We start from the raw sequence: 238,996 nt of genomic DNA, 5'->3' as shown, positions 1-238,996 counted from the left end.
TGTTTTTTTCTTTTTTGTTTTTTCTTCAAACTTGTGTGTGGCCCACATGTCGGAGGGACACACAATAATTCTTCCTCTCCAGATGACATGGTGAGACTCTCCATTTCTACCGCTCTGACACATAGTTCGGACTTCTCCTTTTGCCTCAGTTGTGGACAAAGCAACACACTTCTATAATCTTGACTGCCACGACAAGGCTCCCCTGCAAATGTGATTGGATATCCTGAAAATCTATTTCACCGCAATCTAATGTTCCTTTCCAGGATTTGAAAGAAATCGACTCACTACTCCAACTGAGTGAGCAATATCTGGCTGTGTACAAAGCATGGCATTCATCAAGCTTTCAACTGCTGAAACATATGGATTCTTTCCATTTCTTCCTTCTCTCCATCCGTAGAAAGACACTGTTTAGAACTCAATTTAAAGTGATTAGTAAGAGGACAACTAATCGCTTTAGCGTTTTTCATTCTAAACCTTTGAAGTGCTCTCTTAATGTACTAAACACATGCAAATGTATTTTGATTACCATAAGGAGATCTCTCATTTCTCCATATATGGTAATTCCCACTATTTAGACTGATCATTTTGCTTGTCCATTTTGACTTACGCAGAAAATCATTACCAACATAAACCGTATATGTACACAGTAGTATACGTGAATAGTGACCATGAATAGTGATAGTATATTCGAATAGTAACTATATGCATAAATAGTAACTGTACACGTGAATAATACTATGTGTGAATAGTGCTGGGCTTACTACGTAACGCCAATAGTACTGTTCACCATTACCTTTGAGTTACTATTTTACTATTCATCACTAAGTCGATTCTGCAACGTCTTTCCGAGCGGACAGCACCAATGGACTCGTCGTAATTTTCTCTTCGTCGTGGTATATTTATTTTCAAAATATATCCAAGAATCCCACTATTTGACTGGCTGGACCTGGCGAAACCTTCGGCTCTAATACCAGTTGTTAGGCATCAGCTCTGATACCACTTGTTGGGCCCTTTCAACCAATTAAGAGAAAATTAACGCAGCGAAAAAATAGAAATGGGACACAGAAATTTACGTGGTTCACCCTCAACTGTTTAGGGCTACGTCCACGGGACAAACTCCGAATCATTCTTCCAATATTAAAAATAGTAGGTACACCAAGAGAGTAATACAAAAATAGTGGTACTCCAAGTGTTTCCCAAAAACACTCCATAATAATTTCTTCACTATTTTTCTCTCTCCTAGTTTTAGGAAGGGTTTCTTAAAATTAGATAACTCTCTCTACATTTTTTTTCTTCTGCTGTTGTGTGATTTGTTTAGTGAAAAACCTTCTCCTACGTTCATTTTTCCTTTTTTTTCTTTCTTCCGCAGCCTTCTTTGACTGCCAAAACAAAACGTGTTTATTTTTTTCTTTTTTTTTTCTACAAACTTGTGTGTGGCCCACATGTCGGAGGGATCCACAACTTCATGAGACTTTACCTAGTAAAATCATATAAACTTTAGATATTCATAAATCATAAGGTAATTTAAGAATTATGAATTTAAACTGATTACAATTTAAAATTTAGGTTGGGCTAAATTTTACGTTGAATATTTATTATCTAAATATATTTTATATAAATAATTAATTAAATGTAAAAGTAAATTAATATTTTTATAATATCATTGGCCAATGTCAAGTATTGTTTGGATGCCAACCATATATAGTTTAATTGGTTTTTCCACATTTTCACCAATTTGGTGAGTAAAGGGAGGCTACTCCTGTTGCCCACAATATACTTTCGGTCCATCGAGGCTCCTAATAATTGAAAAAAAGTATTGTTTAAATATAGATGGAGGTTAAATATTTGTATTGAATTATCAAAATTAACAAAATAGTCATATAATTAATTGAAATTATGTCAGGTGTGATTTGGATGGTCTTCCTACGGGATAGAGAGGTTTCGAATTCGACTTGCTGCGTAACCCATAATGTTATTTTGTTCTACAGCGTCTTCCATATATAAAAAAAATTAATTGAAATTTATAAAAAAATTATACAAATCACTTATTAAATTAAATATATAAAAACCAATAGATTTAGTAGGCAGATTCTAATGGCACTTGTAGCAAATAATAATAATATAATTAAATACAAATTTCTAGATTTTGCATAAACGAGGCGACGTAACCGTTACCGTTTGTAGAAGGAACTGATCGTTGACTGCACGTAAGAACCTGTTCCCTCCATTATATAACAGAGAGTTTTGTATAGGCAGAGCGAGAGAAAATGGGGTGGGCAATCGCACTACACGGAGGCGCCGGCGACATACCATTCTCGATGCCACCTGAACGCCGCCTGCCTCGCGAGGCCACTCTCCGCCACTGCCTCCAGATCGGTGTCGCCGCTCTCCAAGCCCAAAAGCATCCTCTCGATGTTGTCGAACTTGTGGTATGTGTGTCTAGATACCCCTCAAGCTTACATAACTATATGCTCATTATCTTCGTACAGTGCCGGTGTCTATGTTCATCCTGTCTAAAAAAAGAGTCCCTTTCTGTTAATTTGAATTGATAATTCATAATTTAATTTCCTATTGCATGATCAGTTCTGAGTTAAGAGCTTCTTTGGATTAGCACTGAGGTTAAGGTTACTTTTCCGAGAAACCAAACTTATTTATGTTGTTGAAAGAAGCAGAGAAAAACAGTAATAGAGTAGGATCTCATTTTCTACATATCTTTTTTTATTTTTTTTTTTGTCCTATCTTGCCTGCTGAACTTCTTCATGGTCCTTGATGTAAATGAAGCCTCATGGTCTTTTTCGCATCTCCATTAGTTATTACTTTAGATGTAGATATTGAAGACTATTTGTTAGACAAATCAGGGCTATTGTATTCTATTTCATGCTATTCTGATGTTTATTAATATGAGATGTTTCTGTTCTTGTATAATAATGAGAGTGTGAATGTGTGAATGCACGGATCTTTGGCTTTGGGAAGGTGTTAAGTAAATCTTGAGAATTTATGAGATATTTTCCAGTTGGTTTGGATGATTGTAATAGGGTTCTTGGTTTCTATCCACTTTCTACTGTTTCTGGGGGCTAATATTTTCTATATAGGTCCGGGAACTGGAAAACCATCCCAATTTTAATGCTGGAAAGGGATCTGTCTTAACCACCGCGGGCACTGTTGAGATGGAAGCTTGTATTATGGATGGCAAAACGAAAAAGTGTGGCGCTGTTTCTGGGCTCACAACAGTTGTCAATGCTGTATCATTAGCACGATTGGTCATGGAAAAGACGCCTCATATATATCTTGCTTTTGATGGAGCAGAAACTTTTGCAAGGGAACAAGTGAGTTATGATCTACTCTGCTTATGCAATATCTTCCACCTGCATAAGGTGGCATTCTTTCTCAGTTTTGCCTTTTCTTTTCTCAATGCGGTTCCCTAATTGTAGATGATTTCTTTTCTTGGTTTTGGAGATAGAAGTGTTGAACCTTGTGCTCATAATATTAACAATATAATTTTTTAAAATTTCAGGTTTTTTTATTATTCTGGGTCAGATTTCTGATCCAGGTCCCAACTGAACATTGGAAGGTTAAAATTAAATGCTACCAAATTGATGTCTTCCTTTATTCTTTTTGGGCAAAATTGTAGAGAGTAGAGACAAATTGCTCTAATTCCTTATTTTCTTTGTCTTTTGTTTTCTGAGCTACCATTTACTTGTTATTCTGTCCCAACATATTGTTTCCTTCTTCTAAGTTTGTGTTTTAAACAATTACTAAAAGGTTTAGCTAGTTATAGTTTTTTATGCAATTTAGCATCTGAATATTTGTTACTAAAAATTATTATCTTAACTGCAACCATTTTAAAGCATACCAGTATAAATTTATCAGGGTGTTGAGACAGTAGATTCAAGTCAATTTATAACTCCAGAAAATATTGAGAGGTTAAATCAGGCAAAAGAAGCGAATAGAGTTCAGGTATGCTTTTTGCTGGGGATATCCCTGTTGTTTGGTACCTTCATGTGCCCAACATGATTTTAAACTATTATGATTTTTTTTTCTTTAAACGTGCAACTTCTGCTATGCATCCACAGATTGATTATACACAACCAATTCAAAATGATGAGAAAACCAAAAGTTCAACTGCTGATGGAGATAGCCAAATTGGAACTGTTGGTTGTGTTGCAGTTGATAGGAATGGAAACTTGGCTGCTGCAACTTCTACTGGTGGACTGGTAAATAAAATGGTGGGTAGAATTGGGGATACACCCATAATAGGTGCAGGGACATATGCCAACAACCTCTGTGCAGTTTCTGTTACAGGCAAAGGAGAACAGATTATACGTGGTACTGTTGCTAGGGATGTGGCTGCTCTTATGGAGTACAAAGGTCTTTCTCTCAAAGAAGCAGCAGCTTATGTTATTAATGAGTGTGTTCCAAGAGGCAATGTTGGGCTGGTTGCTGTATCCGCCACGGGAGAAGTAACCATGCCTTTTAATACAACTGGTATGTTTCGTGCTTGTGCGACTGAAGATGGGCATTCAGAAATTGGAATATGGAATTCTGTGCAAGAATGAGTGATACTAATAAACTAAAGTTCTCTATCATCATAATTGCCATTAGATTAGTTTCAACAATAGTTGCTTGGGAGTGTATTATAAAAACCTGGAACATGCTCAAAACTGTGAAATGAATAATGCTGAAAAGTTATGTATGAAGAAAATTGCTTTCAAACTACTCTCCGCTTGTAGTAAATCTTGAAAATTACTCTTATTATGTATGATTTCCCTCACACATGTTGGATCAATCATGGATACTGAACGATCATGACCATTTTTTAGGTCGTTGGATTTCAAGCAAGAGTCTTGTCTATCATGGAAAAATCTATTTTAGCTTTGGATTTATATATATATCCAGTAGTCAATTATGGTGATTAACTAATTTGTCATTTTTATGGTGTTTTGGATTTGACAATAATGAGACGGAGGAGTAGAATGTGAATTAACGGAGGCAACAAGCCATAGATATTTTCTTGGAAATTTTGCTCTATACGGTAAGAGGGATATTTGTTTCTTTGTACATGTTGAAATAATGCAATGTGCATATAAAGTCACAATGATAATGACAAGAGTGGTTGTCTGGAGATGTGATATATTACTATTAGTATCAAAATGCAAGATACTAGTCGAAAATTTTCAAATATTAAAATGTCAAATTTTGAAAAGTTCAGATACTATTATATAATTATCTCTAAAATTTGTCTTTTAAATTTGAAAAACATACATTGTATTCCATATTCAGAATTCCAATTAAAACTAAATATCTAATGGAAATTATTTTACATCTTATTTTTTTTAAAAAAAAAGAATAAGTATTAAAAAAAAGAGAATATAATACAAACAAATTATTAAAAATTAAAAATTAAAAGTATATTTTTATTTATATGAATTTATATTTTCGAGATAAGACGGAGCCGCACTACATTCCCTAACCCCAAACTCGTGACAGATGCGAGGTTTTTGATACAAATAAAAATACTTTCTTTTTCCATTTTTAAACCAGAAAATAAAATAATATTTAAATTGTATAAAATGAAACCATCAACAATTTCAATTTCAGCGAGCGAAAAAGAGAAGAAAATTGCGAGGCAAAAAACGCGCAGAGCTTTATTTTTCAGAGAAGGTCGCCTTTAAACCGTAATTAAATTCAGTTCATCGATTTGATTCCTTATAAAACCCTAATTGGAGAACAACGATTCTTTCAAGGTATGTTTCTTCATTTTTCTCTTCGGTCTCAATTGGAAATTTCGCTTCTTTGATTGGTTTCTAAGTTGAACTGAAACCAAATCATACATGCAAGTCTTAGATTAGAGAAGAGAAATAACTATACAAGTGTTGCTCACAAATTAAAAGTTTACTGAGTGTCAGAAACAGACAGATTGTATTAACAAGCACATTTCAGTCTTAAAAATTAATTTTACTATGTTATATGCTTGTCTTTCTTCCTTTCCCCAGTTAATGTTGAACTTTATGTAATAGAAGTGTTGAGTGGCATCTTAATTGTGTTTTTAGACAAGCTTTATTATCAATTTGGACCTTTCTTTTACTGTCCTTGATTTATTTGCATGCTATTTCTAATTATTAGTTGTAAATCTCTGTGAACTTTTCTAATTTTGGAAGCTGCAGAGTAGTGGACTGAAAAATAAAAATATGATTCTGTATTTCTTTGGTTTCTATGTAAAATGGTTCTCGTTGTTTTGGATTTTTTAGAGGTGGGGATTGACTACATACTAATGAGATATGTATAATGTGCTTGATCAGCTTTTCTTATCGATTTTTGAAGTTTATTAATCAATTCAGCGCTTACATGTGAAAAGTATACTCAAATAGCTTGGAGGCTTTATAAACTGCATGCATTGGCTGTAAAGGGTATATGATATGTCTTAATAAGGGCTTGGGCATTTATGTTTTAGAAATATTTCGCAATAGAAATAGTTATTAAGATGGTGTAACGGATAGTTGTTATTTTTATTTTTATTTTTTATTCATGTTTCTGTTTCCTGCTATTAGGTAAACAATTGAAATGCATTGTTCATGTTGAGGTGGAGACTTGAACCCAAGTCTGTGAAAGCATTTCTAAGTTGATAACTTCTGGTATTCTTTAACGTGGAATTTTCTTTAATTTATCCAAAAATCAAACAAGAACGTGCTGGAATGTTCTGAAAGTTGGGAGTGTTACCAGTTATCCTAATCACAATGACTATCACATAGGACGATCAAGGCAGGAGTATTGTCAACTGATGTTGACTTGCCATATATTATGCAATATATGTATGTTGTCGTCTGCAGTAAAGGAAATTAGTTAATATCAGAAAGAATGTCGAGGGGTCAATCTCAGCGAAGAGTTGATTCTCAGAAGAGATCCTTAGAAAGATGCAAGTTAAAAGGAAAATATAATAATGTTGTTGACATTGATAGTGACAGAATCGCTAATTTAATTATTATTGATGCCCCAGAAACTTCAGAAGGGATAGCTCCTGATGCTAGTGTTTCTGGACAGGAAAAAACACCGGCATGTAGGAATATCATTTGTATTGATGATGATGAAAGTGGTGATTGTGGCAGTTCTTCAGATAGTCTTGAAGAGAGTGGAAATCCAAATTCTTATTTCACCTCAAGTAACAAATGTCGGCCTTCTTGTAATCAAGGAAGGAAACTTTCCTCTAAAACATCAAATTGCTGGGCTACCTGCTCCAGTAAAAGATCTTCCTCTGATACTTCATGTGAGAATGATGATTCTGATTGTGACATTGAGGAAGATCATCTGGGAAATATTCGTCAACAGTGGGAAGAGGCTTCACTGAGGAAGAAGAGGTTTGATAATTTCCCAAGAGGCCAATTTGATTTCCAGAATGAGGTTGGTCCTGTGGGATTTGATATTGACTCTCGAAATGATATTGATGTAGATAAAACAGTTGACGTGCCAAAATCTTGTTCATCCAATGGAAATCATAGGAATGATAACTTAAGCACATCTAAATATATTGGTGAAGATGCAAGTGTCATTGCTAATAAGTCAGACGGGGAGAGTTGGCACACAGATAAGGAAAGGTCCATTCAGCAGGAGATGTATAAAGAATCTTCTGTTTGCTGCTCTAAAGTTGTAAATGAGACAAATGGTGATGGTCCATCTGGTGTCCCAAACTTTATCGTTGGAAACAGAGAAATGCTCAAGAAAACTGATGCTTATAGACGTGCTGAAGAAGAAGAATGGGCATCCAGGCAAAGAGAGTTACAAGCTCAGGTATTTTTTCTTGGAAATATATCTAATAGCTGCCTTTCAGCACTGTTATTATTTTTTTTACACTTCTATTACTCTGTATTTCTAGCTATGACTGTTCATGTAAGTGATCAAACTGCTGCCCCTGATTGGTCCAACTTCCTCCGGCTGAAAGTTGATGGATTCTATTTTTTGTGGGTCTGCTGCATTTCAATAGTACTGAAAGCTGACAATAATCAATCTGAGCTCAGTTGAAAGTATATGGACCTGTTCATAGCCATGTTCACGTGAAAACCAGCTAGTATATTTGCTCTTACCCTTTCTACTGTATTTTGGCTCAATAATCCTTCAAAACCATGCATGGAGATGCCTTAATATGACAGTGAAAGGGTGGTAACAATATTCTGTGATAAGATTGTTTCAGACATTTAATTGCAAGGATAATTGAAGTGGACATTCAGGTCTCTGATGCCATGAGTTGTGATTCCTTAATGTCTTTTAAAAAATAAATAAATAATCTGCCGTTAGATGAGTTTAAACTTGCCTCATTTCTTGGATTTAGCTTGAGTTTTGTAATCAAGAAACTAGTACACCAATCACTGATGGAGAGAGTGTATTCCATACAAATATAATGTTATGCTCTTACAGGCAGAAGAAGCACGGCGCTTGAAAAAGAGAAAAAAGGCTGAAAATCTGCGTCTAATAGAAACAGAGAGAAGGCAAAAACAGCGGCTGGAAGAGGTTCGAGAGGCACAGAAAAAGGTTTGGCTTCCTGCCTCCCCTTTACATCTTCTGCTAACATATTTACTACATATTTTAATATCAGTCCAATTTCACAAATTTATCAGTTGCTATTCTTGGTACTTTAACTAATACTTTTAGTTTTCTGTTGTGGTTAATTTTTCTTTTACTATAATGTCTACTTGTGTAATTAATGATACCAACTTCAGGATGAAGAAACTCTGAACTTGAAGGAGCAGCTTCGGGTCGAGATAAGGAGGGAACTGGATAAACTGGAAGCTAACAGTCAAGATATGGCTTCACTTCTTCGTGGCCTTGGAATTGAAGTTAGAGGTGATTTGCCTTCTGAGGTGAGATGCATGTAGCACCAAATTTTTTGAAATTTGATCTGCCTGAACCATCACATTTCACAAGACTTGCAAAAGAAGCACATATGATTATTTCAATCATATTGTAAGTTTCACTTTTCCCGGGTGCAGGGAATTTCGTATGCATGTCAAACTTTTACATATGCTTGCCATTCTGGCAAGGTGATGCACAACTGGATGCAAAAATCAATTTACAGTTATGTGACATGATGTGTGCTTAGGATTATTTATGTGGATGAGATGGGAAATGATGGAGGCAGAACTAAATTTGGGTCCAAGATCTTGATTCTTCCTCTTATGTTAAATAGGGTACACGATAGTGGCCCTTGGAATTAGGGGTGAAAATTATTTGGTTAAATAGAACGGACAAACTGAATTAAATGAAATTCATTGGTCCAGTACATTATTTTGTTTTTGCATCCAGAAACCAAAATAGTTGAATTATGTATATGTATAAACTGACTGAACTGATTTTTGGTAATCGGATTATTTGTTATTCAGTTTTTCTGGTAATCCAATTCCTAAACTTTGCCTGTTAAAGTTAGTTAGAGTTAATATTGGTTTTAGAAAATTTTGGATTACATAAACTCAAACCAACCAAATGCTCAACACTAATTAGAATCCCTTATACTTAAATATTCTCTTTAAAATCCTTTACACAATGCTTAACCTTTTTTTCCTTTTTTTAACAAAAAATAAATGATGTATTAAATCAAAATTGTATGGGAATTTAGAGGCCTTAATATATGTTGTCAAATTTTCTCAATGAGGGTGGGTTTTGAAATCCAATCTAAAGGTTATAGGCGATACTGTAATATATAAAACTATATAGGTTCAATTTACGATAACTTCTAAACCCAACTCTTAACTCAGATTTAACTCAAATTGTTGTAGAATGGACCAGTTATGCAACTAGGGGATTTTGGAAAGTAAATGGAAATGTGATACCAATATTCCTGTTCTTGCTTTGAATGTATTGAGCTTTGTAATGTGTAACATATTAATATTATTAATTAATATATATTTTAGTAAGGGATTAGAATTGGAAATATATATATATATATATAAGGTAGAGTTTGGAGAGTTTTCCATTTTTAGGATGCAGGAACAGGGATGAGGTATCGTTCATTGCCCCCATCCAATTACTGTTCCAGTGCCAGTAGGATTACTGAGGTATTCACAATAATTGGGGCATAATTCCATTTCAAATGATTCCCTTTGGTAACCAAGCATAGTATTAAAAAGAATTCTATTTAACCCAACTTTTATGATCTTAAAATTCCCTCCTTATTTCGTATTATCTCATTTGTTAGTTTTCTTCCAAAAATTTTATTGTTTCCTTAAATTGCTAAGTATGTGAATATTGTAGAGCCACATTAGGTAGTATAATAAGTCAATACAGTAGAACTAATAATAATGATGTCGATGTTTAAAATCGACATTTTGATGCCATTTGTTTTAAATGTGCTTTCTCTTGGTGCGTTATATATTTTTAATAGTCAATGTAAAAGATCCTGGAGTTTGAACTTGCAAACTACAGGGAAGATGCTGAACCACTAGGCTCTTGTCCCAGTGACTCTACACATGGTTATTGATATATCATTTTTATCTTTTTGTACATATGTATAAAATTTTCCTCCTTGACCCCTTCTTCGTCATTGCCTAAGTTTTCTTTGTCGTGCCGTTTGTTTCTCATTATGATAAATGATTTTTCCAGATACGTACGGCTTATAAGAAAGCCCTGCTTCGGTTCCATCCAGATCGAGCATCGCGAAGTGACATTCATCAGCAAATTGAAGCCGAGGAGAAATTTAAGCTTATTTCACGTGCAAGAGAGAAATTTATGTTTTGACGTGATGAGACAATTAAGCTTAGTTTGAAATTTTGATCATTCTTGCCACATCTGTGTTATAACTCATGTAAGTTTGAGCATCTGTTGAATAACAATGCCATCCCAAAGGAATTTGGTTTTCATAGTTTACCTGCTAATTATGTTAATAGAATGTCTTCTTCTGTATAATAAGCTCCACAGCAGAAAAGACAAATGAATGGCATCTTTTATGTTGTACTTTCACCATGTTTTTTGTTTTTATGTTATAGGTTCACAAAGCTTTCAACGCGCATATAGATCAGCAAAAGTAATGTGTTTCTTTAAGATAGGTGGTTAGGATAAAACTCAGGCAGTGTTGGAATGTTGATTAGGAAACTGCAGACCTACGAGTCAAAGATTAGAATCTGAGCTCGGCTTATTACACTTATATAGGATTTGTAATTGTTACAGAAGCACTCGTGTATGAAAAAGTTGGGAAGATCTGGATTGTATAAACTTTTCCTGGATGAAAATATTGGCTTGTGATTGAAAGAAAAAAATTTTTTCATTTAAAAAAGTACGGTTAACTTGTAGCAAATAGAAGTGACTGCAAAATTGCAATTTAACAACTCATAGCAATAGGTAATATTCAGAATCCGGTTTGATGTCTAAAGAGTAAACGGGCAGGACAAAATTGTCTGCTTCCAGTTACATTATGATCCATAAAAGCTGAAAAACTTATTACAAAAATTGCTAAGGAACAAATAATTCTACAGTTTGCAGAAGGGGAAGGAAACCCCATCAATCAAAAATGATTTCTTCACAACTCTTCACCTAGTAAATTTAAATTCCCTAATGTATAAAATCTGTTCTTTTTCATTATAGGAACTATGAAGAAAAAAGGGGGAAATAAAAGCAAAAGAAAACTCCTAATTAAGTCAAAATTTTCTACTTCTGACTACAATAATACGATTCACCATTTGAGGGTGTAAAAATATTGAAGATGGCATGAATTATCGATAATCAAGAAGTAGCACATTTCAACTTGCAATACAATCTTGGTAATAAGGGTGACTTTGGTTTATGTACCTTTCCCACAGAGGCTTGTATCTGCCAATAGCCAATTTCAGCCATGGCTTCATGTTACCATTAAAGTGAATAACTGCAGCACTCTCAATCAGACGATTGTCAATGTTCATATCATATCCCAAGCCTAATACATGCCATCTTCGATCAAGTGGCTCTGTCAGTCCATAAAATGCTAGAAGAGCGGGAGGAAGTGTCCCCAGCTTCCAAAGAGTTTGATCAGCATTCTGCTCCTGCCAGAAATGATAATGTGCAGTCACATTTGCTTTCCTCCACGCAACCAAATCAAAAACATTCATACCAAATGCCCATCCACATGCCTGTGGGTCAAACTTTGAGCTGATAATTGGGTTTGAGAAATTGAGATACTTGTAATAACGATGGTATGCTTCAAGACAAGTTTCGACAGCTCCATTGACATTTCCATGCAAATCCAATGAAAAAAGTTGTGTGAGATCCTTCTGCACAACAACATCATCATCAAGAAAAACTATCTTTTCCAATTGTGGATAGATCTCAGGGATGTAAAAACGAAGATGATTCAGTAAAGACAGGTACTTAGGATTTCGCAGTTTTGGATCAGTCTTCAAATCTGAATAACCTGAAAAATAATAGCTCCGGGAATCTTCATCCAGAAGCTGTTTGACAACAGGAGCATAAGAAGCATTCAACCAAGAGAACTCTTCTACATTCTGAACTTCTATGGTTGCCCCTTTGAAGTCGTTACCAAGGAACCAAGCCTGCATAGCTCCATAGCTGATTTCATTTGTAACTATGTGGAAGACGAGCTGTTTTGGGTGATCAGCATTACAGATCGAGGAGTTGATGACTACTGATGTAGCCAGCATATTGTCTGAAAATATGCAGAAGTGATAGAGATTATTATCCACAACTCTTTGAGAGTTTCTTTTCTCCTCTGCAAGGTCTTGAAGGGGCAGCTTCTTAAGCCAATCAGTTGTAAGCTTTACCTTTAGGCAATGGAGGCTCTTCGGTAGAGCTTCAGCCGCCAGCTGTCCAAATACTGCGCTCTGAACTGTTGCTGCATTTGCACGTTCTTCAAGGGCTTGAATATGAGATTTCATTGTCATTATGGTAGTTGCTACATCATAATGGGCATCTTGTGCCTTGAAGATTAGATATGACAGGCCACTGATTATTGGCTCTGCTTCTTCTAGTGTTATGGGCTCCCCTCTCATAGCAGCTTTTGAAAGCAAGAGTTGGCAACTTCTGATCTTTTTGCTCAGCTCCCATGCAAGGTAGAGGTTATTATGCTCCTTTGCAATAATGACATAAGCCTTGGCAAGCATCATTTGCTCAGCCAACTGCCTTGAAAATGAGGTAGCACTCAATAGTTCCTTGGTGAAATTCAAACCTTCATGGTTGACTGGTTCAGCTCTTGCATGATTCTCCTGAAAAGGAAGGCCTGGGTGAGTCCATTTTAATGTAAATTAAACTACCAGAAGCAAATTAAAACTTTACATTATGTCAAAAAATCGACTACATCAGCTAATGAAGTCAAAATGCATAGTTATACCAATAAAATGAAACTTTGTAACAGAGTAGCATACGAAGGTTAAGCAATGCTTATGCCATAATATGGCCTGTAAAGATATTCGCTGGACAATGGATTACCTAACTACATAACTTTGGGCTTAGCCTATGGTAGAGTGAATAAAAATTCAGACAATTGCATGAGCTGGATAATGAAATTTAAGATTTCCATATTGATTTTAAGCAATGCATATCACGGTCAAAGTTCTGTGCAACTGTCCCACTAGATAACATATAGGAGCATTTTCTATAGCCCTCATGAATATTCAAAAAGCATTGAACTGTCAAGAGAACTTAAATAACCAACTACACAGCATGAGAAGAAACCTCTTAGTGCCCATCAGTCAGAGAAAACAAAACTTCAAGCAGAAAGTGCATATAAACCATATACTGAAGCATTTAAATATTTGGCCTGATGCATATATTACTATTATTCAAAGTCTTCTAAAATCATGTGATAAGGAGGAAAAATAAACCATGCAGGAGAACAATACTTGCATCGTCATAGTAAAGAAATTGGAGGAAAGAAACTCCAGTAGCTTCAGTTGCCCAACACAGCAGAAATGCCAATATTAGAGGAAAAGATGCAGATTCAATTCCCTACTTTGACTTATAGCCCTCATTATGAGCCTAAGGATTGTGCATTACCGTCTTCCAATTAGGATGGCTGTATATAATCAAAGGGCAATGGTACATAAACAAAAGAGCAAGTGTGGACATTTTTGCATAAATAATGCTCATTAATATTATACTTATAGCAAAATGCTTTTTCTGAATCAGAAAATAAACCCATTGAATTACAGTTTGTTTGTTTTATTTCTTCACAGTAGTAGTTGGTAATAGAGTACATAACCATCCCTTCCTTCGGGGCTTTACAAGGGTCAGGTAGACAGGTTAAACATGATGTGTCCTCACAAATCTTACCAGCTTTTTTTATGTGGCAGAAAATGAAACTGTTGGCAAAGGACAGAAAACAAAAATCATGGTTTATAGTGTTTTCATTTGGCTTTGGGTTAAAATAGCCAGACCTGAAACAACAAAAAGATGTTGGACAATGAAATGGATGGTTTAGAAAAATGTAGGTTTTCCAGATGAAAGAAGCAACTGTCCATGTTTGAGAATCTACGACGACGTGCAATACAAGAGAAAGTGATGGCAGATTTCTTCTGCACTTAAATATAGAAGAAAGTTCGGATCTGTAATTGCCTAAATTAGGCTAGGTCAGCCAGCAGGTTGCCATGCTCATCAACAGGCCTGCTAGCCAGCACTTTACAAGGATTCGGATTTCCACATAACAGTGAAAGGTTTAATGTTTTTCAAACCAATGAGGGCTCAATGTAAAAGAAACCCTCAAAACTTCTGGCCATTCAAGCATCAGTATAAATTACTATTTTTCCCTTGAAACCTAATATCATTAATTCTGAACCAGCAGCTAATAACTTAAATAAGCACAAACATAAGACGTCAAAGAATATGAAATACTCAATAATGCCCAAACAAGCTCACATGAAATCTAGACCATAATTCTAATGCTTGAGCCTTATAAACTTGATTATTTTCGAGCTCTGTTCTGTCAAAAGCAGAAAGCTTCAATAAACTAAAAAGGTTTTTGAATCTTAGTCTCCTAAAACAAAAGCAAGGTAAACCATGTATTTATCCCATGACTTTTATCTATTATAGTAATCCAGAATACGCAATGTGATTAGATGTACAAATCAAGGGATACAGGTTTGTATCCTCTGCTAAAGAAAATGAAAAAGAAGCTAGTTCCAAAAAGAATCGTGTATATAGCATAAGATTCACACTCTTTTATCTTTGCAAATTGAATCCTTCCCTTTACGTCTACTTCAACTACTATTCTGAGAAAAAAAGAATGAAATGGTCCTCCATTCTCCATGTATGGTAACGCTACCAGAAGACCAGATCCTTATATATTGCAATCCTATCAACTGAAATAGTGGTGATGTTAAGGAAATCGAAATTCCTCAAAAGCATATCATTTAGTAGTTAGTACTAATTTGATCTCCAAAATTATGGTGCTTAGTAGAAAATTCAAAAATGGGCTTTGTTATTATAAAAAAATGGCACAAAAAGTTCACTATTTTGGATATATTTGGTGGTAAAGAGGTCCATCAATTAATTGACATTTCAGATAATTAAGGTTACCTGATTATAAATATTACAAAAAGACATTACCCCTATAAAATGCCATCTAATGATTAATAAGAAGGATTTAATGGAAGTAATTGAATTGGTATAGGTACTGAAATAATCCCCAATTTGAAGTATTTTCTTGGTATAAGGGAAGACAGAGAGAGAGAGAGAGAGAGAGAGAGAGAGAGAGAGAAAGAAAGAGGCAAGAGTTTGAACTTGAACTCTTAAACTGTGCAAAATTGGGACATGTTTAGTATAGTATAGCATTGCAATCGTCCAGTTAGATAAAGACATCACACCTGTAATATTAGCCCTCCCCACCAATATTTTGAATCTCATTATCTGTACCGAACACTAAAACATAGAACTTCATAACGTACATGCCTCTCGACTACCATGGCTTGGAAAAGACCTTGCATTCCTAAAAACTAATATTGGAATGAATACCATGAAAAAGACCTTGCTCACTGTAAGTTAACTAAGTCAACCAGAAAGAAATCCACAACAAAGTCATGTAATAATGATTGTACATTAAATAATTTAAAATATAAATACATATACAACAAAGCCTAATTACGGCTAGTCAGCTTACATGTTAATATGCAGATGTCAATCTTAACTTAAATAGGAATGATAAATCTTGAAGTTATATAAAAAATAAAGCACAGAAATTACTAAATTTTGATATTAATCAAGTCTTATAATTAGTATATGAACTCCTAGGCCGCAAGATCAAATGGGTATTCTCAAAATTACTCAATAACGTATCAAATTAAACACGCATAAATCCAAGTCAAATAAAAACAGAATCTTAAAATTTAAATACAAGAGAAGAATTCTCAGTAATCTTTACCTGAATAGGCTGCTTAATCTGATCTTCATGGTGATGGTGATGAAACACAAATAAAATTAGCCCAGCAATCAAAAACATGCCAAGAAGTGCCCAGATCCACAGCGATAACCTCCTTCTAACCGGGCGCCGGTAGTCGGCCGCCCGCCGCCGCATCTTTCCTCGATTTGCTCTCCACAATTCACGACTAAAGAATCAAGATTTCAAATCCAAACATATTCAAGAAAAAAATGCGATCAAGAATCAATAAATACGACGCCAAAAGCTATAATATGGACGACAAACTCATCCCACTGTCACAAATAATATCTAAATAGTTTCAGAGAATCAAGAATTGGAAAAGAAAGAAGCAAGGAATAGTGATAATAACAATAATAATCAAGAACCAATGATCAAGAAAAGAGAAACGATAGAGCTGTAGCCAAAATATAGGAGATAACAAACAAATGTGACGGTGATCTAGGTTTGAACAGTAAACAGAAGTGACTGTAAAGATTTCAATTTTCAACCAAAGATGGGTTCTTTTTGTTTTGGGATGGGGGTATATGATGCTGTGGAGTGAAGGTTTAGGGACAGGGAAAGGAACAACAGAAAAAGGAATTGACCTGCACATGAAACCATGTGATACTGTGATTTGATTAGCCAAAGCCAAAATCTGTAAAAATACATAATGAAAAGAAAACTATTGAATGGAGAATCTATATAAAGAATTTCACTTTTAATATATATAAATACTATTTCTTTTTTTAATTCTTCCAACACAGCATGCATGATATTTAATTTTTAGTTTTATGAATAATATCTGAATTCAGAAAAAATGAAAATAAAAATTGAAATATTGGAGTTGGTATGGAGTGGAGCTGAGGAAAAAAAACTAGATTTTAGCCATTTTGAATATCGAATTCAATCTTTAGAAAATTTAACATTTTTTATTTTAGATAATACTGGATTTTAGTTAATCTACGAGAACTTATGTTAAAAAAAAATTAAATTTGTATGAGAATAAAGTAAATATATGAAAAAAAATATTAAAGAAAAAGGCATATTGGATTAAATTAAGTCTATAATCGACTTCAAAAAAAAAAAAAAAAGTCTATTATCAAATTTTAATGGTGATTTTTTTTTCAATGTTTGGGTCAGACTGTATATACACTTACCACTAGGCAATACCTTAGTATACAATGATGATTTTGTTTTTATAATCTCTTGTAATAAGTACATTATCATTCCTTTTTCTTGCAATTTTTTATGTTATATTATTTAAATTTGAATTAAATATTTGGATATTAATTCTAATTAAAAGAACAGTTAGGTTCAATTTTGAAACAAAATATTAGAATAATGCACATGTATTTGCCATGCATGATTATAAATAAATAATTGACAATTCATATGCATATTGTAATTGCAAGTATACAAAATTATTATTATTGTTATATAAATTAGAAATTTTTAAATTGTTTGTTAATTGATTTCTTATTTGCTATGTAATAATTCACTTTATTGAAAGAGAAGAGTGTACTTTACATATGCATATTCATGAATTTTTAAAAATAATGATTTTATGTATACTGTATAGCTTTTGTACTTTTTCTGTTAAAAGCCTTTGTCAAAATTAATTACTTTTTTCTCATTTTGAAAATAAACTATTTTATCTAAAAAATACAAGAATAAAATAATTAATTTTGATAAATAAGTAATTAAGAAATAAAATATTGCTTAAAAAAAAGAAGTAAAATGTCAAGCAGATTAAAACTTACTTATATATCTCAGAGAAAAGAAGTAAAAAAAAAAAGTAAAATGTCAAAGAATTTATAAGTAGACAATAATCGACAATTAGAAACCGAAAATGATTAATATATTGAATATTATTTGTCTTTCTCTATTGCCATATAATATTACATATATTACTATGTTTAATATATATATTATATATCTTAATTTAATATTATATTGTATGGTTTCGGTTCAAAACTACGATTCTAGTTATAAAAAAGATGAAAAAAAATAGTATTACAATATTTTATATATACCTTATATAGTATATAACATAATTTTTGATTTTATTCAATAAAATTTATATTTAAATAGAAAATTAATATGACCAAAATTAAATTACTTGTATTTTTTCAACCAATCAAAATAAAATTCTTAATAGGGGCGTTTCACGCAATCCTAAAATTTCCTCACTCATTCATATTTTTATAGACATGCATAATTTTTTTTTTTTTTTTGAGTATTATAAGCAACAAAAGATTCAAACTAGGATATATTCTTAGATCATATATATATGTACACTAAAAATTTTATTCAATGGGCACACCTATGAAATAAAATTTATAAGTAAGGATTATAAAATTATAAATTACTTTTTTTTATCTTTTGAATATGTCAATTATAAATTGTAAGCAAAATTATAAAATTTTGTAAATTTCATTAGTTTCAACTTAGAAAATGCTCCTTTAATTTATTTAGCTGATTAATTTCTTTTAAGTATTTTCATTTTTAATTTTTTATTAGATTTATTTTCTTTTACATTTCAAACTACATAAAAAAAAATCCCATATTAGAGCTAGATATGAAAATTGATTTCCATGGGTATGAATTCGAAAGCATTTAATATTTATAATTTAGCGAGAAACAATAACTCTCTTTGTAAGACTTGGAATATTTTTATTTTATGATTAAAAGAATGATTTATTATTAAATTATTATTTGAAGAAAATAATCCAGGAATGAAGTGGTAGGTAGAAAAGTTAAGAAATCAATCTGGTGATTGAAACAAAACATTCTTTTTCTTTAAAACACAAAATTGGACCCTTTTGTTAGGTAAAGCTTGTTTAAGATAAAGACATTTCTTTTATTAATTATAATATATCAAATGATTCATGCAAATTGATTTGTTCTCCCTCCCCTGTTTCGGCTTTCTTTAAACAAAAGATCAAAAGTCTGTGATTGGTGGTAATTTTGTGAATGGATCATAGAAATAGGAACTAGTTTGGACACGAGAGCTAAGAGGATTCTTGGAATCAATTGGAGACAAAAACATTCCGGGATTATGGTTTCCAAAATTGTAAAGACATAATTATTTGGTGTTTCAACAATTTTGCTGTTAAAAATCTATCTTTGCTTGTGAAAGAAAAAGAGAGAGGCATTCCGTTAGTTATCTTTAATCTAACTAAAAGATTGTCATTTGTAAGAACATGATGTTTAGCGATGTTGAAAGAAACTTATTTAAATCCATTTTTAACGATGTCCACCGGATTGCGCGTTAAAATTTAATGTTAATAGGATTGTAAAAAGAAAACTAGGGCTAACTGGCGGTGTATGAGAAACTCTCTTAGTTTGATTATGTTTGTTTTTAATTATCAATGATAATCTTAGATTCTAATGAAGCTGACTTATTTGTAATATTTAAAGTTATTGGTTGTTTAGTTATTATGATAAATCTTCTTTATTTTTCATTGTTGAATCAAATTCTAATTGATTCTCTCAAAAGGATAAACGACCATCGCAATAGTGGGATCGCTTTAATAAATTTGATTTGTTATTATTTTATTTGGTTTAAAATGATTTCAATTTTATCAAGCAGAGGAGGACGCAATCAAATTCTTATTTTGTTTTGACGAGGTCAACGACGAACCCGAGGAATTTGAGAGGGGTTGTAGCCCCTAGATTAAAAATAATTTTACTATTTATAAGATAAAATTTTTATCAGATAAAATTTTATCTTATAATTAGTAAAATTATTTTTTGGGCCCTAATTATTTGGACCGAATCCGTTACCGGTCGATATTGTTTTTTTATCAGATTTTTTACCTAATTTTTTCAAGTTAAGTTCAAATATTTTGAAGACCCTATTGTCTCGAGTTTAATTTACTGTATAAATTAAAAATTTTCTACTATACTTTATTGACATAAAAAAAATGTGAAGTTGTGACGCAATGGTCTAAACTCCATATGTAAAATTGTTAATTTGTCTAACATCAATCAATGTTTGAACTTGAAATAAAAAATAAATTAAGGATTCAAATTTATTCAAAAAGCTTCTTAAAATGCACACCGAATCATAATCTGATAGTAAATGCATATAAGACCTAGCAATAGGTCCAAATTTAAATCGCCTCCCCTGATACTCAAAAAAAAAAAAAAAAAAAAACCTCTTAAAACATTTGATATTAAAAAAAAAAAAAAAGAAATCTAAAATTCAAGGAGACTGTTATAAAAACAAAAAATTACAAGATAAACTGGAGCTATAAGCACAGCACTAGAAATTGGGGGCAAGGAATCTAAATTCATAGAAATAGCGGGGTGTATGTTCTATTATAAAAAATTTGTGGCGTGTGATCTAGATTTAACTTCATTATAAAAAATTTTTAAAACGAAATAAATAAAAAAAAGAAAAGAAAAAGAAAAAAACTTCAGCCTCTTGAGCAGCCAGCCCGAACTCCCAACAATCTGCAACCACCACATCTCTCGCTTAATTCTGCTAGAACTCGAATAACATATATTTGCCGCCCTAATCCCTCGGAAAATCCAGAAATCTGCAGGTTTTTTCATCTCTCATTCTTCTCCTTTTTCATTTCTGTTTTCCTTTGTAGATAAACATACACTCATTTCATCGTCTTCATATCGGATAAATGTTATTTTGCTTTCTTTTCCCGAGTATTCTCGAAAAGTAAACGGAATTTGGATTGGAGGCACATACGAGGTTCACTGAATTTCACATTTTGTATTACTTTCCGTGTTTAGCGAAGAGCTTGCTTCGGTTTGGCTTATGTAAAATCTCTGTTAATAAAAGATCAAGCTTGACATGTTTGTGCTTAGCCTATTCGGTCTTTAGCTGTGAGCTTGAATTTGCGCTATAAATTGTTGAAAATATAGTTTTGGATAGCCATAATAATTATATCAAGCTTCATATATATATGTAATCTATTTCTTTTTCCTTTGCTATAAATTTAGTTAGTTCCTAATTCCTATGAGTTTTTGTATTTGCATTAGTCCCCTTTTGATATGTTGTGTAGTTGTATGAAGGTCAATAAGTGGCAAATTTAACATATATATGTCTCTGTGTTGTACTGGTTGCATAGTTTCTAATATCAAAGTACCAGTTAAATGTCACAATTATCCTTCATTGTGATTTTCTTTTGGCCTTAATTTATAATCAAAATAGCTTGCTTAATTCACTATAGAATATCTGATAAAAGGAAGAATGTTGGAACGTACAAATTTGTCAGGAGGAAAAGTTGGGATGAGAACTGATTGCTTCTTTATGTACCCTTTAATGCTGTTGTTTGATAGAAAAAAGTGCATCTTGGTTCCTAGCAAAAGCAAATTAAATTCTTTTCTTTTCCTCTTTTTTCCTCCAATTCACGATCATACCTGCCCTTTCAATGTGCCTGATCTTGAGAATTTGCTTATACATTGACATCCAAAATTTTTGTATAAGTTTTGCCCTCTCCCTTTCATCATCAATTGGCCAGTTGCCATTGAAATCTGCTCTCTCTGATTTTGAAGCAAGCATATTTTCTCCTCTACTTCAACTCATATTATGATTATGTTGCAGATTTCATATGTTCCAGCTTCTTCGATAGGTATAGAACATTTTAACATCAACTTGCTTTTGCATTTTTATTCTTTTAATGTTTTAGTTTTATTACTTCTTGCTGCAGTATAAAATATCATAAATAAAGTGGATTTTGAATATTTGAATATTGACTTTGTCGACTGAGTTTGACTGTAATATCTTTACTATGCCACTGCAACTGCACAGGATCACCAGCTTAAGACTAGCTATTGTTATTATTATTTTGGTGTAGTAGTAAGATGGTATTGCAGGACTAGTTATTTTAGGAAAAGTTCAGAAGATAGTTATATAAGGTATTTTGGTGTTCGGCTTTGCCATTAGAATTATATATCAGCATGTGATGTCTATATAAGTATTTCCATGGGTTTTTTAAGTTACGTTGTTTTGAGTTATTGACGGCAAACTGAAATTTCGGGTAAATCATTTTATTCCTTCGTGTTTTATTTCCCTTTTTTGGCTCTACATCAATCTTCATGCTTTCTCCACTCCATCTATTTTTTTTTTTTTTTTACTAAAAAACTTTTACTCGAGTGTAAAAATATGCTTTAATTGTTATTTTACAGGGATGAGAGAAAAAGAGCAGATAGAAATAGCTAGGAAGTCTGAGAAATTTTCTACAGATTTTCTGATGGGAGGGGCGGCAGCATCGGTAGCAAAGAGTGCAGCAGCTCCAATTGAAAGAGTGAAACTTTTGTTGCAGAATCAAGGAGAGATGATTAAGAGGGGACAACTCAAAAGACCTTATATGGGTATTCGTGATTGCTTTAGAAGAGTCTTGAGAGAAGAAGGTCCATTGTCTTTTTGGAGAGGTAACCAGGCCAATATCATACGATATTTCCCTACTCAGGTTCTTCTCTTGCTCTTGATAATACTATCCAGCTTTCCTATTGACCCTAAAGCTAATATTTTGTAAATAAATTGCTTAATTACATGCAGTTAACTTTTGTTGCATGATATAGAGATGTTTTTACTTGCTTCTTTTATCAGTTTAATTGTTTAAGACTTTAAGTTACTCCTTTTACAAATATAAATATTTTTCCCGTCTCTTTTTTATTTGTGCTTTGGAGATTGTCTTCAACATTGTTAAAGTACGAAACCATCTTTGGAGATTGTCTCTGCCATTGTTTAAGTATGAAAACAAGTATTGGGCAAATTTTTACAGTTAATGGAAATAGTTTAGTGCTTGGTTTCTGTTGTACTCTTAACATTTGGTTCCACTTGATGATGAAGTATCATGTCCACAGGCAATTTCAGAACATGATAATTGCTGGGCCTGTGCAAGTCCAAGCATTGAAGTCCAATGTGCGTTCATCTGAGGGGCATGTTAGTAGCATAAAACCAACTGAACCCTCATCTATAATGTTTTATTTTTTAGATCAAGTGATTCATAAATATCCACTTCTAATAAAAGTTTCTTTTAAATGGATAGGGAATTTAAAATTTAAGTATTTAGATATTACCTTGAGTTGGGATTTTCTAAAAAATTAAAATGACTAAATACATCAGCATTTATTTGCAGTGGCTGATAGGTGGCTGGTAGTTGTTTGCTGATGAATGCTAGTCGTTTGGTAAAATCTTAGTAATAGTTGCAATTGAAATATAAAATGACCGTTAAAGGTATACAACTATTTTCAAAAATTATCATATTATATATGTGTGTATAATATATATTAAGATGAATTATTATTTTCCATTTCAATATGTTACATAAAACAATATTAATTAAATTTTTTATAATAATATTTAATAGTTATTTGCTATTTGAATAATTTTATAAATAAAACTATGCTATTTGAATAATTACAAGTAAAACTATCACATAAAAAAGATTGATTTGAAAAAAAAAAAAAATTTATAAGATTAATAGAGTCGAAATATAATATAAATACAAATCAGCTAGTAGCTAAATAGCAAAATACTTCAAAATGCAACTGATAGAATTAGCAGCCGATTGGTGTTTCTATCAATTATCAATTGCTAATTAAAATTTTTATCAAAAATATATGACTTAACTGTTGTTTTATGTCAACTAATAGTGCATGAAAAGGAAGACTTGAAGTTGGCTCGATTGACTTGTGCACTCTAGCTTGAGCTGATCCAATTGTAGCAAGCACATTCTGGGCACTATGCTTTGTGATTTTTGCCATTGCATGTGAAACTCCAATAAATTGGGAATAAGTATGTTATGGTTATCAATTGGTACTGAAACTATAGCAAACTGAAGAGACAAGAGTTGTGTTTCCACTGGATAGTGTGCAGCAGAATGAATTGTGCGGCAGGAGGCCTGTGTTGGAGGGAAGGAACTGGCTGCATGCTAGAAGCTTTTGCTTGATATGTTTCATTCATAGACCTGAAGAGGGGAAAGACATTCTTTCCTCTCCCCAACTTTCCTTGGGGATAATTTTCATATTTCTCAAGTTCAGTTATCTAACAACATTACCAAATTTATCTGCAGTACCTGCTTTAATGGAGCAGATAACAATGTTAATAGTGAGGCTAGGGCTCTATTGTTTGGAAGAGCACTTTGATCATGCCCCTGAATGAAAATGGATCTTGACAAAAAAATTTCAAATTGAGAATAGCACTGCATTATCAGAAAATCTTCTAGTTGTTTGGAAGATAGTGGTGGTCGGGAGTTTATATTGATGATTCGTTTTTATGTTCCAAACATGAGGTCTGGTCAGGAAGTTCTATTTAAGCTTGAGAACTGTGATTTCGAGATGCACTGGGATTTGATATGCTGCTTATTTTGTTTAGCACCCTATAGAAATAGTGAGGCTAGGGCTCTGCTTATTATGTTTATATTTTGTTTGCTGGTTATGCTAGAATATTGAGACATTCCCTTCAGGAGCAAGTATAGCAAAAATGTGTGATATTATGCTCAACAGAAAATATAGAGAACAATAATGGACAGTTTAAATTATTCACCACTGTAATTTGCTACCTAGCTTATCTCTCCAAGCTGTCTATTATCATGTCTCATTTTCATCTTATGATTTTGCCTAATTTAATTACTGAAACAGATGCTCGATTGTCCATAGGCTTTCAATTTTGCATTCAAAGGTTACTTCAAAAGCCTTTTTGGACATTCTAAAGAGAAGGATGGTTACTTAAAGTGGTTCGCTGGAAACTTGGCTTCAGGTAGTGCTGCTGGAGCAACAACTTCATTGCTTTTATATCATTTGGATTATGCACGCACCCGGCTGGGAACTGATGCAAGAGAGTGCCCGATTAATGGTCGGCAACAATTTAAAGGATTACTAGATGTATATAGTAAAACCTTGAGAAGTGATGGAATCAGGGGTCTCTATCGGGGATTTGGGATTTCAATAATGGGAATTACCCTGTACCGCGGCATGTATTTTGGCATCTATGACACCATGAAGCCCATCGTTTTGGTGGGACCTTTTGAGGCAAGTACCTCTGCTCCACCTAAGGGTTGTGGCAAAGGTTTTATCTATTTCAGATTTTGAGAGAATGATTTGCATCACCTCCTTTGACTGTGGACCATTATTTCTGGGACTCCGTAAGAGATAGTCCATATCAAACATTATGAAGTTTGATTATAAACATTAGATCTCGAACTATTGGCAAAATTCATACAAATGTATCAAAAATAATATCATGTTCATAGTCATATCATATCATGGGCTCGGTTCCAGATCAGTAGTAATAATTTCAGTTCATATGCATGAAGCGTGGTCCATATATGAGTGAATTTGTCCTTTTATATCCCTTTGCCCAGTTTTCAATGTTGCATTGTGATCTAACAAAGTGAAAATGCCGGAACTTTTACAGGGAAATTTCATCGCTAGTTTCTTTTTGGGTTGGACTGTCACCACGTTCTCCGGTGTTTGTGCTTACCCCTTCGACACACTGAGACGTAGAATGATGCTGACTTCTGGACAACCCGTGAAGTATCGTAATTCTATGCACGCACTTCAAGAGATAGTCCGCATTGAGGGTTTCAGAGCACTGTATCGAGGAGTCACTGCAAATATGCTTGTTGGCATTGCAGGAGCCGGCGTACTTGCAGGATATGATCAACTGCACAGAATTGCAGTTAGTCATGGTTATGTTATTGAGTCGCACAGAAATGCATTGAAGTAAAATCCTGTATATGAAATATAGTTATTTTTTCTTTTTTTTTTTTTTCAATTGTTGGCAAGACAAGTGATTAATGTAAATGTATTAATCAAACAATACATGATAACTAACCCATTTACCAGTAAAGTGCAACATCAATAAATTTTTAATTATTCTTTTTTTTCTCCTTTGTAATTCTATAGCAATAATATTTTATATAAAGTGGAAAACTGCTTATTGATGATGGGTTTTAATTTTCAATAATGGCAACTAAAAAGAAAAGAAGACTAATTTTTTCTTCCATTTCAAATTCCATTGCAGACAATTAAGCAGCAAATGTTGCAACCTGGATTACATTTCTTCCCCATAATCATACAAATAAAATACAAATTATACAAAGAAAAAAGCATAATCTAAGCCAAAAGCCAAAAATTTTTATGGCGTTTGGTAGTGATCAAATAGCCTCCAAGCTTTTTGCCCTTTCTTCTCACAGCAATTGTCATGCATGAAGAATTTTGGATGCAGTACTCAACAGCTTCTCCACCACTGCCGCCGTTTCTCTTGCCGGCCCACCGCTTCAGTATCCGCCACATAAAGAAGCGTTTTCTTTGTCCTAAGACTAGCAGCGATACCTTTTGCTGCTTTGCTTCTTCCACTATTATTGGACCCTTGTCTTTCCCTTCACGTATAGCTACCTCTATTTGCACCTGAAACAAGAAGTTAATTACTCCTATAAGGAAAGATAAAAATTTTGTAATGTGAAAAGTAGATGCAAGTAATTCTTTTTCTTTCAATTATTGATCCATTGCCGGCACAATTATATACGATATTGGTGGTGGTGGTGCTTCTTGGAATTTTATAGCTTTTATTGACTTTGTTGTCATCTTATACTCTTAAGTACGCCAACAAGGATAAATCAATTTCAATTTTGATACATTTTTTTTTATTTATAAATCATTAATGTAATTATGAATTACATCCATAAATATAAATGTATATAAGATTGAGTAGACTCAATCTTTTCTCCTCGTTAATCTAAACAAGAAAAAAGTTATACGACTGGAGTTCAAATAGAACTCAATTGAGAAAAAAGAAATAAACAATGAAATCAGAGATGATTTCTCCCTCTGTCTCAAAATATGAGAGATTTTTGTAAGAATTAAGGAAGCAATTAATTCTCTTAGATTATAACAAACTCAGGGGTAATCTAACCAAATTATCTTTTATCTCAAAATCAATAGTTACCTGTGAAAGTATTCATTGTATCTAATCTAAACAAGGGTAACATTAAAAAAACATTATTTATTACTCCTTAAAATACTCAAAACGTCTTATATTTTGGGACAGAACAATCACCCAAAAACTATTTACACAGCATATCCACTTGCACGGGAATAGAAAGTAACAAAAGTAAAAAAGCTGAAATGAAAATAACTTTTAAAATATAATTTTATACAAAAAAAATGGTATTTTATAGAGAGAAACAAACATCTGGAAATATTGTCGAAATGAACAAATATTTCTGAAATGCAGTAACGCTTGTTGCTGAGAGTTTTTCGTGCATCATAGAATTATCCACTTACCCCAGGCCTTCTCCTTTGACAGACATTTTTCATGGAGTGAAGGAGTTCAGTAGCCCTTAAATTAACCTTCAAGTTGCAATCAGGACCTGCATTATTCAAGAACTGTATTAATTAGCATAAATAACATCTCTATCCAACCATAATTAACTAATTAATTAATATCTATTAGAACAGTAAGCTAATGCATCGAGTAATCTGACCTTTTTTGGATATCTTGCTAACAAACAGAAGAATAATAGTATCTTGGCTTTGAACAGTATGAGAAAGTGCCCATTCAAGAGCTCCTTTAGCTTCAAGGCTTGAATCAACCACAACCATAACCTTGTTCCCATTTTTATCACCAAAATTCTCCATTTCACTGCCCAAAAATTCTATCTTTTGATCATCATCTATGAATTTTGATGTGGGTTTGCCTCGAATCGATGGTGAACGAACCCTAATCCGACCCAGGGACTTGCTGATAGATAGTTTAGAGGATCTTGTTCTTGATAATGCCATCAATTAGATTTTAAGCTCAACTTTCTTTCTGGTGGGAAAATGAGAAGTATCAAATATGTAGATATATACTTGTTAGGACAAAAAAGTACAAGTTGTCAATTTAATGGTTGGCCAGTATGACTTTGAAGAATATAGTAGTATTTGTTAATATTATTTCTACCCTTCCATAATAATAGGCACAATTTTATTTAATTTATTTTTTCCTAATATATCTTTATATTAATATTAATGATTCATATTTTAAATTTTGAAATTTATATAGGTGGCAATAATAATTACTACTTTATTTGTTTTAAATTTTGACGAGTAGTCCTTTCTTTACCTCATTAACATCTACACAATTTTAAATTACACAACAATTAAAAAAATTATTGACAATGTAGAATTTCTAATTATTTTAAAAAAATTATTAGTTGATTAAATTACCCTTTCACTTCGATCATTCAAAGAAATAAATTAAGTGAAGATATATATAAATAAAGGTATAGTTAGAAAAATAATTAATGCTCCTTTGAAATTGTGTCTAGAATAATGGATTAATAGTATTACATTTTTAATAGATTAATATCAAATACGGAAAAAATAAAAATACTCCTTTTTTAAAATGAAAAATAGGATTATAATTGGGGATGAGTAAAAATGGAAATGAAAGTATTTTTATGGTAAGGAGTATTAATTAATGAGTTGGGTTTGATTTGTTTTTATGTATAGTTTTTCAAAATGGATGGCCTCTTTTTTCTTCAACGTGCTCACCATGAAGATGAAGCTATGGACCTAAATGATAATGGGGTCCATCCTAATACATTCCTTCATGATTTGGCACTCAACCACTTACTTTTTTTTTTTTTTTTTCTTAAATGATTCCACACGTTTGTTAAGTGTTGACCTATTTGTCTTTGAGTTTGAGATATGCATGAACCCACTAATCCTTGTAATTGTTGACTTAAAACATAGATTAAGGGAAATGTGCGTGATGAGCAAACCCTCGGTTTGGTTCGTTAAAAAATGCAAAGTATAGTTTTTGAACGACAGATTGAACTGAATTAATATTAACATTTGAATTGAATTAACTCAAAATAAATCAATAGGTTGAACCGCTTTTGATCAATTTTTTGGTAATATTAGTTTGGTTATTAATGAATTTCTATGAAACTGAATCAAATTAAATAATAAATTTAATTTAAATCGACTAATCCGACGAATCGAATATCCTTTGAATACCTACTAACTAAATGATATCGAAACGAGTGTTTGACTTTCAATATGGTTCGTGATTTTGCACATCCCTACATATGCACCATTCAATGAAAAAGATTTTATAGGCGCAATTATAAAATAAAATTAATCTCTTATTTTGTGGATTAAAAAAGGCTATTAAAATAAAAGATAATATTTTTGAATAAGAAATATTGTGCTGGTTCCATTATTCCATATAGGAGCCAGGACAGCTGTGGCAGACGTGACCAATTGTGTAGTGTCATAACTCATGTTATTGTCTTTGTTAATTTAGTCACTACCTACTCTTCTCTATTTTTTTTTTTTTTAAATTACCTTTCACTATTTGTTTAATATAAATAAAATACAATTAATATAAATCTAAATTCGAATCAAGTTGGGCCAAGCTTGGATTCGATCATAAAATAAAAATTTGAAATGCAGCTCCCAGCCCAAGGCTATGAACAGGCAAGAATTTGAGGTCTTGTGTTGAAATAAAGACTCTGATAGTTTACAAGTCCAATCAACAACTGACTAGTGAAAGGCAGACAAGAGAAGAACTGTTTTTGATGTCTAAATAGTTCAGTTCTAGTGATATCTTTGGAATCTAAATTGAAATTTGGGCTTCGTCCAAACCTTTGTTCGTAACTAAAAATACAGTTTTAGCTTAGTTAAACGGCAACTCCAATTTTAAATCCTGACTTTTCAAGTAGAATTCCCCTGAAATGCATGCAATCCACCTTTATTGATCCAACCATTCCTTGTTAATTATTAATTTGATTTTATGAAATTAGTGCAAAATCTCATTCTTGGCTTCTACAAAATAGCATCACTTTCTAAAAGAAAATGTCATTCTTGCAATTTAGAAAGGTAAAAGAAACCCTAGCATTTCAAAAATTATAATTTTTATTTGCCTGTATTATTACAAGAAGTTGACACCACCATGCATTGCATACATGGAGAGATTTAGACATTATACATTAATAATACATAACATATATATATATATATATATATATATATATATATATATGACAATAATCTATACAAGAGTGAATGGTTCATGCCATCCAAGCATTACCATAAACTAGACACTGAAAAAACTTATATAGAAATGCTATATATATCAGACCAAACCAACTGAAATTTTGGCTAGACTATAAATAAGAGTTCTTCCCCTCTTTTACTCATTAAGGTGTGGAAGCATCCAAGCAGGCAGGAGTCCTCCATTGGCTCGGTGATGGATTTGACTTGTTTCATCTTCACCTCTAATGCCTCTCGCAGAGTAGCTGCTACTGCATATACTCTATAGTTTAGTACTCACCAGAACAATATTGGATTTAACAATATTTATTTAAATATATCTCCTTTTAAACTTTGATGGTGCCAGTCTGTCTGTCTGTGTAAACGCAATGTAGAGAGAGTTTTTGACCCCAGAGAGAGAGAGAGAGAGAGAGAGAGAGAACCTTAAGTTGAAGGACTGCATTGACTGTGGTATAAGAACAGGTGATGAATTTACTGCTTGATTCTGTTGCTGCTCCAAATTTGTCTGTTGAGCCATTGCCTTCTCCTTTTCCTTGATCTGCTTTTCGTTCAAAGCATCATAAATATTACCTCAAAAGTGATAGGAAGATTACACATTTAAAGAAAACTAGATTTAACATCACCTTCTTTGCAAGCTGGTTATTTTGCTCCTGCAATGCCTTATCCTGTAAATAAGGCGAAGAACTGGTTTAATGGAGAGAATTGAACAACTATAAAGTACCGAGTTTACAAATTTTAGGTAGCTCCAACATTAATGGTCTAATAGTCACATTCAAGATTCAAAATAGACAACAAGCTGATCCTTTTTTAATAAGAGTACTAGGAGATACCAAATAAAGAAAATTGGGTTTTAAGCTCACCTTCTTCTGGAGTTCTGAAATGGATTCATACATCTGTTGGTTCTGTAAATGAAAAGTATGTGCAATCAGTTGCATATTTCTAAATCTGCGAAGCAAATTACATCTCCAAGGATAGTTACAAATGTTCCATGTTTTTACCTTTCTTGATCTTATGTGCTTAAGAGCAGAATCGATCTGTTGCTCCAAATTTTGAAGTTCTTTGAGACTTAAAGAATCAAGATCTTCCCCCATGAAGTGCCTGTAAAAATAAAAGAATAAACTTGAAAATTGAAATATTCCTTCCCTTTTTTAAAATTTATTTATTACTACATGTATCATATAGTTGGAGCAATCATTTATTATGTCCATGCCTTTGGTTTCTTTGTAAAACCTCAACCCTAGCCTTCAGCTTTGCATGTTCCAGAGTCCAGCTACCCTGCAAATATTAATTGCATTTGCTGATATTTTTCCACCGATTGGCAAAAATACACAAGAAAAGATGCAAAAAAAAAAAAAAAAAAAAAAAAAAAAAAAAAAAGCATGCTATCATTTGTGATCTAAATCCAAATTAACCATTTTTATTCCAAAAACAAAATATCCAAGTGCAATCTTGGCGAGCAAAGGCATGTTTTATAAAGGAAGTTATTTTGTCAAGAAGTTGCTGGCCATTACATTTGTTTCAGTGTCAGTTGCAACAAGCTGCCTCTCTGCATATGAGTATCTCTCATAACGTTCAAGGATCCTTTCCATGCTGTTACAAGAAATAATGAAAGTGAAATGAAAGAACTTAGTCTATCTGAATCAAAATCTTAAGAATCATAAATATATCGAGAAGTGTTAGTATTCACACATATAAATTTCAAATTTGGCAAGAGAAATTGTAACCTCCTTAGATGTAAGCACTAGTATAGTATATATATAACATCTATTGAAAAACACAGACAATTAAATTCACACTACATCGTCAAATGGTGTTGAGATTTTGAATAGATGCACAATGAAATGTTGCATGTCTTTTATATGAAAAGGATGACAATGTTGAGCTTATAAATAAAAAACAAACATAACCTAATATCCAGGAGTCAATTCTTCACTTCATAATCAAGGGATCAGATTTGCAGATCCAACCCATCCCTTTTAAACATTGGCAATGTATTATCAAACCATCCTTCTAAACAGAATTGCGGGTAATATTATATATCTCTTGGAATTTTAAAAAATAGAAGGAAAAAAAAAAAGAAGAATACTAGAAGAACAGAGAGAATTCTTGTCACTTACACCACACCAACAATTCCATAATAAGTACCTCATTTCTGTTTCTGCAACTAATGCTGCTTATCTAATTTTAAAAGCATAAAATATCAAGGATGGTTTCCTTCTTATACCTCAAGATTACTTCTTCATGCCTTTAGTTCATTATTCTTTGTTCAAAGCTACACTATTGGATCAAGTCTCTCTTCAGATTTTTATGTTTGGATTCATATATTTGAATATTTGGACTTGGTTGTTTGGATTGTCAAATATTTATGGATTTAGATTTGAATGAAATCCACACAGATTTCAAATCAAATACATAAATCCAAACACAACATAAAGTCCGAAAAACATGCCACTTTGTACACGATTTCTTTTTTTGAAGAAGTTAGGATTCAGATCCAAGAATGGTGGTCTCTACTTAATAAGTGAATCCAAGAACTGGTTTGGGAACAGGAGATCAAACCTTGGTGATTGCTATTAGGGTTTTGCTGTGATAGTTTATTTTGATGAGACACTATTCAATGTGCATCACTATTATCATATCATTATACATAAACAAAAATCTTCATTTTTATTATTAGATTGACTGTATAACACCATGAAAAATTAAATTACAAATTAAAGATAACTATGTTTTATATCAAATAAATGATTATAATCTATACTTAATCGCATCTAGATTATCATATGTTTTGCAAAAATGAAAACCCAAATATGATAATTGGTAACATTTACAATGCAAAGTTAGAAGTACATATCAGGTGAACAAGTACCAAAGCTTCTGAAGCAGCATAAAGAAGCAAGGGTAAGCGAGTAAAGCTAAAGCACTGAGGAAACCAATGTAATTTATTGTACATATTGCAAGATGTGATTTAACCCAATGGCACATTAAGTCTTGGTACTTCTATGACATTCTTTTGGTTAAGTTCAACTTAGTCCAACTATCCTTTTTGGTGTTAAAAATAATTAAATAATAATCACAAGTTGAAAGATGAATGTGAAAAAATAAATATATCATAACTTCATATAGATATGTTCATTTGACTCTAAAAGTTCAAATTTTGCACATTCACAATTCTGAAAATGAATTTGACATCATTTAACCAAATATCATTTTAAAAAGAAAAAATTGTAATTAATATGTGCAAAAATAAAAGTTGAAATAATATTGTTTAATATTGTTGTTTACATTGTTTTGATATAAATGAATTTCACAAAATTGTATGAAATTCTTTAAAATTTTAAATTCCTAGTATTTATTTTACTATTAAAAATAATTTCATAAAATGAAATATATAGTTAAACCAAATTCTATTATTTGGTTTCCACTCAAAAAAAAAAAAATCTATTATTTGGTAACATTTGTAATATTTATATACGAATTTGAAGCATAAATTTGAAAATTTTTAATTCAACTGTTCTTACTTAAAGCACCATCCTGTACTAAATAATCATCAACATGAGATATTACTGGATTCCAAGATAATCTCCATCATTTTTTTAAGGTGACTTATATTTATTTATAAATTTTTTTTTTTTCAGAATGTAGTAAAATTGTGTTTAATGAAGTTATAAAAATTTATAATTTATGTATATTTGTTTACTTGATATTTTAGAATTATACAATACAAATATAAGCACTCATTCAATAATTTTTTTAATAGTGAATTAATGTGAACTACAAATATTATTCAAACATTAATTAACAAATATAACATAACAATATGTTTAAATGAACTATAAAAATTAAAATTCCAAATTTATTTTTACCTAAACTAATCAACAGGGTACTTTTATTATTAAGAATAAAAATGCTATTAATTTTTCATCCACATACTAATGCAACTTTCCTTTCCCTTTAAATGGAAAGAACTTTCCCATCAATATATATGGAACTTCCACATAGGATAGATTCTCAAATAGACAAAAAAGTACAAACTATATCCAAAATCTACAAATTTTTAATTACAAAAATCAGTTAGTATCCGAAACGCATTGGTACAACTATTCCCAAACTAGAATCTAAGAATTTAATTCTTAAGATTAATGTTTATATATTAATCAGATGTTAAAATCTTTCCAAGTCATTTTCCCTTCGCCTCCTAAATTCAATGTCTACCAACTGCAATAGAAGAGATAAGCTAAGAACACTATCTTAAAATAAGTACTTATATTTCAACATATTAAAAGGAGGAAAATAACAACAATGAGCTAACTGTTCTTCTTTTGTTTGTATGAGATAGGCAATTCCTAGGCACTTTTTTATCTTTCACTTTCTTTCCAAAAGCTGAGCTTCTAAATTTGTGAGAACTAACAGTTTAATGCCAAGCAACCATCATTTCTTCTTCTGAAACTTCCACATCTTGTTGGAATTATGCAATTATTACGAAGGAGAAAAGGAAAGGCACACTGACATTACTGTAATACTGCATACTTCTTTGCATTAACAATAAAAAGGTTTTTAGGTTTTTTAACTTGTATGTAAATAATTAACTAACATAACTTTTACAATAATAATTTTTATATAGCAAACTATTCAATAAATATTTAATTAATATAATTTTACAAGTTCAAAGATTCAATAAAAAGAGTTAAAATTTATGCACTTTGGTATAACTTATCAAATTATTTTCAAATTAGTTTAAGCATACAGGTGGATATGTCAAAACAACTTGTCTTTAGCCAATCATGTGTGATCAGATTAGTTTTCTCATACTCTATGAAAGACGAGGGAGAAAGGAAGTTTTAGTTGAAATCCTACTCTCAAATTTAATGAAGATTGTCCAAAAGAGTAAGACTAACCCAACTTATAATATTCTTTCGACTTGTTAGACCTCCAATAAATTAAAAGAGCTATCTTTTACTTTGACCTTTAAAAAATTTAGAATCTCTTGCACATGATAGTCCAAACTATTTGTTTAGAAAACCACAGTTTTAAGGGTTTGATCAGTAAAATTAGTTATTTTAGTTGCTAAAAGTTACTTGAAAAGTAGTTGCCGAACACAGTTAAATATTTAAAAAAAGATATTATTTAATGTCTTTAAAATTAAATGTTTTATAATTCTTATAACTAGTATATATGAAATTCACTTTAAAAACAAATTTTAATAACTTCCAAGTAACATTTTCAACAAATTTCCTTTTTTTAATAGTAAACAAAGCAACAATGGTACTGTTAATAACTTGTTGAAAAAATCAATTATCAATTCACTTTCTTGTGGATCTCATGACAACATAAAAATTCTTAAAAGTATTCCTCAAAATAAAAAAATAAAGTTGTCTTAATTTACAACCCAGCCCTAAAAATTTGATGTTTTAGCAATCTCACTCCAAATTGTAACATTTTGAATACTAAAGTCTTGGTTAAGTTTTAATAATTTGAATTACTCAAGATATGTTTAAATTTAATAATTTATTAACTTATGCAAACAAAAAACCGAAGGCGTCTGTCTCTTTGGCTCTCTTTTCTTTGTATTCTTCTAGATTTTATTTTAAACCACCGCCGACCATCTTCTTTGGTCAGTGATGGTTTCTTTTCGTCCTTCTCTATCGTTTTTTTTTTATTTTGTTTAGTTTTCTTTTTAATATCTTTCAAACCTATGATCATTTAGAATAAAATTTGAAATTTGTCTCTTGGATGATAGATCTTGAGTTGTTTTAGTACCCTCTTAGTGGGGTTATTAGTTTCTCTCTTTTCATGAGGTTGTTCTTCTTTATTGAGGAGTTTTTGTGTAAATCTTTTATTTCTTGGGCGGTTCAAAGGACAAGATGGATTGTTGGTTTCTTATGGTTAGAGACTTCAGCTCTTCAAATTTGAGTAAGTTTCTTTTACCGATGGAGCTTGGTAGTGCGGTGACCTGTTCTTCCATTAATGTTTGGTATATTAAATTCTTCTGTGTGGGTGTCAGTTGTAACAAGTTTTTGGAAAAAACAATGCTCGTACAATATTGTGGAAGATTTCTTTTATCATTCTATTTGATAATGAACCAGTTTTTACCTGGAAGATTAACATCTTTTGCCAAGATCAAGAATATTTCCACACAAAATATTTCAATTTTATATATTTGTATTTCTTATTCCTATAGGATGAATGTTACGATGTACTCAGTTTATATTTATTATTAATGAATTTTTAAGTTTTAAAAAAAATTAATAATTTATAACTTAAAAGTTATGAAATTTTAATATAATTTATCAAATGTAATGTTAAAAATTTTTCAAATGATATCTCAATAATGCATTGTTTGATAGAAGGAAATTTCATAACAAAGGTTTTAATTGTTGATCATAGATTTGAATTCCCTTATTATTGAATATTTTTATATTAAGAGAAGAAAGAAGGAAGTTCAAAAAAAAAAAAATTGAAAATTTTCGATTATTTCAGTAGTTTCGTAAACTAGATTTTGTTTAAATATCAAACTCAAATATTTACTTTTCAAATCAAATTATAAAACCAAACTAAATCACTTTGCAATTTAATTAAATAAGTCAATGAAATTTTATCAAACTGAATTAATTTGCTCATCTATCTTGTTTAAACTTTTATTTTGAATTATAAAAATTTATAAATAAAATTTCATTTTATAATAGTAAAAGAGCACTCATTTAAATAAGAAAAAAATATACTAGTAGGCTCCTCACCTGTCACGACCCGTTTCTGTGGGCCGGACCGGCACTAGAGCCCAGGTAAGCTTAAGGCTCCCGAGGCCCGTAGTAAGCCTGAATCACTAAAATTTATTATTTCAATATAAATTTCAAACATTCAGCCCATATTTAAAAAAAAAAAAAAAAAAAAAAAATCTTGGGGCTTCTAGACCATTCCGGTTCGATTCGAACCGGTTTGGTCTAATTCAATGTCTTGGCTCGATTTGCTTGGTTCTCGGGTTTTTCACTTGGTTTTTCAATTATTCGTGTGGTTTTTGAAAAATCAATTTGATTTCTGAATCCGGTTCAATTCATTTGATTATTTTAATTAAGTTCTGTAACATTTCCTCCTTTAACCAAAATAAAATATAAAAATAAAAATAAACTATAATTAGTAAGGAGATTTGTTTTTAGGGTAAATATATATATATTAATCGCTGGGATTTTATATTATTTCTCGAAAACTTTAACTGTTTACGATTCGAAATTTTCGACATTTTATTTGGGCTTGGGCCCAACTCGTAAAACTTTGGGCTCAAATTAGAATTGCTCGATCTTTACAACCCATACTATCAAAAATTCAGATTTTTGATTTAATAAAAATTCCTAAGTTTTGAAAATAAAAATTCGGATATTTCATCACCCCTTTAAAATATTAGATTTGTGTGACACTTTATTTTAGCCGACTTAACTTATAATTTTTTTTGAGACTATATAATTAAGAATTTTTCAAATACCTTAGTTGAAGTTATATGTTGAATAATATTTTTTAGCAAAAATGTAGAAATTAGAATTCAAACAAAAGATTTTTATCATTGCACTAGTAATTTAGTGATGGAATGTTTATTTTATCAATACTTTTGTAAAAATAAAAACAGTAAAGTGAAGGATTTTTTTATTATTATTAATGTAAACTAAACTATAGTATTAGTAAAATGAAGAATGTTTTTTTATGCTTGGTGGAAGACAAATTAAATAAAAGTTTAATAATTTTTGTTTTTTGTTTTGAAGATATTAGAATGTAAAAAGTCAAAATTAAAATTATAAAATCTGGTTAGTTGAGTTTTTCTGAACATATGTTTATTTCTATTTAATTCTTAAATAAAAAATTTTTTTTTGCTGATAAAAAAATTAAAATTATAAAAATATCCCCTCATTAAATATGTTATTTTGAATATACATATTGATTGGACTTATTTTTTAGATGAAATATTAACTCATAGATATTAAAATTTACTAAGCTTTATTTTAAAAGACATTAATGTAAAAACATTATAGTGATTAAAATTTATTTAAATAAAAATACGAGCAATTAAAATTTTATTAAAAAGTAGTGAATATTTTAAATAACATGGATAAAATATTCCTAGTTAGTATCATCATTCTCAAGGGTATAGAGATAGTAGGAATTACTAAAGGAAAAATATATGTTTAAGGGAAAAAAAAAAAAAAGGTTTTTATGTTTACTTCCTTGAAAATAAGAGAGAAAATTTTTATAATTCTTTAACCTTAATAATTCATATAATTTTGTCATATAAAATTTTTATCAAATGAACTTTTCCGAAAACAATAGGTAATTGCCTTTTAGTTCTTTGGCTCACACAAAAAAACAAATAAGAGGTTACATCAAAGTTATTTGGCAGCCTTAGGAATCACACTATATAAGACATTTTGATTGAGAGGCTGCAAAGACCTCAAATCAAATGTGCCAATCTAAATATTCACACAAAAAACCAAAAATACAAATCTGAAATGTGGAACATTAAGGTATAAGTGACACATCCAATCCAACTTGACGAGTTTCGGAATAGTAATTTTGTCATTGTTAGAATTTTGTACTATCCAACGAGGTTTATCCTGAATAGTTAACGCTTAAAATTCTGTACTATCTAACGAGATTTATCCTGAATAGTTAACGCTTAAACTCTAAAACTCCACCATCTGAAATAGCAATATGCTTCTACACTTCAAAAAAGAAATTTTTTTTTTTTAGAAAAATGTTTCTTAAATTTTCCTTTCTTGAAAGTTGGAATACATAGGAAAATTAATCCATAAAAAAATAAAATTTTCATCAAACAATTATTATATTATTTTAAAATTTCAAGGAGATGTAACTAAGGGATGAGTCAAACAAAACTTGCAAAATGTACTAACTAGTGATAAGATTCTAACCTATAAGATAATGGAATAGGGGAAGAAAATTGGTAGGAGGCAGTACAAAGAAAAAGAAACAATTGCAGTAAAAGTAAATAAAATAAGAAAAAAATGATAGTGACTATAAAATAATTATCATATAAATAGGTGAAAATGGTGAAAGACTCCCTTGCTACTCACCCTATTGCTATTCCTAAATTCCATAGGCCTTTCTATTCCTATGGAATAGAAAAAGTTCCATAAGGAGTTACCAGGATGAAAATGGTGAAAGACTCCCTTGCTATAAAATATATAAAAAGTTATAAGGAGTTACCAGGATGAAATGGTGAAAGACTCCCTTGCTACTCACCCTATTGCTATTCCTAAATTCCATAGGCCTTTCTATTCCTACATTCCTCATGCATTTCAAAGACACAATAGTTAGTATGAGGATGTCTTTAGCTTTTGGGCCAATTTTTTGTGGGTGTAGGCTTGTCATTTTTGTTGTAGATTTCTTTTTTCCCTTTGTTTTTGGTTTTAAAGCCATAACCTTTTTTTGACATATGCATATTGTAAAAGAGAGCATATCATCAAAAGTACAAAGAGAGTGACAAAACATGAAGGAAACAAGAAACACTGACAACAGAAGCCCCAGGGAACATAGACTATAAGATGACTGTAATACACAAAGGTAAAAGTATGCAAATTTATATTCAAAAAATAGCAACCATACAATCAGGTAAAACAGCAAAGCAGACAGAGACTGTAGAAGCCATTGAAGAGCAGTAAGAATGAAAATTGCAGGTGGACAGTTTGCCGAATTTTTAATCGGTCTCAACATTTTGGTAAAGGTTTTAGTATTTAAACATATTCTAATTGAGTAGTTTCCTTTCACTTTTACAGAAACATCGTGTTCACTTCATTTTGTTTCAACAATGTTTTCCCTTCTATATGTAGTATGTTAGTAATGCTAATTGTTTTGCAGATTCGTAGGCTAAAAAGGGAGTTGAAACACATGAAGATTTTCTTGCTTGGCAATATGTAAATTTTTTGGACTGCAATTTTCAATATGATTGGTTGTGAAATCACTTTGCCGCAGGTGGGCTATAGCTGCATCTGGTTTTGTATTCTTTTGTTTTTTATTATTATGACAGTTTAGTTATTAGTTGTGTTAAAAGTTTTGGATAGTTTCTGATGTTTTCCAGTTTGGTGTATATGATATTTTGACAAAATTTTTTACTTAAGTTATCCGGTTAAGTTGGGTGTAAATGAGAGGCTTAATAGCTTGAATTAGTACTTCGATAAAATAAATTTTTTTTGAACAATATAACTTAATAAAAATTATTTTTACTGATAAAAAAAATAATGCTAATTGTTTATGCACTTGTATGCTAAGTTACTTCTTAACTTTGCATAAGCTTAATATAAAAATCTATTATCAATTTAATGTCAACAATTTACTACTACTCTGTTTACTTAAAATGTTAAGATCAAAATTTTAATAATTCTGAACATTTTAATTATATTTTCAGAAGAAGTGAGTGCTTTTTTTTCCCCTTTTGATAAGCAAATAAAAGAAGTGAGAACTTTAGCAAATAAAAGTTAGTATAATTTTTTTTATTTGGGTTCTAATGGGGGATTCACAACTTCAATACCACAAATTCAAATGGAAATATTATCAAATTTTGTTAATTTAAATTTTTCATCTACATTTCAGTTTTTATTAGGAAATTTGCAGTTTTCCTGGAAGAGAAAAAACATGGAACTTAACATTTAGGAGATTCTTTTTAGCATACTTTTTGGTTATAGGAATTTTGGTTTTGGAATAGGAGTTTTGATATAGGAGCTTTATTTGCATTTATTTATAATTCGTAGATATTTTTCTTTCTTAAAAAATTACACATCTTCAACATCCAGACATGCCTAATGAAGCTTGAAAATTTATCTTTTAATACTAGAGTAGGCAAGTATTTTCCTCAGTGGAATAGGCCGGTAGGTGAAATCTCTTTTAGGTGAAATCTCAAGTAAAGAGAATTCTAAGCACATCCTATGAGATCAAAAAGTAAGTATAGAGACACTAGTCATTTAATTAGTTCCAGAACTCCAATCTCAGATGCCCTCTTCCCTTAAATCAAAACATTATAAAAGTCAAACTGTTCCAAGATTTAGTAACCTATGCGAATTCTCAACTGGAAAGGAAGGAGATTATTAGACAGACGGATGATATAGTATCCTTCTAATCTAATATACAAAGAAACAGAAAAAAAAACTCAAAAATATCATTTGCTAATCATGCTAAATAACATTTTAGATTGTTTTTCTAGAAAACTATCATATTGAAGGTCATCTGAAAAACATATTTGAAGTGATGTTTTTTATCTGTTTTTAAATTTAACTTGAAACTATATGAAATTTAACTTAAAGGGAAAAAAAAATTATAATCAATACTTTGAATAAGATTCTTACAGCAATTTTAATAGACCTTTAAAACACATTTCAAAATGATCAATTTAAGTAGCCAAGAACGACCATTTGGTATTCATGGTCGTTCTTGGCTACTTTTGTGTTAGTGGGGAAGCAAAAGGTAAAAGTTTCATCTTGGCTACTTAATTTGATTGCTAATAGAAATTAAATATTTTCTTGGTCCTTGAAACTATAATTGAAGTGAAGAGTTAAGAAAAGAGAGATAAACATCGAGTAATATCATTATCTTCAACCTCCCACTCCCTCCAAACCCTAAAAAATTTTTTAAAAAAAGCACTAAAGATGTAGGTTTTGAGGTTACAGTGAGGATAGAGAATCTATGTTCAGGCCGAAGCCACAGTTTTCTTTTCTTGTACAGAAAGAAGAACAAAGACACACTTGATGTCTTTAGCAGTAAAGGAAAATTAATTGATAATGTGTAGTAGAAAAAGAATAGAGTATTCTTGGTATTAGATAAAGAATAGACAATTCAGATAATTTCCTATAATAGTTTTCTGTGTACATGTGAAACAGAAAAAGACTGTATAGATGATATTTTCTTGCCATAATAATATCTCAAATTGACCGTGAACAGGAAAAAAATTCAATTAAATATATAATGAACAGTGAGATTTAAGCTTCAAAGCTTATTAAATTAATTAAATAAATTATTAATTACTATTAGAACATTATCTTGTATAGTCAATGAGAAATTTCTTTTGTTGGTTACAGTAGCAAATAGGCTTTTATGTATAATTACTTTTTAAGCATGGCCTAAGGGAGCAATGGGCCAAGTTTACAAAATAGCCTCGTGCATGACAAGACTAGTGGTGGTGATATGGAAAATCTTAATAAGTGGCATTGTCATCAAACAGCCCAAAACCATGAAAAAAGAGAACAAGTTGTAAGGTTTGTTTCCACCTTTCCAACACACTATATAGAAAGAGGGGTTTTTTTTTTTTTTTTTAATAATAATGAAATTTTTTAAAAGGAAATTTTAAGTTCTTACATTATCAGATAAATGCTAAATCAACTATTTCACTGATCAAAGTATATTTATTCTGCTTTGTCTTTTTTGAACAATACATTTATTTTGTATATTTTTATTAAATCATAGATTAAATATTCAATAGGAACCCAAATAAAGTTTTGTGATAGATATAGCATGAAAATAGTAATTTCCTAGTGGGGGAACTAATTTATATATCATAAATGAGGGTCAGACTACACAATCATAACCAAATGTAAAACCCTAAGACAGTCCTAAAGATGACAAATAATTAATTCAGGCAAATTTAAAAATTAAAAAAAAAAAAACAACCTTTTTACTATTTGCCCAATACTTTCAAATGTACTGTTTAGGAGTTAAATATTATTTTTCTAATATTTATTCATAAGAAAATGTGTGTTTCTTCATGTGAGCACACAGCAAACATGATCTTGTAAGGTACAATCAAAATCCCAAAACAAATTAGCTCCTAACAATTATCTAAACTCAAAACATAATGTGGGTACACAATCATCATTAAAAGGAATTAACAAATGGAATAATGGAAGAGAAAAGACAAAAAAGAAATATTTTAACAATAAAAAAAGTTTGGATAATCCCAAAAGGCTAAACTAACAAAACTAAAATTGGTTGATATATAATAATTAAAAAACTAATTAAAAGCCGTCTCTTCTTCCTCATTCTTTAAGGCAACCAAAGATATTATTTATGTAAGACTGAAAGCTGCGGCACTAAGTGAGTCCATATCATATCACTGCTGATCTTTTATAGGGTAAGAAATGACTGCACATGATACATGGGAAGACTGTGTTGCATCCAAGCAAACCCATTAATTATTATGATTATTCATTTAATTATTAATAATAATACTAAACCCCATGAATTAAGTACACACTCTCATTAATACTTTTCTTTTACCCTCCAAGACCACCTAACGAACCGCTGGTTTCCAAATTTTCTTTGCATGAAATTGACGGGAATGCCACTCAATGTAATAGCTGTTATTTGTACTCGATATGTAATTTTATTTTTCAAAAATCAAAAACACGAAAGTTGTTCATTTTGATCTTGCTTAAACGACATATAAAAAGCAGAAAATAATAACTACAAATCAAAGAATCCAAGGCTATATATAATCAAAATCAAGAAAAAGAAAGATCGTACCAGGAATCGGTAGAGTATTCGAAAAGCTTCCCTTTAGTGGAGAAGACAATCAAAGCAACCTCAGCATCACAAAGAACAGAGATCTCATGAGCTTTCTTCAGCAAACCAGACCTTCTTTTCGAAAAAGTGACTTGCCTATTAATCTTGTTTTCAATTCTCTTTAACTGAACCCTACCCCTTCCCATCTTCAAAAAATAATTACCAAAAATAGAAAAAAAAAAAAACACGCTTCTCTTCTCTTCTTCTCTGCAAAAATAATATTCAAATTAAGAGAGAAAGAGAGTTGAAAGAGGAAAGAAATGGAGAAATCTGTCTCTGGGTATATTTTGCTGGCTTGGTTTCTTTCTCTCCTTTAAACAGTGATGAAGACCTGTGTATATATATAATATGTGAGAGGGAGAGAGATGCTTAGAGAGATATATAGCAGAGAGAAAGGAAAAGACATATATGGAAGCTTTCAAAACTACATTGGAAGAGGAGAGGGGATAGATGTAGGAAAATAGCTGTTTTGTAAAACAAGGGTGGTTTCGTCAAATTTGTTGTCGATTGGTGATTGGATGGAGAGGACTCAAAACATTTTTTCTTTTGTGCGTGATAATTTTCCAACGGTATGTTTCATTCATCCGTACATATTTTTATTTTTATTTTTGTTTCTTTTGTATAATTTTCCAACAGTATGTTTCATTCATCCGTACATATTATTATTTTATTTTTATCTCTTTTGTGTACGGACTCCAGAAATCCTTTTAATATTATTCCTATTATTACTTATTCATTTATTTAATTTCTGTTTATTCTTTATAATTTTTTTTAACACTTGCTCTTTCTCTTACATTTAAGTTAATGTTTGATAAATCACAACGGAATGCGATAATAATAATATCAAATTTTTTTTATAATATTTATATTAAAAACACATTATACATTGAATCGTATTATATTACATTTAGTTACAACTTATTAAATGTTACACTAGATTTTGTTTCGATAGAATAAAAAAAACGGTACTGTAAATTGAAGTAAGAATAGGTGTTTTTTTGTGTTTGGAAGAAAAGTAAAATAAATAGATATTTTATATATATTTTTTTTATTTTTCAAACAAAACCTTAAACCTATTCAATAAAAATATATAAACACACCAAATAAATAAGGACATACTAAAAAAATAAAATAAAGAAATTAGTACATTGGTTTAGCCATTACTAAAATAAATAAGGACATTACTACATTTTCACTAAAAAAATAAAATAATAAAAAATTACAGCTTTTTCCATCATTGGTTTAGCCAATGCAGGAGTTACAGTCAAATCCTATCATTTTTTACGTATGTTGTCATGACTGGACCGTAACGTTGGTTTAGCCACTAGTCAGTGATTGACGGCGCTATTTTACCCTTTGTATATTTCCACCATCTTACGTACGTATAATACACATATTTATACTCTCCCAGAATCTTTTATATATATATATATATATATATATATATCTTTTAAACTAAATTATTATTCAATTGCTCCATAATACTCGAATATTTAATTGGAATCTGTTAAATACATAAATATGTTTTTGTCTTTTTGTAAAAAAATGTTGTGACGGTTTAAACTTTATAAGGGATCCATTGTGTCCCTGGGCTTATAAATTTTGAAGACGTTTATATAGACTAATAATGATATTTTTTTAGTTTTTATATGCAAAAACTATTCTAATGTTAATATTTTTTAAATTAAAATATTTAATAGGTTAAAATAAAAATTGTATGTTGTATGAATTTTTAGTAAAGCACAAAAATATATTTATGCATTTAACTCTTTATTTTTAAAATTTAATTTTATAGTCTCTCCATTTTATTTTCATATGACTATTTAAGCTTTCTATTTATTTTGTATTAGTTATTAATAAAATATTATTTTTGATTAATTAATACGTGCATGAAAGGAGCTATATTTAAATACACTAACTAAAACTCTCTACTTTAATTAACTAATAACTAATAATAAAAAATTTTAAAAATAAACACTATAACATAAGTAAAATTAAGGGACTAAATAATTAAATTTTAAAAATAAAAATTAACACTTATACAACAGGGCTAGCTCTCTCTTCACTGACCATATTAATAAAATTCAAATCGAAACTTCTCACTTTTCAGACAAGTAAGAAGACCCACCAGACTATGTGACCGGCTGTCATTAACATTATTTAAACATAATGGAAAGATTAAATAAAATAATGTATCTTAGCTTTCTGTGGTTAAGTAGTTATTATCAATCACATTGGTTTTCTATTTGATTAGTTGTTTTAGGAGGTGGGTGTTTATAAATAAATAATATTTCGAATTATTGTTGATTATTAAAAAATAGGAATAAGAATTATCGATGAGTACAAGAACTCAGAAATAGAATTGGAAAGTGACGGTATGGTACGGACACTTTCTCAGCCACAGAGATATTGTTTTTTTTTTTTTTATCTATATTTTTTTCCCCACCATTACAAAATTTGTCGGCATCACCTCGTACTTCCCTAAAAGAATCTAAGTCTTAATAATTAAACTAGAGAACTAATGCCATTATGAAATGAATATTAACAAGAATGAATTAGATGAGATACATGCATGCATGTTTGTTTGTAATTTTATACCATTAAACAAATCTTATTTTGTAATTCAACTATTCCAAATATATTTTTCTTAATTTAAAATCTAAAACTGTCATTATTATTATTATTATTATATTCACAGACAAGTGGAAGTTAATTTGCATGTGTACTCATATCTTAATTAAGGGATTATATGCAGAGATGAAGTTAAAATTTAAATAGAAGGGAAGCAAACTCTAAGTTTAGGAATTTAAAATTATTATTATTATTATTATTATTATTATTATTATTATTATTTGCATCAGTTGAAGGATAATGTTTTCAGCACAAAATCACGTTAATTTTTTCATTAACATGACACGTGAGATGTCTCAAATTAAAGCATTTTCAATTATAAGAGTTCTCACAAATTTTATGAGTCAATTAAAAAGCTATTCTATATTGTGTAATTGATAATGTTTAGACTGCTCGAGACTCGGCTCAATAAAAACATGCTCAAGCTCATTCGATAGCTTATTGAGTTGAGTTATCGATCTCATTTATTAAATGAATTGAGCTCGAGCTAGATTTATATTAGCTTACGAACTAGTTTTATTCAGTCAAGCTTATAAGCTATTGAGTTGAACCGAACTCATATGTCAACTCAATAAGGCAAATTAATTAAATATATTAAAACAATGTCGTTTTGATTTGATAAATTTCAAGTTCGAGCTCAGATACAAATTGAATTTGAGCATATTCTTATTGAACATGTCTCGAACTCATTATTTATTTGCAACCATAATAATATTATTTCAATCCGTTCAACCTCTTATCAATTATAAAAAGTGTAACCTTTTGAGTCTCGAGAATTTGATGCAGCATAAAATAAATCCTCAGTACTCTTGCAACAGTACATAGTTATAAAAAGTGTAACCTTTTGAGTCTCGAGAATTTGATGCAGCATATAATAAATCCTCAGTACTCTTGCAACAGTACATGTGGTGGCTTTGTCACTGCCATACCACTCCAAAATTTACTGATGAATATCTCAAGCTGTTTCAATTTTAAATTTTTGGTCCTTTTTCTTTGCCATCGTCCTTTTTGATGGACCGGTGAATCTTAATCCCCTAATAATACAACGTTTCAAACCACTTAAATTATGGGAATAGTTCTGTCATAATTTAGCATGCGTGCATACCCATATTTAATAAAATTAATATTGAAAAATATCAATTTTAAAAAACTAATTAGTATTATATATTTATGTATATGTAAATATAAATAAATTACACAATTAAAATATAATTGTTAAATAAATTTATGAATTATGGCGAAGTACTGCTGATTATTTTTTTTTCCAAAAAAAAAAAAAAAAAAAAAGGAACTGATGCTAGTGTGAGGTTGATTTGATATCAGTGTCACTGGAACTTCTCTTGGAGGCAAATGGTGCCACGTTGCAGAAATTGAGCACCCACCACAAGTAATCCACTGACAAGTTTCAAATGCCAATTTTTCAATATTTGCAAGCATGATTTGACCCAGAGACGGACCGGGGAGTTTGGGAGAGCTGTGGCCCCAGATTAAAATTTTTTTTAAAAATTTTTGAGTGAAAAGTTTTTTTTAAAAAAATATTGTAGTCGTACCTCATTTAATTAGTATAATTGTTTTTTACACCTGACTGTTTGAGCTGGATTCCGTCTCATAAAATTATTTCTAATAGTGCATGCATTTCAAATTGCATTATTTTAAATTCTATTTGGTAAAGTTAACTATTTTGATAATTGTTAACTGTTTTATCAATGTTTAATTGTTAGCCGTTTAAGTAGTTTTTTATCTACTCAAATAGCAAAAAGTTAAGCGTTACATGAATTATTTTTTTATAAAATGTTACTTTAATCTCTAAAAACTAATTCAAACGCTATGTTACTAAACATTATAAAAAATAGCGTTTAACTCTGATCAAAATGCTGAAACTCGAATCAACCCTAAAAAAAAGTGGACTTTATATGCCATTAATGAATACTAAATTCTCAGTCCTTAACTAGGTATTCGACATGAATTTGGGGGCTCCAGGATTAGTACATAAAGATATAAATGAATGGCATTGGTCATGAAGGAGAAAGAAAAAAAAAAAAGAAAAAGAAAATGAGGGGAAAAAAAAAAAAAAAGAGTAATGGCTGGGTAGAGGCAGAAAATATTGTTGATTCTAAAAATTGGAGAACATGACATAGAAGAAGACCAGACAAGGGAAGAGAGACAGGGAAAGACATAATAAGAGAAAAGAAGCATGGTTTTGTGTATATTTATATTTTACTTTGGTGAGGTTAATTTCACGTGGGCTGTGTTGGGCCAAACCCAAATAGCATAAAAAGAGGTCAGGTACTTTGTCTTTTCTTTAAGGCCTTGACCAATCTGATTGGCTGAATCTGGTGTCTGAAAATGAAAGGATTGTCTAAAATATAGTCAGCATAATTTTCTTTGCCTTTATGTGATTAAATTCAAGTTTTTTCTCTAATTGGTGATAGAACTTGTAAGGCATCTAGAGTTCTGTTTCCTCTTGCTCTTTCTTTGCTTATGCCCAAAATAGAATTCTTTTTTTCCTTTTTTTTTTCCCAAGAAACAAGCATGAAAGTGCACAATTTTCTTTTAAATATATAAATTTTTTAAAGAGAGTAGTTTTTTTAATGTCAAATTTTAATATTTTTATATTATATTATGCAAATTAGACAAGCTCTCCATCATTTCGTTAAAGGCTAATTTGCATATTGTGCTTATAGTTGAAATGGCAAAGTTAACTTAACAATGAACATTGCCTAAAATTCTTTGTTAGCCCAATGTCTTTTTGCTGGTCAACTTAAGATCTTAGAAAAAAAAAATAAATTTAGTCTCTGTTTGTTTCTTGAAAATAACTTACCTTTAGAAAATATTTTTCAAAAAAAAAATATTTTTCTTGAAAAATATTTTCCAAATAACTTATTTTCTGTTGTTTGGTTATAATATTAAAAATTAATTAAAAATATTAAAATTTTCAACCCATAAGACCATACAAATATTAATAATAGTAGAATTTTTGTATTTTAAAAATTTTATTGTTAAATATAAAAAGAATGCAAAAAAAAAAAAGATTTATAAGGTTATAATAAGTTTGTCAATGTTCGGAAAATATGTTACACTCTTGAAAATGAAAAGTTATTTTCTTTAAAAATGAATTAATTTTCTTTTAATCAGAAAAATTTTTTTCTGCGGTTGATTTATTTTCCATAAGGCTCCAAACAACCGAAAATTATTGCAAAAAATATAGGAAAACAAACGGAGTAGAGAGTTAGAGTGTTGAGTTTGATTTTTGCCTCATCTTTTTTTTCTCCCTATGCATGGTAGGCTTGGAAAAAAAATTATTGATTAAGACCATTGACTTGCAAAGCAATGATGTAGTATTTATAATCTTGTTCAACGTCATCATTCTTGATTTATTTTATTTTATTTTATTATTTTCTTGATCTTATTAAAAGTAGATCATTCATTCTAAAATTATAAAATTTCTAAAATAAAAAAATCATAATTTATTTTATCATTATTATTTTCAAATAAAGTCGCTTTATTTTCTTCAAATTGATGTAATCAACTTGGTGGTTATGCACAATAAAAAATCTCTTTTAACTATTGATTACAATGCTAAATAATTATCACTTTTATACAATATAAAGGAAAGATTTATCTCCATAGAAAAATAAAGTGACAAGCATAATTAATAAATCAAATAAAAATAATAATTGATTGATTGTCCTATGAAACAAAACTCTTGCTTAATTATGGAAGGTCAAAAAAGTCTCTAATGATGTGATTAGGTGAGATTAGAAAGAGATAATTACTTATTCAATTAACTTGAAGGTTACATTTGTATATGGTAGGGTTAGACTGTCCTTTAATTATGTTGGATTTGATGGGGATGCAAGTGGAAAAGTAATCAAACTTCCTTAAAGAGTAAAAAATATTTAAAGTAATTAAAATAATAAGCAATCATCTCATTTTGTTCTTTTAATACTTTCTTTCACACGGATAGATTCATTGGATATCTTATTTTATACAGGACATATTAACATTTTTTAATAAAAAGTATAGATTCATTGGATATCTTATTTTAGACGGAACATATTAACTTGTTCTAATGAAAAGTTTAATGAGTAAAGAATAGATGGCTTCCACCATATATATATATATATATATATATATTAAGCTTTAAGACAAGCAATCTTCATTACATTGTTTTGGATTAGATATGTAAATTAAGTTAAAAGGGTAAATAGTAGCAAGTTAGTTTGATTAATGAAAGATGCGATGGAAAATGCATATATGAGATGAGAGGTGATTTATATAAAGGCCACTGAATCAGCTTGACAACTATGGGTTTGACATAATAAGCTTCAGGCCCATTAGGACAACTTAAACTTTAGCCCACTAGGAGGCCCATATAGGCACTATTATATTGTTTCTCTTCCATTGTTGTATTTCAATCTCTAACAAAGATTGGTCTTAACTATTAATCTACTAATCTAATAGCATATAATTTCTCCCCTCCACTTTAAATGTGGTTTAAGGTATTTATACAAGAATAAAAATTTATTAAATGATTTCATTTTTTTTAATATTCAAATATTGAGATATTTTCTTCTAGCTATTCCTTATGGCGGTCATCAATGTGTTTAAGCATTGTATTACAGGATGTCATATGTATTGAGTTTGAAGTCTGCTTAAATGATGGTATGTATATATATACATCATAAATTGGAAGATTAAAAATCTGTTCGGTAAAATTAGTTATTTTGATAGTTGTTAGCTGTTTAAGTAGCGTTTTACGAAAGCTAAACATTATATAAAATGTTTTATAAAACATTATCCTAATCTCTAAAAATTATTTCAAATGTTATATTACCGAACACTATAAAAATAGTGTCTAGCGTTTCAATTTAAAAAACTGATGTTGAACACAGCCCTACATAGAGCACAAATATTTACACACTTAGTAAACATTAAATACAAGCCATACGTCACATAAATCTATATATAAAATTGTAAATACAAAATCTGTCTTTAATGTATGGCACCTTACATACATTTACTTGATCAATTAAATTATTGTCTTCAATCATAATTACAAATTATGATAACACAGATAACAACCAGAATTATAAGAAAATATGATAATTAATTAAGAAGGGGAATTTAGAAAAGCCCAAAAAGGTTATGAAATTATATGTAATTTTAATTATATTTCAATTAATTAATTAGTCAAAGCATCCACCCAGGAATGAATCCATTGACATGTTGGTTGTGGGCACCAGCAACGTTCATCATCCCTTCAGCACCCACATGATTGTATCTGTAACCATTGAAAATCCAAATACAAAAGGAAATAATATCTCATTTCAAAATAAGAACATTAGAATTCTTTAATAACGATTTTAACTGTAATTAAAATTAGTACCCAATTTGCAGGGTGGAGTTTGATCCCAAGTGTTGGAAGAACCCGTCCGACTGAGGCGGAAGCCGGCTGTACGGAATGTTATGCCCTCCGACATCCCATGCGAGTCGAAGAGGAATTTGCGCGCTGCTTTCTTCCAACTATAAAATGAGAATTTATTAAAGAGAAATGGAAATGTCCGTTTAATTTAAATTCTTAAATTTTTATTTTTGGAGACAAGTACTCAATTACAAAATTACTTAATAGAGAAAATAATTAGCTCGGGCTTAATTTGTTCTTTATATATATATATATATATATATATATATATATATATACCTTCCTTCTCAAGGCTTTATTAGCTTCAAGTAGCAGTTGCTCCTGCACAAGAAGAATGCCAAATATAAGTATATTTGGAAGCTTTCTAATAGCTAAATTAATATTTATACTGAGATATGCATACCCTGTTTTGAAGATCAGAAAGCTGATCAAGCATGGACTGAGTCTGAAAACAACATGAAACAAAAGATAAATAATTAATTTAATTTAATTTAATTAAATAAGGATATATTGGAGAAATATTACTCTGCACAATATTAAATTTAAATTATGACCTAAGCTTTTTATAAAAAAAAATTAAAACAAAAAGAACAAATATATATTTGATTTTAATTGTTTTGAAAGAAATTATTAGAACTGTAGGTACCTTTTTTGACCTAATTTGCTTCAAGGAGGTCTCCAGCTGATGCTCAAGCTGCTCAAGTTCCTTTGTATTTAATAGTCCCAAATCTTCACCAAGCAGATTCCTTTTTTTTTTTTTTTTTATCAGCGAAATTTTTTAATCTTATTAATTAAAATTACCAGGAAAAAACTTAACAAAACTTTAGCAAAACTAAACCCAAGCCAATAGACTTTCTCCAAAACACGCAAATCATAGGTAAAAAATGTTAAAGTAAAAAAAAAACCTGGACTGGAATGTATCAATATAAAGAACTATGGTAGAAGGTAAAAATTCTTGAGAGAAGAAGCAATAACACTTTTGTAGTAAGTAAAATAGAACCAAATTTAGTAACTCCAACAATAACTTGAAACCAGCACTATTAATTGCTCACATGGTATACCTCTATTCGCCCAATCTCAACGAATCAAGTCACATAAGATATCGCCCCAAAACCATTAACGAAATTCCTAATCACATTTAACAGAATCATTACTTAATTGCAGTTTAATTAACACACACATATATATAATTGTACCCTTGAGACCGTTGGAGGACCTCAACTCTAGCTTTTAGCTTCAGATACTCCTGGTAGTTGCCCTGCTTGAGTACACAATAATGGGATATTTAAATTAATTATGCTCAAACATATGCTAATATATTTCTGAATTAATTAGATATTTACATTTACAAGCATTGAGATATACTATAATGCAATTAATGTTATTAATCAATAGTAGTAAACCTTGAACATGTGATAGTTTGCTTAACTAGTATTCAGATTTTTATTTTTCTTCTACAGTTCGATTAAAATTCTTAATTAGTACTTTAAGAATATTCCTAGATCGACCTATATTGGGTATATTATATGATGAGCTGCAATGGAATTTAATGTAAATGTAATCAAACGCATCTCTAATGTAACCATTATATTACGTTTCATTACTTCGCACCAGATCAAATGTATACCTGTGATTCATGGCCAGGTATGTTTGCTTCTAATGCATCATAACTGCACTTATGGTACTTCTCAAGTGTTCTCACCATGCTGCGGTAGAAGGAAAGGATGATTAGAAAATTTATAATAAAGAATTAACCAAAAATTCTAAAAAATTATTTAATTCAAATCCATTTAAAGCAATTAATTTCTTTCACTGCATTAAGTATATTAAATATCTGCAGTATATCATATTATCTCCAAGCTATTGATAATAATTCCTTCTCATATAAGAATAATGAGTACCACATCTTCATGTATTGCCATCCTATTTATATATAGAACTAATTAAAATATTGAGATTCTTATGCCCAGAATGAAGTATTTATGTTCAGAAAATAATGAAAGAAAATTGAAAAATTTCTTGAGCTGTTAAACAAAACAGAAGTTCCACATTAAAATATTTCTCATTAATAAAGGAATAAAAAGGGGTTAAAGAGAGAAAATAAATAAAAGCTTAAGAAAAGAACAAGAAACCTTGGCAGATCAGTTACAAGGATTTCATATATTTCTCTGAATATATAGTGAGAGCCAAAAAAAAAAAAAGGTTATAACAAAGGAATGAAACGTGAAGCTATATATAACCTAAATGGTGAAACAAAGTTTTTGTCTTCGTGTGCTATTTCAGTTTTTGTTGTCTAATATATTAGGGTTTCTGTCAGATATTGTTTTAGCAGTTTAGCTAAAGAGACCTACACCTCCCTAATGTAAGAATTTTCTGCCAAAGAAATTAATAAAGAACAAGAAACAAATTGTACATGTTTAAAGGCCTTGATAATAAATTAGCAGCTCCTTAAGTATCTAATGCATGAGTTTTCGAGTACAGCACTAAAATGTTTCTTGACTATGTATTAAAACATATTAATAATCAAAAGTAAAATATATGGAAGGAAGGCAAAAATACAATGGTAATTAACCAATGGAAATTAAATATTATTATCCATCTTTGCTTTTTTCCTGTCCGCAGCTATTAAAGAAATAAAAAAAATTCTCTCTTTTCATTGCAACAACTGATAGAGCAGACTTACACTGAAAAACATCACATCGCCTGCACTAAATCTCAACAGTAAATTAACCAGTTATACACCGTCCTTAATTATATATAGTCAAGCATAATAATAATAATAATTAGGGTCTTATTAATAAAGATCAGCTGATTTTCCTTTAGATTTAATCAAAATTCAGTTTAAAAAGAAATCGAAGATCGTAAGAACAAAAAGAAACAAGAAAAACCCAGAAATATCTTGTACTAAAACCATGTAAAACCTGAAATCTTACACTAATGAACACCTGAATTTGGAAAAGAAAATATGTAGAAGAAACGCAAATGGTATATAGATCACCAAATATCACTTAAAATGCTAATTAGATCATCAAAATTAAACCAAAAGCAACTAAGCAAATAAAAACCTAAACCACTTGCTTGAATATAATGAAAAAGTACAAATTTATTTTTATAATCAAGAAAACAACCGAAACCCTAGAAGTAGTAACTGATAATAAGAACTGGGTTCTTGAAAAGCACAGATCTTGTCCACAAATGCAGAAAAACAAATTAATATATGTATATATGACTATATATGGAGAAAGAGAGAGAGAGAGAGAGAGAGAGAGAGGAAGTTTATAAATATATGTGTTTGCATATACCTAGAGCTGCTACAGAACTCATAAAGCTTTCCACGGTTAGAGAAGATAATGAGAGCAACTTCAGCATCGCAAAGAACTGAGAGTTCATAAGCTTTCTTGAGCAATCCATTTCTCCTCTTGGCAAATGTTACTTGTCTGTTTATTTTGTTTTCTATTCTCTTCAGCTCTACTTTCCCTCTCCCCATTTTCTCTTTCTAGACCAACTTTCTAGTCTTTGTTAAGGGATGCCAAACTTTTTAAAGCCCTATATGTTTTAGTACTCAAGAGATAAAAGACGAAACCAGAGTACAGATATTATGAGAGAAATGAAAACCCTGGCTATGGCATCTCTTTTTATCCGGTTTCTTTTTTTTTTTTTTTTTTTTTTTTTTTTTAATTTGCACACATGTCTCCTCGCTTTCACTCTCCAATAGTGGGGACTCTAAATTTCGAACCTCGTTAGTAAAATTCACCTGTAATCTATCCTATTACTATTGATCCACATAGGTTTATCTTTTTGAAAACAGTATTGATGTTTTTCATATATTTAATCTAACTTAACATGTAAATGGATTTCATTCCCAACTGTGCATGGCCATAAACCGATTCTGGATTGGAATTTCCCATAACCAGCCAATTTCTAGCTGATACCGATTCCAAAAATTAGAAACAGAATTGGTCATTTTCTTTGGAATAAGCCAGAACATGCTAGTTTGCGACCATTTCAACCCAAGGATAAAAATAAAAAAAATAAAAAATCTTCAACCTGCTGGAACCATATTAAAATTAAAATCGAAATCAAAATTAAACTGATTTTAACCAGATCGCTCTCAATTCGTCCAATGGGATGCATACAAATTTTTCTTATTCATGAATTTCTAATATTGCATACATGATTTGTCTTTCATCCAGGATGATCAATTAAGAAGATAAACTTATAACAATTGGCGAAAATTAACTCTTAATCTTGAATATAAGAGAAATAAAACGTTTTAAATTTTATATTACCACCAAGAAATTATATATAGTAGGGTTTCTATATCAGTCTAAATGTCTTTTTTATAAACAGTCCAATTTTTTCACTGTTTTGATCAAAACAGTATCTGACATTATTATTGATAGTCACCCTTCTTTCTTTTTGTACACATAGTAATATAATTAAATTTAATAACTGTTTTATCCATATATTTATTTTTAAATTTCTTTTTGGATTTTCTATGGAATGTCTATGTTACCTTCAAATGTCTAATGGACGTCAATGTTAACCTTTAAAGCAATAAACCTTTTGGGTGGACACTTGTCGACTTAATATCGGAGGATCACTGTTATATCCAATGTTCATTTACCTTTGAAGGTAATATGTCATGTATAACACAATTCTTCTTTCCTTTTCTTGTGGTTGTTTTTCACCCTTCTGTGTTACTCTTGTTTGATATTCTTGGTGATTAGGGTAATTAATAGTTTATTACCTTTCTAATTATCTAATTTTATAAAGAAAAATAATGCATTTATATTCATGTAAAGCTTTTACTTCCACAATGTAATCACCTAGGTTGTAAACTAATTATTCATCTTATGAAAAATATTGAAAATCTAAAACCTGAATGGCCTTTTAATTTAAATTAGTTTAATCACGAGTTGAATACAAATAATTTATTGTCTCGTTTATTACTTAAAACACCAAGTATAGACAAGTTCTTTACAATATCTCGGATATACAATATTAATGTATTATAATTTAAATATAAGTGATTAGGATTTTTTTTATTAATGTTGTGTAAACATCTATGAATAGAAAGAAACTAACTTTCTATTCTTGAAATGATCTTGTGTAAATAAAATATTCTTTTATAGGCAATTTAATTGTTTGATTAATTTTTATAAATTCAAAAAAAAATTAACATTTTCAGGTCAACTTAAATATATCTTCTTAACAATTGAGCCATAGCTTATTATGAGTAATAGTTAATGTCTTTAACTAATAATTAAATAGTGTAATTGAAGGGGGAAAAAACTCTTATAGAGATTAAGCTTTTACGTGGTTAGCTAAACCTAGCTAAGCTAAGAAGATAATGGAATTATTGAACTCCATAGGCCAATCCAAAGCCATATGCATCTTCTTAAATTTTGATGATAAACGTAAAAAAGGAAAAAAGAAACCTCAATTTAATTAATTGTCTAGAAGATAATAGCAATAATCGATGATCTTAATTAACGACAGTCTAAGGTCCACTTCTTAAACTACCTGGTGGCGTGTCAGCCTATGTGTGGCTAAGTGTACAGATTCTGGTGGAAGTCGCAGCTTGCAGTTGCAGGAGATGGAGAAAATTTGATCACAGGAAGAAGAGAAAGTCTCTTTCCTACTGTCAGAAAGGACACGCGTCAAGATGGGTCATGCTTAGAAAGTATATAAACCGTTGGTGAAACAGTGATTCTATGTTGTTAGCTTGACACGTGTGTGCGAGGCATAAGATTGTCTCTTGAGGAAACAAGTGAAGAAACCCTAATTTGACTAAAAGTTCGTTATGGTTACATGATTAAATCTCACATAGAATAAATAAAAAGTTAATAAATAATTAATACATGTGATGTTATGATGTAATAAATTAAAGTCAGTACTTCTTCATTGCCTATTAAAGGAAAACCAACCTTAGCTTTCATCACTTCCCCAAACAAAACTATCCTATTAGAGTGAAATACCATTTAACTGTTGGATTATATTCAAATACACTAACAAAAATACTTTATTTTTAAGTTTAATTATATATAATTCATTTATTTTCTCTTTGTTATGTTATTTATTTATTTTAAGGAAGTAAACTTAACAAAAGGATTAAATAGTGTAACAGGAATACAGTCGACAGATCATATAACTAATGTATTTGAGTATATTATTGGAGGACTAATAAAAATTCATTTATATTCTTATAATTATTAATTAATAAATAAGATATTGTTGGTTACTAAAGTGATTTGAACCTAATATAATGTTTAAAAGCAAAATCAAACTTTCTTTTTAGAATAATGTTCCCAAGTTTCAATTTGATTTGAAGTTGAAAGCAATAATAGATAATAGTTAGTAATTAATAGTCTTTTTCTAGATTTTATTTTGAACACGTGCAACTTAATTTTCTCTCTTAGAAAAGTTCATTTTTGTTTATTTTTAGATAAGAAAAATTCCAAATTAGTTTGCATGCCTACTTACTAAAATAAAATAATTGTCTCAGTGTATTAAAAAAAGAAAATCATATATATATATATATATATATATATATATATATATATAAAGAAATAGTTTCTACACTTTTTCTCCATTAAGTAAAATAAAAATTTTAATCTTTATAGATAAAGCAAATACGCTTTGGGCAAAAGCGGAGTTAAGATAATTATTTTGAGAAAGAACTTTTGGGGAGCTAAATATGATTTTTCTATATTTTGATCCTTTGATAAGGAAATTTATTAAAAAATTACTTGGAGAGCCATGGTCCCCTTAATTAGGCTCCCAAAATATAGCTCCGCCCCTATCGCTAGAGCACTTTACCTTTAGTGGGCTGATTCGACGCTAATAGGATTTGGTCTCAATTCAGGCGCAGTGGAGATACCTATATTTAATACTAAAACAGAACCATTTTACAGCCAATTATATATGGTTTAATTGGTCGAAACTTCAAATTCTATTGATTAAAAGTTTTTACTAATTTATTAAGTCGAGTGCTACTTTGCTATGCACTAAGTGTAGACAAATTTTATCACGTTTCTCGTAATGTGTTCATCCACTAATGTGGACCATGTTCAGGTTTGGAATAAATATTTTCAACAAAGGATGACTTAGATTTCAGATTTCGAATTGCTGATATTACAAACAAAGTAGGACTAGAGCTGCAATTTATTTTGTCTGATTTAATGGCCTGCTAGTAACGTGAAAGTATCTTTATATGGTCGGCAAAGAAATGGACAAGGCACATGCAATTGTACAATATGTGGGTTCTAAAGCAGTGAAAGAACATCAGTGGTTTTGCAACCTGATGGAGAATGATTGTTCAGTAAAGAATAAGGAAAGAATTAATGCTAATTCTCTGAGTTTTTATTCCAGAACAGAGGTAGTTCAGTGCTAAATTTCAATTTGTAAAGTTGATTATGATGGCTTAAGTCATATTTTCGATCTTCTGCAATATAAATTTATCCCGGACCAGTCTCTTTACTTCTAAAAACGAGTGAGGATTAGTCAGATCTGTGAACAATTAAAACAAACACAAATCTAAATATCTCGTTCAGGTATTAAAAAAAAAAAAAAAGATAATTTTAACACAAGAAACTCAAGAACAAAGAACAACTGTAGGAGAAAAGTCTAAGAAATGGGTCCAATCAATCATATATATTGGAAAAGAATTGGATAGTGTCCAGTAGATAAAGGGCAAAATCCCTGCAAGTTGGCTGATGATGACAATTTAGAGTTACAAATTTATGTTTGTGTCTTTATTTGGGCCATGTGAAGCAATTTTAAATTTCTAATAGAATTTCATTTCCTTTTAGGTACCAATTGGACCAGTAACTGTCATAATCACCTCATAACTTGCAAACCATATTTAAGAAATGGGTCCATACTTATATTTAGAGTCAGAATCACTTTGTAGATTCATTGGCTAAAGATTGTTCAGGTGCATGATGAATTTCTAGCATAGATATTGATGATTTAGAAATATTGATTAAGAGTAATTTCGTAATTCTAGTGCACACTGACTCACGATCTATTAATAAATCTAGGTTCAAATCTATTCCTTCATACTCAAGACAATCATGTAAGAGGCTTACTTAACATTTCAAGCAAATTTGCTGATTAAAAAAAAAAAAAAAAAAACTTGCAAACCATTTCTTTCTAAATTTTTTTTTTCTGAAATTTTATCATTTCCGCTTATTCTTTTTTTACCTATAAATCTTAATTAGAAGCTTAGGATTCAAACTTTGCACTTCTTAATTCTAATTAATTAAGGATTTATGTTTGAGAATATACTTTATTTTATTGGTGGAGTATTTAAAGTTTTAGTATTTAGCTCTGTAATGAAATATATTACAGAAATATTCGTACGAAACCTATAAGATGTATTCTTTGCTGGGAGGACTAAAATCTTTTACGCTCTTAGCCTAAAGGAACTACTTCTCCTAATTATACAAAAAGAAAAAATTAGTAGCAAAATTTAATGATATGTGAATCTTTTATTGGTTTGAACCATATGAAATTATAACTTAATTAAATTCAAGTACAAAAACTAAGAGCTTAAATTTGGCATTCTAATCTATTATAGGATGTTATCTATTTTGAGAATTTAATTTGATAAGTCAATTTCTCGAAAAAGCTCTACATGAAAAAAAATTGTAAAGAGATGACTCAACGGAATTCCTAAAATATATATAAAATCCTATGATAGATTGAAATTTTACCTTAAAGAAATTATTTTCATTTTTATTAATTTGGGATTCTGCCCTAATTTTGTGAACAAGAAAATAGTACAACTTAATCCATTTTCTTTTCCTACATATTTTTGTTAATCATAGGAAGGTAGGACAATTCAGTCAATAAACTAAGAACGTAAAACCGGTTCAATTAATTAGTGGTTCTAGTTCTAAAAATTTGATTTTTCTTTCTTTTTTTTTTTAAATTGACCAATTAGAGATTAAGCATTTTGGACTGATTCTGATTCCAAAAACAGGAGTTGAAGATAGCCTAATCCTTCGAGTTTTAATTATAATTTTGAAACTGCAATTTTTAGAGTAGCTCCAATATGAATCAGAACGGAGAATCAAATTATATTTTCATGGCAACGAACAGTCAAATCAAGAACAATCTTTAATAATTTTCAAAGATGTCCAACAAACTGGAAAAAAAGTTAGGAGCCTATCAAGCTTTGTCGGATCTGACAAGATTTGTTGCATTTGCAGCACAAAATTGACATGTTTAATTTGGAACGTCAATGAATTATGGGTCTTACCGGTGGATCTGATTGGTATTCTCATTTATGTAAGGAGCATGAGGTTTTAAATTTGAGATTTCTTGACCATACGTATTTTCACCAATTTCATGGGTCTAGAGGAAGGCTACTGTTATTATATGGCCCGCAATATTATTTCGACCCATTGACCCTCCCAATGAATAAAAAGAAATATCAACCTTACCAAACTACCGCGTGAAGGTCTCAAGTTAACTTTCGTATATGTTTTAATTTCCATTGCCTACAAGTATATTAAGACAATAATTTGATACTTGTTGAGAATATTTTTCCTTTAGCGAGATCAAAGATTCGATCCTTATCTAACAAAAATAATTGTTTAGAATATTTTTCTGGTAATGGATGAATCCAATGCAAACATAATTCAATTTTAACGTTGCGAATTAGATGTACATGTAATTAATATTAGAAAAGGAAAAACTTTCAAATTTGATAAAATAGCTCTCTAATCATGAAGGTAATTATGCCATAAAAGTTTCATCTCCTTCTCCCTTTCTACTTACCAAAAAAAAAAAAAAAAAATGATTTCTTTGAAAAAAAATCCTCTACAATCACCGGTGGAAATTTCTCTCTCATTCTCTTTCCACTCTTTCTCCTTCAAAGTTCAAAAAAAAGAAAAAAAAAATCTGCATATTCTTTTTTATAACTACACCACCGCCATTGGTGGAAATTTCTCTCCCACCCCATCTCTCTGCAAAAAATCCTCTTTTGATTGAGTATATATTATAGGTGATATTTGGTTTTTTTAGCTCAATATTTTCTTGATTTTGAGCTAAAGTTGCCTCTTTTCAAAAGAATTTCCATCTAAATTCCAGACTTTTTATATCCAAATAGCTTTTTGTGTTTGGTTCCTTAGAAATTTGTCAAGAAGCTAAATAATAACAAAAAGCTTAAAGAAACCATAATAATAACCTTTAAATTACATACCATATGCAATCCAATTAATTACAAAGTTGTATAAAAATAACATTACAACTTAAAGAAAATGAGAGAAAGTTCATAAAAGAAAAAAACAAAAACAAAGAAAGGAAGATAATATAATAATTAGACATGCCTTTTTAGGATAACAATAGCACTTGCATAAGCCTATGCAATAAATCAAGTAGACATAAGAGGAGAAACAATGCTAGGCTTAAAACAAATTATGCTAAAAAGGTTAGGAAGTTCACAATTGATCTCCAAGTCATAAATTTTTTCAATTTCAGGAGAAAACCTTACAAGCCTACATGTCTGATTATTTCCACCCTCCCAACTAAACACTTGCATCAAATAACTTCTCCTTTCAATTTCACAAATCAAATAATGTTGCAAAAGACGGCTTCTTGGCACACACAAAATGAACCTATGTTCCAACCAAAGCGAAAATCCTTCAATCTTATTACCACTCACATTCCATAATTTCAAAAAACGACAATCATGTTCTACAATCTTTAATTCTCCTTTTAAACCCACTAACCGATAATTATATGGAACTTGCACTTCATCATAATTGGTAAAGAATATAGTATAAAAAGTTTCATCAATTAGATCGAAACTTAAAATAAAATTATTGTTATGTCTATGATCAAGTTCACTTATTTTCCAATGAAAGGCTCCATTCCAATAGATTGCTGCATCAAACCCACATTCAAGAAAAAAATTTGGAGCACCACTTAAATCTTTCCATGAACTGTCACCAATTGCAATCATCTGAAATTTGCATGCTTCATCATTGTCGCATCTAAATTCTCTTACAACCTTATATTTATTTTCTAATAGAGGGTCAAAGTGAAACCCTACTTGATAACTCCTGACTGGAAGTTCTCGCGATATGGTCCTTGAAGAGGGTAAAATTACACAATCCCTTGTTAATGGATTGCAAATTAGTATTGGATCCATTTTCCCGTTCGGAGCTAAGCAAAGCAAGCCATTGCAAGAACTAATGATTCTAAAAGCAGATAATTTATATCTAAAGTTTAAAGATAAATTCATATGCTCTAAAGAAATTTCTCTAAGTTTCTCTCCATGGATATCCAAGAAAAGAAGTCTTTCAGAATTAGCTCTATTTCGCGCTTGAATGATGTACTTACATGGACGATCATCTTCATTATTATTATTATTCCTTTCTTGATAAAGTTTAATGAAAGAAGGATCACCAGACATGCGATACCAAGACTTGCATACACATCTGCAACTGAAGATTGATTCTAGAGGAACCCTAGATAGAATATTGGACTGGATATCAAAGGGTAATGAAGTTACTTGCCTTTCTGCTGCACCTTTGTTGCTTATTTTTCTTACATATTTTTGCTTCGGTTTCACCATTTTCCTCAAGGCACTTGTTTCTGATGACACAAAAATAATTATGTGTGTATGTACATTATCAAAAATATACATAGCAACATATATGTAAAACTTTCAGAAAATTGACTCATTTCACATAGTTTTTTGAATAAATTTCTATCAACAAAATAAAATCATATAGCAGATGAAGAAATTCATATGTGCCATACCTTTTTTTTTATGGAAATTTTCTCCTTGATCCCCGATGAGAAAGAGAGAAAGAAAGATGAGGAAGAAGATGACAAGTGATTCTGTAGACTGTAGCAAAAATGAAGTCTCAATTTGAAGGCTTCTTTTGGTTCTTACATATCATAAAGACAAGACAAGTGTTTAAGCATGCAAAGCTCTATGCAGTAACGGTTACTGCCTTAATTTGTTGTTACTTAATAGTAAGTCATATATAGGACTCCACCTGAGCAAAAATGTAAATATTTCAAATTTAAAATAATTCAAACTTGTGAGTTTAGGATTCCATCTATGGAAAAATAAATATAGAAAGAAGCAGTGTAAGAAAATGCTAGAATGAGATTAATCTTATATTGTATATTTAGTTGTGAGAAAAAAATAATAATTAAAATAGTACAAATAAAAAATGAGCAATGACAACATACAACATATGTCATAAAAAAAAAAAAATTAGTTCCAAAAAAATTTAAAAAATAAAAAATAAAAAATATCTTAGAAGATGAATTTGTCTCTCTGATCTATTGGGCTCACCTGCCAGGCAGTACTAATCTTTTACCGGGATTTTCCATGGGCTTTATTTATGGCTTTTAGGCCAGTTATTCTGGACTGGGCTGGGACACCGAGGATGTCGAACGGCTTCTGTTTGATTCATTTATACAAACCAAAGAATGTTTTCATATACCTTTGAAAATCGGAAGTTAAACAGTAATAAAATGTCTTCATTCAACAGGTAATCCAATAATTTAATTGTGTATATCATAATATAATACATTAACATAACAAAATAATAATATCAAAAAATCTTTAACAAAGTTATTTATCCCTGTCTTATATATTTGCTCTTATGTTGAATCAGTAGCAATGCATTGCATAAGTAAAAGAATTATAAGGGGAAAAGTTTGAAATTTAGAGTCACTAACGTTGAAAGAATTTTAAAACTTGTGTCCGTATATCTAAAATTTTACTTCTTGTATAAACATATATAAAAAATAAAATCAAATAAGATTTTTGTCTTATTATACCTCAAGCTAGATGTAGTTTGTTATTTGAAATTTAAAATTTGTTGCATATCACCTAATCACAATATTTATAATAATAATAAAAAAAAAAACTTAAAAAATTGCTTATTATAATATTGAAGTTCTATTAACAATAAAATGTATATAATTCATTTGCATATATTTTCAGGATTGGATATTGACTTGAGAAAATTCAAAGAAGTCAGTGAAGTCAAGCAAGGTCAATGAATCATCAACAGTGTAGTCTTTATTATTATTATTATTATTATTTAACTACTTTTGAAATGAAAGGGGAAAAAAAAAAGAAGAGAAAAGGTCATTAAAAATAAAAATTATAAATGAAAGTGAAGATGACAAAATAAATACATCTGTCCTCTCCACCTTTCTGAGTTCTCATCACAGTAGCTATGAATGCAAACAATGGAAAGGACAACACAAGGCCAAAGTGCATGAGCAAGAGATACACATACACATATGCATACATAGGGTTTGTGGGCCCATGTGACACTAATTAAAACATGGGTCCACTTTTCATTTTTAAAAAAGGGAAAGTTTTCCCTAACCACTCATTGCTTATCTTACACACAAGGAGGAGTTGTTACATTCTTGAGAGAGACAATGCAGAAGTTGAGGCTATGTGGTATCATTTTCACTAAATTGAAAGATAGTGCACCCAAGCTTCATATTTGGTGGTATCCACCTTCTGTGCTCCCTCTTCACCCATCAACACCCATTTCAAGTTTTACTTATCACCATTTTTTTTTTCCTTTTTCTTTTTTAATCTGCTGATGAAAAAAAAAAAAAAATTTAATAATAAGAGTTTTCATCAAGACAATGTCAAAAAAAAAAAAAAAGAGTTTTCATCGAGACATAATATAGCTAGTAGAAAGATTTAATATGAGTTTGGTAGACTTGCATCTTAAGTTATAATTTGACATTATTATTAAAAATTATAGGAAACTACTAGCTTCTAGATCTGATGGATTAGGAGACAAGCTAACATAGAAACTCATTCTTTAGCTCAAGCTTCTTATAGATATGCTAATTTTCAAGAGTGAGAAAGTGTCCCACAAGAGTTATTTCTTCTTTATTTAAATTAATGGAAACGTATTTCTCTTTTATATATATATATATATAATTGTTGAAGTTAAAAAATTTAATTTCATATTAGGATTATCTTAAGACACTCCTTCAAATAGCAATTGGACAAACACAAATCACCACTAGGTGAAATCTGCTAAATTACTTAAGACTTAAGATGTAAATACAACAGCATCTCAGAAGTAAAAACTTTTTTTTAAAAGAAATCAAATTGAAAATTTTATTAAAAGAGAATATATATAGATATAAGATATAAATCAACATACTTCTATATTTTTTGTATAAAAAATATAATAATAAATCACATGTATAAAAAAAACGACATTGATTTAAAGTATTAAATCGAGTTGAAAAAACGTAATATATATATATATATATACATAAGCGATAATTCGCTCCGTCTGGTGACTATTTATCGTTACCGTTTGATTCCATAGTTTTTTTACAAATTCGATCCGACCACTTTCTAATTTCTTTCTTCTATCAAATATGAAATTTGTGCTTCTTTTTTTTCTATATAATTATCTAACTAACAAAATATCATAAATAAAATCGCAATAATGCTGATACATAATAATAAATTTAAAAATTGTCAATACGACTGGATTTGATAATAAAATCTCAATAACCATCTTTAAGTTGCCGCAACTTTAGGTATGTATTATATAAAAACATTTGGAAATCATAAACGATTCAATTCCAAAAGAGTCATTACTGAGTTAGAAATGTTAGGAATAGCAAGTAAATAAGCTGAGGCCCACTTTAGCTTGTCGTGTGAGCTGATGCACCTTATTCTAACAAGTACCTAGTGGTTGTAGGCAATTACTCCCTTTGAGACTCATAAATAATAATAAATTCTAACAATTTTTGGATTCCTTCATATTTATTTGAATTCTAACACATTTCACTCTATTTTGCACTGAAACTCTTCGAAAAAAATAATAGAGGGTTTTGCAATTTCGTGTACATGATCATATATCAAATGTCTTATGGCGGTAATTTCAGGTCTCGAACTTCTAACTTTAGGACTAAAATTTGATTGAAGATATAACAATAGCGACTCCTATAATTGTACTTAATAATATTAAAAGCATGTTTTAATATTGTTTTTTTTTTTTTTTTTGAAAATGTCTTAATATTGTTAGTTCTTGTTTATTATCAATTATTATAACATTAATATAATCAAACTTTAATTACTCTTTGGTAATATTAATCCATATCATATTAGCTGGGATTAAAATTGAAAAATGAAATTGAATTGATTTAGTTTAGTTTAGTTAATTGGGTTGATTAATTCAATTCAATTTTTGATTTTAGATAATTTTCGATTTTTAATTCAATTATAAAAAATAGTCAAATTTGTCCAAATATGTATATCAAATTAAACCAAATTGATTCAACTTTATTTAAATCTTTATATATTAAATATCCAATTTTGTTGTAGAAATCGTCTGCTTGAGGAAAGTTTCCTTGCTTATAAAAAGAAATCAAAAGATTTAAAAGTAATCGAAAATAATTACAGTATACTTAATTATATTGAGAGACCATGATAATGAAAAGCGAAATTGAAAATAGTATGATACAACCAATGATGAATTTTCACATATTTTACATAATAATAAATATTTATAATTTTCATTTCTTTTCGAATTTTGATTATTAAAAATCATTTAAAATATTAGTGTACTTCCTTGATAATGACGGTGATGATAACTTCATTTAATTTTATTTTTTCTCCTACTTCATAATTCGTCTAGCTGAAAAACAGAAAGAAAAATCAAATCAACCATTGTACTCAACTTTCCTCCATAAATATATATATACGGATATATGAGTGGAGCTAGAATAATTATTATAGAAAAAAATAAATTATTTTTATCTAGAAAAAAGTTTAAAAAATATCTCTGACTAACGGTAAATTTTTTTTTTTTTCGTGTAAATTAGTGAGTTACAATAAAAATAAAATAAAAATAAAAAGAGATAAATATTGAGAATATTTTGTGGTTAATTTGGATACAGCTGGCCACTATCATTTAAGTGGACTGATAAGGGCTTTTAACGCGCAGATTTTATTGGTTTTGTTTTGGTCTGTAAAAATAAATTTAGGTTGGTTTCCAAAATTTAGCAGCACCTAATTACGATTTTAAATTAAAATGAAAATTGATTAAAAGAGAGATGAAAATAAGTACAATTCTTGAGTTCAAACCACAGAACTTGTATTTTTTTTTTCTTTAAAAGAAAAAAAAAAAAACTCCCTTACTTCAACCCTGAAAATTGAGCAACTAAAATCACATAATATATATATATATATAATTGAAACTAATTAAAGGGAAAAAAAAATAAATTCTTAAATTATAGTCAAATTAACGTATTATGACTTTTATTTTCAAACATTAACTCTGAAATTTTTGAATTATGATTTTATTTATATTTTGATCATTTCGTTCAAAATAGAGAAACTAAAATATGAACAGAAATCATAAAATAAATATTTTGTAATTAGTTTGACCACAAATTAGAGACCAATTTCTCAATGAATTGACAGTTAAAAGATGTTATTTTGGATGGAAGGTTAAAGCGTTAATAAAAACAGAAGTCCTTATTTATTAATTTAACTATAACTTAAGAGTAAATTTTGTTTTAATTAAAAATAAAAAATAAAAAAAAAATGAAGGGGACCATGTAATTAAGGGAGTTGGCCCTTTTGAGTAGTTGGCAATAAGACACATTTGTACATAGAAAAATGGGGTTGGCAATGAAGTTGTTAGAAAGGTGCTTTCATGCCCTCATCAACAAGACTCACCTAATTGGTGTATTAAATCTGTCATTCATATTCATGCCCCTACTTCTGTATATATACACTTTCTTTCTAATCTCTTTTTCTGTTTTTATGCTAAAACTTTGTTTTATACTTGTCAATTTTTGGTCATCTATGTGTCAATTATCCATCTCTTACATAATTCATATTCAAGATTTTTAAAATTTTTTTTATACAATATTAATAAAGGTTTAATGATATTTATTGTTTGTTTTGAATATATTAAAATGCAGATGTCGTATACGTTTATTTGTTCATAACAATGAAATATCTGATACCTTATTTAAAAATTTAAATTCTTTTCTCTGAATCTGAGTCCTTTTCACTAGGATTAAAATTATAGATCCAATGTTTTCATTTTTTAATCTATAAAATTTTCATTTTTTAGTATTTCAAGGATAATTATTAAAAATGAGAAATAATTACTTTGTTTGAACTCCCAATTTCTCCACGTCGAAAATACTATTAATAGAGAAATAAAAAGAAAAAGGAAAAAAAAAAAAAAAAAAAAGATGAATCAATGAAAGCGATTCCAGAGACACGGCGGTCGAGCCTTCAAAGTTGGTTGGCTATAATGACCGACATATGTGCTTGTGATGTCCACTCGCACCCAAGTTGCGTGTCGAAGCACGCGCAGCAGACGTTGATGGAGACTAGCTGGTGTAAATTTCTTTTGTGGTTCCTGTCATCCGGATCTCCAGCATTTTTCAATTCATAGTGTTTGACTGTGTTTCTAGCGTTTTTAAATTTCAATAAGTTTTGGATACGTATTTAATTTATTACAAATTTAAAGCTTAATATGTTATTATTATTATTATTAAAAAAAGAAAAACAAAAATCACTTATTGGTTGAAGACAACCAATAGGCATCACCACGGTTTTGTTAAAATAAAATTGAATCGAAACCAAACCACTAAAAATCCAAATCAAACTGTGATAAGTAATTTTCAATTTCAAATTGTAATTGAAACTATGTGTTCATTCCTTGGTTCCATTCCTCATTTTTTGGATTGAAATTGGCCATTCTAGGTTTATAGTGAGGGGTATCTAAATGGGTAAATTTTTATTGGAATTGAATCTAATTGAAATAAGTTTTAAAATCGGATCGAATTTATCAATTGAATTAGATCAGATAGTACAGTCCAAAAAAAATTATCTTACTATAATCAATCCAAATGTTCAATATTAAAAAGTGTATTTTTTTTTTTTTGAAAAAAAAAGGTACTATTAAATATTTTAGTCATTGTTCTAGTATCACGGCATTACGGTCCTCAATTATGATAGCAACAGCCCAGCCTGAGGAAGCCCATTAGACATCATGCATAACGGGATGCTCTCGTGAAGGGTCAAATCCTAATCAAGCAAGCGGATAATAAGGTCTTTACCATCAGGCCAGGGCCAGCACCTCGGGTGATAAAAATATACTTAAGAGAAAGATTAAAAAACTTTTGCATTCTATGACGAGATGAAAATTAACAGAGTCTAATTCTTTGGAAAAAAATAAGTTACCATAAGAGTTGAACTTAGTTTTATTAAAGATAAATATTATTATTTACCATAGAATTTAGTTTGGTTACAATTATCCAAGAATAGGCTTCAAGTAAAATTGCGTATTAAGTTATTCTTTATCTTATGATTACGATGTTTTAGAAATTTGAAGCTGCTTTCTTGCTAAAAGTGAGTGATCATTAAAAGGACAAACTGACCTTTTTGTATGGCTAATTTAATAAAGTCTAACAAATTTAATTAAATTCGTTACTGGAATTAAATTTTTAATATTACTATTTTTAAGTAACTTTATGTTAATATAATGTAAAAACTATTTAAAAACTTTCCACGTTAAAATTAAAAATTAAAAATTTTTAAAATTTGTATATATATTTTTATGTTCAGACCGAAGAATGGTGATGATTTAATCTAAATTTCAAACTTCAGTTCACCTTAAAATAAGTTTATTTATGCTGCTACTAATCTAACCATCTATTACTTAAAATTAATATTTCAACAAATAAAAATAAATTTTTTTCTTAATTATTAGTGATATTTGAATATTAAGATTATATATATATATATATATTTAAAAAATATCACAATCACTGGCAAAGAAAGACATATGGGTTTTGAAACAAGTGGCAAATTTCTGTAGATTATAGAACATGCGGAAATTATTGCCTCTTTAGTCGTTTTGTCATTTTTCTTCTAATAATGCAACTTTTTCAAACTTAATGCACGCCAAAATCAACCAATATTATCAAATTAAGCCTACAATTTTTACAAAACGAAAAACACATGTGCTATAATTGCATGAGGTTTGCTTGCTACTTCCACTTATTAAGCTATATTTCACAAAATTTTTTTAATGAAAAAAACTTTTAATCGAAGTTTTTTTAATTTTTTATATTGTCGATGAGGTCATGGATTGTTTGAGTTTTGAGCAGGGGAGAATGCAGGGGTGTTAATCCAGTATCCCTACCCATGGTGCCATGCTATGGTGACTCCATGGATGAAGTAAGGCTATTGGAGACAAAAATAACATATTGAATGGTATATGGACCAAGAATATGAGAGGGAAGACCCGGCGTAACACTCTTCGCTGCCCCGAGGCCGGGGGACCCGACCCTAGTGAGCTAGGTGCGGACATCATGTTCTATCAAGAGAGACCGAGACAACACTAGATGATTATTTAATTGACTATTTCTCATTTGCTTTATAAGATAAATAAATATCTTTTTAGCAGGAGAGAACGTAATATTTTATTTAAAAATAAGTGTGGAAAATCAACGTATCCCTTTTGAAATGCATAATGATATCAATAAAAAGACATTGAAAATCCCATTTTGCCTAATGAAGTAACAAACAAGAGGCACAGTGTTAAGTTATTAACTAACATAACAGTAAACAGTAATAATATATTAATATGCAAGATTTTGTTGTTTGTCCTTTTCTTGTTCTTTGTTCGGTAAGAACAAGACTGAGTAGCAAGTAATCCTATTTAGTAGTTTCTAAACAACGCAAAAAGCAGTTTATAGGTCTCTCTCTCTTCTCTCTAAAATGAGTTAATGTCTGTAGTTCTGTACTCTGCTCTGTATGTGTGAGTGAAAATAGCAGCCACATCTTATTTTCCATCAAGTTTGGGACACCTAAGACTCATTATACAACCCCATTTCTTTACTCTCTACCATGGTAAAGCAAAACTCACTATATCTCAAATGATTTTAGGCAACTTTTTGCTTTCTTTTTATAGTCACTCGATATATAGCTTTCTCCTTTGCTCTTTGCATTGTTTGTTCTTTTTAATGTTTGCTTTTGTTTCTTACTAAAAATCCTTTCTTGCACTTAGCTTTCTGAATGAGTTCACGTGGTGTTATTCTCTCTAGTCATTTTCTTGATTTTTTGTGCTGCTTAATTTTCCTGGGTTCTGAGTTTTCCCTAATGGGTTTTGTTGTTTTGATGCTTCTGGTATCTCAGAAAATGAATTTCTTGTGAATTGGAGAATTTGGAGGAAGTGGGGAATTTTGTGAGTAACAGTACTTTAGCAAGATTTTTCAACGTTTGCTGTCACTAGTGGTTTAACAGAAAATTTAATTTGGTTTTTGCCAATCGGGTAGAGATCGATCATTTTCTTGATTGTATTGGCAGGTCGGTTTTTAAGTATCTAATCACTTGAACAGTAATTCCATTATATTACAAATGCAACCTTGGAGCTATGTTCATGGAGGGAAGGATATTGTATCAAGGGAAACAATTTCATCTTCTGACACTATTGCCAAAAGCAGAAATGCCTTGCTGGGCTGGGATTTGAAAACGGCTAGTTTTGGTAATAACATGGTCATCTCAAGTCAACAAGCTATTGAGAATCAAAATTTTGGGCATTTGAGTTATCAAGAAATGATGGGAAAACAATTACCTGATAATTCAATTAGGGTGTCTTTGAGCAGTGAAGTTGATGTTGGGAAAATCATTAATCCTTTTATTGTTAATAACACTAATAGTTTTTCTTTAGAAGTTGAATCCACTTCTTCAAGGCTTTCTAGCTCTGTTATGGATTCTAATAGTAGAGATTCTTCATTTATTGATTTGAAGCTGGGAAGGTTTGGTGATCCAACAACAGATGCTCAAAATTCAAGAACTTCTAAGGGAGCATCCATTCTGTCTTCATCTGATTCATCAAATCCTCCAAAGAGAATGAGACCAGGAGTGAATTCCCATACTGCCTACTGCCAAGTTTATGGTTGTAATAAGGATCTCAGTTCTTCAAAAGAATATCACAAGAGACATAAAGTCTGTGAAGTTCACTCCAAAACTGCTAAAGTTATTGTCAATGGAATTGAACAGAGGTTTTGTCAGCAATGCAGCAGGTATGTTATGTCTTCATTGATTATTCACATTGAAACACAAGTTTTACTTATATATATGTCAATTCTTCAGTTCCTTTTTTGCTTTGTTTTTAATCAAAAGTTGTTCAACTCTTTCTTTTCTGAATGGTCTAACTTTCTTGAAATTTGATTTTCTTAGTTTGTTCATAATCTTTACAACCATTTTGTCAAGTTTATTCTGTTCCTCCACTGTTTGTTGTTGAGTTCAGTTTATCCTAATCCCTTAAATAATATTTAATGAATTGTCAGTTAGCTGAAATATAAAGAAAACCCGCAAGTACTAAATAAACCTGTTTCTTTGTTCATCTGGATGGGTTTTCTTACTTCAAAAATCTAAATATGTACATACGTGTCTTTTAGCTTTTTCTTGATGGATTCTTTAGTTATGATTCAGGCAAAGCTAGATGTCATTTTTCAATTCTTTGCTCCTGTTTGGGTTCATAATAATGTCAATATACTAAATACCTGAATATTGTTGCTGCTATAATGCGTAATAGTTTTTGACTGTTCAGGTTTCATTTGCTGGCTGAATTTGATGATGGTAAGCGCAGCTGCCGTAAACGGCTTGCAGGCCACAATGAACGAAGGAGAAAGCCTCAAGTTGGTCTTCACGCCGGAAGGACTGGAAGACTAATTCAGTCATACAATGGTAGAAACCATTATCCACTTTTTATCCATTATATAATTTTTCTGCGCAATTGTTGGATAACGGTTAACTATTTGATCCCTTTATTACACTTAAACTATTTAAGCTGAAGACTTTTGAGTTGCCTAGCTGATTCTTAGATATTCTGGAATAATTACAGTTGTTATTTTTGTGCACACTAATGCATATTTGTTTCTGTTATATGATTCAGTCGTGTGGCAGTTATTACAGATACTGGAGATGTTTGAGGTAGTCAGACTTGTTTGGGGAATTTATGTTTCCAAGTGATGTGATGAATGAGAAATATGAGACAGCTTTATTTAGGTAGCAACAAACTCTACCAAATGGGGGCTTGGCTAAGGCATGTTAGCCTGAAACATCATCCTAATTCGTGCATGCAATGATGTCATGACACTTCTATGTCTCTGATTCCAATATAACCAATTCAAACCATCTAGTGATAATCCATGTTGAATCATCTAAAATCCAGAATTTGAAACCCGTTTAGCAGGTAAATCGCTGTCCTAAAAGGCAAGAGCAGTGCAAGTATGTGGAATTTGGGATTCACTTTTATAGCATAAACTGCTTAATTCTCTTTTATATTTGGAATTTATGCCAAAATTAACTTGTTCATGCATGATAATATGTGGTAATCTGTTAAGCTATGTGCTATATGTTAGTGACATTATTGCATTTGGTGCTGAAATCTTAAATTCCTAAAATTCTTGGAGTTACCTATACAGTGCGCCTTAGCATTGTAGAATTAGAAAATTGTAAGTTTATTTCAGTACTCGAGTTATGGTATTTTGCAAACCTTTTACTATTTTCTCATTATTGTTCAGGCTTTGGCACTGGCCGATTTCATGGCACAGCATCTTTTATCTGTCAAGATATACTTCCCAGTGGTCCATTACATCCTGAGAAATATGGGACAAATAATTGGTGCAGGCAAATAAAAGTTGAAGATGGGTCCAATTTTAGTCCACTATCATCCATTCCTACAAGTGGGTATCTGCTTTCAAAATTTCTCTTCCCTTCTAACAATTTGAATAAAGCATTTCTCACTTTTAATGACAATGAAGCTACTCCTACAACAGGAAGCATCTTCAATGCGAGCAGTAATCGATATCCACATGAAATGGGAGGCTCAATTTTTTATTCACGTTCATTAGTCCAGGACAACTTGATGGGAAATGAAGACTTCACAACTTTCAATGCAGTATCAACCATTCAAGGGCTATCAGGGATCACACACTCTGGTTGTGCTCTCTCTCTTCTGTCATCTCACTCAAATAATTTTTCAGGCCATTCATCCGGAATGTCCATTGCCAGCCCATTGGTAGTACCTGGCAGCAACACCCATTATAGCGTGAGCCAAGTCTCTGAAAAGCTTATTGGAGTTAGTTCGCAGGCTTCCATGAGTGGGGTACCAAACAAGTTCTCATCAGGAACAAGTTCTGCAGAAGGGAGCCACTTGGGCTCCATACTGATACCTGATGGAAGTGATGCCATAAATTTTGATGTCACAGATGGTATTTACCAAGGATCAGATTTTATGAATGCTAAGGGTAGTCTTTCATGCGAAGATGGTACTACTGTTGACTTGCTTCAGCTGTCATCACAGCTTCAGCGAGTAGAACATCAGAAGCAATCCATGCAAGTGAAGCAGGAAAATGATGCTCTGTGCTGGCCCCACATCACTTAATTCCTGTGCAAAGAAGGTACTTGCTCAATTTCATTGGAAAAATTCAATTCAAACTTCAATTACATATTCAAGTATTATTTCATGGGAAGATGAACATGATGATGTATGGAGAAGTTTCTTAGCAGAATTCATGGAAGAGCTGCGTGAAAGTTTCTAAGTTTGTTTTATTCAAATCTGAATGCATTTGTTTTTTCCATTTACTTGGTACTAGATATGTATTGCTAATACCTCTCTTGTGAGAATCACTTTTCTTTCCCTTAAACATTTCAAAGCATTAAATTTTTGTATGTTGAGAAGGAATCAATTTCTGAGCTCCCATCAAATTCATCCTTTATTTTCTGCCATTTCTAACAGAACTTGTGTTTGGTCTTCTGTTGAAATTATTATCTATTGCATGGAGATGAATTCTTTTTGCTTATTGAGCTCAATATGATCCGATTAAAAGAAAAAGCAGCTGAGTTTTAAAGTTAATTGAAACAAATATTTTGAATCCCACCTAGAATTACTATTTCCTATAGAGATCCTCAAGTTTCCTTCTTTTGTTTTTTTCGAAAACTGCTCATTTTTTTTTTCTTCTTTTTGGAAAAATTCCCCCCACCTATGGCATTCCAATGAGTATGTTCTCATTCTTTGTTCATCATATACCTTGCTTTCTCAACTTTAATATCTAGATATTGCTTGGTTCTGTTTTACTTACATAGTCATTATCTCAAAATGACTATTATTTTGGTTTTGTTTTACACTTTGCACTTTGTGTTTGGACAGGGAATCAAATCCAGAGCCGGAGCCATAGCCATAGCCAGAGTATGCTTAAATGACCTGTATATTGGATCTTGTTAAGCTGCATAAACTGAAACGTTGCAAAGCAGACCAGGAGTAAGTTCATGTTGATACTGTCAGAAAATGAATAATCAATGTGCTATTCATGCTTGCAAGATTGATTGTTGCTTTTTTTTTTTTTTGTCCCCGTTCTCTCAACATAATGAATCTCATTAGCCCATCAACTAGAAAAATCATTTGATATCATTAACATCCCATCATATATAATTGTTTGGTTTTCATATTCAACTCACTTTGATAACACAAGTAAAATGCATGTTTTATTTCGTGAAACTGTGGAAGGAACATTTATTGTAGATTCTCAAAGCTTGTAATGCTTTCAGAGATACATGCTTTTAAACTCTCATTTTACAGAATGGAGTTTTGGCTCCCTAATTTGAGCTAAAGGGGGCAAGTGCATAACCCATCTACACAAGTGCTTGTCTCCCACAAACATTTGCCCTTGCAATCAGCATCTTTAGAACACCTCACAGGCAAAAATCCTCTCTTCTTCTCACCTATTTCAATTCTCCTTGACAATGCCAAACCTATCAAAAGCACCATCATTAGTTTCATTCATATGACACATTGTAATATTAACACAGAATAAGTATATACATATAACAAGCAAGTCTTAATCTCGAACTGGGTTAGAGGTCGGCTGTATGAATCTTTTGTTTCTTTATTTTCAATTTACTCTGTTCATATAATGTTTAATATGAAAACTTAAATTTACGAGTGAAAATTTAAAAATGGAATTTAAAGAGACAACAAACCTGATGAAGTGAGTAGGAGTATGGCCAAAAAGACAAACTTGATTGAGACATTTTCCATGTTTTTGTTTTTGTGGTATGACAATATGGTTGGTGACATTCCAAGAGAGACTGTGGCTTTGATTTATATGAATTTGGAAGGTAAATCCCTATCTATGCCGCTGATTGCATATTACATCCATATTTGGAACAAGTCAATAAATTTTGATTTTTGTTGTTTTTTTTTTTTCAATGAAAAGCCATTCATAGTAATATTAGCATAACACTTGAAATAAAATATTTTAATAAAAAATTATTTCCTATCTATATCTACGTATCTATCTATATATTTATATCCATATCTATATCCGATATATGCATATATCTATATATAAACCTGAAATAAAAGATATTTTAAAAATGCTATATATTTTAAATAAATAAAATATATTTATTTCTTATTTAGCTTTTTATTTTTCAATGTTTTTAGAAATTTTTAGACTTTTATTTCTTTTCTTTATTTTTCTATGTTTTAATTGGATATATATTCTTTAAAAATTTACATATAAAATTAATGTGAATATAAAATTAATTAATAAAACCTTCAGTGTGTGTGTATATACTAGGATTTTTATGACGTGCATTGCACATTATAATTACCTATTATTTGCTTGTTGTTCATACTCATTAATTTCCGTTACGATATTAAGTATCCGATTATAATTTCATTTTCATACTATTTATACTTTTATAATTTTATTAAGCATGTATTCGTATTGAGGATATGATAAATACAATGACCACATATTTTAAATTTCTTTATTTTCTTTATTTTTCAATATTTTAATTGGATATGTTTTTTTTTAAAAAATATTTTATGTAAATATATATTGACCAGTTTCAAAATTTTGGACAAAACACCCATATTTATTTATATAAATTTCTTTCTTTTTTTATTTTTATATGTTTTAATTGGATATATTCTCAAAATCTTTTTGATATATATCACTTTCAAATTTTTGAACTTATATGTAAAATACTCATATTTCTCTATATAAAGTTATTTTCTTTTTCTTTATTTTTCTATATTTTAATTGGATATTTTCATAAAAAAAAAAAGTTATTCTCTATAAATAGATGTATAGCACTTCCTATTTATATATGTAAAAAAAATATGTATTATATTCATTACTTGTGAATTACAACTATTTATATACTAGTGTTTTTATTTTTCAATTTATTTGGTTATATACAAAACACATACATTTAACAAAAATAACAAAATAGAAAAATAAACAATAAAATACATATTTATACCAACTAAGAAAAAATAAAAAAAATTGATAAATATACTTCTACATCATTGTCCCAATCAAGTTGTAACAAATCTTTAAATGTTGATCATATTCAGGAACGTTTTTTCCTTATCAAAAATGTTAATATTGTTATATATAATGTTGTTGTTGTTGTTGTTTCCTATGCAATGGAAATGGGAACACCATTCGCTGAAAGATTTTGCTTTTTAAGGATTTTTTTTCTTTTTTTATCAGTTATACCTATTATTGGTAATATAATACTCCACATGCATTTGTTTTTGCAAATTGGTAATACTCCTCTAAGAAAAGTTAATGATATATATTTATATAATTGTTTTTTTTTTTTTTTGAAAGGGATTTATATAATTTATTTAATTAAAAGATTATCTAATCATTTATTATCAAATAAAAAAAAATATATTTAGGTGGTATTCTCAAGGAAATCAGTTAAGTAAATCCAAAAACTGTATTAATCCTTAATAAAATAAGAGGGGAAGTACAAGCCGTCCTAAATTTGTATGCATTTAGCAAATCTTAATTAATATTTATAGCAAGCAACCCATTTTATAATAATCTGCACTTTTGTTGTTTTGTAGGTAGTTCTTGATATATTGTAAGAGCCTGTCAGTTTTCTATTTTTTGTACCACTAAATTAATGATTTAATTAATAGGTAATTTTGATTAGCGGGAGTAGATTGCATTTTCAGATAAACTTTTAGAGTTTCAAATCTAAAATCATTTCATCACTGTAAGGATAGTTTTTATCTGAATACCATTTCCAGTCTTATTAACAATGTCGGTCTTTCTTCTTCTCCTCCTCGTCTGTCTTCTGTCAATTTTTCTGAATTTTTTCCATTTAGTGCTTTCTGAAAAGATGAAAATGCCTTTCTACTTAAATCAAAATAATTTTTTATTGAAAAAAGTATTATATTATCCTTGTATTTTATCAAAATTAGTTATTTTATCCCGGCGTTTTACCGGGATAGACCAGTGTATTTTATCAAAATACAGGGGTAAAATAATAATTTATTATTATAATATGGTAGTTTTTGTCGGTGAAATTAAAATATTTATCTGAAACTTCTTTTTTGAGTATTGCCACTTTAGAGCTTTGTATTCAATGAAGATTCTGAAATATTGCTGGCGAGAATAGAAAGATCTCACTATTAGACTACTTACCAATTGGGTTAGTGAAGTGGTCTTGTCTTTGATTTGTATGCGCGTGAAAAGTTCCTAGATCCCAATTTTTCCAGCTGGTATCAAAGCAATTCCACTCTGAAAAGCTATATACCAAATTCTGAAATTGGATTTTTCTCACGAGACAATGACTGATTAGTCAAAAGTCTGACTTTCTTTTTACTACAATCAATGGCCAAAACCTCTGAATGATTCAATTAAACCAACAAAATGCACAAAACATTTCCAAAACCAATCAACTCAATCATTAATAACTAACAATCAAATCTAATCAAATGCAAAATGCATAATTTGTCATTGTTCTAAACTCAAAGTAACAAGAGTAATAAAACCCTCCACCTGAAAAATAACTATCCAAGCTTCAAAGCAGGAAGCTTTAGATAAATTGGCTCAATAACTTACAATACCTAAATAAAGACAGACTAAGAGATTATAGCATCTCCCGCTTGATAGCCGTGATAGCTCCCCAGATTCCAATCAGTAGTTCTTCTACTTTGCAGCACCATTAGGCAATTCGGCAGAAGTCCCCGATGGGTTCTGCTCTTCCCATGCTTCAATCCATGTGGCCATGGCATCTGCTAGCTTGATAAAGTATTCATCAACTTTACCCAGTTTTGCCTTAACTTGCTTGGACAGTTCAAGATAGCACTTCTGGACACTGGTGCAGTCCTTTGGAAGAACAGCAGATTGGAAAAATGGAATCAGCTCTTCCTGCCAGTAGATTCCTTTGTATTCCTTTTTAAGGTTCACAAATGGGTTGCTTGCTTTGCTGTGCCAAATGTAAGGCAATCCTGTTTTGACTCCTAAACCCAAATGATCGCATATAACCTATACAATGAAACAATCATTTTCAATTACAAAACACATGAAATTACAATAAGCTGGAGTAGTCTCGAGGCCAGATGGATGTAGAATCTAATTAATCAACAATAGAATTAAACAAGATAGGTGTATACCTTCATGCACCAGCCAGCCCACATATCATCATAGCGACCAATCGGCTGACCATCACCCATGAGACCGAAGTACATTGCAGGACCAATCAATTCACGGTTGAATGCCAGATTCATTCCGCACATAGGGAATAAAGTTCCCTTTGGAATTGTCATTACAGCATCCACATACCTGACAGACAGATAGGTACAAAGTCAAATATTTCTGTTAAAACATTCATATACACAAGCAATAGATGGTGGTGCATTAAGAATCTTCCTACCTAGTGTTCCTCTCAAGAGGCTTGACAAGTTGGGTTGGGGCATCATAGTCAGGGATGTTGAGCCAGAGACCATGGGATACAGCTGTAGGGACACCCTCACGAAGGCTAAACGGATAACCACGGACAAAATCTGCACCATTTCGGTATGGGTCATACAAAGTGTTGAAGAAAAATGGGGTGGATGGAGTCAAAAGGTTCTGTATGTGCTGCTCAAGTGCATTAATATCTTTGCCAGAAGGATCTTTAGCAACCTGCAATTACACGAGGGATGCTCCACTTTAGATCACATGCTCCATCCCAAAAAATAAATTCACTGAAAGATATAAATATATATATTGCATCCATCCCAAGATATAAACACATAATATACAAAATGGTTAAAAGGAACCATTTTGCAACTCATGAACACAATAAAAAAATCTGCTGAATCTCTTGCATAGCTCAAGTCAAAGAGAATATGAAATATAATAGAAAGCAGCAAATACAGAAAATAAAAGACTACCAGTTCATTAATTGAGTTAGCTGACAGATTGAAATCCCAAAAGAACTATCAAGTAAACTGGTTTCCAACATTAACTAACAACACAACAGAAGCAGAGCTGTCTAATACTCCAATGGATAATTTGTCATTTAACAAATGAGATCGAGGAGATCAATCAATACTTGTTCATTGTTTATTCCAAATAACATAGACTTAGCCTTCAAAATAAATCCATACTCTTGACATTGTTGATTACCAAAATGACATAAGATACAATACATTGGCACATGCATGCCTTTTCCGAGTCAAAATCAAATGAATCAGTTAAGATGCCAAACAGATCAAATTGTTACAGATGAAATAGGTCAACCAAAACAGTATTGATTGATATTTGAAAGAACAAAGCAGAAATTGAAAGCTATAACAAAATTAGATCCAGTTGTCAATATAGCGAAAGGCAAGTAACCCCAAATCATATCAAAGCCCCACATGCCCAGCCTCAAACAAGATTCAAAATTCAAAATTCCACCAAAAAAGAGGTCCAACAAAACTCCACATAAGCAGTCCAGATCTTCAAAATCCCCATTTAAAAGTTCCAATTGGCTATGAAAAATTCAAACTTTCTTCAAAAATGCAACCCCGAATCACAATAAAACCCAAACCCAACACAAAGTAAAAACAAACAAATAAATAAGAGAGGATTTAAAGAGTGACATACAAAGCAGTCATCATCAATGGTGTAGATATACTTCTTCTTGGAGACCATGTAGCCGAAGCACCTACAAGCAGAATCCTTAAAGGAAATACAAGAAGCCTTGGGACCCAAAATCCGATTAATATCATTCCTGTTATAGAGCTCATAATCGAAACCTTCAGGAACCTTGATTGTCTTTGACGGGTCACCATCTTGAACAATGATGAGATGGTAATGCTGGAAAAATGGCCTCCACATCTCCAAAAAATCAAGGTTTCTAATAGTTGGGATTACAATATCAAGCTCATCTTTGAGCAGAGGAATCGGGGAGACTGTGGTCTCGGCCATTTCAGTTGAGTTAGAGAGGAAAGAGGGAGAGTTGAGGTTTATGTGAAGAGAACGAAGAGCGAGTTTGGTATTTGTAATGAGAAAGAGAGTTCGTTTGGTTAGGACTTCGAGGCCGCGTAGATCTAGCTGAAGCAAAACCACGCCTCCATGCTATTTTACTGCATTTCTTGCCACGTGTTATTGTTTTCCTTTTTGTTAAAAAAAAAAAAAAAAGGAAAGACTTCTCTAAATGTAGTGCATGAGTACGTATCAAATCAATTATATATACTTTCAAAAAAAAAAAATTATATAATATTTTAATTTTAAAATATTTTTTAAGCAACAGAACTGCCGGTGGATAAACAAATTTTTCAAAAAAAAAAAAATCCAACATTTTAAAATTTGCTTTTCTTTTTCTTTTGATTTTTTTTTTTTAATGAAGTGATAGTCATATAATGGTAATACAAATTAAATAGACAACCCATTAAATGGAGATTGTGCATTTTAATTCTGATGGGGTAGGGATTAAAGCTGAGAATTGTAGGCTTTAATGCCTTTTCTTTTCATCTGCTTTTCGTTTGACTTATTTAATTCACGGAAAATAGGCATATAAATATTTAATATGATAAATTATATTATATCTTTCTTTATATAAGTGGGTTTTAATCATTTTTTTACTTTTATTTTACCCTATTTAATACGCATTTTTATCGATAAAAATATTAATATTCATATTAGATATTTAAATAAATAAAAATTTTTTATAATAAAATTAAATAAAAATTATAGTTTAATTATATTAACTATATTTTTTATAACTATGAAAAAAATTAAAATATATCTATTTTATAGCATAAAGAAAGTAATCATATTCAAATAAAAAATTTAATGTGCTTATAGATTATTAATTAGATGAATGTAAAATGTAGAATGTATTACATAAAATTCAAGCACAAATGAATTTTTTTCATATTTAAAATAATTTTATATTTTATTTTATTTTAGTTATTTTTTTAAAATAGGCTTATTTTCACACATTATTTTTCAATTTGAGTGTTATCATTTTTATCTCCTAAAGTTTCAATTTGTTATTTTCATGTCAACTCTCCACTCTCATCCCTATCGTAAAAATACTCTTACCATAAAAATTTTAAAAATCTAGAGAAATTCCTTTCAAAATAAAGAAATTTAAAGAAATTGATTGTTCCGTCATAAAATTTTGACCAGTTTAATTTTAAGAATTTATATAAAAATTATATTTATTTTAATACAATTTAATTTAATTATATTTAAATCTTTTTTTTCATTTTAAACATTAAAAATTATAAATGTTACCTAATTCATTTATTTAAAAGAAGGGACAATATTTTATCGTATTGCATTGTTTAAATTATTTTATTATATTATAATAGTAAGAAGCATAAACAGAAAAGAAAAGATACAAGCGAGATCTCGGCCGCCTGTGTAGGCACGTGCAAAACAGGCGTCTTGAGCACGAGCCAGGCGTTCAACTCGAAGGGGGAAAGTCCATAAGTGTGGGGGCGACTACTTCAAAGTCTCGCTTCATGGACCATTGGACCGGTGGCTTTTCACCTTTGGAATTTACGTGTAGTGCAACTTTGCACCCTTTCAGGGACAACCATTGCTTGATCATGCATGTTCCCTTTTCCATCGTACACGTGCCATTATGGTCAACGTATTGAGGAAATCATAGTGGGTTTGACTGTTTGAACGTGTCTTTACGGGTAAGCCTTAGCGTTTCACTTCCTCTGATTTGAATTCTGATGAAAGGTCAAGCCAGTAGGTCTTCGTTGGTGAGCCAATTTAGCAACTTGTAAGTTGTAACTTGCTTTGGTTTTCATTCTTGTACTTTTTCGAAACAAAGCAAACGAGAGAAAGGAAAAACAAAATTTTATTTAGTTATCAAAATTTTAAAAAAATAATAAATTTTCCTTTTTCTTTTCCAGACTGTTTGTTAGTCCGTGAACGACATGTTTGTCTCAAGCCGGTTCCTCGTTTAAATACTAATTCATTGCCTGTGTCGGTACCCTTGAATCGTGTTATCCAGGTTAAAATGGGCCTAAGCCCATGAATAAAACGGGCCTAAGACTTTCGAGCTTAGCACTACCTTACAAGCTGCATTAAACTATGGCAATTACTCTTCCGGTTTGTCGTTCAACTTGATACACCGTCGTTCCTATTAGTTAACTAAATCCCTAACTTTTTCTCACAATCCAAATAGAATCGAGAAAAGAAATGAAAAGCAAAACCATATACCTTTCAATCTGAAGACAAGCATCAAAAACCTTGGATTAAAATACAAAATCAAAACATTAATTCCTAATGATTTGCCACTGCTACAAACAAAATCCCCAGTCCTAACCTAAATCTCTCTAACCACCAAAACCATAAAGAGTCCTACCTTGTCTCTTCAAGGCATAAACAACGTCCATCGCTGTGACAGTTTTCCGGCGAGCGTGTTCGGTGTAAGTAACAGCATCTCTAATTACATTCTCAAGAAAGATCTTTAGAACACCTCTTGTTTCCTCATAGATTAAGCCACTGATACGCTTTACTCCTCCACGTCTAGCGAGTCGTCGGATTGCGGGCTTTGTGATGCCCTAAATATTATCTCGGAGAACTTTCCGATGCCTCTTGGCACCTCCTTTTCCCAATCCCTTGCCTCCCTTTCCTCTCCCTGACATTTCTTTCGATCTCGATTTCGATTTCTTTGTGATTGCAATGTGATATGGTCGATTGTATTTTTGTGATGTTTTTATAGGAGGAGAGAGAGTCTCGTTGGCCGTTGGATTGGGAGGTGATCCGTGGGAGTGGTTGCGTTTAGATTAATGAGCGTTGGATGGCACATTGTCGCGGATATCGATAATGTGGGATTGTAAAATGGGCGGGTGCTTGAAAAATGAAAACGCAAAGGTTTTCCCCCCTTTGGTTTTGTTTGGCAAAATATTTGAAATGGAAATGAATTTCAGATCGCTTAAGTTTGAAATTCAAACAAAATATCTTAAATTTCAAACAAAAATTGAATTGAGGTAGAAATTTTAAAGGCTAGACTCTAGATCTTGTTATACTCGCAGTTCTATAAATCTTTCTTTCAATTTTATGCTGCAGGATCGGAATTCAGAATTCCATACATATTATATTTTCTATATGGTACCAAAGCTTTTGCCGTAATAAGATTACTTTTCACCTTCATGAAATAAAATCTCCATGGTGACTTAACCAACCACACAAATTTTTCGTCATCAACATCAACCACCCTTTTTAAAAACATCATTTCATTATCTTTGATAATAATTATTAAATTTGCTTAAACTCAGTTTATAGATTCATTGATATACCAAATCAATAATATTTTATTAAAAATTATTCTCACTCTGTCTTCTTTGTTTTTTTTAATGAATAATCACAGATATTTTCATTTCAAGAGACAATTGTTTTTTTATTGATTTAAATCATTTGTGAGCCTGTAAACCAGATTTAGGCAAAGGTAATTCCTCATCATAGAACTATGGTGCAACCATTACACCTAATTTCCTTCAATCCCGCTTCTCAACTGTCCCTCAAATTGACAAGAAGCTTAAACTACTACTCTTAGCATGTTAATAGTTTAATCGATGCGTATAAGAAAAAACTTGCCTATACCGAGTCTATAACTTTATTTATGAACTAAAAAAATAAAATTAAGCATTTTTTAAAAATTGTCCTGATTTTATTTTTATTTTTATTTTTTTTTTGAAATGTACTGTCAAAAATACCTGTCGTTTCAATAAAAATACAATTTCATCGATTTTAGAAGTTTGAGCTTTTGGATATCAAGTTGGAGTATTTGGATAATTGCATAAAAATTGAAAAAACTTCAACATTTTATCGGTATTTTCTCTCGAAAATGAAGAAATTCTATTTATGTGAGACAGGGAAGCAAAAAAAAAAAAAAAAAAAAAATTTCCTTCATTGTTTTTCCTTCTTTTCCAAATAAGGTAAAATTACTTTGGATATCTGTTTACCTCATTTATTTTGATTCCTTCAAAAAAACACATCAATCCAAACAAAGTGTTAAAGTTAATTTAAAATTTTACTTGTCACCACATAACTACGTTTGTAAAAAAATAAAAGAGTTCAAAGACCAGGTGGTTTGATTAGTTCTCCAGATCCAATATGAAAGAAGTGAGTTAATGGTTTTATATTCGCATTATAATTTAGAGAATGTTATTAAAAGGGGAGAGCTACCTTGTTTTATAATCCACTACGTTGATCAAATGATGTCAAAAATTTCACGGAGATAATATATAAAGATTTTATATAAAAAAATTTCCAAAAAGATGATATATTAAGATTTTGTATACTCTTTTTAACTTTTCTACTTCCATGAAAAATTAGGTAAGATGACAATTTGGTCAATCTATTGGATAGATGACTACTTACCAGATACCAATTCTGCAATGTTCATTTCTTTTGGTCCATTAACCAATTCTCAGTTTTTGGCAAGGATGGAGAAACTTTGCCTACCCAATACAAAGTGAAGTATCTAGACTTCATAGACTTCAAGGATCCAAAATAAAAATTTGAAAAATACAAAGTGAAGTATCAAAAAAATAAAATAATAGCATTCTTTCAGAATGTTAATGGAAATTATAAGTACCTAGAAGCATTCTTTCTTGATAATTTTAAAAGGAACTAGAAGTAGCTAAATAGTCTATCACCTGTTTCATATATAGCACACGATATCAAGAATCCAAACCCTACGAGTCTGTCTTTCTTTGACAACATTTGCAGGAACCAGACCTAACAGAAAACTTGTGTTCAAAGCAGTCTATTACAGGCATGTTTTTGTCAGTGTAAATACATGTGGGTATGTATTCTGTAATAGAAAAGACTGTTGAGCTGTTATATTCAAACCTCTCAATATCTCCCGCCTGCAGCTACCTTTTCCAATCATTTCTCACCAAAATTTTGCTTCAAGTTCCAGTAACCTTGTTAACCAGATTTATAAAAATTCAACTAAGGTGTTGTGTGTATCAGAATTCAATAGATTTAAAAAATTCAAACCATATCGTAATGCACCTAACAACCAGTAGGTGAGACATCTTTTAAGTTAATTTCATTTTCAATCTATTCTGTTCTCTTTATCATTTTTTTCTCTTTTTATTATGCACTCCTACTTCAGAATTGCTATCTGTAATCTCTAAGTCCTTGCCTGGAATTTACCTATCCAGCGAACTTCCGGCAATGGGAGACCATAAATGTATTGCCTTAGAATCAAGAAACTATCACCAATGGCATTATTGGCCCTCATTTGGTCAAGTGAAGTTCATTTTCTTGGTTGGTTTAGCTTTCTTGATGTTGCCTAATTCAGGTAAACTTTCTTGCTCAACCTATTGGAATTGAATGTCTTTTCTTGTTCAAGATTAATTTTAATTTTAATGTTTTTAATATTGTTATAATGTTTATTTGCTTTGGTGTTCTTGATTGTAGCCGCTTATGACCCATTAGATCCAAATGGGAACATAACCATCAAATGGGATGTGATGTCTTGGACACCAGATGGTTATGTGGTGAGTATTATGATTATTATTTAGTAGGTTCTTGGAGAGTACCTCTATAATTTTGGACTGCTTGGTCAGTTTTAAAAAATTCATGGCCACAGCACCTTAGAATCAATTTGCAAACTTTCCAAGAATTGAATTCTATTTTTCCAATTCTCATTTTTTGATAAAAAGAAAAAGCTAATTAATAAAATCCAGTTATTTCGATCCAAAAAATAAATGATTTTGAAGTAAGTAAATACACCATTTTAAGATTTGATTTTACAAGAATTCAAATTAATTAATTGCACTCATTCCTAAATTATGTAAATATTATAATTTTTAATTTAGCTTCTTGGAGTTTTAATATGGTTAGTTGTTTTTAAACAAATAAATAAACTGAATTCATTGTTCATTTACATCCGAAACCTTTACATAGAATTCAGTTTAATTCTTCTAATTTGAGAATTTCTTAATTATACATTTTCATTTATCATAATTTCTATATATCCAGATGCAAGATAATCTTTCTTGGATCGAGAAATGAATTCCAGTGTTCAAACATAATTCTAACAATAAATTTTCTTGTCCTTTGCCTTTTTATTTTTTCCAGGCTACAGTAACCATGAGCAACTTCCAATTGTATAGGCATATCATGAGTCCTGGCTGGACTCTGTCATGGTCATGGGCTAAAAAAGAAGTAATATGGTCAATGGTGGGAGCTCAGGCAACAGAACAAGGAGATTGTTCCAAGTTCAAAGGAAACATACCACATTGCTGCAAGAAAACTCCCACCGTTGTGGACTTATTGCCTGGAGTTCCTTATAACCAACAATTCACCAATTGTTGCAAGGGAGGTGTAGTTGCAGCCTGGGGACAGGACCCTTCATCTTCAGTCTCAGCCTTTCAGGTCAGTGTTGGACTCGCCGGAACATCTAATAAAACAGTAAAACTGCCCAAGAATTTCACTTTGCTTGGTCCTGGACCTGGCTATACCTGTGGCCCCGCAAAGATTGTGCCCTCTACTGTATTTTTCACACCTGATAATCGGCGAAAAACTCAAGCACTCAGTAAGTTTTTGAAATTTTCTTTATCTCTTAGATAATGGAAAGCAATCTAATGTAATGTTTGAATCTATCTTTATGCAGTGACTTGGAATGTAACATGCACTTACTCACAGTTTCTAGCCTCCAAGAATCCGAGCTGTTGTGTCTCCTTTTCGTCTTTCTACAATGAGACAATCACTCCTTGCCCTTCTTGTGCCTGTGGTTGCCAGAACAAGCACAATTGTATAATGTAAAGAACATTTCAATATTGTAGAATTGGTTTATCTTATAAAAATAGCAGCTGATCTTGTTTCTGAATAATCAAATTGCAGGAGTAACTCCAAGGAAGCTCATAAAAAAGGAATAAACACACCAAAGAAGGATAATACACCATTGCTACAATGTACACATCATATGTGTCCGGTTCGAGTGCATTGGCATGTGAAGGTCAACTACAAGGACTACTGGCGTGCAAAGCTCGCTGTTACTAATTTCAACTACCGGCTGAATTACACACAGTGGACACTCGTTGTTCAGCATCCTAATCTCAATAATGTCACACAAGTTTTCAGCTTTGATTACAAGCCTCTTGTACCCTACGAATCGATAAGTCAGCACCTGAAATACTTTCCAAGTTTAGTTGCAGAAACTACGCACCTGCAGATAAAATGCTGATGAAGTTTTCTGATATTTGTGCAGATGATACTGGTATGTTCTATGGCATGAAGTTCTATAATGACCTTTTAATGGAAGCTGGTCCTTTCGGAAATGTTCAGTCCGAGGTGCTTCTTCGGAAAGATAAGAGCACTTTTACTCTGAAGCAGGGATGGGCATTTCCCAGGAAAGTTTACTTCAATGGTGATGAATGCAAGCTGCCACCACCTGATGCATACCCATATCTGCCAAACTCTGCATGTTCAAATACAGTTGCATTTTCGACAATTGCAGCTTCTTTGGTCTTGATTTTACTATCACTTTGGTGGTGAATCATCAATGGTGAGAAATTATAATGCTCAAATCTCTTTGTAACAGATATTGCAGGGCAGTTTTGAAAGCCAGAATATTTTTTTAATACAGGTATATAAAACCATTATTCACTCTCATCTACAGATTAAAAGGAACATGTGTTCAAGCGTGCCATATTGATGGTTCATTTGGAGAAATCTTTTATCTTAGTGAATAATTATGTAAAAGCTACAATACATACCAAAAACACCCATAGAGCATCTCCAAAAAATCAAATATGTTTCATTTTCTATTTCCCATCTGCCATTTCTAGTTTTTGTAGCATCAGCCATAGAAGTAAAGAAAATAAATCTGCAGACAAACATATTGATAGGAATAAATGCATTAATCAATTGTAAATTCTTATTACAATAAGAACACATGCTGTGAATATACTACAGACAAATATTTTAAGCGTTTATCATAAATAACCATAAACATAAGTACAGTTTTACTTTATCAAATAAAAGAACATATAGAATAACAGCTATCACCCGACAAAAATTGTAGGAAAAAAAAAAAGAATTCTAATTGCCAATTCATAAACTGAGTACACCACTGCCTATACCCGTATAACAAGCTATGTTTCTCTTGGAGCACCGAGTGTTGCATAACTTGCAGCACTTGTCACGTTTGATCACACAAACCAGCTTCTTTTATGTTCCAAGGTAGGTCATACCAGAGCCAGTACAGCTTGTTAGAACATTTAGCTTTAGTCGTTTGCCTCAAATGCTTTGTCACACACAAGCGGAAATGATGACAATATAAACCAAGAATGTCATGATAGGACGAAACAGAGAGACAAGTTGACGGGAACCATCATTTGGTAACCATGGGTAGGCATCCGGAGGGGGCATGACACAATTATCACCGTTAAAATAAACCCTCCTAGGGAAAGCCCATCCCTTTTCAAAAGTGAAAGTTGATTTGTCCTTTCGGAATAGCAGCTCTGATTGTACATTCCCTAGAGGACCAGCTTGTGAGAGAAAATCATTGTAGAACTGAACTCCCCATAACATAGCTGTATCATCTGCAAACATAATTTCATTTCCCAGAATTCATATTAGACACAAAAATGATAGCAACAGAGGCAGAGAGACAAATTCTTGCAAGATATAACTTACTTAATCCATCATAAGGAGTTAGTGGTTTATAATGAAAGCTGAAAATCTGAGTGAGGTTATCAAAATTGGGATGTTGCACAACTAGATTCCATTGGGTGTAGTTCATTCGATAATTGAAATTTGTGACTGTGACCTTCACCCGCCAGTATTCCTTGTAATTGAGCTTAACATGCCAATGTACTCGAATTGGACACATATGGCTGGTACATTGCACTAAAGGTGTATTGTCATTTTTGGTTGGACTAACCACGGATGCTAAATGCGGAGAATCAGGACTGTGAGGACAACAAATGAGAAGAAAAGAGTTAGGTCAATCTCACCATAACCATGTCTAAAAATTCTAGAGAGGGAAGGTAACATAAGCATAAAGCAAAAAAATAATAAAACTTACTTCACACAGGTCCCAGCCCCAGCTCCTGTGGTGCTGTTTTGACATCCACAAGCACAAGTTGGACAGCTTACTATTGTTTCATTATAGAAGGAGGACAAAGAAACGCAACAGGTGGGTGTCTTCTGAGCCAGGAATTGTGAATATGTACAAGTAACATTCCAGGTCACTGCCATGATATGCAACTAACGTTAGATAAACCCAGAAAGTTGTTAGGCCATAATGAAAATCATATTACACATATACTGAGGACGGTAAATATTGGTATTGATTACACTAATTCAATCTTTGGTCCATAAAAATTTCAGTATAACAACATGAAGTTATTTCTTGGTGAAAGATAAATTATACAAATGCAAGCAAATTAATTTATGAGGATATTCCTGGTGCCAATTAACCACCATCACAGGCTCAAAATGTCCGTATTAGATTAGCAGGTTGGTTATTCAATCCAGTCTAGAAAAAAAAATTATGTTAATGAACCTCTAAATTGTTTGAAACATTAGCTTATAACTTACTCAAAGCTTGAGTGGATCTCCTTTTATCACTCGAGATAAATTTGGTCGGTCTCACAATCTTTGCCGGCCCACAAGTGTATCCAGGCCCTGGTGCTTTCAAGGTGAAGTTCTTTGGCAATCTAACTGTTTTGTTAGAGGTTCCAGCAGCACCTACACTAACTTGAAAAGAGCTTACTGCCGTAGCAGGGTCCTGTGCCCATGAATTTAATACCCCTCCTTTACAGCAATTTGCAATCTGCTGATTGTAGGGAGTTCCGGGCAATAAATCCACAACAGTTGGATCCTTCTTACAGCAATGAGGAACGTTTCCTTTGTATTTTGAACAATCCCCTTGCTCTGTGGTTTGGCCTCCCACCATGCTCCAGATTACTTCCTTTTTCGCCCATGTCCAACCTAATGTCCAACCTGGAGCTTGAATGTGGCGATATTGCTGGAAGTTATACATCGTCACAACTGCCTGTCAAACACAAGTGAAAAGGACATTACACATTAGAAAATTCAGTATTTAAGTTGGGAACTTCAAGGGATCGAAAACAATCACCTTTGGAATTCCATATTGAATTCTACTAATCCATAGAAGATTTTCAAAAGTAATTTAGAAAATGTTAAAGTAAGAAAGTCTTTATTATATCATACTAAGGGAGAAAACATGTTGACATCTTATTTTGATTTAATGAGATTCCTCAACTTGATTCGATGGAACTAAAAAAACATCAAAGCTTGTAAGGAAGTAAACTCGGAACTCATAGGTAAATTATTTCAACATACTTTGGGAAAATTTACAACTGGATTTGAATCGCACTCCAACATTTCACATGCATAGAGCAAGTCAATGAGAATATGTACATAAAACTGAATCATTTACTAATACTTACAACATAGCCATCTGGAGTCCAGCTTATCACATCCCATTTGATAGTGATATTCCCATTTGGATCAAGAGCGTCATAGGCTTCTGCAAATATATAAATCAACCAAAGATGAAAACTTTAATTATAATTTTCCAAGATTCTCATACTGTACAGCTAATTATTAAGCGAAAAACAATACCAGTGACTAAGCGGTCAATATCACAAATAAATCTAAACATTAACTAAATAAAAAGATAACAAAGTATCCAATAGTAACCCATATTACCATTTTAAATTTTGTATGCTTATATAGACCCAAGATCTTAACTTTCTAACTATTAATAGAAACCCAGTTTTTTATTTCACCAAATTAGAATCTAAACATACAAATTATTAAATTTCAACAATCAAATCTCCAACACACGTCTCCTTCTTAAACAGTCGGGATCAGTGAAAGTGAGATAACCTTTCTGGTAACCAAGCAAAACCGAATTCACAAAATAAGAAAAGAATTTCAAAACAAAATATAAATACATGGAAAGTAAAACAGACTGACCTATAGGAGTGAAAGTACAGCAAGAAAGCAAGAAGACAAGGAAAATGGTAAAGGAGCTGAGCTTAGTAACAGATCCAGTGAGTAAAGAGAAGTGTGACTCCATTGAAAAATGTTGATTTGTGGTTAAATCTGATGTTTATGTTTATGGGTTAGCTCAAGATCTGCACAAGAGAGAAAGAGAGAGCTATTGACATGGAATTTGTGGACTTTCTTCTCACATGGGAAGAAAAGAAAGCTCTTCTGAGCTCAAGCTGTCAAATAGACTTATAAAGCCACTGTATAATTTTTAATAAATCTTTACCCTACAAAAGAAGTCAGTTAATGTGCTTCAACTGTTTGTTGGCCTTGCGGCATCCATGTTAAATTACTAAAATAGGCCTGCAGAGATTTTTAATTTTTAAGCACTTGCGTGAAAACTTTTTGGCCTTATAATTTTATAGAAAAAATAGATAAATATTTCTTAAACTGCTCATTTGGATTATATCTTTTAATTATTAAACAAATAAAAAATATTTTTCTTCTATTTTTATTAAAATTATTTTTCTTTAATTTTATTTTTGCACATGTGATTTCTATAGCAGAGTTAATAACATACTTATAAAAACAGAACAATTATAAATTACAAAATGAGATTAATTTTATATTTAAATAAAATATGGGTGAAAAAAATACAATATTTTCATTGAAAAAAGAATACTGAAAGAGTGGCTAGGGACAATAATGGCATAAGACCAAAATAATTGATGTGGAAGCAAGTCGGATTACAGAATAAAGAATAAAAAGCTTTTTAAAAAAAGTAAAAAAATAAAAATAAAAAATAATAGAAAAAACAAGTGCAATTACCGACAAGAATGGGCTTGGAATTGGACCAAAGCACCCTCTCCCTCACTGTCGGTGGAGATAATAAGACAATGTCCTGATAGGCAAATGATTTTGTGTTCTTCGTTTGTTGTCTAAATCTTGCTGTAACCACCTAATTATTTATTTAATTATTATAATAATTTGCTTAAATTTTCTTAGTCAATTATTTGATTTCACATCATATTAATTCAAGTCATCAATCTACCAAATATTTGGATGTGTCAATTCTATTTAAACAATTGAAGCACTAATACTTATTGAAATATTAATTATTTATTTTTATTTTTATTCATTAAAGATGAATATCAAAATAATATTACATACTGTTCGATGAATATCATTTATTAAATTAGTTAGAAAATTCAAATCAAGAGCTCTAATTTTTTGATTGATCGGTTAAGGTTACATGATATAGAAATTTAAAATTTAATTAGAGAAAATTCAAGTTTTTTTATTCATAAATAGACTTAATTTTCAATAGCAGTAATTAATGTGTACTAATTAGTTTTAATAGCATTGTTAATTGAAATATTTATTGTGATAAATAAAATATAAAATATCGGTGGTTAAATTAAAAAAGTTTATAAGATTATAAGAAGGGTAAAAATTGAGATTTTTTAATCATTTAGGGTAATAATAAATTATGTATGACTCACCAAACAAGATAACTTGAGCTGCCTGCACTTTTAATTCCAAATAACAGCTGTATTCTTCTTCTTCAGTACAAATTAAAGATTGTATTAATTATTCTTTTCCCCCTTTCATTCAAAATATTTTTATTTTTCCCCATAAATAATATGTTCTTTTTATGAGTCATTATCAGTAATTAAAAAAAATAAATTAAACTTGCTCACAAATTAATTCGAGTTTTTTATTTAGTTGATGTAAGAATTTCACACACATATATATATATATAGAAAATTTAATTCTTAAATATGTGAATTTCATCTAGAAAGTGAATTTATATAGAAAATGATATTATACTTTTTAAAAATATAATAATGTTAAGAAGATAAGATCTTTGATTATTATACATTTTTAGAAAATTTTTATCTCTACTCAAGTATGATATTAAATTTTTTTAATATATATATATATATATATATATATATATATATTTATTTATTTATTTATTTATTTATTTTTTGCAAATATCGAATTTCAACAATTAAACACTTTTGACAAATAATTATTAAAAAGTAAAATTTGAAATTATTGTTGCTTTTAAGAATAAAAAAGTTATTTAAAATTATCGTTTTCATTATTATTGAGGGGAGGGAGGAGACAATTATGGGGACGATACGACAGGAAAAATTTTGCGTCTCGACTGTAAATAAGACGGAAACTTTTCCATCGCGAGCAGAAGCTGGAAATTTCCTAATTTTGAGGTTCTGCAAGTTCATTTCCCTTCTTTAATTAGGGTTTTAGGTGTTTAAGCGATTTGCTGCGAAATAGAAGCGGGAAACTCTTTGAAAAAGAAAATTTAAAAAAAAATGGAAAATAGTAGCTTGGAGCAGACACTGCAAGATGGCAAGCTCCGTCGACAGATCAATTCCCTCATAGTTGCTCATCTTCGCGACAACAGTCTTACACAGGTAACATTTTTCTCCCTGTTTGCTTGCCTAGAAGTTTTTAGAAAGAGCATAGGTGAAAGAGCATAGGTGTGTATGAATTTTTGCTCCTTCTTATTTCAGTTAGCATTGCAACTCTTGACATAGTCTGATGGAATTTTTGATCCTTAGTTTTGTCATAACTGCAAATTCTTAGCTGAAAGAAAGATTAGGGTTTTAAATTTGTATTTTTGCATTGTTCTTCAGTTGATTAGCAATAAAATATTCACAAAGTAGTACTAAGACGTGTGATTTATTGAATTTATGTTGTGATTTATAGAGAATTTAATGAAAACCTATATTATTTAGGCTGCAAGTGCAGTTGCATCAGCCACAATGACACCATTGAATGTGGAGGCTCCGCCTAATAAGCTTCTTGAGCTGGTTGCTAAGGTTCTTACTTACAATTTTTTTTCTCCTTTCTGTGTTTTTAATTAAATTTTACATGGTAATTGGATAAAGAAGGAAGTGGAAATTTTGGATACTAAGATGACAACAGGGTCTTGCAGCAGAAAAGGATGAGATGTTAAGAGGGATTACTTCCACTCCAATGTATGATTTGGGCACGCTGGTACCTGCAGCTTACGGTTCAATCCCAGCTCACCGTGTTGCTTCCATTGATTTTAGGTAATTTACATTTTAGCCATTTGACCTGGCCTAATTGTTCTATTCAGGATTAAAAATTTGGCCATTGCTTTCTTACTGAGGAACTTGAGTGTTTCTTTGACCTTGTTGATTAAAAAGTTGTTATACCTGCAATTAACCCCAAGGAGTTCATATCCTCTCCTGTCCAATCAGTGCCTTGCAGGACACAAAAGGCTCATCAAAAAATTTTCCGAAGCATGAGACACGGCATCTTTCTGAGCACAAGGTATGATTAGAGGGGGAACAAAAAAATTCTGCATCTTCTCTGCAGTAGAGCAGTGTGGCTGAGAATATTCAAGTCATAATTTTAGCAAACTGATGGTTTAAGTTTTCTAGAATATTGCGAGATGTGCAAGATTTAGTCCTGATGGAAGGTTTGTTGCTACTGGAAGTGCAGACACATCAATTAAGCTATTTGAGGTGTTGATTTTTCCCCAATTTTGGTTATGCAGTTTATTTTCAATGATAATCTTACATACATCCAAAGCACTTGTCCTTTGTGCAGATTTCAAAAATCAAGCAGATGCTGCTGTCAGATGCAAGGGATGGTCCCGTCCGACCTGTCATAAGGACATTTTATGATCATATACAAGTATTTTGACCATGAGTGATTACCTTGTGTTTCATCCACCATATGCTGCATTAAAGCAATCACTATTACATTCAACTGACCTCCAAATCTAAGTTATATGGCTTCAAATCCTCAGCACCAATCATTTGCTTTTTCTGAATTTACACATCTTTCCCATTAAGCATTATGTTGGTCCATTATTTGTGTAGTGTATTTCAAGGCTCAGAATTTGTTCTAGATTGCCTTTATTGAGCTCAAGGAATGGTCATGACACAGCACTATAAGTTTTGTCTGAAATTTATATCTTTAAACTGGAATTACAACTTGGCCATAATATTCCCTACTTGTATATTTTCTCCTGGTTAAAATCCTCTTGGATTCAGTCCCATGTCATCTAATGTCTTGTCAATATAATTGCAGCCAATAAATGATTTGGACTTCCACCCTCAGAGTACTATTCTTATATCAGGAGCCAAGGACCACACAATAAAGTATGACACCTTCACTCAACCAGAAGTTCTCTTCATCTATGCATGCACATCTATACATATAAATTCATTATATGTATGCTAAACATTGCCGACTTGAGCTGTTACTGACCTCAGATTGAACTTGCGCCTTACACAATGCTTATTTATTCTTTTCAGATTCTTTGACTTTTCCAAAGCTACTGCAAAGAGAGCATTCAGAGTTATCCAGGTCTTTTGTCTTCATTTTGTTATTGACCCAAGCAAGGTTCTTAAGTTTTCTGGTGGATTGATGTCTCAAAAACACATTGATGCATTGCTGTGAGTTTGTATAATGACACAGGATACTCACAACGTTAGGTCTGTGACTTTCCATCCTTCTGGGGATTTCCTTCTTGCAGGTAATTCCATAATTTTCATATATTTTATTTTTCAAACATATTTGATTTTGGATTTTATGATTTGTTTTCTATTTCATCTAAATATTACAAGAAATCAGTAGATCTCTTTCACCATGAACTTTCTAAGGCAATTGATCTGTACAATTTCCAAGCTACTAACTCCTTCATATATCTTCGATTTATCTCGTCTTGTACTGCTCAGAAGTTCCTTTATGCAGTTATACTATGCATAGTAAATAAGAATGAATTTTGAGTAAACTTGTATCTTGTGGCATTCCTTGGTAAGGGTTAGCAACACGCTCTTTAGTGTATGCGACCTTATAAAAATATTACATAAGAGTAAATAATCTTTTTATTTCTATTGCTAGATGATGCTTATTTATCTAAAATTAACTCGAGTAAGGGAATGTTTAAATTTTCTCTTTTGGAATAAAATGTGGGATCGTGTATTCATAATTTGAAGAACCATGTACCCCTAATTTGAGGAATTATGTTTCTTTAGTTTATGGGATTGTGTATGAAATGTACTTGTACAGAATTTTCAGCAATACTGTGTAGCCTTGGGATTAGTGTCCATTTGTGAAGACCATTTGGCTGAACCATGTAAACTTTTGTTTCCTCACTATCTTGACTCTCCTCTCCTTTCATATTATTAATTATTTATAACATTCTCAAAAAGGATTCTGTCAATATATTTTCTTATGTCTTATATCTTTTTGACCACTCACAGGGGTTCATGAATGTTACACCACTCTATTTCTTTATAATGAGTTTACAACTGAACTTGGAATAAGAACTCAAGAAGAGTTTAAGGTCTGAGGGAAGGTTGTGCATGGTTGTTTCAGATTGTTACTGCTGAGTTCAGTCTCACCATATGGATTATGCTGCTTAACAGTTATCTTTGTCTGTTCATTTTAACTTTTTGACTAGATAACTTATATTTTTCCTCCTTAATTAGTGTTCCGACTTTCATTCAAGAGTTAATTGATGAAAGTTTAACACCCTTGCTTGATTGGACTACTGATAAGGCTGGACCTAAAAAATTGTAGGAACTGATCATCAGATTGCACACCTGTATGATGTCAATACATTTCAGTGTTATCTATCTTCTACTGTTAATGCCCCAGAAATTGGAACTAATGGAGCCATTAATCAGGCATGGTTGACGTTGTACCTTTTTTGTTTTATTTGATCTAACATCCACATGAATCAGATGAATTAAGGGAAATTAAGTTGATCATTATGTGTTCTTGGTTATGCAGGTGAGGTATTCATCTACAGGTGGCGTGTATGTAACAGCATCTAAAGATGGTGCTGTGCGGTTGTGGGATGGGGTAAATGCAAATTGTGTGCGATCTATAGATGGTGCACACGGAACAGCAGAGGCCACCAGTGCAAGTTTTACAAAGGATCAACGGTAGATATGCTGTTGTACAATAATTACATGTACATATGAATCTGTGCATGCATGTATGTTTTGATCCTTAGTGCTCTGGAGGGCTTGCAAGCTTAATTCCTTCATAGATACCACAACTAAGCACTTTATGCCATGCTAGTTGGAGTCAGCTACATGGATCCATTTCTTCCATTCCGTTTGGTTTTGCATTAGCTTAGTTCCTTAAATGGACAATCTACAATAAAAAGAACATATCAAAATGGGAAATATGGAGGGAGAAAATAAAATGAGATCCCTTGCATTAGGATGCAATTCTCGAAGTGAGCGTGAACTAGTACTTCCTTAAAATGTTAACAAAGTAGTCTTGGGATGCAATGTATAACGAGTCTGAATAAAAAGCATGAGGTTTTCTAACAATCTTCCTGTTCTCTTTTGTTTTGTTCTTTTTCAATCGATCTTTTGTTGTCTTTAGTTTGCCGCACAACTAACGTATTAAGACATCAAACACGACTTCACTCTTTGGACTTGGCATTGTGCCTCAAGATGGATTTATGACTTGACTGAGAATGATTGCTTTGTCTAGGTTTGTTCTCTCTTGTGGGAAGGACTCTACTGTTAAGCTTTGGGAGGTTGGCAGTGGGAGATTGGTCAAACAATATCTAGGAGCTACACATACACAACTGAGGTGCCAGGTATGCTGATTTTTCTTCCAGAAATTGCAATTAGACGGTTTTGCATTTCCCCTTTTTAATCTCACTATATAGGAAGGGCACCAGTTCAAATTGACACTTATACATTGTGAATTCATATATTCTGTGTAATTGATAGCAAAACTATAGGAGACATTTTATGAACGCAGGAGAAGAGAATTGTAGTTTGTGTGCAGTAATGTCACATATTTGGCTAGTACTCAGTTTGCAAATAGGAAGGAAGCATTTAGCAGATCTGATTTTCAGAAATGTTGGTTGCATTTGCTGTTCCTGTGTAAAGCATGCAATTCTTTGATATTCTTGATAGAAAATATGATTTTTTATTATTATCCGTATGTGTGTGTTCAGAAGATGAATTTGTAAAACTTGGTTGAAAATACATTTGTTCCTTCAATACATGAGAATTTGAATATGTTCACCAAGTCAAATAACAAGATCCCTCTGTTACTATTTTCTCAGTTAGAACTGTTGAAACAAGTTTTTCCCCAGTACACAAATTTCTGACTCTTACTCTCAAAGTATATTTTTCAGTAGAAAGTTCCAAATTTATTGCTTAAAACATTTATGGACTTTCTTGCCAAAATATTGAATGTTTCAATCTGTTTCTGCGCAGGCTGTTTTCAACGACACTGAAGAATTTGTATTGTCCATAGATGAAGCAAGCAATGAGGTTTACTTTGCTTCCTTACTTGCAGTGCTATGCTATCATATCATATTGTTTTTTTTTTTCTCGGATTCTTATCAATGAGTGATGAATGCAGATTGTTATCTGGGATGCTCTAACAGCAGAGAGAGTGGCAAAGTGGGTGTCGAACCATAATGGTGCACCCCGTTGGATTGAGCACTCGCCAACAGAAGCAGCTTTTATTTCTTGTGGAACTGACAGATCGGTACGGTTCTGGAAGGAAACTCTCTGAATGAATGGAAATAGCTGGATCAGAGCTTTCCACAAAATCTTCTGTAAAGCTTAAGCACACGGCATGGGATAGTTGAGGCTTATATGCAGATCTAGGAACAAATTTTTTTCAAATTTTTTTATGTGGCCAATTTGCTGAGAATTTGATGCAGTTTTATAATATGTATTTTACATTGCTTTTATCACTGTACACGACTATTATTTTTTAAGCCTATATTATAAAACTGTTTGTTTTATGTCATCTCTACACCATCATATCATACTTTGTTATCATTAATCAATTATAACAAAATTGAATTGAACAACGTATTCCTCTTATTGGTCGAAATAGAGTATGGTATCCCTCGAAAAAAATTTTTAAGTTTATGAGGTTTGGCCGTATTAACTATTGGCCCTTATATTTACAACCAATTTACTCATTTCTAAGTTTTAGTTCCATCCAACAACACACACACACACTACGGGCGAAGTTGCGTCAAACATATACAAAATTAAGCTCATAATAACTCATAACTAGTCAAGGAGCATGATACTAACATTTAAGAAACCAAGCAACTTTCGCTGGATTAGAGTACTAATAGTTCACATGTAAATTAGATGATTTAATTTCAATTAAAATAATATGCTCATGTTATTTGAAGTACATGTATGCCTGAGATTTTCTTTTTTTTAAAAAAAAAAAAAAAAAAACAAAAATCTTACTTCTTACTCCTGGTTTTCCCAACATAAACTTGAAACAAGGAAATTGAAACACAATTTCACTAACAAAAAGAAATCACTGCAGTTCAATACGCAGACTGACATACACTTGACAATCCCACTAGGTGATCAGAAGGCTCGACGCATCATGTTCTTTGGTTTCTTCACAAAACTAAGTCTTATCTGCTTCAGACGCCTCCTCTTCCTTGCCGTTTTCTCAGGCAATGTCTCTCTCTTTTTCCCTTTCTTCGCAGCCGCCTCCGGCTTCTTCAAAAACCTTGCTTCCACCCTGTACTCTTTGGGTGTGACTGTCACCCCATTACTCAAAGCTTCATTAAAAAGAGCATTTGCTTTATCAAGCCGATTATGAGCACACCACTTCCCCATCAACAAGTCATAAGTCTTTATCCCAGGTTTACATCCATCTGCCTTCATCATCTCAAATACACTCATAGCATGCTCAAGCCTCTCAATACCACACAAAATTTTCAAAAAGCTATAATAAGCTTTCTTATCAAGCTTATCCCCATAACCAGCACTCTTCATTCTATCAATCATCTCATCGCCTTCTCCAATTCTGGCCGCCTGATACAAACTCCTAATCAAAACAAGAAACGTAGTGTCATCAGGATCACACCCCCATTCCCTCATCCTATAAAACAAATTCAAGGCATCCTGAGTTTTCCTAATCTTACACAGATTATTGATTAATACATTAAAAGTCTCCACATTTCTTGGAACCCCTCGAGTGTCCATTTCCACTAATACCTTCTCTGCTTCAGAATGTAATCTAAAAGGCTCTTTTAACCTACAAATTTTGCAAACACAATCGAGAATTGCATTATAAGCTATTGGACCAATCTCAAAGCCACCCCGATACATCTCCCCAGCCAACCTTTTCGCTTCCTCAAGTTTCCCATCAACACACCAACCTTTAATCAACAAATCACAAATAATCTCATCAGGGAAAATCTCATTAGCCAAGCTTTTTACCATTTTTTCTGCATAACTCGCATACCCATTATCACACAACTTCTTCACTATTAATGTAAGGGACTCTCTATCTCGCTTAAACCCATAATCTTTCTCCATTCTATCGAAAAACCCAACAACCTTTGTGGGTCTCCCTGCCCATATAAGTCTATCAACTACAGATTCCAAACTTTTAGAACCAATAACACTCTTCCCATAAAGAAGAAGCTCATGGGTTGATTGGAAATCCTTCCTTCGACCAAAGTAATCGACAAAAAACGATATCGTTTCATCTGTGTGCTTAAAACAAGCAGCCGTGACTAACCACTGGTGAAACCCTAGAACAGTACGACCAGCTTCAGGAGAGAGATTGAGCGTCTGCAAAACCAGTGAAGGGGTTATAGAGTTGGCGATGTGAGAGAAATTGAGGTTGAGTCTTTGAGAAATTGCGAGGGAATCAGTGTCAGGGCTTTTGACGAGCTCTGCAGATAGAGATTGAGCAATGGGATCTGGGTCATTGTTAGGTTTTAGGGTTTGAGAGGAGAAGGGTTTACAGAGAGAGAATGGCAATAATGGAAATTTGTGGAGATTGGTGGGGGCAAAATGGGAAGAAAAGTTGGGCTGAGTGAGGGATGATAGCGGAGGAGGAGGCGAGATGCAATAATGGTGGAGGAGACGACGAAGCTGCAGAGAGTATAAAGGAGGCATTTTCAATTTTCTTTAGGAACACAGGAGAAAAAAACTCAAAAACCCTGAAATGGTGAAAATTGGAAACCTAGATGCCTCTCTGCATAGAGAGTGATTCGGAGAGGAAGAGTGCGCTTAATCTGTATGGGCCTTCGAGTCCAAGCCTAAAGTGATGATAATGTTATGATACAGTGGGCTTCTTCTATGGGCTTTCAGCCTTCTTCACATCTAACAGTGGTTTTTCGTAATTGGGTCAAGTAGTTTACTTCAATGGGTCTTCTAGTAGGTGGTGCATTTTGGGCTATATAATGGGATAACCCAACTTTCGTTTCTAATCCCATTATAGGATTGGAGAACTCATTAGGTAATAGGAAAATTCAAATTCAAAACCCTCATATTTTCTAGAAAAGATTGTAAATTAATAAGCTAAACCTAATTAACATATAATTGTATTTTAAGCTATTTTTGAGCATCGAGAGAGGGAAATTTTTTTTAATAGATATTATTGGAACCTAACATTCACATAACGCATTTATTAAAGGATGGAAGGGACAAATATCCACCAATTTTAAAATTACTTATACCCAAATCCTTCGTAAATTCGTTTAAAAATCCATTTAAGTATATACAATTTTTTCAATTTTGAAATATCCATTCTCAATCCAAATCTTCTTAGCTCTACTTAGGGTTAAAAATTTGAAGTTGAAGCCCTTCCTTCATTTTGGGATAGGCTTAACCCTTGTGAAGGGACTATTTGGCCCGATACATAATCCTTCCTTTCCAAATTCCAATCTCTAATGCACACAACATATAGTTTAATAGTAAGTGTATCTATGATTAGACAATAGATTCAGATTACGAATCCCCTTCTTCTAATATTAAAAAAAAAAAAATTCCAATCTTTAATGTACCTTACCCTCAGAATTATTTTATTTTATGAGGGAAAGGACATTAAGTATTTAAATTATTTGGGTACTCTCTTTAGGACTATCTATCTATTATCCTTTTGAGAACAAATTTAGCCACATCAAAAGTGAAAGTTGTTGTACCCTAGAATGTGTACACATGCGGTCCACATAATTTTATTAATCTCTAACATAATCCACTCCAAGGAAGTACTAGTATTGCTTTCAATAAATAAAATTTTATTACAAATGCACAATTATTGAAATAGATGTGACAAAAAATTTTTTTATTATTATTAAAAAGCAAATAAGTAAACTATCTAATGGACCCTTGAAGATTAATTAAATTCTAGAGAAAAAAAAAGAAAATACTTTAATTGCATTAAAAAGAGTGTGAAATGATATCCACAAAGGAATGGATATATTAGAAATTTAAATTGATAATAATAATAATATTGTTGTCTAAATTATTAAAATGTTTCACCTGAAACCCACTTTACACATAATAACAAAATAAAAAAACATGATTAATTGTTTAATTAAATGTACTAATTAAACATCTTAAGGATTTTCAAATAATTAATAAGTTCCATATAGATTAAGGATTCCCTTCATATAATTAAGACAGTGTTTGGATTAGCAGCAACATGATTTGAATTAATAAATTATGTATCAGATCGTACCATCAATTATTTGTTCTTTAAAGTGAAGTAGGATTACACTTTTTAATGCTCCCAAAAAATATGTCAATTCTCTTCTAATTGGAATATTATGGTTTTGATTACACCTTTCTCAAGCAATGGTATAATTCTAGTTATTAGTAATTAATTAATGTATAATTAAGTTAATTGAAGTTGCTGAATTTACATATGTTAATTAATCCATTTTCAATGTTGTTCTCCTTTTAAATATAAAAACTTACTGAAGGGTAATATAATATAAGAACAATGCACTAGTTAATTTGCACAAATTTGTATTACTCTTGTTTAATTTGTGATAATAATTCATTTTTTTTATACTTAAAATTATGTTCTTAATAAAAAGAAAACAAAAAAAAAACCTATTTGAAAAAGACAATGCTGCAAGCATCAGCCTAAAGAATCAAAGACAAACAAGCATGATTAGAATCTCAAAAGAACAAACGAGGAGAGAATAGAATAAACCAACCTAACTAAATAATCAGCCACAAAATTAGATCCACGGAAAATATAATGAAGAGTGCAATTTCAATCACAAGCCAATAAATTCTAAAATATCCAAAATGAGAACAGCTAATGGGGATGAGAAGGAAAAAACTCTGAATGGACTAACCATACAACCTCCAAACAATCAAATTCAACAATAACCCTTCGAAAACCAAGGTTCCAAGCAAGAGACCAGCTCGAAGAACAGACAACTGACCAATTTTTTTACCTACAAGTATTTAGTAATTAGAGTTAATAATATAGATAAGATGGTTCACCAACTTCAAAAAGTAGTTTATATAAGCGAAAGTGCTTAGGGTCCTAAATTCCAACTATCTAATTAATGAGTCCTAATGCATGTTTGATTTTGCTTGCCTCCAAATGAATAAAACAAGATCACTTAGTGATAAAACGTGGTTCTCATTTTGGTCTAGAGAGGGAAAATGGATAAAGTATTAGTGGATGTAGTAAGTGTATCATCTTTTGAAAATCAAAACATATATTATTGCCCCATTCCATAAAAATAGGCTTATTTCTATTCCATAAAATGAGAAAATTTTTGATAATAAGCCATATTGAACAGAAGTATATTATAAATAAAAAATATAAATGAAAATTACGTCAGATCCAAATTAGATCATTTAGCACAACTCTATTAGAAAATTAAGAAATCAATTCCGCTTTCAGAAAAGAAAATGGCCGATAATTTGGAACAAATAATAAAGGAAAATGATCATTTTTTTTTTTATGAGATGAAAGTAGTACTTGTTATACCAACCATATAATTTCTTAGGATAGGATTAAATTAATTTCAAATATTTAAAGTTATATCTAACTTCTTTGAATATATTTTTGGTTGTTACTACTAATAACCAATGAATAAAACAAGATTAAAGTGCTTGATATGGTTGAGTTTTTTTAATAAGAAAAACCTTGATCACAAATTGGACTTATATGTGGTGCAAAAAAAAAAATCCATGCCCTTAAAAATAACACTATCCTCATAAAGTTTAGTGCAACTTTAATGTTTGAGGGTCCAAATTTCCTCTTTCTTATAGTCTTCTCTCCCAACAATTATATATGCAAAGTTGGTCATGCTAATACAACTACTTATGCATATATGACCAAACCATCATAATTAGAAGTCCCTTTGAAAGGCATAAAATAACCAAATTTTGGAAGGTCAGCTTGTTTTAGAAAATTGCACTTCTTTAGTCTATTTCTTTCATCTACTACTGTTAGGTAGGTCTATGCAAAAAATCCAATTAAGCCCTCTTTTCTGACTTACATTAATATTATTGTTCAAACTTTTTTTTTTTTTTTTTTTTTGACATTGATTATTGTTCAAACTTAATATTGCATGTTCTTCTGATAATTTGAATTATTAATCAGTTCTGTTTCAGTCGGATTGGATTAGAATTATAAGATTGCGAGTTTAATCTCCAGTTAAATTCAAATTAAAAAAAAATGAATAAATTGTATGTAAAATTAAACTTTATCTATAAATATTGCACCAACCCATTCAATGTTATCATATTTTTTACCTGTTTCGATTGATTTTAAGTTTTAAATCCCTTATCATTAAATCGATTGAAGAATTATGCATGAGTATGTATTTTCACAATTTACATCAAAATTTTAATTTTATTGTTTGAGAAAATCATAAGATTTAAATAGTTATAACTTGTTCAGTAAAATTAGCTTTTTTTTAATAACTATTATCTGTTTTTAGTATTGTTTAATTGTTTAAGTAGGTAGCAGATGTTTAAATAGTTTTTTTTTAAAACATTAAAAACTATAGGAGTTAGTTTTTTATATAACGCTAACTTAACTTCTAAAAGTTAGTTCAAATTCAAATGCTATGTTACCGAAAACTATAAAAAATAATGTTTAGTGTTTTAACTAAAACTACTTATTACTGAACACATCCTTAAATTTTCCGATGAATTAGATTTTCTTTCCCTATTCACATTTTTAACTTTACAATTCTAGAAATGATTTCAATGTTATTCTACCAAGATAAGGTTAGTTAGTATTGTATATTTCAACTTTTACTTAACCATATATGCATTGGTAATTAAGGCAAGAAAACAAAAAGGATGAATGAGAGGATTTAGTAAATTTAAATTAATTAAATACGGATGGAGGGTCTACATCATTTTATATATGTTGCTTATGAACAACACTTTTATGTAAAAAGATTCTGAAAATGGAACTCAACAACTTTAATCAACGGTCCCAGGTACTATTAGGTAAAATATATCGCTATCCATCCAAAACCTTTTATTTTTTTTAATTAACCAATGTGTATCTCAATCACTCCGTGAATATTTACTATATCATAAACTTTCAATTTCACTTACAAGAGAAAAATATGAATTCCAATATATGTTGATATTGGTACATTTTATCTATTTTTTACATAGAAAATTTTATTTTTATTTTTATTTTTTGAACCAACATAGATTACGGAAAATATAATTAGCCTAATTTGAACCTAACACAACTTTTACTGATAAAGAATTTCACTATTTTATGATCGTTATAGTTATGGTCGTAATTCACGGGGCTTCGGTCATCGACTCTCCTGTCATCAGATCACCAGCTTCCTTGACATTTCGGCACTGGACAGGTGTCAATCCCCATACATAGTAGCGAAACAAAATGTCTAAAATGTCTCATGTTTTTATTGCAAGCAAAATTCGTCACATTAAACCTTTTGAAGGCATTTTGCGCTGCCAAAGTAAAAGTTGTGCTAGGTTCAAATAGAGCTATTTAGCACTGACTCGAGGTATTAATCATATTGTAATCACCTTATAGTTATCAAATAAAAGAAAAGGAATGGTGAAATTAAATTGATCGAAAAGAAAATGAAATAAAGCAACAATTAGTACTAATATATATATTTTTTTCATAATGAGAAATTAATTATGTGGTGTATCTCTCTCCGCGTAAAGATCATTATTGAGAGAGTCCTAATCATCATTGCCATCACATAATAATGCTCAAGATAATTATAATGAAGAAGACGCATCATTAGGTATTGTACTAAGGGCATGCCATGTGGATCCCATCTTTCACTTCCACATTACAATTAAACAAATCAAATTTTATTGAAAGGGTGCCATCGCAATTAGCTTAATAAGTTGAGAGTACTTAGGGTAAAGATCATTTAGGGCGAAAATTGCAATTGTTTAAAAAGTTTAGAGTGAAATTAATGGTTAGGTCATCTATATTTCCAAAATTTAATAAATTATTATGAATCATTCAACATTAACAGAGGGGTATTTTAACTAACAATTTGTTAATTGAATTAATAAGCGATCTCAATTTCCGTAAGAGGGAGAACACAAGTTTTATATCAGGAAAACGCACTTAGTTAGAAGCCTCCCGATTATATATATATAGGAGGGATTTAATTTCACTTTTTAAAGAAATGACATTCCAAAATAATAGTCATTCTTATAACTAAATATTAATTATATCCTAAATTAAGATTGAATATCTATTGGAATACACTAAATTGAAAAATAAAATAAAATAAAAAAGGGTTACCACTTGAGCCATAGATGATATGATTAATTAAATGAAGGTATCACTATCTCTTAAGGTTAATTTTTGGTGGTCCAATAGGAGCATAAAAGGAACTTTTTAGGAAAATGTTAGTTTAAAATGTGAAAGCTAATGTTGGAGAAGCATCAAACAAGAGAATATTATGATATATAAATATTATGATATGATATGATGCTTACTCACATGATTATGCCAAAATTGCGCACTACTTCACCAAATTGCGTATACAGTGTAAAGCTATACCATTCTTACCATACAACTACTTTGATCACTCACGAGATTATAAGTAAAGTTAACGGTTTAGTAATTTTTCATAAAATACTAATCCTTTATTTGGAAAGCAGAAGAAAGAAAATATGTTATCAAACACTATAAAATATAATATTTAGTTTATTATTATCGAACACAATCTATATCTCCTATACTGAACGCAAGTTAATCTGTCTAAACTTGATTTGTGTCTCTAAGTCTAAACAAGTCTAATCCTATATATAATTGGTGAGCTTAATTCTATTTAATCAATTAAATCTTAAAATTTTTGCTGCCCAAAGGAATGGAATGGGCTCTCTAAAGGCAGGCACCCATGCCCTAGTTAACTAATACCTACCTTAAATTTTTGTTATTGGCATTATTTCTTCCCATCAGAAAACCAACAAACAGTTCTTTATTGGGTGTCGGTGTCATCTGGGCACTTCTCATCAGAGCATTTTATTCTTTTTTTTCCTTTTCTTTTCAAGCATCATTGATAACTACAATAGATAGCTGTGTTTCATAGTATTAGTATTGCTAGTAGTTAGGGATTCATAGAAAAAAAAAAAAAAAGATTCTCTATATTATAAATTATATTGGACACAATGATGGAGGATTTGTCTTATATAAAATGTGAAAGTTTTAAATTCCAACAATTTTCTAAATTTTCTAGGTATGAAATGGAAAAAAAAAGAACTTTCTTGTCTCTTATTTAATTTATACTTTGGTTTTATTTTCTTAATATGAATGCATCACAAGTAATAAAACTCTTAATTTGGTCTGTAAATTGGGGATAAATTCTTTTATCAATTGATCCAACTTTGAACTATATGATGTATTTTATGGTTTGTCAAGGAAAAATAATAATAATAAAAAACCTAGAATTTTATACTTTTTATCTTAGGGTTTGTAAAATTTCTCTCACAAAATACTTTTTATTCCATCAATAATCAGGAATCTGATATCCTTTATTGTGAATTTATGTTGATGTGGCTGCATTAATCTTGTGTTAAAGAGCATAATTAAAGTGTAATATGTCAATATCAGATTAGCACAATCTAACTGTGTTAGATTGTACCCTTACTTGTTAATGGCATCAATATAAATCTCGTTCCAATAAGATTAGTTCGAGTGACTCATGTCCCTTAAATAAGATGTTAAATGTTTAATTCTTGTGAATCGAGAAAATCCTTATTGGGAGGTCGTTCCCCTTGTGGACTTAATGCGGTGCGAACAAGATTAGAATTAACCCAGGAGACACTTATAGTGTAACCAAAAACAAAAAAAATAAAAAAATAAAACACCACAGGGCTTGAATTGAAAAAAAAAATTAATTAACATATATTTCTTTTTACTTCTTCCTATTTATTATCAGTGTCACAATACTATTTTCATAAAAAAAAAAGACTTATACCAAATGATTTTTTTACTTTGAGATTATTAAAGATATTCTCCACTCTCTGTTAATTGTTGGATGAAAAACTCGAAAGTGAAAAGAAACAGCACGAAGCAAAGAGAAAGGTTCCTTTTTTTAAAAAAAAAAATATATATATATATATATATATATATATATATAGCCAAAACTGGTTCCAAGTTCTATATGAAGCACTGTGCATGTGTAATATTCGAGTAGTAGTCTAGGGAAAGATAAAAAAAAGAGAGGTGGAGGGAGGAGGGACAAGGAGATTTTCTTGAGAAAATTCCATTGGTGGTCAAGGGGGGGGAATAACCCTTCTTTTTCTGATATTACACATTCCCTTTGCAGCCCATAAAAATGACCCTTACTGGAATACTTTGATGCTTCATTGATATTTATTATAAAATACATTATTTATTCTTTTATATGAAACATTTTCACTATTTATTTTCATCAAAAATATTAAAAAGGATAAAAGAGAGTATATTTGATATTGTTAGAATGTGAATTAGATGCATAATGATTCGTTCGCACTAAATTATCGATGGAAGGTTTAATTATTTTATAATTTCAAATTCTAATCGTATGTAATAAATGATCGATAATAATAAATTTCAAAATTAAATTGACTCAATTGGTAGGTAAATTTTTTACTTTATTAATTAAAACTAAATTATTAAAATTAACTTATACATGAGAATTTATTTTTCTTTATTTACAAACTCCCTAATCTGGAAAAACTAAAAAAGAAAATCCCAAGAAAATTATATGGTTTGCATGAAATTATAAAAGGATTATTAATTATTATGTCATTGAATGGAATAAATGTAAAGCTTGTACGGATATGCGGGTACGCAAATTTACTGTATTTGCTATTTATAAGGTATATATAAATGGCCAAATCACTTTTTTTGGGATACATATATGAAAAAGAAAAATATTCTTGCATTTTGCATGTAATTTAAAATTTGATGGTGAAAAGTGAAACTTGAGAGTGAGGAAAGGAATATATGGGGATAGCTGTGACGATATTAATCGAAATAGAATCAATTAAAAATTAAATAAAAAAATAAAGAAGAGAGGCCTACTCCCTCTTCAACTTGCATTCCTGTGGCCATAAATGAGAAACCCTAATTTGCCATATTTTGGATATTCAAATCCAATATGCATCTTTTCTTTACAGGTGGGAAAAAAGGACCAAAGCTTTTTCCACAAGCACTTCCATTGCCATAGCTTCTCGAAAAATGAATAAAAAATATTATTCTTGGCAGGGATTTGGATCCCCATAAAAGAGATGAACCATATCATTTTTTTTTTTTTTGCTTTAGGGTTCTTATTCTTCAATCATTTAAAATTCTTTGCAAAATGTGATTCATCAAATCATAAAAGAAGAAAAAATAAATATAAATATAAAATTAAATTCTTTGCTTATGATTTAGAACCCTTAGCTTAGGAATCTTAGCTAGGGTTTGCTATTATTTATTTTATTTTCTTTTCCATTTTTATTTCACATACAAAAAAGGCTATATTCAAGGGATAAAAATGCTGGAATCATGTAAGAATAAAGATAGATGGAGAAGAAAAAGCTACAAGTGCTGTCCTTTCCTTTTTTCTTTTTTTCTTTTTCCAAGTTTTAGGAGATTATATAGATAGATGGTGACAAATTGATGACATTGTCCATATGTAATGAGATGGAGGTATGATGAGAATAATTTATTAGCTCTATATAAAAAATGTGAATTATTCTTTAACTATATAAAAAATAAATAAACTTTGCATATTATTTTATAACCCATATAAAAATTTATATACATACAACATTTATATATATTCCTGAGAATATATATAGTTTTTGGACCATCATGCATGCAATTAATTTCATCTAACAAAACTACAATGCAAGAGTAAATTAAAAGAGACGTAATCCCTTTTTTTAGATTAAAATATCTAATCTATTTATAACCCTAGCTATTTCGTATTTATATAAATTCCACATGCATGTATTTTCCATTTTTCTGATCTACTTTCCTCTAACCAGAATTTTTCTGAGCATTTCTGGAAACCCATTATAGATTGGTTACAAAATGATAAAAAAGTCATTGTCATTCTTGTTTTTTGCAGTTGAATTGTTGTCTGTCTCATGTACAAAGGTCAAGAACCATTATCGTGTAAATTAAAAAATAATGATAATTATAATGACCAATCCCAAATTATTAAATTAGAGTACAAATGCATGGCTTTGGCATTACTATAAAAAAAGGAAAATCATCATATTTTGAACATTTGGTCATTAAAAATTTGATCTCCTACCTAGATATAATGCAGGGATTCTTTTTTTTTAGTATATATATTGGAGTCAAAGAAGTTGTGTAACCTATTCACACATTTTTATCTGCAACCAAATTCTTAACGGCAGCGAGCTCGTTCTTGCCTAACATCAATTCATGAGATACACATGACTATATATTTTACATTATATATATAGAAATCAACTTCCCTTAATAACAATTCATGACATAAACATGAGTACTATGGATTAATAATTTCTTAATCCGATGTAAAAATATTTAGAATTTGCAAGTATAACACAAAACAAACTAATATTGCATTCAAATATATATCAAACTTGATTACACAAGTGCAAGGAAGCTTTCATGCTTAATTATAAGGTATTAAACATTAATCAAAACCTAATATATATAAGGTATTAAACAACCATGATTTTGTTTTTTTTTACACAAAAACACCAAACCCTGAAATACTAGAAATTACCTAAAAAAATCTAACTTAATTAATCCCACAAACCATACTAAACTTCATAAAATTATTTTAATTTTTATCATCTCCCCGTATAGAGTAAGTTGACTCCAAAATCAAGAAAGGAGATAATAAGCAGCAACACCAATCCAAGATCCACTCCAAGCCAAGCCAAACTTTATTGATGATATTGAATATCAAGCAGAAGCCCTAGAAAGTGCTTTGCATACCAAAGGGTTTTTCATCTCCAAAGAAAGCTTCAGTTTCTCAGATAAATCCACTTCTCCATTATTAGTAGTTACCCATTTGAAGCTTTGAAGAAGCTGAGCAAGCCAAAGCTCGACAGTAGCTAAACCCATAGCCTTACCAGGACAAACCCTTCTTCCTGAACCAAAAGGAGCCAACTTTAAATCAGATCCCATGATTGCTACGTCTTCCTCTAGAAACCTTTCCGGCTTAAATTTCTCAGGTTCTGACCAGAACTGCTCATCGTGAGTTATTGACCACATGTTCACCATGGCAGTAGTGCCTGCAGGTATAAAATAGTGGCCTATTTGAGTGTCATGGATGGCTAGCCTTGCCCAAGAAAGAAGAGGACCTGGTGGATGCATTCTTAAGGTTTCTTTGACAATGCCTCGAAGGTAAGGCAGGTTAGGCAGGTCTGAATCGGAGACTAATCGGTTCAAGCCAACGACTTGGTCAATTTCAGATTGAGCTTTTGATTGTATTTCCTGATGTATTACCATTCTTGCAAGAATCCATTCCAAGAGTATTGCCACTGTATCAGTACCTCTAAAGATCATTTCCTGGAAGAAAAAAAGAAATGAACAAATAAAATAATTGTTATCAAAGGTTTAATTAAAATGTTACTAATATTATTAGCTAGCTAAGGTGCTTATAAGTATACAAACTCATATGTGCTAAAAGAAATAAATATGCGAGAAAAGCATGGGAAGAAATAGACAACAAAAAGAGAATAGTTTCAAGAAAGAAAAAGAGAAAATATTCAGATTCTCAACTTCTTTGGATACCAACGAACCATATTCTAAAATCTATATAGATAACAGTTTCCTGGAGATTTCTATACAAGAAAAAATGTTTTTCTATAAAGAAAAGAAAAGAACACAAGATTTCATATAAAGAGCTATAGATAGAATCACAAAATTAAAAATTTTTCTGCTAAAGGAAAAACCAGAGAAATGATTGATGATAACAAGTGAGAATCTATACCAGTTGATAAAAGATTAGATTAGATTGAGAAAGAAAGGGAACTAGTCTTTAAGGCATCTTTAATCATATTCAATGTCAATAATAGATATTTATACAACAGCATATAACAAGGCAAACAGCTAAAAATACAAGACCTAGTAAATGCAATTTATATAGCAAAAGTTCAAATAACTTTAATATCATATACATACCCATAAGACAGCAATCATATCAGAGTCATTGAGCTTGTTCTCTTCCTCTAAATCAAGCAAAACATCAACAAAATCACCGTTTTCATTGGCTTCATGATTTCTATCTTGCCTTCTCATGATCCTATGCTCCTCTACTACCTTCCCAACAAAAACATTCACTTTAGCAACCAAATTTCTACATCTCTTTTTCACTCCTTGCAAATCCAACCAACCAAAGAAAGGAAAATGGTCACTCCAATTAAAAATCCCTAACAATTCATAACCTTCAGTTACTAAACCCTCAAGTTCAGAACCCTCAACATCTTTTGCATCACTGAACTCGTAACTTTTACCAAACACACTTTTCATAACATTATTTAGTGACCCAAAGTGCAATATCCTCCTAATTTCAACTTCACCATTTTTTTCCACTAAACCCTTAATTTCATCCACCATTTTTCGACCTATTTGAGTCCTAAATTCCCCAAAAGAAGAAATTCTTTTAGGGCTAAACAAATGGGTCGATGAGATTCTCCTTAGATTTCTCCAATATTCTCCAAAAGGTGCAAAACCCATTGCTCTATGGAATAAAAGCTCATAAGCAGACTCTTTAACAGGTCTATCAGCAAAAGCTGAACTGTTCAAAATCTCTTTAGCTGTTTCAGGATGGCTAGAGATAATGAAACGAGTGAACCCAATAGAGAACGCCATTAAAGGTTTTGCCTTCACAAGATTACAAGTCTTGGCAAGAACTCTATGAGTTAAAGAACCAGTAAAAGCAAAGACCATGCCAAGAACAGGCAGACCAGAAGGACCAGGAATGGCGGTTTTGGATTGAACATTAAACTTGGTTTTGTATAGAACCCAAGCAAGACCACCAGGAGCTAACCAGAAAGAGAAAATGGAAACGAAGAGAAAAAGACACAAAACAACCTCAAAACTGAAAAATGGAGAAGACCCAGTTCGAGAAAGGAAAGAAAAACACTCAAAGACGAAATCTTGGGACATTTTTGTGATGAGTAGCTGACAAATGTAGAGAAGATAATTAAGAAACGAACTCTTATGTTTTTTTTTTTTTGTTTTTTGGTTTTTATTTATTGATGTATGTGTGTGTATATATCTTTTTTTTTTTTTTTGAAGGGCTAAGAAAGCTGTGTTTTGATACGAGCTTCAGGTTGGTTTTTAAAGACTGGGAGATAAAGAGTAATGGAGGCTTGAAATGAAGCTTAAAAGGCACTGAAACGGAAAGCTCTTTAGAGAGATGTGGAGAGGAGGGTGGAGAGTTGAGAAGTTGCAAGTGATGAAGGAAGTGAGAGACAGGGCGGTTTTATAGGAACGGTTCGAGGGAATAAATTAACCATGGTTAAATGAAAACAAATTTAAAAAAGAAAATTACATTTCTTTTACTGTGGTTATTTTATAAAATATAGAATGGAGTACGGAATTTGAGTACTTTTTCCACTGTATCTTCTTTTCTAAATATGGTGAAAATTACGAAAGAAAAAGGTTAGAATGGAAAATACCAGTCTTTTCTTATCCATTCATATCCCATATCTATAAAATAAAAAATATTTAAAATAAATATTCATTCGAGTTAATATAAATGGTTAGACATTATTCTTATTAAGAATCCGATTCTTATGAATAAAGTAAAAATTTACTGGTAACACTTTATTCCGTAGTGAATCCAGCAGCCGTGGGCAGAATTTAGTTTTAGTTCAATAAACTAATCATATTTTTAATTAAAACAAAAATAAAAATATTTAAAAAAATCTAGTATACTAAATTAATACTAATTATTTCATTTAAAAAACTATTATTCTATTACTAATTTCTTATTATTTTTAAAAAAAGTTATCCATACTTCTATTTATTTTAAATATTTCAATTGATTGTTTTAGTATATGGGCAAATATTTATCTATTTTTATTTTATGCATTTCACTGTTTTTTTTCACAAATTTTTTTATCTGTTTACTTTAGGCAGAATTTGTTCTTAAATTACCATTCTGCCACGAGAGCCGGGCCAGGTTTGGCAGTAGCCAGTAGGGGAGTTTGTGAATGGATCATAACTGGATCGTGGATGGCTAGTGAGAAAAGTAGTGGAGGCAATGATTGGGGCCCATGTTAAGGAGAATTTAAATGGTGCCAAAATAAAATTGGGATAATCATTTTTTTTTATAGAAAAATTATTCTAAATCTTGATTGAGTGTTCATTTTTTTCAAAAAAAAAAATAATTACTCATTTTTTAAAATAAAAATAAGTATTGATTTCTATATGTGCATAAAATTGTTTATATATATATATATATATATATATATATATATATATATATATATATATATATAACCTCCAATGATATTTTTTTAATAGCCATGGAAATTATTATTAATAACAAGAGCTTCTATATTAGCCGAAAGCTCATGCCATAATTAAATGCCAGAATGGAAACAAGTTTTAGAATGTACCATGAAATAAAAATATTCACTTGTAATGAAATATTAAAATCTCTTGACTGCAATAAATTATTTGGACATATAAATATACTATTAAGAATTTAGAGTCATATTAAATGGTTCAAGTTGAGCTCGACATATTTTTTATTTTTCATTGAGGCCGGCTAAAATATCTAAAATGCTCCTATGTATTTATATTGCGAGCATGAACATGTTAAAGTTATTTTAGACATTTTAATCTGTTACAGTGAAAGTTATATCAACCGAGCTAAATATATTTTTTTCAAATAATTATTATCAAATAAAAGCCTTAAAAAGTACTCAACCCACTGAGTAAAGTTCATTCATAAGTGTAGAATTAAATCAAAGTAATTTTAGATGCAATCTCTCAGAGAGCAAAGTTAAAATTTTAGATCACAAACATAAATTTTCAAATACCTGAATTAAGGAAAACAAATATTTTATAAGACGAGGAAAAAAAAAAAAGACTAGAACATGATTTTGCATTAAACTTTCTCATGTCTACGGTTGAATACATAATTTAACTTTTAAAGTTTAACAAAAAAAGCTACTCATGGCCCTGAATTAAAAGCAACCTTATATCACTCCCAAGTTCTGTTTTTATAATAATTTCACGTCTCGTCATGCTAAAAACAATAAATTTTTAAGGTTTTGACTTTCATACGTAAAATATTGATTGAACATATTGTTAATACTGCTTTTAAAATAACAACTTTCACATTTTTCAACTATCTAATAAGTATTTAATCGATCTAATTTTATAAGTTGAAGTATTCAACATGCCAATTAAAATGTCTAATCGGAATAATTTTATAAATCGAAGTGTTCAATAAGTGAAAGAGAAATTGTCGAAAGGTTGTCCAGGAGTGAACTTATATATTAAGACTTTCCATATTAGTATTTTCATTTTTATCTACTATATTAATTTTATTGTATATTTAATTTATTAAATTATATATATGGCATAGGGTAGTGATGAAAGTCCAATTGAAAGTCAATTATTTTGTGGGCTATAATGATGGGTATAATGAGAAATTAATGATGATATGATAATGATGTAATAATATCTCAATGTACATAGAAAGGTTTTCTTTTATTCTTTATAAGTAACGCACAATGCATAATTATGCTTTGTATATGGAACATTATTATACATCATGTGAATAAATAAATTAATTAATTAATTCAAATAACGGTACAGAAAGTATAATTATTAATTAATTAAGCTCCCGTAACTAGTTAACAAATATGCTTCTGTTATATTATAGAGAAAACGAAGGGAAATACTAAACATTAATTGGCAAAAAACCATGGTATAATTGGAGGCAAAAAAAAAAATTTAATTTATATGAATCGTTAAATGTTTATAGTGTCACAAAAAGCTTTATTAACCTCTAAAAGTTATACAACCAACGATATAATTATTTTTAAAAGTTAATTTAAAAGTTATTATTCAACAACACTTTAATTTATAATAAAAAGCTAAAATAAATAAATATATATATATATATATATATTACTAAAAAAGTTATTTTTAATATATGAAATACTAAAAAGCTACTTTACTTGAAAAGAGAGTAAAAATGTTATGATATATGGTAAATTAATATTTAGTCGCAAAGATATGAGCCTAATTTTTATTTATTCTCTATATTTTGACTGTATAAGTGAACTAGTCAATGAAACCGCGCTTTACGCGCAGATATTAATATATTATCTGAGTAATTATTTTTATTAAATTGTAATATCATTTTAAAAGTTTTTCATTTATAATTTAATATTTAAATTAAGAATATAATAATGTTTCAAAATATTTTTTTAATTAGTGTATATTGTTAAGAATTAATATAAAGTAAAATTAAATATAGAATATATAGGCACTTTCATTAAACATACAAATATTATATTACTATATATATCTTTCTTACTTTGAATTGTTCAAAACTAAAAACTCATCCCTATTTAGCATCAATTTTGAATTGTTAGAGAAAAGGCAAATTAAAAAAAAAAGACGTACCAGCTATTGATGAAAAAAAATTAAAATGAACATCAGATATATTTATCTATCTTAAAGAACAAAATTTAAATTGTAATTATCGAAATGTAATCATCTTAAAGATAAAAATTAAATAACATAATAATAGCTTAAAATTTTTAAATCCATAACCACCTATACAATATCTAACTTTAAAAATATATTCAACAACCAATCAAACTATAGAAAAATAAAATAAAATTTAAAATTTCTAAAAAAAAAAAGAAAAATAGAAAGCTTGAGAGGCCCAACAGATTGAAATGACGTTATGGATTGCACAACACGGGGCAGCCCTTCTCTTCAAATAACATTCACCAAATTGGCGCCGTACATCTATTACAATAAGTAGAAAGACCAATCAGACTACACTTGATTAGCATCATATTAGACATTATGTGTGCTATAGACCCGATAAAGAACGATATAAATATTAAGGCCTCGTTTGTCACAGTTTTTGATTACTTGATTTTTGAAAAATATTTTTTAAAAAAATTTATTTTTCTTTGTTTTTTGGTTGAAAATTTCTTCCAATTATCAAATATCTCTTATTAAGTCATTAAAAATTGTGGCTAATAATAAATTTTCAAAAAATTTTCAAAGTTTCAGATGAAATGATTAAAAATATTTTACAATTTAATTTTAAAATTTAAATGTTACATTAACTATTGATTATTATGTTGAATAAAAACATAACATCCAAATATTATAATAAATAAATAATACTAAATGACATTAGATTTATATAGATAGAAAAAATAATAATAAATATCAAAATAATACTAAATAGAGAAAAGAGAGAAAAAAAAAGCTGAGAATTTAAATAGAAATAAAAATATATGCTTGTATATTTTGGATAAATAGAGAAAATAATAGTAATAATAACAGAACATAGAAAACACAATTCTGTAAACCACTATTATGGTTTCATAAAATTTATTTTTTATTTTGAAAACAGCTTTCTCAAAAGCAAAGAAAAAAAAAATTAAAGAAGTTGAAACAAATATGTTTTATTTATTTTAAAAAAAAAAAGAAAAACAAGAAATTTAATAAAAAACAAATAGCACCTAAGAGTTTAATTTTTTAAAATATTAAGGATAAAATAGTAATTTTGATCAAATTTCAAATTTGGATATAATTAAATGTATTTTATTAATAATTGTGTTTTCTTTAACTTAATTTATGTTTGCTTTTTGATTAATTGGTGCGTAGTAACCTAACTCGAGCTAACCAATGGTTAAAAGACTTGCATTGTAACCAAAAGGTAAGGAAAAAAGTGAGAGTTTGGTGTAATTTAAAAAAAAAAAAAAAAAGGTTCCGTTGTTGTTGGGTGTGGATCCCACAGTCAGTAGTAGTGTAGTAAGGTGAATCCTCAAGTACCTGTTCCTCTCTTGATCCTCTTCATCACCCATCGATGTAAATAGACAAGCTTCTTAAATGCTTCTCTGTTACAGTTTGATTCTTTAATTTATCCTTTCCTTTTTCTTTTCTTTTCTTTTTTTATGAAAAAATGTAAAAATATTACTAAATGTTTTAATTCTGGTTAATTATATATTTAATATTTAATATTTTTTTAATTTTCTATTTTAAATTTAACAATCCTAATTTAAGTATTGTTAGAGGATAAAAACTTTCGTTTCACAAAATTACAATGATTATTGATTCGTAATCTCATTGCACAGAACTCATATTATGAAATTATTTTTATAAAAATCATTTTTCAATCCCACAATTCATCTCTTTTATTATCTTTTCTACTTATAAAAATATTTTCAAACCCATTATAGAAATTAACTTCAAACTTCCAATTAAAATAATTATTTAAATATGTAAGAAAAATAAATTCACAGCTTAAAAATAAAAAAATCAATCACATGCATTGCATATGCTACTCTAGCTATATTATATAGCGGTAAGCTATTAAATATACCCCAAATTATGCCTTTGTAATAATTTCATCATAAATTCAAGTTAATCCCTCCGGTTCTAACCGGAACATTTCGTCATAATTATACCCTAATTTGAAATTAATCAAAATTAATGAATAAAATAATAAAAAATCTAAATTTTACGTCTGCAACCAACAGTTTATTAATTATTAATTATCTCTTCAAAAAAAAAAAGCTTATTAATTATATAAAAATTCATGGACTAACATTAATTCAGTGTTACAGATTCGTTGACCTATGAAATCTGAAGAGAGACAGACTAGATTACTAATTCAGTACTTTTCTGAAAATATTGTTTCTCCAAAGACAGGCTCCTATATTTTCAGGCACTTGATTCTCTCCCTGAAACGACATGTCGACATCTACTACCTAACAGTTGCAAAATCTCTAAAACCATAAATAGCCTATAGCCTGCCCCTGGAACGGGCAGTAGATCTTCCCATTAATTTTGTTTTTATTAAAAAAATAAAAACAAATGTCAGAAATTCTTAATGAATCTGTTAATTAATTACCTCTCTATTTTTTTTTTTATATTTCTAATTTAAAGTTTTTGCATACAAATTAACGAGAGCAATAAGTATATTAAATTTTAATAAAAATATAGGTCAAAAAGACTATATGTTTCTTCTTGGAAAGATAGTAGTAATTCATATGATTTAAGTAAATTTAAGATATAGTTTAAATTTAACATGGACAATTAATATTACTATTGATAGAAAGGTAAATCAACAATTAATGAATCCAAACTAGGGGTGTGCATGGATCAGGTTTGGGACAAAAATTCATAATTTTCAATTCCATTTTAAAATATCGCGACATAAAAAATAGAGTCACAATTTCGTTCCAATAGATATGTAGTCTCGTCCCATTTTTTGGAACGTTACGAGAATTTAGGTTTAGGGGACAGGATAGAATAGATCAAATCGAGAATCAATTAGAAATTTCTATAGTCTTATTAAATTATTTTTCATCAAAAAAAAGATAAAAAATTACTATATTCATTAATTACAATCAAACAAAGTTCATTTATATAAGTTTGAGTTTAAAAAAAAATTAAATGATTAATTCAATCATATATCATCTAATACTAAAGTTATAAGAGAAGATTTTTAATAGTTATTTTCTAGTTAATAAAAGTGTTAAATATAATAAAATAAAATAATGTAAAAATTATATACAGTTTAACTTTATATGTATTTTATGAATTTTAATTTGTTATTGTTTTTGTCATTGTTGTCTTTTTAAAGCCAATTCAAATTCGATACTATATAATTTAATCTTGAATATCATTTGAAAAATAAATAATGATAGCGTTAAGCATAACCAATAATCCAACAATTAGATTAATTGAAGTTACTATTTTCTCTTGTATTGATTAATCTTTTTATTTTTATTTAATAAAAAAAATTTATTGAACATATATTATGAAATAACAGAGAAAAAATCTATGTTAAAAATTATGTCTCTTACTTTATTTATTTTATATTTTAAAAAATGCATATTATTTTTTCGTATTTTCATTACTTTAGTAGTAATTGGTATCATAAAATAAAACTAAAGTAAAAAAGATGCAATGTAATGATTTTTAGGGGAATAATTTGAAATTCATATAAAAAAGACAACTAGAATTTAAAAGAAAAAATGAGACGGAGATTTTCGATTTTCAGGCTGGGACGGGATGTGACAGAGTTTGGGTTGGTACAAGTCGGTTTTAATAAAAGAGCTAGTCTCGTCCCATAAATACTTTTGGGATGGGATTCGAGACGAGATCATAAAATTAATATTAAATTTTTCTCATGATGAGAAATTTGGGATAATTTTTGGAAACAATTCAGGATTTCCGCAATCTCATGCACACCCCTAATCACTAGAATCATAAAACGTGATTTAATTAAAAAAAAAAAATCCTAAAACGACACATATTAAAAAGGAGAGGGAGTACTACACATATTATATAAATTCACACTCAATCTTGCAACTTTAGTTTTTCGGCATTTTAAATTTTCTAAATGATCTATCGTATACCTGAATTTATAAAATTTAATGATATTTACACACTTTTCCCTACCAACAACAATAGCTTTTAAAGTGTTTGATTTTTATACACAAAATATTAATTTAATATATAGCTATCATAATTTTTTGAATAATAATTTTTATATATTTTAAATATAAAGAAATGGTTTGATTAATTTAATTAAAAAAATATAATATTTCAATAAAATAATTTTAGGAGTTGAAATGTTATGATTTGAAGTATTGCGGAGATGCGTTAAAATCAGAGTTTGCAAAGTAGTGATAGCAGAATGGCATGCATGCATGCTACAGCTACATATATAGGGTAAGATAGGGTAAATTTAATGCAAAAGTTACCTTATTGTTTTCCCATATTACAATCTCTTAGCTGGTTTTTGGTTTTATGTTCAGAGTAACTTCAAGTAATAATTTAATGCCTGGCAGCCTGGATAAAGTCATTTCCGAGTGTGTAGAACCGAAATGATTTGAATCGAATGGATGAATTCAGCTAGGGTTATAAACAAACCGGCTGAACTCTGTAGAATATATCCCAACTCCAATTCATTTAAAAAATAGCTAAATTTCGAACTCAGCTCGATAAATAAATATAAACTAAGCTTGCGTTTAAGTTTGAACTTGAAATTTACCAAATCAAAATAATATCTTTTTTCGTATAGATTAATTTATTTCGGTTTATTAAGCTAGCTTGTGAGTCCAACTTGACAGACTTATCGAATAAATTCAAATATATTTTTGAACAAAATCAAATTTATTTATTATGCATAAAATCGAATCTATTATTAAATATGTTGATATTATCAACTCGTTTCATCTATGAAGATAGAACTTGTAACCTTGTTAACCAATCACTCGTTTTGGTGAAATGAAATTATAATTTTTTTTAATATTATTTACAAGTTGGGAATGGAGTTAAAAAAAAAAAAAAAATGGAGAGGTGGCATACGTCGTGCAATAGTGTGAGGACGCTTTGACATTATGATCACGCGCAATGCAGAGGAGCTTTAAAGGTGAGCAGTAGTACGTACGTATGACAGATAAATCCCATTGATTCTCCCTTCGAAGAGGATTCTGCTGCCTTCCAATATATCCGCCGGCTGAGCTGCCATTAAGGACTACGCATGCCTCAATTTTCCTGTACCAATCTCTCTCTTATCTCTTCTCTTTACACCAACATTTTATTTCCGTACACAACACCTTTTTTTTTTATTTATACATCTTGTTGCTATTCCATTCTTACGTTTTGTTCATTGATTCCATAAAAATTAAGCTAAATTTAATTAAAGTTCTAGCTTTTCTATTAAGACATGTTGGGCCATACTATTTAAGTAGCTGTTAAATATTATAAAAATTGTTTATTATTTCAAATTGATGATCGTAGCACTAGATAATAAAATCAGCGTTTTTAAAAAGTTTTTAAATATAATCAATCCATTTTGAAAAAGAATAATCTTTCGTCCAACCGTTAAAAATAAAAAATGTTACTGGGATGGCTAAAACAGTATTTACTTAATTATTAAATTTCATGATAAGATGAGTAAGGAAAACTTTATCAGGTTGCATGCATGTACAGTACAAAACTTTCTAGTCCTATAGCTATTAGCTACTCTATAAATTGAGGGTAAGACTTAAGAGTAACATATATATAATTAAATAATGCAAAAGTGTTCACATGGTTTGCCATAATTTCAACTGCAGCTAGCAGTATTGCTGACCTATCAGGGCAGTTCTCAATTTAGTGTGATAATTACTCGGAAACTTCTTAATTTAATTATCGCTTTCCTCCAATTTTAAAACGTGGCTTGATGGTGAAAGCGCTGAAGATCCGTCTGAACGATTCAGGTTTGATTCTTCGCGGTAGCATGAATATTGACTCTGATGTCTTACACCGGCCTCTGCTATTATTGGAGGAGTCTGACCGATGACCCGCGTCAACCGGCGTCAACGGAAGTTGTGACTAACGCTCGTCTTTTTATTTCCCTTTTTTTTCATTTTAAAATTTGAGATTTGGAATTTGGTTTCATGTTAATTAATTAATGTGTATTTTTATAGTGTTTTAAATTATTATAAAATTTTTAGCAAAAATATTATAAATTCAATCTTGTATAAATACAATTAAATTATTTTGATTTGTCACGGTGTAATTTTAAGTTTAATGATTTGTCACGGTGTAATTTTATTAACTAAAATATTTAACGAGTCAAAATAAAATTTAATTGTCCTATAAATTTTTTATGCAAAATATAAGGATAAAATGCAATTTAATATCATACATATGGCAGCATGTAAAATATTCTACACCAACAAAAGTGAAATCTCATACAATTGTAGAATCGATTCCTCATCATCTGATGGAGAGATATTAGCGATCTCGATTCCCACTTTTCTAAACTTATAATAAGTATATATATTGATAAAAAATTCTCTCTATATATAGTAAAAATAAAATCAAAAATAAATTAATAATCTGTTAATCGAAATGGTAGCTAATTTTAACGCATTTACTGAATAGGCAAAAAATATTTATGTACCACGAGAAATTAATACATTCTCATTCAACCAAGAAAAATGAAAATGAGATTGAAAATACATAATGACATGATGCTATATGTTTTATGTTTTTTGGCCCAACATGTTAATCATCGTCAGGGTCATATAGCAGAAGCCAGAAGGAGAAGGTCTTCATTTACTTTCTCAAATTGGTCAAATATAAATACCTAGCTACCTAGGCTATACTCACTTATTTACATATATTCTTCAAAATCAAATGTGGGTTGGTCTTCTTTCATATAAACTCTAGACAATATACATATGTTAAAGGAACATTCCTTGTTTTGGGTTATACAAATTGCTTATTTTTTACTCCAACTTGTATTATATAATAATAATAATAATAATACAATATGTGCTTCTTCTCCAAAATCTCATACGGCCTGTAGAATGTGCGTATGTTTGTAAAATATATGAATTATTTTTATAAAAGTATTATAATTTTGGTACAAAGTGTATTCTTACATGTAAATATTCTTCAATTTGAATAATTTAGATATCGGTATTTATCCTATATATAATATAAAACAGAAATTCAAGCTTAATAATTATTTCTTTGTGTAAAAATCATTAATCCAAAAAGAAATAATAAAAAGAAAAGGATTTAACTTGACATTGACCCAAAAGACAAAAGTTAAAGGTAACACTTATTGAGGCACACCTAATTTTCAGGAATAAATCCTCCAAAAGGGACCATATCTTGGTATTTTCTGGAGAAAGAAACTGCTTGATTATGATACAAAAATGCAGTACAACTTATGCGAACAAAAGAACATATATCTATAAAGAAATTTATATATATTTTATAGTTGTTCATTAAATAATTGACCAAAAATAATATTTTTTAATTATTAAAAATCAATTTCCCTTTAAGTCAACAAAAAAAAAAAACAAAAAAAAATCATATTAATGGTTTTGATTGAATAAACATCGAATCAAATTGTTTTAAAGGCGATTTGCTAAATTTCAAACACAAGTCGAACCATTTAAAAAATAAAATAGTATAAAACTAATAATATAATTTTCAGAAAAAGCAAATATTATAATTGCAATACTAATTTCTATTGATTCATATGTTGAATTAGCAAATGTGAAAGAACCATAATTAAGCTTATTTGGTTTTTAGTTATTCAAGCCAAGCTGGGCCGCTCTAGGCCTATATAAAGCCCAAATAAAAGTTAACTGAGATGAGATTGAACCTACTAAGAAACATTAGGATGATTAACATACTAAAATTAACAATAAAAAATAATAAAAAAATGCACCTCTCAAGATTAATTTGAACTTCTTTTCAATATGAAGTCCTCTTGTCAAGTCCTTATGAATTTTAGAAACCCTAAATTAGGATTAATTTCATTCATAATTATCGTTAATTTCAATCTACTTATTATCATTCTCTGTTCCATGTTTTCATTCTTGTTTAATTTGACTGTCCTGCACTGGTTTTGCTGGTTTTGACTGTCCTTAAAACAAAAAATTCCAAATAAGAAAAATAAAAATGCACAAATTAGCTGCACAGAGGCATCGGCTAATGAATGCATGTGTCTGCAAGGAAGTTTTACTCTGTCGCCTACTCCTCTAGGGTCTCTGTGTCAGTGAAATTTCAACTCAACAAGAAAAGCAACTCCAGTTTGGCTTGGCTCACCTTCCATCGATGCCTCACCATGAAAGAACTCAGTGTAAACTGCAGATCAGCCAGCAGACATTAATTTTAATTTTTTCGTAACAAGAAGAAATTGTTTCACTTAACAAAATGTGTAACCAGCATTGAATCAAAGAAATTCCAATTGTTTTCGTAATTTCCAATTCTTCAAATTCCTCTCAAAACAAGAACCCGCCTCAAGATTAACGTAACTCAGAAAATGAACGAGTAAAACCAGGCATAACATTTTTAAAAGAGAAAAAGATGGCAATGAAGGCAACGACTTATGCACTTCTTACACTAGTTTTTGAAATTTTAAACAATGGTGAACTGAGAACAAATATGGAATCATAGTACGGTTAGTTTACCTTGCACTCTACGGTTTTATGTAGCTTAATACATGAAGAATATTTCAGCCGGTGGGCTTCACCTCCGAGGAAAATTCTATTGACACTTGGACAACTACCAACATCTCAGAAAAAAAATACTCCAACCAATAGATTGAAATTCCTTGTCTGTTGCTGGCATTATCAAATCAAGTGCCAACCCAGTCCAATATATTTTGACAAGTACGTTGCAATAGCATGGCAATTCTTTAATATGAAGTAGATGAACATCAGCAGTTAACAATTGTTCCATTCCCAAATATTAGAAGAGGAACAAGCCAATGCAGGATCATTCCAATTGCAATGATGAAGAACCATTAGAAGCACTCATTTCAACTAAACAAGGCCTTCCATAAAAGACTTTATATGTTTCAATTCTTCTTTTGAATCTGGGTGCATTTGTGGTTTAAATAGCTTCCATAGGCCAACTGGACGTTGTCTTTTAACCTGAACATCACCTGAAAACCTCCCAAACATTTTTTCACACTCAGGATATGGCTTCACATATAGATTATAGAATCTAAGCCTACTCAACTTTATCATACCTTTCAGTCCCACTTCATCACCAAGCCCACCTTTTGCACGCAAATACTCAATCACATTGTAGCGAGGAAGAATCTGTTTCTCAAAATTCACACCCAAATACTCCGGAACTTCAACCAAGCAGCCAACATTATATCTCATTGTGTTAACCAAAAATTCAATCTTCTTCTCAATGTCCTCTAAATCATAAATAATCACCCTTGGTTCTTTCCACAAAACCTTAAATGCTTCTCTACGAATCAAACCATGTTTGCACAAGCAATCAACTCTAAGTTTTACTTCAAATCCAGATCTAAATGCTCCATCCTTAAAAATCCTTAATTTAATTGCTTCCCGACATTTCAAAGAACGAAGCAATTCGAGACACCTTGCAAGTTCACCTAATTCCATACCAAGAATCTGTGGCTCCTTCATAATCTCTTTTGTGATATAATCTTTGCTAAAACCCAAATCCTCAAACTCATCAACCAATGGCATCAGCCTATTTTCAACCCCAAATCTTAAAGCCTCGGGATATGAATTCAAAATCCTATCAACTTCATCTCTATAAATCCCAATTTGCAATAAGAACTCAATTCTCTTATGTACCTCACTTTTCTTCAACGTAATCACTCCAGGAAAACCCTCTAATACCTTCCTTATAGTACCTTCACTAAGACCCAAACCCTTTAAAACGTTCACACTCTTATACAACCAATCTGGATCAATCTGGAGTCTTTTAGAATGTGCCAAAACACCCTTTATCACCAATGGAGAAATGCTCAAATCCCCAGAATTTGAAAACCCTCTTTCCCATTTCTTCAAAAAATCAAATTCCAAAACCCCAGGACATTCAATAATCAGAGACACAATCAATTGCTGTGGGATTTTGAATGATAAGAGAATACCCAGAGACTTCTCAATGTCAGGCAAATTGGAATTTAAAAGAAAGTGATTTGAACTGATGAAACCGTGGAGTTGGGATGGCGGGAAACCATACCTCTGGAAGAGATTGGCAAGAGAAATCTGTTTTCTGTATAGGGACTGATTTGGGGATTTTGGATTTGTGGACAGGAAATGACGTCTTGCACCTGCATGAGTGAGGATTGATTTTGAGGATGAAATTAAACAATGAAGAGTAGCTCTACTTTGAAGGATCTTAGTGGTCATTATTGAGTTCAAGCTGGAGGAAACATTCTCTTCTCGCTAGAGCACAGATAGCGAACTTTTGCCACCATGCTAGGCGACTCTGCTGCTTTCCTCACTGTGCAACAAAAACTATCATTGTCCTTTGGTAATAAAAGAAAATTTATTAAGAAACAAAAAAATTATACCATGAAGGACGAGGGATCCGCCTTTAAACTGAAAATACTACTATAATCAGAACCATAAAAACAATGCTAATATCCTATCCATTAACTGATAGTAGATGAAATTATACGTCGCATAACAAAAGGAGAAAATATCTTGGATGCTATTTATACAAAAAAAAAAATGGAGGAAGAAAGCAATACCCTTTTTTTTATTATTATTAATAATAATATCTGGAATACGATTTGATGGATAAAGCTTTGTTTCAGATAAAACAAGAAGTAAAGAAAGTAAAAAAAAAAAAAACAAATGCAACCAACAAGCTAGAACTCAAATAAAAACAGATTATAGAAAAACCAGAAACAACTAATTACCTACAGATGATAATGACATAATTTAAGGACAAAAAGGGATGCCTTACCAATAAACATAATTATAGAATATGGTTACATAAAAGAAAAAACATATTGAAATCCACCATGGATCAAAACAAACTCAAATTAACCAAAAACAAAAATCACACCAGAACAATGGTAAAGAAAGGTAGCAGACAGCGAGAGAACCTGAAAAGCGATGGGTGGTGGTAGACAAGGCAACAGATGAGATGGGCAAACAGCGGCGGCAGAGGCGGAGGCGCTGATAAACGGTGTCAGTGTGCTGGTCCGGAGAGAATAAAAGGCCAATCGAGCCTAGGCTTTCGAATGTCAGAGCTAGCTAGCTTGAGACGCTAAAACGGCTTCGTTTAATAATGAGACAGAAAAAGGCTTACGGACCAATTTGGGCGCTTGTGATTTTAAAGATGTCCGATTGAATCCAAAAGATTTTCTTAACTCAAGGGCACCATGAACTTTTTATTTTTAGCAATTGAACCCAACTTTTGTTAAAAAAGGATAAAAAAAATATTATTAATAATATTTCCATTAAAATTTCAGAAAATAATAAATTGTATTTTGAATATACTCAAAGCAGTACAAATAATTTAAGAAGGACATGACCTCTCTTTTGAATATTAGACATAGGATAAATCTATTATAACTAAAATAATAAAATAAAGTTCATTGGTCTAATAATAAATTCTAATAAAAAATTAAAATGTGAAAAATTAATTAGCTAATTTATTAGTATTGACCTTTTAGAATTAATTGATATAAACTCATAAAAGCTTGTTAATTAAGAGAGTAAGAGTTAAGAGAAAATATTCTCCCAATATTTACTAATTTTCAATATTATAATTCAACAATAAATAATAAATAATGAGTTAATTGTTATAGTCAATATGTAAAATAATGAATATGAGTAAATTTTTAATGAATTAGATGAATAAAAAAATTGAAAATTAAAATAATTATGTGAAAATTTTATTGTTGACCTTGAAGGATGAAGTTATTGTAATCAAACCAACCGTATGAAAAAATCAAACCAAATGCTCCTTTATTTGAGGAAATAAAGGATTTAGTCTCCATGAGCATAAGTAGGTTTAAAGATGCCCCAAATTATAAATAAAAAAATATATAATTAAGGTTAATAGTAGATTTGCATTTTTTTTCTGTCATTTACAATTTTTATTTGAAAAATAAAGTAATTAAATGAGCTAAGTTATAATAAATATTCCTTAATCTAATTAAATTGCTCAATATAAACATTAGTCTAATTAATATAATCATTAAAATTGAAAAGAGAAAGGGAGGTGATAAAATGAATTTTAGAAAATTGGAAAAAAAAAAAAAGAAGTTGTGTTTATGGATAAAATGAATTTTAAATAACATTTTGGTTAGCAGTAATGTTCTTTTTCCAGCTTCAAAAATTTCCCCTAAAATGAAAATTTTTACATATAAGTACATATATAAAGATACAGAACAGTAAGATTTAAGTTCAAAAAAACATGAAATATGAATGATTTCCCTAATCAAATACCCTCACTCTGAAAGGAAGAAAAGAAAATAGATTCCCAAGCTCAGCGTTCAACAAGTAAAGAATTGCTTTTAAAGCTTAAACCTCTCAAATACTCACTATTCAAATCAAAACCCTTAACAAAATGCAGAGGCTTCTGTCGCTCAAACTAGCCTCATCAAATTTCTGTAAAAGATTAACTGACAATACAAATAATTCTTCATTTCTACTTTCTCAGCCTCTCAAAACCTTCACCACCATTGCAAAATCAACCCACCATAACTACAAGCAACAAAATCGTATCTTTGGCTTTTCTCAATTGAACCCAACTTACCATTTTTATCCATGTCGATCACACCATATATTTTCAGGGAAAGTTCATGGCTTTCCCTCAAACTCATTGCTTTCAAAGCATTTTGTGTCAAATTTATCAAATACCCATTTAAAGTTGTCCAGCAGAAGGCTAAAAGATTACAAATTTGGCATCTTTAATGCTCGGTTTTGTAGAGGATATAATGGGCTCAATTCAAATTCAGGTTTCTACTGGCGGAATAGGTAATTTGTTATATGAATATGGATTTGAATTGTTCTCACTTATCATGAGTTTCAATTTCTCCTGTATTATTTCTCAAACCCTATGTTTTTTAATCCAATTAAACGCTCTCTTAATTTAATCTAGCTTGGATAAATCATACAGATCTCTAGTACTTTTATGCTGTGACTTTGATTATTACTTAACCTTAATCCATCAGCAGCATTGGCCTTTTGTTTTTGTTTTAGAATACATTGTTTCCAGAAAATAATTTATTTCTGGCTTTTCTTGGAAAATATTTTTAAAAGAACTTACTTCCTATTGTTTGGTTGTAATGTTAAAATTTAGTTAAAAAAATATTAAAATTTTTAAATTTCAAGAGAGGAGGTCGCTGGTGACCAGTGGCGGTGGCTTTGGTTAGGTGTTGGTTAGCTGTTGTCGACAATTGTGAATACTGTTGATCGTTATCAAAGTTGGCAAAATGTTTCATTTTCCTGCAAAATGTTTCATTTTCCTACAAAATGGCTTAGTTTTTACATTGACCTAAAAAATATTTCTGCGGACTAAGAGCACTCCAACATCAGAAAATCTGAAAAATATTTTTCAGAAACAAATGGAGCCTTACTATTAATCTTTTGCACTGGCCATTTGTTTTTTCCAATGACTTGAGCATGTTGTATGGATAATTATGTTCCCAAGCTCAGAAAAGCTCATTTAATTTGAAATTATGAACATTGGACGTAAGCTATCATTCTCTGAAACTGGCATTAAAGCTTCCTTTTGCACTATATTATTTTTTCAATAATATTGCATATTAGTATTGTCTTCGATCATCTTTGCTTCTTTCTTTCTCTACTTATCATGCTCAGACTAGATAGTACAATGGTGTTTTGGGCCTTTTGGCCTATCTGGATGTTATCTTGGTCTGAAATTGTAAGTTTGTTTCATATTTAATGCATAAGAAGCAAATGCTTTCATCGGAAGCCAGAATAATTTGTGTGCTATTGTTTACAGGAGGTCATGGTTCCATAGACTAACTGCTAATGACATGGTTATGGGTTTGATCTTAGCCAATGTTGCTGTCTTTATAGCATGGCAGGTTGCCAATCAAAAATTTATGGTAAACAATTTCATGGTGAGTCTCCAGTTTATGTAGTTCTTACTAACTGCTGCAGCAAAGAAACTTTATTTGCTGGACTCTTCACCATATGATGCACTCTAGGCCTGGACTGGTGGCCTAGTGGCATGTGCCAGGACTCAATCCTTGAGATCCCTGATAAGAGAGTTAGTTTCATAACAAACTTAAACATGGTTTTATCATCTTGAAAAATGAGTTATCCTGTGGGAGAATATCTATATCTGTGCACAAGTATTGGAGGCATACTTTTTGATTGTAAACTACCTTAGGATTGTGGAATAGAGAATCCAATTTACTAGTGAAGAATGGAACCTTAGAGTGACACGGTAGTTTTAATCTAACTATCTTGATGTTCCCTGAGCAGATTTCATTGGACAATGTCAGAAGTGGACGTCTTCACACAATGATTACTTCTGCCTTCAGTCATATTGATATGGGGCACATTGTATCTAACATGATTGGACTGTACTTTTTTGGGACGAGTGTAAGATTACAAGATTCAGAATCTCTTTGGTTACAACCTTTTGCTTTTATAATCTGTTCCTCTTAGTTGTTATTGATTTCATCATAGCTTTCAGTCAAAGATACATTCTGATAGGTACTCTTGAATGATAACTTGAGAAATAAAATTTTGATTGACAAAATTGATTGATATCCTTCTCTTTATTCATATGAATGGGTTTAGTATTCTAGATTTGAGCCATGTATTTCTGGTGGGTCCTAATATAAGTTCAGAATTTGTTCCTGTTTTTAGATATATTGGCCTATCAATATCATAGCTCGCTATATCAAATGTAAATTCTTTGAATCACCTTTATCTCTGTTGTTAGAGAATATCTATCACAAATTGCAATTATGCTGGCTACTGAAACTTAATTCCCTTTTTAATATATCAAACAGCCTTTATGCTCAAGGAGATCATTCAGCTATATTGCTGAAGTTCCTATTTGAAATTTTGAGAAAGAACTCTCAGCCTTATAAAATATAAAAAACTAGGATGATTGTTATTATCTGATCAGGTCTCACTTGTTGTGTAGTTCTTTCCTCCAATCTAAGATTCAACCATAGTGGAGATTGAATTAACCCAAAAACTGTTTAGCATTCACCATATCAAAAGTTCTAGTTAACGTGTTCCTTTCTTTTTTTTTTTTTTTCTCTCTCTATTTTAACATACCAAATTGTGTGTTTTGTCCAATGTTAAACTCAGTATGCTCTATTTTAACACAGTAATTGGATCTTATTTACTCTAAGATGTCATCTTTTCCAAATTTAAGGGTTCAATAGAAAGAAGACCAAGGAAGGAAGTTTTGAAAAGTTATCTGCTGGAATTTGCAGTGGTTATGTTTTAAAACTGGTTGGTAGTACTTGGAACACAGAATTCAATGAACAATGGTAGTTGTTACTTATTCTTTCTTTTGTTTCTATAAAGATTAAAGTTTATTATCTTGTGAACATAAACTTCATATTATTGCCTGATATATTGTGAAAGCGTATGAATATCTATCTTGCATATTGGCCTATTCTTTTGGATAAAGTTATTTCTTCAGTTAGTTTTCAAGGCAAGTTAAGTGCGTTATATCTCCTTTCTTTTCCCATTGATCAGATTGGAACGAAATTTGGACCTCAATACTTGCTATATTTGTATTTAGCTGGGGCAACTGGTGGTTCAGTCTTCTACCTGGTGCACCATGCCTATATGTCTCTTTCAACAAAGGTACAGCTGCTCTCCAACACATGTTCAGTTGTTTTGTTGTGAGAGAGCAAGTAATGAGAATTATTTTTTGGTATTTCCAAATATTTATTTGATTGCATGTTATGCAAATGCTCTTCCTTGATATAAACTTCAACATGTTCTTTAGTTGGAGTTCAAATTAACTGAGCAGTGTATGTTCGTTCTTCTATGTACATGAGATTTTATTTCTGCTATGTACATGAGATTCCATTTAAGATATTATTTAAAGTGCAGAAACCTTTGATTTTGACCACAGCCTTCTGTTAACTGCAGGAAAAAGGAACGTTTGCAAGGGACCCTTCAAGAACTCCAGGATTGGTATGCTTATACAACCATTTTATATAGAATTTATTTTCTTTTATTTTTCATTTTTACTAAATTCAAACCATGCAAGTCAACGAATTTTGAAGTCCTTGTCCTGATTCCTTATCAATATCTGAAGCATACAATTTTTAACTGATGGATTGTTTCATAGACTGATATGTTGGACCTTGAAACTGATTAACAATTAAGCTAATCAATAAATTGATATCTGAAACTAAAGAAATGACTACAAGAGATAACGACTAATGCCAACCGCAATTCTCATGTGATAACTTTCCATGTAACTTTTTTTCCCTAAACCTTTCATTTAACTTTGAAACATGTAAAATTTAGTATCTCCTTAAATGTTATAAGTTCTTCATTTCCAGAAAGTCTCTGCCTTTCTTATCTGCTGAACATGCAAATGAATCACTAATTTAATGAAATATTTTGACTTATGGTTATACTTGTATTCATTAGGGTGCTAGTGGGGCTGTGACTGCTATCATGCTGCTCGAAATATTCTTGAATCCAAGAGCTACTATTTTGCTCAACTTTTTCATACCAGTTCCTGCCATCTTGCTGGTAAATCTGCCTCCTATAAAGAATTGATAATGACTTTAGACCATTTATCAAATGCTTATGATAATCCCTTGATCCCTCGTCGTCATTGCAGGGAATCTTCGTGATTGGGAAAGATCTGTTGAGAACAATAGAGGTGTGTTAGATTTCATTTAACCAACTGTACCTTAACCAATCTAAAATGTTATTTTACTTGCGATTGTAATCAATTTGTTCTTGCAGGGAGACGATAAAATCTCCGGATCAGCACACTTGGGGGGTGCTGCAGTTGCAGCAATAGCATATTCTCGAATTAGGAGGGGACGCCTTTGAATTCTTGAAATGTAGAGAATTCTTGAGAGAGATGTTAAAACTTCTAATCTCAGCTAGACTATCTCCTTAGTTTTCAATCACATGAAAAATTTCTTCCAATCCAATTGCTTCTGTCTTGGGTTGAACTTAATGTTTGATTGTGATTTAACTTATATATATATATATATTCCTTAAATTTTTCATTTATATAATTTTGGGTTAGACTTGAGGAGAAAAGTCTCTGAAGCAATAAAATATTATGCTAGAGAGAAGCTTAAATACACTGGTGGCATTGGCATAAAATAAAATCTGACAATTGCTTAGCTTTTGGGGACAAAAAGCAACAAACTTTTCCTTTCACCAAATAATAACAGAAGAGAAGAAGAGAGCAAGAACAAAAAGTAAATAACTCTTTTGTTTCTTTTTTCTCCAACAGAAAAAGATCTATCAATCTCTGCCAAAATCTGGTTTGATATAATCCAAAGAGTGAAAAATAATAATGGAAGAGATTACTTGTGTGAAAGGCACGGAATCTTGGCAGAGAAATGATAGGGAACTAATGGAAAATAGGTCTCTCCTCTCCAATCTCAACTCAACCCAACTCCCCAGGAGATTGCCTTAATTGTTGACATTTGACAATGCAAAGTAGTCCTTTTTTTTTTTTTTTTTTTTAAAATTTGTCAGCAATTTCTTCGGAAAAGCTTAACCAACCAAACAACTAATATTAAGCAAGATTACATTTATTGTGTCAGGTCAGGAAGAGGAGGGAGGCAATTTTTAATTAAAAAGCCTATTAAATATGCTAGAATCCCATGATAGCCTATCACTTCAGCTTATTTAATTCTTCATTCTTTAATCAGAAGATTTGAATTAAAGCTTTTAGTCATAGTCACTGTCATTAATTCGAAGCACTTAACAAAATCAATGTTGATTAAATCAAATTAAATTCCAAATTTTATTTATATGATACGTTTTACAATATTCTCACATGTCATATTTTTTTTTTTGAGTAAATTATAATTATAACTTATATCTCTTATATAAGTGAATTTATTAGTATGTAAAAACATTTGGAAGATAATTAGATTGTTTTGCTTTTTTGAAGATAGGAAAACAAATTAAAAATTTTAAATTATGATCATTTTATAATATTACTAGTTTTCTACGATGTGCGTTGCTTGTTTATACTCGTTAATTTTATACATTAAAAGTAAATATAATTAATTTATATAGATACATTTTTATCAATTTTTTTATAAATTATAATATTATAAATAATTTATATTACTAAAAATCTAAGAGTATGCATAAAATATAAAAATGAATATTTAATAAAATAATAAAATAAAAGTTTTTAATAATTAAATAACTTACTAGGAAAATAATATATTTATAATAATAAAATATTATTATAGTTTGACAATCAAATTTTCAGAAAATAAAGTACTTATCAATGAATTTAAATTTTCTTATAACAATTTAAACTTAATTATTTCAATTTTTTTCGTATATAATATAATACCATAATTTGTATATATTACTAAAATATGAGAAATTAATATTAGATATTATAATAGTTAATAATATTTTAGAGCATCATTTATATTTTTTTTTTTTTTTTGCTTTTTGATAAAGGCTATGAGCATGTAATTAATTTTATAGTAACTTTCACTGAGAAAAAAAAAATCCTTTCAATATATTATATGGTTTGCTAATATAACATGTTATATATATATATATATATATATATATATATATATATATATATATATATATATATATAATGAGTTTTATTTTCTATTTTATATCAAAATAATATATATTCTAATATATTTCTTAATAAATAATAATAAATTATATTTATTTTTTGAATAATAAGTTATTTCAAGAAATACCTATAACCGATTAAATTTATTTTTTTATTAAAAATAATAACTAAAAATATTATATTCTTATCATATTTAATCTGCACCTTATATAGTATAAAATAAACAATTACAATTAGATTATATTTATTTTTTCAACAAATAAAATTAAAATCTTTAAAGATATTATATTCTTACTGTATTTAATATACACCTTATTTAGCATGCATCTAATAATATTACCATATACTATGTATATATTATATTATCATATATGGTATGTATTACCATATATGGTGTATTAATATTACCATATTTAATATATGCATTATTTAATATTATATTATATGATTTCAAAATTTTGACTAATTAAATTAAAATATTTAATAATATTCTTGTCAATTTATAAATTCAGTATAAATAGATTATAAATATAAATTATGTTTTTGAAAGGTATTATAGATATTGATTATAGATTATTGATAGATAAATTATAAAATAAATTTTAGATTACTAAAATATGAAAAATAATATCACTTCACTTTACACTTTTACAGTCATGCAAATGCAATGCCCATTTTTTATTTTATTTATTATTATTGGCAAGAATAATCAAAGGATCCATTGGTCAAATGAGATTCAACTTTGACTTATCTCTACTTGTGGGGTCTGTTCTAATAATAATAAAAAAAAAAAACACAAAAAAAGGTAAATAATTATTTGATCTTTTAAATTTCATCCCTCGTGTTTAGTCAAGAAATTAGATTTAATTATTATAATTCTATCCTTAAATTTGAAAGCAATATATAATTTATCCAAAATTAAATTTTATGTATCAAAAGACAAAAAAAAAAAAGTAATTTTTAAAAAACATTATTTTTCATATTTCTAACTAATAATAATTATTTAAAAATTTTTTTAATTGGGAAGGAAAAAATTATTTAAAGAGATAATAATAATTATAAAAAATTATATGGCTTATCTTTGGTGTTTAAAAAATAATTAAATAAAATATTTAATTCAAAATAAATATGACTAACAAGTAACAGATAAATCATAAAAAGAATAAAGGCATCAAAATGGATAGGGCCCGTAATCCTTTGCTGGGCCATACATACTCACTTCGCGCTCACCTGAGAGTCTAATGTGGACCACCACATCAGACCATTGTAAATATGCCACGTGTCAAATCAACCCTCTTTTCGAGCCCATCGGATACAGGTCTCTCTCTCTACTTGGTAGATTGATTACTGCTTTTTCTTCTTTAATCCCTCTCGAACTCTCCCTTCAATTAAAATAGAAAACTTGTTTAGGCCTTTTCTTCTCTTTTGCATGACAACTCCAAACAGGAATCTACAGTCTAATCCCCATAAATCCATACCTGTTTCTTTTGATTCCATTTTGCTTAAAATTAAATTTCACTGCCTGCACTCTCTCAGCCACTAAAAAGACAAAATTCCCAGGAAATGAGGTGGGAAAGGCTCCAGCTACAACAAACCCACCTGCAACAAGGAGCTCAGCTGCCACAAGAGAGTAATGGGCCAGGGAAAAGGTGGGGACATACCTGCAATTCGGTTAAAGGAGGGAGATTTCTCTATGTTTTCGGTGGCTATGGCAAAGATAACTGCCAAACCAACCAAGTTCACGTCTTTGACACTAGTGAGTCTCCTCTTCATTTCTTTCATTTTTGGGTCTCTCTTTCTTTGATTCTTTTCATAATTTTTTGTATTTTTAAGGTTTGCTTCCATGTTTCTGAGCTGTGTTATGATAAAGTTCTTTTTTTTTAAAAAAAAAAAAAAAATTTTCTGTAATATCTCTTTTGTTTGTTATAATGGAGAACCACTAAAAATGTTCCTTTTAGGGTTTTTGTGGGTTTACTTATTCTTGGCATTAATTTTTTTTTTGGATTATTATTGTTGCTGACTGCTCAGTTAAATTTTCTGTCTTTCTTTTACTCCTTTTCTTTTATTTATTTACTCCTAATGTCTTAATCAAAAGTTTACAACTGAGCAGTCAGCAGATGGCTGGGTATTTATTTATTCTCGTTGGGGTGGAGGTGAGTTGTGAGTTGTGAGTTGTGAGATGGAAAATATTTCTTCTTGGTTAATGTCTCATTAGGATCGTTGTTGTTGTACCTGGTATTCAAAGGGTTCTATTGAGTTTGTTATTGGAAGTTTGAAATTTCTAGTTTTCTTGTGAGTAAGACATTAATACAATTTTTGGAATTGCATTAATTTGCTGCATTTCATTGTTTGTTGTGGAATTTTGTGTTTAAAGTGCTTGTTTTTCTTTTCTTTTCCTGTGGTTTTGGTTGAGTGACACTAATTTTTGCCTTTTCCTCTCTTTAATCTATGTCCTTTTTCAGACTCTACGCCCTATTTTGGGATATTGATCGACCTAATAGGGATTTAGTAAATTAAGTGATGCTACTCAAGAGTGGTTATTATATTGCTGCTTATGAAGAGTTTTTCTCTGGATTCATGTTCCATTTATACAGCAATGTGCTTGCCTTTTGTGCTATAGAATTTGCTGATGTAGATATTTTGCAGCCATGCAGACTTGGAGTCAACCAACGATCAAAGGTACACCACCCACTCCAAGGGACAGCCATAGTTGTACCACTGTTGGCGATAATCTGTTTGTGTTTGGTGGCACTGATGGGATGAACCCTCTCAAGGATCTGCATATATTAGATACTTGTGAGTAAAGCCTGTCCTTATTTCTGTTCCTATGATAACATATCAAGTGCCTTTCGGCATTGTAACTTTTTCTTTTGAAACTTTTCAGTATCATATCATAAATATTCTATTCAACTGAAGCAGACTATGAGTTGGTGCTTGCTAAAGAAATCAACTAATATTGTGTTTCCACACACTGTTAGCATTTATATGAGAGAGAATTTCAAATTGATGGTCATTTTATGTTTGTTGCTTGTAGCATGACAAGAGCAGTTATTCATTTGCTTAACACTTCTTATGTGTTTTAATTATAGCATCACATACGTGGATATCTCCAACAGTGAGAGGAGAGGGACCAGAGGCACGGGAAGGTCATAATGCTGCTCTTGTTGGCAAACGTCTTTTCATATTTGGTGGCTGCGGAAAATCTTCAAATAATAATGATGAAGTTTATTACAGTGATCTTTACATATTAAATACAGGTATTTTTCTTATATATATTGCTGGCTGAATGCGTTGGCAACAATGGATGTTATAATTTTGATGTTTGTTTAGTGCCTTAGTGTCTAATCTATATATGTCATGCATCTATATTAAATATCCTTACATAAGCCTCTCTTCTTTCCTCTTTGTTTTCCTTTAACTGATTTGGAGTTAATTGAATCCTCCATTTCTTTTTTGCCCTTCATGGACTGTAATTTGGATACTTCCGAAAGTATTCCATTTCTGGAGCATTTCCTTCAATTACATTCATGCTATAATTTAGTTGTAAATTCCAGTAAGTTCGTTGTAAATTCCAGTAAGTTCGTTGTTTTTCCATGTGATATGGCAGAGACATTTGTATGGAAGCAAGCAGCAACATCTGGCACTCCACCTTCTGCACGTGATAGCCATACTTGCTCATCTTGGAAGAATAAAGTCATTGTAATTGGTGGTGAAGATGGACATGATTATTATTTGTCTGATGTACACATTCTAGATGCAGGTTTTGCTTATTCTTATTTATGTCTACATATAATGCACAAACGATACACATGCACATGAAAGATCTGTTTCCTGTATTGTCACATGATTGTGTAAACTAATGTTTTTATTTTAATTGGACTGGAAAGATGCTAATTAACATTTTATTTGTTTCTATGCAATGTTGGAATATTGGTGTTTGATTAGAAACTCTTGTATGGAAGGAGCTCAACACCTCAGGCCAGAAGTTGCCTCCTCGTGCTGGTCATTCTACTGTTGCTTTTGGGAAGAATTTATTTGTTTTTGGAGGATTTACAGACGCTCAAAACCTGTATGATGATCTTTATATGCTTGATGTTGGTATGTATAATGCTTCTATCCATAAAATATCATCAATCACTATTCGATCCTCTTCCTTATTTTTGCCTTTCTAAACAAATAACACCATAGTTGATTAATATTGGATGTGGACCGGCGCTGTGGGTTGGCAGACATGTAATGTCATTAAGACACAATCCATACATTGAGGCAGGTGCTTCATTAACTTACAACTGGCCAAATATGAATTGTACTGAATTCCTATGTGCACCCAGTATGCCATATTTTAGATTGAGTTTCACTGCTGTTGATGTGATTCATTTTGGAACCATTAGAATGATGTTTGTTTCAGTGTTTTAGTAGCTAGATTCTTTGTGTGACAAATGGAACATGAGTTAAAGATATGGCTAGTTTGAAGCTGCCAATATCCATGCCTTGCTCTCTACCATTTTTAATTCCAGTTATCAACTGCTTACTTTCCTTCTGTCGGCTATTAAATATGGATAGATCTTGTGATCTACTCATTGTTATATCTGAATTTTATTTATTTATTTATTTATTTTTAGCTTCTAACCATTAATATTCATTTATTCTTGCAGACACTGGTGTATGGACAAAGGTGATGACCACAGGCATTGGACCTTCTGCAAGATTTTCTGTGGCTGGGGACTGTTTAGATCCACAGCTGGGTGGTGTACTTGTGTTCATAGGTGGCTGCAACAAGAGTCTTGAGGCATTGGATGATATGTATTATTTGTACACAGGTTGAGTGAAGTCTTTTCAATTTTTCCCTGAACTAATGTTTCTTGCCTGATCTTGGGAATTTGATTATATGGTTACACGAATTCTTAAGAAGCCTAGGATTTTGTATTATGTGGATAGCATTATAGACCTTCTAATTTTAGGACTCACAAGTGTACGAGATGAACGACGCCTGGAGAAATTGTCCTTGAGGAAGCAATTGAAGCTGAAGTGCCAAGAACAAAATCTTAATTCTCCTCTGCATGAGTCAGCTCTTATTAGAATTGACTCAAGTGCTGACTTTCACCAGACTGTCCCAACTTATGTCCAACCAAGTAAGAAGTAGAGTGTATATTTTGTTAATCCCTTTTGTAAAATTGAAGTTGGTATTTCTTCATATTCAACTTTCTGAACTTGGGGTCATCCGTAGTGGCATTCAAATCGCTTAAAAGTGCAGTAGTAGTGTCATATTACACATGCTGACAATTATTCCATTTTATCAAATAATTTGGTGCTCAACAATCTTCAAGCAGTTGTTCCTATGAGATGTTTACTTGTCCAAGGTGTTGAATATAATAATGTTTACTGGTGCTAGCTGGCTTTTAGGTTGGGAGCTTATCTAATGTGCTATTGGATTTTGTTGTTGTTGGCCAGATGCTGGACTTGTTTTTGTTATTGTTGTCAAGTGCATTTTGTTGTTCTACATGCTAGGGGGTTTATTATTATTGTTGTTGCCATGCATTTTGTTGTTCCACATCCTAGGGTTGTTTATTCTTGTTGCTAGTATGTTGTTGTGTTGTAGTTACACTAGGCCTGCACCAGGAGGTTGGGGAAAGGGACGGGGTGGATTGACTTCAGTACTTTTGCCTAGGTTGAAGAAAAGTTTGTATTTTGGACTCCTAAGCCTTATAGCCTCTCAAGCCTTATCAATAGTTCCCTATAGCAGTACCTTGGGTATGAATTTATTTATCTTGACTGTAAAGGGAGTGAGGATGTATTTTGCCTTTATCTCTCATTTGAAGGTTTGACATGGAACCAAATATAGAAAGAAACCTGCTGTTGCATGTCTGATTAACCTCGGAATGCTTGTGGATTTTTCATCTTCTCCAAGGAAAGGTTTGAGATATGTGGTGGGCCAAGGATAGAGTGGGCTGCAAATTGACAGCAAAAAAATGGACATTGGACTTGGGGTTAAGTAGCTACAAATTGAAGGCAAAGTAACGGATGGAATTCTTTACAAAATGTTGCTGGAAATTTAGGCTAGATATATGTTTGGTAAATCTGGATGTTACTCGTATCATATCTGGGATTAGATAGGCTTTGGCTCTTAATATCAGGAAAAAAGTTCATGTCATATTACGGTGGGAAGACTTGGACTCTGAATTGAAACTCTGTCAGGACTTGTAACTTGTTAAGCTTCCCAAGACAAAATAGGAATTTGGCAACCTTGATGTTGATTAGAAACTGATTTCAGTTTGCATGAAAGGATGGAGCAATGTAAGAATTAAGTCTTAATTTGCATTACATTTTTCAAGGTCAGTTTGCAGTAAGCAGTCATGACAGAGATCAGGGCCATCTTTGCAGGATTCCCAAATTATGATGGTTTCTATGCTTTTAATCACTTGAATAATTCAGATATGGAGGAAAGAATTTTGTAATGGAAGCTTGCAATTCACATATGCTCTTCGCATACTTTGTGCAAATTTTTGATGATCAACATAGTGGAAATGCTTTTCAAGGTTGACCATTAATGATCAAAATGTGTTCAGCAAGCCCTAAATTGTGTTTCTGTGAAACCATTCTTTTGTTAGTAGCGGCATGTATTATTGTAGAGTTTAAAACTTATTTTTATAGTAGACTTTAATAGCTGCTATAAAGTGATGCTGTGTTATAGTAGACGACTTTAATACATGTTTTTGCCAGCTAAACTAAGCCATTGATATCTTACTGTCTGTTACTAGCACTTGGTTGACATGGGGATTACAAGTCTGGTTTCATTCATATAAACTGAGAGGATAGTGAAAATAGTGGCATGAGTTATATATGAAAAAGATATGAATTGTGCTTTCAAAAAATTAATGCTTTGTTCATAGGCAGAGAGAGTTTGAGATTCAATCAAGTGCAGCATCACCAAGGGAAGAAGACATTTCAAGCCAAAGTTACTGAAAGTTTCCCACATGGATATACCATTGAAACCATCATAGACGGGAAGCCTTTACGTGGAATATTATTTGCCAACAAGCCTATTGCCCCCCAGATGGCTAATAATTGTAGTACTAGGTGAGATAACGATAGTTTTCATTTTTGTTGCTTGCTAATGATTGATTACTGTTGTGATCCTTGGAATTATATGGTTATTCTACAACTATGTATGCCCATACAGGAAAAGGCCTGGTGGAGAAATTGGTAGTGCTACTATGAATGGGGACCAAAACATCAAATCAAAAACTTCTACAATCCTCAAGCAGGATGGAGTAGATCACATGCAGCCAGACAACATTGATGTGAAGGAGACGACATCACATGAACCCAGTACAGAAGCTGCTGGTGCTCCTGATTTGAAGAATCTGGCTTCTCCAAATGTTTCTCAGCTCCATGAGGTCTAAACCTCTGCTCCGTTTTCTTCCCATTCATCCATGCGGGTTTTCAGACTATTATGAGTTTCTTTTAGCAGGAAATTCTATTCAAAAAGAAAAAAGAAATTCCACTGGTTAAGGTGTGCTGTCCTGTGTTCAATATGCAATATGGTTGAGGGTGTTCAATGATGCAAGCTGGAAATTTACATAGTTTTGCATTTTGTCTGATTTTGCTTTATATCATAGCAGCTATTATGGACTATTGGCATAAGAAATTTCTATTGATTTCATACGAGTGAGATATCCTTTTACCTGTTATTTCCCCCTTCTTCCCCCCCCCCCCCCCCTTATCCTCTCTCTCTCTCTCTCTCTATTATTTGAGTGTGATACCTTTTTGCTCTTATATACCAGTTTGCTTCATGGCATTGTCAACTGTTGACCCGAACATTCTGTTCCATGAATAAGTAATTCTGCATTTTTTTAAATTAGTCTGGTACTATTTGCGCGATTGTCACTTTCAATTTCCTGCAGGTTCCTAAAGACCAAGATCCATCTGTAGCACCTTTGAATTTAAATGATGATATGATGGCTGAACCGCCAAACTCAGATACTGAATTTTCAATGATATCCAAGGACACTGTCACTTTGTCTGTAAAGCAAGGTATGAATTCAGCAGTCTTTTAATTTTATGGCCAATGTTGGTGGACAATTCCATCCAAGCTCTTCTTACTCTACCCAAAACCAAATGCATGATAGTGTCAGGCTTGGTTAGATCATTAAGTTAGAGACCACTCAAAAATGGTTTTTTTGGATATATGGTCAGAGCGGATATTGGAAACAAAGGATTCATATAGCCAACCCCAACTAGTTTGAGACTATAACTTAGTTGTTGTTATTGGGTTTTTTGAGGTATGTAGGGGATGGAAATTGTCTACATGAATGATCTCAACTTTGTACATATTTGGTAGGATAATAGGTTATTTAGTTTTTGCAAAATGATAGTGATGGAGAGATTGGATTCCAATTGAATTCATTGTCTCTATTGCTTAACATATTTTTTAACAATCAAAATTCTTTTTATTGGGATTTTCTTCAAGATTTTCAATTAATGTAGGTCATTATTTTGGGAATCAGTTTTGAAGGCTGAGTTAAGGTTTTGATTTTGCATCTCTTAAGGAAAATAAGCTGTTTCAAGGCTTGTTGAAAAGGTTTTGTGCACATATTAAGCTCATTGCCTTACAGTGAATATCTGCTTCATAAGCACAAAATGTCTACAGTACTGAAGTGTGGAGCAAACAGACTTTTTTTTTTCTCATAATATTGTGTTGTATTGCTTAGTCCATAACTTGAGGGGTTTAAGGTTGTTAATATATTACTATAGCAGTGAAGACAGAGATGGATTAATGTTTATAATATAATTGTTTGACGGGCTTTATCAACTGATTGCTGTTGACAGATGGCAGGACACCAACTGTTGAAGTAACCAGTGCAGTAGGGGATGACTGTGGGAAATCAATTTGATTGAAGAACAATTAACCCTTTTTGGAATGGCTCGACAGAAACCACCGCCTGCCTCTGTACATTAAGTGACTTTAAAAGGTGGTCATAGGTGCATTTGACTGGTGATATACAAATTCTACTCTCTAACTGGTGTGATCCACCACCTTCTAGTTCTTACATTTGCCTTTTTGCGCTGACTAATAGTCTCTTCTAAACATTAGCTGTTCTAATACCATGATTTGACTAAAGCTATAAGTAGCTGTGTTTTTGTTTATATGAAATTTGCAATATCTTGATTAGTTACTACTTCAGATTCAACTACTTACTACGAAGAGAGGAGGGAAAAGAGGTTGCTTATAAAAAAAAAAACGGTGACTGCAATCGGGTATCTTTTTTTATTATTATTAGTTTGTTCTCAAATTAGCTCAACTGGGGCTCCAAATAGCTTCAGAAATGTTTGTTAATGTCTTTTAGGTTATAGTTTCAGACTCCACGAAATTTTCATTTTCTTTGTAATTCTTTCTCTGGAAGTAAGTAAATTATGGGATACCTTTTTGTAGAGGTATCGATGTTTCTATTCTTGATATTTCTTCTTTCGCTATGAAGTTTTTATCAATTGTTATCAATTGTTGACTAAATTATGTATGTGGGAAGGTAATGTTACCTTTGATCATATGTCTGTACTTTGTCCTCAAAATCAAGTGGATGTTGCAAGCAGGGCTGCAATTTCGAAATTTTGAATTAATTTGTTGACAGAAACTTTATTCTTGCGTCGTGAGAATTTTGTTTCACTTTGGTAATTACTAATATAATCTATTATTAATCAATGCTTCGTATTGGTACTGATGTTGAGATAAATCAAGGATTAATCATTAAAATTAAAAAATAAAAAATGAAATGAAAAAGACTACGCAATGGCAGAATGAGAGCCAACTACCAGTGAGATAGAAACTAAAATATTATAGAATTGGCTCAATTGATAATAAGCTAATGCTGGCTTCAGAAATGGTAATATGGATGTTCAGCATAATGCATTCATAAGTTGTACAAAAGGAATCAAAAGCCCATTCTTAGGGTAGTATGTCTTATGCAAGTACAGATTAACTGTTTCCAGTTTTAACATGTTAAAATGCTGTTTGTCCTGCAATTCAAACAGCCCTGCAGCAATAGTCAGCAATCGCCCCAGCAGCTATGCATGATGCCTCACTTCCCATTACCACCAAACAGGTAGTCTAGTGAAGAACCGCCGCCAGGAGCTGCATGGACCTTTGTTGTAGGCCTATCCTGTAAACAAAAATTCCACAACATCAGGTGCTGAACGGTGTCCATCCAATAATCTTCATTCGAATATGTTTAAATTATATGAATCCATCCAAAAACTAGACAACAGAACAATAACTTCCTCAATACGATTCGAGACGTGTTGTTTGATTTAATGAGGGAAAGTGAAAAGATATCTTCTGGTAATATCTCGTAATAAACAGACCATCAAGCCAACTAGCCTAGTGTCTTGGTGACGCAGACATGTTGAGGGCCATGCCTATTGCCAAGAGTAGCTGCGGTCCTATGAAATGGTAGTATTCCTCCTCTTGAGATGCAGGAAAAGGGTTTACCATCCTCACTCTTTCTAGTCACCAATACTTTACCGTGCTTCAAAAAACACAAATGCTATGCAGACACCCACACTATGGCAGATATCTAATTCATAAGTTCAATCTCAAGAACTGGAGTCAGAAATCAAGGAAAATGATCACTTTCCTGCATCTACACCATCTACTTCTAGAAATCAGTTAAACCGTAATGCCTCAATACCTTAAATTGTCAGCATTTATCAGCAAGGGAATTAACATGATCATTATTAAATTATGCATAACAATCATGATGTCTGACATGGACGAGCTATTCTAGAGTTTTCTTCATTCATAATCATTACTAAATGGGTATATTGCATATTGCCAACATCACTGACCATCCAGGAGTTGCCCAGAAGTACCTAGCAGAGGAGATCAACTGTAAACTAATTGGCAATTTAAACACATTACTTACCAGCTAATTTTATGCACCCTATTCCAGAGCAATTTTATTAATAGGATGTTCAAGGGATTCACCCTAACATCTGACATGAACAATGAGAACATTGGGATGTCAACAAAATCCAATGGCAGTCTACATGCACATGATACTAATTTTATATATGTTCAAATTCTGATTCAGAAAATAAATCTTGCCTCATACAAAAGCAAGGCAAAGTGTAGACTGGCTATGTGATACTAATTTATCCATACCAGTAATAGATAACTGATGCAAAACATGTTTAACTTGCAGGAACATTTATATGTAACTAAGAACTTTACAGTGAGGAAGTTGCCACAGTTCTGGCCATCAGCACGAAAATAGTTGTTTGTGGTGTTTGCTGGGACACCAGCTGGAATCTGCTTGGTGGGTTCTCCAGGTGCTGCAGCAGGAGTGGGCTTTTGAGCAGGTACATTGTTTGCAACCTGTCCCACATTCTGAGGAGCTTCATTATTAGCAGTTGCTTTTGGAGCCTCTCCACTTCCAAAAAGGTAGCCCAAAGAACTTTGTCCTCCACCACTGCTCACTCCGCGACCCATTGTCCTAAGAAACTTTTATATGACCGAGCCTAGGATCTGCAAATACAATATCCATTCGAGAAACGAAAAATAAAAAAAGTGAATACCCAACTGATTAGCATATACGCAAAGAAGCATAAATGAAAATTCAGGCTCCGTTTGGTATTATGCCATAATGTAATGTAATCAAGATAAATTACATTACAGCATACCAAACATATCCTCACTTCATGAAACCAGCAACAGAGAAAAAAAATATGCATTTAACCAACAAAAAAACAACTAATATTCAAGAATTTTCAAACTCAGATTATGCAGACCATAGATACATGATTATTTCCTGACTGTCATTTTCAAAATTTCCTGCACTAGAAATCGGGAATTGAAATCACAAAAAAGATAAATAAATTATAGTCATCAACTAACAAAAGCAGCATAACATTACTTAAATATTTTAGTTTGAAAAAAGATTCAGACAGTCTTTTTAAATAATAATTTCGCTATTAACTTTCTTAATTGAACAAATTTATAATAAAGTAAGATCTTAAACTCCCATATTAACCAAACAAGTGCCATTTTCACATAATCTGAGCTCTATGTACGAAAATTGACAATAATTAACATGCAATGTCTGTATCAGAGAGCGAAAATGATAGAACCTAATAGACCCAATCATGATTTAAGAGAACCAATCGATAAAAAGAAACAGAAAATCGCATGCAACCAATGAAACTCTCCGAGAAAATTGAGAAGTGCAGATCTGTTTGGTCCACGAGAAAACATAAGCAGGCACAATCCTTTTGATTTCCCTTTGTTTTACTCAAATTTTCAAGCGAAACAAACAGAAAGAGTTCAGAAATCGTTAAGAGATAGAGAGAGGGAGAGAGTTGCACAAACCTGTAAATGGTTCTTTGGATCAGATCTGAGGCGAAGCAAGTGAGAGAGCAAGGAATTTAAAATTAAAAATGAAATGGGCCCAATTTTATTATTATTATTTTTTAAATTTTGAATAATTTTTGAATTACGTTATTTTAAGTTTCTGCTTTTGGAGGACATTAATTCAAATTTTCTAAAAAAAAAACAAAAAAAAACTTCCCTCCTTACTTTAAATTTTAGACAAATTAAGAAAATACAACAAATATAGTTAAACTGTAATATTTATTTATTTTTTATAAAAAATAATAAATTATCTCTAAATTATAATCAAATTAATGGATAAAGTCCTAAATTATGATTTAACACTTTAATTTTTTCGTTCAAAATAGATATTAATGTGTTAAAGAAAATCACAGGAGAATGATCAAACTATTAATAGAAACTGTAAGTCGGAGCCTTATAGTTAATTTGATCCTAATTTAGGAATCAATTTCTTAATTTATAATAAGTTATTTTTTATGGAAAGACTAAAATGCTAAATTATAAGTTAATGATGTCATAATTGTTTGGTACGTTAATTAGACTATATCTTAAGGACGAATTTATTTTTTTCCTCTTTTTTAATATATATTTATTGTATTAATTAGTATATCATTTTAATTATTTAATTATAATTAAGTGACTTTTATTAAAATATTTCAATAATTGATCAGCATTTATTATTTTAGCACAAGAATCAATGGGCATATATTAAATATGAATATACAACAAAAAAACAATAAAATATATCATCTTATGGAAAAAAAATATTATAATTTGAAATAAATGAAGAGAGAGAGTGAGTAGTTTATATATCCACATAAGTTTTATTCAAAAAATTTACAATTTATTTGTTTTGGTAAAAAAAAAAAAAAAAAAGGTATCTTACCTTTAAATGCAAATTTTTGGATTGTCATTTTCTCTCTCTATCTTCTAACTTAGGATAAGAATGGTTAACTTTCAAAACAAGAGATTAAAGAAACACCAAAATGAAGTTTTTTTTTTTTTAATAAATAAAGAAGCATTAAATAATATATCAAATGAGTACGCTAAAGTATAGCCTAGTGATAAATGCAATTATAATTTAATTACAGATTCAGATTCAAAAACCCCCTTCCCTAATACTCAAAAAAAAAAAAAAAAAAAAAAAAAAACACACACACATCAAAAGGACCAATAAATAAATAAATAAAACGTTAATAAAATCAAATTTGAGTTCATTTTGCAACTCTAAACACAATAAATATTTAAATGAAACTATTAAACTAATAACAGCGAACATATAAATTTACCCATATTATTTTTTGTTATAAATATCGTGGCATCCAAATATTATACACTCTTAGAATCACGAAATTTAATAACATAGCACAGTTCTTTGTAGTGATGACAATAATTTTTTTTAAGATTTTTGATTTTTATAAGTAAAATATTTATTTAAAATGTCGTTTAATACAATTTTTTAAAATAGTAATTTTTACAATTTTAATTGTTGGATAAGTATTCAATCAGTGTAATTTTATACATTGGAGAATTTTTAATAAAATTAGTTTATAAATTGACCTATTTAATACATTTTATAAATTAAAGTATTTAATAAATATTGATTGCCATAAAATTTTCAGTGAAAAATATGTTGTTATCTACTTCAACAAGCGTGATTGTTTTAGATGTTGGTTACTTACCTTTTCATTTTTTTAGTTTGAAAGAATTGAAGGTCTTAAGGTTTGTTTGGTTTGACTGTTCGTAATCTTTTTATTCGAACTACTTACCAAATTTTATAAATTAAAAAAATGCAATTATTCAAAGTATTTTTTGTTTTAGAGATACAACTATTCAAAGTAGTTTAAAAGATCACCATTGTTGTTTTCAACTTTACATAGTTTATGAATGGCTAATAATACAAAATCATAATTTTGAGTTAACCTTTTAGCATTACAAAAGCTATATTTAAACAAATAGAATTATTTGAGATTACAAATATAGTTTTAATATATAATTTAAAATTTGAATTATATTTGAATATCATAAATAAAATTCAACTTAGAAATTACAGGATTATAAATAACTCTAGTATAAAAATTAAATTATGGGCTACATTTTTATTAAATACCTTAGATACACAACATTAAGTTTGAACTAAGTTATGAGGATCACAATAATTCTGAAATATTATCTATATTATTAAACATTTTTAAAGATAAATATATGTTTTTTCATTTTAAATTATGATTTTGAATCAATTTAGACGGCTTAAATGTTTTTTAAAGGTTTATAAACCCTTAATAAAAGAAGACATCTTGAATTCCAACTGGTTTTTAAAGCTTTATAAATTAAAAAAGAAAAAAAAAATACTTTGACTGCTAGCTAGGTATATCATAGTTGATCTTTGCTGATGTCTTTGGGGACAATGCACAATAGGGGATAATCCCCTTTTAATTCACTAAATCGATGAAAATAATCGTAGCCGAAATGACTCGAATTTAAGACATTTCATTTCTCAAGTAGGTGAGAAAATCAACTAGGCACAACTGATTGGCTTTCAAATAGCTTATTTATTGATATATAATATTTCCTCCCGCATAATAAACTTTGCCTCCGAATCCAAATCAATTAGGTCAATGAACTTTGGACAACCGTGATTAAAAAAAAAAAAAATCCTGCCATTTTCGTTTGTGTTGGAAGATAGCTGCCATATAAATTAATATATTTAAACTCTTTTCAAAATAAATTAAAATGATTGAAATTCTTCAATTGGGCGATTATTTTAGGGTGGTCTATTGGTTCCTAATGAAAAAAAAAAAAAAAAAAAAAACCTTGAATAATAAATGATTCGTTTCATGGACATCACATCATTAAATAAATGTTTTTAAATTCAATTATCCACATTTAAAGAGTTTAAGTTAATTCAATACATAGTTATTATATGGAAATTATATTCTAGAGGACTTTTCTTTATTCTCACGCTGAGTTACACATAACCGAATAAAAGAAAATACCTTACACAGAATAGCATGACTCCAAGAGCTTCTTCTTCTTATTCATCTTCTTCTTCTTCTTCTATATTAGGGTTTATAAAAATTAAAATCAGACTTCTTCGCAACCTGACTAAATCCCAAGGAAACCTATAATCAATGCTACAGTTTTCCAAATTCTCCACCTTTAGGGTTTGTTATTTCCTATTTATATCTCATTGTGGATCGGTAAGTTCATTCATAACTTGATTTTTTTTTCTTGTATGATTGATTATTGATTCTCTCATGTTTGTTCATAAATTTGCACGTATAGTAGTCATTGAATCTGTATTCTCTACCACATATGTGAACTGCCCATTAAGTTTAGGAATGTAGAAAAAGTGAATTTTGAGTTTCTGCTATTTGGTTACTGCAGGTCTTGATGTAAATGGTGATGGCATTGGAGATTGATTGATTGGTTTTTTTTTTTTTTTTTTTTGCTTCCAATTTTGTTTATTTTTTATTTACTCTATTGATGATTGGGTTGGTTGGTGCTTTTTGCTTGATAATTGTTTTTGGGTTGATAAGAAGCTTCTTATTTGTTTCTTTCTTTCTTTTTTTGTCAGATATACTACTCAAGCTCTTTATTGATTTCCATTGCGCTTCTTGTGGAAAATTTTGGAGGGTAGTTATCAAGTTGCAGAATTTGAGATGTACAGTCAAGGCAATTCACCTTAACACAAGGGGAAGAGTAAGAGTCCTACAACTTCAGTCCCATTCACTCCAGACACTACTTAGACTGATTAAACGATGATTGAAGGGCTTAAAGTCAAGCATTAGGCTTAGAGGCGGATAAGGTTTCCCCGCGGTTTAGACCACTATCCTATTAAATAAAAATAAAAAAAAAGGAGATTGCACCTGACTTCGAAGAATGTAAGGCTCGGGCTCGGACTGCTCTTAGGACCACTGGAAGGAAGACTTCGACGGATTGGACCACTCACGGACATAGGAATGGAGACCTCAAGGGGCTATGCTAGACTTGAAGTTAGAGATGACCCTATGTGAGCTGACCCGGGGTACCCGTCGAAAGATCCGGGTCTTAGGCTTGGTCGTCGCAATAAGACGGAACGGATCCCTGGAAATAAGGGCGCCTTTAAAGCGTTGGAGGAAGAGGTTGACGCTAGAGTATTACATAAGAAAATGGGTTCTAAGGAAAATTGACCAACTTCATAAGAACGGTAATCTCTGTTTTACCCTTATTTATAGCTATGTCATTTGCGTGCTCTTTTCACACCCGTCAACAAGATATCATAAGATACTTTCAGGATTTTTTCCGAACTAGAGTTAGAGAATTTGTCCAAGCTTTTGGCATAAAGGACCCGTCCCTTAATAGGGTAATGGGAGTTCACCTTTCGAGGATTCCTGGCCTAGTAAGGATGTACCATAAGAAATTTTTTCTGAAGGGCCGCCACTTCCTAGAGGAGGACAAAGGGAAGAAGGAAGGGCCCTAACGGTGAGGGTAAGCTGGCCTCTAGACCTATATTATATCCTTAGGGCTTTCCGGGTGTAACCGGTTGATCGGCAGGGTAAGATCTTTATGGACCCGTCCCATCAGCAGCGAACTTCCCTCCCCATAAAAACCTCTTCTTCCGGTCGCCTAAACCGCCATTTCCTCTTCTGAATGTGCTATCTTTATATCTTATTGTTCGAAGGTGTTGTGGTTCCTGGTATCGTGGGTGTGCTGAGTTTAATGGGAAGCGGGTTAGGTTCTATTTAACTATTCTTTTTAGCCAGTTAGTCGTGCCAGGGTTTAAGTAAAATTTGCCACGTTTCTTTTCTGGAGAGTCGCTTGTCATATGTTGTTGCAGCCGAAATGGGCGTTCCTGCTCTTCTTGTTTCCGTTGTTGTTGATGGTGGCCCTACGTAGCAAGCAACTCCGGGTCCCGTCCTCATAATCTGCTGGTTAATCGGGCGTTTCTTTTCCTCTTTTATCTGGAGTCCAAGCATTTGGGATACAAGGATCTATCTACACTTTGGCCCTTCTTCACTCTCAAGTGACAGGACTTTCAAGGTGTGGTGTGATCGAAGCTCTCACTGCCGACAGGAAAAAAGAGAAAAGGCGAATGTATGAAACAATAGTGTTTTTGCCTTTTAGCCGAAGGACATTTGCGGTTAGGTAACCGTCTATCTATCTACTTCTCTCTTTTACGGTTTCCGAACGGAAGCCACCTCGGGCGTCGTAAGGCAGGCTCGTTGCTTGTCTGAGCCCCAAAATTCGGAGCGGGAAGCTGGTCTCTGTATACCGAAATCGGTATGAATTGGAAATAAAAGAGGACCCGGCTTACTTGATACTCCCTAAATAAATTGCTTACACAATGGCTTACCTTCAAACAAAACTGAAAATGGAACAGGCTCCCAGGGAAACAAAGGTAAAGAAGGATTCATAGAAGCTCTCTTATCGTTAGCCCTCTCAGGGAATTATCTATATTCATATTATCCTGCCTTGGGAAAAGATGCTTGCTTGCGTAAGGTACCACTTTCCTAAGCTTTATAAGATAAGATCTAACTAGAAATACATCTTTTTTTTCTTTGGGCTAGATTGGCTAAGTCTCTTTCCCTTGTCAGCTTGCTGTCAAACTAACTTGCCCGAAGCTACTGCTTGATTATAAACTGCTAGTCTGAAGGGAGCTGCCTCTTACTCGTTTTGATCGGTTGGCTCATCTGGATCGCCATCGAAGCACTGATAAGAACTAGAGATTGTTAGCGCCTTATCCACCACGTTAGAGTGAGTCTTACTACTGAGAGTCTGCCCTTTAGCCCATTAGCTCCTTTTTAACCCTTCTCGCTTGTGGGGAACCCCTTTATGGAACACTTCCTCGAACTGCTGATACCCCTTTTGCCTTTGCCTTACCCTTTGCCCTTCACCTTCCAATGCTGTTTCGATACGAAGCGAAGGAAGTTAGTCAACTGACTTCGACGCTAGCGCCAGTATAGGCTTTTCCCATAGTCTATCTCCTCCCCAACCCCATAAGATAAGATGCTAGTTGGGGGGACTGCTCGCTTTGGCAACATGGAGCTCAGGAACTAACTAAAGATATGCTTCGGGCTTCCATCCGAGAGGGACGCGACGCGAGATGATGATGGGTCAACCGCGACAGGAGCTCCTGGGCGGAGGTTTCTCGATCAACTTTAAATTAATAAAGACGGTGAACCAGAGCTAATGATTTTTTTTTACTTCCCGCTCCTTACAAGATTCATTGCCTATAGTAATAGTAACTAATTAATTATACTAGAGACTAGGCGATCTATTCTTTCTTGGTCTTCGTTCCAATCTTGAAAGGAAAGTTTCATTAGTCTTTATCCGATTAAAACTTTTTCGGCGACAAAAAAAAGCACCAGAACTTATTCCAGCCAATTCAATGCGCCTATGTACAGATTGACTATCCTCCGGATCAGTCCTTCTGAGAGGAAGTTTACCATGCCAGAGCTTCAGTTCTAACTACTTCTTCTCCTTCGGGAGTCTATTCGGGAAAGTCAGACATCAAGATCAAGCTTTGATTTCCCGTTGCTTTCTTTGATGATTTCAGGGCAATTCAAGTATCTGTATACTCTATCGCATACGTACTGGGGCATTCACCTCTCCCTACCCCAAAACCTGAAGTGGTCGAGTGGAATTGAATTCCGCCCCCGGCTAGCCTAGAAAGTGGTCCCTTTGATCGCTAATCCAGTCTCTACTGGTCTGGCTACTAAAGAAATAGTGTAGATAGTGGCGTTTTGCTCCATCCCCTAGACGGCGAAGCTGCTCCGCTCCTGTGACTGTCCTTCATAGTCAATCAATTCAGCCGAAAAGACGGACCTCAAGAAAGAATGTTCGAAAAAAGACAGGGTATGGTAGACTTCTTCCCCAACTCTCCCTCTTGGGCAAAAAGCGTTCGTTCTCTCCTCTAGCGGTGGTGGAGTTTCTTTCCGCTGCCCTTTCTTCTTTGTCAATTCAATCCGGAATCAATCTTCAAATAACACCTGAAAGTATGCGAACATACGTCGAGCTGGCTGCTATCGCTTCTTCCTACCCTAGATCATCCCTTCACCATCCCATCAAAAACAAAAAAGAGTCTCTTCTTTAAAAAAAGAGAGAAGAGAAAGAACTGGGAGTTGGCGCCTGCTTGCTTGCTTACCAAGCGATCCTGGCTTTTCGCTCTTCTCCTTACAGTCGCTTAAAAGCTCCTCCAGTTCGATTATTATTCTTGACTTGACTTATTATTATAAAAAGTACTCACTATCAAAATGAAAGACGATCGATTATCTACCCAAGAAGATAGAGAGTCCCACATACGAGAAAAGGTCACAAATAGAGTTGAACCAAGTAACATTGCAAAGGCATAATGATAGTAGGGTCGGGATATCCCCGCCCTCCGAACCGGACGTGAAGGTCTCCCACATAATAATTGATCAGCATTTATTATTTTAGCACAAGAATCAATGGGCATATATTAAATATGAATATACAACAAAAAAACAATAAAATATATCATCTTATGGAAAAAAAATATTATAATTTGAAATAAATGAAGAGAGAGAGTGAGTAGTTTATATATCCACATAAGTTTTATTCAAAAAATTTACAATTTATTTGTTTTGGTAAAAAAAAAAAAAAAAAGGTATCTTACCTTTAAATGCAAATTTTTGGATTGTCATTTTCTCTCTCTATCTTCTAACTTAGGATAAGAATGGTTAACTTTCAAAACAAGAGATTAAAGAAACACCAAAATGAAGTTTTTTTTTTTTAATAAATAAAGAAGCATGAAATAACATATCAAATGAGTACGCTAAAGTATAGCCTAGTGATAAATGCAATTATAATTTAATTACAGATTCAGATTCAAAAACCCCCTTCCCTAATACTCAAAAAAAAAAAAAAAAAAAAAAAAAAACACACACACATCAAAAGGACCAATAAATAAATAAATAAAACGTTAATAAAATCAAATTTGAGTTCATTTTGCAACTCTAAACACAATAAATATTTAAATGAAACTATTAAACTAATAACAGCGAACATATAAATTTACCCATATTATTTTTTGTTATAAATATCGTGGCATCCAAATATTATACACTCTTAGAATCACGAAATTTAATAACATAGCACAGTTCTTTGTAGTGATGACAATAATTTTTTTTAAGATTTTTGATTTTTATAAGTAAAATATTTATTTAAAATGTCGTTTAATACAATTTTTTAAAATAGTAATTTTTACAATTTTAATTGTTGGATAAGTATTCAATCAGTGTAATTTTATACATTGGAGAATTTTTAATAAAATTAGTTTATAAATTGACCTATTTAATACATTTTATAAATTAAAGTATTTAATAAATATTGATTGCCATAAAATTTTCAGTGAAAAATATGTTGTTATCTACTTCAACAAGCGTGATTGTTTTAGATGTTGGTTACTTACCTTTTCATTTTTTTAGTTTGAAAGAATTGAAGGTCTTAAGGTTTGTTTGGTTTGACTGTTCGTAATCTTTTTATTCGAACTACTTACCAAATTTTATAAATTAAAAAAATGCAATTATTCAAAGTATTTTTTGTTTTAGAGATACAACTATTCAAAGTAGTTTAAAAGATCACCATTGTTGTTTTCAACTTTACATAGTTTATGAATGGCTAATAATACAAAATCATAATTTTGAGTTAACCTTTTAGCATTACAAAAGCTATATTTAAACAAATAGAATTATTTGAGATTACAAATATAGTTTTAATATATAATTTAAAATTTGAATTATATTTGAATATCATAAATAAAATTCAACTTAGAAATTACAGGATTATAAATAACTCTAGTATAAAAATTAAATTATGGGCTACATTTTTATTAAATACCTTAGATACACAACATTAAGTTTGAACTAAGTTATGAGGATCACAATAATTCTGAAATATTATCTATATTATTAAACATTTTTAAAGATAAATATATGTTTTTTCATTTTAAATTATGATTTTGAATCAATTTAGACGGCTTAAATGTTTTTTAAAGGTTTATAAACCCTTAATAAAAGAAGACATCTTGAATTCCAACTGGTTTTTAAAGCTTTATAAATTAAAAAAGAAAAAAAAAATACTTTGACTGCTAGCTAGGTATATCATAGTTGATCTTTGCTGATGTCTTTGGGGACAATGCACAATAGGGGATAATCCCCTTTTAATTCACTAAATCGATGAAAATAATCGTAGCCGAAATGACTCGAATTTAAGACATTTCATTTCTCAAGTAGGTGAGAAAATCAACTAGGCACAACTGATTGGCTTTCAAATAGCTTATTTATTGATATATAATATTTCCTCCCGCATAATAAACTTTGCCTCCGAATCCAAATCAATTAGGTCAATGAACTTTGGACAACCGTGATTAAAAAAAAAAAAAATCCTGCCATTTTCGTTTGTGTTGGAAGATAGCTGCCATATAAATTAATATATTTAAACTCTTTTCAAAATAAATTAAAATGATTGAAATTCTTCAATTGGGCGATTATTTTAGGGTGGTCTATTGGTTCCTAATGAAAAAAAAAAAAAAAAAAAAACCTTGAATAATAAATGATTCGTTTCATGGACATCACATCATTAAATAAATGTTTTTAAATTCAATTATCCACATTTAAAGAGTTTAAGTTAATTCAATACATAGTTATTATATGGAAATTATATTCTAGAGGACTTTTCTTTATTCTCACGCTGAGTTACACATAACCGAATAAAAGAAAATACCTTACACAGAATAGCATGACTCCAAGAGCTTCTTCTTCTTATTCATCTTCTTCTTCTTCTTCTATATTAGGGTTTATAAAAATTAAAATCAGACTTCTTCGCAACCTGACTAAATCCCAAGGAAACCTATAATCAATGCTACAGTTTTCCAAATTCTCCACCTTTAGGGTTTGTTATTTCCTATTTATATCTCATTGTGGATCGGTAAGTTCATTCATAACTTGATTTTTTTTTCTTGTATGATTGATTATTGATTCTCTCATGTTTGTTCATAAATTTGCACGTATAGTAGTCATTGAATCTGTATTCTCTACCACATATGTGAACTGCCCATTAAGTTTAGGAATGTAGAAAAAGTGAATTTTGAGTTTCTGCTATTTGGTTACTGCAGGTCTTGATGTAAATGGTGATGGCATTGGAGATTGATTGATTGGTTTTTTTTTTTTTTTTTTTTGCTTCCAATTTTGTTTATTTTTTATTTACTCTATTGATGATTGGGTTGGTTGGTGCTTTTTGCTTGATAATTGTTTTTGGGTTGATAAGAAGCTTCTTATTTGTTTCTTTCTTTCTTTTTTTGTCAGATATACTACTCAAGCTCTTTATTGATTTCCATTGCGCTTCTTGTGGAAAATTTTGGAGGGTAGTTATCAAGTTGCAGAATTTGAGATGTACAGTCAAGGCAGTTATGATGCTCAATCTAGACAAGGACCTCAGACACCCAGGCCACCTCCGTATTTGCAGCATTTGCCGGCTTTGCCACCTCCTTTACCTCTCAATTTTCAACACGGTCCTCTGCTGCCGCTAACTCAAGTCCCACCTCGTCCTGGTCAGCCTGGCATGCATATATATCAGCATGGTCCTCTGGCACCTCATCTTACCGTTCGGCAAGCTCCACCCAGAGGGATGCCGAGCCCTGGTCAGCCTTATTTGCATCCACCGCCTGCAATTCATGGGAGTGCTCCATTACCAAATATATATGTCACTGCACAACAAAATCCACAACATTCTTATATAGCTCCTGGCCCTCCTCCTGGTTCACATGCCCAATTGCCTCCGAGAAATTTACCCCCTCCACCTTCACATGGTCAGACATTATATAAAACTCCAATCCATCAGTCGCCTCAGCTGCCACCTCTTGTGCAGGGTCTACAGCAAATTCCACCACCCCCACCTCACCCTCCCACGTCTAATTTTTCTACTTCCGCCTTATCTGTGAGTACTTCAGAGGCAACTGTTGGAAACTCTCAAATGTCTTCAGTGGCTCCCTCACTACCGCAGCCACCAGTTCCACCTTCAACATCACCTGTCTCTTCCCCAGCGTCAATGTCTTTCCCTCTCCCTTCTGGTTCCAACTTGGCTTGTCAGTCTGATCTCCATTCCAGTACACAATCTGGCAACAAATCAGGCACTTCTTATAATGAAGTGAATTCTCTTAATAAAGATGAGCATAATATTCCTGCACATAATTTTTCTACGGATCTTAGCAGTCGTTTTCTGGAAGGCGGAAGTTGCAGTGGGGTAGATAATCTTGGGGGAGATGCCTTAACGTCAAAGAGAATTGTGGTACCTGATGTTCCTCATCCTCCACCTAAGCCAGCAGAAGCCCATTCACCTGCTGATTCTGACATGGAAATGGAAGGTTAATGTTATTGTTTATGTTTGTGTTTGGAATTTTTTAAGTCTATTAAGATTTTCAGAGATTGTCCCTTCAACGCCTCCTCTCTTCCCTTTCATTTGTCTAGAAGAATCTATCTCGTTTGAAACTAAATAAAGTGGTATTTTGAACTAAAAGTTCCAAAAAAAAAAAAAAAAAAAAAAAAAACACAGATTCGAATCCTTTGATTTCAATTCTCTATCCAATTGCAGTCTCAATCTTTATGTTTAAGCTTATGTAGTAACATACATAACATGTGCTTTGTCTGTCCCATGCCCATGTGGCAGTAAGTGGCCTTTGCCAATGTTATTGTGTAACTTCCCGGAATTGTTTAGTTTTGTCTCAGTTCATAGAAGAAATGAGTTACATGCAGACTAATGTAATATGGGCAAATATACTTTGTATTTAAATTCTTAACTTTTTTTGTGCATTTCAGTTGCATTGCTGAAGTTGTTGATTGTTTTTCTTTTCTGGTTTGGTGCTTTCAGATGATATCACCATGTCTTACAATGACCATTCAGTGAATCAGCCAACTGAACGTCTGATTCAAGCTACTGATCCAGTAAGCAGTGAACTTGATGCAAAAAAGCAGTTACATGCGCTGTCAAGTTCGTCGAGATCTGAGGCAGCAACATTAGTTTTATCTGATAATGACTTCTTATTCTCTGGCTCCACAAAACTGGGTGAACAGGGTAAATTTTTATTCCCATGCTCTGGCTTTTCTTTAAAGATCAATTTAAGCATTTTCTGCCATCTTGTCCTCTTTGATATGCATTCTTTGTTGTCAATGAGTGAATTATATATTGTGGAGCTTTTAATTTGTCTATTAATAAACTGGCTGCTTCATGATTTTGTTGTATATTCCTTGTTAATGTTAATAGTTGCTACCAGTGGCTCAAGCAAGTTTCATGTAGTTTTGGATTATTTGTATTAAATTTACTAGAGTGACCTTTTTATATGTTGCTTAACTAATGAGTTTATCTTGGGTGTAATACACAGGATCAAAATTCAACTCCAGTTGTGATGACTTGAGATTTGGGAGTTCAGTTTCCAGAGTTAAAAGCCCAGTTAATAATCCAACTGGAGCTTCTGAATATATGCTTTCCAGTGAGAGAGTGAATTCTTCTACACCCTCGGCAAATAGTAAAAGTTCATCCAGTTCTGCAGCAGCTGCTGAATGCATAAATTCTGACAAATATCCTGGTCAAGAAATAAAAGGCAGTAGCCCATTTAGACTCCTACAGGACTATGATTCTAATGACAGCTCAGAAAATGACAATGATCCATGTCTAAAAGATGCCAATCGTGAAACAGTTTCAACATTACTTGCTGTTGGTGAATATCTGCATGCAGATACTGGAAGTAATTTGAAGATAGATACTGGGTCTAGGAGTCCCTACAAGACTGAAAGGGAATTTGGGCAGGTTTCTGAATTTGGCAAATTATATAGACCTTCAGACTTTGCCTCAGATTCACAAGGAGAATTTAAGGACAATGTGCCAACATCTACTTCAAGTGGATTGACAGCTGAACTTGTTAATACCAAATGCGAAAACCCGCAATCTATTGCCCTTGGTGGTTCTCTCGAGGCTTTACCAAAAGAAGATGCCTCGGAAGGTAGATGGGCAAAAGTTGCTTCTAGAAGTAAAGATGAGAAAGAAAATGAAGATAAAAGTACTTCAAATGCACCGAAAATAGATAAGTTTGGAAGACTGTTCAAAGAAGGTGCTAGTGATAGTGATTCTGATGATTCACACCTTGCTCGAAGGCGTAATAAAAGAGGGAGAAGCCGGAGCCGGAGCCGGAGCCTATCACCTCCATATAGGAGGAGGAGGAGGAGTAGGAGTAGGAGGAGTAGGAGTCGTCCTCGGAGGAGAAGAGAAAAGAGAAGTAGATCTCGCAGGTAAGGATAAAGTGTTTGTGTATTTGTTGTATTGTTACGTTTTTAGTGGTTTAGAAATCCTAGGGTATTTACTGTGCTTTTAGCTCATATTTTTTTCTCATCATCTCTGGAAGAGGTTGAATCTCTTGGTATTTGTTTAGCTGGTCTCCCAGGAATCGAAGAAGTAGGAGCAGGTCTCCCTCTTTCAGGCATGCTGGTGAGATTAACAATGGCATTACAGGACGGGGAAAAGGTCAAATCCCAGAATGTTTCGACTTCCTCCGAGGCAGGTGCTACCGTGGAGCATCATGTCGCTATATGCACCATGATTCTGAGAAAAATGATGGGTCAAGGAATCATAGGAGCAAGCAACGATCAGAGCAACTTCATCCCAGTTCAAAGAATCGTAAAGATGAATTCTCATTAAAGGTATCAGATCATGAGCAGAAAATGGGGGGCAATTATGATATATCTGCTAGTGGCAGTCGTGCTACCAAAGATGACACCATATTTCACAACAGAGAAGATCCTATCATAATTAAATCTGACAATTTTAGAGTGGTTGCTACTAAAGTGCCAGAAACTAAAATAGTTAAAGAGAAGTCTGCAAATGGTACAACTGTTGTGGATAGGAATTTTCAGGAAGTGATGGAATCAGACCAGCCAATAGTTGTTGATAGTTTTCCTTCTAAACCTTCAACTGTTGCTAACATCCTGAAATCAACTGGTGAAACTTGTAAGAATCTATTTCCCTCTCTGGAGGACTCTGTTATTCAGCAACCTCAGTCTTTTATTTCAGATCCAGTGCTTCAAGATGTTGATCACCCTGTGCTGCACACCGATGATTCTTCTATATCTGATTCATCTCCAGATAAAATATCTAGAACTTCTCCAAAGGAGCTTCATGCTAGTGAAACTCTTCCAAATTCTGCAGATTCTCTACATAATCCCTCCCAGATGCCCCCTTTTCCTCTTTCTGCTCCAACTGCAGAAGGTAATAATGCTTCACATACAACGCAGCTATCGAGGGATTATAACTTGATACCAAAAACTGCAGAATTTCATTCTCAATCTGCTCCTTTAGAAAGTTTTCCATCTTACATGTTGCCCAATCAAAATTCTCTTTTTCCTGTACCACCATATTCCTCTTCTGTATCCTTACCTCCCCCACCCCCGCTATTACCTCCACATGGTCCAACCATAAATGTAGGAACTACACAACCAGGTGTTACTCTGCAATTTCAGCAGAGTTGCATGCCTCCGAAGGGTGAATTTGGTTCTCAGATGTTCTCAAGACCATACTCAGTTGAATTGTCTGGTAATCCTCAGGTTGGTGACTTCCAGCATCGAGCCTACCCTCCAGTGCAAGAGCCTCAACAGGCTCCATTACAAGTGGAAGATTTTAGGTTGAAGGCTCTGCCTGGATGCAATCTATCTGGCCAACAATTTGGAGGTACCACTACTTTTGGAGAAGAGCGTTTGAAACAGCTTCCAATGCATCCTTTAGGTGTTTCAGGCTCCATTACTCGGAGCAACAATTACCCTCTACCTATGTCCTTTCCACAGGAAGCGTCTGCAACCAAAATGCAATCATTTTCTGGTGATCCTGGAGAGATTGGAAAGTCTACTTCTCAGATTCGTCCATATTCACAGCAGGAATGGCCACCCCATGGTTTGCATCATGCGGTGCCTGATAGTGTCTATGGTCTGCCAGGGAAAATCACTTCTTCTAGATATCCACCAGATATTCAAGACAGAAATCAGCAATCACATCTGCCTGAATTTGGAGTACCAAAGTCAACTCACTTTAATCCTTACGCATCTACTTTTGAGAAGCCACTCAGCTCCAGATTCAGTTCTGATGTCTTCAGGCAAGAAAAAGACACAACCCCTGGTAGCAAGCATGATCATCCTTTAAGTTTGAGCAATGCTTCAGTTGATGGAGGTGCCGGATCAAGACTGTCAACTTCACCAACTCCTGCCAGGGGTCTCAGTAAACTTAATCCTAGATCAGGTGGTGATCAGTATGATCCACTCTTTGACAGCATTGAGCCATCTTCAAACGCATACAGGAAATCAGATTGTATTCAGAAGTGGGAACCCTCTGGTGAGTCTGATATAAAGTTGCTCAAAAGCTCAAATCAATTGTTGGATGTGGAAGAGAACAACAAGAAGAAAGATGCGGGTGGCTTTGCGCTTGCTACATCTCTTGATAATGAGGAATTTGGCGAGACAGCAGATGAAGAAGTTGGTGATATTGAAAATGGAAGCCAGAGTAATCCTAATGATTTAACAAACACAAATACAGGTGAGATGGAGATTGACCAGATTAAGTCCCCAGAGAAGAGCAAGAAGAGCAAGGAGTCCAGGTCAATGAAGCTTTTCAAGGCTTGCCTTGCAGATTTTGTAAAGGAAGTTTTAAAGCCATCATGGAGACAGGGTAACATGAGTAAAGAAACATTCAAGACTGTCGTCAAGAAGACTGTTGATAAGGTGTCAGGAGCAATGAAGAGCCACCAGATGCCCAAGTCTAAAGCAAAGATAAACCAATATATTGACTCTTCACAGAGGAAATTAATGAAACTTGTGATGGTAAGTCCTTTCTTTAGGCTTTTGCTTCTTCTCTTAGATGACTTAATGGACAAATGCATGCCAACCGAGCTTTTGCTTAATAAATCAGTAAAATAAAAAATTGAGTGAAAACATGTTTAGAAATACATTTATGCCCCAGATGCTTCAATCTTTGTCACAACTGATAATTGGAAAGGGATTCTTTTGAGTTTTGCAAACCATGCTTGTTCCTTGGAGATATATGACTTATCATCCGGCATCTATTGAATGATAAGGCTTCCATAATCTTTTTGAGATTCTCTTATACGTCTACTTATTGAGTTTCAATGACTTGTCCCCAGGAAAAACGTGATTGATTTTGGATCTTTTCTTCTTAAAACTTTGTTGAAGCAGTTTGTCTGGATAACATGCATCAGTGTCACTTGTTTTAAAAACAGTCCAACAACCACCCTTTTACTGGCCCCCTATGCAAGTGGTCATGAATGTATGCTTGCCAATCCATCAAGGATGAGAAATCAAAAATGATATAGTATTGCAAAGAAGTCATTTCTTTGTCTTTTGAGTTCGATTTTGGATTTTGTATGTTTTAAGCTTGTGCACGATAAATTAGATACTTCATTGTTCAACAGAATATGGGTATTAAGCTTTGTTTTATGAGGTCTTATTGATCAGATAGTGCATTTTATGACAATATTAAATTTAAACAGTTCCAATACTCTTTTCCACTAAAGAATGACCCCAACTGAAAGGCACCTAATTATGACAAATTGCATTGAATGCTTGTTCATGATAAAATAAGTCCAGATTGTGCTGAGGCTATTATGGCAAATTACTTTTAGAAAATGAATGTGCACATCTGTTGTAATAGATAAATCTTAGTCTAGCTAGAAAAAGAAGCATTAAATTTACTTTTCAGGTGAATAGAGTAGCATTTCTTTTTTTTTTTTTTTTTTTCCCCTGTTCAGCTCAATTTAGACATAATTTTGATTCCCTGATTATTTAACTATGATTTGCAGGGTTATGTGGATAAGTATGCCAAAGGGTAGAAGTCAATGTTTCCAATGGTTTTAATTGATGATTTTGACTTGGTTGAATTTCCACTCTGGACTTCTCTGCCATCGGAATTTGGAGCCCTGGAACTTGGTCGAAGCTACGGAGCTGTGAGAATAAATTGAAAATTTTGAGTTGCCATTTAGTAGATTGCTGGTATTTGATGAGGCTTGTCCCTGCTATAGCACAGGAATATATAGAGGTCCATGACAAGATGAATTAAATGATGGATCCTTTATCGACCTCAGGAAAGTTCTGAGGGAGCTCCAAAATGTGTATGTAATGTGCTTCCTTACATATAATTGTTGTGCCTTCTATTTTATCTGTAGCAATTCTGCTCTCTAGTGATCTCTTTGTATATTGCCCGATGTTTTATGGTCACAAGTCATGATGGGGGAATTGATATTTGATTTTTAATAGCCAAACACACAAATTCGCCATTGTACTTTACACGAGAAAAATTGTGGCACTCCAAACTATGCAATGGACCTATTATGCTCCTAAAGTAATAAATTTTGGTAACATTGCACAACTCTCCATACTAACAACCATAGTATTTTGGTACCTTTGGCATTTATATATAAAATATTAATTTGATGTGTGATTATTACAACTTTTGGAACAACAATTTTTACATTTTTTAACTATTTAATAAGTGTTTAATTGGTCTAGCTTTACAAGTTGGAATGTTTAATAAAAAATGTTTTGCAAGTTGAAGTGTTTAATAAGTGTAATTTTATAAATTTAAGAATTCAATAAGTTAAAGGTAAAAGTTGAGAGTGCCATAAGGTTTTCTTTTTCGTTTTCGAAGTATAAGAATGAATTTATGCATGTAGCTGATTTTTAATTCATTAGCTATTTAATCATTTTAGAGAGATGATGCCAAATTGTGAAGCTGATGTGTTGAATAACTAAATTGAGAAACAAAGAGGGAACTTTCAGTCTTCTGCCTTGATTTAGGTTTGGAATTTTCATTTTTCGACTCTATCTACTTCCTAATCGCCATGGTATGTGTATAAGGAATATATTGAACATATTCATCGTAGTCTATTATCATCTATCAATGTGAAGTAAGCTCGTCCTTTCCCATAGATTTTATCAGCTGATGGATTTGATTTTGTGATATTCTATTATTTTACATGAAGCTGGGTGCTACCAATAGGCATCATGTGTTAATGTGAGTGTTTAGCCAGTGATGAGTGCACGAAACATATGGAGGGTCTTCTTAAAACATTTGCTCGAGGAAACTTTGATGGAGCTCTCTATATGGAGGATGAATGCAGCAAGATCAGATCAGAACCAGGTCAAGGATGGATTCTTGTTTTTGATTGTCGATGCCAATGTGATATCAAGATTGATGCTGGTTAGTGCCAGTCCATATTTGTATTACTACCTGGGTATTTGTTCTTCTCAAATTGGTAGTACTGGTAAAAGATTTCTGCTTTTTGGATCTAAAATGCTTCTCTCTGCCATCTGCTGCTCTTCTTCCTCAGTGATATTGTTCCTAGACTATTTCTAGCTGTGAAGTTTTTGGTTGTTATAAAACTTGCTTTATATTGTTTTTCTAGTATCTTTTTCCCCATTTCCGACTCTCCTAATAAATTAGAGTTGTCTTCAGGATGATGAAGTTCGGAGCAGCTTAATTAACCAAGGTTAAAAAAAAAAAAAAAAGGGTTTGTACCCAGCTAATAAAAATGCATTTTATTATTTCGTTTTGACCATAGAATATTTCTTGTAATTTTTTTTAATAAGCTGAATTTAAATGGGAATGTTGTGTTGCTCCATTTCGCACTCTAGTTATCACTACAGGAGTGTGCTCCTACTCATTATTTTTACTTATTTTAGTAGTAAATCTGTCCTTCAACATGGTGATACATAAATTATATCTCATTCTTAAAATATTCTTAAATATATGAGAGATTCAAAAATATAATATAATATAATATAAAATTAGTGTGAAGAAAAAAAAATTAAAACAATTAAAAGTATATTTTATTTTTACTTATAGTATATATAACTGGGATAATTTAAAACCCACAACTAACTCTTAATTTTACATGTCAAATGAGTTTGATTAATTTCATATTTCACAAGAGTTCAAATGGGTCATGAATCGCTTAAGTTTGATGGGTTTGAGTCAAATTTCTCGTTCGAGTCAGAAATATTACATTAAAATAGGGTTTGAGTATAAGAAATATTATATAGTATTGTAATAAAAAATACGAAATTTTCTACTATTCACATCAATTAGAAAATTAATCAAATTATATCTTATTTAATGGTAAAAATACTTTTTGGGTGAACTATTAAATAGTTTAATAAAATTAAATTTCATAGAGTAATCAATATATATAAAAGAAGAGAACACAAGATATAATCTAACAATAAGTGAATAATTATTTACCTTTTGCCCTTTTACAGGAAATTACCGAGTTTTTCTACTGTTGTAAACCCGAAAACGACGATTCATTAATTTAGTACAAATCAGGAGCACCAACACATTAAATATCCCAAAACTAAAACTTCTGTCTCTCGCTTCCTATTCTCTCGTGTGCAGAAAGTCGCTGCTGCTTCATATATCTGGAAAAAAAAAAAAAAAAAAAAAAAAAGAAAAACCGCTAGTTCCTCTCTCTTCTCTTCCAAATTCACTTCCGGTGGCTGGATTTCTTTCTACGGTGAGTCCACAAATTCTTCAATCAGCAGCAACTTTTTTTTTTTTTAATTTCACTTTCGTCCGTACTCTGTTTCTGTGATAGAACATTTAGATAAGATGCAACTTGCTGTTTCGCATTTTTTGTTCTGATTTGTTCCATTTTAATAAGCATTATTGTTATTACTCTTTTAAATTGCCTAAATTTTTTTTTTTTCATGATTTTTTTAGTTTTGTTTTCGCTGTTGAGATTAGAACCAAACCTATTTAGGTGGTTTCTTGGAAGTTTGTAGTGCTTGAGAAGTTAGTAGAGTTTTGTAACTAAGTTTTGAATGTTATAGTGATTATTGGATTATTAAGCGTGAATTAGTTGTATAATGTTTCTTTTTTCTTTTAAATATTTTTATTACTATTGTTCATTGAATGTGTATCTTCTGAAATGTGGAATTACAGTTGCTTGATGTTAGTGAACCCCTTGCTCAGTAGATGATTGGGAATATTCTTATGCTTTAGTTTTCTTTACATTGGAACTTCCGGAAAGCACTAATCTATGGTTGGGAAATATTCTCAAGTTTCTGTTAGTTATCATTTCTTTTACTCCTGAATTACTAGTATGTGGAATTGCAATATTGTTTTTCTGTTAGTTGCGGCTTGATGACTTCTAAATAATTTTTATCAACAATTGCAGGTCAGTAGCTAGAAAACATTCATCAGTCGCTAAAAGATTATATAACTTGCTTGGAAGAGGAAAGGAAAGCTATTCTTGGTTTTGCCTGATGAAAATTGAAGAATAAAAGGAAGTGTCCTGAGTGAGATGCTGAGGTTTTTGTGACTTTTTTAATTAGATTTTACTTCTGGTTACATCAGCAAGAGATGGCATCATGTACGTTGGACATCATATCATGTAAGGATAAGAAGAAGAGAAAGAACAGAAGTGAGGTACATGATCCATTGAATAAGGTTAATGTTATAATTCATGATTCTACTAGTAAATCGTATTTAGTGAGAAATGCATCCTTAGAAAGATATACAAGTTTAGATCCTCCAATCAACAATATTCTAGAGTCAGATGTTTTGGACTCGCAATGTAATTTGGAGTCAAATTGTTCACAAACAAACAAAAAGAAAAATAAGAAGAGAAAGAAAAAGTCAAAAATTAAGCAGGATTCCCAGATAGACTGTCAGGAGGACCCTTCTCCAATAAAGAATGATTCTACTGGAAAAAGTTCATCTCATGAATCTATAGTTGATACTAATACAAGGGAAGATGTTATTGATATTAATACTGATCTGGAGACAGTCCTACCTTCAGAATTGAGCCAGTCACATAGGAAGCGAAAAAGAAAGAAGCGGAAGCTTAATGGCACTGTCATTAATGATAAATCTCAGAGTCTTGTCGTAGAGGAAGAGCGAAGTGATTCCCCTAGAAGTCCAAATACAAGTATGTTGAATAAATTGGACAACAATGATGAGGCTGGCACTGGTTTGGTAGACTATGAAATGAAGGCACAACTGGAAATTGATTGCGTGAAAAGAAGGGTGTCTCCTGAGACTCGAGAAAATGTGGAATCGGTCAAGGTGGCTACACAAACTTCATCAGATTTAAATGAAGTGCATTCATTTGAACTTTCAGAGAACAGGTTAGAAAGAATACAGGCTGGGGAGCCCGCTGCTTCAGTTACTGTTTTGGAAAATGCTTTGACAGAGAAGACTTCCTCTTACTGTTCAAGTGGTGACTTTTTGTTACTAGAAAGCAAAAATATAATTGAAGCAAAGAGGGATTCTGATATAGATGTTCCTATTAAGGAGGAAAATCTTTCAAAAGCATCAGCCTCTTCAATAAAAGGACCCCAAGCTGGATGTGCTGATAAAAAACTTCTCATCCTTGATGTTAATGGACTTCTAGCTGATATTGTTCCATATTGTTATGATTCATACAAGGCTGACATCATAATATCCGGGAAATCAGGTGAAAATTGATATGCATAAGTTGTCTTTATAGTTAGATTATCCATGTTTCCATTTCCTACTTAATAGCTGAAGCCTAACTTCAGTGTTCCTATGTGTTTTTCAGTTTTCAAAAGGCCCTTCTGCGATGATTTTCTGCAGTTTTGCTTTGAGAAATTCAATGTTGGTGTTTGGTCATCAAGAACCAAGTATTGTCCTACCCACATAGCAATCTGACATTTTCATGTTTCTTAATAGTTTTTCATCTTCAGCAAATATTGTTCCTTATATTCATTGACAAAAATTACCATTTTTTTATTTTCCTCATTGCCCTAACCATATGCGTGCCAATTATAGGAAAAACGTGCGCATGGTGGTTGATTTTCTCTTGGGAGATTCTAGACATAAGTTGCTTTTTTGTTGGGTAAGTATGTTGTGATCGAAACATGCTCTGTTTTTTGGATGCATCATTCTAAGACCAATAATATTTTTGTTAGAAAACAATTGATTAGGGATTTGCATAGTTTAATTTCGTCCTGGTTGGAGATATAATTTTTCAAGATAACTGTTATCTTTTCTACGATAAGAGACTGAACCAAACTAAATTGAAATATAATGGTTCTGTTTGGTGAATTTAGTTTGCATAATTTCATTGGGCTTAAACTTAATATGGGAACCTAAAGCCAAATACTCTCTCTCTCTCTCTATATATGTGTGTATATATATATATATATATATATATATAAGTTGATATTTGTATTATTAATGAAAAATGTTTATTGGTTTGATTCTGTTTCTTAACTAATTGAACGCCAAATTGGATCGATTCTTAAATATTATTTTGTTTGTTTGAATTTGCTGTTTAAATTGAATAATAGTGTCTAGTGTTGATGTGTGAAGGATGACTGAAGATTCAGCATCATTTTAAGGAGTAGAAGTTTGTACTGTTTTATACAAAGTTTATGAACTTCTGCCAAATGGAAACATGACTGTTTCAAGCCTTCATAAAAGTTGTTACAGTCTGCATAAAATGCTTAATGCCTGGTTCTGATAGTTGGAGCTACTGTCTTTGTGGCATCATTGTTGATGCTTCTCTTGGCATGTGACAGCTTTCCTCATTACTTTGGCATCTTGTCGTGAATTACCTTAGACAATTTGAAACCAGAGTAATATTTAAGTTTAAGCATCTAAAGGAATTTAAAAGTTAAAATTTCTGAAAGGTTAGGTGTGAAAAACTTTGACATGATGTTGACTTACAGTGACTTTGGGATTGAGTATATATTGTATCTTTGTATTGATGGAAGTTTATGGAACATTTGAAGTACTGTTGGGTGCTCCAAGTCCATCATGTCTCTTAGCTGTGAATTGCTGTTATATAGTTATTTTGTGCCTGTTGTTTTGATTTTATTATGATTGTTTTTTTACAGGATCAATCTCATTGTACTGATACAGGATTCAACACTCTTGAGAATTCACACAAACCTCTGGTTTTGAAAGAATTAAAGAAATTATGGGATAAACTTGAGCCTGATCTTCCATGGAATAAGGGAGTCTATGATCAATCTAATACATTATTGTTAGATGATTCACCATACAAAGCTTTGAGCAATCCAGTATGTTTCTTCTCTCTCGTTTGTGATATATTGACTGATTTAATTATTGGACGCTATTTTGATGCTATCTTTTTTTCCTGTTATGCCAAATTTTCATAGGCCAACACAGCTATATTTCCCTATTCATACAAGTACAAGAATTCCAAAGATTCCTCATTAGGTGAGACACTCTCAATATAGATGCAGGATTTTTTTTTTTTTTTTTTTTTTTTTTTTTTTGGCAAATTTAAGATGCAAAACAAACCTAGGTTGCTGTGAGACATTATTATCTAACCTATATGTGCTAGTTCAGAGACTAAGCTCATAGGTAATTTTCTTTTGCCACAGTTTGCTGGTATGCTTTTAATTGTTGGTACTAGGTGGAACTTGAACTTTGATTGGGCTGATGTTTATTCATTAGGTTGGAGAAGTTCCACGTTTTTGGATATCTATAAAACCATAATGTGAATCACAAACTAGTTTGTTCCAGCTATGTTAGCTGGATAGGTTCTAGGTGTCAAATGACTGAAATTCCAATTTTTACCATTATAATCAAGCAATTATTATCCTTTTATTTCTTGAGAATTTTTAATTACTTGAGGGGATGATTGATTCAGCTGACAGCTAAAAATGTTTGGTAAGAATTTTAATTAGTAGTTGATAAATGATGGAAGTTCTAATTAACTATTAATTATATCATCTACATTTTGAAATTTTTTCCTATAAGCTGCTAGTTAATTTGTATTTATGAATGTTATTAACCTTATAAAAAAAATTATTATTAATAATTATGTTTTTTTTTTCAAATTAATATTTTCATGTCATCTTATCTATATTTATTTAAGAATAATAAATAACTAAATTAGTATAAAAGATTTAATTTAATACTCTGTTTATTTATGTAACATGTTAAAATAGAAAACAATATTTTTACCTTTAAATAATGTGTATATATACACACACACATAATAATATATAAAAATTATTATGCTTTAATGGTTATTTTATATTTTAACAGAAACCATTGGTAAAATATTACCCCATAACATGTTTTCATTAACTGACAATTATCAACTATCTGCTATAAACATTTGTTACCAGCTATTAGCTAGCACCAACAGTTAAACCAAATTGACTCTTAAGCATTGTTTAAATTAAAAAATATTCACCAAGCTTTGCATGCACACATTATTCCGTAACTAGTATCTGATTGCCTGTGCTTTTGTTGTATTTTAGCTGCTAGTTCTAAGCTGGTAGTTTTTGCTTATGGTCAATTATGATCTGGTGCTGTCTTGTTGTGGAGATTACCATTTTGCTGTTCTATTTATCCAAATGATTCCAATTTTGCATATTGTGATGAGAAAAGATGCCCCAGTTCTAAATCTAATAGTGTAACTGCTGTTCTTTTTTTCTTTTTAATTACACTCTAAACAGGACCTGGAGGTAACCTTCGATTATATCTCGAAAAATTAGCAGAGGCTCAAAATGTTCAAGAATTTGTTGCACAAAATCCTTTTGGTCAACCAGCCATTACAGAGGCAAACCCCTTTTGGGGTTTCTATCAGAAAATTTTAAGTGGTACTTCAAGCAAAAAACAAGATGTTGCAAGTATTTCTGGCATGGAGCAGCAGCAATTGACTTGAGACTTCGAATGATCCGTGAAATGCTCACCTACATAATTGTTTCCTTTTTTTTTTTTTTGACCTAATATAGTTCAAGCTGCTGCTCCTAAGTACCATATTGATTTTGCAGAATGCTGGTGCTTCCTATATTTAGTTGGTTCAGCTGCATGGAAAGCCTCCTTAGCTTGCTTATTTTAACGCTACTGTAGTCCAGGTTCTCTTCAACCTTGACGTGAGCCACATTTTTGTTCCTGTCTCTGTCCCACAGAAATTAAATTATTTAAACTGTCAAGCGGACAGTTTTATATGGAGATTGGTTTTATTATTACTAGTCTCAAAGTGTTAGAATTAGAATAACAGTCTTGAACATATCACTTCTGTAACTTATTTCTGTTATTTCTTTACTTTTTTTTGCCGATACAAAAATTGCGGTTGGTGCGGTGAAAGAATTAGTTAATCTTTTGATTAATTGCTCAAAGCTTAAAGCCAGTTTGCTATGGATGATAGAGAGAAGATACTACATGAACTCTTGAGGCACTTTATGATTTAAATAAAGTCTGCAAATTTTATTTTTTCGATTTTATGATTCATATTTGGTACACATGAAAATGCTCATTTTATTTTTAAAATACTAATCAAATTAAAATATTGTTTATAAATAAATTCTATAATTTAGATAGTAAACAATATTTATTTATAAGTAAATCCTTATGCCAAGCAGAAGGTAGGTATATAATGTTAAATGTCCTTTATTATAAGATTTAATACTTTATCAAAAAACTACATGTTCAGTTTGCTATAAACATTTTTTATAATTAAATTTCTGCCCACAGAGTTGCATGTTTTCCATATTTATGTTGAAATATCCATGGTTAATTTACAATGAAGTTCTACCCATGCCAGCAATGGAATGACAAATACTTATTTGTCCATACATCCAGTTAATAATTTATTATTATTTAGAAAATCACCCCTTTTTTTTAGAGAAATTTACACTTTTATTCAGGGCCATTATCGTTTTTAAATTTATTGGATGGATACGATGTAAGATAAGTATATTGTCTTACTCGTCACTGTCACCATCTTCTTCTTCTTCTTCTTCTTCTTAATGCAGGTAGTTGACCACTCATAATTTTGGTTACTGTGAACCAACCACCATGTTTAGGAACCCTAATATTGTTGAAGAAAATCTCATGTGCGTGTATGTATATATGTATATATAAATACAAGGGAGCAGAAGCAAATAATTTATTCAAGGTCCCATGTGGCAACCTATCTTAGAGGGCAGTTATGATTGACCATGCTTTGCTGTTTAGAACACAAGTTTGTTGGGTCCACATCATTAACTACCAAATGGTCCCCTATCTTTGAATTGGGCCCATTAGCCAGCTGGAAAAGCCCATAAATTCCAAAAAGGAAAAAAAATTATCATCCTGAATTCTAATATCTTAATTTAAGTTCTTCAACTAACGCAATTCACTAATGAAATGGTTGGTCTCTCTTTAATTTAGCAATTAGTAATTTTAATATTTGTCATGTGCTATAGATGTGGTTAGATTCCAATGACCTGGCAACTCTCTTGCATGACTTGGCTTGCCCTAAAGCCTTTTAATTCACTAACACATGCTACCACTTACCCCTCTAAAAGGTGTACTTTGAATCATACAATGCACTATTTCATATTCTTTTAAAGATGTGTTTATTTCATTTTTTTTTTTCTGTAACATTCCATAAAATACCAAATTGCCACAATGCATTGAAAGATTATTTAAAATACAAAGAACAAAAATTTACTGTAGGTTTTAATTTTGAACTAAAGTGTGATTTCTCTTATGCAACCCAAGTACAAAACTCATGAAATCTTGAATCTTCTAGTCATAGTTGAGCAAAAAGGAGATAAAAAGAAGCAATAATTAGTAATGAGGGACCCAAATGGAAACCCTAGTTGAGTTAGGCTCCAACATGAAAATCTAATTTGTTTCATGTTGACTTAATATCTCAAGCATGCCTTTTTGGGAACCATGGGGATTTGTTCTCTCCTTATCTAATCATAATAATCACTTTTTATATTATTGAGTGGATAGAATTGTTTGGTTTGATCCCACCATTTTGTTGGTTATAATTCTCCTCTCTTGTTGATGTGTCAATGCACATATTTTGATTTTTGATGGGGTTAGCAAGTATATATTTGATACATGGCAATTAGAATGGCATGATGTGCCAATCAAAGAGAAGAATGAGTAATGGTTCCTTGAAACATGGATTAGAATGATTGAGATTGGTTAGTTGGTGTTTTCCTATTAGAGTTGAAGCATAGCACATGATGTAGGATCTTTCACTTTTATACATGTGGGTGAGGTGCAATACCTTTATTCAATCCAATTCTTCATTGTCACAATACATAGTTATCATCACTTTTACATTTCCTTTTTACATAGTTATGCTTTAGCTACCTTTTCAAGTTCATATGCAAGCATACATTCATCTAATTTTTTTTTTTAAAAGGAAAACCATAACTCTAGCTCACATTATTGGAATACAATAAAGAATGAAGACATATCTTCATTGGAAATTAGATACAAAAGCAGATGTCTTGACAATTATATGAACGGTTCGATTCACTGATTTCTTAACAAATGAAAAAAAAAATTACCTTTAACTTAGATAGTTGAGTTTTATAATCCAGAACCACTAAATCAAAATACGATAAATCCAACATATCAGGCCGTAAAGCATTAATTAATCAAGTCACAATCTAACTCTATAAGTTGTCGAAAAACCATGATACTTCAATTAGCTTAAAGTTTCACAAGAACACAGCCTCTCTAATTTTGGATCATTGATAGTCGGTCTTATAAAAGAGCAGCATGCGATGCAACGAGCTAGATAGATCATTTATTTATTAGAGTATTGATAGAATTATTTGAAAATATAATTTTTTTTATATATATTTTATTTTTATTTTTTCGAGTAAAGAGTGTTTACTCTAGTTGATGATAAGAATTTTAATTTTGATATTGATTTTTTTGTTCATATATATTTTCTATTTTAAATGATAATAAAGAGAAGAATTCACATATTCCAAGTCATGGAATTGTTTCCATAACCGAAAGATTTAGCATAATTCTAATTGGAATCAGAATAATTAAAAAAAAAAGAAAAGAAAATAGCAACAAAATTAATTGATGATACCACTTAATCACTCGCAAAATTAGTATGTAGATATATATATTTTGATAAAACAACAATTGTATGAAACACAAAGGTTATAAAGAGATGACTTGCTGACAATTTTCATGTTGGTGTCCAAAGCCATCAATTACAATCACTTTCACTTCCCCATAACGTAAGAAATACTATATGACAAATTTGTACATGTGGATCTCCAATTTATGGATTTTACACAAACTATTTTGCTCCACAAAACTACTCTCTCTCTCTCTCTCTCAATTGTCAATTGCTAACAAATAACATTACTTTTGCAATTTCTCCTTCTCATTAATGGAAATTATACTAGAATGCTACATAATTAATTAACATTTTAGGTAGCATGTCAATTGATTTGGCTTTAGTGAAAAATAGAAAATATTTATTTATACTTGAGTTTATAGGTACAGTTGTCAAAATTGCAAATTAATTTGTATGATTTGTATGATTTTATTAGTTAAGATTATAGAACCATAATTATTAAAATCGAATCTTAAGTAAAATCGGATCAGAATCGCATCGAGTTAGTTTGAAAAAGATTAAAGTCGATTTATAATTTCGCGATTGCACGATTACATGATTTCATAATTTCATGATTCTTATCACTATTTTATGAAGGGTATATAAATATAATTATTAACTCAAAATATATAAACCGGCTCGGGCATAATTAATATGTTTGACACTAATCACATGTGCTTTACAATATTTAGGGTTAAAATAGATTGTGAAGTTAAAAGTTATCCTAAGCAAACATTCTCATATTAATATTTAGGGGTTAATTAAATATTATAAGTATCATATGGTGGTGTTTTATTATTCATGTTCTTGCCATTTGAACATATATTATTATTATTATTATTATTATTATTATAAGGAAAATTTAATTAAACTAGGGACTAATTAAGTACTCAATTTTACCAAAATGCCCTTCAGAAAAAAATTTATTACAATGTCATATGTACGATGGAAGTGAATAGTCAACGCCAGAATTTAAGGTCATCATTAATAGAAATGACAAAACTTTAAAAAAGGTCTTAAATGTTAATTAAATGGTATGAGCAATTAATGGTGGCCTCCATGTTTGTTTGTTGGTTTTTGTTCATACCTTATTGTACTTATTATACATTATCTTATTAATTTAACTAAATTATATAATTTTTTATAATAAAATAATTAGCTAATATGATTTTAGTCTAATAACTAGAATCTTGATATTATAACAAGATAATTTTTTTCAATATTTTTTGGCTCTTCGCCGAAGATCCTAGCCCGAATCCGAAGGTTATGTTATTAGAAATCAAATAGGATCCGTATTCAAGCTCTCCACCGCAACTCTAATTTAAAATCACCCCAAAATAGATATATTGATTTTATATTTTATACTCCTTTGGTCTCATGTATATGGACTCACTTTTATTTTTCGTTTGTTTCAAAATGTGGTTCTATTTTCTTTTTTAAATGATCACTTATTGTTTTTTTTTTAAATATTCTTGATTGGTATCCATTATTTAATATTATAAAGGAGTACTTGGAAAAATAATTTTAAAAAAATATTATTCAACTATATTGACTAATTTTTCTTAATTTATGTGAAAGTCAAACTAAACCTACATATATATGGGACAAAAGGAGTAAAAAAAAGTTTATAAATTCGAGCGACACAAGAACAGAGATTTATTGTGACATCCCGATTCGGAAAAACGATACTGAGAGGGCGGGTAGAGAAAAACTCTTGGTTAAATTCTAAGATGACAAGCTAGTTATGAGTAGTGGAATGCGGGATACAGGAATGAATCGGATTATATATCGAAAAGGGGAAACTAATCATCAGATGTGTCTTTTGATGGAATGGCTTGGAGAGTTGGAAGAACTCCAAGATTAAGTGTGCTCGCTTAATGGAAATCCTATGATGGATGACCTCTTGAGAAGTTTCTCATCATCCGATCTAACTACCTTCAAGTTCATTGAAGAGGATATCTTCACTTCTTTCTGTATAACTATCCAAATAATATAAGACACTAACTAGACAAAATTACTATAATGGTGATGACAATAACTTAGATATGAGAACAAGATCTCAATATATGGGCAACAAGAAATCTCAATATTTGGGCGATAATAACTCAGATCTATATACAGATATGAAGATTATTTGCAAAAACAAACCAAAAAAGCAAAGAAGTGACCACCATCAGTGGTTGCCCATCAAAGAAGAAAAGAGAGCTTTTAGGTAGGTTTTGATAGAGAAAGAGATTTGGATACATATGCATCTCTCTTTTGGTTTTAGTTTAATTAGGATTTTCGATTCGCATTTCAAGATTTGAGTTGAGTTTGAATCATTTTTTTTTTTTTGTGTAAATCACCAGTATTCGAACCCTATTATTAAGAATCGCCTAATCCGGCTCAGAGCTTAATTACAATTAAGACTCATCGCCCCTCTCTGTAGGTGCGTTTAGTGGGGATTGGAACCGAAAGCTTTTCTCATATGTTCAGCCTGCTTTATTAACTAAGCCACAATTCGTGAATGAGTTTGAATTATATTTTATAACTAAGTGAAACCAGCACTTTGCACAGATTGTTTTGATAGTTTATAATTTATAAATATATATTAAAAATTCATTTTTTTATTGCTATATATTGTATTTTATAAATTACATTTAATATATTATTAAAAGATTTTTTTTTTCACAGATTATTACATTAAGTTATTTTGTAATAAAAATTGTGATACTTTAAATTTATATGAAATAAAATTCAGTTAACCATGTCTAGCTTTAGTTAAAGTTTATAATTCAAAAATTTAAACATTATATCTTGTTATAGATAAGTCCATATAGATAAAGTTTTAGATTTCCAAATAATTCAATATAAATAAATATTATTTATAAATTATTTATGAACTTATGAATACTCTAAAATTAATAATCAATTAAATATAGGTCAAAGAATCAATTCTCTATATATGAAATAATAAAAATTATATCTTACCAAAAAAAAAAAAAAAAAAAATTATATGCTCGAAGCCTCCAACACAATAGTTATACAGTCTTCATCCTTCCTTCATTGTACATCTATCAAATAATGGCATGTTGCAGGTTAATTGTAACCTATATTACACTGATTTCATTCTCTTTTTTCTCCTTTCTCAAAATGATAGAATAATCTCAAACCCGCAAAACTATCATCCATGTTACTGCACAGCATCAACCAAAATACTAAATTACCTCAATCAACAGTGTGAAAATGACCAATGTTGTTTGTGGAAATAGCCGGTGCTTTAGCTTTTCCACATAATGTGTATACCGTACACGTCTTAAACCCATTGTTCTCTTTATCTGTGAGAAGTCATCATATACAATAATATACAAATTCATAGAAAATATTCACTAAAAGCAAAATTCAAATCCATTTCCCCAATGCTTAAAAAAAAAAAAAGAAAAAAGAAATAAATAAACTGAAATCTATACCTTCCACGGCCACAACGTAGTTATGGAAGTCTAAGCCATAGCAAACAAACCCAAAAGAGCAGCCAATATCAATAGCAAACAAACCCAGAAGAGCAGCCAAACCCAGAAGAGCAGCCAATATCAAACCCTGCTCCTTGAAAACTCTCAAGAGCTGAGAAAGCTTAGGCCATGCACACCAACACGCAAATACCGAATAGAGAAAGAAGATTATTATAAAGAGATTATAAAAAATTAAAAAAAAAAAAAAAAAGATAGGATAGGATAGGGCTCTTCATTTAAATATAATCTTTTAAATTTAAAACATATATTATTTTACTGTAGATAATTTGTAAACAAATTAAATTATAGTAAAATAAAATAAAATTTAAAATAAGCAAAATTTTGTAGAAAAAGATAAATAAGAATCCTGAACGCAGAGCACTTTGAACTTATTTTTTTGTTCAGGATTATATATATTTACAGAGGTATAGATTCTAATGTGAAATTAATATTTGTTTAAAAAAAATATAAAACAAAGCAAAATACCATTCGCTTTCTTCCAATTATAAAAAAGCGAGTGCAGGGAGGTTTCATGCACATGGTCCTACATTATAAATAAAGAAATATATATATATATATATATATATATATATATATATATATATATTTAAAATTGAGATATGGTGACATAAGTCAATTTCTGCGCTGCTATCGTAAATTGGTGCGTAGTTGGTACAGATTTTTCATTAAAATTTAAGCAAAGGGGAAAAAAAAAGAGAGTAAAATATCAATGAGAGTGAAACTTTTATGTATAAAATGAAATTTATACAGATTGATTTAATTATGAGTTTAAATTAGCATTATTTATTATTTAATTATAATTTCACAGTCTCAAATAATAAATTAAAATTTTAAGTTTTGTTTTTAAATTTATTCATGAATTACTTCAGTTGACTCGACAGTGTAATATAGTAAAACTCACAAATTATTTATATTCATAATTATTTTTAAAATCCTCAAGAAAGACATTTTACAAGGATATGACATTACAAAACCAAAGAGGCATGCAGTTGACCTTTTGTTTTATTTTTCAAAACATTTAGATATTGATACCATTTTATAATTTTTTTTTTTTTTTAGTATTAGGGAATGAGATACGAATCTAGGTCTATATTTTATAATTTTATTAGCACTTAAAAATATTAAATACCTAATCATTCAACCTCCTAATAATAATAATAAAAAAAAACCCATCTCTTCTATGTTTCTCAAAAAAAATAAAAATAAAAATAAAAATAATATTTCAATTTCTATCCAAAAGGCCAAAACTCATTAATTTTCTCATATGAACTTGAAAAACCAAAAAAGAATTGTAAAAATACAACACAACAATGAAATAGGTGATGTATTTCCAGTTCTTCCAAACTTTTTTTTCAATTATTTCCATTGTTTTTGCTCGAACTTATGAACTCTTTTAAAGTCTTAATCACTCCCACTTTGCAAGTTGGCATTTAATAAAGGTAAATTGCAAACACTTATTCATCTAGAAACAAACTTCGTCCCCTCTTATTTTCTTTATGTGGCTACCAATCACAACAATATTATTATCAATTAATAGCAAAATAATAAAAAATAATTGTGTACTTAAAATAGTTTCTAATGAGTGTCAAACAACTGTCATGGCAATATCTTGGAACTACGATTGAACTTTCCACAAAATGTTTCCTTTTTTAAATTTTTTTTGAAGATTTGGAAATGGTCAAGAAACCAAGTGAAAGAGAGGGCAATGAAGAGAATTTAGTGGAAATTGGAATTCAGAAGCTGACAAATGTTTGAAGAAAAAGCACTAGGAACTTTTGCAGGTAAATAACAGGAATTGAATTTCTATTCCATTTTATTGTTTTTTAACTTCTCTTTCTCTTCACTTCTCTTCTCTCTCACTCACTCTCCTGACAAGACCACATGCCCATGCAGACAAATCCAGACCCACCCACATACTCATCCCACATGGATGTGTGAGATAAAGCCTAGAGGACATCTGCCCCACCTTCACATTCTTTCCCTCTTTCTTTCTTTCTTTCTTTCTTCTTGTTTGTGTGTGGTGTGTCTTAAAAAATGTTTGCCAGCTCTTTGTTCTTTAATCAGAGTAGTTTTATACGTGTTGATTATATGACAAACCTTCCTATCACTTCTGGCTGTCTTTCCATTTGTTATCTGAGGGAAGACTAGAAAGAAGAAGATATATTCCATGAATATATATCTATTCTTGGATCTGGAGAGATTCTTTTATTACAGTTTTGTTTTTTGGTAGTATTAGTTTCTTACAGGAAAATACAGAGAGAGTAATGATGTTTTCAACTATGGCTACATACTTTATGTTCATATTATATTGAGTTTTTTGGTATTGGGAATTGGTCCCCTGCCTTTTCTTTCCTTTTGGTTCTATTACAAAGTAATTCTTTGTCCTTTGAGAACCCAATATGGTATCCTTTCAGTTTCACGTACTGATTAAAATTTGATTTGAGTTTTCTCGTTCTTTGTATGTTCCTTTTCTTGTATTTTTCTCTCGATTGTCGCTAAAGTTTGACAAATTGGAGGGATTTAATGGAAATTCTGAAATGAGCAGTTATGTTTTAGGAGGAGCATTTGTGAGATTGTGATTTTGATAGCTAAAGGACTAATCTTGATATTTTTGGTGTTGATGGGTACCTAAAAGTTTATGTTTTGAGCTGGAAATTAGCTGGAACGCGGTGGGGCTTTAAGAGAAATATTTAAGGAGCCATATATATATTTATGCAGAAAGATTTTACTTTTCTCATCTTCTTTGATTTTTTGGAGGAAAAATTCTCTATTTGGAAACGCTAACTTTGGAGTTTCATGTATATGGAAAGTGCTTTATTCTTCTTTTGGTTCTTAGAGTTGGTAAAATAGGAGTTTGCCCTTCGAATATTTATTAACGTAACAGGTCTGTGAAGAATAAAAAGATAAGAAATTGTCAGGAGAAGATAAGAGTTCAATGGTGGATGTGACTCAAGAGTGAAGCAAAGTCTGTCAACTGTCTGATGCCAATATTTCTTAAATGTGTACCAAAGAATTGCTTAGAGCTTGAAATGTTGTAAGCATTTGGTTTAGATAATGGATGATGGATAATTAGTAAGTGTAACTATTCAATTGGATTGGTTGAGGAGAGGAAGGGGAGATGGCAGCAAAACTTTTACATTCGTTAGCAGATGATAATCCAGATTTGCAGAAGCAAATAGGATGCATGACAGGGATTTTTCAGCTTTTTGATCGTCACCATGTCCTCACCGGTAGGCGAATCAACCATCGGAGGCTTCTTCCAGGTTATTTTCAAGACTGGATCTTGCTTACTTTTCAAGAAATGTTATTCATTTAATGAATTACCTTATTTAATATATATGATTTTCTTATTCATGATGAATTGAGTATGTCTGATTTTGATATTTTTATTTATTTACTTGTGAAAGTATACTCAATGGCCTTTAGTGCCAAGAAAAGATAGAAAGATGGAAGCAGCTGATTGATTTCTCATAAAAAGTGCCTTTAAACATTGTCAATTTCCCCAATTTTGATTCTAATGTGCAATCTCATAATAATATGCATTATGTTTTCATGCTGTATGTGAATGGATTAAGATGCCTATGGATGTGTGTATATATAGATCCTTAAGTTATGGTCTCCAACTATTTTTCAGGTAAATTTCTTGCTAAAGTTTATAAATTCAACATACCTGTTTATGAAAACTGGTTCTGGCTTCTTGATATTTTTCTTGATCAGTATTTCTCTCTGTACCCAAATTTAGCTGCATCAGTTTAATTTTATGTATAGTCAAATACATTATTTATCTTCATGTTTTTTTCCATACTCGTAATTCCAGTTGTTGATCATGATTTGGCCTTTGTTGTTGCTATTATTTTAGTTAATATGTAAGGTTCTTACAGTTATTGAAGTCCTAATGATTCTGTAATAATGCAGGTGATTCCCACTTGAATAATGGTATATCAGAAAGGGAATCTTTTAATGTCTACCATCGGTCTACGGAGGCTGTAAGCACTCTCAATTCTCATCTTCTTCCTTCCTTCTTCCTGACAAATTTGCTAAATACTAAAGACAAGGCTTAGTTCAGCCAACCTTGTCTTATCATAGTTTTTCTTCGTCAACAATGCTTACCTGTGTATATTGACAATCTTTGTTGAATACCGTGAAATTTGCCTGTATCCCAAAATGGTATCTTCTTTTCTATTTCTTTTTTTACCCGTAAGAGCAGCGAAATGTACCTCTATGCTTTCTCCTGATTTATAATATATTTGCCAATCTTGCACGTATGGAGCTTATGTAAACTTCTGACTGCAGGAGATGAATTTTAACAAGAATTTGAATGAGAAGCAGAGGAATTCTATGGAATCATCAAGACCATCTTTCTCATCATCTTGTTCATCCTCCTTGTCCTCTCAAGATTGTAGCAGAACAGCTCAACCAGAAGCTTCCTCTTTTGACAGAATTATTTTCCCTGATACTTCTTCAAGGGATGCTATTCTAAACCAGCCTAGTACCTCTCCTCATTTAGGACGGCAATCCCTCGATCTTCGAGATGTTGTCAAGGACTCAATGTATAGAGAAGCTAGAGGTCTGTCGGTCAAAACTCCAACTAAAGAGGAAACAATGGGCCATGTACATGCAATTAAGCATAAAGACTCACCAAGGCCATTACATCTCTCAAAATCTGTGGATGGATCTTATGGAAATGGGAACAAGGGGAAGCAAAATTCTCCTGTTGATCTCAAGGAGTCCCTTAGAGTTCTTGCTAAACTTAGAGAAGCGCCTTGGTATTACAATGAAACTAGAGAACGGCCAAGATCATCGCATGATGTAAAAGATGGGACTTCTTGTATAATTTCAAGAGATGCTCCTCGGTTTTCTTATGATGGGAGAGAAATGAATCGTTTATCTTTCGAGTCACGGGATACCATTAAGTCCACACTAAAGCTAAAAGAGCTGCCTAGACTTTCATTAGATAGTCAGGAAATTTCATTGCGGGTTCACAACTCTGATTCAAGATCAAGTCACATTTCAAAAGATTTAAGAAATGGTGGAAATTCAAATGAAAAAGTTTATAATCTACAACATTCAGTGGAAACTCAGAAACGGCCTTCTAATGTAGTAGCCAAGTTGATGGGTTTAGAAGCATTGCCAGAGTCCGCATCAACTAGTTCTTGTCAGTCAGGTCTAGTCAAGTGCTTACCTGTTGAACTTGGTGACTTCTCAACATCACTCATAGCAAATGATGTAAACAGGCGAATTCGGATTCCTAAGTCCCCAAGAAGCTTATCAAAAGAGCCAATATCACCAAGGTGGAAAAATCCAGATCTGATCATGAAACCTATTTCAAGGTTGCCAATTGAACCAGCACCATGGAAGCAGCCGGAAGGAAGTCGAGCTTCTCAGAAATCTGCAAAAATTTCAGCCAAGGAAACAAACCCCTTTCCCACAGTTTACAGTGAGATTGAGAAATTGAAAGATCTTGAGTTCAATCAATCTGGAAAGGATCTTCGAGCTCTTAAACAGATTCTGGAAGCAATGCAGGCTAAGGGGCTCTTGGAGACCACAAAAGAAGAACAAGGTTCAAACACTGGGACCCAGAGGGAGTATGAACCAAACTGTACTAGCACCCGGAAAAAGCCAAGGTTCTTAAGTCAACGAAACCAACATAACAACTATGTTAATGCTTCCACAACTAGAGGCTCAGATTCTCTGAGGAGTTATGAATCCCCCATTGTGATCATGAAACCAGCCAAACTGGCTGAGAGATCTGGTATTCATTCTTCTTCATTAATTCCACTAGATGGCCTTCACGGTCTTCATAGAATTCCAAGCAGTGGACATGCAGATGGTAAAAATGGATCATCTAACAGCAGAAAAGCTAAAGATCAATCTCCTAGAATCAGTCACCGGGGTTCTGCTGTCAACTCCAATGATAAGAAAGCTAGTGTGAGGAATAAATCAACTCAATCTTCAACAAGACCTCAACTATTGCCAAAAGAAAGCACCACAAGTTCAATAAAAATCTCAGGATCTGTGAGTCCAAGACTGCAACAGAAGAAGCTTGAGTTTGAGAAGCGATCTCGTCCACCAACGCCTCCATCTGATTCAAACAGGCCTAGAAGGCAAGCCAACAGAATCTCAACTGAATCAGGTTCCCCTGGTGGGAAAAGTAGACTAAAATCTCACAAATTTCCACAAAATGATGACCAACTGAGCCAGATAAGTACTGAATCAAGTCACCAAGGTGACGACATTTCTCTTCAGTCCGACAGCTCTGTTGTCTTTGAATTAAAAACGGATGTGGAAGTTACCAGTAATGAATATTCAACTGAGATCAATGCTGACCAGAGTCCATCTATGAAGGGTGGCTGTCACTTGGTCTCTAGCTCAGAACAGAAAGTAAATGGTTTTAACTTACTCAAGTCACTATGTTTTTTGACAATACAAATGTTTACACTTTGTTTTTCTTATCTCAGAAACCAGCTTCAAGGTTGGAAGAAGACAGAACACTGTCAGATCTTACAGTTGACACACCAGAGCAGCCTAGTCCCATCTCTGTTCTGGATGCTTCAGTGTATAGAGATGATGCGTTGTCTCCAGTAAAGCAGATACCAAATGCCCCTAAAGGTAAAGCTCTATTATCCAGAGTACTTTCTCAGTTTTACATGGCAAGTTCAGACTATAAAGAATTGAACATTGGAAGACTATAATGAATGCATCCTATATATGCCAAAATTTGATAGATAATTACCTGTCTAACCAAAATTTTTGTCCATATCGCATGTGTACCTGTATTCTTAGCAAGACATTCATAAGATGGAAATAAGTTAAATCATGCAGATCATAGATTCCTAAAGTTGCTATTCATCTCACGCAGTAAGATTTGTACATTCCTGATATTGCAGACAATGAACTTGCAGTTACACTTGATATTAATATAAATTTTATCAGAAACATTATTTATCTAGAGCTATTCAATTAAAAAGGAAGTGAAAGAGAAAAAGAAAGTATAGTAATTGTCATCTTTGTGATTCTACTCAATTGTTAGAATAAGTTTGATGAATTAGTTGTATCAGGAGAGAGATTTGTGGTTCACATCATCGTTTGATTTTTATTGGGCCTATATACCTGGATGAGAAATAACACATGGAAAATATGGCAGCAAAGCAACTAGTGAATAGTGATAGTAGACAGGACAAACAACAATTAACACTTCGATTGTCATCCATTGTCATTGTTGTTTTCATCATAGAGTCCTCAATTACCAATCAAATCTCATCGAAAATCCTCTTATGTAACAGGTGATGGCGCTGAAGATTCCAAAGAACAACACAGTAAAAATCAGTGGAACCTTGCAGATAACTTCTCATCCAACAGTGTCAGTTCTGCTCTTCCATCGGAGATCAGTCGCCAGAAATTACAAAATGTTGAGAACTTGGTACAGAAACTTAGACGATTAAACTCCACTCACGATGAAGCCAGTACGGATTACATTGCATCACTTTGTGAGAACACAAATCCAGACCACAGATACATTTCTGAGATCTTATTAGCTTCCGGTCTTCTACTCAGAGACCTTGGATCTAGCATGGCAACATTTCAGCTCCATCCATCAGGTCACCCCATTAACCCTGAGTTATTTTTCGTATTGGAGCAAACCAAGGCCAGTTCTTTACTTTCAAAAGAAGAGTGCAGCCCTGCAAAGAGCTTCTACTTGAAGCCAAATCTCGAAAGGTTTCACCGCAAGCTCATATTTGATGCTGTTAATGAAATGATTGTGAAGAAGTTGGCACTCCTGGGGCCTTGTCCTGAGCCATGGTTGAAATCTGATAAACTGGCAAAGAAGACCCTCAGTGCTCAAAAGCTGCTAAAAGAGTTGTGTTCAGAGATTGAACAGCTTCAAGTCAAGAAGTCTCTATGCAGCTTAGACGAGGAGGAGGATGATCTCAAAAGCATTCTGTGGGATGATGTAATGTGCCGGTCAGAGAGTTGGACAGATTTTCATAATGAAGTTTCTGGTTTAGTGTTAGATGTTGAGAGATCAATATTTAAGGATTTAGTTGATGAAATTGTGATTGGCGAAGCAGCTGGTTCACGCACCAAACCAGGTAGGCGAAGGCAGCTATTTGCAAAGTAGCTAGTAGTAATATGCAAAATAGCATCTCCTAATTCTTGATTTTACCCTTTTTTGTTTGTTTTTTTTGTCCCTATCATTCTGATTTACATTTTTTATATTAAAGAAAAATAATTATGGGTAAGAACTGCATTTCCGTTTTGAAATGTAAAGAAAATATTTTCTCAGATTTTGACAATATACATATTCATAAGAGTGAATGAATGAATATATGCATAACTTTTTTGTTTAATATGCAATATCTGGAATTGGTATATAGGCTTCTTTGTTTTTGGTTTATAGTTGTTGGTTATGCATTCAAAGAATTACAAATTTCCAAAATAGAAGTGAAGTTTAACACTTCAAGGAGCATTTGATCTATCATTGCTAGAGGAAGCAATGTACATGGAAGAAGCAATGTTAAGGTCTCAAATTGAGTTGCCATTTTACAAGGACTGTACGCTTTATTCAACTGATAAATCAAAGATGAAGCAATGTTTAGGTCTCAAATATTATTTTTGTATTCAATTCATTTTCACTAATCATGTAAATCCATTGGATATAAGCTACATAACCATGAATAATATCTCTCAACTCATAAATTTTTCCTACCTCATTTCTAATGGAATTAGGATATCAAGTCTCCTACCCTTGATTTCTTTTTGTTAATTATTGATTACCTGGAATTGAACTGAAAATGTGCCGAAGGGGCTGATTCTATTCTAGTCCCCAAGGAAATGATACTTGATTCATTGTATATTCCCATAAATGGAATGAAAATGGAGGGAATTATTTAAACTTTCTTATCCAAATAAAATTTTCATTTGATTTATCTCTAGTCTCCGTAGCATAGTGGTAGTGCGTTCGCTTCGTAAGTGAAAGTTCGCGAGTTTAATTCTCGCGGGGGCTTCTAGGTGTTAACCTTCTTCGCCATAAAAAATTGTTTAAAATGACAAAAATAAATGAACTTTAATCAAGTTTTATCATTTTTTAAAATAGTATATTATTTTTGCAAGTAAAAAAAAAAATTAAAATTCCCATTAAAAAGGATTAGTAATAATAATAAAAAAGATTGTGAAAAGGAAGAAGGACCAATTCTTTTGGTTTGGAAGCCAATTTGTTTAACAATTAAGTTCAAAGGGATTAATTTAGAAGAAAGAATAACAGATTGACCCAATTTAAATTAATTTTAAAAAATGGTCCATCCAAACTTAAGGTTTTTAAATAGCTCAAAAACATTAAACTAAGGTTTTAAGGTTTTAAGTACAACCTCAAGTCCTTTCAAAAAAAAAAAAAAAAAAAAAAAGGAAAAAACAAAGAAAAGAAAGTACAACCTCAACTGGTCTATTTATGCAAAAATTAAATTTCAAAAGAAGTACATTATAAATTTATAATATTATAGATTGGTCGCTTTAATTTTTTTATTATTTTAAAGGGACCAATCTTATTGGCAACCTATGCAATGCAACCAAAAGAATTTGCAGAAAAATAAATAAAAAAAAGACCTTATTGCACATTAATTATCTTTCTACCATTAATTTCACTTTTTTATTTGAAAAACAAGATTGAAGGTGAGCAAAACCTTTAAGTTTGAACCAATGCACTTTCTCCTCCTAGATAGTCCATCTTTTTTTTTTTTAATCTTAAAATATAGTCTATTTTTCTTTTTTGCGCTATAGTTAATCTTTGAATTGTCTACTATATCTTTATTAAATTTTATCTTATTTTCAATAATCCTCATTAATTCTTTGTTATTATTTCAATATTCATATGTTATTTAAGATGGGCATACTAGGAAAGTTATATGAATAAAATTATTTTTTAACCATATTTTTTAATATATGTGAAAAATAAAAAGTGATCTATCTATTTTGGACGGAAATAGTAATTTATAGATTCTAAGAGTGGCAAAGCAAGAAATTCGTTGATCCGGTTTATTTCAACATTTAATATTATTTTTAGTGTCACAAATTAAAAACTAACTATATTATTATGCACTAGTGATAAATTTAAAAATAATGAGCAAAATTAAACACCCACGCGCGCATGTGTGTGTGATATATACATGGACCACAAAATTCTATAAATCTCAGCAGTACCAATCGAAAAGCACGCCTAGTGAAGATGACAGCCACTTTGCCACGCGCTTCCCAAATGTTCGCGACTACCCAAATATATATATATAATTTTTTGATATGATAATGTTATGAATTTTCCTTATGAACTTAAAATTTAAGATTCGAGTTAATAATCTTGATAGGCACTAACTAATAATGTTTTTTTATATTAATATTGAATTTTAATTAAGGACTTAGGTTTAGAGTCTAGGAATAGTGAAGTTTAAAAGCACGAAATTTAATTAGTTAAATACATAAATTTACACTTAAATTTTATAATTTTAATTCTGTAAAATATTAAATTTTATGAAGCACCTATTGTATTCATCAATTTGCGATCTTTACATATATTATCCCTCTCTTCATATTAATAATAACAATTTTTATGATTTTTATATTATATATGCAAAATATTGATATTATTTGTAGGCGTACAATTCATGAAATCACAATTTTTATATTTTTCAACTAGTCAAAGATTGAGCATGTAGGGGTGTGCAAACAAACAATTCGATTTCGAATTAAACAAAATCACAAGAACCAAAAATAACTTTTCTTGAAATCGAACAAAACCAATTAGTTTAGTTCGGTTTTACTTAGAAGATAAGTGTTTTGTAATTACCGATCCAAAGACTCAAAATTAAGATTATAAAAAAATTAAAAATTAAATCCGAAACTGAAAATCAAATAACTGAAAAAGAATTCAGCTTGGTTTGATTTTTCATTTTTTTCAAAGTTCACTTACCTCTAGAAGCGTGCAATAAAATAATTTTATAATTAAGATGAAACGTTTAATAAGAGTAATTTACAACTTGAGGAGCACAAAAATTTTTGTAAATTTTAATATGCTAAAGAATTAAATGCGTAAATTTCAGAGGTATTTTTTGGTATTTAGTTAATATTCTTAATCGAAATCAAATTAAAAAAAAAATAATTATTTTTTCTAAGTTGTAATTTTATCGCACACGTATATAATTATTATACATGAAGCTTTTGTTTGATGCCACCTTTGAATTAAAGGAGCACAAGACGTCCTTTAAAATATTTTCTTGGATCTGGTGAGAAAGTGTTTGTAATGTCATTGATTGATTTCAGCCTTTTTCTTTAGCATAGATTCTTCTACACTAGCTCTTGTACTATCACTCGATTCAAATCATCTACGGGGTATACATCTACCTATATATATATATATATATATATATATATATATATATATATATTTTTTTTTTTTTTTTATCAGGAATAAAAATTTTATTTTATTAAATAATTATATACGAAAAAAAATTTAATAAAATCAAGAAATTACACCCGAGCTAATATAGTCAATAATAATCTTCTACAAATTTCCTTTTTTTTTTTTATTCATTTGTGCAAAGATTTGAAGACATGTTTATAAACTATTAGCTCATTCATTTTCTTTTGCTCTCTCATGCATGTATGTTTATGCACAGTCCATTTTAAGTGTCACTTAGATGATATATTGGCTCTATTTATGTTGCAAAAAATAATATTTATTATCTTTATGATTGAATTAGGGTTTTGAATGGTATATATTACTGTTATTATATCGATCATATGCAACTAAAAAGCAATGAGAGTATTTTTTTTTATATATATATTTGATCTTTTGATACGTAGTTTATAGTTCATGAATTTCTATATATATATATATATATATATTTCTCTCATTCACTTTCCTTAATTCTCAGTAAAATATATCAATTTTGAGCACGGTAAAAAATCCTGGTAGTCTGCTTTGATTCTCTTTAGCTAGAAATTTTGATTAATATTTTAATTTATGTGTTTTTTAAAAAATATAAATGCATGAATAATATTAAAACATCGAGCATTACAAATAATAGCAGGAGGGACACTGGGACAAGACATGATCTCATTTTTAAGACCAAGCATAGAACCCATTATCCTAATCAATAAAATTCGCTAATCTTAACAAACAAAAACAAAATTTGTCTAAATTTTGAAGAATAAAACTAAAATATAAATAAAATAATCTCTTTTTAATTACCAAGATTTGGAGTCTTGACAACATACCTTGATTGGTTTTGTTTTCATTGAATTTTTTTTCATACAGAAAACAAAATGTCATCTTAACATCTTATTCTTACAATCACACTATATATATATATATATATATATATATATATATATATATATATATATATATATATATATATATATATATATATATATATATATATATATATATATATATATATATATATATATATATATATATCGATGAATTTTAAACCATAACCGGTCATTGAATTAGCGATTTTTATATTCATTTAAATTGTTTCAACGAAGTGAGTAATAACTTATTCAAATTTCTTTTCTATTTACTATCTAAATAAGAAAGTCGTACGCCATATATATTTAATAATTTATCAAGCAAAAAAAAAAAAATACGTGGCTGAAAATTCATAAAAAATAAATAATTTTTAGTTAGCTAGCTTGCTGAAATAAGTAAAAAGTAGATGATTATGATAAAAAGTGAAGCTTAATTGGTCATCATATACTCCAAATTATGACAATCAATGTGCATAATCAAACATGGTATTAATAATACAATTTAGTAATATAAGTATAAGAAACTTGATTAATTAGAAAATCTGAAATTGCAATTACAAACTTTACCTTGATCGACATAACTGTCTGCAGATAAAATTATCTATATAAACAAATTAAAAGCCAACACAGGAGAATTATCCAGTATCTTACTTGTATTAGAAGCAAACAATTCATGGTGATCGATCGACAAGCATCTTGAGTACTCCCCAGTTGATCATTGCATATAAATGATGAGGCATTCGAATCAAAAGAGACATCACTTGAACTTATTAAACACGAAACGATATCGATATGAAAGATATTATGAATCTTTATCAACTGATTGCCTTTCATTATTATTAGTACTATAAGCATGAGCAAACCCATGATTTACATTCAATGAGAAGTTCTTCTTTGGCGAGCTTATACCGCGAGAAGTAGGGAGAGCCATATGTTGTGAACCAGAAGGGTTTAATAACTGGAAGTGATTAATGTCCCTCCATTCATTCTCCAATGGAGTAATAGAATAAGGAGGATATTGTGGAAATAGGGAAGACATTGTCGCGGGCGGACAGAAAAAGAATTGATGAGAAGTAGGAGCATTATTAGAAGAGAAAGCTAGTGATGATGGCAATGGAACCGTAGGATTATTATTAGTATTGCTATTTAGGGAAGTTTCTGATGAAGATTGAGGAAGAAATCCATGATGAGGACCAAATTGAGATAAAGATAAATTTGAAGCATCCCAATGATAGTAAGGCAAAGGATTGCTTAGCAAATTGGGTAAAGAAGAATGATTACTTGTTAAAGGAAACAAGTTTTGAGCTGAATTGCAATTAAACCCACCATCTTGATCATTAGTTCTGATCCACTTTCCTTTCTCTTGATGAGCAATATTTTTCAATGAAGCTTCAGCCTCCCAATACTTGAACTTTGCGGTTGAATCTTGATCTTGATTGCCATGATTATCATTATTATTGTTATTGGTTGATCCATTAGAAAGTAGCATTTGTTGATGAAATTGATAACCAAATCCTTGAGGCAAATGAAGAGGAGGAAGTTTATCAATATCATTTTTAGTAGCATCAATTAACCAGTCAATTACCTTGCTGGGTTGGCTCAACCCGAGCCTATCTTGTAGATCATACAGTTGAATTGCTGTTGGTACAGAAAGCCGAATTCTTCTGTCTCTTAATCCTCTTATTGTGCAAACTTTGCTATGCCTATCTTTTCCTCCAAAAGAACGCGAAACCCGTACAATTCTCGGATTCCTAAATGCTGACCATTCTCTTGAACTGGATGCTGCTGCGTTTGGGAATTTGTTCTCATTGCCATCTCCTTCTTGCTTTGTAGTCATCTTCTAATGAGTGCTTCTACCATTATTGAGTTGCAAGGTCTGCACTGAACCTGTAGTAACAATTACATCAAATTGGTTTGGTTTCTGTAATTCCATGCAATTTTCTTTTAGAACCTAGTTAACTGGTATAATAAAGAAAATTTTCTTTGTATTTTCTTCAAGATTTATAAAGTCAGATTGCTTTAAGGAATTCTTTAGGTTTTTTATAGCATATGTTACTCGAATTCGAACTCAAACTCAGACAAAGAATTATGAAAGTTGAATCTAGGGTTAAGCCGAATCCAGATTTTCTAAAAAAAACAATTAATCTGACTCATGAAGTTAAAACTCAAGAATAATTAAAAAATAAAAAAGAAGAACATATCATATGATAAGCATATAGATAACTTTAACTTGGAAATGAGAAAGAAGACTAACCGTTGGATTCTTGGAAATGATGAATTTTGCTTCTTGAGCGTTTAGGTTAGCTGAGGAAGAAGAACAGCAGTAGTCGCTAGAAAAGGCATTAGCCTCTTGAAAGTCCTACTTATGTTTTAGTCTTCAATTTAAATGATATATATTGTTTGAGAATGAAGAATAATTTAATCCTTTTCAAGTAATTCCAATTTGAAATTTCAGAAAAAAAATCATAATTCAAAGATGTCAGAATTTAACCTCATAAGATAAAAATGAAAGAAAAAAACAAAAAAAAAAAAACAAAGATATGGCGCGTACACGACCATGTGTTGTCAGTCTCTATTGACACGTCTACTAGCTAAACGAGTTAAACAATAATTTTATTCTTTTTTACATACCACATACTGATCAATCACCTGCCTTAATAATAATGAAGTATGGTTGGTCTTTCCTTGTAGTTTACATTTCTTAATTTAATTTTTTTTTTTTTTTCAATAGATTGCTAATTTTTCCAAAGGGGACCATCCAATACATATTAAAAAAAAGAGGGCTTATGCTTTATCGACATCTACCTTTATAATGCATGCCTTGAGGAATAAAAAGCTAATTATCTTCTTATTGTTGGACAATGTGTACATACCTAATAATATTATTATTATTATTATTATTATTATTATTATTATATCCAATTTTGGAATTTAAGTTATTGTTAAGTTTAAGTAAAATGATCTTCGAGTAATAAAAAGAAATAGATAATATTGAGCTCTTATAGCTAATTAAAGTTAATGATACCATAATGATATCCAAAATTAAAAAATCCCGTTTAAATCTTGAATGATAGTCGAACTAATAAAAGAAATTAGAAGAAAAATACCAAGTAAAAAAGATTAATTAAGTAAAGAAAAGTACTATAATTGTCTCCAGAATTAAAAATTTTCAAGTTCAGATTTTGATTGATAGTCGAATTAATAAAAGAGATTACGAGCAAAATAAGATTAATTTCATTGATCTAGTTTATTAGGCAAAATTGATGCTTTTATATCTGCTTGATTCACCAAATTGTAGTCAGAGAACTCGAACTCGAGACCTCTCACTCCTTATATAAGTGAAAAGACCAATCAAACCACCATCTCATTAGCAAATTGATAATTGTATTAATTATGTGGCTTAGAAGATTGTTTGATAAATTGAAATAGATGATAGATAGAGATATCGATATGTATATAATTGTAGATGAGGGACCAAAGTAGGTTCTTTAAAGCATCTAGAGATAGTAGTATTAAGGACCACTTTCACACATACTTATGGCAGTGAGATTTGCGCAGCAGAATTGTTGAACCTAAAATATAAACCAAGGAGAAGAAGCAGATCAACATTTTTTTTTCTTTTTAATTAATTATTTTTTTAATTATAATGCTAAATATGGTTCTTAATTAGTTGTTCTTTTGACTTAAATCATCAGATCAGAAGAGAGTAATTAAGTTTCTGTATAATGTCTTCCATTACTGTGAATGTATTAATTAGGCCATGGCAGGCACATTAGTTGTTAGCATTAGTAGTAAGTATCGGCTATTTGATAAAATTAACTGTTTTAGTGGTTATTAGTTGTCATAGTAGTTCTCGTTATTTAGCTAGTTTTTCATCAAACATTGAAGGAAGCAACATTACGTGATTTGCTCTTTTGAACTATGAATAGTAGTTCAAACGCTACGTTTTCGAATACTTTAAATAATATAACTAGTATTTTTGACTAATCAAAACACTAAAAATTATATGAAAAATTATTATTGAATAACGCCAAAGATAGTAATCTTTCACAACATACTATTCCCATTAACATTATGAATAAACGTTACATTAAAAGTTGTTGTGGTTAAACAAGACCTCAGTTTGCTAACTGTGGAATAAGTTATGTTCATTTTTTGATGAAAAAATGAGAAAGAAAACCCTAGTTTTAATTCTAGAGACTAGAGAAATAAAATCGTCAGGCTCCAAAGCAGCGTTCATTCTACAGTGTTGAATCTGGTGCAAACAAGATATAACCAAAAAAAAAAAGATTAGCAAATAAATAAAATGAAAGAGAAAACCCTAATTTTAATTTATTAGAATAATGACAGATTGATCAAGCATCAGAGGGAAACAAGAAACCCTAATTAATCCTTTCAAAAAAAAAAAAAGAAAAAAGAAACCCTAATTAGTTCAATTGAACTTACTTATTTGCGAGTGTACACATTGGAGAGAAAGAGAGGTATTTGTTTAAAATTTACCTTAATAATCTAGAAATGGAATCTTCCTAAAAAATAATTGAGGTCTAATAGACTGTACGTAGCTGCAGTTGCAGTTGCAGTTGCAACAGTCAAAAGCTGAAATCTACTTTATATCCCCATCTCATCAAAATAAGTTAAAACCCTAAAACAGGACTGAAACCCCTTTTAACCCTCAAAAATTAATAAACCAAAATCCTGCATTTTTATTATTCAGACAAGAACCAAGAACCCTAAGAACCTGTACCAAATGAAGGCTTCTTTTACATGCAGAAACCGAATCTCCTTTAAAGAAAGGGATAACAAGTTTTTTTCATTAATTACTTTTGATGAACTTATATAAAGAATGGATTGTCTTTTTCTGTATTAAATTTAGGGTTTTCTTTTCTTTTTTGTTTGGAATTATCTGTAAGTGTTGCTGTATATGAGCAACGGCAGAATATGAAAAATGGTGGGCATCACGAGAAAAGGTTTTTGACTGTTCTGATTCCCACCATAAATTGGAAGAAAAAAAGAAGAAAAAATGGTCCCTAAATCCAAGACAAGCACTGTTGCTTCTACAGGCTGCAATTATAAAGGAATATATCCAATTCTAAAAGATCATAAATAATTAAATTAGCAATTGAAGAGATTTAAGCTGGCTAGGGTTCTCAGTCTGCCGCAATATATATGGACCAGGATAATGAAATTGAATGCTCCTTTTACTTTGTAAATCACAATTTTAACAGCAGAAAAATACTTATGAGAAGTGTTATAACCACGAAAAATGAGATTAGTCTCTTTCATAAATAATAAAGTATAAGAATACTCTTATGAAAACAAAAATATAAATAGATAATATTGATATAGAAAGCATCATGGCATCAAAAGTAATTAATCTCTTATGCGTAAAGATATACGATTAAACCTATTGAAAGCTAATTTAAATTAATCTGTAAGACCAGGACTCTGAATTGCATTATAACATCTACAATATTTACAAAAAAACACAGTCAGGACTTTTTTAAAACTAGATTAGTTTTAAATTAGCTATTTTAGTAACGTTCAACTATTAATTGTTTGAATAATTATTCATAAAATGCTTTTATAAAGTGTTATCTTAATAATTAAAAGCTAATTCAAATACAATATTACCAAATACGATAAAAAATAGCCATTGCCGAACACATGGCATATATCAAACGTAACTTCAAAATTCAAATAATTATAATACTGTACAAGGATGATTTAAACCAAAGTACCAAACCAAACAATTCCTATGTAGCACACTGCCTTAGTCTAACCCATTACCTATATTAATAGAATTAAGTTTTTTTGGGAGAATAACGAAGCCTATCGGCTCAGTTTTAGCGGTTTTATTAAGTTTTTTCCGAATTATATTGATAAAATTAAAAAAAAATTATTTAGATTAGGTAGAGTTGATGTATTAGTTCTTAATTATTTACCTAGTATTATCAGCCTGTAGGATTCTTTCAACAGCAAGTGTTCAAGAATCCAGTATACGTAACTAGTTTTTGGATCCACACGTGCGGATTTTGTCTAATTCTACACGGTAAATGTAAACTTATTTTTAAAAAATTATTGTTAAAAAAATCCAAATAATTAATTACTAATAAAGATGATAAATATATGTTTCACTTTTTATAACTTGTATTAAGTTTAAAAAGAAAAACATATAAAAAGAATAATATATATTAAAGTTAATTAATATATCATTTTAGAGATAAAGAAATGTAGATGAATAAAAAACATCCTCTTTTTATAAAAAAAATAAAAATAATTTAAAAAAAAAAACACATTTCAGAAATAAAGATGAAAAATAAAAATATAATGTGGAGACAATAAATTTATAAACTCTGACTTGCATGACTGCCACTCTATATTACTGATGAAAATGACTCAACAATAAATAACTACAGATAACACTGTCCAATAATAAAATTAAATTAAATTAATTTATAAAATTAGAATTTCTATACAGCACTTCTTTCGAGGCTTTTACCTGAAATGTACTATTACTCGTTAATTTGATTTTGAGTGTTCCTTTAAAATTTTGAAACCATATTATTATTTTTTTTAATTTTATTCGTATTTATTAAATGTTATTTATTTTCATATTTACTGTTAACATTAGCTTACGTTTATTAAGACAGATTTTTCTATCATTCAAGTACTAATCTAACCACAGGATTTCAAGTCATGATGATAAATCTCTGTTCATATTATCATAAAAATCAAATATGAATTTGATTTATGGATAAAATCAAATATTAATTTATTTCATTACAACGTACATTCGGTACTCGAGCACGAATTGCCAAACCAATAGCAGTAACTTGGTTTTTTTTTTTTTTTTTTTTTTGTTAATGTTGTAATAAAAACATTTAAAAAAAAAAAAAGGATTGTAATGAAAACATATGGCTTCAAAAAACGTTTTTTTGAAATACAATCTGAAAGCATACTATTAATTCTGATATGAACTATCAACATCATGACAAATTTCTACTACTAATTGCATGCAAGAGAAATATTCACATTCTCACTGTCTGTTAGGATGGGGAATACAGGCGAATTCATATAATAGAGTGTAATACTATTATGATATTCTTCGTTTAACGATTACATGAGAGTCTAATTCCTTTCAAAATGAAAAATAATAAAATTAAATGTGTTTCCCAATATGTTAACTCAAAGACTCAATCTCGTGATCACCAGACTAAGATCTAATACGCTTCAACCACTAAATTAAGCTATCTTAGATAAATTATATTTAATAGTGGAATACAATATAATAAATTCCATTTACAATGTAATATTAATATTAAAAATGCATTTAACAATAAAATACGATTAAATCAATGGAAATTGACTGCATTTTTTGGAGAATTTTATTACTTGCAAAATCAGAAATTTAAACTTATAATTCTCGTGTTATGGAATTTTTTTATTTTATCTAATTTTTTTCCCAGAGTAAGAAAACACTTATATAGATACATTTTTAATTATATTATAATATATTTCATTAAAAAGTTAATATCAAAAATATTAAATCATCTAAGCCAAAAATGATCAGTTTCTTTCTTCTTCATTTCTTATGTTTTTTTTTTTTTTTCTCTGATTATGGAGTTATTACTCTATTATTATGCCATGAAAATGTGAGCGCCAAACCCTAGAAATGTAGACGTGATCAAAGCAAAGATAAATGCTCGTGCTGTTCTTAATAATACAAAAGGTACGTACCAGACAAAGTTGAAGTTGTGACCATCACAATACCAACCCCCTCCCTCACGCGCCACTCTACATGCATCAAAACGCGTGCTCGTGCCGACATTTTTCTTTTTCTAATATATTAAAGTTAAAGAATGGTCAACTCCTTCTAAGAAGATAGAATGGTAGAAATAATTTTTGCCTTGTCATAAGTCTTGAGTTTGAGCTTAGATACAAAGTTCTTTTAAACAATTAAAAGATAGCGTTTTGCTCTCATTGTAGGCTTGTCTAACGCGAATTTTGATTAGTCAAACTAACAGGCTTTTCGATACCGAATAGTTAAAAAGAAAATAAATTTTGAGTAATTGGCGTAAATATTTGCTGAGAGCGTTTTATGACCCAATGCGAGCATAATACATAATCAATTAATTCAGTTCAAAGCCGAAAATGAATCTTTTTTAGAGCGAACCAAAACTAAATTTTGTAAAAGCTTATTTTCTCAATCTGAACAAAAATCAAAATTGAAATTACTTAAAATTATAAAGCGAACCAAACCAATCAACCTGAAAAACCAAAGTAAAGATTGTGAAGATATATGACTAAAAATAGTTTAAAAAGAAGTTCAGAAACCAGAGGCACTGAAGGTGTTGATGAGGAGTACCTGATAGTGGTCCAATTATATATTTTTAGCTACGGCAAACCAAACCTTGACGTCTTCAAAACGACCAACTTTGCAGTATTAATAATTATAGGTTCACAGTAATTTAATTTACCTTTCAAAGTAATAAAGTTACTTCCTAGACTTAGAAATTCAACGGTAGAAAAAATATTTATACATTTATAGAGAAAAACAGCCATAAATTTCTACACGAAATTATAATTGGAGGAAGCTTTTTCAGAGGATATATAGTATATCCTATAAAATAGTTGAAACTCTGAGAAATTTGTACAGCAAGACTTTATGGTGATGCAATTACTTGCTTAGGGACCTCGAGAAACAAACTCCCAAAGGGTTAATTTAAGTTTTATTTTTGTGAAATTGAAATATTCAAAATAAAAATGAAAGCTATCTCATCTATTTAATAATGATCGGTACACATTTTGTGTCTGCACAATTTAAAAGTAAAGATTGTATTTATGGTCCTTATGACTTTTTAAGACATGATGTATTCAATTATGGTCCAGACTGCACATCTAGAGCTCATCTTTTATTTATTTATAATATAAAGTTATGAATTGTGAAAATTAAGAAAAATTATTAAGAAGGATCTACACTTGGTTTTCACTGTCTGGCAAGTTTTAGCAGACATTCTAATATCATCTACTGTCTTTTTTCTGGGTACAATTGCTTTGCCTTCAATTTACTCCATTGACTAGGTTTTGAGCCTTTTGAGGGTTTTAATTTTAACCCCTGTATTTGTCTTTGGTAAATTTTATCCTATTAATTATTAATAATAGTGAATTTAAAAAAAAAAAAAAAAATTCCCTTAGCTTGTGTATCTCGACACTTAGACCACAGGTGTTATTCTGCTAAAACCTGACAATAACAACTCCATATTTTGAAACCTTAAACTTGCAGGTAATGTCAAAGTTTATCTTTCTCAATTATTATTAAAAAGTCAGTTTTGCATACAAAATTAAATCCCCTCTCGGAAGATCTCAATGGCTCTCTCCCTCTCACTAACCTGAAACAATCAAGAATATTGTTAAGGATTTCTAGGAATGGATTAATGGAGAAACAAGGATTTTCAACTTATCAATTCGACCGTCAAAAGAATTATACAAAGTCTTCTTCCAATTAAAATTGCATGATGTATCAAAAGAGGAAGTTGAACATAAAATCAATATTAGTACCATTTTCTTTTTGCTAATTATTCTTTAAAACAAGTACCAACGTTGGCATCCCATCCCTAATTGTGAAAACTAGGTCTGACGAAGCCTAATCTAGCTATCCGCACTCAAAATTGTGTTAATTAGGGTTTGATCGCACAAGGCCTAACCAGCGATTTCACCGCTGTATGGCTAACCAGCCATTACCAGCTATTCCGGTGTCATGCAGGCGAGTTGCAGCCTGCAACCTATCTTATTTTTTAAAATCTATGGCTAATATGCTTATTAGGACGGCTAATTGCAATTAGACAATGTATGCATACAACATACTATCTTATTAGCTTGGGATAAGACAAAATCTCTTTAAAGCCTGGGCTGGGCCAACTCAGAACGAGCCCAATTATCTCTCTCAATGTAATAGCCCAATTACACAAGTGTAATTGCATTTCATTACAGCTCACCAAACAAAGCCATATTGCCACAGTGGCAAAGAACACTACTAAACAGCTCCAGCCCGGTTAAAGTCAATTTTTTGGGGCTAAAACCAAATCCAATCACATCAGCTTCTGGAATTGCAGTTGACATAAAATTTGAAATGGAATAAAAAGGAAATTTCACCAGACAAATCAAAAATCAAATGATGTTTCAGATATCACTGGAATCATCCATTCCAACTGCAGTTGCATTTGGGTTTTATACACATACATCAACAATTCTGAAGAAAATAAATGAGATGTAATTGCAGACAACTACTCTTATTGACGTTAATTGCCAGCGAGTCTTTCAAGTGCAGCAGAACAAAATGATTAACATTAAGCTAAAACGATCTGCACCTCTACAGTAGACAGAAAAGATTAACAAAAGGGCGAAGCATACAGATTTTGCCACAGTCCAACAAGACCTGGTAAGAAACCAAAAGGTTTTCAGTATCAGTAATTATAGCTTGAACCCAAAAATCTCATAATATTCATAGATTGTGGCGTCTTCATTAAGTTTTTCATGTCATTGTTCTCTGAAAATTTTTTGGAATGCAAGTATAAGTAAAAAGCCCAAATGGGATGACCAACATGAGTTTACTAAATTAAAATAAATAATTAACCAGTCCAAGAAAATACAGCTATACATCCAATTGTTTCACATAGGTAACAAACTGCAATGTAAAGGTACATCCATGCTGCCATAACATCACCAAAACTGATATGCTAAAAGTTCAGCAGCAGGATTTTCTGACACTACACCTTCACTAAAGACTTAAAGTGCATTCAAGTTCAACAACCTACTCCATAGACAATCAAAATTACCCTGCCATAACATAACCAGTAGAAGAGTGTCGTCTTGTAAAAAATAAAACAAAAACCACAGATGAAACGAAACAAAAGATTACCAGCCGAATGACATAATACCATATCTGCCAGGAAGTAGAGGAAATGCTTGCAATCACAATAAACAGTCACCATGACCCCAGGGTCAAACGGAGTTCCAACATGGTTTGCTACACTATACAAATAGCATGGCCTTTACCCCCGATGATAGGGACATACACACAGATAGAATGGTAAAGGTGGGAAGTTCTTTCAGTGACTGGATCCTAAATGGGTATCGACAGAGGAAGCGTAATCTATTCTAGCTCTAAATAACAATTGGCCAACTTGAAATAAACCCTTCAAAATTTGAATGTTTTTATACTACTGATCAACAACAGCTAAACCTTAATCCTGAGTTAGTTGGGGTAGGCAACATAGTTTCGTTTCTTCCATTCCACTCGGTTTGCATTAGTTTATTATTAAGCAAGTAAAGTAAATCAAAATCAAGCAAAAACTCAGCACATGCCAATTAAAATTACAAATTTAGTGATCTAAAATAAAAAGATTAAAATAAAAACAAAACAACTTCTCTGTCTGTTTCTCTTTATTTCTTAAAGGCATTATTCGACCATCAAAACTGCTCATTTCACTGGCATGCTTTGCAGCACATTCAAATTGGCCAAATCAAAAACAAATATTTAGCCAATGATCCATGGATTGTGCATTACACACAAATGCTTAAACAAAATAACTAGATGAAATATTAGAATACTTAATGGAAGTTTGGATAATGTGGAGTACATTAACATACTGCCTTCAATTGCTTTTAAAAAGGCAAATTTGTAAATGACTAAAAAGGATCCCTATCAATTTTTCCCTTAAGTGAATTTGTACAGCCTATTTAACCAAGTTCCTGAAATCAAATAACAATGGCACAGGAACCTGCAAATCAGAAATGCCTACTTAAACCAAGTTTTAGAAACAAAATAACAAGGATTAAGGAATAGTTCAAGGCAATATATGGGAGTACAGTTCTACTCATACCATGAAATGATAGGGCCAAAACCTTAACGTGCTATACCACAATTAGTTTTTTATCAAAAACAAAAGTTTAAAAATACACCTCATTTAAGTTGGAGAATAAGCAAGGTTGATTTAGTTCTAAGTAATGAAGGGAAGTTGGAGAATAAGCAAGGTTGATTTAGTTCTAAATATTGAAGGACTTTAATAATAGCGTCACTGCTGAGATATTTAGGAGGAATATTATGATATAACTGATATTCAAACACAAAAATATGTGAGTTATGCAAAAAATTTCCTACTCAACTATCAGTTGCACCACATCTTGCAAAGAGTTATCACAAAAAATTTTCCAGGTAAGATGTGCAAACTTGAGCCGAAATAGAATGAAGTCCAAAGGTGAAAATAAAAAAGCATCATTAGAAAACAACAAATGCAAAACTGAAGACAAAATATTCATAACCAAATACCTACACTACAAAGCCCTTAAATTAGTACCTGCTGATAAGCTTAAGACTAAAGACAAGAAAAACAAATCAAGTGATAGCGGCAGCTGACCTCAAACAAGCTGAATAATAATTAAGGGAAAAATAAAATTAGAGAAATTGAATAGAATCTTTTCTGAAACCATAAAACCATGTTTCCAACAGTATAATGGTAACTTCAAAATTCCAACGATCAAAATTATACAATTCTGATTATCTGATTAATGCACTGATTTCCCAAGCTTCTGCAATTTATGCCCACAAGGATTCACAGCACTATCACATGATCCGTAGGATTAAAAGGATGATATACGCTTCCGTTATGAAAACTGTAATTTTATTAGGTACACCATGTTGTGAGAATGCATCATTTATGCAAAAATCCATCTCCAGCTTTCACTCCAATCAAAAGAAACGAATCGTGACTGCCTCTATGAGAACAGATTGAGAAACAAATATCATAATCCTATGCTGCTAAGATGCTGTGCAATGGGTCTCAAGCACTTGTCTATAGACTATCTCCCTGTAAAATCAATCGCACAAACAATTAACCTTAATAAATGCTGCCACAAGCTTAGCCATGTTATTGACTACAAAATGCAACAAGAAGCACTTTCTACTTTAAATTTCGATAAGCACCATAAGAAGTTCATGTATTCTGTACAGTTCTGCAGATGCACAAGCAACATCACGTATGTGTATTCCTGGTAATTTGAGCAATCATTTAGCACAGCTGTTAACCTAACCATTGAAACTTTAAAATCCCAACAATATCATTAAGAATATCCAATATTAATCAAAATTCTGACAGGATTGGTCAAACTCTAAATGACTGATATTGAAAATGCCAATGCTGGCCTTAACACCTTCGATCAACAAACATAACAAAAAGGGCAATGATGTACGATCTTAACCACGAGAATGCACATAAACACAACAGCTGAACGCCAAATCCTAAGATTGAAAGCTGAAGAGAATCGCAAATTAATTAACTACCATGCGGACCCATTTCTTCCATTAAACCACAAAACTTCAAAATTGATAAACCAAAACAGAACGCAACTATAATTAATTAAAATCGATCATGCAAAACTAACCCATTTCATTTCTGGTAACCGCCTCCTCTCGCATTATAATCCTCCTCGACTGTCGCAGTCAAATAAACAGGAGGGAAATTGGCGACATCGAAAGTCGTCTCCTTCATCATCTTCTCCACATCGGCCTTCTTCAAAATGGTGCGTTTAATTGGGGGACGGTTTCGGCGCTGATCGCGAGTGTAGTACTTGATATCGTAGACAGTTTCCGGGTCGGATGTGGGCACGATGGGCTTGATCTTAGGGGTGGCGGGGCAGTGGACACGGTACTCAAGAGGGCTGGGAATGGCGGATCGGTATTCCGGATCGGCGCATGGGCCAGTTATCTCCCAGGGTTTCTTGATGAAGCGTTTTAGGGTTTGAAGGAGAGATGAAGCAGCGGCGGTGGTGGGTTTCGCCATCTCAGGGTGAGACAGAGCGCGCTTGCTTTGGAGGAGCTGTTGATTGAGTATGGAAAAGTGCGAATCAATTAAATGGGATTAATCTCAGAAACAAAGGTCGATTTTTGGGTCCGATTTACGATTTGAGACAAATATAAGAAATTAAGGGATGAGAAAAAATAAAATTTTCATTACTAGCATGTGTTTATTATATATTTGCTTCTATAGTATCCATGTTTATTAAATATTCATTTAACCCTTGACCCTTATTTTAGCTCTTTATGACATTATATTCCTTCTCAATATTTTTTTTTTTCATATCCTTGAAATTTTAATTTATGAAGAACTAATTTAAATTTTATAAAATTAATTTTTTATTAAAAAATAATTTTAATAAAACTAGTATGTTTAAAATAACAATTTTCATGAAAAATATATTTTTATAAATTATATATTTAACCTTATTTTCCAATACCTTTAAATCAAAATCACGTGTTATTACACATCATGACATAGTCTAATGATAAAATTTCATAATAGATCTAAGTTCGAATCTTCACTCTCCGGTAAAAAAATTAATGTTATTAAAAGGAAATCTTAATTTTGTATATCTCATTGCAATTTTAGTAATATCAATAAGAGAAATCCATAACATTATTCTCAACTTCATGCAGTATAAGATAGGTATTAGACTAAATTGAAAGTAGATGCTTTTTCTCGTATTGGGAGATTAGGGAAAAATATTATGAGAATTTAAATAAAAATTATTAATAGAATAAGAAATGAATTTCATTGCAAGCTATTTATTGTTAGAATGCATTTGTCAATAGAATTAATTCTGGTTGCTCATTTGAATCGATGAAATATGAAATCTAAAAAATATAAATCCATATATTGTGATATTGATGAAATTTGATAATCCATCATTTAGTTAAAAAAAAAAAAAAACAAAATCAATGAATTAAATAATATTTTTAAAATAAAATTAAGCAATCTAAATTCTATAATTGAAAGAAAAATATTGATGGTATTGAGCTATTCCAAAATGATGAATGAAGTCATGATGGAACTTGGTCATTTCATGGATTTTGGCCTATTTTTTAACAATTTAATAAATAAATTTAATAAATAAGTGAAATATTTAAATTTCACTAGTCAGACGACTTTTTAATCGTACTCTCCCATTATTTTTCAAGAAAGTGGATTTATTAATTATTTTACTTATAATTTGCTAATTAATTTTTATAAATTAATTTTAAATTAATACAAGTTTAATAGTAGTTTTTAAGAATTTAATTTAATTCACGATCATAGTTTTTTCCCCATTTAATGCTTCTATTTATAGGGTTCTTACATATTTTTGAATAAGAGGGATTTGATTATTCTTATAAATAAATAAAAAAAAGTATATTTTGAGTATAAAAAACATATATTGCACATTCTCAAAAACTAGTTTTTGAATAAATTGCCAAAAGAAAATTTTAATCTATGTTTGGTAAATCTTAATAAATGTAATTAATACAATAAAATACATTTTTGTTGTAAATGGCTTAATAAACCTCCATGACTAATTAATATATTTTATAAATAAAAATAAAATTGCAATTATTATGACAAAACATGTAGTTAAATAATTATTTTTCCTCAACTTTTTTTTTTCAATTTCATTATGATCGAGGGGTTTAAATCCAAATCTTTTGGTTCTAGAGACAACTCCAACATTATTAAATAAAGCTCATAAAATTAATTTAATCTTCATATAATTCTAAATAAATATCCTTAAATCTTAAGTAAATAAATAAATATCCCTAAAAACGGAAATAATCTTTGATTACTTTTACATAAATGGTACGAAAAAACAAATCTATATTTGGAAAGTCATAATAAATATAATATAATATAATTAAATATATTTTTATCATAATATTACATCATAAAATATATTATATTATATCACATTTGATTATGATTTACTAATATTTGCAAATTAGATTTTAAAAATATGTTTTTTTAGAATAGATTTTTAAAATATGTTAATTTAGTACAAAAAAATTTAATATTTTTATCAACCTGTTGCTTCCACATAAATAATTACTTATTATAAAAAATTATATTAAATCTAATCATTATATAAATAAATAATTCGAAAAAAAATAACATATTTGATCTCAACTATCATAAGACGAAGTGTTATAGTGTTGTGTTGTTGAGAACAGCAACAATATTGCAATTACACATTACATCACATTGCTCTCTCTTTCTCTCTCTCTTTCAGTATCTTTGCTTCGTCCTTTCCTTTCTCTTGATTCTTACGCTTTCTCTCTCTCCTCTCCTCTCCTCTCCTCCCCTCTCCTCTTTTCCTTCTTCTTATTCCTCCTGCTCCTAACAGATATCTCTCTCTGCCATTTTTCCTCTCTATACCCAAATCAGAAACCAACCAATAAGGTACTTTTTATAAATGTTTTTTGTTTTGTTGCCTTTTTGATCTGATCGATCCATGTTTTTGTATATATCGTTTTCAGTCAATTGCTTAATTGTTTTCTACAATTTTGCATTTCACTATTCATTTCCTTTTTTGCATTTTTTTTTATAATTTTTCTTGTTATTTTGGATTTGGGACTTTGTCTTCGTTGGGTTTGAATCTTTATGGTTCTTTTAGTGACTGTGCATAAGCTATTTATGATTTTTTTTTGTAATCCTGGGCATGCTTTAATTTGTGAGTTTCTTTCTTCTTCTTCTTTTTTCTTCTATAAGATGTGTTGCCTTTTGTATTGTGATCTCATATTGGGTTTTGGTTTGATTTACTTGGGTGGTTTTCATTTCTGGATCTTGAGACTGAAAATAAGCAAATTGAGCATATACGAATTCACTACTCTGTTAGTGTTGCTGGCCTAACTCTGCCGTATTACTAGTACCATATTTGTTTTTGGTCCTTGGTACTGCTTTGGCTGCTATTGTTATTCATAAAGCGTCTTCTTTAGCTGTAGGACAACCTTCTGGCAAGCTTCGATGCAAAAATAGTTGACATTTTGGATATCGTTATCATTCAATTGCGTTAAAGCTCATAACTTTATTGCATCTGTTTTTCCTTGTGGGTTATGATCTTTAGGTTGATCCGATTAATTCTTTTTTTATGCTTACTTTACTGAATTTTTGCTGTTGGATTTTATCTATAGATGGCAACGCAGGAAACAGCTCCTGCCTCTCCTCCTAGTGCTCAAGTTGTTGGAAATGCCTTCGTGGAGCAGTATTACCATATTTTGCACCAATCCCCTGGACTGGTGCATAAATTTTATCAGGATTCAAGTTTGCTTAGCCGTCCGGATGCTGATGGCACTATGACAACGGTGACTACCATGCAAGTAAGTTTATTAGGAAGTTTTGATAGCTGATATGCAATTTCGTGTTTTTCTTTATTGCTCTATTGGGAGGTTCAGTGGGTCTGAGATACAAAATGGGGTGTAAAAAACTTTCTCCTTTACTGATCTCTCCACACCAATAGTAAATATTTTAGTGGATGGAGGAACTCAAACCTCAGACCCCTTAATCCTTACGAAGTGGGAAAAGCAACTTAGCATTACGAGTTTAGGTGGAGATTGTATGATCTCCTTAACGAACTTACTTGCAGAACCCATTATTAATCATAGACTGTTCAATCAATGAATATTTTGTGCTGAGATGTCTAGTAATTGCTTCTCTGGAAACCTTTAAATGTAGAAAACTGTTCTGAGGATGCTGATAGTTGATGTGTGATATGGCTTTGATATGCTTTGTGGGGATTTCTTGATACATAAGTTTAAAGGTTTTGAGATTCATATTAGCTAACTTTTATTGCAGTCCTCTATGGAGCAGTCTGTTAATGACAACAGTTTCAGGGGATTTTTCTCTTTACCTCGGATTGAACTTGAATTTTAAATGATGTTAGCAATTTGAGTTGAATATTAAAAATTATAGCTATTGTTTAGCTGGTACGATTCATGCTTTTTATTTTTGAGCAGGCTATCAATGATAAGATTCTTTCATTGAATTATGAAGACTACACAGCTGAAATAAAAACTGCAGATGCGCAGGAGTCTTATGAGAAAGGGGTCATTGTTCTTGTAACAGGCTGCTTAACTGGAAAGGACAATGTGAAAAAGAAATTCTCTCAAACATTTTTCCTTGCTCCACAGGACAAAGGCTACTTTGTGTTGAATGATGTATTTAGGTTTGTTGGAGAGGATGAATCGTTGGCAAATGATTTCTTGACTAACGGTGTCAATGAAAATGCCATGCCTACAACCTCGACAACACAGACTGGTTGGGGTGATATTGTAGAAGGAGGTTGGCATGATATTGTAGAAGGAGGTTGGCATGATTTTTTATCATTTCCCTCCTTATTGTAGTTTATTGAGATCTTGAAATGTTGAAATTTTGCTTTAATCTGTTCCAGATCCCCATGAAGTTACTAATCATCTTACAGTGGATCCTACTACTCCCTCTGAGGAGGAGGATCTCAATAATGGTGCTGAAGTTTGTGATCCTTCTGATAAGGAGGAAGGATCTGTGATTGATGTAGAGGTTGTTGAACAACAAACTGATTCAATCCATAATGAAATTCTCACAAGTGTCGATGCAGCTCCTGCTGCCCTTGAGGATGCTCCCAAGAAATCATATGCATCAATTGTGAGATGATTGTTATTGTTCTTTGTATTTCAAGACTTCTTTCTTTTAGTTGGCCTATTTTGACATTTTTTATTCTGAATTTTATGTAGTTGAAAGTAATGAAAGGTACAACGCCTAGTTCAGACTACACAGCTACCACTCATGCAAAGGCAGCTCCTGCAAACTTTCAGAAACCATTGCCGAACTCTATAAAACCTGCTTATGCACCAGAGGCTGTTGCTCCCTCTAGTGGTGGTGCTCCTGAAAGTAGCGATGTTCACGAAGAAGGTATATTCAACTCTTTTTGATATGAGAATATCTAGTTGAGTCAAAGGCGCATTTGCAAACTGTTTTTAACTTAATAATCAAGAAACCATTCTTATTCTTATTATTTTTTTTTACTGTTAGTATGCAAATTTTTTGTTCTGATGTGAATTCAGAGCATTGCATTCCTCAGGACCATCTCCCAGGGAGATATCCTGATGGCACTACCCCGCCCTTTGCAATGGAAAAGACATATTGCAAAAGACATAGGCAAACCTTGGTGATGGGTGGGGCAGGATTCGGGAACCTGACTATGGAGCAGGTTAAGGATAAACCGTCTCTTAATAATCAAGAAAAAAGAGAATGACGAACTGGCAGGGCTTATGTTTTAGCCTTTTTATCTCTGTGCTTCATGTGGAAGAGGCACTATTGCTTTTTTAGTTATACTTGCTTAATTCATATTTTTTTTCATGTTGTGCTTCTAGCTGAAGGTTACTCCATATATGTGCGGAATTTACCATTTAATGCAACAACCGCACAACTTGACGAGATCTTTAAAAAATTTGGCCCAATTAAGCATGGTGGCATCCAAGTTAGAAGCAATAAGGTGTGTTTTGTGTTTTTTTGTGAATTTTTGTTTAACTAAGCAATTATTGGACATATTATTTATGGTTATTTCTGATGGTTTGCAGCAAGGATTCTGTTTTGGCTTTGTGGAATTTGAAACATTGAGTTCCATGCAAAGTGCACTTGAGGTACTGCCTAATGCTTTCTTATTTTACTAGCTATAAGTTTCTTTATCTTCTACCTTGTTTTACACCTATTATTTTGTTATGCTTAATAATCATGCTCCTTTTATTTTCTGTGGTATTTTGGTAAATCTTTGTGGTTACCAAGCTTATCAAATTCAGATCCTACCTTGGGTCATTTTGGGTTCTCAAGATCAGATTAAGAATTATAGGACTTCAAAAATTCTGAAAATCTGAGTCCTATTACAGGAACACATCTTTTTCCCCCATATAATATTAAACCAAAAATTTTCATGGGATAGTGAGAACCGTTGTTGTTTTGCACTTTAGAGCTTTGGTTTCTTTCAAAATACTGAATCACTTGCTTTCATTGTTTTTACGTAATCAATCACCTGTGATGTGATCCTGAAGATCCTATTTGATCTTAACAAATCTGCCAAACCTATAATAACCTTAATCAATCCTGTAGATGTCTGATTCTAACAGTGACATAACTTCATGAATTGTTTTTTGATTCCTGGCATAAATCCTATAATCCAGATCATGATTTTAGCAAAAATGTGGCTTTACCTAGATGTTATTCTGTTTCATCATAGCAGTTCTTTATCTTAATATCTATATGCTCAAATAATTGAACTAGTTCTCGTAATAGGTTGATAGTGCTAAAAGGTTATAAATTTTCACCACAAATAAATGCTATGAAAGCATTATGGTTTACTAGGAATCCAACTTCAAGATTAACAATTATTTTTCCTTTTTTTGCTCCTTGGACTGTGTTAATTTTCTAACATACCACTGTCAAGGACAGCGGTTGTAAAAGTGTGGTGGAATGTTATAGTTGCAATGTCCTAGATTGGTTCTATGGGAACTAATATTGGATAAATACGGTTTTGCGCCCTCTCTCTCAGATAGTTAGCTTTCAGGGACAAGTTTTATTGAGACGCTTATTATATTCACATTTTTTTTCCGTCTCTCTCTCTCTCTCTCTCTCTCTCTCCCCCCTAGAATATTATTAGTTTCTGCATCCAAATGACATCGCCTGAAATGGATATTTAGACACTAAGGAAATATATTCCATGTTCTATCATATGAGCAGTGTGGCCAGAAAGTCATGGACCATTTAATTTGATGAGTTGATTTCTAGGACCAGAATTAGCTATTGAGTGAGCTTTTCCTGACACTCTGACACTCTCCAACTTATTTCCATTTTTTCTCTTTGCTTTAAAACAGTGTGTGTGTGTGTGTGTGTGTGTATATATATATATATATATAATCCTTTTTCTATCAAACAGCCCAAGTAACAATACTTTCTTTTCTTGCTACTTAATGCCCCTTAGACCTGCATAAACCAAAATTCTGGTCACCCTTCTTCCACTCATGAAGTAACCCTTAATCAGCCATTGCCACTCATACAAGTATTCAGCATTGTTGCGAGTGTTACATAATGCCCAGTACACACCACATCTACTTGGAAACCCCCAATCCACTGCAGATGGAGCACAATCAACCACTTTTTATTTGGGAGAAGACCTGCAATGACTTATCAACATTTTTGCTCCTGCTACACACTCAATTCAGTGTAGAATGCTTATTTGTGATCCTTCTTGCTTTTTTTCTTCCTTTTTCCACTCTTTTTGTCCTTCCATTGTTTTGAACCTACTGGCTAAACTTTTTGAGGGGGATGCAGAACAATATAATATGGGTGCCACTTGAGGCAGCTACCACTTTGGCTATCAGCCAAGACACAAGCATATCTTTACCCATCGTCAATAGGTGTACATTCCTCACTAAACTCCTCTTCAATAACTCTATTAGATATTATTATGCAGTCTATATAACCTTGCTGATTGTCACTAGCTGTTGTTACTCATTGATTGTTGAAGTTATAGCTCTGTTCTTAATTGGGCAGTTTGCAATTCACTCATTAACCATGAAGTGGAGAGTCAGGAGAGCCTGGTGGACTGTTGCCCTCTATGGCTATGTAAACAGTGCCAGGATCACCTCTTTCATATAGCTGAATGGATTTTTCTGGTTTGAGTTTTGAGGTTCAATACTCAAGGTTGGATTGGCTGTTGGCATGTCCATTTTTTCCAAGTCTCTGGGGAGGGTTGGTGTTTGGCATGGGATTGTTTTGCTGGTTCCTGTTGTCATAAGTATAGACTAGGGAATAGATATATTACTGCAATGCTTTAATTCCTTTTTGTCGGTAATTTTTGCACTTTTTGAAATTTGACACATGCCTACCATTCTATTCTACTGGATATTAGATCATTGGCGGTACTCTTACTCACCAAGATGTAAGAATAATTGTGGTTTTGTCCTCTTTGCCGCTCCGCCTTTCCATCATTTAGCATCTTCTTTTTCTTCTCTCTAGAAAGGGATATCGATATAATTTATGTGGAGGTCAAGTGTTATTTTCACTTTGGCTGCCATTGCACTGCTTTGTTTGCATGTGGCTAACTGGCTATTATTTGAGTTTGTTGTACAATTAATATTATCGAGAAAAAAATTTCAGGCTTCACCTATCAATGTTGGGGATCGTCAAGCAATTGTCGAGGAAAAGAAAACAAATACCCGAGGTAACTTTACTTGTTTAATTAGTCAAATCTTTTATTTTAAAATTAACTATGTTATTGAGTTGATATTTTGAAGCATACTTTTTTATGCCCGCAATCATATGACATCAAGTGAAAATATTACTGGCTTTTTCAGTTAGCAGCAGTGGGAGAGGGAGGTACCCCTCAGGAAGAGGCGGCTTTCGGAGTGACAGTTTCAAGAACCGTGGGAACTTTGGTGGTCGAGGTTATGGCAGGAATGAATTCAGAAACCAGGGTGAATTTTCAGGGCGACCCAAGGGTTCAGGTCGCAATGGAGACGACTACCAGCGGGTGAATCAGAATGGAAGTAGAAGGGGAGGTCGTCAAGGTGGGGTAAAAGGTAGTTCAGTTTCTACTTGACATAGACGAAAAGTTCATAGATGATTTTTTGACAGTACAAAATGAGGGGCATCAAGACACTAGAAGTTCAGGTTTTCCATTTTCTTATTTGCAACTTTACACAAGAACATTATTGTTAATCCTTGTTTTCGGTACTCAGCTTTTTTTTTTTTTTTTTTTTTCGTTTCCTTTCTTTCCCTCCGGGGAATTTGATAAAAGCTTACTTGACATGGAAAATTCTGTTTTGGATCAATTATGTAATCTTTAATGAAAGCTTATATAATTTTGTAAAATTGATATTGCTCCTCTCTTTTTACTCCATAACCCTTACCACTGTCCCCTCCTTGTCTCACTCAGCAAGAATCAAATGAACCATAAATTTCACGGAAACCCTTCGCTGTTCTTAAGTGGTCCACAACTATTGGTTTCTTCTGGTAATCGTGTACAATAATTAAATAAAAGGAAGAAAAGAAAGTAGTTGTCGCAGGGTAATCCATTGAGGAATTTTCCGATGAATTGGAATTGATTAAAAAATAAAAGAAATGAAATAAACTCATAACACAGAAACAGGGTACGTCAAAATTTAGTTTGATTTCTGCAAGTTGGATACAAAATTTGAGGCAGCAAAGGCAGCAGATCCACCAACAACACTGAGCAGAGCAACTGCAATTTGCAACACAATTTCCCAAATGGAATCCTCAGGAAGAAAATAAACACAAGAGGGACCTAAAAACAGTATTCCCAAGCTAAGGCTAAACAGAGCTCCTGGAGTCCCAGGGTCGGTAGCTGCAGAGAGGACACCCAATTCCTCTGCCTTCGAAAGCAAACCCAATTTCTCTATTGTTGACAGAGACAGACCAAACTTCTCTGCAGCAGATAATAAACCAGCTTTCTCTGCCTTGCTCAGTAGCTTCAGTTGCTCCACCCTTGTTAGCAGCTTTACTGGAGGTGAGGTCGCTAATAGCTCTTTTCTTGGTCCTTTCTCTCCAAGAGGAAACACAGTTGAATTCTGCATTATTAGGAACATATAAACAAATAAATGCCAATAAATTGAAAGCTAAAATTACCAATCTCAAAACTCCAAGAAGAAAATATCAAAAGATGAACTAACCTTTCTAGAGCTAACAGTTTTGGAAGCAGAAGATGGCAATGGTTTCGGGGTAGCCATGGATTTGATTAGAAGAGGAGAATAAGAGGGAGAATTTTCTGTTATTGAAGGTTTCATTCTATTAGAATAGGAATACAGGTATGGAATCACTCTACTACTTGCAGAAATCGCTGTGGACTCTATCATTTTCTTCCTCTGGAGAAGGAGAAGTCTCAAAGGCCAAAGCCACCACCAAACTCAATGAATGATGGACAATTGAAGCTATCTTGGATTTTGTTGGGTTGGGTTGTCCACGTGGCAGTATCTGTTTGGTAAGCATTTCTTTATGCCTTATGCTTTCTTTGAACATTGCATTTATTTATGCTATTCATTTAAATTGTTGATAATTTGGCATTTATATACCCAAAATGTAAGCAGCGGTACCAAACTAGAGAAATACTCTGGAATTTTATTTTAGTATAAGCAATGAAAATATATATAAAAAAAAAATTCTAGAATTATAATTTTACTAAAACCTTATAATGTTAATTGATCTCAAACCACAATTCAAGAACCAGTGAAAAAGGCCTTCAGAATGCCAAAAAGTTACTGCTGACTCGCCCCAGGCCTGTGTCTCAACCACACTATCCCAGGCGCCAAACGACACAAACCCAGCTCCCCTTGGCTCGCTAAACGAGGCTAGCTATAGAGGCAACCAGGCCCTAGCGATAAGCATTCTACAGGTCCCCTTTTGCGCTAAAAACTCTCCTAAGACCCACTGTTTCTTATCCATTCAGTGCACCTTTCGCTCGCTACAATATGTAGTTCAGAGCCGTTTTCCTGTGCCAATTGAGTTGAGCCACCACTGGTTCAATGTACCTTTCGCCTGAAGGACCAGATATGTGGTTCAGATTCCTTTGCTTGATGCCAAATAAAATTGTATTTCGTTTATTTATCTTTTTTTCTTTTTATTTGCTATTAGGAGTATTTTTGTGCATGCAACGAGCAGAAAAATGTTACACTTTAAAAAATACGTATTCATTAAAGAGCGAAGTTTGATGTCTACTTATTTTGCACGGAAACAAAACTGAAAAATGTGAAAAAACGCAAAAATGATACTGGAAAAATGACATTTAAAATATAGTGTTGAAGCGGAAATGTCCATGGCTAGGAATTTCCCACAAAAATAAAATATGTAATGAATGTGCAATTCTAAAAACCTAATTTCTCAATCAGAAGCCTCACCATCACAAACACCTAAAAATAAATGTGTAATGCATATGCAATTCTAAGAAGCTAAGTTCTCAATCAATTACCCAAAAATGGAAAATGGCAAGCACAACTTACCACAAAGCCTCATCATCACAAACACTAGGCCAACACCTGGCTTGCCGGCTTTTTCAGGTTGGTGTCACTGATATTTTTTCTCAGTTCCCGGTGACTTTAACCTAACCCTTCTGTATTACTTCATTGCAGAGCCAGGGCTTAATCTGGTAGGGTGTTGTAATTAGCTAAATGCAGGCTATGCAGCTGATGGCTATGCCAGGGCACGGGGAGTTGGTGCATGTGTTGTTACTTTCAGAGTGGGTGGCCTTAGCATTCTAAACCCAATTGCTGGTGCTTACAGTGAAGATTTGCCTGTCATTTGTATTGTTGGGGGTCCTAATTCTAATGATTATGGTTCTAATCGAATTCTTCACCATACTCTTGGATTGCCTGATTTTTTCCAAGAGCTTCGTTGCTTTCAGGCTGTCACTTGTCATCAAGTAAAATCCAGACATTGCATAATGCTATATCGAACATTTTGCTTACTGAAGTCTCATTTAATGGCTGTAATGTATTACTCTTGTAGGCCATTATCAATGACTTGCAATATGCACAAGAACAGATTGATAAAGCAAACACAAAATGTTTAGAAGAAAGCAAGCCTGTTTATATTAGCATCAGCTGTAATTTGGCAACCACCCCTCATCCCAGTTTCATTCCAGACCCTATTCCTCTCATTTTCTCCAGCAAGTAAGACTACATGCTATAGTACTTTTGGTAGTCCAGTATCTATAAATTAATTTTTTCAATGAAATTCATTTGCAGAAGAAATGAATTCCATATAGATTTATTCGAAGAAACACGTAAATCTTGATAATCTTTATTCACTTGTTTTGTAATGCAGGAAATCAGGAGTTTAAACACTGTCTGTTTCATAATACAGGGAGAAGAGTATAAATACTGACAGTCTCTATTTTCTTGTTTAATAGTGCAGGAGATCAAGAACTTATTGCCTTCCTTTCTTTTTCCTTTTCTTTTTCATTTTGTAATGCAGAAGATCTGAAGTTTAACCCTGACAATTTTTAATATTCACTTGTTTGGTGATGCAAGAAGTCAGGAATTTAAACGTGAGAGTCTTTTCTCCTAAACATCTTTGATTGACCATATATTTTGTTATTTCAGAATAAGTAACCACATGGCTCTGAAATTAGCAGTAGAAGCAACTGCAGAAATCTTAAATAAAGCAAGAAATCCAGTTCTAGTAGCTGGACCAAGACTCCGAGTAGCTAAAGCCTGCAATGCTTTTCTTCAGTTAGCAGATTCTTGTGGTTATGCAATTTCAGTAATGCCAGCAGCAAAAGGCCTTGTGCCAGAAAATCTCCCTAACTTCATTGGAACTTACTGGGGAGCAGCAAGCACTTCTTTCTGTGCTTAAATAATTGAAACTTTTGATGCATTACTATTTACAGGACCAATTTTTGATGATTTAAGCACTGTTGGTAGCTCACTACTCTTTAACAAAAATAAAGCTTTCATTGCAGAATCTGAAAGAGTTATTATTCCAAATATGCCTATTTCTTGGTGTGTGCCATTGAAGAAGTTTCTGGAAAAATTAGCAGAAAGGATTGATTATGACACAAATGCTTATCAGAATTACCAGAGACGAGTATGCGTTGTTCCTGAAAGAGAACTTCCTTTACAATCTGAGGCTAAAAAGGTCTTAAGGGTTAGTGTTCTTTTCTAGCACATACAGAAATTGTTATTAGATAACATGGTTGTGGTGGCTGAGACGGAGGACCCATGGTTTCATTGCCAGAAACTGAAATTGTCACAGGGTTGGGGTTAAGCAGGGCATATATATATATATATATATACACACAATTCATGTTTACACATATTTTATATATAATTGGGAAACATAAATCCATGCAGGTTTCAAATTCAAATTCTATATTCATCAATTGGTTGGTCGTTGGTGCAACTCTTGGTTATGCGCAGGCTGCACGGGACAAGCGAGTTATAGCTTGTCTTGGAGATGGAAGTTTTCAGGTATTATCATTTTGTAGCTTCAACAATTTCCATTATAAAAACTATGCACAATTTCCTACTGTTCTGTTTTAGAATTGGTGTTAACAAAATCCTGAGAAACAAAATTTTATGATTTTAAGGCCACAAGATTTTGGTTTTAAGAAAAAGAACTGTATTATATATTATGAACCATCAATTGACAATGACATGACTAGTACAGATGGCTGCACAAGAAGTGTCAACAATGCTTCGACGGGGGAATAAAAGCAAAATCTTCTTGATCAACAATGGAGGATACTCAACAGAAGCTGTGTTCGTGATGGATCCAACAACGTAATCAAGAACTGGAGCCATGTTAGTCTTGTTAATGCTATAGACAATGGTGAAGGCAAGTGTTGGACAACTAAGGTAGCTAAATTAACCAAGATTTTTTTAAAAAAAATTTTGAAAAATCAATTTAGTTCCTTTTGTTAAATCCAAAAACATTTATGTTCTTGTTTATTGTTTAGGTTTGTCCTGAGAAGGTAATAATTTCAGCAATGGAGAGAATAAAAAGGGATGAAGGGATTGCTTGTGCTTTATAGAGGTCATTGTTGATAAGAATGATACTAGCAAAGAGCTTCTTCAGTTTGGGTGCAGGGTTGCTGCTTCCGGCAGTCGCTAGGAAATGTATTCTCCATCAATTTATTTATAGAGAGCCTTGATGCAATGTTTCACTCTTTAACTTTTTACCGTATTGCAATTTCACTTTATTATAGATAGCCTTGATGCATCGTTGTCTTCACGACGAAGATGTTACCAAATTTTATAATAGGTTACTCGCAAATTTTTGGCTTCTGTACATATTTACCCCTAACATAACAAGCCACGTAAATTAGACGCTGGAGGTCTATTTGTAAATTCGCACGACCTCCCAATTAAAACCCTAAAACCCGAGAGTCCAATTCTCCTTCGCCAAGAGACAGAAAAACCCTCTCCTTTCTTTGTAAAACCCTAGATTCACAGGCAATATCTTATAGCCTTTCACATTGCATCAATGGCCGATTCTATAATTTCCCTTGAGAAGCTGAAATCTTTCTTGAACTCTCAAATTTACGATGAAGAGAAGTGGGCCTTAAACATGGTATGTATCGCGCTCTCCGTAATTTTGTTCAATCTATTACATTAGCATTTTGTTGGTGGTTCCGTGATTTTACCTCTCCGTTTTTTTGTGTCCTTTTGATTCCAATTTATAACTATTTATTCGTGCATAATATTTTTGAAGCTTCTGAATTGACTGTTTGGGCTTGTTGAGTTTGCTGATTCTTGATTGCAATTTGTGTATATGTTCCTTGAGTTCTTTGAATTTTTAGGTTTTTATTTCATTGAATTGAAATTGATGGGTCTGACAATCAGTGAAAGGGAGGCTAGAAAAGGGATGGATCGAAACTGTTTTTGTGGGTTTATATATATATATATATATATATATATATATATATATATATATATATATAAGCTGTATTTTGGTTTTGCAAATCCCTTCATAATATAGTTGCTTGGTATTCTTTTTGCTTTCTTTATTAAGTTTTTATTTGAGAGTTGTATGTCTTGCGATAAGCTCTATGATTCAGGAGCAGGATCTCTTCCAATACATGTAAATACAGTGAAAAAAAAAAGATCTTTTAAGTTAATTAAAGGAAATTTGAGTTTTCTCTGATCTTCAACATAAAACATACTGCAAAGTACAGGAAGATTTAATTGAATAGAACTTTACTTTTTAAGTATCCAGCGAGTATTTCCTGCCTGGTATCAAGAGGGCTCTTCTCTAGGTTAAGAGAGTAAGCATGGTTGCATAGAAGCCTGGAAGTGCTGGATAAAAGAATACATACCATGGTGTTGGATGAATTTGTCAAATATCCGAAATCAGTGTCATATATTCAGGCTTCTTTTAGCGCACACTTGTAAGGTGTGAGTCCTAAGCTGCTTCGTTTACTCGTGAATTCACTCAATATTATATTAGTATTTCGTTTCCGTGGCTTGAAAAAGGAAATCTTCAATTGAAAGTTAGGTTGGTTTCATATAAGATCTCTTCCCAGTTGAGTTTCAGGATAGTATCATAATGTTGATTCCAGCTTGTGTAATCTTATAGGTTATCTCCCCCAATTGGTAGAGCCATCGGCTGATATTAATATTTTAATTTATTCTATACCATTCGTTTATGAGCCTGCCTTTGGAGAATCTGGGTGTTATTCAGATCTCTGTAGTAATTTGTGGTTTCATAATATTGATGGTTAGGCGAAATGTTGACCAACGATCAGTTGAATTTTTGGAAACTGATTATCATAGAATGTCATCTGTTCTTCCATATAAATTACAAACTGAGTTTTCCTTTTCCTCTGCATTGACGAATCCATTACTTTTCTTCTTCCAGAAATTGCTTCGTGCTGCTGGACTGTTTGGAGGATCCATTTTTCTTATGCGGAATTACGGAGAACTCATGGCTATATAATTACAGATGATCGTTTGCTACAATGCTGAGCTCAAAATCCTGATGTATTAGAGTAGTTTTTAAGGAGTTTTAGCTGCTATTTCAAACAGTGGATGGTATTTTGCTACCTGTCTTTGAATTCCACTTAATGGCTGAGCTCCTTAAATTTTACCATATCTTAATCACATTACTTCTTTATGTGGAATTGTTTCTGAACACCTTTGGAATTAAATAACGTTCTGTAATCATAGAATTGTTCTGTGCATGTTTCCTTGTCTCTCTGATCCATGTTCATTTATACACCAGAAAATTTTGCCTTTTCCCCCCACCAAATTATGTGGATCTTATACATCTAAGTCAGGTTCTTAAATTTATTTCCAAGTTTTCTATATTTTTACATATTTAAAAAGTAAAATATTTACATTTTAACCAATTTTGTTTTTAAAAATACTTACTATATGTAACCCAAGATTACAACTTGAATTATGTTTATTTTTTAAGAAAAAAAAATTATATTATGGTGTACAAGACTCTTAGAATTATTTATATTCGAAGTACTATACTACTGTAGCCAATGTGAATTATTTGTTTTTTTTTTTTCTTGAAAATGCAAATAAATTATTTGTTTAATACTTGACTTATTCTATATTATAACTTGGAATTCTAGCTGTAATTTAAAAATAATTCTCACTAAGGATCACTTGCAACTATCGTAAATTATTACTCCATGGATTTTTTTAAAAATATATTTAACAATATAGCTCTAACCATTTTTATACTCTTATACATTAATATTTTTAATTAATCTTCAATATTGTAATTAGACAATAAAAATTAAGTATTAGATTTACGAAAATGTTCTTGCTAGAGGTAAATAATCTTTGAAAACAAATGGAATTTACTTTTTATCAAAATTAAAATTTTTTTATTTAAATGAAATTGAATAAATTGAAATAATATTACAATGTTACACAATAAAAGTAATTCTTTTAATAATTCTCATTATTTTGGTAAAAACTTCATAAACATGAGATTTTAACCAAAACCTTTTAATTTTTATATTTTAATGAAAAATAAGGAGATACCCTAAAAAAATGAAAATAAGGAGATCAAACCATATTATACTTATTAGCCTTACGACACTAATTTAAATTATTTTTGCGATCTATACATTTACAAAATTATATTTTGAGTAATAAACCTTAAGAATTTTACATGTCAAAAAAAAAAAAAAAAAAAAAAAAACAACTTTTAGCTTTTAATAAAAGGGTAAAAAAAAAAGTTGAGTCATGCATCTCTTCTAATTTGTAATTGAAAAAAAAAATTTGTTTATATAAGCACATAGAATAAGTTTTAGCTGTGTTGGGTGTCCACACTTAACTTATATAATAATAAATATGTGTAGAAAAACAATAGAATATGTCTTTTTAACACACAAAAAAAAAAAAATAATCTAAATGTCATTTAAAAAAATAGAATAGATTTTTTTTATATTTTAAATTTAATTAAAAAATATTTACATACTTATTTATTGTGAAAATTACAAAAAAAAAAAGGAATTATATAAGTTCACGATTTTAAAAAAGTCTTTATTTTTTATAGTTAACAGTTAAAATTATGTTAATTAAGATAAAAATTAAATAATTTAATTTTTAAAATTAGAGGAATTAAATAATACTTCCACCATTCTATTTATATAAACAAAATTTCCTTTTAATTGTGTTCTATTTATAAAAAAAAATTACTTAAAATGGTAATTTTGAAACTAATGCTAAAGCAAAAGGTTCAATATGCTCTTATTTTGGTTTTTTTCGTTTATTTTCGTTTAAACATTCACTTTGAAGAATTTCAAGAAAGTGATAGACATTGTTGTGGCCAGCAATTAATATTTCAAAAAAAAACTAAACCATGCACTAAGAAAACGAGAACTTCTTCACATTATGCACACATATTAAATTTGGAGTTATAAGCATAGTCTGAATTTTATATACAATTTGTCTATACTTAATAATTAAATATGTACATATAGTGAGAATTACACGCAAATTAATAAATTTATAATGAAAGAAAATTTTTCTCCAAACAACAGTGCTTAAATTAAATTGTTGTGCTCATTTATATTTACTTATAGTTGTATACATTTACAATTTGATTCTCATAATAACTTTATCTTATAAAGAACTTAAAATATTGCAAATACATAAAATAATTAGTCCACACTCATAGTAAAAACATGAGAACATTTTTAAATAATATATATATATATATATATATATATATATATATATATATATATATATATTAAAAATGTGTATAATATAAATTAAGAATCAGTGAATACATCGAAAATCACATTTTTATTTTGTCAGAAGTCTAACAAATAAAACTATTCGTTTAAGTAATACGTATTTTCTTTCGTCGTTTATCGCCATTTTTCCTCTATATAGAACAGAGAGAGTACGGATATGGTCTCATGACGTAAATACCTAAGTTACCCTTATGTTTGTCAAAGGGTTGGGAATAGTTAAAAGGCTGCACGCGTGTGAAGTTCGGTTACAAACTTTGACGGCTTGAGACGCAGCCGAAATTGAAAATTGAAAACAATATAATATCCCAAGTAGCGAACCCAAGCTCCACCTAGTGCACCTATACCTATTCGGGAATCAGCGCTGCCGATATGCCTCTGATTTTGACAAGTGTCTATTCTAGACCCTCTACACTGACACCGCACACTTCTCTAAGCTCAGCAAAAGTGGATTTTTCAATTCAACCCACTCGCCGCTTCTCTCTTACTTCCCTTCCCTCCCTCCTCCACCAAATTGCCGTTTGTTTACTATTCTTCAAACCTATTTTTCTTTTTTCTTTTTTTTTTTTTTTCGAAAATTTCTTCACACCCTATTTACTTTTGTTACTTCTAAATTTAAATTAAACCAAGCTTTTATTTATTTTTATTTAATTTATTACTTTGTGTGTCTCCGTGCTTGGGTCAAAGTGATATTCAATTAATATCTTTCTTTAATTGAATTATTCCAAATTTCATTAAAATAAAATTCTATTAATAATAGGATCTCCATGTTTTGATTCTTTAATAAAGTACTGTCGATTTTAGATTTCAATCTCAGATTTCAATCTCCTAATGTGATGAATAAATTCGTTTAGAGATGCAATTTACTTCAGTTGATGCAAGCTTTTATTATTTTTTTTGATAAATACATTTTAATCTTTGAATATTTTTATGAATTACTATATTAAAAAGAATAAATACATATTATACCAAAAAAGTTATGTATAGAAATATTTAAATAATTATAGTATGTATTTCACAATAACTTTTTAACATACCTTTTAGTGTTCTGACTAGATTAAAACACTATAGAGAAAATTATACAAAATTACGTCTATTTAAAACTTGCATGTTTTATTTGAGCTTATTAGGAGTGAGTAATTCACAGTTTCTAACCGAAAACTGAATGAAATCGGCTTATCAGTAGGATTCGGATAGTTATTTCAAAAATTCAATTATCAGTTACTTTGGATATATAAAATTATCTGGTTTTTGATTTTTAGTTCGGTTATCATATCATTTGAAAATAATCGAATCTAAATTAAATTAATTACATCAATTTAATTCGGTTTGCATTATACAATTTGATTTTAAATTTAAATACTATAAAAATATATTTAAATGAATCGAAATCAAACTAATTCGGGTTGATTAAAGCAACGCTCACCACGCAGCTTATGATACAGTATCTCTACTCGACTTTTATTTCTTAACTAGATAAGTTTAAAGTCTAAAAACTAGCCAAAAGCCCCAAAGAAAATAAGGTAAAAGCAAGTTACAAAACCAAGCCTTTTAGTCCAAATGGAGTGAAGATAGAGAAGGACGAGGCACAGCAAGCAACAGGTGTTTTCTGGTGTAATGAGTCAGCACTGAACTGATAAAAGAGACATCTTTTTTCTTTTAACTTGCAAATGCAAATGCAACAGCAGATTCAGACAGTCAGCACACAGAACAGAAGAAGAGGAAGGGGGACTAGAACACCGTACATGGTGTTCTCTCTCTCTTCCCACTGCTTGCCACGTGTTCTCCTCTCACAACGTGTTGTCATGTTTTAGAAACCAAACAAATAAAAACTTGTTTTCTTTCTCTTTCTTGGATTTTAAACCGATTTTCTTTCAGTGTTTCCTCTGTCTCAGCCTCTCTCTCTGCTTCTTCATCTGGGTTCGTCACCCTTTTCCTTTTTTTTTTTTTTCTGCTTCTTTTCTACTGGTTTTATAAGTTCTGCTGCCCCTTTTTTTTTTATATATATATATTTTTCTTGGTTTCTGAACCTGCCGGAGCTTGATTTCTGCAGATTCTTCAGTTGGGTACTCTTGTTCTAAGCTTTTAGTTCAAATATTTTATGTTGTCTAACTTGTCTTTATGTTTTCTTTTAACAGGAGAAGGAGAAGAAGAAGAAGAAGAAGAGAGAAGAAGCTTGCAGTTTCTGTTTTAATATCAGAAATTGTTAAGAAAGTGAAAATCGGTGATAGTGATACCAAACTCTTTTCCATGCAAAACAATGGGCATGCGGAAGACCTTTTGAAAGGACTTCTTCTACAGGAGAAACTCAAAGAAAAAACCCAATTGAATACCGATCAAGAAAGGAAAATAAATGAAAAAATCAATCTTGGACTTTCTTTAGGTGGGATTTACTGTGACAATTCCTACGAAAAACCTCTATTGTCAAGGTCATCATCCGTTATTGGAGTTTTAAACCCAAAAAAGGATAATAAGCAATTTGAGTCATTTCTTTCATTGGCTCGGTCTTGCTCTGTTCCTACAAAGATAGAGCAGAAACAGAGCAAACCTACTTCGATGGCTTTGCCTAGAACGGAAATTGATACTGCTGAAGGTTTGTTTATAAGGCAGAGGAATAGAAAGGGAGTTAATAAAAGAGAGAAATCTCCTGATAGAGAACCAATGCCTTCTTCACCTTCTAAAGTTGCTGCATGGGCTGCTGCTTCTGCTGCTAAAAGTCCTGCCTTGTGCCGTGCCCTTGCTCAAATCAAGAGACAGGTCTCTTTGAAACCCAGTAGAAAACTTGAAGGTATAAGTAACTTTTCCTTATTTGTTATATATGCTTAATTTTTAATTGAACTAAAAGTTAATTTTATTCTTTAATTATATGCTTAAAGTTGTTATATTCGATATGTTTTGATAGTTGGACGTTAGGTTTATGAAGCATTAGGTTTCAAATGCTCAAAAGATTATTAGAGAGTTTTAGTAGCATTTGTTTATTGGATTAATTTTTAAGTTGGAAATCTTGATCTCATTGTTTGAAAAAGAAAATTAGTTACTTGTATATGTTGTTTTTTCATTGTTGGTTTTAGATTTTGCGGAGGATTTAGGATTGATAAGCATTAGATATGAAAATTGTTGTAGAGCATTGAAAAAACTAAACTAGTTTAAAGTAAGAGGGTTGTTATAATTAGTGAATTGGTCGTAGTCGGTGTGCTTGAAGAATAATGCTATATTGCTTAGCATGCATTTTAGGGCAATTGCTAGTTTGTATGGCATCTATAGAACTAATTAGAGGAAACACGTAAAAAGGGTTAAGCCAATAGGCTAGGAGAATTTATGGAAATCTATAGGCAAAAGTGATATATAAGAATATTCGATTCGTCGGCTAATGTTTTGAATGATGTGATCAAATCTTCAATTCAATGACAAACCGACAAAATGAGAAAGAATAAACCCGTCCGTGTATCGACAAAAAATGAAAAGGACATGATGATTGTGCATTTGCCATTTATAGAAGTCGAATCGAGCCCTAGCATGTATCGACAAAAACATATATGACATTGTATTTAAAAATCCATATTAAGAAGCTTTGCCGAATAGTTTCACATGCATATTCGTAAACCAATTGTCGGTTTTGAGCATCTTATGAATGAAGGATCGTTTAAATTACCATAGAATTTGGGACATTAATAGGAATTTAATTAGCTACCTTTATTAAAGTTTTTGCCAAGTTGAGGTGGGAAGTGGATGTTCCCATCTTCATATGTGTGATTTAATCTATATGCATAATTTCGAGCATATATTCAAGTTTAATTAATTAGAAGAAGATTATATAAAAGTAAGGGGTTCAAAATAGTATAAAATTTAATTGGAAGAAGATTATATAAATGTAAGGGGGGCAAGATGGTTGGAAGCCCGTTAAAAGTGTAAGATGGTCAAGGTTCAAGGCTTGGGGGGACAATTGCGCCCCTTCAACTACATGTAGAGAAGCCTGCTTATGTATTTGTGTATGATTTTGAGGTGCTTAGGCTTCATGCTATTCTCTGGGGTTTGAGTGCAACTTTTTGCTTATTGAATTCTTCACATCCTTTATATGATCTTATATGCATACTTTATTTCTCTATTTGACTAACAAGTTCGCCGTGCTGATAATTCATGCTTGGATGGCTAGGGAATTGAAATTTATTGCATGCTTGCTTGTATGTTTGTATGATTCATGTACAAAATGTTAGCATCAATTTAGTATGTGCAATGAGACTGTATTGAATTAACAAATCACATAACAAAAATTGTAATGCTCTTGAGCTTAAATTAAATTGACTCTGATGGTTCTTTTAGGATAAAAATTAGAAAAAAAAAAAAAAGAGTCAGGATAGTAGAAATTTGATGAAAGCATAATTGACTTATCCTTTACCTCTAGAGAAACTTATTTACCAACAAGATAAGAATTGCTTATATTTGATGTATGGGTCCATACCATATACCAAACTGAACATAAATAGTTTTTTTTTTTTCAATTCAAACGACGGTATTTATGACCATTTATTGAGCAAAAATAAAACAATAATAATTTTCTTCTTTGATCAGCTTAGTGTATGGGTGGTTTTATATACTCGGTCTTGGCAAGTCTTTTTTTATATATATAACTTTCAATTGAAAGTTAAAGGAGATGCTTGTAGATATTAAGTATGTTTATCTGAAGTGCAACAGGATTATGATCTAACTTGCAGTTGAAAGCATTTTCCAAAAGAAAAAGCCACATAGCTTAGTCATCTAAGAGGGGCTTCCTTAGCAAAAAATTGTTCTGCTTTTAAAAACATTGATTTTGTTTCTTATCTAACCCTAATTTGTTTTCAACTTTATCTCTGAGAAATGTTTTATGCTAGATGGAATAAATTTCCATGCAGCCCAAGAAAGTCCGATCACAGAGGGGGGCACTACCCATTTACAGTCATCACCAGCAGAAGAGTACATAGAAACCAGGGCCATGCCATGGACAAATGCAAATGGAAAGTCAATGGATACTTCCGAAACCAAACTCGAAAATCCGCCAAAAAAGATGAAACTTCTGAACGATGGGTTCGAAGATCATGGAATGGATGTGATGAAACAGATGCCTACTGTGACAACTGTAGGAGATGGCCCTAATGGAAGGAAAGTAGAGGGGTTTCTTTACAAGTATAGCGAAGGTCAAGTGAACATAGTATGCATTTGTCATGGCAGCTTCTTCTCTCCGGAAGAATTCGTAAGGCATGCAGGCTGTGAAGATGTCGCCAACCCCATGAAGCGTATCACAGTCTCCTCTTCTTTTTCCTTTTAGTAGCCCCAATTGGATCGGGAACAATGACATACTTTGGAATTAAGTACGTGATAGGGATTCTGACCCTCCTCTTCTCTACCATAAATACCCTTAGTTTGTTATAAAATATCATATTTGCCTTTGCTTTGAACTTTGTATGTCATTATGAATGTTTTTTATAAAATAAAGACCTTATATTGATTGTTGTTTGTTGTTTTTTTTTTAAAATCATCATATATACTTTAAAATTAATGTAATAAATTTGCTTTATTTGATTTTACCAAAATATTTTATTATTATAAAAATATTACATTTTTCTTTAAGAAAAATTATGGGTTTGAGAAATAATTTTCATTCTCATTATTTTTAAATATTCAACTCAACCATAAGATTATCTTAAAGGAAAAGTCTTATTCAATAAAATAATTAAATTATAATAAATTTATTAATACGGGCATTTTGGTCTTTTTGCTCCTTTGGCACCCATCCGAATGAGGTTATATTATGGTTAATGGAGAAATCCTGAAACTAGTATACTATCCTATTTTCTTTCCGTGTTGTCTCTTTTTGCTTCTGCTAGACTTTCCTTTCTACAGATGAAAACTCCTGATTTTGGTAAGCTTCTAATGGAGGAATGGCTATTTCAGCTCATCTTACTCATGGAGTTGTTTGTATAGTTTTTTTAGTTGTTAATTCATTGTTGCTTTCCAAATTTGTAACTTTATGTAGGAAAATTCTTGCGGTATAATTAAAAATTTTATTTTTGAAAAAAAAATTTGATTTATATATATATTTTTAGTATATAATCAGAAATATTTTCTTTTAAAATAAACATTATTTGTAATTGTTTTAGTGTATAGGTGGTTCATACACCGGACGTAGACAAATCATTTGCTTTTATGTAAACATACGTTTCCAGGAAGTTCCATGAACCTTTATATATTTTATATTTTTTTACAAAAAATATAAAACATGTCAATAATTAAAAAACAGCCTTCTTATTTAAATTAATATTTTTTTTAATTCACTGAGAGGCTCAATGTGCTAATCTAATATTGTGAGCTACATAATAAAAGTAGATGTCTTTTGCCTCATCAAATTGGTGAAAACAATTGTAATCTAAAGAATTTGAACTCGAAATCTCATATTCTCTTACTCTTTCGACTCGTTGAATTGGTGAAAATATTTATGACCGAAAGAATTTAAACTCGAGATCTTCTACTCTCTCACTCTTTATACAAGTAAGAAGACTAATAAAATTATACATGATTGATTAAATCAAATGTTAATTGTTAAAATAGAAATCAAAGTCAACAATACAATAAGTATATTGATTGAATTGGATGGATACGGATATTATTATTAATTTATTGATCATGATAATAAAAGTCCAATAATAAAAAAACGTTGAATACTTTTATTATAATATGATAATAGAAATTAATATTACAAAGAATTCCGTACTTCATATAAAGGTTGAAAGGAGGAATACCTGCACCGTTTATATAGTATTCCGCTGCCTAGTATTTATAGTAAAATAGTTGATAATTACTCTAATTTTTAAAACAATTAACTAATTTCTACATATATATGTTAAAATTATTAATTTAAATTTCTTAAAAACTTAAAATATAAATATATATTCTCTATAGTATTATCAAACTGCTCTTCTGGAAGTTCAAGAAAAAGACAAGAAAATGAAAATTTCAAGAAAAAAAAAAGAAAAGAAAGCAAACAAATTCTGACTGTTCAAGTGACTTTTTGGCTCTCAACCAATTCTGTTTCTACTTTTGAAACTTAAACCACTGGATATGATGAATCTGTCCTCACCTAATTAGAGAAGTCAAACAAATTGCAAAACATAAAAAAAAAAAAAACAGCCATCCCGACGGTCCCTATGATTCGGGCCATTTACGTCACCATTGTTCTTTTTTCTTTTAGATATTTTTTTTTTCCTTCTTCATAATCACTTAATCAGTGGTGATTTTAATTAACAGCAGAAAAATTCATTATCTTAAGTGATAAATGAGAATTATAGAAGAATAAATGTTGAAACTGATATAATCAAACTGTATTTCTATCTAAAAGGAATATTCTTGATCCCTATTCTGATCCATGGCTAAGAATTCTCCATAGCATCAGCTCCTAAGCTGTTTTATATATAAAGTTGACGCCTTTAGTCACATCCTGACTTGTCTAGAGAAACCCATAACTGGGTGACAAGGTGAAAGGAAGTTGGAACTTGAAAGACAGGCTTTAGAGAGAAGTTGAGCCAATATCATGGCTTTGAAATGTAAGTTTCCGAACTACATCTCCAATGATTTCTGGGTTTCTCTGGTGTTTCAGTTTTTGGGTTGTTTGATCTTTGATATGATTTTTGAACTGTTTCCTTTTTGTCCAGTTTTGTTTTTGATTGCTGTTTCATTTGGCTTTTCCATGATTTTTTCTGGGTTTTTTTTTGGGAAGCAACTAGATTACGATAAATTGATAATACTGGTGTGAGATTGTTTCGTATTGGCGTTTTGTATGTGTAGTGAATTAGCTGGATTGATTAGGTGATATAAGTATTTAGTTTAAGGTTTTCTGATCGTTTCTCTATGCACTAATATCCACTGATGATGATATTCCTCAATCTCTTGTTGAATGATCACACCATTCAAGGAATGTGAGCAATTGTTTGTTCCCAATATCTCATATCAATTTTTAGATTACAATTGTGTCATTCGATTAAGTTGTTTGTACTGTACTTTATGTGGATGAATTAATCATTTTGAAGCATAACCTATTACTTTTTTTTTTTTTTTTTTTTTTGTATTGGACGTTATCTCATTCTTGGATTAGTGTGATTGATAAATTTTTTGGTACTGCAGCAAATGCAGGTTATGTTGCAATCGTATTGCTATCTCTTGTGCTTGTATGCAATGCAAGGCCAATCTATCCTCTACCCAGTAAAATAGGCCATAGTCATAGACAGCCTTTGCAGACTTTTCGTCCATTTAATATTGCACATCGAGGATCAAATGGAGAGCTTCCTGAAGAAACTGCTCCTGCATACATGGTATGTATGCATACCTGGTGAAATCCGTGTGTTTTTCCTTTTCTGTTCATATATTTGATTTTTGAATTTTCTACATTCATATTGAGAGAGAACGCACTTATCAAGGAAGTGTCAAATTATTGGTTCTCTTAATTGTTGAATTGTTTTTTCCTTAGTACTTTATTTAATGACACAAACTCTGTGCACACATGAGTCGAGCAATCTTTTTCAGTCCTGATCAATAAATCTTTAGCTGGATCAGATTATTTCCCTTTTTTTCTCTAATTAAATTAAATGAGGCCATATTTAGATGTATCTCAGAAAGTTAGTCCCTTCAAATGTTGGATGCCAAAAGTTGGTTTCATTTTTTTCTCTCTTGCTTTCACCTTATAAGCTTGTGTGTTTCTGATACCAACTGCTTCTCTCAGAGAGCCATTGAAGAAGGGACAGATTTTATAGAAACAGATATTCTATCCTCCAAGGATGGTGTTCTTATATGCTTCCACGATGTTAACCTTGATGACACAACTGACATTGCGGAACATAAGGAGTTTGCAGATCGTAAAAGGACTTATGAGGTTCAAGGAGAAAACATCACTGGCTTTTTCACAGGTAGTGGAGTTGTTGTTCATTTTCTTTACAGATGATTTTGTTGTGCTGCTGGGTACTCCCAGCAGAACTTAAACTTGAAATTTGTGTGCTTCTTTTTCAAGTTTTATGTTTTACCTGAAAAAGAAAATCTGAAAGTTATATCCATTGTGTAGTTGATTTTACTCTCAAAGAACTGAAGACATTGAGAACGAAGCAGAGATATGCATTCCGGGATCAACAGTATAATGGTTAGTCAATTAAATGCACTTAATTTCATATATATTGCACTTATGGAAGTCAGTCATTTCTGGTCTATCAATACATTAAAGTTCAGTCATTTCTGGTCTATCAATACATTAAAGTATATTTCTTGAAAAAATGCCTAGTTGAGCTGTTGGCTTAGAAAAGACTTGCCTCCTTTTGTAGTTAGAGTTCAAAAAAGCTGCTTAACAGTTAGCAGTACTTGGCTTTGAACTGGGTAACTGTGGGATTGGGGCTAATTAATTACTTTGAAAAAGTAATGAGAGAATAAAGGATGACCCAGTACATGAAATATCCCACATTTGTGAGCTTTTGCAGAGAAGCTGTTTCTGTGGTTGGATCCCATGAAGCCACCCTCGAAATAATGAGAGAATAAAGATCTAAATATTTACTGTTGTAATAACTAACAAGAAGAAATGACATGTGCTTAGCTTTTCTTAATCAATTGATTTGGTTTGTGCTGAATGATTAATAGTTTTGCTACATCTGGAATTGGATTGTAATGAATTGTGGATATCTACTCTCTCTGGTGATCTTTGCTTAAATCACTTAAAGTAACCTGCCATATCTGTGCTGTACAATGCCAATTTTTACAGTATAGATTTTATTCTGTCCATCATGATAACAGAATGCTAGTGCATTTTGGAGCATATGTGGCGATAGATAGCCGAGTATAAAATATTTTAGCTGTTTCTCAGGAAAATTTCCCATAATTACATTTGAAGAATACATATCAATTGCACTGGATGCACCAAGAGTTGTTGGAATATACCCAGAGATCAAAAATCCTGTATTTATCAATCAGCATGTAAGAAATTTCTTTCCACAATATAACTTGAAGTATATTTGCAGAAAAGCTTGCTTTAACATTAATCAGAATCACAAGGTTTTCTTTTTCCTTTTCCAATATTATCACTGACCTCCCCAATCTCTTAGACTATGCTGACAATGGCAGTTTGGAAACTGTTCATTTTTTCTTGAACTTTAATGAGATTTTAATGAACAGCTAAAAGTTTAAATTATGGAGCAGATTCTTTTACAAAACATTTACAAATTATGTAATGTCAGGTAAAATGGCCTGGCGGTAAGCGATTTGAAGACAAGTTTGTTGAGATACTACAAAAGTATGGATATGAAGGTTCATATATGTCAAAAGAGTGGCTGAAACAACCCATCTTTATCCAGTCCTTTGCACCAACATCACTCGTGTATATATCAAATTTGACAGACTTACCCAAAGTCTTCTTGATTGATGATGTTACCATTCCGACCCAGGACACTAATCAGGTTTCTGTCACTTATCTCTCTGCAGAAGATTTACTCAGTTGATTTAATTGTTATTCTAGTTGTCACTATTCTACTTTTAAACGTCCACACTGGATCATTTGAAGGATCAAATATCATATCGTGGGTTTCATTTTCAAGAGGTTACTCAAGGATGAAATTATCTGAAATACAATACATTTGATTGGTAGATCATAGGAATGAATGGCTATAGACACCAAAATCCACAAATTCTATCGCAGGAAAGCTCATATTTGATTGTGGAATTGCTACTTTCCTGCCTTAAGTTCTGTAGAATCCTTTTCCCAATCTGATCAGGGATGTCAAAGGCTGGACTATTATATGTGTACCAGACACCACAAATTCTAAATCTTTATTATTGTCTAAATATCCGATGAATGCAACTCATTCCAACCCTTTCGACTTTATAAGTTCTAATGGAAGATTATTAATTTGCAGTCATATTGGGAAATCACTTCTGATGCTTATCTAGACTACATTAAGGAATATGTGGTAGGCATTGGACCCTGGAAGGATACAATTGTTCCTGTAGTTAGTAATTATTTGCAAACACCTACAGATCTTGTTGCCAGAGCACATGCCCGTGATCTACAGGTAAACTTCTCTGTCCAGTGCTTGTCTTATGGCTATAATATTGTTACTGAAAAACAAAGATAAAGGAACAATTGCAATAAACTATTTCTTCAGTAATGCATTGCAATCTTGAAATGGTAATCTCTTTTGTCTTTGAATTGGATGAAGGTACTGAGTTTTTGAACAGATTAGATTGCTCATACCCTAATGACTAAACTGTTTCAACGCACTATAGCAAACCAAATTGCTTAACTTGATATACGCCGAATGTCCATAAAAGATATTAATGTCAATAGGCTTGCTGAGGCCTAACTTTCCAAAGCAACTAACATGTTCTTTATGTATTATCTTGAAATGCTTAGTGATTCTTTATGAAACTTAGCACAGTTTTGTTCACGCATTCTCTATGTTTTTTCTTGATATATTCATCTGGGAAAATTTCTTCTCAATATTTCCACAAATTTTTTACTGTCATCTGAACAGCATTATTTCACTTACATAAATCATAGTTATTTCTGTTCTTAAAATCTAAATTCTCCCTAAATTGTGATTTAAATTCAGGTGCATCCATACACATACCGCAATGAGGCTAAGTTCTTACACTTCGACTTTCATCAAGACCCATATGCAGAATATGATTACTGGCTTAACAAGATAGGAGTTGATGGCCTCTTTACAGATTTCACTGGGAGTCTGCATAATTTTCAGGAGTGGACATCACCTGAAGATGACAACACTAAATCCAAACTTTTGCATAAAATAGCATCACTGATCTCTTCATATAAAAACTGATGAGATGAACTGATTTTATTTGTCATCTTTAGGGTCAATTTCTCCGAGCTACATTATTTATTCATTAAATATAGTTTCAGGCTTCTCCTGTCACTCCAGCTGAGAATAATTTATTTAGTTCGATGAGGTTATCCTATGCAAAGTGTTTTTATTTTGCTTGCGTTTTGCCTGTTTCGGTATTTACTTATTATCTAGCAAATTTAATCACCGATACTGAAACCTTCGTTTCCCTTAAAGCTGATAATGAGAAAATGTACTTTTATTATGCAAGGCTCATGCACAGACATGCAGAACACCAAAAATGTAATAATGAAGTTCTCATAAGGTCCTGATGAAGTCTCTATCCATTTAAGTTTGGTTTATTTTTGGAACTTCACCTAATTTAACGGTCTAACTTTCTTTCCCTTGTCTCTAAAGATTCTACACTTGTCAAGTTGAAAGAATTTTAAATTGATATTACCTTTATCCTAATAATATGAATCAATAACAATGGAACCAACCATATTTTTAGTGATGCAACTGCAAACTGAATGCAGTTGGCTGAGCCCAAGCAACCAGATTTATTTAATAGCTCTAACTGCATAAGATAATTTTGATATATATCTAGGAGCATAGCTAAACAAAGCAACTAATAGAATAATCATATATTACAAAGTGTTTGGAGAATCGACAATCTAGAATTCTAGATCTGGCTTACTATCCCTTAAGATACAAAAAGATTGGATGTTATATTGGCCGAGCCACATTTTAAGAACAAAAACAAAGTCATCTACTAAGAAGCTTTCATCTTTGAGATCTCTTCTAGCAAATATCTTGATTCTGCAGCAAAATCAACTGGAGCAACAGCCCTAACTGTTATTCTTTGCCTCTTCTCGTTATTGTACTCGTTTTGAGTAACACTGACCCTAAAAAGATGAGGGTTCCATGTGGCTTCTTTCAATTTCATTTGGTATGAAGTCCCTTCTTCCTGATAATGTCAAAATGTGATTAAAGGAGTCAGAAACCAATTTCTCGAATTTCATATGTTCACCTAAATTAATTTAATTTCAGATGTTTCTTTGATAGTAGTGTACCTGTGATTTCAGTGTATCAAGTTCATCAGCAGAGCAACCAATGATCTTCTCTGCTTCTTCATTGAATGTAGAAACCCAACCTTCACCACTTGCATCTGAGACTCTAACCACCATAATATACCTTGAAAATACAACAGATAATTTAATGTTAAATTTCCATTGCAATGCATATATAATGTTATTGCCCTTTAATATTCCCTTTCAGATTCTCACCTTAAACTGCACTCTGCATCACTCTTCTGGCATGCTTCACACCAATATCCACCTCCAACAGCTTCAGTCACTTTCTTATTGCAAGTTTTGCAAGCCCGGTACCACATGCTCTGATCAGGCTTAATAAAACTTATATATGCCCTAATGCTGAAAAATGCAGGCTGCAATGGACACAATCGAATTCACTTTCTATCAATTAAATAACTCCCTCAAACTTTCAATCAGTTGATCGGTCATTAATTAATCAAATCAAGCTCTATTATCTCCAATGCAAAACATAGTTAGCAATTTTAAATGTTTCATTGCTGGAGACCAATCAGAAGTTATAAATTAAAACTTTCAAGTGAAAGGCATTTCATTTATTTGTGAAAGATTAACGATGCCCATACCTTGTCACTACCCAAA

General features: G+C 31.4%; 30 protein-coding genes, 1 long non-coding RNA gene and 2 pseudogenes across 54 annotated transcripts in view; 17 read left to right on the top strand and 16 right to left on the bottom strand.

Moving 5' to 3' along the window:
• The first annotated feature begins 2,239 nt into the window (after positions 1–2,239).
• On the top strand, positions 2,240–4,716 carry ASPGA1 (N-terminal nucleophile aminohydrolases (Ntn hydrolases) superfamily protein). Its single transcript, XM_012225038.4, has 4 exons — positions 2,240–2,429; positions 3,093–3,326; positions 3,871–3,957; positions 4,074–4,716. Exons 1-4 carry the CDS (start codon positions 2,268–2,270, stop codon positions 4,554–4,556), a joined length of 966 nt encoding a protein of 321 aa, XP_012080428.1. The 5' UTR covers positions 2,240–2,267; the 3' UTR covers positions 4,557–4,716.
• Positions 4,717–5,474: 758 nt separating this feature from the next.
• LOC105640664 (uncharacterized) lies at positions 5,475–11,210 on the top strand. 2 transcript variants are annotated; one of them, XR_002285152.3, is made up of 6 exons: positions 5,475–5,744; positions 6,549–7,782; positions 8,407–8,520; positions 8,709–8,849; positions 10,585–10,786; positions 10,968–11,210. XR_002285152.3 is itself a non-coding variant. In XM_012225036.4 (5 exons), exons 2-5 carry the CDS (start codon positions 6,856–6,858, stop codon positions 10,717–10,719), a joined length of 1,317 nt encoding a protein of 438 aa, XP_012080426.1. In that variant the 5' UTR covers positions 5,475–5,744; positions 6,549–6,855; the 3' UTR covers positions 10,720–10,941. The 2 variants fall into 2 exon arrangements, 1 of the variants encoding a protein (XP_012080426.1); XM_012225036.4 differs by lacking the exon at positions 10,968–11,210 and having other exon boundaries at positions 10,585–10,941.
• Positions 11,211–11,292: 82 nt separating this feature from the next.
• Positions 11,293–17,002, bottom strand: GAUT11 (galacturonosyltransferase 11). Its single transcript, XM_012225034.4, has 2 exons — positions 16,322–17,002; positions 11,293–13,172 (listed from the first exon to the last, which is right to left on the bottom strand). The coding sequence occupies exons 1-2, from the start codon at positions 16,472–16,474 to the stop codon at positions 11,718–11,720; spliced, it is 1,608 nt and encodes a 535-aa protein (XP_012080424.1). The 5' UTR covers positions 16,475–17,002; the 3' UTR covers positions 11,293–11,717.
• A 3,703-nt stretch (positions 17,003–20,705) lies between these two features.
• Positions 20,706–26,173, top strand: ER-ANT1 (endoplasmic reticulum-adenine nucleotide transporter 1). Its single transcript, XM_012225033.4, has 4 exons — positions 20,706–20,868; positions 22,469–22,752; positions 24,947–25,318; positions 25,704–26,173. Exons 2-4 carry the CDS (start codon positions 22,471–22,473, stop codon positions 26,013–26,015), a joined length of 966 nt encoding a protein of 321 aa, XP_012080423.1. The 5' UTR covers positions 20,706–20,868; positions 22,469–22,470; the 3' UTR covers positions 26,016–26,173.
• Positions 26,174–26,262: 89 nt separating this feature from the next.
• LOC105640661 (uncharacterized) lies at positions 26,263–28,134 on the bottom strand. Its single transcript, XM_012225032.4, has 3 exons — positions 27,775–28,134; positions 27,575–27,660; positions 26,263–26,698 (listed from the first exon to the last, which is right to left on the bottom strand). The coding sequence occupies exons 1-3, from the start codon at positions 28,070–28,072 to the stop codon at positions 26,405–26,407; spliced, it is 678 nt and encodes a 225-aa protein (XP_012080422.1). The 5' UTR covers positions 28,073–28,134; the 3' UTR covers positions 26,263–26,404.
• Positions 28,135–30,175: 2,041 nt separating this feature from the next.
• Positions 30,176–44,313, bottom strand: AGL8 (AGAMOUS-like 8). 3 transcript variants are annotated; one of them, XM_020681766.3, is made up of 8 exons: positions 43,841–44,313; positions 31,843–31,921; positions 31,542–31,606; positions 31,330–31,429; positions 31,192–31,233; positions 30,955–30,996; positions 30,754–30,869; positions 30,176–30,579 (listed from the first exon to the last, which is right to left on the bottom strand). In XM_020681766.3, exons 1-8 carry the CDS (start codon positions 44,023–44,025, stop codon positions 30,471–30,473), a joined length of 738 nt encoding a protein of 245 aa, XP_020537425.1. In that variant the 5' UTR covers positions 44,026–44,313; the 3' UTR covers positions 30,176–30,470. The 3 variants fall into 3 exon arrangements, with proteins under 3 accessions (XP_020537425.1, XP_020537426.1, XP_012080420.1); XM_020681767.3 differs by having other exon boundaries at positions 30,176–30,576; XM_012225030.4 differs by having other exon boundaries at positions 30,176–30,582; positions 43,841–44,312.
• Positions 44,314–51,438: 7,125 nt separating this feature from the next.
• LOC105640659 (agamous-like MADS-box protein MADS2) lies at positions 51,439–55,554 on the bottom strand. 2 transcript variants are annotated; one of them, XM_020681793.3, is made up of 8 exons: positions 55,238–55,554; positions 53,563–53,641; positions 53,132–53,196; positions 52,582–52,681; positions 52,339–52,380; positions 52,215–52,256; positions 51,900–52,036; positions 51,439–51,794 (listed from the first exon to the last, which is right to left on the bottom strand). In XM_020681793.3, the coding sequence occupies exons 1-8, from the start codon at positions 55,420–55,422 to the stop codon at positions 51,704–51,706; spliced, it is 741 nt and encodes a 246-aa protein (XP_020537452.1). In that variant the 5' UTR covers positions 55,423–55,554; the 3' UTR covers positions 51,439–51,703. The 2 variants fall into 2 exon arrangements, with proteins under 2 accessions (XP_020537452.1, XP_012080419.1); XM_012225029.4 differs by having other exon boundaries at positions 53,132–53,193; positions 55,238–55,553.
• Positions 55,555–62,236: 6,682 nt separating this feature from the next.
• Positions 62,237–63,881, bottom strand: LOC110010194 (F-box protein At5g49610). The gene is made up of 2 exons (XM_020681953.3): positions 63,714–63,881; positions 62,237–63,545 (listed from the first exon to the last, which is right to left on the bottom strand). The coding sequence occupies exon 2, from the start codon at positions 63,523–63,525 to the stop codon at positions 62,320–62,322; it is 1,206 nt and encodes a 401-aa protein (XP_020537612.1). The 5' UTR covers positions 63,526–63,545; positions 63,714–63,881; the 3' UTR covers positions 62,237–62,319.
• A 7,805-nt stretch (positions 63,882–71,686) lies between these two features.
• On the top strand, positions 71,687–76,420 carry LOC105640657 (squamosa promoter-binding-like protein 6). Of its 7 annotated transcripts, XM_089726773.1 has the most exons (6): positions 71,687–71,850; positions 72,136–72,184; positions 72,307–73,025; positions 73,556–73,692; positions 74,532–75,410; positions 76,160–76,420. In XM_089726773.1, exons 3-5 carry the CDS (start codon positions 72,358–72,360, stop codon positions 75,392–75,394), a joined length of 1,668 nt encoding a protein of 555 aa, XP_089582899.1. In that variant the 5' UTR covers positions 71,687–71,850; positions 72,136–72,184; positions 72,307–72,357; the 3' UTR covers positions 75,395–75,410; positions 76,160–76,420. The 7 variants fall into 7 exon arrangements, with proteins under 7 accessions (XP_089582899.1, XP_089582900.1, XP_089582897.1 ...); XM_089726774.1 differs by lacking the exon at positions 72,136–72,184; XM_089726771.1 differs by having other exon boundaries at positions 71,688–71,850; positions 72,136–73,025.
• A 3,280-nt stretch (positions 76,421–79,700) lies between these two features.
• Positions 79,701–82,337, bottom strand: LOC105640656 (putative UDP-arabinopyranose mutase 2). The gene is made up of 4 exons (XM_012225025.4): positions 81,894–82,337; positions 80,695–80,945; positions 80,435–80,603; positions 79,701–80,306 (listed from the first exon to the last, which is right to left on the bottom strand). Exons 1-4 carry the CDS (start codon positions 82,215–82,217, stop codon positions 79,968–79,970), a joined length of 1,083 nt encoding a protein of 360 aa, XP_012080415.1. The 5' UTR covers positions 82,218–82,337; the 3' UTR covers positions 79,701–79,967.
• Positions 82,338–84,482: 2,145 nt separating this feature from the next.
• On the bottom strand, positions 84,483–85,202 carry LOC105640655 (histone H4-like; annotated as a pseudogene).
• A 2,161-nt stretch (positions 85,203–87,363) lies between these two features.
• LOC105640653 (COBRA-like protein 4) lies at positions 87,364–90,050 on the top strand. 2 transcript variants are annotated; one of them, XM_020681841.3, is made up of 7 exons: positions 87,364–87,570; positions 87,690–87,769; positions 88,353–88,809; positions 88,888–89,035; positions 89,118–89,395; positions 89,485–89,781; positions 89,863–90,050. In XM_020681841.3, exons 1-6 carry the CDS (start codon positions 87,444–87,446, stop codon positions 89,769–89,771), a joined length of 1,377 nt encoding a protein of 458 aa, XP_020537500.2. In that variant the 5' UTR covers positions 87,364–87,443; the 3' UTR covers positions 89,772–89,781; positions 89,863–90,050. The 2 variants fall into 2 exon arrangements, with proteins under 2 accessions (XP_020537500.2, XP_037493079.2); XM_037637151.2 differs by having other exon boundaries at positions 89,485–89,888.
• Positions 90,051–90,117: 67 nt separating this feature from the next.
• Positions 90,118–93,528, bottom strand: LOC105640654 (protein COBRA). Its single transcript, XM_012225024.3, has 6 exons — positions 93,228–93,528; positions 92,696–92,775; positions 91,821–92,277; positions 91,306–91,471; positions 90,915–91,189; positions 90,118–90,820 (listed from the first exon to the last, which is right to left on the bottom strand). The coding sequence occupies exons 1-6, from the start codon at positions 93,328–93,330 to the stop codon at positions 90,528–90,530; spliced, it is 1,374 nt and encodes a 457-aa protein (XP_012080414.1). The 5' UTR covers positions 93,331–93,528; the 3' UTR covers positions 90,118–90,527.
• A 1,827-nt stretch (positions 93,529–95,355) lies between these two features.
• On the top strand, positions 95,356–101,045 carry LOC105640652 (Transducin/WD40 repeat-like superfamily protein). Of its 4 annotated transcripts, none has more exons than XM_012225021.4 (14): positions 95,356–95,683; positions 96,008–96,091; positions 96,198–96,325; positions 96,497–96,569; positions 96,680–96,763; positions 96,849–96,935; positions 97,335–97,405; positions 97,562–97,613; positions 97,725–97,782; positions 98,832–98,938; positions 99,045–99,199; positions 99,762–99,870; positions 100,502–100,558; positions 100,650–101,045. In XM_012225021.4, the coding sequence occupies exons 1-14, from the start codon at positions 95,582–95,584 to the stop codon at positions 100,803–100,805; spliced, it is 1,323 nt and encodes a 440-aa protein (XP_012080411.1). In that variant the 5' UTR covers positions 95,356–95,581; the 3' UTR covers positions 100,806–101,045. The 4 variants fall into 4 exon arrangements, with proteins under 4 accessions (XP_012080411.1, XP_020537453.1, XP_012080412.1 ...); XM_012225022.4 differs by having other exon boundaries at positions 95,627–95,683; positions 96,211–96,325; XM_020681795.3 differs by having other exon boundaries at positions 95,627–95,683; positions 96,208–96,325.
• A 340-nt stretch (positions 101,046–101,385) lies between these two features.
• PNM1 (Pentatricopeptide repeat (PPR) superfamily protein) lies at positions 101,386–103,290 on the bottom strand. Its single transcript, XM_012225019.4, has one exon. The coding sequence runs from the start codon at positions 103,181–103,183 to the stop codon at positions 101,633–101,635; it is 1,551 nt and encodes a 516-aa protein (XP_012080409.1). The 5' UTR covers positions 103,184–103,290; the 3' UTR covers positions 101,386–101,632.
• A 9,783-nt stretch (positions 103,291–113,073) lies between these two features.
• CYP78A10 (cytochrome P450, family 78, subfamily A, polypeptide 10) lies at positions 113,074–115,956 on the bottom strand. The gene is made up of 2 exons (XM_012225018.4): positions 114,669–115,956; positions 113,074–114,053 (listed from the first exon to the last, which is right to left on the bottom strand). Exons 1-2 carry the CDS (start codon positions 115,653–115,655, stop codon positions 113,445–113,447), a joined length of 1,596 nt encoding a protein of 531 aa, XP_012080408.1. The 5' UTR covers positions 115,656–115,956; the 3' UTR covers positions 113,074–113,444.
• An 11,007-nt stretch (positions 115,957–126,963) lies between these two features.
• On the bottom strand, positions 126,964–130,319 carry LOC105640649 (Mitochondrial transcription termination factor family protein). Of its 3 annotated transcripts, XR_002285176.3 has the most exons (4): positions 130,114–130,319; positions 128,263–129,503; positions 127,700–128,175; positions 126,964–127,373 (listed from the first exon to the last, which is right to left on the bottom strand). XR_002285176.3 is itself a non-coding variant. In XM_012225017.4 (2 exons), the coding sequence occupies exon 2, from the start codon at positions 129,407–129,409 to the stop codon at positions 128,054–128,056; it is 1,356 nt and encodes a 451-aa protein (XP_012080407.1). In that variant the 5' UTR covers positions 129,410–129,503; positions 130,114–130,318; the 3' UTR covers positions 127,553–128,053. The 3 variants fall into 3 exon arrangements, 1 of the variants encoding a protein (XP_012080407.1); XR_001047183.4 differs by having other exon boundaries at positions 127,700–129,503; positions 130,114–130,318; XM_012225017.4 differs by lacking the exon at positions 126,964–127,373 and having other exon boundaries at positions 127,553–129,503; positions 130,114–130,318.
• Positions 130,320–131,430: 1,111 nt separating this feature from the next.
• On the top strand, positions 131,431–136,230 carry RBL12 (RHOMBOID-like protein 12). Its single transcript, XM_012225016.4, has 8 exons — positions 131,431–131,995; positions 132,987–133,107; positions 133,475–133,594; positions 134,714–134,824; positions 135,116–135,160; positions 135,626–135,730; positions 135,822–135,863; positions 135,950–136,230. Exons 1-8 carry the CDS (start codon positions 131,586–131,588, stop codon positions 136,037–136,039), a joined length of 1,044 nt encoding a protein of 347 aa, XP_012080406.1. The 5' UTR covers positions 131,431–131,585; the 3' UTR covers positions 136,040–136,230.
• Positions 136,231–139,127: 2,897 nt separating this feature from the next.
• On the top strand, positions 139,128–147,245 carry LOC105640646 (uncharacterized). 3 transcript variants are annotated; one of them, XM_012225014.4, is made up of 11 exons: positions 139,130–139,542; positions 140,433–140,582; positions 140,876–141,043; positions 141,394–141,546; positions 141,732–141,884; positions 142,442–142,606; positions 142,748–142,918; positions 144,677–144,863; positions 144,967–145,183; positions 145,691–145,820; positions 146,616–147,245. In XM_012225014.4, exons 1-11 carry the CDS (start codon positions 139,350–139,352, stop codon positions 146,678–146,680), a joined length of 1,752 nt encoding a protein of 583 aa, XP_012080404.1. In that variant the 5' UTR covers positions 139,130–139,349; the 3' UTR covers positions 146,681–147,245. The 3 variants fall into 3 exon arrangements, 2 of the variants coding, with proteins under 2 accessions (XP_012080404.1, XP_012080405.1); XR_002285166.3 differs by lacking the exon at positions 146,616–147,245 and having other exon boundaries at positions 139,128–139,542; positions 144,967–145,299; XM_012225015.4 differs by lacking the exon at positions 142,748–142,918.
• A 390-nt stretch (positions 147,246–147,635) lies between these two features.
• LOC105640645 (protein SPIRAL1-like 2) lies at positions 147,636–150,293 on the bottom strand. Its single transcript, XM_012225013.4, has 3 exons — positions 150,148–150,293; positions 149,014–149,307; positions 147,636–147,943 (listed from the first exon to the last, which is right to left on the bottom strand). The coding sequence occupies exons 2-3, from the start codon at positions 149,269–149,271 to the stop codon at positions 147,863–147,865; spliced, it is 339 nt and encodes a 112-aa protein (XP_012080403.1). The 5' UTR covers positions 149,272–149,307; positions 150,148–150,293; the 3' UTR covers positions 147,636–147,862.
• Positions 150,294–153,089: 2,796 nt separating this feature from the next.
• On the top strand, positions 153,090–154,289 carry LOC149492996 (uncharacterized). The gene is made up of 2 exons (XR_016322804.1): positions 153,090–153,368; positions 153,746–154,289. It is a non-coding gene; the product is annotated as an uncharacterized LOC149492996 (long non-coding RNA).
• Positions 154,290–159,853: 5,564 nt separating this feature from the next.
• Positions 159,854–167,496, top strand: LOC105640644 (uncharacterized). 2 transcript variants are annotated; one of them, XM_037637074.2, is made up of 7 exons: positions 159,854–160,098; positions 160,286–160,327; positions 160,476–161,533; positions 162,037–162,240; positions 162,548–163,451; positions 163,592–166,022; positions 167,018–167,496. In XM_037637074.2, the coding sequence occupies exons 3-7, from the start codon at positions 160,561–160,563 to the stop codon at positions 167,045–167,047; spliced, it is 4,542 nt and encodes a 1,513-aa protein (XP_037493002.1). In that variant the 5' UTR covers positions 159,854–160,098; positions 160,286–160,327; positions 160,476–160,560; the 3' UTR covers positions 167,048–167,496. The 2 variants fall into 2 exon arrangements, with proteins under 2 accessions (XP_037493002.1, XP_012080401.1); XM_012225011.4 differs by lacking the exon at positions 160,286–160,327.
• A 2,070-nt stretch (positions 167,497–169,566) lies between these two features.
• On the top strand, positions 169,567–175,440 carry LOC105640643 (uncharacterized). Its single transcript, XM_012225010.4, has 7 exons — positions 169,567–169,726; positions 170,390–171,670; positions 171,776–171,857; positions 172,006–172,072; positions 173,076–173,261; positions 173,361–173,421; positions 174,675–175,440. The coding sequence occupies exons 2-7, from the start codon at positions 170,575–170,577 to the stop codon at positions 174,881–174,883; spliced, it is 1,701 nt and encodes a 566-aa protein (XP_012080400.1). The 5' UTR covers positions 169,567–169,726; positions 170,390–170,574; the 3' UTR covers positions 174,884–175,440.
• A 7,796-nt stretch (positions 175,441–183,236) lies between these two features.
• TRM4 (LONGIFOLIA protein) lies at positions 183,237–189,947 on the top strand. Its single transcript, XM_012225009.4, has 6 exons — positions 183,237–183,380; positions 183,493–184,862; positions 185,515–185,585; positions 185,893–187,980; positions 188,058–188,208; positions 188,883–189,947. The coding sequence occupies exons 2-6, from the start codon at positions 184,718–184,720 to the stop codon at positions 189,716–189,718; spliced, it is 3,291 nt and encodes a 1,096-aa protein (XP_012080399.1). The 5' UTR covers positions 183,237–183,380; positions 183,493–184,717; the 3' UTR covers positions 189,719–189,947.
• Positions 189,948–194,411: 4,464 nt separating this feature from the next.
• On the bottom strand, positions 194,412–196,374 carry LOC105640641 (transcription factor TCP5). Its single transcript, XM_012225007.4, has 2 exons — positions 196,157–196,374; positions 194,412–195,789 (listed from the first exon to the last, which is right to left on the bottom strand). Exon 2 carries the CDS (start codon positions 195,737–195,739, stop codon positions 194,705–194,707), a length of 1,035 nt encoding a protein of 344 aa, XP_012080397.1. The 5' UTR covers positions 195,740–195,789; positions 196,157–196,374; the 3' UTR covers positions 194,412–194,704.
• Positions 196,375–204,060: 7,686 nt separating this feature from the next.
• Positions 204,061–207,873, bottom strand: LOC105640640 (furry). Of its 2 annotated transcripts, none has more exons than XM_020681944.3 (2): positions 207,343–207,869; positions 204,061–204,337 (listed from the first exon to the last, which is right to left on the bottom strand). In XM_020681944.3, the coding sequence occupies exon 1, from the start codon at positions 207,738–207,740 to the stop codon at positions 207,348–207,350; it is 393 nt and encodes a 130-aa protein (XP_020537603.1). In that variant the 5' UTR covers positions 207,741–207,869; the 3' UTR covers positions 204,061–204,337; positions 207,343–207,347. The 2 variants fall into 2 exon arrangements, with proteins under 2 accessions (XP_020537603.1, XP_089571818.1); XM_089715692.1 differs by lacking the exon at positions 204,061–204,337 and adding an exon at positions 206,340–206,768 and having other exon boundaries at positions 207,343–207,873.
• Positions 207,874–209,925: 2,052 nt separating this feature from the next.
• On the top strand, positions 209,926–216,605 carry LOC105640638 (Nuclear transport factor 2 (NTF2) family protein with RNA binding (RRM-RBD-RNP motifs) domain-containing protein). The gene is made up of 9 exons (XM_012225004.4): positions 209,926–210,164; positions 210,896–211,081; positions 211,718–212,066; positions 212,152–212,384; positions 212,474–212,651; positions 213,113–213,234; positions 213,320–213,382; positions 215,892–215,955; positions 216,089–216,605. Exons 2-9 carry the CDS (start codon positions 210,896–210,898, stop codon positions 216,331–216,333), a joined length of 1,440 nt encoding a protein of 479 aa, XP_012080394.1. The 5' UTR covers positions 209,926–210,164; the 3' UTR covers positions 216,334–216,605.
• A 279-nt stretch (positions 216,606–216,884) lies between these two features.
• On the bottom strand, positions 216,885–217,674 carry LOC105640637 (wiskott-aldrich syndrome family protein, putative (DUF1118)). The gene is made up of 2 exons (XM_012225003.4): positions 217,424–217,674; positions 216,885–217,321 (listed from the first exon to the last, which is right to left on the bottom strand). The coding sequence occupies exons 1-2, from the start codon at positions 217,604–217,606 to the stop codon at positions 216,896–216,898; spliced, it is 609 nt and encodes a 202-aa protein (XP_012080393.1). The 5' UTR covers positions 217,607–217,674; the 3' UTR covers positions 216,885–216,895.
• A 1,047-nt stretch (positions 217,675–218,721) lies between these two features.
• On the top strand, positions 218,722–223,425 carry LOC149492995 (pyruvate decarboxylase 1-like; annotated as a pseudogene). The gene is made up of 8 exons (XR_016322931.1): positions 218,722–218,803; positions 218,876–219,165; positions 219,252–219,415; positions 219,848–220,510; positions 220,601–220,714; positions 220,914–221,101; positions 221,203–221,816; positions 223,104–223,425. The product of XR_016322931.1 is annotated as a pyruvate decarboxylase 1-like (transcript).
• TOM5 (mitochondrial import receptor subunit TOM5-like protein) lies at positions 221,730–223,425 on the top strand. Its single transcript, XM_012225002.4, has 2 exons — positions 221,730–221,816; positions 223,104–223,425. Exons 1-2 carry the CDS (start codon positions 221,730–221,732, stop codon positions 223,179–223,181), a joined length of 165 nt encoding a protein of 54 aa, XP_012080392.1. The 3' UTR covers positions 223,182–223,425.
• A 3,597-nt stretch (positions 223,426–227,022) lies between these two features.
• LOC105640635 (ninja-family protein AFP3) lies at positions 227,023–230,951 on the top strand. 3 transcript variants are annotated; one of them, XM_012225000.4, is made up of 3 exons: positions 227,023–227,385; positions 227,604–228,253; positions 230,334–230,951. In XM_012225000.4, exons 2-3 carry the CDS (start codon positions 227,716–227,718, stop codon positions 230,765–230,767), a joined length of 972 nt encoding a protein of 323 aa, XP_012080390.1. In that variant the 5' UTR covers positions 227,023–227,385; positions 227,604–227,715; the 3' UTR covers positions 230,768–230,951. The 3 variants fall into 3 exon arrangements, with proteins under 3 accessions (XP_012080390.1, XP_012080391.1, XP_020537434.1); XM_012225001.4 differs by having other exon boundaries at positions 227,027–227,385; positions 230,355–230,951; XM_020681775.3 differs by lacking the exon at positions 227,023–227,385 and adding an exon at positions 227,422–227,526.
• A 1,776-nt stretch (positions 230,952–232,727) lies between these two features.
• Positions 232,728–237,456, top strand: GDPD6 (PLC-like phosphodiesterases superfamily protein). Its single transcript, XM_012224998.4, has 8 exons — positions 232,728–233,039; positions 233,617–233,804; positions 234,212–234,395; positions 234,548–234,622; positions 235,334–235,443; positions 235,704–235,922; positions 236,379–236,534; positions 237,075–237,456. Exons 1-8 carry the CDS (start codon positions 233,027–233,029, stop codon positions 237,303–237,305), a joined length of 1,176 nt encoding a protein of 391 aa, XP_012080388.1. The 5' UTR covers positions 232,728–233,026; the 3' UTR covers positions 237,306–237,456.
• A 408-nt stretch (positions 237,457–237,864) lies between these two features.
• RPA70B (RPA70-kDa subunit B) overlaps positions 237,865–238,996 on the bottom strand; it is a 3,536-nt gene continuing 2,404 nt past the window's right edge. Inside the window, exons 9-12 of the mRNA XM_012224997.4 lie at positions 238,981–238,996; positions 238,592–238,752; positions 238,379–238,499; positions 237,865–238,272 (exon numbers count right to left, since the gene is read on the bottom strand). The exon at positions 238,981–238,996 is cut by the window's right edge and continues 129 nt beyond it. Of these exons, the coding sequence (XP_012080387.1) occupies positions 238,078–238,272; positions 238,379–238,499; positions 238,592–238,752; positions 238,981–238,996 (493 nt within the window). The 3' untranslated portion in view covers positions 237,865–238,077. The remainder of the gene's footprint in view (positions 238,273–238,378; positions 238,500–238,591; positions 238,753–238,980) is intronic.

Source organism: Jatropha curcas, chromosome 10 (assembly GCF_041381405.1).
Source record: "Jatropha curcas cultivar XTBG-Jc1 chromosome 10, XTBG_Jcur_1.0, whole genome shotgun sequence".
NCBI lineage: Eukaryota > Viridiplantae > Streptophyta > Magnoliopsida > Malpighiales > Euphorbiaceae > Jatropha > Jatropha curcas.
The sequence above is the reverse complement of the archived record's forward strand: the minus strand, read 5'-3'. Positions and strand labels throughout refer to the sequence as shown.

What these genes read in the sequence shown, in the direction of transcription:
- ASPGA1 (XM_012225038.4), top strand. Translation starts at nt 2,268, where the DNA reads ATGGGGTGGGCAATCGCACTACACGGAGGCGCCGGCGACATACCATTC. An exon ending in TCGATGTTGTCGAACTTGTG is followed by an intron (nt 2,430 to 3,092) that starts GTATGTGTGTCT and finishes TTTTCTATATAG; the next exon opens with GTCCGGGAACTGGAAAACCA. An exon ending in AAGAAGCGAATAGAGTTCAG is followed by an intron (nt 3,958 to 4,073) that starts GTATGCTTTTTG and finishes ATGCATCCACAG; the next exon opens with ATTGATTATACACAACCAAT.
- LOC105640664 (XM_012225036.4), top strand. Translation starts at nt 6,856, where the DNA reads ATGTCGAGGGGTCAATCTCAGCGAAGAGTTGATTCTCAGAAGAGATCC. An exon ending in AAAGAGAGTTACAAGCTCAG is followed by an intron (nt 7,783 to 8,406) that starts GTATTTTTTCTT and finishes ATGCTCTTACAG; the next exon opens with GCAGAAGAAGCACGGCGCTT. An exon ending in TTCGAGAGGCACAGAAAAAG is followed by an intron (nt 8,521 to 8,708) that starts GTTTGGCTTCCT and finishes TACCAACTTCAG; the next exon opens with GATGAAGAAACTCTGAACTT.
- GAUT11 (XM_012225034.4), bottom strand. Translation starts at nt 16,474, where the DNA reads ATGCGGCGGCGGGCGGCCGACTACCGGCGCCCGGTTAGAAGGAGGTTA. An exon ending in AGATTAAGCAGCCTATTCAG is followed by an intron (nt 13,173 to 16,321) that starts GTAAAGATTACT and finishes CTTCCTTTTCAG; the next exon opens with GAGAATCATGCAAGAGCTGA.
- ER-ANT1 (XM_012225033.4), top strand. Translation starts at nt 22,471, where the DNA reads ATGAGAGAAAAAGAGCAGATAGAAATAGCTAGGAAGTCTGAGAAATTT. An exon ending in TACGATATTTCCCTACTCAG is followed by an intron (nt 22,753 to 24,946) that starts GTTCTTCTCTTG and finishes GATTGTCCATAG; the next exon opens with GCTTTCAATTTTGCATTCAA. An exon ending in TTTTGGTGGGACCTTTTGAG is followed by an intron (nt 25,319 to 25,703) that starts GCAAGTACCTCT and finishes GAACTTTTACAG; the next exon opens with GGAAATTTCATCGCTAGTTT.
- LOC105640661 (XM_012225032.4), bottom strand. Translation starts at nt 28,072, where the DNA reads ATGGCATTATCAAGAACAAGATCCTCTAAACTATCTATCAGCAAGTCC. An exon ending in TAGCAAGATATCCAAAAAAG is followed by an intron (nt 27,661 to 27,774) that starts GTCAGATTACTC and finishes TGAATAATGCAG; the next exon opens with GTCCTGATTGCAACTTGAAG. An exon ending in GTCAAAGGAGAAGGCCTGGG is followed by an intron (nt 26,699 to 27,574) that starts GTAAGTGGATAA and finishes TTCTTGTTTCAG; the next exon opens with GTGCAAATAGAGGTAGCTAT.
- AGL8 (XM_012225030.4), bottom strand. Translation starts at nt 44,025, where the DNA reads ATGGGAAGGGGTAGGGTTCAGTTAAAGAGAATTGAAAACAAGATTAAT. An exon ending in CAACTGACACTGAAACAAAT is followed by an intron (nt 31,607 to 31,842) that starts GTAATGGCCAGC and finishes TAATATTTGCAG; the next exon opens with GGTAGCTGGACTCTGGAACA. An exon ending in AGCACATAAGATCAAGAAAG is followed by an intron (nt 31,234 to 31,329) that starts GTAAAAACATGG and finishes TTTCATTTACAG; the next exon opens with AACCAACAGATGTATGAATC.
- LOC105640659 (XM_020681793.3), bottom strand. Translation starts at nt 55,422, where the DNA reads ATGGGGAGAGGGAAAGTAGAGCTGAAGAGAATAGAAAACAAAATAAAC. An exon ending in AGCAAATTAGGTCAAAAAAG is followed by an intron (nt 52,381 to 52,581) that starts GTACCTACAGTT and finishes TGTTGTTTTCAG; the next exon opens with ACTCAGTCCATGCTTGATCA. An exon ending in ATAAAGCCTTGAGAAGGAAG is followed by an intron (nt 52,037 to 52,214) that starts GTATATATATAT and finishes CTCATTTTATAG; the next exon opens with TTGGAAGAAAGCAGCGCGCA.
- LOC110010194 (XM_020681953.3), bottom strand. Translation starts at nt 63,525, where the DNA reads ATGGTGAAACCGAAGCAAAAATATGTAAGAAAAATAAGCAACAAAGGT.
- LOC105640657 (XM_089726774.1), top strand. Translation starts at nt 72,358, where the DNA reads ATGCAACCTTGGAGCTATGTTCATGGAGGGAAGGATATTGTATCAAGG. An exon ending in TTTTGTCAGCAATGCAGCAG is followed by an intron (nt 73,026 to 73,555) that starts GTATGTTATGTC and finishes TTGACTGTTCAG; the next exon opens with GTTTCATTTGCTGGCTGAAT. An exon ending in ACTAATTCAGTCATACAATG is followed by an intron (nt 73,693 to 74,531) that starts GTAGAAACCATT and finishes ATTATTGTTCAG; the next exon opens with GCTTTGGCACTGGCCGATTT.
- LOC105640656 (XM_012225025.4), bottom strand. Translation starts at nt 82,217, where the DNA reads ATGGCCGAGACCACAGTCTCCCCGATTCCTCTGCTCAAAGATGAGCTT. An exon ending in CCATTGATGATGACTGCTTT is followed by an intron (nt 80,946 to 81,893) that starts GTATGTCACTCT and finishes GTGTAATTGCAG; the next exon opens with GTTGCTAAAGATCCTTCTGG. An exon ending in CCTCTTGAGAGGAACACTAG is followed by an intron (nt 80,604 to 80,694) that starts GTAGGAAGATTC and finishes TCTGTCTGTCAG; the next exon opens with GTATGTGGATGCTGTAATGA.
- LOC105640653 (XM_020681841.3), top strand. Translation starts at nt 87,444, where the DNA reads ATGGGAGACCATAAATGTATTGCCTTAGAATCAAGAAACTATCACCAA. An exon ending in CTTGATGTTGCCTAATTCAG is followed by an intron (nt 87,571 to 87,689) that starts GTAAACTTTCTT and finishes TCTTGATTGTAG; the next exon opens with CCGCTTATGACCCATTAGAT. An exon ending in GCGAAAAACTCAAGCACTCA is followed by an intron (nt 88,810 to 88,887) that starts GTAAGTTTTTGA and finishes ATCTTTATGCAG; the next exon opens with TGACTTGGAATGTAACATGC.
- LOC105640654 (XM_012225024.3), bottom strand. Translation starts at nt 93,330, where the DNA reads ATGGAGTCACACTTCTCTTTACTCACTGGATCTGTTACTAAGCTCAGC. An exon ending in CTGTACTTTCACTCCTATAG is followed by an intron (nt 92,776 to 93,227) that starts GTCAGTCTGTTT and finishes ATATATTTGCAG; the next exon opens with AAGCCTATGACGCTCTTGAT. An exon ending in GAGATCCACTCAAGCTTTGA is followed by an intron (nt 91,472 to 91,820) that starts GTAAGTTATAAG and finishes ATATCATGGCAG; the next exon opens with TGACCTGGAATGTTACTTGT.
- LOC105640652 (XM_012225021.4), top strand. Translation starts at nt 95,582, where the DNA reads ATGGAAAATAGTAGCTTGGAGCAGACACTGCAAGATGGCAAGCTCCGT. An exon ending in TTCTTGAGCTGGTTGCTAAG is followed by an intron (nt 96,092 to 96,197) that starts GTTCTTACTTAC and finishes AGATGACAACAG; the next exon opens with GGTCTTGCAGCAGAAAAGGA. An exon ending in GAGCATTCAGAGTTATCCAG is followed by an intron (nt 97,614 to 97,724) that starts GTCTTTTGTCTT and finishes ATAATGACACAG; the next exon opens with GATACTCACAACGTTAGGTC.
- PNM1 (XM_012225019.4), bottom strand. Translation starts at nt 103,183, where the DNA reads ATGCCTCCTTTATACTCTCTGCAGCTTCGTCGTCTCCTCCACCATTAT.
- CYP78A10 (XM_012225018.4), bottom strand. Translation starts at nt 115,655, where the DNA reads ATGTCCCAAGATTTCGTCTTTGAGTGTTTTTCTTTCCTTTCTCGAACT. An exon ending in ATATGATTGCTGTCTTATGG is followed by an intron (nt 114,054 to 114,668) that starts GTATGTATATGA and finishes TTTTTCTTCCAG; the next exon opens with GAAATGATCTTTAGAGGTAC.
- LOC105640649 (XM_012225017.4), bottom strand. Translation starts at nt 129,409, where the DNA reads ATGACCACTAAGATCCTTCAAAGTAGAGCTACTCTTCATTGTTTAATT.
- RBL12 (XM_012225016.4), top strand. Translation starts at nt 131,586, where the DNA reads ATGCAGAGGCTTCTGTCGCTCAAACTAGCCTCATCAAATTTCTGTAAA. An exon ending in GGTTTCTACTGGCGGAATAG is followed by an intron (nt 131,996 to 132,986) that starts GTAATTTGTTAT and finishes TATTGTTTACAG; the next exon opens with GAGGTCATGGTTCCATAGAC. An exon ending in CTTCAAGAACTCCAGGATTG is followed by an intron (nt 135,161 to 135,625) that starts GTATGCTTATAC and finishes TGTATTCATTAG; the next exon opens with GGTGCTAGTGGGGCTGTGAC.
- LOC105640646 (XM_012225014.4), top strand. Translation starts at nt 139,350, where the DNA reads ATGAGGTGGGAAAGGCTCCAGCTACAACAAACCCACCTGCAACAAGGA. An exon ending in TCTGCATATATTAGATACTT is followed by an intron (nt 140,583 to 140,875) that starts GTGAGTAAAGCC and finishes TTTTAATTATAG; the next exon opens with CATCACATACGTGGATATCT. An exon ending in CCCAACTTATGTCCAACCAA is followed by an intron (nt 142,919 to 144,676) that starts GTAAGAAGTAGA and finishes CTTTGTTCATAG; the next exon opens with GCAGAGAGAGTTTGAGATTC.
- LOC105640645 (XM_012225013.4), bottom strand. Translation starts at nt 149,271, where the DNA reads ATGGGTCGCGGAGTGAGCAGTGGTGGAGGACAAAGTTCTTTGGGCTAC. An exon ending in ACTGTGGCAACTTCCTCACT is followed by an intron (nt 147,944 to 149,013) that starts GTAAAGTTCTTA and finishes TTTTGTTTACAG; the next exon opens with GATAGGCCTACAACAAAGGT.
- LOC105640644 (XM_012225011.4), top strand. Translation starts at nt 160,561, where the DNA reads ATGTACAGTCAAGGCAGTTATGATGCTCAATCTAGACAAGGACCTCAG. An exon ending in CACAAAACTGGGTGAACAGG is followed by an intron (nt 162,241 to 162,547) that starts GTAAATTTTTAT and finishes TGTAATACACAG; the next exon opens with GATCAAAATTCAACTCCAGT. An exon ending in AATTAATGAAACTTGTGATG is followed by an intron (nt 166,023 to 167,017) that starts GTAAGTCCTTTC and finishes TATGATTTGCAG; the next exon opens with GGTTATGTGGATAAGTATGC.
- LOC105640643 (XM_012225010.4), top strand. Translation starts at nt 170,575, where the DNA reads ATGGCATCATGTACGTTGGACATCATATCATGTAAGGATAAGAAGAAG. An exon ending in ATAAGTTGCTTTTTTGTTGG is followed by an intron (nt 172,073 to 173,075) that starts GTAAGTATGTTG and finishes GTTTTTTTACAG; the next exon opens with GATCAATCTCATTGTACTGA. An exon ending in ACAAAGCTTTGAGCAATCCA is followed by an intron (nt 173,262 to 173,360) that starts GTATGTTTCTTC and finishes AAATTTTCATAG; the next exon opens with GCCAACACAGCTATATTTCC.
- TRM4 (XM_012225009.4), top strand. Translation starts at nt 184,718, where the DNA reads ATGGCAGCAAAACTTTTACATTCGTTAGCAGATGATAATCCAGATTTG. An exon ending in TCTCTAGCTCAGAACAGAAA is followed by an intron (nt 187,981 to 188,057) that starts GTAAATGGTTTT and finishes TTCTTATCTCAG; the next exon opens with AAACCAGCTTCAAGGTTGGA. An exon ending in GATACCAAATGCCCCTAAAG is followed by an intron (nt 188,209 to 188,882) that starts GTAAAGCTCTAT and finishes CTTATGTAACAG; the next exon opens with GTGATGGCGCTGAAGATTCC.
- LOC105640641 (XM_012225007.4), bottom strand. Translation starts at nt 195,739, where the DNA reads ATGACTACAAAGCAAGAAGGAGATGGCAATGAGAACAAATTCCCAAAC.
- LOC105640640 (XM_089715692.1), bottom strand. Translation starts at nt 207,740, where the DNA reads ATGGCGAAACCCACCACCGCCGCTGCTTCATCTCTCCTTCAAACCCTA.
- LOC105640638 (XM_012225004.4), top strand. Translation starts at nt 210,896, where the DNA reads ATGGCAACGCAGGAAACAGCTCCTGCCTCTCCTCCTAGTGCTCAAGTT. An exon ending in CAACGGTGACTACCATGCAA is followed by an intron (nt 211,082 to 211,717) that starts GTAAGTTTATTA and finishes ATTTTTGAGCAG; the next exon opens with GCTATCAATGATAAGATTCT. An exon ending in AGAAATCATATGCATCAATT is followed by an intron (nt 212,385 to 212,473) that starts GTGAGATGATTG and finishes AATTTTATGTAG; the next exon opens with TTGAAAGTAATGAAAGGTAC.
- LOC105640637 (XM_012225003.4), bottom strand. Translation starts at nt 217,606, where the DNA reads ATGATAGAGTCCACAGCGATTTCTGCAAGTAGTAGAGTGATTCCATAC. An exon ending in AAACTGTTAGCTCTAGAAAG is followed by an intron (nt 217,322 to 217,423) that starts GTTAGTTCATCT and finishes CTAATAATGCAG; the next exon opens with AATTCAACTGTGTTTCCTCT.
- TOM5 (XM_012225002.4), top strand. Translation starts at nt 221,730, where the DNA reads ATGGCCGATTCTATAATTTCCCTTGAGAAGCTGAAATCTTTCTTGAAC. An exon ending in AGAAGTGGGCCTTAAACATG is followed by an intron (nt 221,817 to 223,103) that starts GTATGTATCGCG and finishes TTCTTCTTCCAG; the next exon opens with AAATTGCTTCGTGCTGCTGG.
- LOC105640635 (XM_012225000.4), top strand. Translation starts at nt 227,716, where the DNA reads ATGCAAAACAATGGGCATGCGGAAGACCTTTTGAAAGGACTTCTTCTA. An exon ending in ACCCAGTAGAAAACTTGAAG is followed by an intron (nt 228,254 to 230,333) that starts GTATAAGTAACT and finishes GTTTTATGCTAG; the next exon opens with ATGGAATAAATTTCCATGCA.
- GDPD6 (XM_012224998.4), top strand. An exon ending in CCGGGATCAACAGTATAATG is followed by an intron (nt 234,623 to 235,333) that starts GTTAGTCAATTA and finishes GCTGTTTCTCAG; the next exon opens with GAAAATTTCCCATAATTACA. An exon ending in CTGTATTTATCAATCAGCAT is followed by an intron (nt 235,444 to 235,703) that starts GTAAGAAATTTC and finishes ATGTAATGTCAG; the next exon opens with GTAAAATGGCCTGGCGGTAA.